Source organism: Ursus arctos, unplaced genomic scaffold, assembly GCF_023065955.2.
Source record: "Ursus arctos isolate Adak ecotype North America unplaced genomic scaffold, UrsArc2.0 scaffold_5, whole genome shotgun sequence".
Taxonomy (NCBI): domain Eukaryota; kingdom Metazoa; phylum Chordata; class Mammalia; order Carnivora; family Ursidae; genus Ursus; species Ursus arctos.
Genome location: NW_026623067.1, coordinates 30,896,825 through 31,149,079, shown reverse-complemented (window position 1 = coordinate 31,149,079; position 252,255 = coordinate 30,896,825). Strand labels below are relative to the sequence as shown.

Below are 252,255 nucleotides of genomic sequence, written 5' to 3'. Positions count from 1 at the left end.
AAATGGAACTTAAATACATCCTCAGCTAATTAGGAAAAAGAACCATAACCTTCCTGGTTTACAAATCAGTTGTCTTTGTTGACGCCCCATATCTAATTCCCATGGCCCCAGTGAGGTCCTGGCACCCCTCCTACGCACGCAGTGGAGCAGGATTCCTGTGCCCAGCACCGCTCGGCTGTTTGCTCCTGAGACTTGGCTTCTCTGTCCCGTCCACTCCCTTCCCCTGCTTTCTGACCTTCCTCTCCCTACTGATTTCCTCAGGTCACGTAGAAAGGATTCCTGCTAAGTTATTCCTGTGCCTTGGATCTTTTTATAGTGCTTTGCGCTCCGTGAAGGACAGGATCCAGGTAAGTGTATGAGGAAGGCCCTGCGACCGGATTTTGGATCCTTCCGCTGGACTGTGGCACGAGTTTGCCAAACTCAGTGCAGTGACTTCTGACGCCAACTATGTGGAGCTGGGTTGTACTTCCCAGGTTAGGGATGTGGCCTCCACGAGACTGCCCTCACTTCAGACACCAGCTGCAAATCTCAAGGGTTCCCAGTGCGCCCTCGCTTTTGGCCAATTGGCTACAAATCCAAAGTTCCCTTTACCTTGTCAGGTTCCGTAATTTGCCGGCGTGACCCGCAGAACTCAGGAGAGCCCTATACGTAAGGTTATAGCTGTGTTACAGCAAAAGGATACCATTACCACCGAGCCAACAGAACAGACAGAGGGTGAGGTTGAGGAGGGTCCCAACCATGAAGCTTCCTCTGTTTTCTCCCCATCAAGTCAGAACGTGCCGCTTCCCCGGCCCCTTGATGTGTGACAACGCGCAGGGGACTCCCAAGCAGGGCAGCTCACCTGAACTTCGGTGTCCAGAGTTTCACTGGCGTGTTGTTCTGTAGGTGTGACTGATGGGATCATTGGCCCCGCAGTTGATATCACTATGGGCTACTAGTGATGCTGGTCCCCACCCTGAGTTGCCTAATTAGCATAAACTCTCAGGGCCCGGACACTCTCATGATTTGGGAAGTCCCAAGGATTTTGGGCTCCTTCCCAGGAACTGGTAACAAAGGCCAACCAAATTCTTTATTCTAGGGGTTTAGAAGTTACCTCCCAAGAGCTGGAACACAGGCTAGATCTCTCTCGGTAAGTTTTTTGTTTTGTTTTGATAGAGCACGTGGTGGAGGGAGGTGGAGGGAGGGGTAGAGAGACAGGGAGAGAGAGAATCTTAAGCAGGCTTCATATCTGGTGTAGAGCCCAGGGTGGGGCTCGATCTCAAGACTTGGAGATCAAGAGTCAGACACTTAACCAACGGAGCCACACAGGTGCCCCTAAGTTTTGTTTTTGTTTGTGTTTTTAAAGATTTTTTATTTATTCATTTGAGACAGAGAGAGAGAACATGAGCAGGGGAGAGAGACGGAGGGAGAGTGATAAGCAAACTCCTTGCCCAGCCAGGAGCCTCATGTGGGGCTCAATCCCAAGACCCTGGGATTGTGACCTGAGCCAAAGGCAGACATTTAACTGACTGAAACACCAGTGTTTTGTTTTATTTTGTTTTGTTTTTTAATTTGTGAATAGGTATTTCTTTTTTTCCCTCAGTTTTATTGAGATATTATTGACATAGAGCACTGTATGGGTCTAAGGTGTACAGCATAGTGATTTCACTTCCATATATCATGAAATGATAACCGTAATAAGTTTAGTTAACATCCATCATCTCGTTTATACACAACAAAAAAAGAATAATGCTTTTCCCCTTGTGATGAGAAGTCTTAGGGTTTTACTCTAACAATTTTCAAATATGCCGTATAGTAGTGTTAAGTACGGGATCTTGTTGTGCATGACATCCCCTGGACTTCTTCATCTTATGACTGGAAGTTTGTGCATTTGATCACTGTCATCCAGTTCCCCCTTCCTCTCCCCCTACGGTGACCACAAATCTCAACTCTTCTTCTATGAGTTTGGTTTTGTGTCTGTGTGTGTTTTAGACTCCACATATAAGTGAGATCATACAGTATTGTCTTCCTCTAACATTTTACTTAGCATAACACCTTCAAGACTTATTCATATTGTCACACACAGCAGGATTTCCTTCCTTTTATGGCCAAATACTACTCCTGTGTGTGTGTGTGTGTGTACGTATATATATCTATCACAAGTTGTCTATCCATTCATCCATCAGTGGACGCTTAGGATGTTTCCATGTCTTGACCTATTGTAAATAACCCTGCTGTGAACAGAGGAGTTCACGTATATCTTCGACAGAGTGTTTTCCTTTCCTTTGGATGTATTTCCAGAAGTAGAATTATTGGATCACGTGGCATTTGTATTTGTCATTTTTTGAGGATTTTTTGTACTGTTTTCCACAGTGGCTGCACCGGTTCGCATTCCCACCGACAGCACACGAGGGTTCCTTTTTCTCCAGGTCTTCATCAACACTTGTTGTTTCTTGCCTTTTTGATAATATGCATTCAAACAGGGGTGATGTGATAACTCACTGTGGTTTTGATTTGCATTTCCCCGATGACTAGTGATGATGACCATCTTTTCATGCATCTGTTGGCTGTTCACATGTCTTTGGAAAAATGGCCATTTAGGTCTTTTGCTCCTTTTTTAATTGGGTTATTTGTTTCTTTGCTAGGGTAAGTGAGGTCTTCACTACAGAGATGGGGAGACAGAGTTCCTTCCATGATAGGTGGAGACTTCAAATCCAGATTAACTATTATTTGGAGTAAATGGTGCATACTGTTTTTGAGGGAAGGTCCGAGTTTTTGAGGACTTTAAAACCTCGAAGTGCGGACATCCTGGAGGGAGGTCCAGGGTGCAGAGCACATGTCTCAGAGCTTTGGGGTTGAGGGAGAGCTGGAGAAGGGGGAGGTCAGCAGGATTCGAAGCTGTCCATGTATTCAGCGGTGGTGTTTTTGAGTGCATACCTTCACTGGGGGCTGCACCCCAGGTTTAATGTTGCGGGGGCAAGGATAGAAATCAGAAGACATGTGTAATACCAGGGGCAGTAGCTCAGAAGCAGAATAAAGCTTCTTTGTTTTATTTCAGGGGTGGGATAAGGCCAGGGAAATAACAGTAGACTTTCCGGAACATCAAAGAGTGACCAAAAGGTCCCCTTAAAGGGTAGGAGAAAAGGATCTGTTCTCCCTGCAGTGTGGCTCATGGCAGCTGTGCCTGTGGCTGCCTGGACAGAGCTCTGGGAGATAGGGCCTGCACATCAGGGCAAGGACAGCTACCACCCGCCTCTCCGAGCCTTCAGGAGTTGTGGGCAGTGATTATTCAAGGCAGGCGGGCAGGCACCGAAGCTCAGGGAGAAGTCGACAGCTCTGCTGGGTTCTGGCTGTGCCAGTCATAGACCCCCTTCCCTTCAGCCTGCGTGAGCACTGAGAACCAGCCCTGGCTCCTGTGTGGCCTGAGAGCTTTCCCTTCAGACCCTGGAATAGAACAGTTTTGAACACTGGGTTTTGGAGTCCAGCAAACAAACCAGTTGTCAACTCTATGACCGTGAGCAGATCACTAACTCTCTCTGGGTCTCAGTTTCCTCAGCTGTGCAGTGGGAATGATGTGACCCTCCTCCTAAGGTTCCTGCGAGGAGTGCGTGAGAAGTTCTATGCAGAGTGCTCAGCAGCCGTCACTCCCCAAGGCATGGCTGCTGCTGGAGGCCCCTTCAGCATAGGCAGGCCAGGCCTCCCGTCAGGGCTGGCTCCTCACCTTTCTCAGCCTCCTCCGTAAAGTGGGGGTGATAGCGGTACCTGTTTCATGTGGTTGTGGGGAACAAATAAGTAATAAGTTCATGTTTTTAAGTTGTCAGAATAGTGCCTGGCACATAGGCACTATTATTATTTTTTTTTTTTTTAAGATTTTATTTATTTATTTGACAGAGAGAGAGACAGCCAGCGAGAGAGGGAACGCAAGCAGGGGGAGTGGGAGAGGAAGAAGCAGGCTCATAGCGGAGGAGCCTGATGTGGGGCTCGATCCCATAACGCCGGGATCGCGCCCTGAGCTGAAGGCAGACGCTTAACCGCTGTGCCACCCAGGCACCCCTATTATTATTATTATTATTATTATTATTATTATTATTGTCATTGTTATTAGTCATAGCTTTGGTTGGTCATGTGACTGTGGTACTTCATCTGCTAGGCAAAGCTGAGTCTGGACAGGGCCAGTGGAGGTTTTCCCACTGGACACTAACCCACGCATGTCCCTCCTGGGTGTGTCTCCTTCCGGTCTTTGAGGCCTTATGCTTGTTTGGAGGAGTCACCGCTAGTTGCTGCCTGGCGGCAGTCCTAGGGTCTCTGCAGTCACGGCAGGAGATAGATAGCCCTGCGCACCTTATGCAGAGAGCACTCAGTGCAGAAAGGTAGGTGTTTATGAAGATGTTGGGAGGGTGGAGGAGCAGGCTGGGCCCAGGACCCTAAAGAAATAACCTACAGGGAGGGCTGCTGCCCCTGGGGCTGCCACTGCTGGTGTGGAGCTCAAGAACGCACAGCTGAGGCCACAGCGCAGGGGTCTCAGAGCACCTGCTTCAGCCGTGCCCAGACAACCCAGCACTGCTCCAGGAGGAAACCTCAGCTCCCCACGCCCAGCCCAAGGGCATAGGAAGGGGGCGTCCACCTCCTCCCGCCTTCCACAGCTTCCTAGAGAACAGGGACCAGCGGGGGTTGAGCAGAGCAGCCCAGGTTCGTGGCCCTGGCTGCAGAGTATGGCCACACCAGCCGTCCCTGTGGCCCTGTCCTGTTCTGAGCCCTGCACTTGTCCTCTTACCTCCTCTTCCGTCAGTTGAGGGGGACAACACGCAGAAGAGCCCTTTTCAGCTCCTCCCAGGCTTATTTATGACGGAAAGTAACACTCCTCCAAAGGAGGGATATTTCGTAGAGATTGGAATAAGTAGGCCTTAGCAGGGAGGCAGGTTGACAGTTCATGGAAGGGCAGAAGGGCTTCTCTGGGGCCTGGAGAAACTGAGCAAGTCAGCAGGCCTGGAAGGGAAACTTGGGGAGCACTGCAGTTACCAGTCAGTATGAGCTTGGAGCTGGCAAGCTTGGAGCTCCCAAGGAGCTGATGGTGACTCCCAGCCGTGCGGTGTCCCTGAAGGCCATGCATCCTGTAGTCAGCACAGCCTGCTACATGTGAGTCCCAGCTCTGCCACTCCGTCTTGGGGTGACTTTGGGGAAGTTTCCCTGCCCAGACTTCTCTGTCAAACTGGGCTGATAATAGGGGTGTGGAAGATTCTATGAAGCAATAAATACACTGTCTGGTGTGTTGCCTGGCATGTAAGAAGCCTGTGAATGCCAACTATCATCATCATCACCATCATCATCACACTTGGGATGGGCTGAATATGGGTGTGAGGAAGAGTGAGCAGTCCCAGAGGACCCCAGGTTTCTGGCTTGGGAGCTGCAGTTTCAGAGGGAAGGTGGAGGGACAACGAGCTGAGGGTTGTAGACACAGGGTGAGGAAGCCAAGGGGAAGGACAGTACTGCCCCAGGGGCTCTAGAAGAAAGGGAACAAAGAACGGCCCACGCATTCCCCGAGCTGCTGGGGGAAGGGAGGGAGGGAGAGGACGTAGGAGGCCAGGGGGGCTGAGAGGGAACCCAGGCACAAGAGAGTCTTGGAGGAGAAGCGAGTGGTCATTGGTGTCAGATGTTCTTCAGGGCGGGCAAATTCCGGCAGAAGCGTTGCCGCTGGATTTAGTGATAGGCGACAATCAGTGACATCACTGAGATCACTTCTGGAGTGCGGTGGGGGCGGGTGCCTGATGAGAGGGCAGGCTCTGCTGGGGTGTGTGCCGTGAGGGGGTGTGAGGTTCCGTGAGATCAACGGGGACACACTTGAGCCCAGGCTTCCCCGTCTCAGTAAATGGCAGCTCCGTCCTTTGGAGTGCTCACACCATGGTAACTGCCTCCCGTGCCCACATCCAGTCCAGTACCAAAGCCTCTGCCTTGGAATCGTATCCACACTGAAGGGTATTCTGGCTTGGATGCGTGGATGGGGGCAGGGCGGCGGGGGTGGGGGTGGGGGGACAGATGGGGCAGAGACAAAACTGAATTGGCTGTGAGTTGCTAACTTAAGGTTGAGCCGTGGATACTGGGGAGTTACTTTGTATGCATTTGAAATTTCCCATGATAAAGGAGTTTTAAGACTTACATGGGTAGAGAAGTTATATATTTAATATTTATATATTACCTAATATACATCTATGATCTCAGGTGTCATGCATGTTTATATAAATGATGTATAAATGTATGTCATGTAGATAATACATCTCCAGAACATTCTCCTGCCCTTTCCCACCTGGGTTTCCACAAGGGTGTCCTTACTGGTCGTCCTGCTCCCGTCTTTGTCCCCCCGTTCTGTTGCTCCCACAGCAGCCCGAGTGCTTCCTAAAATGGGAGCCAGATTGTATCACCCCATCCCAGCAGAGCAAAGCCTTCCTGTCCTCAGAGCCCTGACCTCCCTCCCTCTTGCCCCTGCCCTTGGTGTCTGCTTTCCTCATCCTGATGCTTACTCAAGACTTCAGCGCTTGGTGTCCCCGCTCCCTGGACATTTTCCTCGGTTAATGACTTTCTCCCTCCCTCCCTCCATCCAGATCTCTGTTCTGTCTGACCTCATCAGGGAGGACTTCTCGGACCTTCACTCAGTACCCGCACCCTGCTGACGCCACTGCCTCAGTGCCCTCCAAAGCCCTCACCACCACCTGCACTGTCTGTGTTATCTTGTTTGTGGAGTCTGTCCCCCCACACCGGAAGTAACCTTATTTTTGTTCATCACGGATCCTCAGTGCCTGGAACACCTAGTAAAGGCCTCACTGGATACTGAATGAATGAATGAATGAATGAGGCTCCATTTCACAGAGAGGGCAGCTGAGACTTGGCCTGAGTAGCCACGAGGGAAGTTAGGGGCATAGCTGGGACTTGTTTGGATCCCGTAGTCTGCCCTAGCCCTGGTGAAGGCAGGGAGAATGGGATCCTGAGTACAGATGCAAGGAGGACCCCTCAGAGGGAGCGAACGAGGGGGGAGAAGGGAGCCAAGGCAGGCACAGCTGTGCACTCCAGCTTCTCTGAGTGGAGGTGAAGCAGGTCCATAGGCCACTGGCTTCTCTTTGCTTTGAGAAGCAGGTGGCAGGTCCTTCTCCTGAGAGAGGGAAGCTAGCTGAGGCGTCTGCAGGACCTTCTCCATCTGTCCCCGGGGCATCCATGTCACTTCAGCCTCCGAGCTGGACTGGTGGCCCACCCTTTCCCATCTCACCCCATTCCATCCAGTCTGGCAGACCAGGGCTGGGTGAGGACCCCCCAAAATGGTGTGTCTTCCTCTCTCTTTGGCAACATAGAATCCGCTTGGCCCTTGGGAGGAGTGGTGCTGGACCTCCTGCCTCCCGGACCCCTGCCGGTGGCCAGCTCTGCTCCTGAGACAGCCAGTTCCCAGGGGGTGCTTGGAACTGAGCTCGCAGTCCTGGCGAGCCTATCCTGCAAGTGCTCCTGGCCCCTTCCTGATGTTCGTGGACCAGTCACCAATTTCTTGTTGTTTTGTTTTAGTTTTTTTTTAATTTGTCTGTGTCCCCCAGTGGGAAATGAATATATGCTCATTATAGAAAATGTGGGAAAAACAGAGCTGAACAGAAAGAAGAGATACTAAATGAGAAGTTGCCTTTCTAACCTGGTGTCCCTGGGGCTCCTTCTGGCCCCGGGCCTGGGCCCTGGGCTCAGCAGGGGGCATGGGCCCTCTGGCCTGCAGGGTCCTCCACGGGCGGCTGGCTTTCAGGAATTGCCCTCGTCATGGGCTTGCTAGCTTGTCCGAGTGATGCAGAGAGCGGAACTGACGTGAGTTGCTATATTTAATGTTGGTGTCTGCGTCACCGGTGACCACACAGCAGCGTCCGCCCAGGTGGGGCACCGGCTGGGGGCGTTTCTGAAGGACGCTCTGAGAGAATCACTTTCCACAAGAGAAGGCATTGTGCAGGGGAAGGGAGAGAGCGCAACAGAAAGTGAGGTCGTAGGTAGAAAATCGCTTCTGGGATTTCAATGGCTTCGTCATGGGGCCCTCCCTTGCTGCCGAGAAATCAGTTGATCTGGGAAAGTTCGTTGCAAACCCTTTACTCTGCTGCTGTTGGGTGGAGCTGAGAAACGAATGAAGATAATGAAGCTTTATGACTTTTATTTTTCAGTGTAGGAGTTGGGCAGCGTGTGTGGGAGGGGTGACTGTGGCTACAGCCACCGGCTCTGACCCCAGCTGGGGCCTCTGGAGAGGCCCCGATGACCGGCCAGTGGGTCCGAGACGAGGTGGCCAGCCTAGAACACAGTCAGCCTGCACTCGGTAGGGCCTGCTTCGGAGGGAGTCAGCTAAAGGGAGGAACCGTTTTTGGTTTTGCTCAAACTGACCAGCTAAATCGAGATAATAAGCAGAAGGCACTTTCCTGTTGATAATAACGAAAAAGCCATGAGCCGATGGATTCGATAAACCCCAGCCTTCAAGCCACTGGGTTATGGGGAAACAAGATGCAAGCCCTTGTCCTCCCGAGCCCTGAACATTGCAGAGGGCCAGCCTCAGAGAAACCCCAGCGGTGACTCGCAATGTTTTCTGACACCTCATCTGAGCAGCAAACAGAGGTGTTTGGTGCCGAGTTCACCGGAAACTCAAGTGTGTCTCACTTCTCACTTGAGCCCTGGCCCCTCTTCCAGTGAAACCTCCGGGGCCTGGGGTTCCTGGGGTGCAGAGGGGCTCCCCACCCTGGGCCCCATGACCAGCATCTCCCTCCCACTCAGCAAGCACCCTGTCTCTTCCCAAACGCCCTTCTGTCTGGACCCGGCTCAGGTTTTGCCTCTCCGCATGGAAGAAGTGAGACCACACGGTTAGAGAAACTCCCAGCAAATACCCCGGGGCCTCAGTCCCCAGGTACTGGTGCTCCCAGCCACAATAGCTGACACGTACCCTTTTTTCCTGTTTCATCTGTCTCTTTCTCTCTCATTCCTGGCCAGGCCCTCCTCCCTTTTGCCACCCACACTGGCTTGGCTCTGTGAGGTCCATCACTTCTGGAAGGGTCTGAACCCCCGCTGGCTGACTGCATACCTCGGTGAACACAGGTTCCTTGTCTTGGGGACAGTCTCAGAGCTGCAGGCAGGGAGCTGTGGGTAGCCAAGGACGTGGTGCGCTGTGGACCCCTAGTGGTGGGGCCTCCACGGCCCTGTTAGTGCTGGACACCCTACTGACTACCGTTATAAGACATCTGTAGGAAATCCTAAGGGACCCTGCCCACACCAGCCTCAGTTCGGGTCTTTGTTCTTGGAACATTCGTATGGAATTTCACCCAAAGACTTTCCCTCTTCCTTTGGACAGACAGGCCAGCGCTCTGGTTGGGCAGAGGATGTGGTGAAGGGTAATGTTACCCGAGAGTGGATGGCTAAGTTTTGTATGAAAATAAAATTAGTCTTCCCTAAATATCCTCTGGCCTTAAAACCCTTGAAACTCTGGATGGAGAGCGGTTGCAGAGACCTTGCCTCCTACCCCCATGTCCGACTTTCCCGCTTACCTGGTAGAGCACCCTTTCCAGACCCTCCGTTGCTCACAGACTTCTCCCTGGTGCGAACCCTTGAGCGCGTGCTGTGTCTTGGTCATTGTTAGCCTGGGCAGCTGGAGGAGTGCGGGCCACAGGCAGGCCGCCACAAATGTACTGGGAGCTTCTGAGACCTCCCGGGACCACAGAGACAGTCCAGCCCTGCCCTCGATAGCCCCTGGGACACTCCGCTCCCGTGCCTCCTCCCTAGGTCTTTCCTCTCTCCTGCCTGGGTGCAAGGGGTCCGCTGTCTTTGAGTGGCTCCCGGAGCTGCCCGCCATGGTCCTCTGCCCCTGGACAGGTCCTGCCATGGCCTCTGTTGCCTGCGTCGCACAAAGCAGCACCTCTCCCTGCTCCCGGGGTGGCTGCCTCCACCTGTTTCTGAGCTTTGCTGTGGACGTTCCCACAGGACTCAGGGCTTCCCAGGGAGGGTGCCTGCCTGCCATTCGGTGTTCGAGACTGGTCTCTGATGACCCACCACCCACTGCAGAGGCATCGCACCCTTCTGTACGCCTCTCAGAGAGTCCGTGTAAACCGCTCCTGATGGACATGAGCATTAGCTGTGGCTTGCGGAGGCCTACTGCTTCTGGTGCTTGTGCTGCTGGCCTGGGCCAAGGGAGAAGCAAAAAGACTTGGTTGGGGGGTGGTCTGGCCAGGGCCCTGTGACCTGGGGTCTCCACTCATCACTCCATAGTGCAGGGGCCATAAGTCAGTTGGTGCATCTTTGTTCGCAGAGGTGACGAGTGTGCAGTAATGACGAGGCATGTCCAGGGGCTGACGAGGCTGACCCCAGAAAGGAATTCATGAGCTTCCTGTCAGGGGAGGTGCCCAAACAGGTTGATGACAATGTTATAAAAGTCATGAGGCCCCTGGGTGGCTCAGTCGGTTGAATGTCCTACTCTTGATCTCAGCTCAGATCTTGATCTCAGGGTTGTGAGTTCAAGCCCCGCCATCTGGCTCCATGCTGGGCATGGAGCCTAGTTTAAAAAAAAAAAAAAAAAAAAAGTCATGCATTGAAGCCAGATGACATTTGGACAGAGGAAGGCAGAGTGGTTAAGTGTATGGGCTTTGCAGTTGGAGTGAGTTCCGGGTTCTAATCTGGACTTGGCTCCTTACCAGGTGTGTGACCTCGGGCACGTTGCCTCCTCTTCCCCGAGAGTCAGAGAGGTCATGAGGGAGACACCAGAGGGTGTGTGGGTGCTACCAGACACAGGCACAACTCATCTGAGCTCTGCTCATGCGATGACTTCTGAAGTCTCTACCTGTTCACATGTCCTCCTTGAACCCAGACGGCTGGGCCCTAGCTGCTTCTCCCTCCCTGTGGGCGGCAGGTGGGGGGACCTCCTTCAGGCCAGCCCCCCCGCCCCCGGAATTGCTTACTTCCTTTCAGCCCAGGTCCTCTCTTCCACCTGCCCTGCCTCCCGAAGAGCTCTTTGGAGTTTTAAGAACCTAGGCCAGCCAGGGTCCCCACAGGCCAAAGGAAAAGACAAACATCATCAGGTCTCTTGTCACTGTCTTTATTTCTGGCTTCCAGTTTGACAAAGTCAGTGAAAGAACATATTCAGTGACCCCTCCCCACAGGCCACACACACCAAACGCAGCCTTCTAGGCTGCTCTTCTATATATTAATAACTCTTTGATAACATATTTTATTTCTTAATTTTAAATACAAGGAAAAACAATAAATTACTCTTTGGCTGAGGGCCAGCTGCTGCCTGGCAGACAAGAGCAGCTTCTCTGGCCCTCTCTCCTGTCCCGTGTCGGCCCCAGGACCCCCGTGAGGTAGCAGAATTTTACACACAGTGCTTATTTTCCCAGGGACTCCTAACGCCCAAGTCGTTGGGCCCCCAGCTCCAAGTTCTGGAGGCAACGGGCCCTCCCTGTCCCCAGCACAGACGAACACACTTGTTTAAATAACACACAGTAATAAATAAGGCTAAGAAGAAATGTGCCTGAGCTGCTGTCCTGGGCCTCAGCCGAGCACAGCGAGGCCCCCCCAAGCAGGGCTGCCAAGGCGGCTCCCACTGTAATGCTGCGGTTTGCTCTCAGGAGGGGGCAGTCCGTGTGAGGCCGCGTTTCCTCTTGTCCTTCCCGAGCAGAGCCTGAGGGAGGAGGGCACCAGACTGGGCTCGGCTCAGGGAGGCAGGCAGCACAGGCTGACGTCCAAGCTAAGGAAATCGTGTCTCCCTCCCTTCCCACCCCCCATCTCCCCCAAGAAATTTGTGACATCTGAAAGAAAAATGAATCTGTAACTTAAATGGGCAGGTCTGCCTCTGCAAATAAGGATGCTAGGTTTTCATGTTTATGTGAAATTTCCATGGCGAAAATGTCTCCGTACATGGGTGAGCAGGTTTTTCACCAACTGGATCACTTCAATTTTGGTGTCTTGGCTGCGCAGACTGGAAAGGTGCTGCAGGACAAAGAGACCAGCGTGTTAGTGGGACGCCGGAGCAAAGAGGCCCAGCATCTGCCAGGGGCTTTCCAGGAACTGGCTTATTTCATCCTCACAAAAGCCCCCACGAGGTGGGTACTGTTATTACCCGCATTTCATGGATGTGGAAACCGAAGCTCAGGTAGGAGTCAGGAGCCCGCAAGCCCAGATCCTGGAAACCCCAAAGGCCGTGTTCCCGCTGCCACAGTGGGCCCACCCCCAGAGTGGAAGCCGGCCTTCCAGATGCTCAGCCAGGGTCTCCTGGAGCTCCCAGGGCAGACAGGAGTGGATGCGGGGTTGGGGGACACAGGGCAGAGGGCCTTACCCCTGCCGAGGGAGTGTGAAGGCACATGGCTTTCAGCATCCTCTGAGTCCTTTGGATGGCGCTGCAGTCAGAGACATTGAGCAAAGATTCTAGAGCTGCGCAGTACTGCAGGGAGAAGAACACGGGGGTGTCAGGCCCTGCGGGGTGCCCCCGCCCCGGCACCTTCACTGACTCTGCAGGAGGAGACCTGACCGCACTGGCTCCAAGTTGTGGGTAGCTCTTGAAGCTTGCTCGGAACCCCTGAGCCTTGTGAGAGCCAAGACCTACAGCCTCAGCCGCGTCCCTCCCAGCGTCGGGGGGTCCTTACCATGCTGGCGGTCTGGTTGACGCTCCACACCATGCTGCCATTGCAGAGGGACGCCTGAGGGAGCGAAAAGACAGTAAGGCCAGGCCGTGTCTCCACAGGGATCCGGCCCTGCAGGCAGCCCTGGTGTAGCCCAGAGCTAGGCCTGGGACCCCTCAGTGTTCCTGAGCTTCACTTCCTGCTCTGCATGGTGGGGGAGACCCATTGTACAGGGTCTTGGGGCTAAGAGAGAAAAATCTGAGTGACACAACCAGTAAGGGACAAGCCTTGTGTGAAGCTTTCCACAGCCAGGGCCGCAAGACAGAAAACACCTGGCTGGTCAGTAGGACATCTCCAGGGAGGAGTCAGGACAGCGCTGGGTGAGGGAGGAAGGGGTGGCCAGGTCAATCAGATGGGGGGTGATGGGGGCTAGTATAGAAAACCCTGTCTTCTGAATTGGGGGACACTACAGTTTGGAGTATGGGTGCTGGGTGTCAGCCAGGCCTGGTTTGAATTTGGCTTTTGTCAACCTTAATGAAGCTTAGTCAAATAGGGTCATCATAACTGCCTTTTGAGGTGGTTGGCAGTGATGAGATGAAAAGCACCCAGCACTAGGCTTGGCACACAGTCATTGCACAGAAAGTGTGAGCCATCACCACTGGGGACAGGAGCTGACTACCAATGAAGCCTTCTATAAGAATGAGCTTAACCAAAATGCTGTGAATAATGGCCCCATTATTCCATTCAAACCAGATGGCAAATGCTAAGTAGTTCTAGGAGAGTGCTGGCTCTTCTCTGCTTTCCTCTTCTTGAATGGCTGAGTAGTAGCTGGCCGTGGCCAGGCCAGGGGAACAGGTGGTCCCTGGGGGCTCCACCAAACCCCTTTATGGGTCCATCCATACTGCTGCTCCCCAACGTGGCTCTTCTCCCTCATGGCTGGGCCCATACTGGTCCATGGGGCTTCTCAAGACTGGGCGCAGCCTTCATGGCCTGAGCCATGACCAATACCATGAGAGTGAGAGTCCCCTACTCCAGCACCCTCAGACCTAGGACCCTGACCGGAGGGTACTCACCTGATTCTGGGTGATGTTGACCAGTTCCTCAATGAGCTCCCTGAGGGCTTTGTGGGAAGGCACAGGGCCTGGGGAGGCAAGGCCACCAAGGCAGGTGAGAGCAATGACCACAGTCAACCAGAGCGCCATGGAGCCTAGAGCCCGCGCAGGAGAAGCAAGGAGCAGACTCGTAGGCTGGCCTAAGCTGAGTGGCTTGTGGCCTTGGCCTCTTGCGGCAGCTTTTATAGGCCAAAGTGATGACGCCTCCAACCCTGGTCTCCGCTTTGTCAAGTACTATCTAGAAACCACATCTTTACTCATCTTGATTTTACTTTGTGGAAAATCCAGCGTCGCATAAAGGAAAGAGTTTGATTTCTTGTGGACTTATCAATGAGAGGGGTCTGGAGCCCTTCCCAAGATATGGATGGGCTTACTCCAGGGGTAGGGGAGAGGGCCCTGAGGGCAGCCTGGTGTCAGCCATGCCAGCTGGAACTGCAGCAGTTTTGCTTGGTACCACCCTGAGTGTCTCCCCAGCTCTTGTCCTCAAACCCTTTTGGGTCGCCAGAAGTGCTTGGCTGACAGGACTAGGACTACGGTCTACCAGATGTACGAATTGGGAGGGTTTTTTGTTGTTGTTGTTGTTGTTGTTTTTTTTTTTCAGTGAACTGTTCTTTAATACTTGATTTAGATACAAAACTCAAACAGGGTAAAAAGAGAAGAGTGAAGTTCATTCTTTTTCTTCCACCCAATTCCCTGTTGGCCTCACTGTGGGAAGGATTATAAAAAATTCAGATTCGTAGGTGTCCACCAAAAGATCCAGTCAGATTCAGGGATCTTTTGGGACCTCTTTTTTTTTTTTTTTTTTTTAAAGATTTTGTTTGAGAGAGAGCGAGAGAGAACGAGCAAGGGGAGAGGGAGAAGCAGGTTCCTTGCTGAGCAGGGAGCCCTGTGTGTGAGATCCTAGGATCCTGAGATCATGACTTGAGCCGAAGGCAGACACTTAACCCACTGAGCCACCCAGGTGCCCTTGGGACCCTTTCTTTTTAAAGTTGCTTTGATGATAATTTTGAGCATGGGCAGCCTAAATACGGAGTGCCCAACTCACGCCTTCAGCATGGGCCCATCCTGATGGGAAAACCTTAGCCGGCCAGGCTGGCAGGAGGCAGGACCTAGCCTTAGCCCAGGTCAGAAAGTAAAGTGTTGCCAGTGACACTGAGACTTGGGGCTACCACCTCTGCCCACCAGTATCTGTGGGACAAAGCCTTCCTCCCTGGGGGACCCAGGTTTGTGCAGTCTAAAGGCTGTGGAAGGCAGCCTGCCCCCACTTGAGGGTCCCCCAAACACCCACCCTTGCAGACACACTGGTTATAGCTATTTTCCTGCTTCTCCCTCCTTTCTCTAGAAGTCCTCCAGAAACCCCTGCAAAAGAGACCGCATCATTTGCCTGGTGAGTACTGATGTCAAGCTGTCTCCCTCACCCACTTCCTCCCCTAAACCAGTGCCTCCCCCTCCAGGCCCCTTGTCCGCCCTCTGAGGCTTCCTTTGTCCTACCCCAGTGAGGCTCAACCTCCTTGCAAGACTGTCCCAAGTGATGGGGCTGCTCCTGCTCTGATGCTTCCCAGCCTTGCCCACTGTCTCCTCCCACCCTCTCTTGTGGCCAAATTCCAACCTTCCCAGCCCACTTGCAGGCCCTGACACCCAGAAGCCAGCCCCTGCCCCTCGCCGGTGGCCCGGTGCCTGGAGTGCTGTCACTTGGCTGTATCACACCTCTGTGGGCCCCAGCTTCCTTATCTGTAGAATGGGGTCTCTGTGTTGAGGGAAAGAGCAGGGAACCACCGTGGGATGCAGGAGTCCCAAAGCTCTGCACCAAGATGAGTCAAGGCCCCTCAACCCCCCAGACCCGCCAAACCGCTGCGGGGAGCAGTGGGCAGGCGCGCCCCCGCGCATAGAAGGCACGCTGGCCGGGCGGTCGCACTGATGCCCCGCAGAGATAGGGGCCCCGCCTTATGTAATGGGAGATGGGGCTGATAAACGGGATCTGCCCCGCTCGGCCCTCCTCCGCGGCCCCGGGCGGTGGCGTTGGCGTTGCCTGAGGGGGGTTGAGAGCGCAGAGCAGACTCCGCGAAGCTGCGGATCGCCCGCCCCCGCGGTCCCAGGCTGGGCGAGGGAGCGGCCAAGGTGGCACTGATGGGACCCAGCGCCAGGCCGGACGTGGGCCGGCTGCACACACCGGTCCTCCAGCGCCCCAAGCGCCTGCGCGCTCCAGCGAGGGGGGCGTGCGGCCCGCCGAGTGCCCCTGGCGGGGGATCTGCTGGCTCTGAGGAGGGGGCCGACCTCTCTCCCAACCTGCCCCCGAAAGCAGGGGCTCGGGTGACCCGTCCGGGCCTTCAGCCCCGAGACGAGCCCCCATTGGCTACGTCCTCCGTCTCTGTTGGTATTTCTTGACTTTCAGGGGGCTCCATTGACACTGTGTCGGATAACTGTGAGCAACACAAACTATGAACGGGCTGCTCCACGCCCTGGACACACAGGGCTTGCAACTGTCCTACAGCCCGAGGTGTGGGCGCCGGCTCCGGGCCTCGCAGGTGCAGGACTCGCGCTCGTGGCCGCAGGGGAACCTGCCCGGGAGGTGCGGCCGGGACTAGGGAACGGCGGGGTCGGCGGCCTCAGGACCTTGCTCGCTGCGATGCCGATGCCGATGCCGGGTCTGATCCGTGGGGTTGAATCGCCCCGACAAGGGACGAGCCCACTCTGCGCCAAGTTCCACAAAACATCAGTTCCCAATTTTCTCCCACGTTGTTTCTCCTTTGGAAAGAAAAGATCCCCAGTCAGTGGGAGTAAGGGTTAGGCGAATTGTTTTAATAATTAAAAATATCTAACTTAGTAGATTTTTATTTTTATGAAGGTTATACGTGTATATGATTTGAAAAAAAAATCAGGGAGGTCGATTATAAAAAAAGGCAGTTCTGAGTATGAGTTCCCCGTGGGTCTGTTGCATTTCTGTATGACTTGTGAGCAAGGCACTAGGTACCCGGGTTTCTTCGTTCCTCAGTATCCTCTTAAGGATGTTCGTATAACAAGCAGCCTTGGACACAGCAGCACCTTCCTCACCAACAAAAGGCAGGCCGGCTTACTGTCCATTGTTAACACGTCACTTTCCCTCAGCTCAGGGCTTCTTTTCCTGCGGTGCAACCCACTGGGTGCACAGGTGCCGGCCGGCTCCCTTGGCACCACACTGTGAGAATTGGGGTTCAGAGGACAAAATAGAACAATAGTACTGTCATTGTGCATAAAAACTCCTGTGTGTCTGTTCTCCGGGTGTTGTGTCTTCTGCCAGCATCCATGAACTTGTTAACTTGTTACCATGCGAGTTAGGTAAAATCCCAGAGCCTCCAGTTGACAAGCAGCCCAACCCTCCCCCCACCCCATTAGCTTCTTCTCCAGAGGAACCATGATTTTAACTGTTTCTTTTGGTATTTACCTCCCCCCTGTTTCTAAATTTCTTGATTTTCAGGTGTAGGCATTTTCTGCGGTTTATGATGAATATTCAATTCTCTTTCCTCCTTGCTATCCTTTTTTCCATTTGCATCCTTCCCTTTTTCTCATCCTACCAGTACAGTAGATCAGAATTTGAGTCAGTCAGAAGCCTTGTTCACCATTTGCATAATACTACCAATATATTCCAAGGCAGAACATGTCGTTAACTAAGATTGATTGCTTTTATTACCCCTCAAAGCTTTTGTCCTCTGGAGTCAATAATAGGTTTTTCCATTTGCTTCCTTTTTCTCTGTTTCTCTGTGATTTAACCCTAAATTCCTGGCCTTTTTTATAAATCTCTTCTCAGCAGATTTGGGTAAATGAATTGTTCTCAGAATCTCATCTTCCCAGGAAAGTATGCCCAGGAGCCTGCTGACCCGCTCTGGCTGTGGTGGACAGCGCCCTCTGACAACCTTGAGGGCTGTCACCCTGCAGTCACCCCTGCCCTGGGACTTCCCTTCACCTCTCCCCTAAGGGCCCCTCCTGATCCTTGCCTCCCAGGTCTTCTTCTTTCTTGGGGAAACACATCCTCACACACACAGAGTTTCAGGCAGGAGATAATTTTCTTTCAGAATTTTTAATGCCTTTGTTTTTGTATCCTGTCTCCCAATATTGCTGCTCCGAAGTCCAAAAGCATTTGAATCCAGATCTTTTCCAACTGTCCCTCTGGAAATTTGTAGGAAATTTTCTGGGCTCCCATGCTCCGACTGTTACAGTGATGTACCCCAGGGTAGTTTTGTTTTCATCCGCGAAGCCAGATGCACAGTGGGCCCTTTTAAACTGAAAACATGTCATTAAGTTTTGGGCAATTTTCTTTCTTGTGAAAAAATTAAAACTTCTATTTTATTTTATTAAAAAATGTTATGTAAAGTCTGGTTTTTTTTTTTTAATTTTTTAAGAGCAGCTTTAGATTCACAGCAAAACTGAGTGGGAAGTCCAGCGTGACCACATACCCCTGGCTGCCCGCACCCATGGCCTCCCCGGTTACCCACATTCCCTGCCAAAGTGGTACATAAGTCTACGGCGACACATCATTGTCACCCAGAAGCCATAGTTTACTTCAAGGTTCACTCTTGCTGTACATTCTGAGTTGTAACAAATGTGTAACGGCGCGTGTCCACTGTCACATATCATGGGAGAGTTTCACTGCCGGCAGAATCCTCTGTGCTCCCCCTGTTCGTCCTTCCTTCCCTCCTAACCCCTGGCACCACTGATCATTTTACGGTCTCCATAGCCTTGTGTTTTCCAGAACGTCACATAGTTGGAATCGTACAATGTTTAGCCTTTTCAGATTGGCTTCTTTTTTTTTTTAGATTTTATTTATTTATTTGAGAGGGAGTACGAGAGAGAGAGAGAGAGAGAGAGAGAGAGAGAGAGTGCATGAGCGGGCTGGGGGGGAGGGTCAGAGGGAGAAGCAGATTCCCCGCTGAGCAGGGAGCCCCACACGGGGCTCAATCTCGTGACTCCGGGATCATGACCTGAGCCAAAGGCAGACGCCCAACTGACTGAGCCACCCAGATGCCCCTCAGATTGGCTTCTTACATTTGGTAATATGTATTTAAGTTCCTTCATGTCTTCTCATGGCTTGATGACTCACTTCTTTTTAGTGCTGAGTAATATTCTGTTATCTGGGCGTACTAAGTTCATTGATGCGTTCACCTACCGAAGGGTATCTTTGTTGCTTCCAAGGTTTAGCAATTAGGAATAAGGCTACTGTAAACATCATGCGCAGGCTTTTGTGTGGGCATAACATTTCAATTCATTTGCATAAATACCAAAGGAATGTGATTACTAAATCACACGGTAAGGGTGTGTTTAGTTTTCTCATTGTCAAAGTGTCTTCCACAGTGGCTGTACCATTTTGCGTTCTCACCAGCAACAAATGAGAGTTCCTGTCATTTGAGGAAGGGCTTGATCTCATGGCCTTGAGATCATGACCTGAGTCCCAGCTTGCCATTTCTTTCTTTTGTGGATTGTGCTTGCTTCTGGTGTTGCACATAGAAAGTCATCACCAAACCCAAAGTCATGTACATTTTCTTCTATATTATCTTCTAGAAGTTTGATAGTTTGTGTTTTATATTTAGGTCTGTGATCCATTTTGAGTTAATTTTTGTGAGAATGTGTAAGGTCTGTGTTTTGTTTTTTGTTTTTTTGCGTGTGAATATGAAGTTCTAGTATCATTCATTGAAGATTATCTTTGCTCCAGTGAATTACCTCTGCTCCTTTGTCAAAGATCAGTTGACTCTATTTATGGGGTTCTATCTCTGGGGTCTTTATTCTGTCCCTTTGACCTATTTGTCTAGTCTTTTCCCAATGGCGCACTGTCCTAATTAACGTAGCTTTATAGTAAGTTTTGACATTGGGTAGTGTCAGTTCTCCAACTTTGTTCTTCTCCTTCAATATTGTATTGTCTATTCCAGGTCTTTTGCTTCTCCATCTAAACTGCAGAATCACTTTCTTAATATCTACAATATAACTTGTTGGGATTTTGGTTGAGATTGTATTGAATCTGTAAATTAAATTGGGAAGAACTGACATCCTGACAATATTGAGTTTTTCCTGTCCATAAACTTGGACTATATCTCCATTTATTTAGTTCTTTGATTTCTTTCATCAGGCTTTTGTAGTTTTCTTTTTTTTTTTTTTAAAGATTTTATTTATTTATTCGACAGAGATAGAGACAGCCAGCGAGAGACGGAACACAAGCAGGGGGAGTGGGAGAGGAAGAAGCAGGGGGAGTGGGAGAGGAAGAAGCAGGCTCATAGTGGAAGAGCCTGATGTGGGGCTCGATCCCATAACACCGGGATCACGCCCTGAGCCAAAGGCAGACGCTTAACCGCTGTGCCACCCAGGCGCCCCAGGATTTTGTAGTTTCGAGTGCCTTGTGGTGCAGTGGGTTAAGCATCTGCCTTTGGCTTGGGTCATGATCCCAGGGTCCTGGGATCAAGCCCCACATCAGGCTCTTTGCCTCTCCTTCTCCCTCTGCCTGCCACTCTCCCTGCTTGTGCTCTGTCAAATAAATAAAGTCTTTAAAAAAAAAGGATTTTATAGTTTTCCTTATATAGATCTTGTACATATTTGTTAGATTACATTTATAAGTGTTTCATTTGGGGGTGCTGACGTAAATAGTATTGTGTTTTTAATTTCAATTTCCACTTGTTTATTGCTAGTATATAGGAAAGTGATCGGCTTTTGCATATTAACCTTGTATCCTGCAACACAACTATAATCCCTTTTTAGTGCCAGGTTTTTAAAATTGATTCTTTTGGATTTTGTACTTAGATAATCGTATCATCTTTGAACAAAGACAGTTTTACTTCTTTCTTCCTAATCTGAATGCTTTTTCTTTCTTTCTTTCTTTTTCTTTTCTTTTTTTTTTTTTTTTTTGGTCTTATTTCATTAGCTAAGAATTCCAATACATCGCTGAAAGCAGCAGTAAGAGGGAATATCCTTGCCTTGTTCCTGATCTTTGTGGAAAAGCTCTGAGTTTCTCGCCATGAAATATGCTAGCTGCAGATTTTTGTAGCCTTTTTTTTTTAAATCAAGTTGAGAAGCTCTCCTCTATTCTTAGTTTATTGAGAGTTTTTTCATGACTTGGTGATAGATTTTGTCAAATGCTTTTTCTGTGTCAATATGATCATGTGGTTTTTCTTTTTCAGCCTGTTGATGTGATGGATTATATTAATTTATTTTTGAATATTTAACCAGCTTTGCCTATCTGGGATAAATCCCAGTTGGTTGTGGTGTACAATTCTTTTTATATATTGTTGGATTTAATTTACTAATATATATATATTTTAAAGATTTTATTTATTTATTCAACAGAGATAGAGAGACAGCCAGCGAGAGAGGGAACACAGGCAGGGGGAGTGGGAGAGGAAGAAGCAGGCTCATAGCGGAGGAGCCTGATGTGGGGCTCGATCCCACAACGCCGGGATCACGCCCCCGAGCCGAAGGCAGACGCCCAACCGCTGTGCCACCCAGGCGCCCCCAAATTTACTAATATTTTGTTGAGCATTTTTACTCATAAGAGATATTGGTGTATAGTTTTCTTGTAATGTTTTTGTCCATTTTGGTATTAGGGTAATGCTGGCTTCATAGAGTGAATTAGGAAGTATTCACTCTACTTCCATCTTCTGAAAGAGATTGTAGAGAATTGATATGAGTTTTCCTTACGTGTTTGGAGAATTCACCAGTTAACCCATCTGGGCCTGCTGCTTTCTGTTCTGAAAGTCTATTAATTATTATTAAATTTCTTTAATAGATATAAGCCTATTCAGATTGCCTCTTTCTTCTTGTGTGAGTTTTGGCAGATTGTACCTTTGAAGGAATTGGTCTGTTTCATCTAGGTTATTAAATTTGTGGGAGAGAATTCTTCATTCTATTGCTTTACTATCCTTTTAATGTCCAGAGGGTCTGTAGTGATATCCATCTTTCACTTATTGGTAATTAATGCCCTCTCTTTTTTCTCTTAGTTAGCCTGGCTAGACAATTATTGATTTTATTGATCTTTTCAGAGAACCAGGTTTTGGTTTTAGTGATTTTCTTTATTGAGTTCCCATCTTTAATTTCATTGATTTCTACTCTAGTTCTCATTATTTTGGGATGCCTGGGTGGTTCAGTCAGGCAGGCATCTGCATTAGGCTCAGGTCATGATGCTGGGGTCCTGGGATCAAGTCCCGCATTGGTGGTGGGGGGGGTCCTTGCTCAGCAGGGAGCCTGCTTCTCCCTCTGCCTGCCACTCCCCCTGCTTGTGCTCTCTCTCTTAGACAAATAAATAAAATCTTTAATTCTCATTATTTCTTTTCTTCTGCTTACTTTGGATTTAATTTGCTCTTCTTTTTTTCTAGTTCCTAAGGTAGAAGCTTGGATGTTTGATTTTTGATTGCTCTTCTTTTCTAATATATGCATTTAATGCTATAAATTTCCCTCTATGCATTACTTTCACCACATCCTACAAATTTTGATAAGTTGCATTTTCATTTTCCTTTAGTTTAAAATATTATTTCCCTTGAGATTACTTCTTTAACCCATGTGTTATTTAGAAATGTTTTGTTTAATCTCCACATATCTTGGGATTTTTCAACTGTCTTTCTGTTGCTGATTTCTAATTTAATCTCCACATATCTTGGGATTTTTCAACTATCTTTCTGTTACTGATTTCTAATTTAATCCCACGAGGTAGGCATTGTATGATTTCCACAGATGGTGTCCAACTTATGGTGGTTTGACTTATGATTTTTTGACTTTATGATGGTGTGAAAATGATACACATTCAGTGGAAACCACATGTCAAATTTTCAATTTTGACCTTTTCCCAGCCTGTCAATATGTGGTGTGGTGCAGTCTTGTGATGCTGAGTGGTGACAGTCGTATCTCCCAGCCAAGCACACAATCACAAGGGTAATCGACAGATACACTTCAAACCATTCTGCACTCATACGACCATCCTGGTTTTTATTTTCAGGATAGTATGCAATAAATTACATGATGTTTTTAACAGTTTATTATAAAATAGGCTTTGTGTTAGATGATTTTGCCCAAACGTAGGCGAATGTGTTTTGAGCACATTTAAGGTAGGTAGGGCTAAGTGAGGGTGTTCAGTAAAAGGCATTTTTGACTTACGATATTTTGGTTGTTAACCCTTTGTCAGAGAAGTGATTTGCAAATATTTTCTCCCATTTGGTAGGTTGCTTTTTCATACTGTTGATGGTTTCCTTTGCCATACGTAAGTATTATTAAGTAAACTGTAGACCTCATTCTGATTTCCACAGTGTTTCCACTAACGTCCTTTTCCTGTTCCAGGATCTAACCCAGGATCCCTCATCGCATTTGGTCGTTAGTTCGCTTTGGTCTCCAGCAGTTCCTCAGCCTTGTGTTTCATCACCTGACCCTTGTCCAGAGTAGTGACCAGTTATGCTGTCACGGTTTTCTCATAACCGGAGTGAAGTTACACATTTTTGGCAAGAATCTCATGGGAATGACGTCGCGTCCTTTTCTCAGTGCACGTCGTGGGGGTCGTGATGCCAGCATATCTTACTAGGGTGATGTCAACCTTGACCACTTGATGAAATTGGTTTCTACCAGTTTTCAACCCTGTGGAGTTACTGTGTTTCCCTTTTTATTTCATAGATACGCTGAGGAGGCAGTTTGAGAATATATCATTTCTGTCTCTCCTCAAATGCGTACCCCCTCATATTTGCACCCGTCAGTGGATCTTGCCTGGAATAGTTTTTACTGTGGTGTTTGCCTAATGGTGACTTTTTGATTTCCTTCTTTTCTTTCACATCCGTAATTTGAAATTCTGCTATAAACAAAAGTTGCCTTTGTCCCTCTTTAATGTATCTAATTAAGTAGTTGTTTGTATCAGTATGACCTCGCGACCGCAGTTTTTCGGATCTAGACCCTGAAGTGGAACGGTCAGCTCTTGTGGTGATTCCCTTTTGAATTCCTTGAGGAATTGCCGCAGTGGCTCTATCGCACGTTCATGCTAACAGGGCACAAGGGTTTTGGTTTCTCCACATCTTTGTCAACATATTTTCTGGGATTTTTTACAAGCCATCCTACCAGTCGGTGAGGTGGTGTCTTGTTGCGGTTTTGCTTTGTGTTTTCCTAAAGATTACGGATGCTGAACATCTTTTCGTCCGCTTTTTGGTCATTAGGGTATTGTATGGGTCTTTATGGCAGCTCCTTCTGTCGGTACCGCTTTCTGTCTTAGCTGATTTGCACTGCTGTTAAAAGAAGTACCAGAGACTGGTGTTTTTATTTATTTTTTTATTTTATTTTATTTATTTTTATTTTTATTTTTTTTTAAAGATTTTTATTTATTTATTCGACAGAGAGAGAGACAGCCAGCGAGAGAGGGAACACAAGCAGGGGGAGTGGGAGAGGAAGAAGCAGGCTCACAGCAGAGGAGCCTGATGTGGGGCTGGAGCCTGATGTGGGGCTCGATCCCAGATCGCCGGGATCACGCCCTGAGCCGAAGGCAGACGCTTAACTGCTGTGCCACCCAGGCGCCCCTGGTATTTTTAATATCAGCGAGTGGCTTAAACAACAATTTGTTTCTAAAGGGAGGGAAGTCCATGATTAAGGCATTGACGGGTTCAGTGTGTGCTGAGGGCCGGTTTCCTGATTCACAGATAATCATCTTCTTGCCGTGTCTTTACATGATGGAAGGAGCAAGAGAAGCACTCTGGGGTCTCTTTTTTTTTTTTTTTTTTTTTTAAAGATTTAATTTACTTATTCGACAGACATAGAGACAGCCAGCGAGAGAGGGAACACAAGCAGGGGGAGTGGGAGAGGAAGAAGTAGGCTCACAGCAGAGGAGCCTGATGTGGGGCTGGAGCCTGATGTGGGGCTCGATCCCAGATCGCCGGGATCACGCCCTGAGCCGAAGGCAGACGCTCAAGCGCTGTGCCACCCAGGCGCCCCTCTGGGGTCTCTTTTATAAGGGCACTAATCCCACTCAGGAGGACGCCATCCTCATGACCTAATTACCTCCCAGAGGCCCCATGTCGAATCACCCAACTGGTGATTAGATTTCAACACGTGAACTTTGGGGGACACAAACATGCAGTCTGTAGTTGGAAGGTTAAGTTATTGAGATATTGTTTTCTTTTTTCTTTTTAAAGGTAGGCATTTATATCTATGCATTTTCCTCTAAGCATTGCTTCCACTGCATTTCTTAAGTTTTGGGTGTTGTATTCTCATTTTCATTCGTCTCAAAATCTCTTATTTCCATTGTAATTTCTTTTTTGACCCATTACTTACTTAGAAGCTGGTTGGTTTTTTAAAAAATTTCCACAGATATGTGCCTTTCCCAAATGTCTGTCTGTTGTCGATTTCTAATATCACTCCATTGTTGGAAAACATCCTTTTTATTATTTCGATCTTTCAAAATTTATTGAGGCTTGTTTTATGGCATAAAATAGGTCTTTGTTGGGTAATGTTCCATGTCCACTTGAGAAGAGTGTGGAATGTTCTAGAAATGTCTGTTAAGTCTAGTTAGTTTACAGTGTTGTTCAGCTCTTTTACTGCCTTGTTGATCTTCTATTTTATCCATTATGAAAAGTGAGGTATTGAAGTCTCTATTACTGTCAAAATTTTTCTTTTTCATTCTTTCAGTTTTTGCTTCATATATTTTGCATTCATGTATCTGTTGTTAGATGCATGCATGTTTATAATTGTTATGTCTTCCTTATGGATTGACCTTCTCATCATTATAGAATGCCATTCTCTATCTTTGGTAACAGTTTTTATCTTAAAATCTATTTTGTCTGATAGAGTACAACATCCAGATCTTTTGGGTACCATTTGGAAAGTATTTCTTTTTCCATTATTTTATTTTCAACCTGTGTCTTTGAATCTAAAGTGTGTCTGATAAATCACTGACCTCTACCTCTGAAACCAGTAATACATTATATGTTAATTAATTGAATTTATTTATTTTATTTATTTTTTAAAGATTTTTATTTATTTATTTGACAGAGACCCAGCGAGAGAGGGAACACAAGCAGGGGGAGTGGGAGAGGAAGAAGCAGGCTCCTAACGGAGGAGCCTGACGTGGGGCTTGATCCCAGAACGCTGGGATCACGCCCTGAGCCGAAGGCAGACACTTAACGACTGCAACACCCTGGTGCCCCAATTAATTGAATTTAAATAAAAAAATTAAGTGTGTCTTTTGTAGACAATATATAGTAGGGTCATGTCTTTTTTTTTTTTTTAATCTGTTCTTCTAAACTGCTTTCTAATTGGAGCATTTAGTCTGTTTACACTTAGTGCAATTACAGATAATATAGGATATACATCTGCCATTTTCCTATTTGTTTTCTGTCAGTCTCAATTTATTTCTTCATGTGGATTTTAGTTTCCTTTCATTTCAACCTAAAGGGTTCTTTTAGTATTATAGGGCAAGTCTGCTTGATACAAATTATCTCAGTTTTTGTTGATCTGGGAATGCCTTAGTTCCTATTATTTTTGAAGAATAGTCTTTATTGGATATTGAACTCTTGGTTGCAGTCTTTTTCAGCACTTTTAGTTTATTATCCCACTGCCTCTGGCTCCACTGTTTCTAAGGAGAAGTCAGCTATTCATTTTATTGAGGCCATTTTGCTGATTTCTCTTGCCATTTCCAAGATTTTCTTTGTCTTTGATTTTTGACACTTTGTGATGCAAATGTCTTTGGGTTCCTTCCTTCCTTCCTTCCTTCCTTCCTTCCTTCCTTCCTTCCTTCCTTCCTCCCTCCCTCCCTCCCTCCCTCCCTCCCTCCCTCCCTTCCTTGAGGGATGGGAGGGCAGAGGGAGAGGGAGGGAGACAATCTTAAGCAGTCTCCATGCCCAACTTGGAGCCCAACATGGGGCTCAATCTCACAACCCTGAGATCATGACCTGAGCCGAAATCAAGAGTCAGACACTTAACCAACTGAGCCACCCAGGTGTCCCCCTTTGAGTTTTTTAAATATTGAGATATATAATTGACATATGATGTATATTTAGTTTCAGGTGTATGACATATTCATATTTGTATATATTGCAAAATGATCACCATGATTAATCTGGTTAACGTCACTATACATAATTTTTCTTCTTGTGATGAGAAATTTTAAGATCTACTCAGCATCTTTCAAATATGTAACATATTATTATTAACTATAGCTACCATACTATACCTTACATCCCCATGACTTATTTATTTTACAACTGGAGGTTTCTACCCTTTTAAAAAAGATTTTATAATTTTTTTAATTTAATTTTTTTTAAAGTAGGATCTACGCCCAGTGTGGAGCCCAACGCAGGGCTTGAACTCACAACCCTCGGATCAAGACCTGAGTTGAGATCAAGAGGCAGACATTTGGGGTGCCTGGGGGGCTCAGTCAGACTCCTGATTTCGGTTAGCATCTTGAGTTCAAGATCCCAGGGCTCCAGGATCATGACCAGGGCTGAAAGCAGATGCTTAACTGACTGAGGCAGCCAGGCGCCCTCTGTAAACCCCTTTAAATACTTTTTTAGATATAACTGATTTTGCTCTTTTTGCCTTTTAACCTTCATACCAGCCTTTATAAGGGATTGTTGTTCTAAGGGCGCCTGGCTGGCTCAGTCAGTGGAGTGTGTGACTCTTGATTCTTAGGGTTGTGAGTTCAGGCCCCATATTGGGCATGGATCCTACTTAAAGAAAAAATAAAATAAAATAAAATAAAATAAAATAAAATAAAATAAAATAAAATAAAATAAAATAAAATAAAATAAAAATAAAAATGCTATTTATAAGTGATTGTTGTACTATCTTTACTGTACATTTGCTTTTACTCATGAAATGTTTCCTTTCTTAGTTTTCTTCTAATTATGGCCTTTTCTTTTCCTTTTAAAGAAGCCTCTTTAACATTTCTCATAGGCCACTTTAGTGGTAATAAATTCCTTTAACTTCTCTTTGGGAACCTCTTTCTCTCTCTTTCAATTCCAAATGATAACTTTGTAAAGTACAGTATTCTTTTTTTTTTTTTTTTAATATTTATTTATTTGACAGAGACAGCCAGCGAGAGAGGGAACACAAGCAGGGGGAGTGGGAGAGGAAGAAGCAGGCTCCCAGTGGAGGAGCCCGATGTGGGGCTCGGTCCCAGAACGCCGGGACCACGCCCTGAGCCGAAGGCAGACGCTTAGCGACTGAGCCACCCAGGCGCCCCTAAGGTACAGTATTCTTAGTTGTGGGGTTTTTTCCCCCAGCACCTTAAATATATCATGCCATTCCTTCTAGTCTGCAAAGTTTCTGCTAAAAAATCAGCTGATAGCCTTGTGGGGTTTTGCTTGTACATTACTAGTTGCTTCTCTCTTGCTGCTTTTAAAGTTCTCTCTTTATTATCTTTGACATTTTAATTATCAGATGTCATGATGTGGACTTGCGTGGGTTCATTTTGTTTGGAAGTCTCTGAGCTTCCTGAATCTGGATGTCTGTTTTCTTCCCCAGGTTAGGAAAGTTTTCAGATGCTTTTTCTTCAGATAAGTTTTCTGCCCTTTTCTCTCTTCTCCTTCTGGAACCCCTATAATGCAAATGTTTGTTCACTTGATTATCCAAGAGATCCCTTAACCTATCCTCGTTTAAAAACTTTTTTTTTTTCTTTTTGCTGTTCACCTTGACTACTTTCCATTACCCTGTCTTCCAGATTGCTGGTTCATTCTTCTGCATCCTCTAATATACTGTTGATTCTCTCTAGTGTAATTTTCATTTTGGTTATTGTATTCTTCAACTTTGATTTTTCCCCTCTTTGTTGAAGTTCTAAGTTTATTTACTCCTCACCGCAGTCTGGTGAGCATCTAATGACCATTACTTTGAACTCTTTATCAGGTAGATTCCCATTTCATTTAGTTCTTTTCCTGAGATATTGTCTTTTTCTTTCATTTGGAGCATGTTTGTCTGTCTTCTGATTTGCTTGACTTTTTGTGTTTGTTTCTGTCAGTCCTGGGGAACAGCTGCTTCTCTTATACTTGAAGGAACGGTCTTTTGTACGGTCATCCCCTGTATAGACTGTGTAAGCCTGCTAAGTTTGGCTGGCTGGCTGGAGCTGTGGCTGGCATGGGCTGGGGGTCCCAGGGCACTTCATGGTCCTGAGGGTCTCCACATAGAGGGTATCCTAACAGGACAGCTGAAGCTGAGGTGGGTTTAAGCTGGGGGGTTTCCCTGGGCTCTCCATGCAGAGAGCACCCTGACAGGAGAGCTGAAGCCAACGTGGGTGCAAGCCAGGGTGTCCCGGCGGGGTGGCTGGAGCCGAGGTGGGTGCAGGCTGGGTGGTTGTCTACACGGGGGCTGCCATAGGAGGTCATCTGTAGCCAAAGCAGCGTGGGCTTGGAGTGTTTCTGGGTACCCTGCAGCTGTGTCACCTTGGCATGATGGCTGGAACTGTAGTGAGTGCTCACCAGGGGTGTCCTGGGGTGTGTCCACACTGGGGCCTCCTTGGTGGGACAGTTTGGGCTGGTGTGGAATAAAGCCCCAGGGCTCAATGAGGAAGTAGACTGGGAACGGTGCCCAGGTGGGTGCAAGGGGGACATAAACCTTGGTGCTTGCCAGGCCCTCTGAGCCAGAGAGAGTTCCAGCAGCTCCCCTACCATTTGGCAGAGTTCTGGGGCTTGATCTTTTATATTCTAGTTGCTCTTTTAAGCCAAGGTGTTTTTTTGTGTTTTTTTTCTGGACCCCAGGGCAGCTGAATCAGCTCCTGGTCTCTCAATACGGTCCTCCCCCTGCCGCTCCCAGGGTCAGGGGTCAGTTTTGTTCAGTATACATCTGTCTTGTCATTCTCTGGTCTCTCTAACGTGCAGAAGCTGTTCACTCAGCCCTGTTCTTCAGCGGGGGTCGCTCTACAAGTAGGTGTGCATTGCGAGTGTCTGCGGAGGCGGTGACTTCAGGGTCTTCCCGCGTCATCATCTAGGACCCGAAGCTCCTTTCCTGGACTAATCTTGTAAAGCCGTAGTCTTTTTATGTGTGTCACTGAATTCGCAGCTTAGTGCTAAGTCAGCACTAAGTTGGACAGAGATTTCATTTCATGTCTTGAACTAAGTTTCCAAGCGTCTGTTGAAGGGCTGTGTCCGGGCGTGTGTCTGTGTGACGGAATCTGCGCTGTCGTGGCCTCCGCGCTTGGGCAGAGGCAACGGAAGGCTGGGCCTCAGCCCTCACCGGCGGCGCGCAGTTCAAGGTCAGAGCCCAGGGTCTTCCCAGGGCCTTCCTGAGTGTGCACAAACATGCGACACACACATGAACTTCTAGATTCCCAGGAATCTGTGGTAGCTTCTCAAAGCCACCACAGACGTCTTCTTCGCTAATTTTTTTTTTAGGCTTTTTGGTTACCTTGCTGCCGGCTGCAATCAGTAACGCTGCCCCAGGCCGGGCGTTTCTGGCCGCTGATTGCCTCCAGCAGCGACGGCTGTGTGCGCAGTGAGCTGCAATCCGGTCAAATAAAGAGCAGCCGTGAGCGCGGAGATTCTCAGTGAGCCGCGAGCCAGCTCCCGGAGCAGCGGGTCTCTGCGGCCGAGGCCTGTGCGGAGCTCCCGTCCGTTCCCGTCCCTCCGGTCACGCTCGCAGGTATGTGGTTGTGGGGCTTCTGGTTTTCAAAGCTACCACCGAGACCGGGAGTGGGGCAAAGCCGCTGGCTTTTCAGAGGTTTTCCTGGAATAAACACTCCTTGGCTTATTGCAAGTCTTTAATTTCCAAAGTTCTGGAAAAGTTTACCAGCTTTTGCCATTGTTCTCATTGCCTTTACGGAGGAGCTGATTTTTGTCGGTCTCGACTATTCCCTACCTCCTTGCCCACCTCTTATTCCCTTCCTTCACTTCCCTAGAGGAAGTAGAAATTCTTTAAATACTAAAGCTGTAAATTTACAGACACTTTGGATTCAATCCAGTACTTCCGTGTTCTTGGAACAGCCTTTCCCCTTTCCTGATAGACGTAATTCTCTAACAGTGAGAAACTCGGTCCTTACTATTTACAGCATACGTAGGTTTTTGATTTTCGTGCGTAAAGTGGTTTCAGAATTGCTAACCCACACCCGTGCGAGGAACACATGGAGCTGGTTGCCGCGTGCAGATGACTGACAGCTGCGTCGGGAACGGAGGGCCGGCGGCAGGACCCCCCAGTCAGGGTAGGTAGGTGGCTCCTCACGTCACTCAGGTCGGAGATGATGGTGACTTGGGCCAGAGCAGTGGCGGTTTAGAAGGCAGGACACGGTCAGACGCTGGATGCATTTTGAAAGTTGAACCCATAGTACTGAACTGCTGGGCTGGATGTGGGACAGGAGATGAACAGAATATGAAGGGCGGTGCCAGTTTTTGCCTGAGCCGTTGAAAGAATGGAGTTGCCATTAACCGAAAGCGCCTGGGAGGTGCTGGTTCTGGGGGAAAGAGTGATGATGGTCATTTCAAGTTTCAGATGTCTGTTAGATATTCAAGAGCAACTACATGTCCAGCAGGCAGCTGATTCTGAGTCAGGAGCGTAGACAAGATCTGGGCTGGAGACACATCTGAGCAGTCAGCATCCAGGGGCCTGGGGAAAGCGCCGTCAGCGCCCGCCTCTGTCACAAGAGCTTCCGGCGTGCTCCTGCCCACTGTTGTCTGCTGCTGCTGTGTCTTTGTCAAAAGGCTTTTCTCTCTTAGTTTTTGTTTTTTAACTGTGAAAGGCAGCTCTGCGGGAGGTGCACATGGCATGTCGGTGGCTGACCTGCCCGAATGGCCCTTGGTGACTCTCGAGGGGGGTGTGAAATACCGCAGCCCCCTTGGCCCTTGTGTGGGGCGTCTGTGAGGCACGTACCCTGCCGCATCGCGCGGTGCTCCTGCGGGATGAACGACTCTCGCCGACTGTGGTAACTGGTTAAGAACACACTCTACATTGGCTGTTTTCTCTTCATAAAATTCCCCTCGTCTCCTGTGGCCTTTCCCGGGAATCATTTCAGGTTCTATGGGGAGAACTCAAACTAAGCTAAGTTTAAAGCTGTGCGAGGGGATGACCTCTCCGAACAAGTGAGTCCGGGGAAGCCAAGAGACGCAGACTGAGGCCCGCAGGCCGCCGCTCAGTAGGTCAGGGGACTTGCACCGCAGGGACAAGCGGGTTGTCTGTTAGCAGCGCGGGGGGTTGGCGGGAGCCTGGGGACAGACCCTGGGCGAGAGGCCGAGCGTGCGTGCGGGACAGCGAGACAATGATGGGCCTTGGAATCTAAGCTATAAAAGGAGAGAAAAAGGTGTGAGGGAAGCGAGCAACTGAAATCTTGCTGGACTCTAGGAGTTGCTAGGGTTGGAGTCGGCCAGAGTGGCTGTGAACGGAGCAGGGGTCTGCAGCGTGCGGCGCTCAACGCTGAGAGGGTGGACAGTTGCAATGTTTGTTACTGAAAGGACTGGTCTCTGGAGTGAGGCTCTGGAGTGTCTTTTCGCGGCAGGAAAGAAAAGGTGCTGAGAGGCCAGGGGTTATGTTACGTCATCATGTGAATGCTGAGATCACGGTGATTATGGAATTAGTGTTGGGGAATGACCGCAAACTGGGAGCTGAACTTGTCAGGGAATAAGGGGGAGTGAGCAGGCTGGAGGCTAAAGAGAACAGAAACAGGAGAGTAAAGATAGGTTTTTCTGGAACAGCCACCCGGTACTTCCTTATGTGCCGGCAGTTCTAAGCAGTTTATAGTCATTTAATCCTCATTAAGGACCCTCACTAGAGGAGCTGTTTTACCTACGATGAAGATACGGAAACGGAAGTGAAAGGGAGGAAGTGACTTGCCCAGGGTCCCAGAGCCAGTGAGTGGTGGTGCTGGGATTTAGTTTATGACCTCGCCTCCTATTCATCTCCACACTGATGCCTGTTCATCCCACGTGTGAAGGAAGGGTGCTGAATGAAGAGTGATCTAGAAGCAGCAATGAAAAGAAGGGCACCTGCCCCACTTCCGCAGCACAGATAGAAAGGGAATGGGAAAGGAGCCGCTGAGGCTCCGCCCTCAGGGAATGCGAAGCTGAAATGCGAAACCTCTTAATTTGTAAATGTTTCATTGTACTTGTATTGCCCTTGTCTTTCCAGGTTGTAATGACTAGAGCTTTCAGAAACATGTTGCTAGAAGATACCATGTTTTTATTTAATGGGAAATGCTTCCTCTTTTGCTATTAAGATGACTTTAATTTTGATGACAAGGAACGTTAAAATATTTTGGGGGCGCCTGGGTGGCTGAGTTGGTTAAACCTCAGACTCTTGATTTCTGCTCACGTTATGGTCTCAGGGTTGTGAGATCAAACCCCGCATCAGGCTCTGTGCTCGGCGGGGTCTGCTTGAGATTCTCTCCTTCTCCCTCTGCCCTCCCACCACTTGCATGCTCTAAAGAAATAAAATCTTAAGAGATCCTGTGCAAAATTTTTTGTTTTGCTAAAGCTAGGAGATACTGCATTTTATCGAAAAATGGTGTTTGTGGTGTCTATCAATTAGAATTTTTTCCTCTTTGAATTTATTATTGTGATGTTTGTGAACAGATTTATCACATTTTGAAATATTCTTGCATTCTTGAGAGTGGTTATTATGTATGTTTAATGTATGGCTGGAATTGAAGTGCTTCTAGTTAATTTGCAAATTCCTGGATCTTTACTCTGAGACAGGTGTTTTTTCTCATGGTACCTTTGTGGAGATCATGCTAGTCTGGTAAACAGGGTAACTGTAGTTTTTCAAAGCAAATGCGGATGGCTGAACCTTGTCAGTCAGGCCAGGAAGCAGATGGCTGGAGCTGTGGCTGTGCTGCTTAGCCCTTTAAGGACTGGGTGAGGGTCTGGGCCAAGCTTTCTCAACCAGGGTTCTTCATGTGAAGAAGAGAACACAGAAAAAGATTCAAGGGACTCTTTTTTAAGTTCTCCCCCAGGTAGCTGCCTTTGAACAATGAACCCCGGGAGTTGGGGCACCCACCCCTCAGTGCAGTCAAAAACCCGTGTATAACTTCTGACTACCCGAACACTTAACTACTATCGTACTGCTGACTGGAAGCCTAACTGATGATATCAGCAGTTGATAAAACACATATTCTCTATATTCTATGTATTATGTAATGCATTCTTAGCATTAAGTAAGCTAGAGAAAAGAAAATACGAAGAAAATCATAAGGAAAAGGAAATCCATTTACAGTAGCGTACTTCATCGAGGGGGAGAAAACCCCATGTCTATGTGGACCTGCGCAGCTGAAACCCACTGCAGTTGTTCAGGGGTCAACTGGAAGATCGCGTCAGATGCACAGAAACGGATTACGTACACTGGACACGGCAGGAGTTTCCTGCCGCTGCCGTAACTGTAGTAAATTAGCCCCCACTAGCAGCTTCACACAAACCGATTCTCTTACACAGTCGGGGAGTCAGAACCCCGAAATCAGGGCTCCTGAGTCAGCTCGGCGGGTTCCTTTTGGAGGCTCTGAGGGGAGAGCACTTCTTTGCTTTTTTCAGCCTCTCCCGGTTGCCCGTATTGCTTGGCTTATAGCCCTTCCTTCTCCTTCGGAGCCCGGCCCCGCAGCGTCGGCCCGGCAGCAGGCGCGCTCTGCGCTAACCAGGCTCTTCGTGCTCACGAGCAGGGCCCGCCGGGGCGATCCCGGCTCACGACCCGCACCTGCCATCGCGTCTGCCGAGGCCGCTTTGCCCCATGAGGGAACATTCACAGGCTCTAGGGACTAGGGCTTTGCTATCTTTGGAGGCGAGCTTAGGCCCTCACGGCTTCTTTCCACACCGTGGCTGAGAATGCCTGCCTGCGCCGGGTCTCAGTAGTTACAGACGGCACAAGACTGGTTGTGCCGCATGACTGAGTCAGAAATCTAGAACTCCACGGTCTCATTCAAAAGTGTGTGACTTGGCAGCACTCTGTAATGCTTGGGAAGAGCTTCCCGGTGTCAGCTGGCAATCCCAGGAACAAGGTGGGACTGGACTTTGGTTAGAAATGACACCTGGAATGAGTGAGTCCTCCTCTGCCAGGTCTGGTTGGACCCCACCGGGAGGAGGCTGGCACTTGGTGGGTCTTGCCTTCCACGCCGGTGTGCACACTGGATGAACAGTCAGGACTGACGGTGAAGCAGAGGTGATACACAGGACAGATGCAGAGAGGGACAGACTTCATGACGGCAGATCATGCCCCAAGCCAAGGGTGGCCTGCTCTTGCTCAGAGCTTTCCAAAGGTGGATGTGCACAGTGGAGAACTTCGGCTGTCCGGGCAGAGCCCCAAGTTTGGATGGCTCCCCGGCAGGGATATGTGGGGAGGGAAGATGGTAGGTCCTGAATTACAGGATGATTATTTACGGTTCTTTCAAACCCTGATGCCCCATGTGGCTACTGTGAATTTTACTTGGGGAAACTGAGTCCCAGTGAGGGATGTCACTTCTGGATTTATAAAGTTAGAATGAAATATTAAAACCTCTTCATTTCTGATCATCTTCAGATATGAATGCTCACTAATAACTAACTCAAGACAGTGAGAACCTACTTCTGAAAAGTGGAAGCTGAGTGAAGGAACCTCAGGTACCGGGAAACATTCATTTTGGCTGGGAAGGGAAGCAGGGGAGTGGAGCAGCTGCGTTGCTACTGAGCCCCCAGGCCTGTCAGAGGCTGCCTACGGGGGGGCTGAAGTTCAGGAAACCAGTCCAAATTTCATGTGAAATGACTTTAATGACGGTAGAACCTCTCAGACGTTCAAAATCCTAGACACAAAGCTCCTCTGAGAAGACAGCTTTTCCTGCTGACTCAGTTGATACCAGAAATAAGCAGTTGCCTCAGGACTTGTGTTTCCAAGGCAAAATCTTGACTATTTTTAATGAACATAAGAACCCAGGGAGCTAACACTACATTTCACAATCTCTGAGCACTGGTCAATGTTCTTCTTAATCCTGTAGAATTTCTCCACATATTCAGAACGGCCTAAGAGCTCCACAAAATCTTCATCGTGCGTGATGACCAGAAGCTGGAAGTTACGCTGCTGTGAGCGACTCTTGATTATCCTGAAACAGTGTATTTAGAATGTTTTATTACTAGAGAGCACAGATAATCCTTTCCTTTATATAAAAAGCCACTGAGAACTTTGTCAGACACATGACACAATGTGATGAGCGGGGCCTCTGCCAGCCCTGGAGGAACCTGGAGAGGGGTCGGGGGGGATCTAGGCCTTCAAACCCGCCAAGTAGGAGTCCTGTCTCCTCTCCAGACAGTACAGGTGCCTGAAGTGATTCTTCACCGAGGTCTGGTAAGAATACATGATGTCGGTTCTTACAGAACACCAAGTTCTTACTAAAACAGGTAGAAATGTTTTACTTAATTTTCCTTAATATCTGTGCTGTTCAATTTTAGGAGTCTGACTTATTCCTTTGGGGTTTTTGTGACCTGTTACTAATTCTCTCTGGGAGAAAAAAAGACCAACTACAGGCAAGGGAAATTACATTTGCAAGCCCCGCTGTCTTCTCAGGAGCTGGGGCTACTTAGAATTCTGCCACCGCCAGTCACTAGATGCATCATTAGTATGACACACAGGAGGCCTGAGTGGGTGTACTGGGAACATTTTTGCTCATTATCTCTATGCTGAGGTGACTAGCTAGGAGACTGAAATCAGACTATTTCTTTTAATCATTTATTTATCCCTGCTTGCAGCTGGATGCACTTAGGTTTCAAAAGTAGTAGCCCTTACGTGCTGGCCACACAAGACTACTGAGAGATGGCTGAGGAAGGGGTCCCCTCCCTGCTATCCTCTGCCAGAAAGACTATCTGGAGCCAGAGTACCCAAAACAGCTTCTCTAGCTTGGAAAAAGTGCCTTTCCTCTGCCAGCACAGTCTTTCAGCAACGGGTGCCTGTCCCTGGAGCCTGGACCAAGGGCATGTGAATGTGGCGAAGGTGTGTGCAATTTTACTTTCTACTTAATCACTATTACACGTTGTGAGTAAGAGCCGTCATTCCTCACAGTGCTGGGGAGATGGGCCAAAACCCACTGTTAGCACCTACAACTGTCTGAGCAGGGCGCGCTGAGTCCTCTACGTGACATGTGGGCGCCGCTGGGGGTTTACAGAAAAACCAAACCAAGCCAGGAAACCCTTCGGTTTCCCTATGAACACACGCGGGGAGATGCAGGATGTGTCTGGGACTGCGGTGCGGCACCTGGTTCTTTCTCAAGCAGCTGAACAATTACTATCAAAGGTAAAGCCTAAGTCTGCCACCAACCAGCTTCCCCAAGGAAGACACGTGTAGAGAGGGTTTTCACTAGTTTTTAAAGTGAGATAAGGAGTTCTATCGTAACCTGCCCCCAAACTGCAGATACTTACTCAACGAGAGCGTGTGCAAGAGACTCGATGTTTTCTCGGTCAAGATTCGTGGTTGGCTCATCCAAGGCAAGGATGCCACAGTTCAAGCAGAACGTCTCGGCCAAGGCCAGGCGAATGATGAGGGAGGCTAGGACCTGGAACAACGCACAGACCTTTTCCTCAGTCACTGTAAGGGAAGCAGGCAGAGCGGCCTAATGTCTGTGTCGGGGAAAGGAAGCAATGTCGTGGGCTCACTGGCCTTAGGTAAATCGTTGCTCCTTTATCTGGGAGAGCCTGGCACTCTCACCAGACTCTTAAACTCTTCCAGAAGGTGAGCCATCAGGTACAGTATCTCCGCCTGTCATTGGCAGTGCAATGAAATGCTAGAAGCAATGGTGATCTCACTATCCCCAAAAATACACACAAATCTTGTCAGCTGTACTGAAACTTGAAGGCACAGGCTTGAATAGGAAATGCATTACCGTTTATCTCTAACTAGTAATTGGAGTAATAGTCTAACAGTGTGAAAAATTCAAGGCCTGGCTATTTTCCTAATAATGAGATAAGAAAATGTGGACACATGACATCTTCCAGAGTTCCATACACTCTTTTTCTGAGAAAAAGTCTCTGACACTTTGAGGCACTTTCTTGGTTCATAGAAACCCAATACTAAAACCCTCAGCTGCAGCCGAAGCCATCTGAAGGCAGAAGGGACACAGAATTAAGAGTGACAGAGCAGTCTAGGAAGTCTGAACTACTTGAGCGCAGCTGTCAATACCCCGTACCCCAAACCCTCTGAGCAAAGGAGCATCAGTGAGAGAGCAGTTGACAGCTTCTCTCGGACGCCGAGGGCAGGCTGGCGGACTGCAGAGGTTGGGATCGCAGCCTGGCCCTTTGGGGAAAACCCTTCCTTCCTGTAGCTGAACCCGACTGTGGCTGCCACCTCCCCCAGCACGTACTCAGAGTAGAGTCTACATGAAGTTCCTGGCCTGCCTCTACCAAACTATTAGTCTCTCTTCTTCCCCAACACCAAGGAAGCAATCATGCTAATTTTTATAATTTAGAGTATCTTTGAAAATTATTTTCTGAGCAAAGTAAATTTCCCAAAGTATTCTTAATCCAAAGGGACAGGTTTCAGACTCTATTTTCTTATTCATAATCACCACTGAAAATCACCAAAGCAAGTAGGAATACTGATTATAGATCACAAATTTGTCATTTTTGCAAACTAAGATTAAGATAATCTGTGTGCGCCTTAAATTGGTATGCACTGTCAGGGCTGACAACAAAATACACGCAGGACTGTCTTAGAGCACAAACTGAAAACTATGAAATACCTCAGACAATGTGAGCAGCCATTTCAAGAATTTTAAGATTTTAAGAAAACTGGGTATCCAGAAATGTTATCAAATATAATCTGCTTCTAATCTGAAAGGAGGAAGCTCAAGAATCCAGACCATTCTGGTTACAAACCTGCACACGAAGGACCCCACCTTGTTCCCAAGGATGCAGGTCCAATTTTCCTGACTCTTGAAAGCTTTATTCTTCTTTCTGATTTGCTTTGTGCGCCCTATCCCACACAGCCCATGCTGCCAGAGCCTCATGTGGAGGTAAGTGGCCTGGCCCAGCAGCTGAGGGGCGTGGGGGGGTGTGTAGAGGGGAGAGGCAGCTGCGGGTGTCATGGCTTCTGGTCTAGCGGACCCTTCTTTTAACATTTTTAAGCAATCTCTACACCCAAAATGGGGCTCAAACAACCCCAAGATCAAAGGTGCATGGTCTACCAACTGAGCCAGCCAGATGCCACTAGCAGACCTTTCTTTTAGAGGATCTATAGGCCCAAAGGCTAGGCTGAGGGGGGAGAGGGGCAGGAACTCAGTCCTGTGATGGGACTGCTTTCTCAATGAGAGTTTTATATTTTAATGCCTCATCTGGCTCAACCTCGGATCTGGTTTGGGAATCCTGCATATCATGGTTTCTAACGTCCCTCCCCCACCTTTCATTGCTCTGAAATCTGGATGTACTCTTGCAATTACAGTCGCGTACTTTTTTTCTTTCTTGCTGGCACATAAAATAGTGTTATGTCTCATAACTGATGACACACTTTATTCCCATAAGGAATGTTACGAAACAATGATTGTTAGCTGCCTGTTCTGCATAAGGCCTATCACGTGAGAACGTTCCAGACCATCCCCTAAAGGACCACCTAATGGTGCAGGAAATGCTGGTTAGAACTGGAAGAGTGGAACGGGATAGCTGAGTCTGATCAACTCTATGTGGCAACAGAGTGCTGTGAGGAGCTTCTCACTATTCCCGGGCAGCCGTGGGGGCTTTCACGGCACCGACAGTAGTTTCTCCCTGTCAATTCTCTGTGCACAGGGGGCTCCCGAGGCTCTCGCGATACCTGCCTTTTGTCCAGCACTGCATCGCCCTCGCATGTCCAAGGCTGTGTCTCCCTTTAGCATCACCACGCGGTAGTTATAATTCCGCCTTTTATCAGAGGCTGATACATTTTCATCGGCATCAGACCGAATTTCTATGTATTCAATATCTGACACAAAAAGAAGATGATTTCAGAGGAACCTACACTCTGTAGCCTTTTGTCACTTGCAAATATTAAGTAAGCCTATGAAGCAACGTGTGAAGCTGACATTACCATTCAAACCGGCTGAGAACGTTCGGGAGGCAAAGGCAACCCAGATGCCCCAACCCTCAGTCGCAGCTCTGCCTTTCTTAGTTCCCCTATTAAAAGTTTCCTCCTGCTGGTTTTCTTCTTATCGCCTTTCAGCTTATCCCTATCTCCATTTCAACAGAATCTATTAGGTCATCAGTTAAATATAATATGCACATAGCCAAATATGTAAGTCCTGTTAGGCTCTGGAATAGAAAACTTTGCATTTTTTTTCTAGCTACAAGATGTTGTCAAGATAAGAATTCTTAGAAAATCTCAAAGAGATGTTCAGAAAGGGGTCCAGGCGATAATGCTGGCGTGATGAGAGATCCTATGTGGCAAGAGCTAGGGACGGGGCTTTGGAAAAAGCATTCACGCACGGCCAACCATGTCAATTACCTTGTCCACGATAGGTACTTCGCCAAAGGTCACGAATAATTTTGTTGATTTCTTCCATTTTCATACTGTGAAATTTCATGATTGCTCTGGAAAAAGAAGCCACTGGTACTTAAAAGGAAAAATAATGTAATGGTAACAATTATATGTAATAGTATATTTTAAAAGTATATGAAATATACAATGTATATCATAATAAAAATAACATCTTAACAATCTCATGAAATTTTGGGTATTTCCAGTGATAAAAGCATCATGCAATAAGAGCTAGAAACAGTACCCGGAACTACAATACTGTTGTGGGGCTATTAATGAATGCAGCCAGGAATGCACCCAGGGCCCCTGAGTCCTGACCCTGCTCCAGTGTCACTGTGACAGGACAGATACCTCCTCAAAGAAGTATTTAAATGCTGTGAAAATCTCAGAAAGTTTGGACAACTTTTTCTCAGGCTTACTGGAAGGACTGTAGCCACTGAGGCCTACCATGGACAGGAGGACCTGCTGAATAATGGATGGCAGTGAGTTAAAGACGGAGGTGCACAGGGTCCCCTGGTCTATGGGGACATAAGTGCAACTCTGAACTTCGGCCTTTTCACTCCTACTACTAGTAAGGTTTACCAAAAGTCAGCCACTTCAGGCACTTTAATTCCTCAGATGTGTGAGCTTTTCACCAACCAGAAGGTACGGTTGAGAGAACAATTTAGAAGCTTCAGCTGAGATGAACCTCAAAACTTGTATTTCCCTTCCTAGTTGAGCTCTAAGAAATCCTAACTCCAAATATATGCATTAATTTCCATTTGGTCTGTGAGCCTCCCTACTCCCGCTCCACAACACACTTAAAAAACTAGTACTTTCTAAATAATAAAAAGAACGAAAGAAATGTTTGTCAAAACAAAAGTAGCCTGTTAAAAACTGACTTCACTCTTACTATAGTCATCAAAAAGCCCTTAAGTTCTTTGGAAATGGGTTTATGAACTAATAAATGTTATATCAGTGATAAAAAGGCAAACACCACTGCCATGACCATACAGAGGATGTGAGGCGGCCCTACTTCCATTTGCAAGCCTCTTATCTGATATATACAAAAAAGAAACTGAACGTAATGCTACTGGCTCTGCAGAATCATTTCATGATCTTCTGGTTCACCAGCAAGAGAGAAAGAAATGACTCAACATAAATACATTTTAAATATCAGATGAAGGATTTTGAAGTAATAAGACTGGAAAAAACCATATTGTGCTTGCTGGTGAGACTCCCGCAAGCCTCCATTTTCTAGTTCACACGTCTATCCCGGCCTGACATTTTACACTCCTTCAAAAGGACTGAGACAAATAAACAAAACCCCTCGAGAATGCTCTTGGGACCAATCAAGTAATCCATAGCTCTTCACACATTACAAGCCTGATTTTTCAAATATTTTTTTTTTTAAAGGTCATCTTTCCATTCAACTTAAAGATCTTTCATAACGAACCTAAATAATATACCCACGGTGGAGAACAAATTCCATGTGCCCAAGGTGCACACACAGAGCCCCTGCCATGGGTTCCTCTTACAACAGAGGTGGTGCGTCCTCATCTGAGAGAGAGAGTACTGCAAGTAGCTCTTGTCCTGAGGGAGTCCTGAGGGAGATCTGGACTCCCAAAGGGGTGTGTCACACCGAGCTGATGCCTACTGCTGTTGGCCAGACCATAAGCTCATCTTTGTATCATCTCTCTCCAGTATGGAGTTTACCACCCCACCTGCAACAACAGGGGATGATTAAGATAACCAAACTACATCCACTCGAGGAATAAGAGTGACATTAGTTGTTACTACTAATGACCATTTACCTGCTGTAAAGTATAATTACTGTAAGCAATTATGTCATTTAATCCTTAAAACACTGGGAGTTAGCTTTAGTTATCCCCATTTTACCATTAAGAGAACTGATACTTTAACAGAATTTTCTGAAAGAGAAACTGATCCCATGTATAATAGCATCAAAACCAATAACATACTTAGATCTAACCAAGGAGGTCAGATATCTCTACTCTGAAAACTAAGACACTGATGAAAGAAATCAAAGACACATATAAATGAAAAAGTATCCCATGTTCATCGACTGGAAGAATTAATATTGTTAAAATACCAGAAGCCATCTACAGATTCAGTGCAATCCCTGTTAAGATCCCACTGGCATTTTTTACAGAATTAGAGAAAACATTCCTAAAATTTATAGGGAACCACAAAATACCCTGAATAGCCAAAGAAATCCCAAGAAAGAAGACCAAAAAGCAGGAGGCATCACACTTTGATTTCAAGGTACAGTCTTGAAAACGTTATGGCACTGGCATAAAAACAGACAAATTGATCGGGAGAACAGAATCTAGACCCAGAAACAAACCCAAATATAAGCAGTCCAACTAAAATTTGCCAAGGGAGCCAATACTCAATGGAGAAAAGGCCATCTTTTCCAATAAATGATGCTGGGATAAATGGATATTCACATGTAAAAGAATGAAACTGGATCCGTATGTTACAGCACTCATAAAAATCAACTCGAAATGGATTAAAGACTTACATATAAGACCTAAAACCATGAAACTCCTGGAAGAAAACATGGGAAATAAGTTCTTTGACATGATTTTTTTGGAAATCATACCTGAAGCAAAAGTAACAACAAACAAAAATAGGGGCGCCTGGGTGGCTCAGTTAAGTGACATCTTGATTTCAGCTCAGATCATGATCTCAGGGTCATAGGCTAGAGCCACACACTGGGCGCTCAGCAGGGAGTCTGCTTGTTATTCTCTCTCTTGCTCTCCCTCTACCCATCTCCCTGTCCTGTTCTCTTTCTCAAATAAATCTTTATTTAAAAAAAAAACACAAGTGGGACTACATCAAACTGAAAAGCTTCTGCACGGCAAAAGAAATCATAAATAAAATGAAGACAGTCTACAGAATGGTCAAAAATATTTGCAAACCATGTATCTAATAGAGGGGGATAATACCGAAAATATACAAAAAACTCAGGGGTGCCTGGCTGGCTCAGTCTATGTCTGCCTTCAGCTCAGGTCTTGATCCCAGGGTCCTGGGATAGAGACCCAGGTCAGGCTCCCTGTTCAGCAGTTGGCTACTTTTCACTTTCCCTCTACCCCTCCCCTCTGCTCATGTTCACTTGCTCTCGCTCTCTCAAATAAAGTTTTAAACACACACACACACACAGAACTTCTTTAATTCAATAGCAAAAAAAAGGTGACTCTCAAACAACACAGAGGTTAGGAGTGCCAAGTCGCCAAAATTCATGTGTAACTTTGCCCTAAAATCTAACTACTAATAGCCTATTGTTGACTGGAAGAAGCCTTACCCATAACATAAACAGTCCATTAACATATATTCTATATGTTATACGTATTACATACTAGAGTCTTACAATAAAGTAAGCTAGAGGAAAGAGAATGTTAGGAAAATTACAAGAGAAAATACATTTATGGTACTGGTCTTATTTACTGAAAAAGATATGCACATAAGTGGACCCACACAGTACAAACCCATGTTATTCAAGGGTCACCTGTAATCCAATTAAAAAATGGGCATAGGACCTGAACTGACATTTTCCCAAAGAAGATACATAGATGGCCAATTAAGTACATAAAAAGGCGTGTCACTAGTCATTAGGGAAATACATATTAAAACCACAATGAGATAACACTTCATACTTGATAGGATAGCCATCATCAGGGGCGCCTGGGTGGCTCTGTCATTAGGTGTCTCCTTTGGCTCAGGTCATGGGTCCCGGGATCGAGCCCCACGTTGGGCTCCCTGCTCGGCAGGGAGCCTGCTTCTCCCTCTCCCACTCCCCCTGCTTCTGTTCCCTGTCAGATAAATAAAATCTTAGAAAAAAAAAGAATAGGGGCACCTGGGTGGCACAGCGGTTAAGCGTCTGCCTTCAGCTCAGGGCGTGATCCCGGCGTTATGGGATCGAGCCCCACATCAGGCTCTTCCGCTATGAGCCTGCTTCTTCCTCTCCCACTCCCCCTGCTTGTGTTCCCTCTCTCGCTGGCTGTCTCTATCTCTGTCGAATAAATAAATAAAATCTTTAAAAAACAATAATAAAAAAAAAAGAATAGCCATCATCAAAAAGACAAGAGATAATAAAAGTTGGCATGGATATGGAGAAAAGGGAACGCTTGTGCACTGTTAGCGGGACTGTAAACAAGTACAGCCATTATGGACAGCATTACGAAGGTTCCTAAAAAAAAAATTAAAAATAGAACTACCATATGATCTAGCAATTTCCACTTCTGGGAATATATCCAAAGGAGATGAAAACACTATGACAAAGAGGTATCTGCACCCCCATGTTCATAGCAGCATGAACAATAGCCATGACATGAAACAACCTAAGTGTCCATGGGCAGATAAAGATGTGAATACATTCAATGGATTATCATTCAGCCATTAAAAAAATGAGGAAATCCTACTATTTAGAACAATATGGAAGGACTTTGAAGGCATTACACTACGTGAAATAAGTCAGAGAAAGACAACATTGCATGATCTCACATATACGGGGATTTTAACAAAACAAAAACACCAAACTCACAGAAAAAAGGGATCAGATTTGCGGTCACCAGAGGTGGAGGATGGGAGGAAAGCGAATTGGGAGGAAGGTGGTCAGAGGCACAAATTTCCAGTTATAAGTATGTACTAGGGATGTAACGCACAGCATGATGACTACAGCTAACACTGCCACATGATACCCAGGGAAGTTGTTAAGGGAATACATCCTAACAGTTGTCATCACAAGGAGAAATTTCTTTTCCTTTTCTATTTATTGTACCTATATGAGAAAATGGGTGTTAGCCGAGCCCACTGTGCTAATCATTTTGCACTATATGTAAACCAAGCCATCATGCTGTACATCGTAATACAGTGACAGATATCAGTTATTTCTCAGTGACAGTGAAAAGAACAGGTCTCATGAAATTACCAGCCTGGTCACAATTAGAGAAAAGTGGTTAGGATGTTAACAGCCCTTGATTATAATTCAAATTAAAAAGGCAGTCAAAATGCCATTTTGAAAGACACCAGGCTCAGATAGTTTTATGAGTAAATGTTAGCTCTAAAGTATATAAACTATTACACAGCAAGGAGAGATATGAGGGAAAAAAAAAGGAAAAAAGTACAGGCCTAATTATTTTGCTTATGAATACAGATACAAATATTCTAAATAATATCAAATTTAGTGGTAAAGCATTAAAAAGACCAAGTAATATCATGGTATCAGTAGTATCATGACAAGTAGCATTTATCCCAAGGAAGCAAGACTAGTACAACAGGAAAGATAATTAAAGATAACTCACTGCATTAACAGATTAAAGAAGAAAAAGATTACCTCAGTAATTGTCTAAGTATTTGATATAAACACTGAGTTTTGATAAAATATTCAGAAAGTGAAAAACAGAAGAAATTTTTTTTTTTTTTTTAAGATTTTATTTATTTATTTGACAGAGATAGAGACAGCCAGCGAGAGAGGGAACACAAGCAGGGGGAGTGGGAGAGGAAGAAGCAGGCTCATAGCTGAAGAGCCTGATGTGGGGCTCGATCCCATAACGCCGAGATCACGCCCTGAGCCGAAGGCAGGCGCTTAACCGCTGTGCCACCCAGGCGCCCCAGAAGAAATTTTTTTAATTTGACAAAATGACTATCAGATATCCACAGCAAGCATCAAATTTAATGTTAAAATAGAAAGGAATACTTCCGAAGAACAAGAGAAAGATGCCTCTTCTCATGGCTACTCTACAATAACGTCCTAGAGTTTCCTAACAATTCAGTAAGACACGAAAAATGAAGAATAAATGAAAGAAAAACAACTTGTCATTGTTTCTAAAGACAGATATAGTTATGCACTTAGTAAATCAAAGAAATCAACTGAAGAACTATTAAGACTAATAAGGTAGTCAGAAATAAACAAAGAATTATTAGTATTATTATGTAGTAAGCAAAATCCAATAGGAAACCTAATAGAAAAGAGGATCCTATTCAGAGTGGTAATAAAAATTATGAAATACCTAGGAAGAAATCTAACAAAATGGTCATGGATCTAGAGGGAAAAGCTATAAAAGCTATAAAACCTTACTAAAGAACAACCCTTATAAAAAAAAAAAAAAAGAACTGATTGGGTAGGAGGAACTTACTATTGAGTGCAAAATGGGAGATTTAATATTGCAAAGAAGTCCATTCCCCCCCAAGTAATCCATTAAATTAAATACAATCCAAATAGAACTCCCAGTAAGAGTTAAAAAAAAAAAAAAAAAAAAGACATCCACAAGGTGACTCTGAAGTTAGTATCTAAGACATAAGGTAAAAGAATAAATCAAAGTACTGGGACAGGAATCAAGATGAAATAAACCCCCCCAAAATAGAGAACTTTTAGCTTATAACTGATATTTACCATCAATGGGAAAAGTTTCAATAGTGTTAGAAAGAAGGGAAAATTACATCTCTATTCTTATTTCTTTTACTTTTTTAAAGATTCATTTATATTCGAGAGCTCTCGAGAGCACACGTGTATACACACACACACAAGCATGCACAATCAGGGGGAGGGGCAGAGGGAGAGAAACTCAAGCAGACTCCAGGCTGAGCATGGAGCCCCACACGGGGCTTGATCTCATGACCCTGAGATTATGACCTGAGCTGAAATCAAGAGTCAGACGCTCAACTGACTGAGCCACCCAGGTGCCCCATACATCACCATCTTTATTAAACCTCAAAATCCAATGAATTAAAGGATTAAAAGTTAAATAAAACTCAGAATTATTAATAATTATAAATAAATAAATAATAAGTAAATAAATAGAACTATCAGTTTTATAATCTTAGGACTGGAAAGCTTTTCTAAAGGAGAAGCCGTAAATAAGACTTAAATATTTGCCTACCTAAAAATTAAAAGTCACAAAAAATATCATGAAGTTAAAGGTCAAAGGACAAACTGGGAATACTACTTGCAATGTATGAGAAAAGGACTACCACCAAAAATCTATTAAAAAAAAAAAGTGGTACAACTCACTAAGAAAACAATAACCTAACAGACTGGTAAAGAGATACGAACAATTCTCAGAGAAGAAATACAAATAGCCAACATATGAAATGACGTTTAACCTCACTAGCAAACAAGGAAATGTAAATTCAAGTGAGAACAGTTTTTGTGCAATGGATTGGCAAAAATTAAAAAGGTTGATAATATGAAATGCAGTCATGGAGAAGTGGGTACTTTCGCACACTACTGGTGGAAACACAAATTTTATGTTTTGGGAAGGCATTTTGGCACTAACAAGTTAAAAATGTACATACCCTCTGTCCCAGTAACTCTGTTTCTAAGAAGCTATCTTTCTGGTCTACCTGCCCAAGTACGCAAAGACTTATGTTGTAGCATTATCTATAGTATCAAACATTTAAAAATTTCCTAATATGTCCACCGGTGGTTAAATCAAGCAGGTAACATCCATTTCATAGAATATTACGCAGCCATTAAAAATAATGACGTACTTACATATATACAAAAGTTCTTCATCACATATTCAGGGACAAAACAGAAAAATACCTACAGTGTGATACTATTTACATAAAACAAAGACCTATTCGTGTGTACATAACATGCAAAAAGCACTGTGAGGGAAATGACAATGTCATCATTGTAATAATATTTAAGTGCTCAATAAATTCTAGTCATTGTCATGGAAATGAACCCAAGTCTAATATGAACTGTGTTCTGTTCATTTACATAGTAATGGACAACAGGGAAGCATAACTATCTGTAATACAACGCTAACTGGTACAAGCGGTACAAACATCATGGAGTAGAAAGGAAGGAGAAATGACATAATTTGGGAAGGGCTTCAACAAGGTAATATTCCACAGAGAAGAGCGAGCACAGGAAAATGTGAGGTGTCTTAAGGAAACAAAACGGTTCAGTTTGGTTAGAACATAGTGAATAGAGAGAGAAGAAATGGGAAAGACCAGACATGGAAAGTGTTTCTTAATATTACAAGTGAATAGAGACCACCACCTTTAGGAAAATTAACCTGGTAAAACTATTAATGGGTGGGAAGGGACAGTACAGTGCACAGCCCTCTGGGAGCTGACACAGGCCCAAAGATTAACTTCACAACACACCTTGTAGTCCCTGGACTTTACAGGTAATGAACATTAAAGAATGGCCTTGAAAATTCCTGGCGCGTAGTAAAGTATCACTGTGCTCAAAGACATGCATTTCACGGACTGGAAACTGTTGTGGGCAGTGGTCATCTGAGTAGTTGCACCAGCCCCACCATGTGCCTGGAGTGTATATGTCACTCAGTTTCATTTATCTTCACTCTTGTGAAGTAGTATGTTTTGTGAGAAGTGACTCCCAAAAGAAAGTGAAAAGGTCCAAGATCTAAGACAGTAGTGACTTATAAATTAGTCTTCTATTTAGATACTCTTCTGCATGTGAAAGATATCCTTAAAATCTCAGTAATAGGGACGCCTGGGTGGTTCAGCTGGTTAAGGGTCTGCCTTTAGCTCAGGTCATGATCCCAGGGTCCTGGGATCGAGGCCGGCATCGGGCTCCCTGCTCGGCGGGGAACCTGCTTCTCCCTCTGCCTGCCGCTCCCCCTGCTTGTGCTAACTCTCACTCTCTCTGACAAATAAATAAAATCTTAAAAAAATTTTTTTGGTAATAATCAGTTGCATTTTAAGAGGACAAATGATGGCTTTAGTGGTATTTATATTTTGATGCTCATCAAAGTCTTAAAATGTGATCCTCCCACACGATGAGGGCTTAACACATCATCCAAACCCATAGAACGTACGACACCAAGAGTGAACAAAATGTAAGCTACAGATCTGGGGTGATGTGCTGAGGGATGGTGACGGCGGGGGTGGGGAGGAGGCTATGGTTGTGGCACAAGAGATGGGGGGGGGTCATGGCAAATCTGTACTTTCTACTTTGTTTCGCTATGGACCTAAAACGGCTCTAAAATAGTGTAATTTAAAAAAAAGAGAGAGATCTGTGCCAGCAGAGCACGTGGGCTGCCTCCATCCACATCCCTCATCCTTTACATGCCAGGCAGACTGTACTGTCCTTCAGCAATGAGATAATTATCCATTTTGTTCTAAGTTATCCAGCCGCCACCCACACTCCCCCCGCCCCCACTCTTGGACCTTTAATAAAAAGCTTCTGCAAGGCTGAGTTGCTGTCTTCCTAAATATACACGGGTTCCAGCTCGATGTCAAAAATGAAGCTTATCAGACCTCCCCAGGACAGTAGTTCAGAGTTTTTGCTGCTTCTCTGAGTCCATTTTTAAAATAATTTTGGGACCCAGCCATTAGCAGAGAACTGAACACCTGAAAAGGAGTCATTCCAGAGCAGGTTTCTAAAGGGTTGGAAAAACATCACCAAAATAGACCAAAACCTTACCTGTCAGCAAAAGACCTTTCCAGTTCTTACCTCTTTCATTATTTAAACCATAACAATCCTGAGAAAGAAAACCACCATTCTGCAAAATTTGAAGCGATGCTCAAATTCCGAAGAGCACACAGAATAGCAAGTGGAAGTGGATTTCCCCCTAGGTCTCAGCTATTTCACTGAATAAAACATTAAATAAAAGGGGCAAATACATGTGTCTTATTAATAAAAAAAAATTAGCTTAGAATTACGATAAAACTCCCAAGTTAGTAAAAATTTACCAAGTTGGAAAAAAGCAGTAAGAAAGATTATACTTGCACAAGACATTTTCCAACATTATTCTCAGTCTTGTAGTAAAAGTATACCAAATTTTGAGGTCTCTAAGTTGCTAAAACAAATGGGCTATGACGACTGCTATTCGAGACCACCCCGCATACTCTTCCCTACCGCTCTAGTACTTACACCGTGAAAACTTCCGGTCTCCCCAGATTTAGGTGGGCGGGAGCATTCTCCTACGAGGAGTGACTGAGTGTCACGTTCTACTGAGCATCATGTCCCAAACTAACGGGGACTTTCACTACTTAGCAAAACTCAAAATCTGTCATACCAAACTGAAGTTGTACATTTCAAAGAAAAATGACCTCTTTTTCTAGATGAAATCCTTAAACACTATTAAACTCATTTTCTAAAACCCTTAAATCTACTGAACTAATTTCCTTTCACCACGCTCTTAAATACCAGTTTTCAAATTCAGGCAGTGGTTCAACTACTGCTGAAAGACAAACAGTCGGTTAAAGAAATCTGCAGGGAGTGAGAAATGCCACCAGCTATGTTCTGGTCTTGTGACCTCCCTGCCCGATGCTAGTGAGGCTGCTCACGCGGCCCTGTACGGTACTCACAGTGAGGGCAAGAATGGTGGCTGTGAGGCGAGCCCTGGAGCAAGCCCTCATCCCTAAGCTCTCCTCCAGCACAAGGAGCCAGGCTCTGAAGACACAGAGCCGGCTGCAAGGGCCGCAAAACAATAAAAGTTACATGTTTTCACCGAGTTTCAGAAGTGTGACTTCACGTGCAACATTCTGTATTTGGGGGGAAATGATAGTGGAAAACTTGGGGCACAGGACAGAACACTGTACTCTAGTATATTCAAAAAATCATGGGCCGCCTGGGTGGCTCAACTGGTTAAGCATCTGCCTTCGGATCAGTCATGGTCCTGGGGTCCTGGGATCGAGCCCAGCATTGGGCTCCCTGCTCAGCGGGGGCAGGGAGTCGGCTTCTCCTTCTCCCCCCCCCCATCATGTCCTTTCTCTCCCTTGCGCTCTCTCAAATAAAATCTTTAAAAAAAATCATTTAATTGATGCCTTCTTTTTAAAGGGGCAAGGGGTAATATATTCTAAATGGTGTAGTTTTCTTCCCTTCTCATCTAGTATGAGTATCTCGGACCACTGGCAAGCTTAAAATTGGTGATGTTTTTAGATGATTACTAATAACAGATGGTAATCGGCTTTTCTTGAAAATGCACTGCTAATTTCCTGTGTTACCCTAAATAGAAAGCTGAATGCAACAATTACACTGATTGCATGCTTCATTCTAAGAGGTGAAACAATGAGGGAAATTTTGGACCTTTCTTCTAGGTGAGAAGGCAAATTTAAGGCTCACAATATGAACCTTAAGGCGGCCACCGTTTGCCAGCACAAGCCCAACAAAGACTCAATTTTGGGGAAATCTGTACCACTTCTTTTCTTCTCATTTAGAAGAATCCATCTGATTACCAGATAACAGAACTCAGTAAACAGCCTGGCTTTGTTCCTTAGGCAAGCCTAAATTGCTGGAAAGCACCTCTGTACCTCCCCGCCCCCACAAGCTCCTCCTGACTGGCCCCATCAAGCCCCCTCACACACCCTCACTCTGCTCAGTGTGATGGCTCTGGCACTGAGGCACTTTCTCTACTGAAGTGCCCTTTGTTCGTTATTCAAGGCCAAGGTCAAATACAGACTGTGGAGTACCTACCATGGGCTCTCCTACTGGACCGTTAGCAGTTTGCAGTATGGATGGGGTATGGTATTCTTGTCTTCCCATAGCCCGGCAAGAAAACACTAACAGGGATTTTTGAATGAACATGTGCCTGAAAGAGGAAATCCCTTCTCTTCCTGCTGTCAAGGCGTCTTGGGGTGTGCAGGGATAGGGGGAGGGCTCCTACGTGTAGTTTTCTATGTAGTTAACATATGAAACCCCAAGTCTGCAGGTCAATGTACTATGAGGAGGAGTTACCTTGTAGCAGAATACATACAAGTAAAATTTAAAAGAAGACCAACCTACCTACCTTGGCCCCAGTCCCCTCTGCCTAGCACCCCACTTTTCAGCTCCCCTTCACAGAACTTCTCGTAAGAATTCTCTCTACTCACTGTTTTCACTTCTTACCCCCCGCCCCGTTCTCTCCTCATCCAACTCCAAAGCCTCAGTTCAAACCATGCCACTGAGATTGCTCTTCAAACTCATTAACACCTCCATTTGTTAAATTCAAGGGCCACTCTGAGTCCTCATCTCATCTGACCTCTAAATAACACTAGATTCTTGAAATAGCTTTCTTCACTCAGTTCTCAAGGTATCACACCTTTTACATGTTTCTCCTTACTTCATCAGCTACTTCATCAGATTTGTAAATATCTTGAGTCTTGGGACCCTTCCCTTCTCTGTCTACAGTTGTGTCATGTAATCTCACTCTGTGACTTTAAATACTACATATATTCCCAAATTTATACCTTACTCCTCAATTCTAGATTATACATCCAACTGCTTGAAGTGCCTACAGGTGCCTTAAACTGTCTAAAACAAAACTCTAGCTTTTCCCTTCCCAAATCCTGCCATTTCAGGGAATGCCAATTTGCTCCCCCAACATCCTGTTGCTCAAGTAAAAATATGTAGGAGCAATCTCTGATTCTGTTGTTTCCTTTTCCTCCCCTACATTCAATTCAGAAGCAAGGCCTGTCACCTCCATATTCAAAACAAATCTTGAGTCCGTCCACTTCTCTTCATTTCCACTGCTACCTCCCTAGTCCAGTCCACCATCATTTCTTGGATTATGACAAGTCTCTTCACTGGTCTCCTTGTTTCTACTCTTGCCCCTCGATGATCCATTCTCCAAACAGGAGTCAGTGCAGTTTCTTCAAACTATCAATCAGATTATATTACTTCCTGCTTCAAACCCTCCAGGGACTTCCTATCATACAGAGAATAATATTGAACTGTTTCCTAAGGTTACAAGGGCACCGCATACTCTGGAACCATCTATCTCTGACCTCATTCCCCCGCTCACTATATTCTAGCCGTGCTTCCTTTCTTAGTCCTTGAACCCCTCCTGTTCAAACTGGTCTTAGGGTCTATGCATCGGCTGGTCTCTCCACCTGGAAGGCTTGCATCTCTCCTTTCTGTATGTTGCTCCCTGTCATCAATCAGGTCCCAGCTTAAATGCCACATGCTCAGAGAAGATCCTGCCTCAGAAAAGGCTTAAAACAGCCCCTCAATTACTCTCATCACCGAAGTTAACTTTGACCAGGTAATCCTGGACACTCTTCTTAATCTTTTTGATAAATACTTGACCTTTACAGGGTAGATGAAAGAATTCAATTAGATTATGGCTAACAAACAGGAGGTATTCAATCAATATTAATACCCCCTCTGTACAGCTCCCACCCTTGAAAAATTTAGTCTCAAATAATGTTTAAATAGAAACAGAAACCTATATTTTATCAGTAAAATTTCCTTAGTACTAGTAAGGAATAGAGAGCTTAAGAATTTATATTAAAGAATGGAACATGACAAAGAAAGCTGGACTACATGGCCTCTGAGTTTCCCTTGTAACTTTGACTCTATAGTGACGACTATAATTGACCTAAAAAAAAAAAAAGAAAAAGAAAAAGAAAAAAGAAATAAGATTTCCATCTTATAGATAAGGAAACTGAACCCCAGGGCATTTAAACAATTTGTTAAATGTCAATAGTGAGAATTTCAATTCAAGTACTCTCCAGAGAAAATACTTTTAACCATGTATTACGGATTTTTGAGGCTTCAAAAAGGTAGAACTTATCAACTTTTACAAAAACATTTCCTGCTTTGTAAGAACTCATTTTTATTTTTTCATGACAACCAATATAAATTATCCTACTCTATACAGTAAGTTTTTAATGACAGAATCTCTTTTGATTCTTGTCTCTTGAAATAAACTTGCCTTACTAGGACTGGGTCCCCTACTCCTTGCTGCTCAAAATATGTTTGCCAAGTTTATTGGGTACACAGCATCTATTGCAGAAGAACTAAAAAAAATAAAAAGCCTCCTAGAGGCATATATGAGATAGCTGGAAGGACTAAAAAGAATTATGAAAGGCAAAAAGGGGGGGAAAAAGACAGTATCCGTATGTATAGTCTACTGGGTAAGGATTCTTTAATAATGTCTCGCTAATGCTCTTGTTTCAAAACCTTATATTTCAACACTTTCAACTCCTGGGTCTAAGAACTAGGAGAGTTTTCAACCTTCACAAAGGTTAAAAAACAAGAGCTTCTCACTTGGTGCACACACAGATTTCCATGAGCCAGGAAGCTCTGTAATGTTAACTTATTCACTATGAACTAGGACAGAAGAAGTGTCCATGGAATAACCCCGTAAGAGTAATTTTGGAACTCTAACTTATTCCAAAATCTTGGTAGTATTAATTTTACAAAATTAATTACAAAAATCGTAGTAGTATTGATTTTTAAAAAATGACTAACATAATGGGCTCATTCAGTTTTCACAGTAAATGGAACAAACTTGTCTTAAAATATTATGAGCTTCCCCAAACTTGTATATTCCAAAGTTATGGCTAGGTGATTCTGGGGCCACCTTTATTTTCATCATTGACTAAAATAATCCTCATAGTAAAAGCAGGGTCCCTCCTGCCCTCCTGAGCCCTGTGGTCTGAATGCCACTGCTGAGGCTGGTCTGCTGAGTATGCACCTCCTGACTGGAAGAAAACTTAAAAGTAAGAACCTGCCTATCTAGTTCTCTTAGCACCGAGGAGGAGATTTTCCTTTTCAGAAAACAACAAACGAAACCTAAGGTAACTGGTAATTCTGACACAAATGCCTAGAAACATGATAGAGATTTTTAACAAAAAGTATTTTAGATTCATAGTTGAGTTAATAAGAAATAAAGGAAAATCCCTGTGTGATGGGAAAGAAGGACTGAAAACCAGCATGATCAGGGTGTGATCTGATACTGCAGCTAAATTTGCTTATTATTTTCGTGAACTTAGGGTTGGGTACTATCAACCACGACAGAACACGAGGCACAGGGCCCACGAGAGGCACAGAGTTAGAACTGACTCCCAACATAAGGGGGGACTCCTGAAGAGCCGTATCATCAACCTTCAATGAGAAAATGGAAAAGTAGTTAAGATGACTATTCAAAGTCCTGGGCAAATGGCTCACATGGATGGGTTTAAGGTTCAGTGTTTTATTACCAATGTAGCTCAGGAACTCCCAAACGGAAAAATTAAAAACTAGACCCAGGGCACTGGAGCTCCGAGCAGATCAAAACCAAAATAGCTACGTGGAAGGACACTCACACAGAAAGGTTACAAGGGAGTCTCACAGAAAAACAAAAAAGCATCACAAAAGATAAAGTCAGAATTAAGCATTGCATAAAACAAAAAACAATTCAGCAGGGGTTAGAACTAGCACAAACAATAGCAAGAAACGGACTCCTATGAAATACAAAAATGATAACGTAAGAGCATAAAATATGAATATTTAAAATGAGTACAGACATGTGAGAAATTAAAATACTAAGGACAAAATATGAAAAAACAATTTATGAAAAAACAAAACTAAAATAGAACTTACAGAAATGAGAAGTTTTTAAAAAAGGCAACTGTTAATAGGCAGGATGAACAGCTGCTAAAGACCTAGAAAATATTTATGAGGAAGCTGACTAGTTTATTACCAGTACATGCATTCCTATGGAGGAAGGAATGAGAAGGTTTATTTATGTCTAATGAGAAATGAAGGAAAGAGAATAAAGAGAATTGAGGAAAGGATAATATCTAAAGAGATAATACATGAGAATTTCCCAAAAGTGATGAAAGCTATCAATCCTCAGATCAATAAATAGTACTTACACAGAAGAACTGAAAACAGACCTAACTCTAGACACACCCACAAAAACTGCAGAATAATAAGGACAAAGAAAAATCTTAGGAGAACCAGAGAACAAAGGCATAGTATTACCTCCAAAGGGATACTTAGAATGATTTCTCGACAACAGTAGAGGCCAGGAAAAAAATGGAATGTTTTCAAAGGGCTAAAAGGAAAAAACAAAACCAAACAAAATAAACCCTCTCAATCTAGAATTCTATGCCTAGCTAAACTATCAAGATTGAGAGCAAAGACTCTTCTATGACTGAAAGAGAATTCACTACTAATAATCCTACACTAAAAAAACTAGTAAGGGTTTTACCTTGGGGGGGGGAGAAAAAAGGGAAACAAAACCTAAAGAAACAAAGAGTAGGATTTTTAAAAAATTGGTAAACACAAGGGTTTATCCAAATAAGCACCGAGGATGAAAGCACTGCAGTAGTAATTATTACTAATTCGAGATGATATAAGAACACCGCGAAACAAAATACTAGACAACAGAAACACAGCAGACAACCTCAGCTGTACTCAGGAAGAAGATCCAACAATTCACAGTAGAGCCATGGTTTTTAAACTTCGATGTGCATTAGAATCACCAAGAAGTTTTGTTAAAACACTGCCTGCTGGGCCTTGTCCCCCAATATTTCTGATCCAACAGTCTAGTAGAATGGAGGCTGAGAATTTGCATTTCTAACAAGTTACAAGGTGATGCGGGTAATGTTACTCCAGGACCACTTTGAGAACACATTTGATTTTAAGTCAAATATACATATTAAATATTTAGGGGGCGTGCACTTGAGTGGCTCAGTTGGTTAAGTGGCCGACTCTTGATTTCAGCTCAGGTCATGGTCTCAGGGCTGTGAAACTGAGCCCCGCGTCTGGCTCTGCGCCTGGTGTGGAGCCTGCTTGAGATTCTCTCTCTCTCCCTCTCCCCACTCCTCCTTTCTCTCTTTCTCAACAACAAAAGTAAATACCCAAATAATTAAAGAAGACTATATCATTTATAACCCAAATAAGGGGAAAAGGAGGAATAAAAAACAATAAATCAATCCCACAGAAGGCAGATAAGTTGGAAAAAAAGGGGACAGAACTAAATAAAACTCTATTATCAATTAAAATGAATTTAGTTAAATGTGGCAGCACATGAAAATGATCACTAAAATGATCAGACTGAATAAAAAAACAAAATTCTGCTCTTTGTTGAATATATCAGAAAGAGTGACCAGTGACACAGAACAGAAAACCCGAAACCAACCTGCGCACACAGGGAATTCTGATACATAATGGGAATGACGCCGTAGATCGTTAAGAAAAGGATTAGCTACTCGATAGAGTCAGGATGGCTGGTTATCAAGGGAAAAATGAAACTGGATTCCCACCTCACAATGTATATAAAATTCAATTTAGGATTAAATACTTAAATGTAAAAAGCAAAACCAAAACTTTTTTAGAAGAAAAAACAGCAGTAGGAAAGGATTTCTTAAGAAACAAAAAGAGCTAGTTAGGCAAAATTTGTAAATTCAACTACCTTAAAATCAAATCTGTTCATTAAAAGACACTGTAAGAAAGTGGAAAGATAAACATAAAATGCTTGAGAAGATATTTATAACACATGTAACTAAAAAAGAATTAAGATGCAGAAGAGATAAAGAACACAGGCAGATCAGTACTACCACCAGTAAGACATTAAAAATGGGTGAAAGACACAAATGCTTCAAAGAGGAAAAACAAGATTAAATATGAAAAGATGTTTAGCATCATTAGAAATCAGGGGACGGCCAATGAAGGCCACAGTGGTTTACCACTGTACACCCACCAGATTCACAAAAATTAAGAAACTGACAAAATCAGTGTCAGAGGATGCATCAGAGAAAACCCTCACATTTTCCTAGCAGTACAGATTAGTAAAACTACCTTGGAAGACAATTTAACATTATTTTGTGAAATTGAGTGCAAAAAGTTTTACTTGTACATATACCCTAGAGAATCTCTTACACCTTTGCTCCAGAAAACCTCACAAGAATGTTCCTAGCAGCAAAGGTTATATTAGTAAAGACCATATACCATACAGTGTGGTATATTCCCAGAACATCAGTGAAATGAATGAACTATAGCTCTAAACAACACAAGCATATAAAAACAAAACAAAAAAGGCAATTCCTACAAGAATATACAGAATACTGTTTTTAAGAGCTCAAAAAATAAAACCTTACATATGTACGATACACATGCACATATGTGTGTGTGTGTGTGTGTGTGTGTGTGTGTGTATATATATATATATATATATATATATATTTTTTTTTTTAAAGCACAGAAAGCAAAAATCTAGGTCAGTGGTTGTAGGAGTGGCTGTAGGGGTGACAGAGGCTGAGAGGAGGAGGAGGAGCATCTACGTGGATCCCAGTTAGTGACAATGGAAGAGTTCTTGGAACGGCTCTGTAGGATGGTATCAGGAATACTCCTTAATATGCTGTAAAACTTAACTTCATAACTTAAGCATGCATGTGTGTGTATACACACACATACATATTTTCCCATTCTTTGATATATATTAACTGTATTTAAAAAATAAAAAAAAAATTTTTAAAAAGGAAAATATGACTAAAATAAGCTAGCTGATACTGACTGCAGTGGGAACCAAATCCCCAGTCCAATACTCACTGATCAAGGGTCTTATAATAAATGTCCAGATCCTTGTTCACAAGCTCTGTTGTTCTCATCACAATCATCATTTCTCTGTACTTTTCCTCCGCATCCCGAAATTGAGGTTCTCGAAGTTCTCTCTTAAAATGAATAATTTCTTCCTCATAACCTTTCTGTCGCCCTATTGCCAAGCTGTGATTTCTTTTTATATTGTCTATTTTTTCTTCCAACTTCTGATGTTCACTATAAAAGGTAAACATGACAATTAAGGACCATTTTTAGTTTTTAGCAGCCTGAAGTGGAAAAGCCAGATCTCTCTAGATATATAATAAATCCCTCCTTGCTTTTGATTTAAGGCTTTAATACTAAAGAAAAATTTCTTGCTGCCTAAATCTCTGAAGCATCCAGGTTTCTGAACAGCTGATTTCTGCATGAACAGGAGCTCTCAGGACAGATGAACACTGAACAAGGTCCTCACTTTTAGACACGAACCTAAAAAAAGTACTCTTGGCGATTAAATTACAAATTCACAAAATCCTGATTGTGAACTGAGAATGCACAATTACCAATGCTGAGAAGTTACTGGGTATTAGGTATCATCATTCTGTTCACAATACATCAAAGACAAAATACAACTTTATCTCAAACTATGAGTTTCTGTGGTAATACTTAGTAAAGGTTTGTACTCTATGAAAACAAAATTTCACTTGCACAAGTATAAGCATAATAATGACCAAAAAAAGTAAAATACACAAACTTTTCTAGTAACTAGGGAGATAATATAGATTTGTGTGCTTTAAAAATCTTATTCATTTAACAGTTAATTAAGTACTCTCTTATTAAGCACTGCTCCGCAGTGTAGGGACATCCTTACAGAACTGGCCTGGTGATCTGTTTTGTTGACATTTCTGTTGCATTCTAGTTGAAGACAGATTTGAAAAAGAGCAGTTGTACTTAGTCTGAATGAATACAAAAATCACTGTTATGTACCAAACATAAAAGAAATTTTTAAAATATATGGTTTTGGTCTTCAGTAGCAAAGAGTAAGTTGTTTGAATTTTAAGTGTCTTTTAAAAGCTTCACTCTCTCAACTTCTCACTGAGAGCACCAACATTACAATGTTGAAGAGCTGGGGTTTGGGAGCTAGGATATCTAGGTCACATTCCAGGCTTTTTGTCCTAACTTCCTTTGGATTTTTTCCTGGATCTCAATGTCCTAATGCTTTAGAAATGAGACTGAAGATGAAGAGCTCTTTCAGTTATAAAGTCTGATTTCTTCAATATATGAAAGAGATTTTAAACAGCTAAACCAAGAGTACTTACAATATAACGTAAGATTAAACCATTTGTTAGGTTTTATAAAGTAAATTAAAATTTTATTACAATATCCTTTAGAAAAACTTAAGTATTCTCTGATTCAGATTTAAAGTCAAGTCAAGAAAACAAATGAAAAACCTACAAGGAATGGCTGAATGAATGGCCTCTATTTAGCTAAGGTGGTTCAAAAATCTATTTGGCTGGTACAGGCTTTTTATACCAGTCTAGTGCCTTGGCATCGACCAGTTCCTTAGAGAACTCCTAAGGCACACAAGGCAAGAACAAAATCATTTCTGCTGTAGCAGAAAGGTAGCAACTAAAGTAAGTATCAATAAAACCAGATGAAAGCAGCAGCAGACTAATCTTAAAAAAAAAAAAAAAAAAGGCAGCTCTGGCTAGCATGCAGTTACAACTGCGACCATCTAGAATGAGTCTCCAATGACAAATCACTTTGGCAGTAAGTCCACTGGCAGTATTAGAGACTGTACAAGACTGTACAGTATAGAGACTGTACAAGTCCCAGGCATGGTCCACAGGCAATATGTGCTCTTTACGTTTGATACCATGATCTCGTGAAACAGGACAACAGAAATCTGGGACTTTGCATATTTAATCCCGCCCATCAGTGCAGGAGGACTACAATTCTATAGCACTTCTTCAGTAATTCAATTTGTAAAGCCATGACATATGGTTATATAAAAACTCTGTCCACTATCCTGTAAGTCTCAAGGGACATTTATGCTAAAATTCTTTTTAAAAAATATGTATTGAATATTCTTCACATTTCAATAAAAAGACCTTTATTTAAACTAAAGACTCCTTTTAAAAACATACTTCTTCATTTGTAAAACCTGCATTTGACCCATTTCCTTCAAATGCTGTTTTCTTTCTTCTTCAACTTCTTTTAGTTCCTCATTTCTTTTTCTTAAAGTAAGGTTATCCTGTAGCCATCTCTCTTGTATCTAAATAATATTAAATTGGTTAACAAAAACAATCATGTTACCAACATGTGACACATAATACACAGTTGCTGACAGGTAGTACTAATTCTGCCCTCACCTAGAATCAGGTTCAACTCAAAAGGGGGAGAAGCCAGGGTGAGGGGATCTTGGGTGACAGCCCATAAATACACAGAACAGATAATTAAATGATGGAATAAAAGAATATACTAAATATTTTAATACTATATACCTATACCGCATTGGATCATCTCGCATGGGAACCCCAGAATAAAGCCTACTGATGTAAAAGATCACAAGAGAGCAATATACTATCAAAGTCTCACCTCACTTATTTTTCCAGGTTGTATTTATCTCCTAACATGTGTGAAGGCTGAGATACTGTTAGGAATGTCCGATAAGATCTTTACCTTCAAGCTGACAAGTTGACAAATGATAGTCATAAGGCAGTCAGAAGTTTCATAATGATAGTACATATTGACATACCTGATGAGACTTTCCCTGGGCACTGAACTGAAATGAAAATATAAGAAGCTGACTGGTTCTGAGTAGTTCTGTCCTTAAAAAGAGACCCAATCATGCAGCAGCAGCGACACCAACACAATTACTTCAGTAACCTTCCTGGTGATTATGAACTATGCTGTCAAGAGCCAAACAGGAAACAGTTTATAAGTTGACTCTTTGGAATGTAGGAAAAAAAAATCCCCTGCAGAAATAGATTTGGCTCATAAAAGCCTAAACAAAGAAAACATCCTAAGTTCAGAGTCCAGACTTCTCAAACAGGAAGCTAGGACCCTCCTGTGGTAACCCTCCCAACTGAAATAAACCCAGTGTTGTAGGAAGTGGAAGAGAGGGGCAAATCTTTGGCAGAATCTTGTTGCCAACAGTAATGGCACAGGAATTACTAAGGAATAAGGATTTGGGAGGAGGGCCAGAAGAAGGGAAGCCAAGGACTTCTGTCACATGCTTAACCTTGCCCATCTATGAATCACTATTTTGAGGTGGGTTTTTTTTTTTTTAAACTTACATTAAGGTCACCTTCAGTTTTCCTGCAAATAGTAATACAAATACACACACAGCTATTAAGGGCATTATTACAAGCCGTTAAAAGTAACTAAAATGATATGGTTGTAAATGTCGTTTTGTTGCCAGGCAACCTAACGTACCACCGCAGCTACCGTGACTCTCAAACGTTCTTCCCTAGGAGCCTACACTTGGACTTCTTCCTTACTAGGAACAGAAAACTAGGCATTTCTTTCTTTCTTTCTCTTTCTTTCTTGCTTTTTTTTTTTAAGGTCAGCTTCTAGTTGCTCTTAACGATCAGTTGAAAGACAGTATACAGCACAGTAAACAGTACAAGTTTTTAAGTTAGATACACTTAGGCTCAAATCTCAGCATTATAGCCTTTAGATCTGATGGCTTTGGGCAAATTAGCTTAAATTCTGAGCCTCGGTTTACAAGTAACACAGTGATAAAAAATACCACCTGTCATATAATGCTGATGTGAACTAAATGAGTGAGCATGTATGTAAAGTCATCAGCACAGTGCCTAGCTCAGTAATTGATAGTGAAATGCTTTTTGGGTCAAACCTGTCCTTGTACTTTAAGCAGTGAAAATCCCAATTATAGTCTACAAAATATAAAGTATCAGAGAAAGAAGAAAGCCAAATGCAGCTAAAATACAACAGAAGTTTTTCTGTATACAATGCCAGCAACCTGGCAATGTTAGGTCAAGTTCTGCTTCTGTTACTACTTCTGTGACCTCAGGCAAGGCAGGTCACCTCCAGTTCCTTTCATCTAAAAAACGAGGGAGGCAGATTATTCAACTTCCAAATTTTGTATTTTGTGGACTAAATTTAGTAGAGTTAAGCATGTAATAAGGTACGGTTAGGCTCAAAATATTAACCCCAATCATTTAGCTGAGATGATAGTTGATGTATGCAGTAGGGTACCTAAAGCAAACCTAAAAACTAGCTGCATGCTAGGTAACTGTGATGGAGTAACACACTGAATTGATTGCAGCCCAAGCTCTACCAAGTCTGGCTGGGAAAAATGCCATTAATTAGCGAGGATAGCCTGAAAGTTCTACAATGCTCTGGCTCAGTGACTGATACACCAGAACCCCTGGGGAACTTCAACAAGGCATAGTTGTTTCTGCCCATGCCCCAGAGATTTTGACTTACCGGCCTGTAATGGAGACACAGACATGTATATTTTTAATAACCCAGGTGTTTTTTAAAAAATTGAGATGTAATTCATATACCATAAAGTTCACCATTTTAAAGTGTGTAATTCAGAGGTTAGTATATTCACAGGTTGTGCAACCATCCCCACTAATTCCAGAACATTTATCACCCCCAAAAGAAACCAAGTACACATTAGTGGACAATCTATTCCCTTTCTTTCTCCTTCCCCTAACCCCTGGCAACACTAATTTGCTTTTTGTCCCTTTGGATATTCACATTTCATATAAATAGAATCATACAATATGCAGTCTTTTGTGATTGGATTCTTTCATCACATAGCATAATGTTTTCAAGGTTTATCCATGTTGTAGCATATATCACTAGTTCATTCCTTTTCATGGCTGTATAATATTCCCTTTTACAATGTGATGGTTATTGTTACGTGTCAACTCGGCTTGGCCACAGCTGTCGAAACATTTGGCTGAACATTATTCTGAGTGTGTCTTGGAGGGTATTTCTGAATAAAATTAACATCTGAATTGGGAGACCAAAACAGGCTGCCATCCCTAATGTGGGTGAGCCTCATCCTATCAACTGATGACAACCTGAATAGAACAAAAACCAATTAAGAGGTAACCGCTCCTGCCTAAATGTATGAGCTGGAACAGTGGTCTTTTCTTGCCTTTGGACTTGAACTGAAACCTCAGGTCTCCTAGATCTCAGACCTTGAAACTCAGACTAGAACTATACCATCAGCTCCCGAGTCTCTACCCTGCCAACTACAGATCTTGGGAATGCTCAGCCTCCACAATCATGTGAGCCAATTCCTTATAATAAACTTCTTTATATAAATCTGTGTATGTGTATATATCCTGTTGGGTTCTGTTGCTCTGGAGAACCCTAATACATATGGATATACCACACTGATCCATTCATCAGTTGATGACCATTTGGGTTGTTTCCATACTTTAACTAATGTGAATAATGCTGCTACGAATACTCTTGTACAAGTTTTTATGTGAACACGTTTGAAATTTTCTTGGTTGTATACCTAGGAGTGGTAAACCCTAGTGATTCTGATGGGTGCCTCTAGCTAACCTCTGCTCCCTAAAACACTCCATCATTTATTTTAGGCTTCAGTCACACAACCTGCTAAAGAACCTTATTAAAGGAAGATAATAAAAAAAGATGCTGAAACACACTGTGGGGGGGTAGGGAAGGAAAGAAAGAAGAAAAAAAAAAAGCCCCAAGAGGTTTGTTAAAGACATAGTGTTATTAATCTACACCATGTCCTCCTTTCCATGAATGGCCACAGGAAACATTTTTCTCTGGCAACTGGTTTCCTTTCAGCTCTGAGACAAGGTAAATCTTAACTAATTGTGACATTCTATCCTCATGTGACGACTAGAATCTTTAGCAAGCGTATCACATTTCATGGGCTACATTTTATATACTTACCACTCTCCTGGTTTTACCTTCTTGTCCTTATTTCCACATTGTCTCATTTTCCCACTAAATTAAAATGTTATTTGGCATTGCTCTATGTATATAACTTATTCAATAATTTCTAGAACAAGGCAGATTACAAAAGTGAACTAATACAGTCAGATCCACTAATTTTAGACCATCAACTTGAAAAGGGTCACAGGTGGGTAAATCTTAATGATCTCTGTATATGTTTATACATGGAGGGACATTAATGATTATAGACTGATTTTAAATAGGTAACCCACATATAAGTGAAGAATAAAGTATCTCGTTATACAGGTCATCATAAATTTATAGTTACTCAGATTTATTAGATGGCAGTTATTTTTTTTTTTTAAGATTATATTTTTGGGGGGCATCTGGCTGGCTCAGTCGGTGGAACAGGTGATTCTTGATCTTGGGATTATGAGTTTGAGCCAAAAAGAAAAACTTGGGGTGCCTGGGTGGCACAGTTAAGCATCTGACTCATGATTTCGGCTCAGGTCGAGCGTGACCTCAGGGTCGTAAGATTGAGCCCTGCAGTGGGCTCTGTGCTCACTGTGGAGTCTGCCTGAGATCCTCTCTTCCTCTGCCCCTTCTACTCATGTGCTCACTCGCTCTCTCTCTCAAATAAATAAACCTTAAAAAAATAAAAAAATAAATGAAAATCTTTTTAAAAAAAGATTTTTTATTTTTAAGTCATCTCTACACCCATCATGGGGCTTGAACTCACCACCCGAGCTCAAGACCTACACACTCCACCAACTGAGCCAGCGAGGCGCCCTAGATGGCAGGAATTTACTTCTAATATTCATATATTTGAAACATCTGGCACAGGGGCCCTACAGACAGCTGATATGGCTAATCTTCAAACAGATTTGAAACCAGCATTTATAACTCAATGATTAAAGCGTTCATACAGCAAATTTTGTTAATAACAGCATATTGGAGAAATGGTGTAAAGACATTAACTATCATGCTTACAAAAAGGAATGCTGAAGATAATTTCTCAAAGTGATTTTAATTATAGTGACCTGAGGCATTTCCTTAATAGGGAATATTATTTCCTTAATAGGGAATATTCCATTTCCTTAATAGGGAAAATGATATAGGAATCAACTGAAAAATGACTGAAAATATATAGATATTTTACTTACAACTTTTAGGATTATTATACCTCCATCCTTGTTTTGTGTGAATTTATCTTACATAAAGAAAAGAAAGTGAGAAAAAACAGAGATATATGTAGGATATTCACTGCCACCATTTGCGGTAAGAAAAAAGTGATCAACTTGTGGCACACCCACAAAATGGAGAATTTCATGATCATTAAAAAGAACACGATGGGGGTGCCTCAGTCGGTTAAGTATCTGCCTTCGGCTCAGGTCATGATCCCAGAGTCCTGGGATCGAGCCCTGGAGTAGGCTCCCTGCTCAGCAGAGAGCCTGCTTCTCCCTCTCCCTCTGCTGTTCCCCCTGCTTGTGCTCTGTCAAATAAATAAATAAAATCTTAAAAAAAAAAAAAAGTCATGAACTCTTAATAAGTATACAAAATTATCACAGATATATTATTGATCTATCTACCTGTTGATATGAGTAAGAAACTTCTTTAAGAACAAACTGTTAATAGTAATGACATCTAGGAGCGAGCTGAGAATAGGCAGAAGGGAAGGGAGAATTTTAATTTATAAACTTTTTATGTTTAAATATTTATATTTAAAATTAGCTTTGGGGTGCCTGGGTGGCTCAGTCAGTTAAGTGTCTGACTCCTAGTTTTGCCTCAGGTCATGATCTCAGGCACATGAGCTCAAACCCTGCACTGGGCTCCATGCTGGACATGGAGACTGCTTGAGATTCTCTCTCCCCCTCCTCTCTGGTCCTCCTCCACCCTGCTCACACTCTCTCTGAAGTAAATAAATAAAACCTTTTCTGTTTATACTTTCACCAAATGGGTCTTTTATTAAAAATAAAATTGGAAAGAAGGAAGAAAAGATTATGTTATCAGAATTGCTTTTCTCTACTGTGTGCATTTCTACTCAATGGATCTATTGAAAACAAATGTAGAAATTAAACATAAACAGAAGAATATTACTGGTGTAAGTGATATCATAAGCCACTAGCAAAAAAGACCTACCTTCTGTGTATCAATATCTTGTCTCATGATTCCCATTTCTGTATTTACATTTTCTTTCTGTTTCTCACATTCACTTAGTTGAGCCATTACTTTATTAAGCTCAGTTTCTTTTTGCTACAAAAAAGAAAATTCTTTAAGCGCAAGAAATAAAAACATAAAATAAATAATTTTAAGTTTTAAATTACCTTCTTATAGTCATCTTTTCCATCTTGAATATAATTCTCAATGTCTTTCATATAACCATGAATATTTTTAACCTTTTCTTTGATATCATTGATCTGTGGAAAAATATTTATTTTAGTTTTTAATTCTAATGTTTATACACTGGTTGGGACCAGGGCATTTAAGATTTATTGCCAAGGAAATACATATTAAGGTAACAAAAACTTAATAGGCAAGCACAATGAACAGTGGTTTGGAAGCTGGAGTCTTGGTTCTACTTTCCATCACCACCAAATTTTATCATCTAGGACAGTTCTCTTTATCATCTATGGGACTGGATTAAATAGTCTCTCTTCTCAACTTCTGTTTTAGATCACGAAGCAAAATGATTTTAATGTTTATTCTAACAAGAATTTTTAATGTCGATTACTTCACCAATCTGAAAATACTATTTACCTTATCATGTTTTTAATTTCATGCGAAATACTAGTGTCCAACATGGTTCTCTGAACATTAATATATGTATTTGAAAATAAAAATATAAATGAAATCTTACTTTATCCTGGGCTATTTTGTTGCTTTTATTTTTCTTGTTGATTAATTCTTCTTTTTCCTGCTGGAACTTTTCCAATGTTGTTTCCAAGGGGCCTAACTGCTCTTTAGCATCCTAAAAATACAAATATAAGACAAAAATTGTCTTATATTCCAGTATCTTATTTCAGGTGTCAGACTTTATAGTCGTAATAAAAGCACTTTCTGCGTGGCAGGTTTTAAAAATCAACTCATCTGCTTTTTCCAACAACCCTATGAGGACCGCTACCATTATTTTCATCCCATATTTCAGATCAGTAAACAGGCACACAAATGATTTGTCTGTGGTCACAACAGCCAGTAAATGTAGGATCTAGTATCCAAATCCTGCCCAACTCCAGAGTCTTTCTCTTAACCATTATACTATACTGTTTCACCACTAACCTGATTCCTAATCCAGGCCATGTGCCCCGAAATTATATGAGCATGTGGCTTCAGGTGTAAGTTTCTATGAGTTTGTAGGGGCACACGTCAGCTCTGTGTGACCAAAAAGACCAAAGGCCTCTCTTTTACAGATGGGGATATGACTATACAGGACACTTTTGTCCTTAAGCTTAGTTTGCTAAGGGCTAAGTAGATACTTTATGGTAATAAAAACATATTGGTACATTGATGTTGTTGTGTCCTCACCTATTTTGGAAGGAAAGGACTTTGAAGTGACAAACTATTTTACTAATCAGGAGTCTACATTGTTCAGCCTTATAACATCTCTATAGCGTAATTACACGATTACCACTGCAGAAAATAATGATACTCAAGCTAAGATAATGAATATCTAATGAACCCATAAAGTAGAAACAATTCCTTAGTATTACTTCAGTGTAGGTATATTTTTGTATTTTATCATATCGAGAAGAGGTACGATGTGGTAGGAAGCCAAATGTAATAAACACTGAAAAGCTACCTGAAAATAAACCCTGCCTCCTACTAGCTGCATGACCTTGGCTAAGACATGAAGCATCTCTAAGTCTCCATCTCTTTTTTATAAAAAAGGGATTTAGTCACATACCGCAACAGGGTTACTGAGACACTGAACTGTTTTAATGTCAAAGGGCTTTATAAAGAGTAAAAAAATTATACAAATGTAAGATATTACTATTTTGTAACATACTCTAAGCCTCTGATAATTTGTAATTCAAAAATACTTCTGAAACATTTACAGTAATTAATGACAGATTCAGTAATGTATTTAGTGCTCAGTGAATGTTTATAATTATGAAAAGCTAAATAAGATTGTTATTTCTAAAACTGGTCAAAAATTTGATTTGGGGGGCGCCTGGGTGGCACAGTGGTTAAGCGTCTGCCTTCGGCTCAGGGCGTGATCCTGGCGTTGTGGGATCGAGCCCCACATCAGGCTCCTCTGCTGGGAGCCTGCTTCTTCCTCTCCCACTCCCCCTGCTTGTGTTCCCTCTCTCGCTGGCTGTCTCTATCTCTGTCGAATAAATAAAATCTTTAAAAAAAAATTTTGATTTGGTCTTAGATGTGATTAATCTAGATGAGGGATGCCAAATGGTTTCCATTCCATGTAGTAACTCAACGCCTGCTCACTACAGTGGGAAGGATTCTGAGACTACACCTGCAATCAAACAGAAAAAGTGCTCTGAGAGGTAGTGTCTGCCATGGATACAGGATCTGTAGGTAAGACAAATATCCCATACAAGCAGGATTCCTTCTACGTAGTTAACTAAGCCGCCTGACCATCCCCAATAACAGGAAGTTCACTAATTAACCAGACAGCCAACTCCTCCTTATTATAGTCAAAATCTTCCCAGACACCTTTACCTATTAGTACAAGTTTTGTCAACACAGGAGCCACAGAAGGGATTATACTATTTTTTATTTAATCCTCACAATAACCATAGCTTTAGGCACTGCACCAATAAAAGAGCATTTCACATATCTGAACTAATTTAAAAAAGATACGTGGGGCACCTGGCTGGCTTAGTCAGTAGACCATGAGACACTTGATCTCCGGATTGTGAGTTTAAGCCCATATTGGGCATGGAACCAATTTAAAAAAAAAAAAAAAAAAGATAAAAAACAGTTTTTATGAATCTTCTTACCTTTATCTCTCTGAATAAGGACTGAACTTCAGTGGATAATTCCACAGTCTGCTCCTCTAGTTGCTGACGACGTTGTAAATTAGTAGATATCTGAAGTTTCTCTGATTTAAGTTCATTTGTTGTACTTTTTAGGTGTTGAATCTGTTCCTGCTGGTCCTGTATAAGCTTGCGATTCAATTCCATCTTACTGGAAACTACACGAAAACATTCACACAGTGGCTAAAGTACGGATACAGAAAATACTACGAAGAGCTAGCTTCCATTTTTATAGCTCTACGAAATTCACTAAGGCTCAGCTTCCATGGGTCCCACCCACTGCAAGAAACATGCTACAGAACCCCTCCTGGTCACCCATGAGTGAGGGTCACAGGGTAGGGATGATTAAGAAGAGCTCATCAGATATCCATTATTCAAAATCTCCCATCGTTCCAACTCTGCTGTGCAAAAGCAAGGAAACAAGTGAGACTTTGAGAAAAAAGAGTGAATATACTGTGAACTGGAAGAAAGACAGTTCCTTCTCCACATAACAGATATAAAAATTATGATAAAAAGCTTATGCTGGGATATAAAGTCTTTGTGGGTACATGAAGAAAGACTATATTACCTGTATCTAATTTGTGTTGTTTCTCTTGTTTTTCCTGGTTTACTTGTTGAACAGTTCTATCCAAGTCTAGTCCTTGCAGCTTAGCTGCTTGCTGTGCAATTTTTCTTTCAACATCTTTGAGTTCCATCTTAAGAATGAAACAAAGTTATTTCCTTTAACAAGCTTACTACGTTATCTTTAAAAATTGCTATTATTTTAAAATCTGAATTTGTAACTGATTTCAGATTCAATTTTAACAAAGTTTAATAGGATAAAATGAATTTTAATAATTTAAATATATAAAAAGGAAACCAACTAAAAATGAAAGCAAACAGGACATTTCTTCATTCTCATATTTATGAATAAAGAATCCAAACCCAGGAATGTGAACTAGGCAGTACTCTCCTCAGACTATCTGCAATTCAGGACAGGGAATTCTCAACTCAGCCTATACATACCTGAATACTATCTGTTTGCTCTTACCACTCTCATATTTCACATTCAAACCACCATGAAACAAGTTTTATTTGGCCTTCAACTACGATAAACTGACCTGGAACCTCTCCATAATTGTAACATCTGTCAGGCAGACTTTAGCACTTTCTTCTTCAGGCATTATGGTGCCCAAGAGCGTTTCCTGTTCCTCTATGTCATTCTTTAAGCGCTGTATGTCTCTATTGACATTCTGCAGTTTGTTTCTTAATTCTGGTATTTCCTTCTCCTTCAAATCAATTATGCTTTGCCTAAACAGAGAACACAATTAAAAATATGCTCTCTAATGTTTTCTTATCCTGAAAAGGAGGTTATGTATTTTTGGAAAGAGTATCATAAGAAGTAACTGTATCCTCCTCAGGGCTATTTCATCCGTGGGTACACGATGTCATTATATCTTGTAACTGGAGATGTTAATCTTATTCACTTGGTTAACATGATGTCAGCCAGCTTTATCCACTATGAAGTTACTATTCTTGTCTTTGTAATTAATAACGATCTTAGGAGAAATATATTGGGACTATGTCAGTATCTTGCTTCTCCTCAAACTTTCGCCCACTGATTTCAGTATGCAATGGTAGATCCTGCTCACACCACTTACAATAGTCTCCCTGCTGCCATGCTGATCCACCGGGGATATATTCCAAGCCATCCAGTGGATGCCTAAAATCATGGAGAGTACCAAACATTTATGTAATGTTTTTTTCCTACAGACATATCTGCGATAGCTCATTAATTATTAGTATTGCTAATCTCTGCACCTAATTTAACAATTATAACATACTGTAATAAAAGTTATGTGAATATGGTCTCTCTCAAAATGTCTTATTGTACAGGGGCACCTGAGTGGCTTAGTTGGTGCAGTGTCCAACTGGTGATTCTGGCTCAGGTCATGATCTCATAGGTCATGGGATCGAACCCCGAGTCAGGATCTGTACCAGTGGGGAGTCTGCTTAAGATTCTCTTCCTCTGCCCCTCCCCCCACTCAAGTGTGCGCTCTCAAATAAATAAAATTTGAAAAAATATCTTATTGTACTGTACCCTCACTCCCTCTTACGGTGATGTTATATGATAAAATGCCTATGTGATGATATGAAGTGAGGAGAATGATGTAGGCCTTGTCACTTCAAGTTGGGCTACTGTTAACATGATGACAGGTCAGGAGGATCATCTGTTAACTGGACCACAGTTAACCCTAGGCAACAGAAACAGTGGAGAGGGAAAACACAGGTAAGAGGGACTACTTTATTACTGTGATGTTAGCCAAACTGAGACTGTCTATAAATTAACTGACTATACTGATCAAAAGTGTCAAGACCATGAAAGACAAAGACTAAAGAACTGTTGAGACTGCAGGAGCCTAAGGAGAAATAACAACTAGATGCCATGTGGGATCCAGGTTGGGTCTTGAAACAGACAAACAACATTAATGGAAAGACAGCTGAAATTCTAAAATGCTTTGTAGTTAACAGTGACACAAATATGTTAATTTCTTGATCTGGTAACTAATTTACGGTTACATAAATTGTGAACATCACGAAAAGCAGGGTGAAGGGTACAGGTGAATTCTCTGTACTATTTTTGTCATTTTTCTGTAAGTCTAAAATTATTTCAAAATAGAAAGTTAAAACAAACGATGGAAAGGAAGGAAGGAGACTACTTAGCCAAAAGCTACATGGGTTTATAGCACAAAAGCTGCTAACCAGTTTATTGCTGCTACTATTGGGAATGGATTACTACGCCTGTGGCAGGTACTGGCTTCCTATTTTTATAGACACCTCCGAAACAATAAAACTTGTATTTAATCTTAAAAAAAAAAAAAAAAGGGCGCCTGGGTAGCGCAGTCGTTAAGCGTCTGGCTTCGGCTCAGGGCATGATCCCGGCGTTCGGGGATTGAGTCCCACATCGGGCTCCTCCGCTGGGAGCCTGCTTCTTCCTCTCTCACTCCCCTGCTGTGTTCCCTCTCTCGCTGGCTGGCTGTCACATAAATAAATAAAATCTTTAAAAAAAAAAAAAAAAAGCTATCAACCTTATTTCTGAAAAATTCCAAATTCTTAATTATAGCTTAGTACAACATATTAATTTCTAAAGGAGTCTTATAATAAACTAAAGGAAAAACCAGAAACTCAAGGTTAGCTCTTGCATACCGCTACTACTTACTGATTTTTTAGAAGTTCACGCTATGATCAAGAAATCCCAGCCTGGACTGATCTGTGGCAACAGAACACCTAGTTCGGTACGCCACTGAGATGAAAAAATTTCCTGAGTAAATATGAAGGTATGCAGATTATGAACAGTTCCATATCTACATCACTTCCTGAATCTTGTGGTCACAGCCCAGAAGTTTGTCTTAAAGTATGTTCCCAGTGCCTAAAAAGTGGCATAGCTAGGGCAGCCTAAGGTTGGTCAAACATTCACTTGAATGGGGACATCTTTGTGGAGAACTACCGGTATCCATTCAATTTTAACCTTATTTTTACATTTTCCTATGCACACTTTAAAAAAAAACTCTTATCGATGTGGTCCAGGGTTTTGGTGCCTTCTTTTCTGATGATTATTACATAAGATGCTAAATGCCAAAGTATTATAAGAAAGAGTAAAGATGTTTCCCAAAAGAATGGGTTATTGAGATCTATTAGGATTCTATTTTGTTTTGTAAAATTTTCAAACCCAGTTCATCTATTTTTGTGATAGCACTCCTTTTTCAAGGGGATTTTACGTAAAAGAAGCCAATAGAGATATGGTTGGTTGAAAAATCTGTCAAAGAAATGGAGAAAAATACTGAGTTTTTACTGAACTGAAATGTTATAAATAAATAAACCTGACTCAGTACTAAGCAAAATGATAAACAGGTATATTTTCATCTGGGATTGCATTCACAATGGTGGTCTTACATTAAGTGTTAATGAACTTTGGCCTTTAAATGAAAATTTTTTCCTCAGAGAGGATAAGCAAGACGTGACTCCTCACTAGTTCTTTGAGCTCACCTTCAACCACTTTTCCCTTTGGCCTCAGGTCAAACATGCCTCAGGGGTTTTGTACTGCCTGGAACGCTCTTCTCCTGGACAAACGCATGGCTAGCTCCCTTACTTCTCTCAGGTCGACACTCAAATGCCACCTTCAGTAGCAATTCCCATCTCACCAATCCTCAGTTAATTCTGTACTTCCTTATCCTGCTCTAGTTCTTTTCCTAGGCACTGATTTACCTGTCAGACTACGTATTTATTTTTCCATCTTCAGGTTACCTCAGTTTGTGTGTGGTGACCAGAATGGCATACAAGGTGCCACTCCAGATACTGGGGTACTATATGGATTAAAGTTAGCTACAAATACGGTGACACTACTCCCAATGAGAGGTGGAGTCTGTGTCCTCTCATTGAATCTTGGCAAGCTCTGTGACTCCTCTGACCAACAGACAGCAGCAGCAGCAGTTTAACAGTGCCAGTTTCTGGGCCTATGCCTTCGGATACTAGCAGCTTCTATTGCCTGTCTCTTGGACTACTTGCTCTTAGGATCCTTCATTTGGTAATCCAACCACTATGCTATCAAAATCCCAAGACACACACGCAGGCCATGCTAAGACACTGTGTTTGACAGCCCCGGCTGAGCTCCCAGCTAATAGTGTCACTGCAAATCATTTCAGTGAGCCATCCTGAGCACTGAGCCTAGTAGAGTCTTGAGATGATGCAGCGAACATCTAACTGCAACTGCATAATCAGTTTCCAAATGGTACTCACTCTTGTGGTTGAAGGCGTCAGTTCCTTGTCAAGCGGGGCCCTTCACAGGTGACTCACATGGCAGCTGGCTTCACCCATATCCTGAAGAAAAGGATAGCAGGCAGCCGTAGTGCCTTACATAACCTAATCTTGGAAGGAATATGCTATCACTTCTGTCATAATGTATCAGTTTCACAGACCAATCCTGGAACATGGGAGAAGACTCTACGGGAGCCATGAATACCAGGAGGCAGGGATCATTGAGGATCATCTTGGAGGCTGCCTATCACAAAGCCTATTTTTGTAGATTCTTCTTAGTTCTTTTCCTGAAATTCTTCTCCAGTTTTCTGGGACAACATATCCTCCTGGCTTTTCTGCTTCCAGAGCTGTTCTCAATCTTACCCATTCAATATATTAACATAAGATTAATTTCTCAAAACATATTTTCCATTAAATTACCCTATCACCTATCAGTGAGAGTTGTAACTAGGCCTGAACATAACATAGCCCTATCTTCTCAACTTATGGGAATCAATCTCCCCAAATGGTTCCTCCAAATTTAGGTCACTCTTCTACTGCAGCACAGGTCAGGGCTCCCCTTTTCTTTACACAAAGTGCTCTCATTTCTCTCTACACTTGCCTTAACTGAGTCAAACCAACTTCCTTATGCTTCACATTCCCCTCCTATTATGTTCTCAAAATCTTATTCTCATTCTCTAGTCCACTGGCTTCTCTTAATATATGTCTTAACCAATTAAGAATTTTATTAAGTCTAGGTTCAATATTCGCAAATCAATCAGCGTGATACATCATATCAACAAGAAAAGACTCAGGAACCATATGATCCTCTCAATCGATGCCAAAAAAGCATTTGACAAAATACAGCATCCTTTCCTGATTAAAACCCTTCAGAGTGTAGGAATAGAAGGTACATTTCTCAATCTCATAAAAGCCATCTATGAAAAGCCTACTGCAAATATTATTCTCAATGGGGAAAAGCTGGAAGCCTTTCCCTTAAGATCAGGAACTCGACAAGGATGCCCACTCTCGCCACTACTATTCAACATAGTACTAGAAGTCCTTGCAACAGCAATCAGATGACAAAAAGAGATCAAAGGTATCCAAATCGGCAAAGAAGAAGTCAAAATGTCTCTCTTCGCAGATGACATGATACTCTATATGGAAAACCCAAAAGAAGCCACTCCCAAACTATTAGAAGTTATAGAGCAATTCAGTAACGTGGCGGGATACAAAATCAATGCTCAGAAATCAGTTGCATTTCTATACACGAATAACGAGACCGAAGAAAGAGAAATTAGGGAATCCATCCCATTTACAATAGCACCAAAAATCATACGTTATCTTGGAATTAATTTAACCAGAGACATAAAGGATGTATATTCTAGAAACTATAAATCACTCTTGAAAGACATTGAGGAAGACATAAAAAGATGGAAAGATATTCCATGCTCATGGATCAGAAGAATTAACATAGTTAAAATGTCCATGCTACCCAGAGCAATCTACACTTTCAATGCTATCCCGATCAAAATACCGAGGACATTTTTCAAAGAACTGGAACAAATAGTCCTTAAATTTGTATGGAAACAGAAAAGGCCCCGAATCTCCAAGGAACTGTTGAAAAGGAAAGACAAAGCTGGGGGCATCACAATGCCGGATTTCGAGCTGTACTACAAAGCTGTGATCACAAAGACAGCATGGTACTGGCACAAAAACAGACACACAGACCAATGGAACAAAATAGAGAGCCCAGAAATGGACCCTCAGCTCTTTGGGCAACTAATATTTGATAAAGCAGGAAAAAACATCCGGTGGGAAAAAGACAGTCTCTTCAATAAATGGTGCTGGGAAAATTGGACAGCTACATGCAAAAGAATGAAACTTGACCACTCTCTCACACCATACACAAAAATAAACTCCAAATGGATGAAAGACCTCGATGTGAGACAGGAATCCATCAAAATCCTAGAGGAGAACATAGGCAGCAACCTCTACGACATCGGCCAAAGCAACCTTTTTCATGACACATCCCCAAAGGCAAGAGAAACAAAAGATAAAATGAATTTATGGGACTTCATCAAGATTAAAAGTTTCTGCACAGCCAAGGAAACAGTCAGAAAAACTAAGAGGCAGCCCACGGAATGGGAGAATATATTTGCAAATGACACTACAGATAAAGGACTGGTATCCAAGATCTACAAAGAACTTCTCAAACTCAATACACAAGAAACAAATAAACAAATCAAAAAATGGGCAGAAGATATGAACAGACACTTTTCCAATAAAGACATACAAATGGCTAACAGACACATGAAAAAATGTTCAAAATCATTAGCCATCAAGGAAATTCAAATCAAAACCACACTGAGATACCACCATACGCCAGTTAGAATGGCAAAAATAGACAAGGCAAGAAACAACAATTGTTGGAGAGGATGTGGAGAAAGGGGATCCCTCCTACACTGTTGGTGGGAATGCAAGTTGGTACAGCCACTCTGGAAAACAGTGTGGAGGTCCCTTAAAAAGTTAAAAATTGAGCTACCCTATGATCCAGCCATTGCACTACTGGGTGTTTACCCCAAAGATACAGACGTAGCGAAGAGAAGGGCCATATGCACCCCAATGTTCATAGCAGCAATGTCCACAATAGCTAAATCGTGGAAGGAGCCAAGATGCCCTTCAAGAGATGACTGGATTAAGAAGTTGTAGTCCATATATACAATGGAATATTACTCAGCTATCAGAAAGAACGAGTTCTCAACATTTGCTACAACATGGACGGCACTGGAGGAGATAATGCTAAGTGAAATAAGTCAAGCAGAGAAAGACAACTATCATATGATTTCTCTCATCTATGGAACATAAGAACTAGGATGATCGGTAGGGGAAGAAAGGGATAAAGAAAGGGGGGTAATCAGAAGGGGGAATGAAGCATGAGAGACTATGGACTCTGAGAAACAAACTGAGGGCCTCAGAGGGGAGGGGGGTGGGGGAATGGGATAGGCTGGTGATGGGTAGTAAGGAGGGCACGTATTGCATGGTGCACTGGGTGTTATACACAACTAATGAATCATCGAGCCTTACATCGGAAACCGGGGATGTACTGTATGGTGACTAACATAATATAATAAAAAATCATTAAAAAAAAAAAAAGAATTTTATTAAGCCTAGCTTTCTAAATATTCAATTCTGAGAGCTTGTGTCCTTACTTAGACCATCAGCTCTTTGAAGATTATGTCACACCAGTCTTTGGGACCAGCTTTACACTCTAGGTTGTGGGAGACCGCAAGGCATCATCACATACTTTCTGACTTGATTTTATTTATAAACAGGCCATCATTTGAATTTCTTGAATAAGTGAGGAAAAAATAACAGAAATCATGATGATTCATTCTTTTTGAAAGCAGAAAAGACATAAAAATATATTTTAAAATTTGTCTGTTGGGGGAAGTTTTCAGTGCCTTTTTTTTTTTTTTAAGATTTTTAAAAATTTATTTGACACAGAGAAAGACAGCACAAACGGGGGAGTGGCAGGCAGAGGGAGAGAGAGAAACAGGCTCCCCACCAAGCAGGAAGCCTGATGTGGAGCTCAATCCTAAGACCCTGGGATCATGACCTGAGCCGAAAGCAGATGCTCAACTGACTGAGCCACCCGGGCACCCCACAGTACTTTCTTTTGCTGAATTTAGAAATTTTATCTATCAGAATTTCTGCCCTCAAACCAAGTCTAAGGAATTAAATTAATACACACATGTGGGTGCACGCCACACACAAACAGAAAATTGTAAAGATAACTGCCTTGTGACTAGTTTAAGAAGTTTGTTCACTTTTAAATAATTAAAAAAAAATTTTTTTAAAGATTTTTTAATTTATTTATTCGACAGAGAGAGAGACAGCCAGCAAGAGAGGGAACACAAGTAGGGGGAGAGGGAAAAGAAGAAGCAGGCTCCTAGCAGAGGAGCCTGATGTGGGGCTCGATCCCGTAACGCCGGGATCACACCCTGAGCTGAAGGCAGATGCTTAACCGCTGTGCCACCCAGGCGCCCCTAAAAATATTTTTATTTGAGAGAGAGAGCATGAAAATGAGCAGGGGAAAGCGGCAGAAGAAGGAGAAGCAGATTCCCCGCTGAGCAGGGAGCCCGACACAGGATTCGATCCCAGGACCCTGAGATCAGGACCTGAGCCAAAGGCAGACACCTATCTGACTGAGCCACCCAGGCACCCCAATAATTGCTTTTTCTTATAAATAACCCGAGATGCGCACACTGGCTCCGAATCTTGACTTGAACTTTTATTCATTCAACCCATTACTGGACATGTACCGTATGCCAGGGACTGGATGAGCACCTTTTATATTGTTGCTGTTCATGTACAGTAATGGTAAATCCCTATTCTCACCTCACAGGGACAAGTCCCAGCATTTCGTCACGCCGCTTTTCTTTTTTCTTTAGTTCTGATTCTGTTGATTTCAGTTTATCTGGAGCAAGCCGCAGCTTAGACTGCAAATCACTGATGACTTCCTGTAATTCAGCTTCTGTCTGAAAAACCCTCTGACAGACAGGGCAACATGACTGGTTTTCATCTGTTAGCTGAGTAATGAATTGGGAGTAAACTGCTGTGGCTCCAGCCAGCATGGCTATTTTAAGAAAATAAATATATTACCAGTGAGAAGAGTATAAAATATAGTTTTGTCATTATGGTTCTATCCTTTTCCATATATATAGGATTATTCTTCATTTATAAACATATTATGAAAGAAATAAAAATCCTCTGATATTTACATATTCTTTGAAAGGGCACAATACATTCAGATTTGTATAAATCACTTTTGGGTAACACACAAAAAGTATAACAAAATTTTGGACCATATTGCGTACCAGAAATTGTTCTAAGAGTTTTATACCTATAATCTCATTTATTCTTCTTTAACACCCTAAACGGTAGGTAATTATTTCCTCAGATCAACCTGAAGTAAAGGAATCATTTGATAATTTGCCCAAAGTCACAAAGCCATTAAGTTGTAGAATTGGGACTAAAACTTAAGCCCTTTGGCTCCAGAGCCAAGTTTTTAAATCTCCCATCCTTAATAGCTGCTGGTGAGTGAAAATTCAAGTGTCAAAGCACCTTGATAATATAAAGAAAGTAACTTACCTCGCTGTTTTGAGGATTTTTCAATTTCTTCTTTAAGCCTGTCGAAGTCATTTTCAAAATCCTGGCTACCACAAACATCAAACAGCTTGTCTTCATAACTGGACAACTGCTCTTCTTTCCTTTTTAGTTCATTATTTATATGATTTTTATTTTGCTCAGCTGAAGCTAGTTCTTTGCTAAAATAAGAACAAACATGGATTACAATTTTACAACATGAGAAATGAGTTTGAAAAGTTTGAGTAGGCAGATACAAAACAAATTCTGCCAATAAATATAACAAAGGTTTGCTGTGACTAAATACTTTAGAAGTCAAGGCAACAGTCCACCTCCGCCTGAACTCCACCCTGGACACTGATCACTTTCGAAACCTGGTCATGGGCCTGTTCCCAGACAAATGTATATAGGCAAAACTGTGTGATTTCTGGGGGTTCATGGTCTTAGAACTCAGGTTAGGAACCTCAGCAAGAATATACTTGCTGGACATACTGGAGAGAGAGAGAGAAGAGAAAAGAAAAGGAGAACATTCTCCTGATTCCCTTTGGACCCTTTCACAGTACCACTTCTCTTCACTCCTGTAAGAACTTCTCGTTTATCCCTTCCTTGTTGATGTCATCTACTTATGTCATCATCCATTCCCTCTCATTCATCAAAGACTTTGCTCACTAACACAATTCATCTCCACCCCAACTCTTAAATATCATCCTAGCCAACCTTCATACCAACCTAGATTAGGGTTTGCAGGTTATGATGCATTGGGCAAGTCATGTAATCAATATAATGGATCATATTCCTCATCTTAAAAATTAAATAATAAAATACATTGGAGTAGACTGAGCATACTTAGGACACATAATGTTTTGAGAAACTTGTTTCAGACAAATGTTTATGAGAACATTTGTGCTACATCTTGATACTTCCCATTTTGATTCACAGTAAAAATAAGGCAAAAAGAAATAACTAATATAGATGATGCTTTGACCACCCTAGCCACTGAGCCATGCTCATCAACATCACTATCTTAGCACCCAACCCTGCTGATCCCTTCCTTGAAGGTCTATTTACTCAAGGTGTCACGAACTACTCCTGTCTGACTCTCACCCCAGCCCCCTGAATTCTAGTTTCCTTCACTTGCTCCTCTTCCTTGGCTTACTAACAGTAAACACTGCTGTTTCCCAGGCATCTCACTCTGACCTTTTCTCTCCTCTTCGCATAACCCCTTTAAGGTGATACAGCCTATACTAATGACTCCAATTATTACTGACAAAGCAACAACTTCCAATCTCTTGAACTTCAAACTCCAATATTCTATTCCCTAAGACACGTTTCCATAAGAAACAAATTCAACATGGCTAAAGCCAAATCCACTATCTTCCTCAAATATCTGTACAGAATTTTTGACTCTCTTATGCAACCACCATTCAAAGTGACATTAGAAAAAAGTGATCACTTCTTTATTGTGGTAAAAAACACACATTATATAAAATTTACCATCTTAACCATTTTTTAAGTGTACAGTGCAGCAGTGTTAACTATATACACATTGTCATGCTACACAGCTCTAAAACTTTTACATCTTGTAAAACTGAAACTCTGAAACCATTGAACAATGATTCCCCTTCCCCCCCTCCCCCGCTTCCTGGCAACCATCATTCTACTTTCTGTTTTCAAGAGCTTGACTACTTTGGGTATCTCATGTAAGTGGAATCACGCAGTATTTGCCCTTTTGTAACTAGCTTATTTCACTTAGCAATAATATCCTCAAGGTTCATCCAAGTTGTAGCATGATAGGATTTCCACCCCTGCCTTGGGTGAACTTTACACTTAATGTGGGGCTTGAACTCACAGCCTGGAGAGCAAGAGTCATATGCTCAACCAACTGAGCCAGCCAGGCACCCCCAGGATTTCCTTCTTTTTAAAAGATGAGTAATATCATTATACACACACTGAATCTTTATCCATTCATCTGGCTACTGAGAATAATGCTGTAATGAACACGGATTTGCAAAAATCTCTTCAAGATCATGCTTTCAATGCTTTTGAATATACACTCAGAAGTGGAATTGCTGGATAATTCTAGTTTTAATTTTTTTGAAGACCCTCCATTTTCTCTCTCAGCTGTGCCATTTCATATTCCCACTAACAATGAACAAAAAGGTTCCAATTTCTCAACATCCTCACCAATACTTGTTATTTTCTGGATTTTCTAGTAGTAGCTATCCTAAACTGGTGTGAAGTGATATATCATTGTGGTTTTCATCTGCATTTCCCTGATGATTTGAGCACTTTTTCATATGCTCACTGGAGATTTGTATATGGTCTCTGGAGAAATGACTGTTCAAGTTCTTTGCCCATTTTTAAGTCCAATTATTTGTTTTTGTGTTGTTAGTTACAGGAACTGTTTACATATTCTAGATAATAATCACTTATTAGATAAATGGTTTGAACCCATTCTGTCGGTTGCCTTTTCCTGGTTAATAGTTTCCCTTAAGTCTGATGGGATCCCATTTACCTTTTTTTCCTTTTGCTGCCTGTGCTTTGGGTGTCATAACTAAGAAAATATTTGTCAATTTCAATATAATGAAGCCTTCCCCCTAAATTTTCTTTTACAAGTTTTATAGTGTCAAGGTGTCACTTTTTATAAAGGAGAATTTTAATCCTCTAAGTTCTGCAAACTCTCAAGGAACAAAAGGCCCATACCAATGCCATCATTTTACTTGACTGATAAAATACAGCAGAATCAAAGTCAATTAACATAAGACATACCATTTTATAACAATAAATAATAAAACAATTCAAACAATGAAAAATAAAAGCATGAAATAAGAAATCTGTAGTACATCTCCAAATGTTACAACTTACTTCAATTTGGCAAGTCTGTCCCTGGTCTGATTAATTTCTTTTGATTTACTATGAAGCCAGTCTTCGAGCTGTTTTTTGTTGGGAAAATATCCTAACAATGAAGTTAATTCATCACTGTGTCTAGATTTTATTTTTCTGATTTGTTCATCTTTGTCGGCCTATAGAAAAAAAAATTTTTAAAATAAAGTCCAAGATCTCTACATTGTATCAAGAACAAAAAAAAAAATTCTAATTCACAACTCTGAAATCAAGAGTCACCTGCTTTATGGACTGAGCCAGCTAGGTGGCTCAGAACAAATATGAATTCTAGACTAAAATTCTAGGTTTAAAAGATAAAACAATGAAAATGAAAGAAGAAAATGCAAAATTTCTTAAAGTGTCACAGTGGGAATTGCCTTTCTGTGCCATAAGAGAAAAAAGTAACAAGACTGACAATATAAAAATTAAAACTTCTGTATGATACATGATAAAAATTAACAGCAATGGGCGTATGTATATATACTTCTGTATTGTTATTTTTTGTAATTAGAAAATAGTTTTTAAGCCCCAAAGTCTTGTTTTATACAGCGTTAAGCTCATTTAACTCCTAAAATATAATGCCAATACCACCTAAATACTTTGTAGTGCATCTACTACGAACATAAATTATTTTAAATCCCAGAAAGTATAATTAGAACAAAAAGAAAGGTCATACTTTGTCTTTGGTCAGCATCTCCATCTGGGTGCGTGTTGTTGTATGATGGTTTAACTGTTCCATCTCCTGGTCCAATTTACGCAGGGTCCTGTCTAGGTCTGCCTTCTCATTTTGAAGGCTTATTACTTCTGCTTTTAGAGCTTCTACATTGCTGTTTTTCTCAGCCTTGCTCAGCTCACGTTCCTTATTAATAATTCAAACAAACACACAAGTTTATATGTTTTGTGTTAAAATAATAACAAAATGTATTAGAAATCAACTATTCCTCAGAATGATCAAAATATTACTGTTTTTTTTTATCCAAGGAAAAAAAAGGTGTAAGAAGAAAGATTTTTAAGGATAATCTTATAAAGTTACCTTACCAGGTTATAATGGTAGAGAACTAGTAAACAAATCTGGGAAGGTCAAACAGGAGGGAAAACTGAGAATATAGTGTGAAAGTGAGAAAAATATACCTAAGTATACAGTTTAGTGACTCTTGTTATTTCAGTATTTATCAAGTACCCATGTAAACTCACTACACTGCCTGGCATGTAGAAACCATAAAATAGTGTTATGTGGTCTCTGACCACTGCTTTCCCATCACAAGGCAATATTGTAACAAACGGCTAAACTGACAAAAATGTATGCTAGATGATAAATTACACAGCAAACTGAAATGTTTACTTAAATTATCAAGATAGGTTCTGACAGGGAGATCTGCCAAGCTTTAGGATGCCTACTTTGGTGGCAGAGATGTGAAGAAAGGGGACAGATTAGAAACAAGGAAGAGTATTTGGAAATTCGTGAAAACAGATGGTCTAAGAAAATTTCTACCACACAAAAAATGATAACATGGCAAGAATCATATAAAATCTACAATGTGTGGAACCTAGAGTGAAAATACTTGTTTTTTTTAACCTAGGTAAATGGTTCTTAACCAAGGTACTCATAACAATCACCTGGTTTTGTTTGGAACACACATTTCTATTCCCCACTCCAGAGATTTTGATTAGGAAGGTCTGAGGTAAGGTCTAATTTTTTTTTTTTTTTTTTTTTTTGGAGAAAGAAAGAGAGAGGGGAAAACATGAATGAGTGAAGTGAGGGTATAGGGAGAAGCAGACTCCCCTCTGAGTAGGGAGCCTGACACGGGGCTTGATCCCAGGACTCCGGGATCATGACCTGAGCTGAAGGCAGACGCTTAACTGACTGAGCCACCCAGATGCCCCCAAGCATAAGTCTTTTTCAAAAGCTTCCTAGGTGATTCTAACTTTCTTTTCTTTTCTTTTTTTTTTTTTTTTTTTAAAGATTTTATTTATTTATTTGACAGAGATAGAGACAGCCAGCGAGAGAGGGAGCACAAGTAGGGGCAGTGGGAGAGGAAGAAGCAGGCTCCCAGGGGAGGAGCCTGATGTGGGGCTCGATCCCATAACGCCGGGATCACGCCCTGAGCCGAAGGCAGACGCTTAACCGCTGCGCCACCCAGGCGCCCCGGTGATTCTAATTTTCAATCCACCCAGTTCCAGAATCAGAATTGATATGATTATAATATTCAGATGTTTTCGTTTTGTATGAGATTCATAGACAAGGTTGACGTTTTTATTGAAATGCCATAATACTAGGATTAGCAAGAGGTATTATAGTTTAGAATGTAAGATTCTAAACGTCTTACACCTTAAAATTATTAGATTACTCAAATAATATCTTACAGCTTTTGAGAGCTCCTGGTCCAGTTCAAGAATCCGGTCTGAAGATCCTTCCAACTGCTGTAATTCATACTTCACATTTCTCAGCTCATTCTGCTTCTTACTTTGGATTTCTGATTTTAGCTCAATTATTCTTCCCAGTCCAATTTTCTTATCTCTTATCTCATCTATCTGTTTTTGTTTCAGAGTCTCTTTTTCTGCAAAGTCATTCTACATATGAGAAGAATGAGCATTAATTTTTTTTCACTGAACAATTTAATAAAGTTTCTTCAATGCACACTAAGGAAAATAAAGGAAAGTACAAAAAAATGCAATGATCATCACCCAGAGATAATCATTATTAACTATGAGCAAACTTTTTATGATTACCTTTAAAAAGAAATTTTGGAAGACGAATACTGTATGATCTCACTTATATGTAGAATCTAAAAACAAAACAAACCCAACAAACAGACAAACTCACAGAAAAAGAGATCAGACTTGTGGTCACCAGAGGTGGACGGTGGGAGGAGGGAGAACTGAAGGAAGGTGGTCAAAATGTTCGAATTTCCAATTATAAGATAAGTACTACAGATATAACATACACCATGATGACTACTGCTAACACTGCTATATGATATATAAGGAAGTACACCCGAATAGAACTCATCACAAGGTAAATATATTTTCTTTTCCTTTATTGTACCTACACGAGGAAATGGGTATTAGCAGAACCTGTGTGGTAATCATTTCACAATATATGTAAATCAGTCCATCACGCCATATGCCTTAAATGCAGAGTGTATTTTCTTCATATTTTTATCCTTAAAAACTTTAGAAAAGTTGCTTCCATAAAGGTTTTTTCTATCTTGTAAAGTAGAATGCTATCCTAACTCTAATCCAAAAATTTGACAATATGAGGTCCACTCAAAGATTAAAACAATATAACAAGAGAATCGGATACAAACAAAAGAATATAGCAGTATTTACCATCAGTTGGCTGGCAATTTCTGCTTCCCTTTCTTGCCTCTCTCTCACAAGTTTGTGAAAATTTTTAATATGTCTTTCACTGAATGGTCCACGCTCAAAGCCATCCAATTCTAGCTGTGTTGCCAAAGACTGAATTAATGAATCTCTAGCTCGGATATGTTCTTGATGGCGATCTGCTTGTAGTTGCAGACGACCTTTAAAAAACACAACCGTAATAATTCAATTTTCAAGTGATTTTTTCAAAAAATTAAAAAAACTGTACATTCACATGCAGCTATTAAAAAAAACAAACCCATAGCAGAATCTCTCATAACCTTTGCCCAGTTCCCCTCATTGGTAACTGTGGTTTCGTGACATAGTAAGAAATAATATATTTGGTCTTTCTCCTTGGTTCCTGGCACAAAGCACCCAAAACTCTTAGAATTTCTGAGTGATACAGGAGAAAGGAGCATCTTTTGTTATTCATTCTAAGTCCTTTTCAGCCATACTTGAGTTTATCCTAATGAGGTGACTCTTAAGAGGATGGGACTCTTAAGAGGGAGGAACCAACTATGTGATTAGAGAGGAGGAACTTTCAGTACCCACCTCCTCAACTCTACAGAGCTGCAGACTGAGTTCAATCACCAATGGCTAATGATTTATTCAACCATGCCTATATAAATGGAACTTCCATAAGAACGATGAACAGCATTCAGAGAGCTTCTAGGTTGGCCAACACATCAAGGTACAGGTTTATGTGTTAGTGAGGCACACAGAAAGGGCGTGGAAGCTGAAGACCCCTTCCCCATACCTTGCACTATGCATCTCTTCCATCTGACTGTTCCTGAGTGGTCTCCTTTATGATAAACTGGTAAAAAGGTACCTAAGTTCTATGAATCAGTATAGCAAATTACTGAACCTCAGAAGAGGGTTTGTGGGAACTCCTGATTTACAGCCAGCCATCAAAAGTGTATGTGACAGACAACTTGGGACTTGCAACTGGAATGTGAACTGGGTAGGCAGTCTTGTGGGACTCCACGGGGAAAGCACTGACTCCAGACAATTAGTGTCAGAACTGAATTCTCTCTGCCAAGAACTGGAGAATTGGTTGGTGTGGAAAAGCCCACACATCTGCTGTCAGAACTGTTGTGAACAGAAAAACAGTGCTTTCTTTAGTAATATCTTGCAATACTATAGTATAATTTCAGTCAGGATACTGACACTGATACAATCCATCAGTTTTATTCAGATTTCCCCAGTGTTCCTTTTATCTATTTGTGTATATTAAGTTCTATATAATATAATCAACTGTGTTAGCTCATATCTCCACCATGACAGTGAACATAATGAACAGCTCAAATACCACAATAAGCTTTTGTAACCATAAGTTTTTCTAACCATAACTATACTTGTTATACTTTTTTTGCTCTTGTTGCTTCTATAACCCTAACCATACTGACCCTTCCTCCAGCTCCTCCTCCTACTCAGTAACCCTGGCAACCACTAATCTGTCCTCCACTTCTAAAATTTTGACATTTCAGAAGTGTTATATAAATGGAAGCATACTGTTATATTATCTTTTGAGATTGGCCTTTTTCACTCAGCATACTTTCCTAGAGATTCATCATTCATGCAGAAAATGCATATTATTATACTAGGAAAAAAGACCAAGTTAACATTTTGTCCTACCCTGCTCAACAAGCAGTTCTGATTTTTCCTGATTGAGAAGCCGTGATTCTTTATTTAACTTTTCCACTTCACGTTGACAGTCTACCAGTCTCCTTTCTTTCTCCCTTACTGTTCTCTGGTGATTGTGATATAAATCATTTAGTTGCTCATCAGTCCCTTGAAAAACCTGTGTAGAAAACCAAAATAAAGGGCTTTAATGAATAAATACCAGAAGTTACCACTCTGAGGTACAAAATATGAACCAAAGCTTATTCAATATCCTTCCTTTCAACATATACATGGAAATAACGCAAACATCAAGATTTGTATTTTTTTTGAAATATGAGTGGCAAAATGGATTCAGATGAGGTTCATTATAATAATCTCAAACTTTTGAAGAACAAAATTCTATCACCACAAACCTTTTCCATTTTCTGTTCCAGTTCACTATTATCTTTCTCCATTTGCTTCTTCCGGCTATCTAAGGCTTTAATTTCATTGTCGAGTCTCATTATTTTAGAGAGATTTTGTTCAATTTCTTTTAGACGATTCTGAAAATGTACATAAATTTCACAACAGTTTAAAATACTGCAAATGAATGAAAAGAAGATGTCCTGGGCTAGGTGCTTAGTGAAAGTGATCTCCCTCATTTAATGCTAATGTAATCTATAAATTATAGCAGGCAGAGAGAAACAGGGGATCAGAGACATTAAATAATTTGCACAACTCCTTAAAGCTACTAAAAAAAAAAAAAAAGCAATAATTAAACTCCACTTGTCTGATGTCAAAGCCCATGTCTTACCCTCAGCACCTCCCACAAAAGTTATTCATTCATTGGGTAGAGCCACATTATGTAAAGTATCACATTATAAAAACTTAATCTTTAACAGGCTAATTTATTTTTTAAAAACAGAACTACTGTGAGTCACAAGTGCATTCTTTTTTTTTTTTAAAGATTTTATTTATTTATTTGACAGAGAGAGAGAGAGACAGCCAGCGAGAGAGGGAATACAAGCAGGGGCAATGGGAGAGGAAGAAGCAGGCTCCCAGGGGAGGAGCCCAATATGGGGATTGATCTCGCCCTGAGCTGAAGGCAGATGCTTAACAACTGACCCATCCAGGTGCCCCTCACGAGTGCATCCTGAGGCTGAAGGCAAAATTTACACGGAAAACTGTATTTTGATTCAAAGTCTGCTAAAGCACAGAGAACTCTGAACTTGAAGTGTGACAGATGATTTCACTGGCCGACCGCTAGGGACAGCTGGTTGCCTAATCTCCTAGGAATATGTGTAACCAGGCTGAGAGTGTTCTCTCCTAGGAGTGATGCCGAGGATTCTCTTCTAATGTTTGCCTCCACAATTCCAAGGCTGACCAATTCCTCTTCTGAGATATTTTTAGAACCTAATTTATTAAACTACCACACTATTAGAGTGCTTAGATACCAAATGTAAGCTTTCACTGCTACACGAAAACACACCCTTAACTTTAATGTCCTTTAATAAAATTATAGTAGTACCATTTCTTGTGATTTATATATAAAAAGTAGCACGTAGTCACCATAAAAACAGGAACTTTGTTCACTAATGAATCCCCCCCACATGAAACTGGTGTTCACTGTGTTAGCTAAATGGAAGAATGAATAACTTAACCAATAATAATTCATGGCTATCATTGATCGAATGCCTACCATATTGAAGACATTGTGCAAGATGCTGCTATACATTCACTCTAACCTTTATGAGACTACCTGCTAAGCAGGAGACTTGGAGGACTCAATGTGCATAAAGTCACATTCTCAATGATGAAAGGTGAGACCGGAGGCAGGGTGGTGTAATGGTTAACACTGCAGGCTCTGCGTGCTGGAACAAAGTAAACCTCAACCTTACCTTGCACCACAATAAGAAATTAACCTGAAATGAAGCATAGATTTAAATGTAAAAGTGCAAACTGTAAAACTTCAAGAAGAAAACATGGAAGAAAATCTGTGTGATTTGGGGTCAGGCAAAGATTTCCTAGTCAGGAAACCAAACAAACTGTACAGGAAAAAACCCGATAAACTGGATTTCATAAAAATTAAAAACTGCTGCCCTTGGAAATGCAGTTAATAAAATACAGTATTTGCAAAACACTTATATAAGGGCTTGCATCCACAATAAAAAGAAATCTCACAGCCAAATAATAAGACAAAATCCCATTCAAAATAAGCGAATAACTGAATAAAAACTTAGCCAAAGAAGATATGGCAAACACATAAAAAAACACTTACCATCCATAAACATTAGAAAAATGAAAATTAAAACTACAATAAAAAAAAACAAAAACACCTGGAGATACTACCATGCACCTACTACAATGGCTAAAATAAAAAAGACTAACAATACTAAGTAGTGACAGGATGCAGAGCAATTGCACTCTTAGGTGTTGTTGGCAGGACTACAAAATGGTACAGTCACTTTCAAAAGTAGTTTGGCCGCTCATAAGGTTAAACATACACTTACCACACAACCTAGCAACCCACCACTAGGAAGTTACCCAAGAGATTTGAAAAGATATCTCAAAAAGCCTGTACACCAAAGTTTATAGCAGTTTTATTCCTAATAGCTAGAAGCTGGAAAAAGCCTAACATCCATCAACTAGGGAATGAACAGACCATAATATATCCACACAATTTACCTTCAACAGTAAAAATAAATTAACTACTCATACATGCAACAACACAGGTAAGTTAAAAAGATTATGCTAAAAACCAGAAACAAAGTGTTACCTAATATATGATTTCAATTATATGACATTCTGGAAAAGGCAAAGCTATGACGTAACACATCAGTGGTTACCAAGAGCTGGGAGTAGAGGGAGCGGACTACAAACTTGAGAGAACTTTTTGGGGTAATGCAGATGTTTTATGCCTTAACTGTAGTGATGGTTATGCTACTGTATGCATTTGCCCAAACTCATCAGACTACATACTTTACAATGGGTAGATTTTACTATATGTAAATTACACTTCAATAAATCTGACTTAAAAAAAAAAGTATGGATGGGCTTGGGATTCTGAGAAGTCTGGACTAAAATCCTGGTTTCCACACCATACTTGCAATGTGAACACCTGAGCCTCAGTTTTCTTACCTATGAAACCTCACAGGGTTACTACGGGTCTTACATAATGCATTTTAAAGCACTCTTATGCGTCAGAGCCCTGGATATTAACACCTCAGCTATGGTACTACACTCAGAAACTTCTCGGCTACTATCACTGCCTCTTGCCAGTGTTAACTTTATCTGGGCTTGAATCTATGGTGAAACCTCTAGCAGCTTCATTCTGTAAGTCCAGCCAGTCCACCAGATCCTAAATATTCCCTCTCTGAAATCTGTTTTTTAAATTTAACTCCAGTGTACTTCACATATAGTGTTATGACATCTGTTCAGTCCCTGTAGCACAAAACCCAGGTTCTATTCCCGGAGCTCACTACCTAAGTAAAAGAAGCCAGGACAAATAGAAAGGCAACAAAAAATATAGCAGAGTATTTAAAGCTGAAGTGTTAGTGTGAAATGAGACAATGAAGAAGTTGGGTTATCAGGTAAACAAGAACCATGAACTTGTGGGTGGAAGAAATAAGTGTGCCAGAAGGTGTTTTCTGATTTAAAAAACAAGTATCTCAAGCAATTTCCACTGAAGACAAAACAGGGCCAAGGTCAGGATAGAATGTAGTGGGACGAGAATAAAGTAGTTTATGACATAATTCCTAAAGACAGAGGGAATCCATAAAAATGAGAAAGCACGAATGCAGTATTGAAATGAAGTGGTCTTCTAGATGGCTCCTGGGAAGGTGAACTGAATCAAACTTTGTTTGGTTCCATGAAGGGAAGAAACCTAACCTTTTATGTCAGAACTAAAACAAAACCAAACAAATCTTTGAAATCAACCACTTAATAAATATTTACTGAACCACCTGCTATAAATCAGGCACTGAGCTAGGCTATGAGGACACAGAGAATAAAATTAACCCCATGCAGAACTAGTCAAAACTAAACACAAATAAAAACACAATATATACATGTTAATTAACTAGAATTTGAATAAAAACTTAAAAAAAAAAGAAACAATACCTCACTATTTGCTACAGCCTTAGTTAGAATCCTTGCATCACTCAATAAATAGCAGTTATCTCTTTGCCATACCTTGACATTCTTCCTTTACAAATGTTCCATTTCAACTCTATGGATTTCCTTGATACTGTTCAAGAACAGCTTGCTTTTCCCTGTCTTTACATCTCTACCTACCCATTTATGGTCAACAAAATCATATCCCCAATTCATTCCAATGTAATCCTCTCTGGCCATCTCAGACACAAATTCTTTTTTTTATTCCTCAGAGCTCTTATGCCTCTTGTCTTTTTCTACCTAATGTGTGCCTGTCATCTTTCTCACCAGGCTGCCCTCAAAGATAAAACGTGTTCCAGTGTCTTGGGAACTACCACACATCTATACACAGTAATCATGATTACAGTCCTAAAATATATCATACTTTATCATTCTTTTGTCTATTGAACTAAATTCTAAACCCACTGGTTCTCTATAATCTGACTGCAATTCTCTCACTGATTTTACCCTGGTTTACTTAACCCAGACTCTTCCTGTATGTGTGAAAACAGACATACAAATGTGGATGTAAATACATTTTTATTGTATTTATACATAAAAAGAAAAACTGACAGGCTGTATCTGGAAGGTCAGAAATGAGGAGGTAGAAGAGTATCTCTTACTTTTCAACTCATATTTTTCTACAATTTTCACTGTGAGCACATATTACTTTTAAAAGAAAAAATTAAAATACGAACATAATATAATGCCTTCTACTCTGTCAGTTTGATTTTCCCCCATTCTTTAAGGCCCAGTTCAGCCATCCCTCTTCCCTTGAAGGTTTTGTGACAGATTTCTCTTCAAGACCATCCCCCCCTTTTTCACGGCTTTACTGAGATAGATTTCACATACCATATAATTCATCTGTTTAAAGTGTATATTCATAGAGTCATGCAACCATTACCATAACCTAATCTTAGTGTATTTCAACTTCCAAAGAGGAAACTATGCCAATTAGCAGTCACTGTTCATTCCTCTCCACCACCTACCCGACACAGTCATTACTCTATGTTCTGTCTCTATAGATTTGCCTGTTTCAGACATTTCAAATAAATGGAATCATATAATACGTGGTCTTTTGTAACTGGCTCCTTTCACTAAATGTGTTTTCAAGGTTCTTGCCTGTTGCAGCATGATCAGAACTTCATTCCTTTTTATGGCTGAATAATACTCCAACGTAAGGTTAAGCCACATTTTATTTAGCAGTTAACGGGCAACTGAGTTGTTTCCATTTTTTGGATATTATGAATAATGCTGCTATGAATGTCCCTATACAAGTTTTTTTGTAGATGTATTTTAAAATTTCTCTTAGGTGCAAGATTCTTTTTTTTTTTTTTTTTTTTAAAGATTTTATTTATTTATTTGACAGAGAGAGACAGCCAGTGAGAGAGGGAACACAAGCAGGGGGAGTGGGAGAGGAAGAAGCAGGCTCACAGCGGAGGAGCCTGATGTGGGGCTCAATCCCACAATGCCGGGATCACGCCCTGAGCCGGAGGCAGACGCTTAACCGCTGTGCCACCCAGGCGCCCCTAGGTGCAAGATTCTTAAGGAGTAAAATTGCTGGATCATATGTTTTTTTTAATAATAATTTTTTATTATGTTATCTTAGTCACCATACAGTACATCCTTAGTTTTTGATGTAGTGTTCCATGATTCATTATTTGCGTATAACACCCAGTGCTCCATGCAATATGTGCCCTCCTTACTACCCATCACCAGCCTATCCCAATCCCCCATCCCCCTCCCCTCTGAAGCCCTCAGTTTGTTTCCCAGAGTCCATAGTCTCTCATGGTTCATTCCCCCTTCTGTTTACCCCCCTTCAGCTGGATCATATGTTTAACTCTATGTTTAACATTTCAAGGAATTTCTGAACTGTTTTCCAATGCGGAACCATTTTATGTTTCTACCAGCATATATGAGGGTTCTAATTTCTCCCTATTCTTATTAACACTAATTATATGTCTTTTTGATTTACAGCCACTCTAGTGGGTGTGAAGTGGTATCTCACTGTGATTTTGATTTGTATGTTCCTGATGAATAATGATGTCAAACATTATTTTCATGTGTTTTTGGACACATATATACTTTTTTTAGAGAAATATCTATTTAGATCCTTTGCACATTTTCAAATTGTTATTTTTTTTTATTACTAAGTTATTAGAGTTCCAACTGAGGGTTGCTGGAGTGGAGGGGCTGGGAGGGACATTGGAGAGGGTCTGTGTTGTGGTGAGCGCTATGTATTGTGTAAGACTGATGAATCACAGACCTGTAACCCTGAAACAAATACATTGTATGTTAATAATAATTAAAAAAAAAAATCAGGGCACCTGGGTGGCTCAATCAGTTAAGTGTCTGCCTTCGGTCTCCCTCTGCTTCCTTCCCGCTCCTCATGCTGTCTCTCCCTCTCTCTCAAGTAAATAAATAAAATCTTTAAAAAAAAAAAAAACATTCACCATGATCAAGTAGTATTTATTTCTGGGTTGCAAGGGTGGTTCAATATTCACAAATCAATCAATCAATATAAGGCATCACATCACTAAGATAAAGGGTAAGAACCATATGATCATTTCAATAGACGCAGAAAAAGCATTTGACAAATACTATGTCCATTCATGATGAAAACCCTCAACGAAGTAGGTTTAGAGGAGACATACCTCAACATACTAAAGGCCATCTATGAAAAACGCACAGCTAACACCATCCTCAATGGGGAAAGACTGAGAACTGTTCCCCAAGGTCAGGAACAAAACTACTTTTATTCAACATAGTACAAGTCCTAGCCACAGCAATCAGAGAACTAAAAGAGACAAAAGACATTCAAATTGGTAAAGAAGAAGTAAAACTTTCACTATTTGCAGATGACATGATACTATGTATTATAAATATATAGTATAACATATACATACTATAGTTAACACACTATAGCATATGCACTATATATACGTATATATGTATACTATATTGTATACACATGTACTATATGTATACTATACATAGTATACATACTACATATACAGTACACATATACACACATACATATATACATATACATATATATATATATATATATATATCTATCTGGAAAGACCACCGAAAAACTGCTAGAACTGATAAACAAATTCAGTAAAATCGAGGGAGACAAAACCAATTGTATTTCTATATACCGATAACAAGCAGCGGAAAAAGAAATTAAGAAAACAATCCCATTTACAATTGCGCCAAAAATAATAAGACACCTAGGAGTAAACCTAATGAAAGAGGTGAAAGACCTGTACTCTAAAAACCATAGAATACTGATGAAAAAAAATGAAAATGACACAAAGAAGTGGGAAGACATTCCATGCCCATGGAACACACACTGCTGAAATGTCTATACTACCCAAAGCAATCTACAGATTTAATGCATTCCCGATCAAAATACCAAAAGCATTTTTCACAGAACTAGAATAAACAATTCAAAAATTTGTATGGAACCACAATTTGTATGGAAGACCCCGAATAGCCACAGCAATCTTGAAAAAGAAAAGCAAAACTGGAGACATCGCAATTCAAGACTTCAACTTGTATTATAAAGCTGTAGTGATCAAAACAGTATGGTACTGCCACAAAAATAGACACATAGATCAATAGAACAGAAGAGAAAATCCAGAAATAAACCCACAATATGGTCAATTAATCTTCGACAAAGCAGGAAAGAATATCCAAGGGGAAGAAGACTGTTCAACAAATGTTGGGAAAACTGGTCAGCTTCATGTGAAAGAATTAAACTAGACCACTTTCTTAACACCATACACAAAAATAAAATGGATTAAAGACCTAAATGTGAGACTTTAAACCATAAAAATCCTAGAAGAGAGTACAGGCAGTAATTTCTCTGACATAGGCCATAGCAACTTTTTTCTACACAGGTCCCTTCAGGGAAGGGAAACAAAAGCAAAAATAAACTATTGGGATACATCAAATAAAAAGCTTCTGCACAATGAAAGGAGCCATCAAAACTAAAAGGTAACTTACGGAATGGGAGAAGATATTTACAAATGATATATCTGATAAAGGGTTAGTATTCAAAACACATAAAGAACTGATACAACTCAACACCCAAAAAACAAATAATCCAATTTAAAAACGGGCATAAGACACGAACAGACATTTCTCCAAAGAAAACATCGAGATGGCCAACAGATTTATGAAAAGATGCTCAACATCACTGATCATCAGGGAAATGCAAATCAAAACTACAATGAGATATCATCTCACACCTGTGGGAATGCATAAAATCACAGGATGCTGGGGAGGATGTGGAGAAAAAGTAACACTTGTGCACTACTGGTGGGAATGCAAACTGATGCAGTCACTCTGGAAAACAGTATGGAGGTTCCTCAAAAATTTAAAAATAGAACTATCTTATGACCCAGCAATTGTACTACTGGGTATTACCCAGAGAATACAAGAACATGAATTTGAAGGGATACATGCACCCCTATGTTTATAGCAGCATTATTTACAATGCTAAGATAGGGAAGCAGCCCAAGTGTCCATCAACTGATGAATGAATAAAGACGTGATACATACAGACAATGGACTATTACTCAGCCATAAAAAATGAAAACTGGCCATATGCAACAACATGGATAGAACTAGACAGTACAATGCTAAGTGAAATTAAGTCAGAGAAAGACTAATTTGATTTCACTCTTATGTGGAATCTAAGAAACAAAACAAAACAAATAAGCAAAGGCAAAAAAAAAAAAAAAAGGAGACAAGGAGACATAAACTAAGAAACACTTTTTTTTAAGATTTTATTTATTTATTTGACAAAGAGAGCGAGCGAGTAAGCACAAGCAGGGGGAGAGGGAGTGGGAGAAGCAGGCTCCCCACCGAGAAGGGAGCCCGATGCGGGGCTCAATCCCAGGACCCTGGGATCATGACCTGAGTAGAAGGCAGATGCTTAACTGACTGAGCCACCCAGGCACCCCAAGAAACAGACACTTAACTACTGAAAACAAACTGATGGTTACCAGAGGGGAAGTGGGTGGGAGGATAGGTGAAATAGATAATGGTAGGATTAAGGAATACCTTTGTCATGATGACCACCAAATGATTAAAATAAAAACTTCTTAAAATAAATAAGTAAATAAACAATCAATCAATTAAAAAAAATCTATACCAGTATTTAGAGATGAGTTTTAAGAGCCAAATCAGTTAACTTTCAAATAATTTTGTAAAAAATTCTTCTATTTGAAACCTAGATAATAGCCATTTTCAAGAATACTCTTACTTATTTAGACTAGGAACACTTTAAGAGCAAGGACATCACTGTAGTTCTTCTTGTACCTGTAGCCCCAGCACAGTATACCCCGTATATCCCTCGCACACAGGAAATACTTACTAAATGTTTAGGAAATAGACATTTTTATTTATAGTCTTTATGGCCTTTCTTATAAACCACAAGAATTTAGCAAACTACTCATCTGCAAATATATCAACATGTTATGCATCAATTCCAAATTTTGTGCAATGTCAAGAACATCCTGCAAATTATAAAAATTCCCTGGAAAGATGTGTCAATTAAAAAAAAAATCTCCTTAAGAATACAGAAATGTGTAAGGTCGGGTCATTGTTCAACAACTGAAGATCTACATCAGTAACTTAGTATGATGGTATGAATTTGTTTACTCTCAAATCCAAGCTCTTTGGGCAATTCTAAGACTAACCATCCAATACAGAACTAAGATATTAATCATAACATTATATAGTGTCTAATAATTTTTTCAAGAAATATATACAACATTCAAATTTATATAAAAATAAAGGGCTTTGGGGTGCTACCACGATAAAAGGTGATCTTCTTATACAAGAAATCAAATTACCTTCAATGGATCAAGTTCGTTCTCATAGGATTTGACAATTTCCTTTGATGATGTTAACTGGGCTTCCTTATTAGTAATCTGGTCACGTATCTCACAAGCTTTTTCCTTATTTTGCTTCAAATATTTTAGTTCCGTTTGACATTCTTTTACTTTCTGACCTTGTGTCTGACGTACCTGCCGAAGTGTTTCCAAGGCTTTAATGTACCTTTGGAGATATTAAGTAAAAATCAAACTTATGTCCAAGGGAATTACAGTAGATTCAAACAATGGAATATTACATAGTTGTTAAGATGATATTTACAAAGAGTTATTAGTAACTTAGAAAATGCTTATGATATAATGGTAAATGAAGAAGTTACATATAAATTATCAACCAGGTCAATAAAGATGTATAGAATGAAAACAGAAAGGAAATACACCCAGTGGTTGCTACTGGATGACAGGTAATAACTGATGACTTTTTACTTTCAACATATTTTTTTCTTTTAAAAAAGAAGCATCCAAATCGCAACCATGGCTCAATAACTGAAAGGATTACAAAGTCTCACTAAAGGTTACAGACCTTGTTGCTGAAAAAATCTCATCAAATTTTTGCTTCAGAGCCTTTCCTTCACTTAAAGGCCAATTCGACTCTTCTTGGTGACAAAAAATGACATTATTCAGCACAGACTTGGAAACCCCAAGAGAACTTATCATCTCTCGGTCAATTTCTGCACACTTAGAGCTGAGACTGACCTTCTCACCATGCCTAGAGAAAACAAAAACAGAATTTACGTAAAAACAAAAAACAATAAAAAAACCATCCATTGGTACCTACTCTAATTGCTTAATCATGCCTTTATGCTGTACTTGTTAAAAAAAAAAAAGGAGGAGGAGGAGGAAGGAGGAGGAGGAGGAAGGAGAAGGGAGAGGAGGAGGAGGAAGGAGTAGGAGGAAGGAGTAGGAGGAGGGAGGAGGAGGAGGAGGAGGAGGAGGAAGAAGGAGGAGGAGGAGGAAGAAGGAGGAGGAGGAGGAAGAAGGAGGAGGAGGAGGAGGAAGGAGGAGGAGGAGGAGGAAGAAGGAGGAGGAGGAGGAGGAGGAGGAGGAGGAGGAGGAGAGGAAGAAGAAGAAGAAGAAGAAGAAAAAAAAGAAGTCCCCTCATCCATCCCATTACAATAGATTCCTCATGGTAAAAAGTTTAACTCTTAAATGATTCAGCAGTTCAATGATGAAAAAGTATACAAAACAGGTCAGGACAGGAAATAATGGCAGAATCAATTTTTTTACATGTTTGACTTCTAAATACAGTAATTTAAAATACTTATAGAAAATAAACAGAGGAAACTATCTTCCATTCCCAGAATTTAAAAATAAGAAAAATAAGAGACTTAGAAGAATAAAAGAGGATGATCCACAGGAGGCCGGCAACAGTGCCTTAAACAAAGACATCTAGAGACCGTACTGTTTAGACAGGGACTGCTCAGTGACAGAGCCACCGTAAAAAGAGAACAAAAGGCAAACTTTAGTGATGCTCATCTAAGCAAATCCAAGGAGGACTCTGAGTCAGTAGACCCCAACTTCTAAGGTCACACTGACAAAGCGATCTAACAGAGAGAAGTGTCTTAGGATCTTTTAAAAGCCAAGTTCCCCCCAAAAAATAAAAATAAAAAATAAAGAAAAGATGAGTTCCCTACATCATTATACCTAGGGCCAGGAGCATCCCTGCCCTTGGATTCCAAGCGATCCCTCAGTATCTTTCATAAGAAGGACAAATTCAACATTTTCTTTCCTATCTTCTGTGCAGTATCTGTTAATAACTAGATTAGGTAGGCAAAGCATTGTCTGTCTTTACTGTCATTTATATAGTCCAATGTATGTTTTTTGAAAATACTACACCGAACACACTGAGAACATTTTGTAGGGGGACAGAATGGACACAGACCAGGAGGTTATCACATTAGACCAGGGAAAGATGGTAGCTTGAACTAGAATGGTCAATGCACAGATAGAAAGACTCAACAGACATTTCAGTTAAATCCACAGGACCTGGTAATGAAATGAGTATAGAGGGCAAGGAGGTGTCAAGATAGAGGTTATTGTGTCACTGGATGGACGGGAGTGCCATTCACTGCGATGAGGAGCACTGCAAGAGTATCAGGTTGTGGGAAGTTTTTCAGGAGTCAAGGGGAAAGACTCATGAGGTTGGTTTTGAACATGTTGAATCTGAGGTGTCTTCGAAAGAGCTGGAAGAACATGAGAAAGGCAGTTGTGTACGTGGGTCTAGAAACAAAGGTCTGGAGACCTAAATCTCTGAGTCACCTTTGAATACACAGTAATTTGAGTAATGGATATGGATGAGATTAACTAGGAAGAGAATACAGAGCAAAAATAGGAGAGGATCTAGGAGCCTGTCGAACTCCTACCTTTACTGGCTGGGTAGGATATGGCTGTGAAGAAGAGAAAGAACAGTGTCATGTTACGGAAGTCTACTGAAGATTTTCATGAAGTTATTAACAGCTACCATTTACTGAATTACAGTGCACAGAACAATGGCCCTTCAAAGATACTTCTAATCCCTGGAATTTGTGAATCTGTTGGGTTACACAGCAGAAAAATGATTATAGATGGAGTTAAGGTTGCTTATCATCTGGATCCTAAATAGAGGGATTACCCTGGATTATTTTGGTGGGCTAACACAATCACAAGGGTCCTTAGGCGGGGAAAGGGAGGCAGAAGAGGAGGTCAGAGTGATGTACTGTGGGAAAGACTCTGCCCACTACTGCTGCCTTTGAAGATGAAGGAGGGCCATGAGCCAAGGAATGTGGGTGGGGTATAAAAGACAGAATGGGCACGGAAACAGATCTTCCCCAGAGCCTCCAGAAAGGAACACAGCCCTGCCAACATCTTGATTTTAAGCCAGTGAGACCCGATTCAGACCCATAAACTACAGAACTATAAGATAATAAATGTGTACTGTTTTAAACCACTAAGTTTGTGGTTTGTTTTGCAGTCATAGAAAACTAATACGTAAGCTCTTACTACCTGTTCAGCATTTTATATGCATTAGCTCAATCCTTAAAACATCTAAGATATATATATATATATATAGTAATAAATACTGAATCCCTATTTTACAAATGAAAAAAAACCACACAGGCTTGCTATGAGATCTATTTTGTAAAGCAAAAGCATTATCCTAATTAACACAGAGGGTACCTGTGACCTTAGCTGGAGCCCTTTCAGTAGAGGAATGGGGATGGAGGAGGAGTGAGGAGGAAGAATAGTAAAGGAGATAGTATCAACAACTCTTCTTGAGAAGACTGGCTGGAAAGGGGAAGATGGAGACAGACAGTAACTGGCATGGACTGAAACCCAAGGGGTGCGGGAGAGACCGGAGTGTGTTTAAATTCCAAGGAAACAAACCTGCTTGAGGAGCCAGTAGCTAATATACTGCCTCTAGCACATAGTAGGTGCTAAACGTTATTAATTAAAGGAATTATTTCTTCATTAGTCGAACAAATAAATAAGCAAGTAAAAGGGAGGGGTAAGGGGACAGTTAAGTAATGTGCTCAACAAGGATAAAACCTTGAAGCCAGGACAGGCTAATTCCAAAATCCATACCCATTACAAGATGATACCTGCCTCTAATAAAGGTAACAGGGACAAATTATCTCTTTCCTATTTGTATGCTTCTCATCTCACCCACTCCTACACATGACACTAGCATTTTTCATCCATTCAATCTATATTTGAGTGATTGTGTATCTTCAATTGAGCAATAAATTACTCAAAGGAATGTAGCATTATCACTAAACCTTCAATGGGATTATTCTGTTTAAGTGATAAATAGATCAAACAACAAATGTTCATAGTGGATGAAGATATACACGTGTAGGGGCAGGGAGTACACGGGAACTCTACTTTCTGCTCAGTTTTGCTGAGAACCTAAATCTGCTCTAAAAAAATAAAGTCTGTTTAAAAAAATTAATGTCCCCCTAAAATAATGGGAAAAAACCCATTAGGTTCTTATGAACCTAAATGACTGAAAATGAATAGATATTCAAATATAAAATAAACACCTACTTTGTTCTAGTAATGACTCCTTCCAGGGTTTTAAATTCTGTCTTTTTGCTTTTCTGAGTACACACCATAGATCTCTGTACAGCTGTAAGTTCTCCATTGACATCACGAAACTGCAGGCGGATCTGGGCTCTAACATCTGTTTCTTGAGCAACCTTTGAAGGTGAATGGAGAAAATTATGCCACCTAAGTACCAGAGCATTAGTTCTAAAAGAAAAGACAAGCAATCTTACCAAAAATGAGAACAAAAAAGAAAAACTTAAAACATCCAAAATGAGTGACATTTTTACTTGCTATTCAATATATAGGAGGAAAAGAATACTCTTTAATTGACTTACTAAAATTATTTTCTACCCGTTATTCAGTATCATTAGGAGATCAGGTATGTAGATTTTTCAAATAAATAAATTTTACCTTCTTAAGTATCAAAAGTGTTTTCCAAAAGATTTTTTAAAACATACACATGCCCACAGAAAAGGAAAAATGCAGTATACAAAACTTTTCTCCCTGAACCACTTGAGATTAAGCTGCTGATTTGATGCCCCATCAAGATTTCCTACAAAACAGGGACACTGCCAAACGCAAAAATCAGGAAATTTAGAATCATGGTCCCCAGATTCAAGTTTTGCCAATTGTTCCAATATGTCCTTTACAACAAACGGATCTAGGTCAGAATTATATATTGCATTACACACTGTATATTGTTGTCATGCCTCTAGTTTCTTTCAGTCTGGGACTGTTCCTCAGATTTTCCTTGACTTTAATGATGGATAACTCTGAAAATTAGAAAACATTATTTTACAGACTATCTCCCAAAATTTGGGTTTGTCTAGTATTTCCTCATGAATCAGAATCAGATTATGCACCTTTGGCAGGAATATTACAGAAGTGATGTGTATTCCTTTCTTTGCATCTTGTCAAATGGGACATGATTTCAATTTATCCTCCTTCTGGGATAATGGTGGTATCTGCCACACTTCTCTACCATAAAGTTATTTCTTATACTTTGCTATTAATATATATTTGGGGGAGAGATACATCGAGACCATGTTAATATCTCATACTTCATCAAACCTTCTTCCACTAGTTTTAGTATCTATTAATGTTTCTTACCTGAATGAACCATCTCTATGATAGCTAACAAATAGTAATTTTCTAGTTCCATTGTTTTTCCTTCATTTATTTGTTAAGATTCTACTATAAGGAAGGGCTTTGTTTTTCCCCCATTATTTATTTTCATTTAAAAAATATCATTATAGACTCCTACATTCCTCACTTGAACTCCAATTCCCAACCAGGAGGCTACAGTTAGCTTCTGTGGATGCCTTCCTCCCTCAGCTTCACCAACTGGCTTTTGTACTGAATTAACTAGGGATGAAGGAAGGTGCTGAGTTTTTACCATGAATATTGAATTTATTTTGTTTTTAAAGATATGTTTTAGAGAGCAAGCACAGGCACAAGTGGGCAGAGGAGCAGAGGGAGAGAATCTTCAAGCAGACTCCCCACTGAATGGGGAGCCCACCGTGCGGCTAGATCTCATGACTCGTGACATCATGACCTGAGCAGAAACCGAGTCAAATGCTCAATGGACTGAGCCACCCAGGCACCTCATGAATTTAAATGTTTTTGCATTTACTGATGCTCATATGATTTTTCTCCTTTATTCTGTTAATGTGGCAAATTATACTGATTGGTTTTCAAATGTTAAACAATCCTTGCATTCCTGAGATAAACCCAACTTATTTTACTCATGGTGTATTATCTCTATCGGCATATTAATGAATTTGGTTGGTTACCATTTTCCTACGGATTTTTGCATTTTTGTTCATCAGACGTATCAACCTGTAGTTCTCCTGTAACGTCTTTCTCTAGTTTTGGTATCAGGGTAATGTTAGCCTCATAAAATGAGTTGGGACATACCTCCTCTGCCTCTCTTTTCTGCAAGAGTTTGTGTAGAACTGACATTATTTCTTCCTAAAATGTCTGGTAGAATTCAGGGATATCATCAGGACCTAAAGTTCTCATCATGAGGTTTTTAACTGTCAATTTCTTCAACAGGTATATTTTTTCTTGGGTGACCTTTAATGGCTGGTGTCCTCAACAGAATTTGTCAGTTTCATCTAAGTTGAATTTATTGGCATAAAGTTGCTAAGAATATTGTCTTGTTACCTATACAATGCCTGTAGGATATGCAGTGATGTTGCCTCTTTTACTCCGAATATTGATAATTTGTCTTCTTTTTCTTGATCATGTTGCTTAGAGGTTTATTAACTTTATTGACTTTTTTTTTTTTTTAAAGAACTAGCTTCTGGTTTCACTGGTTTTCTCTGTTGTCCTTATATTCTATTTCACTTATTTTTGCTCTTATCGTTATTTAATTTCTCCCCTTTGCCTATTTTGAGTTTAAATAGCTCGTCTTTTTCAAGCTTAAGATAGAAGCTCTCAGGTAATTACTTTTAGATATTTTTTCTAATGCTTGATTCTATAAATTTCTAAGCATTATTTAGCTACATCCCATAAATTCTTCTATTTTTATTTGACGTATTTTCTAATTTCCCTTGTGCTCTCTTAATCCATGGGTTATTTAGAAGTGTGCTACTTAATTTTCAAATATTAGAGATTTTCCAGTTAGTTTTGTTGCGATTTCTAGTTCACTTCTAGTGTAGTCAGAGAACACACTGTATGACTTCAATCCTTTAACTTACTTACACTTATTTATGGTCCAGAATATCTGTGAATGTTCCATGTGTGTTGAAAATAAAGTATAGTCAGTTGTTCATTGGTGGATCCTATAAATGTCAGTTAGGTTAATTTGGTTAACAGTATTAAAATTTTCCATATCCTTACTGATATTTTGCCTCCTTTTCTGGTTTTTCTACCAGGAAGGGTGTTGAGATCTACTATAGCTGTATATTTGTTTATTTCTCCTTTTGTTTCCATAGATTCTTGTATCTTCTATATTGAAGCTTCATACATTTAGAATTGTTGTATCCTCTTGGTGAACTGAACCCATAACTTTACGATCATAAAATTTGTCTTTTTACCCCACTAAAATTACTGATTCTGAACTATATGGTCTAATATAAATACAGCCACTTCAGTTTTGTTGTTTTGGTTCTTTAGATTATTTATTTATTTATTTGAGAGAGAGAGAAAGAGGGAGAGAATGCACAAGCAGGGGGAAGAGCAGAGGCAGAGGGAGAGGCAGACTTCCTGCTGAGCAGGGAGCCTGATGCAGGGCTCGATCATGACCTGAGCCGAAGGCAGATGCTTAACCAACTAAGCCACCCAGGTGCCTCTTGCCACTTCAGTTTTCTTATTAGTTGGCATATTTTAGTTTTTTCCATCTGTTTACTTTTAACCTATCTGTACTGTATTTAAAAACACTATTATTCCTTTTACTTTATTTGGGTCTTTTTTGTTTTAATCTTTCATTTTTCTCATGATGCTTATGTTTTCCTTTACATCTTTCTACACATTTATAAGATTTGTAATGTTTTAAGGCTGTCTGCTAATTCTATTATCTCTTTCATTTTGGATCTGATTCTATGACTGAATTTTCTCCTGGTTATGGGTTCCCTGCTTCTTTGCATGGCTGGACATTTTTTACTGTGAATTTTACATTGTTGAATAAAGAATTTTGTTTTACTCCTTTAATGAGTATTGAACTTTGTGCAAGCATGCAGTTGAGTTTTCAAAGTTTGATCCTTATGAGACTTTGTTTTTAAAGATTGTAAAGGGGGATCTAGAGCAACTTTTACTCTAAGACTAATTTAGTATCATTTCCCCTAACCTCGAGAAACTCCTTTTAACATTTCTTTAACATGGTACAAGCATGCTGATGAACAAATAACTGTCATTCCTAAAAAAAAAAAAAAAAAAAAAAAAAAAAAAATCTGAAAATGTACTCCATCACATCTTTATTTTTTGAAGGCTATTTCTGATGGATATAGAATTTTAAACTGAATTTTATTCTCCAGCACCTATCTCCTGGCTTGGATGACTTTTGATGACAAGTCAGTCATCACTGTTTTTCTCCTCTGCATAATGTTTTACTTTTTGCTCAGTCTGCTAAAATTTTCTTTTTATCTTTGGTTTTCAGCAGTTCAAATATAATCCACAACATAAATGTGTTTATGCTATTTGTGATGTGTTGAGTTTCTTGGGTCTCTTTTTGTTTTCTCTGTTAAGATTGTTCTCTACACATATGGCCATCTTTTCCTTTCAATTGTCGAACTTGTGTATCCTTGTCTGCTAATTCCAATATCTGTTACCTCTAGATCTGTTTCTATGCACTTTTTTTCTTCCAGTTATGGATCACATTTGCTTCTTCATATAGCCACTATTTTTTAAAAATTTATATCTTAGACTCTTGGACACTGTAGATGCTACACTGAGAGTCTGGACTGTGTCAACTTCCTTTAAAAAGTGCTGAGTTTTGTTTTAGCAAGCAGTTAATTTATTGGAAACACACCCTGATTCTGTCAAAGCTTATTTTAGATTTGTTAGGATGGCCCTTCTGAGGTCTCAAAACAATGCTAGGGTTCCAGAAGGCCTCCCTACTCTGGCATATCAAAACTCAAATGTCACCTAGCAGTGTGTAACCTCTAGAATGTCCATTCAGCTCACAGTCCCACTCCGCTACCCCACTAGCTGTTCTCTGCTAGTCCTCACTGAATCTTGTCCTGGACACACGTAGCTTAGTATCTAGCCAAAGATTCAACAGTCCCTTACATTGATTTCTGGTGCCCATCTCTGCAAAGCAACCCACTCCTGTATCTTTCCCACAATTTTCAGCCACCTCAGTAAACCCACACTTCTACCTCTGTTTCATCTACCTAGCAATACCACTATTCTCTGTTGGGTTCTAATTCCATGTGCAGAAAGCTAGAATGAATGTGTAGTCACATCACATATTTCTCTGTTCTCAAGATCACAGCCCTGCATCATCTGTTGTCCAATACCTAAAAACAGCTGCTTCAATTATTTGTTTCAGTTTTGTAGTTGTTTATCTTGGAAACCAAAGTTTACTACTTACTACTCTATCACCAAAACACAAGTCCTGAAACCTGCATTTTTTTTTTAGTCACAGACTGTCTTTTGTTGGCCTTTTAATAACTTTTTGGGATAGATCTAACTTTGATATTAATTCATCAAATCATTCAAAAATGATGAAGCAGAAATTTATTAAGCACTTAGAACTTCCATGTGTTGTTTTGGTTTGGAAACAAAGGAAAGTTTTTCCTTTGAAGTATGGAAGACAGGTTAAATAGAAGAGCAGAAAAGGTGTGTTAAACATCATCTTAAGAGATATACAAGATGCTCTGGGAACACAAAGTAGGGGCATCTACTCTACCTAGGAGAGTTCTGGGAAGGTTTTCTAGAGGAAGTGAATGTTTAAACTGAGAACTGCCAGATGGGCAGGAGTTAGCCAGATGAAAAGATCTGAGTCACTGAATAAAAGTAATTTCAGAAAGTATGGTGCAGAAAGTAAGGGAAAGGGGAGTAAAGACAGGACACGGCTCCAAAATTAAGAGCCTTCTGAAAGGGCTTTGGAGCTAAGGCAATGGAAAGTCACTGAGGGGATTAATCCAGGGTAAATGCATGTAGTAGATATGCATTTTAGATGAATCACTTTGCCTTCACGATAAACAAACTGCACTGAGGCAAGACAGGAGGTAGGGAGTAATCCAGGAGAAACAGGAAGACAGCCTGCATAACAGCTTCAGAACTGAGGAGGGAGTTGTCGCTGGACTGGCTGCTCACAAGATGCAGGATTTAAAATTAATATATAGAAATCCGCTGCATTTCTATACATTAACAAAGTAGAAAAAAGAAAAATTGAGAAAACAATCCCATTTACAATTGCACCAAAAGGAATAAAATGCCCAAGAATAAACTTAACCAAGGAGGAGAAAGACCTATACTCTAAAAACTGGAAGACGATGATGAAAGAAATTGAAGATGATACTAACAGAAAGATATGCCATGCTCATGGATTGGAAGAATACTGTTAAAATGTCCATACTACCCAAAGCAATGCAAAGATTCAACGCAATCCCTATTAAAATACCAACAGCATTTTTCACAGAACTAGAACACGTAGTCCTAAAATCTGTATGTAATCACACACAGAAGACCCTGAAAAGCCAAAGCAATCTCAGAAAGAACAACAAAGCTGGAGGTATCACAACCCCAAATTTCAAGAAATACTACAAAGCTGTAGTAATCAAACAGGATGGTACCGATACAAAGATAGACACACAGATCAAAAGAACAGAATAGAAAGCCCAGAAATAAACCAATGCTTATATGGTCAATTAATCCACAACAAAGGAGACAAGAATATACAATAGAGAAAAAACAGTTTCATCAATAAATGGTGCTAGGAAAACTGGACAGTTACATATGAAGCAATGAAACTGGAGCACTTACTTTAACCATACACAAAAATGAACTCAAAATGGATTAAAGTCCTAAATGTGAGACGTGAAACCATAAAACTCCCTAAAAGAAAACACAGTAATCTGGAGGACATCACCCCAGCAATATATTTATGAATATGTCTCTCCTCAGGTAAAAGAAAGAAAAGCAAAAATAAACTAATGGGATTATACCAAAATAAAAAGCTTTTGTACAGGCAAGTAAACTATCAAAAAAAACAAAAAGGCAACCTAATGAATGGAAGACAGTATTTACAAATGATATATCTGATAAGAAGTTAGTATCCAAAAAAAACCCCAAAAACCAAAAACAAAAACAAAACAAACAAACAAAAAAAACCAAAGAACACCTCATTCAACTCAACACCAAAAAACCAAATAATTGGATTAAAAATACCAGAGGAGCGGAATAGACAGATATTTTCCCAAAGACACACAGATGGCCAAAAGACACATGAAAAAATGCTCGACATTACATCATCTGGGAAATGCAAATTAAAACCACAAAGAGACATTACTTCACTCCAGTCCGAATGGCTAATATCAAAAATGCAAGAAATAGTTAAGTGTTGGTGAGGATATGGAGAAAAGCGAACCCTCATGCACTGCTGGTAGAAATGTAACTTGGCGCAACCATTGTGGAAAACAGTATGGAGGTTCCTTAAATACTAAAAACAGAAATATTACACATGAAATAAGTCAGAGAAAGACAAATACTGTACAATTTCACGTATACATGGAATCTAAAAAGCCAGTTAAAAAAAAGAACAAACAGAAGAAGACTCACAAGTATAGAGAACTGGTGGTTGCCGGAGGGCAGGGGAGTAGGGGAAGGGGTGACATAGATCAAGAGGATTAAGAGGTACGAGCTTCCAAAATAAGTAAGTCACAGAGATGAAAAGTACAGCATAGAGAATAGCTCAAAAATACTGCAATAACAGGGACACCTGGGAGGCTCAGCCAGTTAAGCGTCTGCCTTCGGCTCAGGTCATGATCCCAGGGTCCTGGGATCAAGTCCCTCATCGGGCTCCCTGCTCAGCCGGAAGCCTGCTTCTCCCTCTGCCTGACGCTCCCCGTTTGTGCGTGCTCTCTGACAAATAAATAAAATCTTAAAAAAAAATAATTCTGCAATAACATTTTAGCATGACGACACATGTTAACTAAAGTTATAGTGGTAAGCACTGTGCAATGTACAGAACTACTGAATTACTATGTTGTGCATCTGAAACTAATGTAACACTAAACAACTAAAACTGTAGAACTGAAACAAAAAAACAAAAAAAGGAGCTGCCTCTTAGGATATAGATGTCTCACTGAGGAAATGGCAAGATATTGATATTCACCTATGAAAGGAAAATAGTTGCTGAGGTTTTAATCCACTGTAGTTAAAGGAATTATGCATCTATGTCCTAGAAAATGAGTTAATTTGTTTAAACATTCCCTACCAGCAAGTCAAATAAACATTCATTCTCCATGGCATCTACCTTTCTAGGACTTACCTACCAGGCAGGTATCAAATTACTAAGTAGAATTTAACCAAAGGGTATCTTGTAGCATTGCAATCACGATATTGTTGGTGAGCATACTGAGGAAGAGTCTCTTCAAAAGGAGTAATTTAGGGGACACCTGGGTGGCTCAATCCATTAAAACATATGCCTTCAGCTCAGGTCAGGATCCCAGGGTCCTGGGATCGAGTCCTGCTTCGGGCTCCCTGCTCAGTGGGGAGCCTGCTTCTCCCCTGGCTTGTGCTCATGCTCTCTCTGTCTCTCTCTCCCTCTCTCCCACTCTCCCCCTCTCTGACAAATAAAATCTTGGGGGAAAAAAAAGGACTAATTTAAATTTTTTTAAGACAACAAAATAAATACTACACTTTAGAACAAAAGAATAAAAGAATAAAGAATAAAACAATAAAATAATTTCTAGCCAAAGAATAAAACAATAAAATAATTTAAGCCCTTCCCTTTCCACACAATCTAGTTGGAAAACCATCAGATAGGGTAGAGGAAGGTATGTATTCATGCCGGCTGAAGGTGGGGGGGCAAGGCAACTCAGCCTAGAGCAGGATAACTGCGTAGGCTGAGAAAGGTGTCCACGTGAGCAGACAGCTTGCCACAGGGTTTCAATAGTCCAAGGGTGTCCAAGTTCAAACAGGATGAAAAGGGCATCTGTAAGTAGGGAAGAGCCAGCTCAAGGGGAAGAGGGTGTCCACACTGGGGGAAAACATAATGCGGGAATTTCAGAGGCTGACAATGTTAAGGAGGGGATCCACAAGAAGTAAAGTAGGCTGGGGTAACTGAGATTCCAGATGAAAGAGGCCATCCCTACAAGAGTCCACCTAGTAAACATTATCAGAGACTGAGAAGGGTGAGTAAGATACCCACTGAGGGTAGTGGGGAGGTGGTCTACCATGGGAAGTCAAAGCAGGATGGGAAACCATCCATGGGAGGGGACCAGCATGAGGAGTCAGAGCCCAAGCAGGGTGAAGAGGGCTTTCACATGGGGAAGGATCAGTCAAGCATGGGGTGTTGGGAGCCCTAATATAGTGATGGGAGATTCATTACAAACACAGGGATTGATCAAATAAGTAAATGCATTAAGAATATAATCAATTCCTTGCTTCTCACTGTCTTCACTCTATTTACCAGGCAATGGATTAAATTCTACCTTCCAATTTACTCAGCCCTTGATGAAATCCAACTTTCCAACTTGCTCAGTGCTCACCATTGAGCCGCTGAACTAGACAGAAGAATCACAACCATGATGACTGGTCTTCTTACAAACTTTCACCCACAAACCTCAAGTGACCCAATGACACCATAATGTAACCCTCTAATACTTCTAATCAACTTACCTCTGAGCTAAAAACTACTTCACACATTTTCAAGCCTCTATAAACTTCTCCCACACTCAGCCAACGATTTCACTTTTTTCCACGGAGAATATAGCAACAATCTAAAGACAACTGATTTATTCTCTCACCTCTAAATTTAATAATTATAAGCTGTGCCTGCCATCCTCTTACAAAAAACAGGGTATACTCCTATTAACTCCTTCAGTCAAGCAATGGATCCTATCTCTTCTTGCCTACTCCAGGATTTAACTCGGCAATTATCCCTTCTCCTGCATCAATTTTTTCCTCTGTCCAGTGTCATTTCTATTAGTCTACAAATGCTCTATTCCATATAGATGCTTTATCCCATATTTATCCCACATGAGTTAAATCCTATAGTGCTTAAAAACACAAATACGGGAGCAATATGTGATAAACAGCTGCAGAAATAAGCAATGGTTAATTTACAGTATCAACCAGAAGCCAATCAAAACTGATGAGATGCAGACAGCAGCGTTGAGATTTTGAGGGCTCAGGTCAACTGAAGAGATGTGAACGAGGTCAGAGAATTAATGGGAAGGACTGAGAAAGGGGGAAGGTAGGCAAATGGAACAATATGGAAATCAAAGTTCCTAAGAAGAGAGAAATAACTGAACACAGGTAAGAAAGACTGGTGAGGAGGAGCAGCCAAAAAACAGGTGTTAAGACAAGGTAAACAGTATTAGGTGCAGGGACAAAATAAAGCAAAGACAAGAGAAGCTGAATATGTAAGATGAACTGAAATGATGAGAAGAACAGAGCAGGGATGGGAAAATCGAGGGCATGTGGGCAACTCAGGTGAGGAGAATAACTCAAGAGAGAAGAGCTGATGAACAAAACTGTGGGTGGGAGTTCAGAACTGGGAAATGAGAACACGTGAAAGCGGGTAGTTAAGTGAGGAAAACTTAACGACCAAGGCCAGAAGAACCAGAGGACATGAGCACATAGCTGAGAAAAACATCTCTAGAAAGAAGCATTTGGAAAGGGGAATGGGTGACTGAGACTGTCAGAGATGCTAGAGCATCAATCAACATAGAAACATCCAGAAGAACAAAAATAAGACACAACAAAATCAGAATAATAGTCAACAAAACTCTCCTTGATCCCACAAACTTTTCAGCTACCTTCTTCTTTCCACTCAAAGCAAACTCACAAAAAACTGTTTCCCTTTCTTAACTCCCGTTTTCCCACATTACTGAAACTGGTTGTCAAGATGGCCAACGGCCTCCACATAGCCCGACATTCCTTACTTGAGCTATCAACATATTTGACCCAGCCAACACCTCCTTCGTGTTAACACTTCCTCTTCTTTTCTTCCAAGACCCCACTCTCTCAGTTTTCCCTACTTTACCCCTTATTCTTTTAGCATCTTTTGCAGGTGCCTCCTCCTTGTCCCTATTTCTACCTGCTAATGTGGCTCTAGGTTAAGATTTTCAATCTCGGGACACCTGGGTGGCTCAGTCAGTTAAGCGTCTGCCTTCGGCTCAGGTCATGATCCTGGGGTCCTGGGATCGAGTTCCGCATCAGGCTCCCTGCTCAGTGGGGAGCCTGCTTCTCCCTCTGCCTGCCACTCCCCATGCTTGTGCTCTCTCGCTCTCTCAAATAAATAAATAAAATCTTAAAAAAAAAAAAATCTTACATCTCTTCTCTATATTCGCACCTCATGTGATCCCATCAGGCTTTAAAACAAATTACAGATAACTAACTGTATACATCAATGATTCCTAATTTTCTTTCTCTAGCTCGAAACTCTCCCCTGGACATAGTATTTGCCTACTGGACATTTTGGTTATCTCACACCCCAAATTTACATGTTTAAACCAGAGCCACCCAAATTTCCTTTTCCAGAGTTTCCTCATTATGATAAACGGTGATACTACCTTATCTGGTTTTTCAAGTCAAAAAACTTGAGAGTTCTGTTTGATGCTTCTACTTCTCTCATACACCATTATCCAAATCATCAACTCATCTGTTGGTACTACCTTTAAAATGCATCCCAAATCCAAGCGGTTCTCAGCATTTCTACCATTACCACCTTAATCAAAACACCAATATATCTCACCCGGGTTATCATGAAATCACCTTTATTAGCCTCCACCCTTCTACCCTTACCACCTATAGTCTTCTCTCAGCTGCCAGACTGATTGCTTTAAAATACCATGCCCTTCTGCATTCTTTCTTTCAAAAGATTCCTATTTAAATGAGAACAGAGGGGCGCCTGGGTGGCACAGCGGTTAAGCGTCTGCCTTCGGCTCAGGGCGTGATCCCGGCGTTCTGGGATCGAGCCCCACATCAGGCTTCTCCGCTAGAAGCCTGCTTCTTCCTCTCCCACTCCGCCTGCTTGTGTTCCCTCTCTCACTGGCTGTCTCTATCTCTGTCGAATAAATAAATAAAATCTTTAAAAAAAAAAAATAAAAAAAAAAAATAAAAAAAATAAATGAGAACAGAACCCAAGGGCTTGCAGAACCTGGTCCTATCTCTCTGATTTAATTTTCTACCAGTCATCTCCTTGCCACTTTGCTGCTCCTTGTGATTTCTTCAACACATCAAACATGCACCTACTTCAGGGACTTTGTACTTAGTACTAACACTAACTGGAATGTTACTCCCACAGACTGTGAACAACTCTTCTCTCTAGAATGAATGTTTAAAAGGTAACTCCGGTTGCCGTGTGGAAGACAGAACTTCAAGAATGAGGGCAGGAAAACCAGTTTGGAGACTATCAGAATAACTTAAAGGGAAGAGGAAGGTGGCTTAGACTGGGAGAGGAGCAGCAAAGATGGAATAAAGGGACAAATTCTAGACATATTTTAATGCAATGGATGAGCCTTACCCTGGGAGAACCACCTTCATGAAACTCTCCCCTATTTGCCTACTGGACATTTTGGATGTCCACCCCCCCCCAGACTCAGACGATTTATTTTACTGAACTTAGATTCAAGTTCAACTAAGCATTCTAACAGGTAACAAAACTGTGGATGGTGATATCATTTATTAAACCAGAGAGTATGGAGGTAGTACCAGATTGAGAATGTAAGAGGAACAGGGGAACAGGGAACCACGAGTTCCATTTTGAACATGTGAATGAGATGCGCATTAAATATCCAAACAAAACAGCTAGACAGATACAGCTAGAGTTGAGGAAAAAGGTTGGGTTAAATATATAAATCAAGAATAATATGCATATAAGCAGCACTTAAAGCCATGAGAATGAATGAGATCACCCAAGAAGAGTAAGGCAAAAACAGACTAAGGAGACTAAAATATGGCCAATGAAAAAGGAGGTATGAGATAATGGTGCTATGGAAGCCAAGAGCAATGTCTTTTTAAAAAGAGAATAAGGAGCTATATCAAATCTTCTGAGAAATTACTGAGAATTAGAAAATGACCACTTTATCTGACACCATGAAGACTACTGACAGTCTTATAACAGCTATTTTAGTAGGGGGGAAAAATCCAAACAGAGCAGGTTGGGGACAAAATGGGAAGCAATGAAGTGAAGACGATGAGTACATACAACTCTTGTGAACTGAGCTATAAGCCTGAACAGAGGTAGTAGCCAGAGGGTGATCTGGAGTAAAGGGAGAGTTTTTTGTCTGTAGACTACAGCTATCTGAACATGCTGATATGAATGATCCTATAAAGAGGGAGAAAGTGCTATACTGAAGCAAGAAGGTAACTGAAAAGCAAAACGCTTGCACTGACAAAAGGGATTGACTGGTTCCAGCCTCCAAGAAGAGCTGGTTGCCTTTGGATAAAACAGTAAACAATTTACCCTTACTACAAGAGAAAAGAGTACCGGTACAAATGAAGGGTAGTTGGGAAGATTTGAAGACTGGAAAATGAGGTACTTTTTACCTGATTCCTAATTTTTCAATAAATTACAAGGCAAGATCATCAACTGAGGAGAGTAGATTGCTGGTTTAAGGAAAGAGAAGGCGTGAAATAGTCATTGCAGAGAGGGCTCAGTCAATGTACTAGATGATTTTACCATCTCTAAGAGAAAAGTTTATAAATACTTTCACAATTACTAAGTTTATATTCTACAGTTTCTTCAGTTGACCCCCTATTGATGGTTCCAAGTGGCAACACTTTAAATGACCATCAGCAGGGGTCAACTGAATAAACTATAGAATATAAACGTGGTGGATTAGTAATTTGAGTAATTAATACCGATAAAATAAAACTGTGCATGTATCTATTAATGTATGTGTAGCATGTCACTAAAAAATTTGATTCACGCAATAGTATAAAATGCTATGGGTGTTTTGAAATATTTACGTTTTAGTGTATTTATATCCACACACAAATATGTTTTTATAAACACAGAAAAAAGCCCAGGAGAAATATATAACGAAATACTAAGAAGGACTGGCAAGTAACTGAGAGAGGCACATGAACCCACTCTATATATAAAACCAGAAAAAGCTGTAAGTCAAAACACATAGAAAAGAAACTTCTATGTCCTTTATACTCGGTAATGGTATAAACACTGTAATTCAAAGATTCATACACAAAGACTTAAATTATGGCACATTTTAATGAAAATTAAAAGCAATCTAAATACAAGAAAATTATGCAACTATTAAAAATGTTCATAATAGGTTACACGTTTTAAGTAGGAAATATTTCAGACATACAAAAAGTATAAAGAATAAAAGCAGCATCCATAGGCCAAACGCCTAGATTAAGAATTTAATTTATTCTTTAATGACACGGGACCTTATGATAATGTTAAGTGGGAAAAATCATCAGAATACAAAATTAGGGTATGACTTCAGCTATGTAAGACTGTATATACAGGAGAATAAAATACATGAAAATGTCAACAGTGGTTGTCACAGGGTGATAAGACTGTGTGGACTTTCCTATCTCTTTATACTTTTAGATTGCCAAGTTTTCTACAATAAGCCTTATTACTTTTATAATTATAAAAATTTTACTTTGAAAATACTTAAGTTCAGGATGCCTGGGTGGCTCAGTTGGTTAAGCATCTGCCTCTGGCTCAGGTAATGATCTCCAGGCCCTGGAGCCTGGATCTTGAGCCCTGCATTGGGATTCCTGCTTAGCAAGGGAGTCTGCTTCTCTGCTCTCTCCCTCTGGCCCTCCCCACTGCTCATTCTCTCTCTCTCTCTCTCAATTAAATAAATAAAATATTAAACAAAACAAAATTTAAGTTCACTAGCACCATTACCTTGGGATCATGAACAAATGTATTTCCTTTGGTTCCAGGAGGAAAATCTCCAGTACAAATATATTTCAGACATTCAATGATGGTCTAAAAAAATAGAAAATTATATTATTTAGTAATAAGGGAACCAGAGAAGTTTTATTGTAAGATGTTAATTTGTTATAAAAATATTACCACAGAAACTATAAAAGATATAAAATAAAATCTGATACTATAAAACCTGTACTATAGATATAATTAGGTGTTAAAGGATAACTGCATGGAAAAACTAGTAATTAAAAAGGTATACTAAAACAAAAAATTATTATTTTAAAAAAATCCTCTATTTCCAATTAAAAGCTTTCAAACTAATTTAATAACAATGGCTAATGTAAAATACGGTTACCATAGTTGAGAACACTGTTTTGTATAAATGAGATCTGCTGAAGGTAAAACTTAAAATATTCTTACCGAAAAAAAAAAAAAGAGGTGATAGATGTGTTAATTAACTTGAAAGGAGGGATCCTTTCACAATGTAGTCACCAAATTACCCCGATATATCCTTTAAATATCGTACGATTTTATATATGAATCACACCCCGATAAAGCCAAAATTTTTTAAAGTAAAATATTAAAAAATGGCTAATAATTACATAGGACTTCTATGTGCCACGTATTTTACTAACCTTCCACCTTTAGGTACATTAACCACTTAACTTTCACATTAATATTAGGTTGTAAAAAACTCTTCTATCTCCATTTTATGAGAAAACTAAAGCACAATGCATTTGGCTCATCTTGCCCAGTCACACAAGTAATAAAAGGTGAAGCAAATTATATGTATTTGGACAGCTAGTGTTCATAAACACTATGGCAGTCTCCCTTCTAGTAGAACGCTTAATACAATTCTCGGTACACAACAGGCATTCAATAAATAATTTTTTTCACATAAGCAAAAGTAGACAAGCGTGTGGCATTCAATGCTCAACTCGAAAACTTTCTGTATCCTTTTGCTTTGTTTGGTCTTCTCCGTTATACAACGCCCTGCTTTTTCTCAAGTCACCCTTAAAGAGCAGACAGTCTCTTGGCTGTTCTCTTCCCGTAACTGCATACCACTTCTGGATCCAACTCAAATTTCTAAATATTCCCTGGGCCTTAAAAAGTCAAAGTAAGCTGTGCTCCAATTTTCTATTTTGACTAGGTAACAGTCCTAAACTCTTCCCAGAAGGCCCTGTGTTTATCACATTTTATAACTTTTTAAGTAATTCCTATAATGGGACAACTGCCAGGAAGTGAATGCTACGTTTTGGGAGCAAGGAGAGTGTTTAAAAAAAACAAGAGTGCAGATTAAAAGGCTTCGTACAAGAATGTAAACTTGCTGAATGCGTGCACGGAATTCTCAAGTAAACCTCGTCCACGCAACAACCCTGGATACCCTGACGAGGCTGGGACTGGTCCCCTCCTAAAGTGGCTGGGGCCTGCAGGCCACACCGCGCCACGCCCATGGGCCGGGGCCCCACCCGGAGCCCACGCACTTCCTGGCGCCCCAAAAGCTGAGCCATAGGAACGCCTCGCCTCTCGTCCTTATTCCGAGCTCCCCAGATATTTCATCCTCCAGATTCGCAAGACGTGGCGGCCCGTAAACTGAAGGGGGCTACTGAGAACTTACCGTCTTCCCCGCCCCATTAGGTCCAACCAAAATTGTAAGGGGGCTGAAAAAAGTGATAATTTGCTTATCTTTGTCCTCTATTCCAAAGCTCCGCACGCCCAAAATGCTCATCTTTTCGATCCGGGACATGTTTGCAAATGTTTCTTTTCTCAACACCAGGGGCCTAGAGCCCCGGCCCACCAAGACTTAGCGGTGACGCCGGAGCAGGGCGAGCGCGGGAGGCTCCGAGTTGGGAGGCTCCAGGTAGGAGCGAAGGCTCTTGGCTGGAACTCTTCCTCCCACACCGGCTTCCTGCCCGCCGTACGAGCGAGAGCGGAGGTGGGGGCCAGGCCCGGGCTGCCGGCGGCAGACACGAAACGCACACCCAAGGACCCCGCAACACCGTACACTCACAGATTCCCGCCGCGGCCGCCCCGCGGGTCACGTGGGTCGCTACGGCCAGCGTGCATTTACGCCGCAGGCCAGGGGCATGCCGGGAAGTCGGAGGCTCGCGGTGCGTGCGCAGCTCTGGCTTCCGGGACCAGGTGAGACCAGGCGAGTCTTTTGCAGGTGGCCGCGCAACGAGCCTCCCTGCTGGGTGCGGGGCATTCTTAAGAGCCCTAACTCAGAGGATGGCAAACACCTGTGGCAAATAGTGGTTGTCAAAGTGTGATCCTGGGATGCCTGGAATGGAAGGGAGTGCGGTGTCGGCTGATGTCAAAACTATTTTCTAACAATATAAAGACGTCACTCCATTTTTCATTCTCTTTAGCTCTCTATTTACGCACATGACGTATGGTGACGCCATCGCAATGATGGCTAATAGAATGTGCTTGTATATTTCTTGTGCTTAAAAAAAAATCTCAATTTTAATTTCCAATTGAGTAAATATTGATAGTTACAACTTACATCAAAGCTCTTTGGGGTCCACATTAATTTTTAAGAGTGTGGGTGTTTAAGATCAAAAGTTGGAACTGCTGTTGTAGACCAAAAGCCAAACGCTGTTTACAAAACTATAAAATGTTACGCAAATATGATGTGAAAGAAATCCATTCCTCTGAATACCACCACAAGAATAGACACCTTTAAAGTAAGAGATTCAAAAATAAGAGATTCAGTTATACAAGAAGAATAATGAGAGACATGCTGTACCATAGTGCCTATAGTTAACAATACTGTATGTGTACTTAAAAATCTGCTGAGAGGGTAGATCTTGTGATAATTGTTCTTATCACACACAAAAATAAGGAGGGTGGGTGCAAACTTTTGGAAGTAATGGTTATACAAATGGCATCAACTGTAGGGATGGTTTCACTGGTGGTGTATACTTAGCTCCAAAGTCATCAAGTTGTATATATTAAGTATGTGCCACTCTTTGTATGTTAAAAAAATTTAATGTTTGTATGATAAAAATGTGAAGTAAGGGGCACCTGGTTGACTCAGTCGTTAAGTGTCAGCCTTCAGGTCTGCGGAAAGCCTGCTTCTCCCTCCCCCACTCCCCCTACTTGTGTTCCCTTGCTCGCTGTCTCTCTCTGTCAAATAAATAAATAAAATCTTAAAACAAATTTTTTAAAGGTTAAGTAAAATAAGAGAAACAAATACTCAAAAATGACTGAATATTGCTTTTTGGAACCCGACTTATGGAGGGCTATCACATGCAAGACCTATAGGAAAAATGACAGAAATTACAAAACAAGAGTGGAAGACATTAAGATCAAAACAAAAACTTTGGATTATTGATCTAGAAAAATGTAGGAAATGCCCTCCAATCACATAATCCCCAATCATTTATAGAACTTAATACATAAACTAAAAAATTCACGTCAAAGGATGCAAGTGGGGAAACCCAGTGAGTACTCTCTTGCTGTACCAAGGAAGAAACATGAAAGCATCAGTTATCATAATACATATTTTAAGTTACTAATGGAACACAACAGACTGAAATTATACAGAAATGATTTACATGACAAACTAAATGTAATTTTAAAATGAAAAAAGATTAGAACTCATTTTTTACATTTTTAAAAAATATTCTTTTTATTTATTTGAGAGAGCACGAGAGAGAGAGAGAGAATGAGAAAAGGAGAGCACGAGCAGGGAGGTGGGGAGAGGAGGAGGGAGAAGCAGACTCCCCGATGAGCAAGGAGCTCGATGCAGGACTCAATCCCAGCACCCTGGGATCATGACCTGAGCCAAAGGCAGATGCTTAACTGACTGAGCCACCCAGGTGCCTCTAGAGCCCATTTTTAAAGTAAGTTTATTTAAGCATTATTTACATACAGTAAAAGTCTCCCTTTTCTAGGGTACAGTTCCATGACTTTTGACAAATGTAAAGAGTTGTGTAACCACCAAGGCCATTTTTTTCCCCTACCACCACCATTTGCATTGCTTGGATACTTGGATATCAATAGGAAGAAAAAAGCAAATCTGTAGCTTATTTAACTTACCACTAGATAAGTTTCAGGTGGATGAAGACCTATATTTTTCTGGCAGCAATAAAAGTAGAGCCCCAAAATGTAATTACCCCCACTTTTAAAGGAGAATTTTACGACTCAAAGTAACATAAGAAATTAACAATGATTGAGACAAGCAGACTTTATATGTCTCCTCCTGTGATTTTTTTTTCAAGTATAGCTGACACACGATGTTACATTAGTTTCAGGTGTGTAACACAGTGATTCAACAAATTTATACTATATGCTATGCTTACCGCAAGTAAGCATATTACAATACAATTGACTGTATTCTTCTACCGTAATCTTACCATGAAGTACCCAGCATTATTTCCTATGCATTTGGTTTTTAAAAATTAACTTGAATCTAATCACACTTTTACACTTAGCCTCCAGTTCACAGGAATTAGGATTAGGTTAATAACACAAGGATGGAAAAGTTAAATCTGGAAGGTGTGATGTGTTATAAGACACTGGCCCAGGCTCTCAGATCAGTGTCATTAAAACAAGGACAGCTGTAGATTCTAAAAGACTTTTTAAAAAATATTTATTTATTCATTTTAGAGAGAGAGGGCGAGAGCACGGGTGGGGCAGAGGGAGAGGGAGATAAAGTATTATCAAGCCCCCCCCCCCCATGTGGGGCTTGATCTCACGACCCTGAGATCATGACTGAGCCGCCCCTAAAAGACATTATTTTTTAAAAAGATGCAACGCATGGTCCTGGGTTGGATCCTTGTCTACACATAAAGATGTGAAGGGAATTGGGGGGATACATAGGGAAATTTGAACGTAGTCCAGAAATTACATGCTAAAAAATTGTTATTGTTAATTTCATTATATTTGATGTGCCAGTATATTGCTATGTAAGAAAATGATTCTTTTTTTAAAAAAGATTTTATTTATTTATTTGACAGAGAGAGAGACAGCCAGCGAGAGAGGGAACACAAGCAGGGGGAGTGGGAGAGGAAGAAGCAGGCTCATAGCGGAGGAGCCTGATGTGGGGCTCAATCCCATAACGCCGGGATCACGCCCTGAGCCGAAAGCAGACACTTAACCACTGTGCCACCCAAGCGCCCCGAAAATGATTCTTTTTTGAGACGCATATGAAGTGCTAATGATGGAGCATCATGCTTTTCTGTAATTTACTTTGAAATACTTCAGGAAAAACAGCAAACTGAAGAAAAAAGTTGACATAACAAAGTAGCCAGATTCCATGACAAAAAAATTCAACTTTGTAACAGTTTTATAGGAAACTATAAGACTAAGAGAACAACCCTAGGAAAGGGGTAGAAATGAATTGCAATAAAAATGATTAATCCCTAAAATAAAAAGAACGGAAAAAGCAAATCAGTCAAGTCTCTATTTCTCAGTTAACTATTACTGGAAAATGTTTTATTTTGCTTATATCAAGATTAATGAAATGAAAAATAAAACAACTATGAGATACTATTTTATACTTATTAGTGAATCTCTTTTTCCTTATATTACTTTCGGACACAAATTCTTTTCTGGTATCGATACTGATACATTACCATTCTTTGGATTACTGTTTGTCCAGTATATCTTTATATCCCTTGATTCTCAACCTTTTAGTGTCATTTTGCATGAAGTATGTCTCTTGAAAATAGCTGAGAGATGATTTTTGGTAGAATTTTACAGTATCTGCCTTTTAATAGATGAGTTTAATCTGTTTTTATTACTCTGATTCATGATAAATTTGGATGTATTTCTCATAACTCTTTCTGTGTTTTTTCTTTGCATTTTCTCCTTTCCCGGTTTCCAGATTGATTGAGCTTTTTTAATGCCCTTGTTTTATTCTACTGGCTTGGAAGTTGTACATTCTTTTCCTGTTCTCTTAGTGGTTCACGTGCCTATTTGAAATCTATAGTTAATATCTTTTTTTTTTGAGTGATAGTAAAGTTTATTGAGGGACAGTACAAAGTTCCCGAAGAGGGAGGGGACCTGAGAGGGTTGCCATAAGGTTAATATCTTTAGGAAATTTCTAAACAGTACAAGAACAATAAAATGCACCAACGCTGATCACTGTATCTCCCGCATTATCATTGTTCAGTATTTTTGTTCCTCATTGTCTTGAAATCCCCTACCATAAGTTATTTTTAACCAGTAGTATTTATTTAGGTTTACCAACATATTTATCTACTTCTTTAATTACTGCGGCTTCTTGCATCACACTTTTCATGGGGGCTCATCTTGCTCATTACATCAGCAAAACTATTAAACCCTAGCGCTAAAGAACTTTCAAGGAAAGAAATCTATCCCACAGTGCTGACAGCAGGATTAAACAAAGCTATGTTTGTGAAAGTGCTTTGTAAGTTGTAAAACACTGAAAATACAAGGGATTTATTTTTTGTCCATTTAATACTTTCAGAGGGGTGATCTGGGAAAATGTAACAACAGCTGTAAAAACAGTCACACAACTTCCTTAGCGTAAGGAAATATTTTTAAAAATTATACAAAGAGCTTTCTAGTAGCATTGTTTATAGTTGTGGAAGACTAGAAACAATCCAAATGGAGAAGTGAACTGCAGATACCAATTTCATCTAATGGTAGGTAACCTTTCAAATAATAAGTAGATACATGAAAAGAGGTATTTATAAGCAAAAAAGATAAACACGAGTGGCACATATTCATTGATTACAACTCTGTGAAGCTATCTATGCGTTAGTAAGGATTGGAAGAGGTCATCAAAAAACTGAGTTGCTATGCCGAGGGGAGTAAGTTCTGTGTTTCTCTTCCTATAATGTTATTTAATCGATAAAAAGAATTATTTTAAAGAAATGCTTGGGGATTGAAAGCATCATGGTTAGAATAGGGAAGAAAGAAAGAAAGAAAGAAAGAAAGAAAGAAAGAAAGAAAGAAAGAAAGAAAGAAAGAAAGAAAGAAAAGAGATGTTATCATTTTACATTTAGTCACCACAAAAAAATTTGTGGCATCATGCCCAGTTGATTGATTAGAATCAGTTCATAGAAAAGTCATTTGACCCTAAATGACTACACACTTAGTAAAAACCACAGTTATCAGTTTTTTGAAAACATGTTGCCAATTTGGAAGCCACTAATAGAGATAAAGGTTTTTGGCAAAAGTTTGGATGTTACCCATGAACACAACTTTTCAATAGTATTCAAAATCCTTTTACATGATTACTAGTAATTCTTAACAATTCCAAGTACTGATTGCTAATTTTCTGTTCTCCTAAAATAACGTGGGTTTCTAAAAATGCCGTAGTAGTTCACATTGACTTGCTGAGCCTTAAAGTTTTGCTTTACCTTTTTTTCTAGGGGTCTACCAAAGTTTTTTCTATTACTTCAGGGTCCCAGCCTCAGGGAATAGACTCCTTGAGTCTCCACAGTATTCACATTAATTTGTTCAACTAATACAACCACGTACCTGCTTATTCATTCAATTTTTTTTAAACAAACATTGAGTGCCTACAATAATAGCCTAGTCCTTGAGGACAAAAAGGTTAATTAAATAAAATCTGTCTACTCAAGAAGTTCACAGTCTAGTGAAAAGGTCCTGAGTGCATGACATTTATAGGATGCAATGTCTTTTTAATAATGAAAGTAAAAACAATCATTAATTTTTTCTCGACTTGTGATTTTTTTTTAAAGATTTTATTTATTTATTTATTTGAGAGAGAGAGTGAGAGAGAGGAGCACGATCAGGGGTGGGGGACTCAAGAGAGAGGGAGAGGGAGAAGCAGACTCCCCACGGAGCGTGGAGCCTAATGCGGGACTCTGAGGACCCTGAGATCATGACCCGAGCTGAAGGCAGACACTTAACCAACGGAGTCACCCAGCACCCTTGCAACATTATTTTTAATAAACTTTTATTTTAAATAGTTTTAGAGTTGCAGAAGTTGTAACAATGTTATAGAGAGTTCCTGTGTACCCTGCACCCAGTTTCCTATAGTACATTTGTCTCAACCAAGGAACCAACACTGGCACATTACTAGACTCCACCATTTTTTTTTTTTTTGGTTTCTTGGTTTTTTTTTTTTTTTTAATTTCCTTAGTTTTATCTACTGTCCTATTTCCGTTCCTGGATTTCACCCACGATACCACATTACATTTAGTCACCATGCTTGGACTCCTCTGGGCTGTGATAGTTTCTCAGACTGCTTCTTTTTGATGACCTTGACAGTTTTAAGGAGTGTTGGCCGGGTATTTTCTCCCTCAATTTGGATATGTGTGATGTTTTTCTCATGGTTAGATAGAGGTTATCGGTTTTGGGGAGGAAGACCACAGAGATAAAATGCCATTCTCATTACATTATGTTAAGAGTTGTTGCTGTTAATGTAACTTATCACTGTTGATGTTGACCTTGGTCACCTGGTTGACGTTTGCCAGGTTTCTCCATTGCAAAGTTCCTCTTCTTATAATCGCCTTCCCATACTATATTCTTTATTTTTTAAAAAAGATTTTATGAATTTGTTTGAGAGAGAGACAGAGCATGAGCGGCACGGGGCGGGGCAGAGAGAGAGGGACAAGTAGATTCCCCGCTGAGCAGGGAGCCCAATGTGGGGCTCGATCCCAGGATCGATGGTGACCTGAGCCCAAGGCAGATGCTTGAATGACTGAGTCACCCAGGCACCCCCCCCCAATACTGTATTCTTTAAAATGAAGTCACTGTGTATCCCACACTTCAGGGGGATGATGCTTCACTTCCGTGAGGGTGGAATATCAACAAAAACTACTTGGCGTTCTCCTCCTGCACAGGAGATGAAAATAATTAACTTTCGTATGGAATTTTACATTAATAAAGGTCTTTCAAATACACTATTTTATAGTCTTCGCTATGACAGAGTTTGAAGTCAGTTTTGGGAGATCAGTCTCACAGAGGAAAAGTTAATGAATTATGAGAACATTTTAAGAAACATAATTTTGTACACCCACACTCATAGTAGCATTATTCACAAGAGCCAAAAGGTGGAAGCAACCCAAATGTCCATTGACAGGTGATTGAATAAACAAAATGTGGCGTATGGATGCAATGGAACATTGCTCTGCCTTAAAAAGGAAATTCTGTCAAATGCTACAATGTGGATGAATCTTGAAGATATCTTAAGTGAAATAAGTCAGTCAGAAAAAGACAAATGTCATATTATTCCACTTATATGAGTTACTTAGACTACTGACGTTCACAGAGACATTAAGTAGAAGTGTGATTGCCAGGGGCTGGGGAGAGGGGAAAGAGCTGTTGTTTAATGGACATAGAGTTTCAGTTTTGCAAGATGGATTGTACAGCACTGTGAGTGTACTTAACACTACTGAACTGTACACTCAAAAATGGTTAAGATGCCAAATTTTACATTATGTGTATTTTACCATAATAAAATACTTTTAGGAGAAATATTATTTTGAATAGAAGTTTTTTTTTTAAATAACTAGCCTTCCAACTTGACCCACAGTTATACTGTAAATCAGAAGCTGCACGATGGTACCCTATATCGTTTTTTTAAATATGAATCGCCAGTATTTAAAAATCAGGAGGTTATGCCTAATAATCAGGCTTTCTGACTTCTTTAAAAAACGGGATGATCTCGCTACAGAAGTCCAAGGGTGTCACATGACAACAATCAGCTGAAGCTGAGTAGTGCCTGCCACCTTTAGACAGGTCATTCCATGCTGCGGTTTCCTCAGGCCCACCACCTTTGTTGTGTTACACCTTGTACATTCCATTGATTTGCATGGCCAGCTAGCAACTTGGGTGGGAGGAAGCCTGCTTCCAGCTACAGGGAGAGCCAATCAGTATAACCCATACCTCTGACCACAGTTCAAGGGTGAACACGAGTCCTTTGTTACAAGGAAGCTGAATTCTAGGACTTTTGACTGAGCAATCAGAAAAGCACAATTTGCTATCTCCTGCTTCTCAGGAACAGGATACATACAGATCCAGGAGATGTGACAGCATCTCGGGACCACAGTGGGAAAGCTGCCTGACAAGGGAGCCAAGGAAGAATCACCAAGGCAAGCAAGATATAAAGGAGCCTCTACCCTGGACCATTGGGTTGTATGACCTAATAATTCCCTGTTGGGCTTCAAGGCGTTGGGGTTGGTTTTTGGTCATTTGCAACAGGAAGGAGCCTAACCTAGTTGCCGGTGAACTTGACCCTGCTACGTTTTGATGGTCTCTGCTCTAATCACCATCTTCACACAAGTGTTTTAAATTCCTTTTAAGACAGATCAGTCTGGTAACAACAGTGACAGAATTTAGTCAACCTGAAAAAGACTTTCCTAATATTCATACATTCTGGTATAAAATTTAGTGGTGTGCATTATACTTCTCCTTTTTACACACATCCTTTAAGAGGAAATTCAATTTTCTGATTTTAAGAAATGCAAATGTGAGGCAATGATGTATCAACCCAAAGATTTTCTTTGTAATAGAAAATGTTTTCAAAGGGGGGAAAATAGGGATTTTTATAATTATTAAAAGATAAAGGTAAAATTATTTTTTAAGATACAAGGCATTGGAAACATTTCGTATTACGATATGCCATTATTAGGCATCCTCTATCTGATTGTTAGAAATTATTCATTTCCTCAAAGATAGAGAATAAATTGGTTGGGGATGCAATCTTGTACTATGCACTTTCTTTGCCCAAGGCAAACACTGAGCATTTGAGAGCTATGAGAATGCTTCTGCATTTGAGTTTGCTAGCTCTTGGGGCTGCCTATGTTTCTGTCACTGCTGCAGAAAGTACCATGAATGGACTGGTGGCAGAGACCTTGACACTGCTCTCTGCTCATCGAACTCTGCTGATAGGAGATGGGGTAATTTTCTTTTTGATTCCTACAGTCTTTAAAAAGCATGGGTAATCACTGGCTAATTTTTAAAGATCTGTTATTAATAATGAAATTATGAGTGTTAGTAATATATAATGCATAACCATGTTACTAGGAAGCATTATATTAAAAGTTATGAATCTTACAATATGTTAAAATGAATGTATTTCCTTTCCTTTTCAGAACCTGATGATTCCTACTCCTGAACATAAAAATGTAAGTTAAGTTATGATTTGACAAAATGATTGCATGAATCAGTTTCGTATTCTAAGCTACAAAGCGTTAGTTAACATTGGAAAGATTTAGTTTTATCTATTTTGTTTTGTGTGTGTGGATGTGAATGTATGCGCTTATGAATATTAGGAATGGTGTTAGGAACGACTCTACAATATTAAGTAGAATCCATTAAGCAACTGGATCAGGCCCTTTTTTGATGTTGTCAGTTCTCCATCTCAAAGAGCCTCGTGTCAGGCATTCTTTCCAGAAAAATTCCACATTGGGTGAGAGGTGCCTCCTTGTCTCCATTCACCTCTATCTTTGGCTTTCCTTACTTTAAAGTCTTTCTGAAAGTACTAGCAACTTAGGGTTATATTTTTAGAATTATGGTCAGTAGACATTAAAATATACAGTGAAGTCTTATATTAGTAGTCATTTCCACATATTTAAATGATTTTAAGTCTAATGGAATTGTATACCTTTGGAGTATGTCATGGTTATATTAAAATGTTAAAGATATGATATCATTAGTCTAAATAGAATAAAATTACCAGCTAGAACTGTCAGAGGAAACTCTGGTTTGAGGTAAATCAGTAATGTAGTTGCATTATACTTCTTAAACAATTTACTTTTTGTTAAGCATTTAATTTATATCATTTGTCAAACTCCTCAGTAATTGTATAAGTGTCATTTACTTATAGAAACTATAGCTCAGGGCACCTGGGTGGCTCAGTCAGTTAAGCAGCTGCCTTTGGCTCAGGACATGATCTCAGGATCCTGGGAGCAAGCCCCACATAGGGCTCCCTGCTCAGCAGGGAGTCTGCTTGTCCCTTTCCCTTGCCCCTCACCCCACTCATGCTCTCTCTCTCTCAAATAAATAAATAGAATCTTAAAAAAAAAAAAAAGGAAGAAATTATAGGTCAGTATGAGGTGGTTTCCTACCCGGAAAAGAAACAAGTGAAAAACACTTGGGAGAAGGGAACTTGTGTAAACTCCACAAAACAAAGTCTAACTTTTTGGACCAAATTTTTATAGCTTGTTTTGGTTATTTATATTTAAAAACTTTTTCCTCATGTAGCACCAACTGTGCATTGAAGAAGTCTTTCAGGGCATAGACATATTGAAGAACCGAACTGCACAAGGGGAGGCTGTGGATAAACTATTCCGGAACTTGTCTTTAATAAAACAACACATAGAGCACCAAAAAGTAAGCTAAAGACATTTGTTGGGAACTTAAGTCTACGTGTCTGGCTGTGCCTGTTTTGGCAAGAACTGACGGTTTTCCTCCAATACCTCTTGTCTGTTCTTTTCACAGAAAAAGTGTGCAGGAGAGAGATGGAGAGTAAAAAAGTTCCTAGACTACCTGCAAGTGTTTCTTGGTGTCATAAACACCGAGTGGACAACAGAAAGTTGAGACAAAACTGATTTATTGTAGTGAAAGATTTTGGAGGAGAAGAAGAATGTTTTCTTTTGCAATGAAAATGAGGGCCAACCAACGGTGGGGCCTTAATGATCCATAGACTTGAACTTCAGAGGCAAAGTAGATATTTCAGGCATTCTCCTACTTTACCACCTCACACAAGCAGAAGGCATAAAAATAAAATGTTTGAGACATATTTCAGATATCCGATCGTTGAAGTATTTTCCTCCAGTTTGCTCCAGGCAAAATAAATATGTACTTTAACCTTATTTAACACAACATTCTGTAAAATGTCTGTTAACTTAATATTTATTTATGAAATGATTAAGAATTTGATAAATTAATATTTATATCAGATTGGTCTATGTTCCAATAAAACAAAAATAAACAACTCTGATTCAGTTCGTTGCTGGCCTCTGTCCTACTTTTTTTTTTTTTTTAAGATTTATTTACTTATTTGAGAGAGAGCATGAGCTGGCGAGGGGCAGGGGGAGAGACTATCCAAGCAGACTCCAGCAGAGCACGGAGCCTGACACAGGGCTCAATCTCACGATCCATGAGATCAGGACCTGAGCCGAAAACAAGAGTCCAATACTTAACTGACAGAGCCACCCAGGCGCCTCTGTCCTCCTCTTGAAGCGAGCACAGTCTGTGTGAAAACACGCTGAGATCGGAGGGAGAGTCTGCATCTGTGCTAGCTGAGCATTCCCATCTCCCTGGTGACAGACGTCGCAGGGTTGCTAGGAGAACCACAGGCGGAAGTGATCCAGCAGGCCTTAGCGGGGATGTGGGCAGCAGGAACACGGGCGGGGGCTGAGCATGGTTTCCTCACCACAGTGTACCAGACACAGGGAGGGTGCAGGTTAAATGGTAGGTGATGAAAGAATGAATGAATGAATGAGTGAATGAACCTACTTCCAGGACTGGCCAGAGAATTAACATGACTTTCAAGGATTTTCCTGGGAGGAGGAGAGTGTAAAAATCTGTAACTAGGTCTCTTCGTGGCCAGTGAGAAGAATTTGGCAGACCAATCCCATTGCCAGTTCAGGCAGGGAGGCAGAAACCCTCTTGGTGGAACCCAGAGCACTGTGAGAGAGTTCTTCCTCATCTCACAACAAAAGGGCGCGGAAAGTTGGTAGGCAGTTCTATTCAGATGATTGGGTTCTAGAGGGTCCCATCATCCTGTATTCCCAGGGATAGAGAAACAGCAGTCCAGTCTGCCTGCTTATGACAATCAGTACCATAACTGAAGGTTCTTCTGCTGGAGGAAACTTCTCAACGATCCAGAAAGTATGTTCTTTAAAATATATTTTAAAACTGAGATGGAACTGGAGAGAGATCCAATAAGAATACTCAACTATGCCACTGATTCCTTCATTCGTTTACTGATCACAGGGTCTACACTGCCTGCTGGGATACAGTTACAGGCGTGGGCTAGAGCGCCTTACTGATGGGTGCCACCACCCCAGGCATTATCTGCATGGATTGTGCGGGTCAAACTCAGCTGTGTGTGTGAAGCAACCCCCTCTTACTGTGTCTGAGCACAGGAGAGGGGCCAGAGCAGTCAGACTTAGAGCCTCAGGTCGGAGAACGCAAGTCCTTCCATGTAAGAAGACAAGGTTTCCTTCCAGCACAAACCCAGGCATGGTGATTAATGCTCTGCCATGGCCCAGACCCCCAACTGTGTGTCCACCAAGCCCTGAGAGTTGGAGCCGAGCCAATGAAGAGGAAGATGGGTCAGCACAGCACCATGCTGACTGCTCTAGAAACTGACAGGAAACAGGAAACTCGATTTGTGAAGAAACTGAATGTCAACTTAATTCAATTCAGCAAATATTTATTGAGCTCCCATCTGGTCCAGGACTGTTTTAGGGACTAGGATCCATTAGTGAATAAAGCAGACAACATTCCCTGCCCTTGTAGACTTATATTCTCTCTCAAAAAAAGGTTATTTTCCCACTTCTCTATGAAGGTCCAGGACAGTGCAGGTGGATTTAAGACTGGAATAGCCTATCTGAAACCCCACTCATGAACTCTTACAATCTGCCAGGGCTCAGAGAAGCTAAAAGCAATCCGCTCTGTATGCAATCAACCCAGATGGGACTCCTTAGATGTACCAAGGGTTTTAAAGGCAGAAACTATGATCCTCAAGCTGATTCTACTTTCCCTATAGAAGCAAAGCCATCCAGATGGCCCCTGGCAGGTCACATCCACGGGCCCCTCACCCAGGCCTGCTGACCATGTGGCTCCAGAGCCTAGGGCGTCAGGGGAGAGGGACGCGGCAGCCTCCAGGTTACAGGACTACCTTCCTAAGCCTTGCTTTTCCTCTCAAAGCTTACCCCAACAACAGAGTATCCACTCACTCTATCTTAGTGATGTCACTGTGACTGCCCAGTGAGAGAAGCCAGTGTGAGCTAATAGGCTGAGTTTCGGAGGGACACAGAGGACCCTTCCCAGAGAACATCTTGACGTAATGTGTCCAAATGAAGTCACCCTTGTCAGCCATCCTCACCCCCTTAAACCTGCCACTGCCTCTCCTCTTTGTCTTTCTTTCTCCTCTTCCTCTGAGGTTCTCTATTTTGGCTAATATAACCACAACTACTTCCCCATCACCTTTCTGGATGACTCCCTGACTTAATTTAACCCGTTGTGCCCTCCATCCACCATTCAGCCTCTGAAATGTCTCTCCTGTTTCACCTCTCTGTCCCCACTCCTCAGTGGAGGCCCTTGGCTCTCAGCTAGACTGAGCCAGCACCGCTCCCTACTTCAGGTTCTCCCCATGCCTGTGGAGTCAGGGCTGTTGATTAAGGACACTCATGTCCACATGTCACAAGGCATAAAAACCTCTGACAGACTTGATACATCTCTGTATATGTAGCCGTCGGGCTCACTGTCTCAGGGCTAGGTTCCTTCACAGGGCATAGCCCTGCCCCCTCCAAGCCCCGTCATATAGAAATACAGGCATCTCTCACTTAACAATGCAAGAAAACACTAACCAGGAGCCTCAATCCCACTATTTTTAGTGGAAAAATTTTAGTGCATTACATCTCAATCCAAAATCAACCAATTTTCCAGAACACAAACCACAGATGCCTGAATGTAAGCAACAAACTAACATATGAGATGGCAAAATATTTTTAAATTTATGTTTTTGTATTTAGTTATTTAATAAATGGTGGTAAAATATTTGAAACACTACTTGCTGACGATGAAACCACTAATATGGCTGCTTTGTCTATATAACACACTACATGTCTCCCTGGTTGACCTTCAGAGCCTTTCCAATGATCTCCTGTGAACCTTGATATGCTGCCGATTATATGTGGAAAGAAAGTAAAGACTTTCTCTGTTGAGCTCCCCATCACCACTTTGCTAAACAATGCATTGACTTTGGGGGACATAAGTATATTTTTCCTACATAAATTATGGTAGAAAAGCACTGTGTTGAAGGACATGTGGAAAACATTCGTAGGGAGTGCTAGTCTTATTCTTCCCAGAATACCCCCACGAATGTTCACACCTCTGTGCCTCTGCCCACACTGCCTCATACATCCGTCTTTTCCCAAGCAGGGAATGTGTAACTTTCCTGTCTTCATTCACCCCTCTCTCTGGGCTCTCACAGTCCAGCTCAAACGCTGCCTCCTCTCTCTTTCCCTGCCTAGCCCAGCAGGATTAGTTGCCCCTTCTCAGTGCCCTGCATGACTTTGAACATTCCTCTGTCAGAGCTCTTGTTTTTACTTTGCCACATTGTCGGGTCCATTGGCTACATCTCTGTGTATGTATCAGTCAGAATAGTCTAGGTGATGCTGCAGTAATAAATCATCCCTGAATCCCAGGGGCAGGACACAACAAGTTTGCTTCTAAATTACACTAGGTCTCCTGTGGGTGTGGCTCTGGGCAACGCTTCAGGGCAATTGTCCTCTGTGGGTTGGCTCAGCGTTCCAGAATCCTTCCATCTTATGGTGACTCCATATCAACAACTGCTTTTGCAATTCCCTTGGCAGAGAACAAGGAGAACCACACATCAGTTCTTAAGTACTTCATATCACATTGGTTAGCGCAAGTCACACTGCCACGAGTAACTGCAAGAGGCAAGGAAAATACAATTCTGCCACGTGTCCAGAAAAAGAGAAAGGTCAGAAATAGTGGAGAGGGGTAATTGAGTGGCTCAGTCGGTTAAGGGTCCGACACTTGGTTTCAGCTCAGGTTACCATCTCAGGGTTGTAAGATCGAGCCCCAGGACTGGCTCTGCACTCAGCGGGGAGTCTGCTTGAAGATTCTCTCCCTTTGTCCGTCCTCCTACTCACGCACATGATCTCTCTTTCAAATAAATAAATAAATAAATAATCTTTTTTGAAAGAAAGAAATACTGGAGAGTAGCACTAGTATTTAACACAGTGGACCCTCAATAAATGTTCACAATGTTCCAGTGTTACGCCAAGGGAGGGGAGCAAACCACCATTTACTGATCTCCTCAAATGGGTTAGGACTTTCCTAAACATTTTACGTCACTATCTCAATTAATTCTCATACAAACCAATGAAAGACAGTAGCATTCCTTCTTTATGATATGAAATCAAAGGTTCAGAGAGTTTAAGTTACTGGTCAATGTCACACAGCTACTAGGTGATACAGCTGAGATTCAAACCCACACTGAGACGTCATTATCACCCACAGTCCATTAGGGTTCATTCTTGGTGTTGTACCTTCTATGGGTTTTGACAAATGTATAATGACATGTATCTGCCGTTATGGTATCATACAGAAGAGTTTAATTGTCCTAAAAACCCTCTGCACTGCACTTTTCTCATCCCTCCCTCCTCTTTAACCCCTGGCAACCACTCATATTTTTACGTTTTTATAGTTTTGCCTTTTCCAAATATCATAGCATTGGAATCAAACAATGTACAGCCCTTTCAGATTGGCTTCTTACACTTGCTAATATCCATTTAAGTTTCTTCTAGGTCTTTTCATTGTTCGATTGCTCTTTTTTTTTAAAAAAAAAAGATTTTATTTATTTATTTGACAGAGGGAGAGACAGCGAGAGAGGGCACACAAGCAGGGGGAACGGCAGAGGGAGAAGCAGGCTCCCACTGAGCAGGGCGCCCCGATGCGGAGCTTGATCCAGGACCCAGGGATCATGACCTGAGCCGAAGGCAGAAGCTCAACGATTGAGCCACTCAGGCGCCCCTGCTCATTTCTTTTTAATGCTGAAAAATATTCCATCATCTGTACGTACCACAATTTATTTATCGATTCACTTACTGAAGGATATCTTGGTTGTTTCCAGGTTTCGGCAGTTATAAATAAAGCTGCTATAAACATCTATGTGCAGATTTTTGTGTGGATATATTTTCAACTCTCTTGTGTAAATACCGAAGAGAGTGATTGTTGAATTGTCTGGTAAGAATATGTTTAGTTTGTATTAGAAACTGCCAAAGTGTCTTCCAAAGCGGCTGTACCACTTTGCATTCCCACCAGCAGTGAATGAGAGTTCCTATTTCGCCACATTCTTGCCAGCATTTGGCGTTGTCAGTGTTTTGGACTTTGGCCATTCTAACAGGTGCATAGTGATATCTCGTTTGTATTTACAATTCCACAATGAAACGTGATATTGAGCATCTTTTCATATGCTTATTATATATCTTCTTTGCCAGAGTGTCTGTTCACATCTTTTGCTCCCTTTTGCCCATTTTTAAATCAGCTAAAAACACTTCAGGAGGAATAAAAACTGAAGAATGTATTACAATAAATTCTCACTAAAATAACTCTTAGTGGGAGAAAAACCATCTCAGAAGGAAGGTCTGAAATGCAAGAAGGAATTGTACAGTCATTGTCTTACACAAGATGATAGTATCTTCCTCCAGAAATGATGCATTTCTAGCAAGCAATTAGGGTAAGAACAGCTCATCTCAATTTAGTCTGAGATACAGCTGATTGAAAGCTGCGTTTTGGTTTTAAAAGACCGGTCTATTTCGGTTAGTTCTTAAACTATAACTCTTCAGGGGTCCCAGGGGAAAGCCTGGAAGTATTTATAGAAACCCCTCCTACTTCCTGGGCACTGAACTCCAATTTTTGTTCCTCCATATCCATGAAACTGTCTAAAACTCTGCTTTACCCACGGTCCCTCAGCCACAGCTTTTCTCTTGGCTTCTCTGAACCTCTATACCACTGCTTACTAATCGGTAAATGCCTCAAAGCAAGAAGCTATGCCAAATGTCAGGCCCACTTCTAAGCTTACCTTCTTTATAGTCTCTTAAGTTTTCATTGCTATGTCAGCTCTCTAATTGTTTTAAACAGATTTTTAAAACTATTTAACCATCTTTCCTAATTGCTTAGCTACAGGGCTAGTCTGTACAAGCTAGTCTGCCACGGCCTGGATTCAAAGTGTTTTTCTGGTCTTTGCAGAGGACAGAGGATAAATTGAATGAGAAAATAGACCTCTTGCATGTTTCAAGTCTTTCATGGTGGCAGTCAATCAGGAATACAGTATTTCTCTTTGATTTTCTGTCTTAACTTAACAGGGTCCAGATAGTTTCAAGGCCTTCCACTTGTCCCTTACTTCATGGGTCAGAGAACCAATATGAAGGCTCTCCCAGGTGCTAAGAATGTTTATCTCAAGTATATGGTAAAGAACTAAAAAAATAATCTAAGGGTATAAAAAAGACTCATGCCAAAGCTCCATTTATCACTTGTCCTAAGCGATTTCCATTCTAGCCAGAATATGAATATCATGGAGGCATTTAGGTTTTCCAGGCATCAGTGTCAGCTCACACCTCATATGAATCAACCTTTGAAAAGTCTGAGTCTTCCCTGGAGCACCTGGGCGGCTCAGTAGGTTAAGCATGTGACTCCTTGTTTCCGCTCAGGTCATGATGTCAGGGTCGTGAGATGAGCCCCGTGTTGGGCTCTGTGCTGGGTGTAGAGCCTGCTTGAGATTCTCTCTCTCCCTCTCCCTCTGTGCCTTCCCCCACTCTCTCACCCGCTTGTGCTTGCACTCTTCCTCTCTCTAAAAAAACCACAAAAACCAAAAACAGGGGCACCTGGGTGGCTCAGTTGGTTAAGTGTCTGCCTTCAGCTCATGTCATGATCCCAGGGTCCTGGGATTGAGCCCCGTGTTGGGCTTTCTGCTCAGAGGACAGTCTGCTTCTCCCTCTCCCTCTGCTGCTCCCCCTGCTTGTGCTGTCTCTCTCTCTTTCTGCCAAATAAATAAATTAATTAAATTAAAAATTTTAAATAAAAAAACACAAAAAAACCCAAGAATATAGATTTCTGAGACCCACCCTGGATCTGCGTCGGCTCTGTGCTCAGTGTGAAATCTGCTGGAGATTCTTTCCCTCCCCCTTTGTCCCTCCCACCCCTCACACATGCATGTGCATGCACTCTCTCTCTCTCTCAAATAAATAAGTAAACAAATAAAATATTTAAAAAAGAGAAAATCTGAGCATGTCCTTTACCAGTGCATGGTTATTCTGTTGAATGGTTCTTGGTCTCTTTGGTAAAGGATTGAAGAAAGAAAGCTTACTGCATGAAGTAGGATTTTAGGGCCCCTCCCATTTAATAAATGGATACTGGGATCTGGGAAATGGATGAAGGATGGGATTTTCCATTGTGGTGGTTCTTGCACACCTCAACCCATAAGCTCTTGATTGACTCTAACGACCTATACATTGATTAGCATGCTGATTGATTATCTACCTCTCTTGCCTCTTGAAATGCTTTACTGTATTAGCCACTACTATAAATCCAAGGGTCAAAGGGACTTTATATAGCCTGACTGCTCATTGCAGTAATTATGACCACTTCGTTTCCAATGGTTAAGTGCTTCCAACCTGGCCTCTGCCATTCTAGGGATTCCATCTTGCCCACTGATATTAGGGAGCCCATGTCAATGGCATCATCCCCCACCTTCAACACAGCTTATGGAGAACTTCTACTACCAAGCTTTGCAATGATGCCTGGTTCCCCTCACTAGTGCATGTGCTATGTTAGTGAAAGGTGTGTTCTCTGTGCCCTCCAGAGAACATAGTCAGATAGTGGGTACTCAGACCATATACAGTACATCTATCTAGTATTTCTACTCCTGAGCTATCTGCCCTCTTCTTCAACACCATGGAAAGGAAGTTCTGGCATCTCCATTTCATATTCTGTAGGCCATCACCAAGTCAGACTTCAAAGAGCCATTCCAGCAAACTGTTAGGATCAGCTCTGGGTGTTCTTGCCAAAACATGAAATCCTGCATCATAGTGAGAAACCCCCTCCCCATCAATGAATTCAACTCTATCTACTCAACTCTATATTCTTCTGGACTAACAGGATCCACTTGGCTGTGGATTCTGACAGTGCCTATCTGTAAGCTCCCGCGCACCTGAATGTCAGCTGGGACGCTAATGCCTCCCAGCTTCAAGCACACTTCTACGCTCCGCTGGAACTGGGACCCTGGAAGCCAATTTCTCCTTTGCCAGCTGATTCTCTGTTAGGGTCTGTCAATAGGGGGCGCTAGACTGAAGGCTGGAGGAAGAAGGGACTTGCTCCTTCTTGTTTGCTTACTTTCCCTGTTTTTGCCTCCTATTCCTGTCTTTTATATTCCTAATCCTGATCTTAGTGTTACCTTGGCAGCAGGCGTTCATTCCAGCAGCAGCAATTGGTTACCTTTTGCAGTTTTGCCAACATTCTCTCAAACAACCTTAGTGCGTTTCATCCCCACTCCCAAGACCCCAGCACCACTCAACCAGCACCTTCGCCCCAGAGATCTGGATCCCATTCCCATCAGCCCATTTTCTGAGCTCAGAACACCACCAGCCGTAGAGTCGTGCCCCTTCCGCAGAGCTTTGACCTTCAGGTCCGGGAGTTCCTTCACTTAAGGCTGTACATTTTAATAATTCTAACCTCCTCCCTTTGACCTCCAGCCACAGGGGCGTTGGCTGCTTCCCACAAATCGCGACCTTCATAATACCTTATTGTTCCCTTTCTGTGTCTCCAGTTATCCAATACCTGCTTAACGATTATTTATATTCAATTCACTCTATTAAAGTAGCTGGTATAGCTTCTGTCTTCTGATGGGGCCCTAACTGATACAAACTATTCTGAGCTTTAATTCTGATTACCGGCCTGCAGACAGTGGGGAGTGTGCAGAGGAGAATAAATGTCATCTTGGGAAGCACCTGCGTCAAGAGAAATAATTTTCCTGTCTCCAAGCAAGGAGGAGCTAGTACACTTTGTCAAGGGGGAAAGGGCTGCTCCTGCCAGTTAAGGAGAACTCAGAAGAATTTGGGGTTCAAAGAGCCTCAGGTTTTCTCACCCACGTGTTCCTATCCCAGGTCTGATGGTCCCACACTCTTGCTATAAGGGCCACAACTTTGCCATAGAAGAATGCCAAAGGTGCACAACTATTCTCCTTTGAAGCTCTACAAAGACCTGCAAATAATCAGACCCTGAGCCTAATTCTCAGCTCAGTCTGCCCTGTGGCCACAGGAGATAAGGGTCTCCATTTTTTTTAAAGTTTTATTTATTTAAGTAATCTCTACACCCAATGTGGGGCTCGAACTCATGACCCCAAGATCGAGAGTTGCACGCCCTTGTAACTGAGCCAGCCAGACGCACCAGGAGTCTCTTTTAAAGTTGCCATGGAAGTCTGCTAGCGTTCAGAGCAGACCTTAAATTGGAATTAGATTGCTCTGAGCCTATCCCTCTTTTTTGGTAAGGTCTTGAGGGCTATCAGAAGAGTCATCATGCTCTGCAATTGCAGTTAATTACAATCCTTGCAATTAACATAGCTCCCATATATCTCACCCACTTCATCTTCCATTGCCTTGCTCTCCATCTGTTTTCATCCAAATTAACCAGATAAAAGCTTTAAAAAACTCCAAAGCCACTGCATGCCAGAAGTTACTCTCAATCTGCTTAGCACCAGCAATAAGTTCCTATTATTTTGGAGAGGTGAGCAATTTGACTTCAAAATTTCATTCCAAGTGTTTGTTACATCTGATACCAACTGTCCGTAGCCAGGGTATCCTCAGAAAGCAGAGCCTGAGGCAAGCATTGAAGCGCTGACACTTAATTTGGGAGTTATAAGCCTGTATTGGTTAGGTTGAGGGAAAAAGGAAGGTGAGGCAAGAAAGACGTGCAACAGTGTGGTGTGATACTTCAGCGTACTGGCCACAACTTCACACCAAGGTGTGAGCATGCATAGCACATCTCTCTGCAGGTACTTGTGCTTGTCCCAGGGAATTTCTGCAGAAGTGCTGGAAGAAGAAGAAGGCAGAACAGCAGAGAGAAAGGCCAAAGGAGAAGGGAATTCATATGCCAGGCTCCCTTCTATCTGCCACATCCCATTGGTCAAATTCTCCTCTGTTGTATTATTGGGTCAGTGGCAGCCAAGTAGAAGCCAGCCTACATTCCACGCAGTGTGGCATTTCAACTGTGCCTGGAAGCCTAGGGGTGACTTGGTGTGAGTGGGGTGCTGATCGAGAGAGAAAGGAGGTGGGGGAACTCTGAGAAGGCACACAAACATGTGCCCATGCAAATATAAATGCCAAAAACTGATGCAAGAATACAAAGGGTTCTATAACCATTACAGTAACTGAATTAATCATTAAATCATTAAAAAGAATACACAAAGGCTAGACAGCTTTATGGGTGAGTCCTTCCAAACTTTCAAGTCATATGTAATTTGAAACATATATAAACTCATACAGAAAATAAACAAAACACAATAGTTCCCAGCTCATTTTGAGAAGCTAAAATATATTAGTAAAATTAGAGGGGGACATCATAAAAAAAGAAAGTTATGAAGCCATAGTCACTCATGAACATGCACATAAAAATTGTAAAGAAAATATTATCGATCCAAATCCAGAATGTATAAAAAGATACTATGTAACAACTAAGTTGAACTTATTCTAGGAATTCAAGATTCAAATCTATTAATGTAATTTATCATTTACCACATTAAACAATTAAAGAGATAAATTACATATCAATGCACAAAAAGCATTGCTGAAATTTAACATCCACTTATTAGTACTACCTTTAGTAAAGTTAAAAAAAAATGGAACTTCTTTAATCTGAAAAGTTTACAGCAAATACTGCACTCAATGGTGATATGTTAAAAACATCCCTTTAAAAGTAGGAACAATGTGGGGGTGCCTGGGTGGCTCAGTTGGCTGAGTGTTGACTCGAGGTTGTGGTATCAAGCCCTGTGTCAGGCTCCACACTGGGCGTGGAGCCTGCTTAAGATTCTCTCTCTCCCTCTCCCTCTGCCCTTCTCTCCCATACATACATAAATAAATAAATAAATTAATTAATTAATTTTAAAAAGCAGGAACCAATGCAAGAATGTGCCGGACCACTGTATGTGCACTGCACAATCCCAGGGAGCACATTTGACATCATAGACATTGTGGACTGGAATATGTATCAGGATAATTTCCTACCAGGTAGAAGTAAACGGTATTGAGGAAGAAGCCTCTTCTTCCAATTTACATAGAAGCTTTATATGGGCTACTGGTGGTGCTGGATAAGGTTAACTCCGTTTTGTTTAAAAACTGTGACTGCAGGTACTGGCCTTTGCAACAAGATTATAAATAGTACTAATAAATATGAGGATAGTAACAGAAGAAACAAAATTCACGTACAGACACAAATATCTGCATATATATATATACATATGCAGATGATACAAAATGACAAAAATAAAACCCAAAAGGATGTAGGGGTAGTAAATGACTATAAGTAATGAGAGTTTATCAAACTGCTTAATCAATATAGAAAATCAATCACATTGTTACACATCACTAACAAATAGAAATATAATCTTGAAGAAGATATCATTTATAACACTTAGAAAAATATAAGGTGCCAAAGAATAAGTCTAACAAAGTGTGAAAAACTTTACCGAAAGTTGATTCAAAGCTTTACTGAAATAGTTTTAAAAGGACCTTAACAAACACAGAGACCCACCATGACCATGGACACAAAAAGTCAATACCATAATTTGGAACCTGATCTATAAATTCAATATAAATCCTATCAAAACCCCAACAATTTTTTTCATGGTACTTACAAAGCTGATTCTAAAATGTACACGGAAGAATGAGCATCCAAGAATAACTAACACAATCCTGAAGAAGGAGATCAAAGGGGGAGCTCTTGCCCCATGAGATATCAAACTAATAATTAGGTCAGCAAGATCTTGACATACGGTAGGGTAGTGGTTTTTAACCAAGAGCGATTTTCCCCCCTGGGAGAACATTTGGCAATTTTTGGTTGTCACAGCTGGAGAGAAAAAAGAGGCTACTGCCAGGATCTCATGGGCAGAGGCCAGGGACGATACTACACATCCTACTTTGCCCAGGACAGCCCCCACAGCAAAGAATTATGCCGTAAAAAATGTCAGTAGTGCCAAGGGTGAGAAATCACAGAGTAGAGAGACAGAGACCAATAACTAATAATTTTCTACAAGATGGGGTGGGGTGCCTGCGTGGCTCAGTTGCTTGGGTGTCCAGCCCTTGATTTCAGCTCAGGTCATGATCTCGGGGTCATGAGATGGAGCCCCTCATCAGGACCCACCTTTAGCGGGGAGTCTGCTCCTCTCTCTCTCTTCTGCTCCCTCTGCCCCTCCCCCTGCTCGTGTGTGCTCTCTCTCTCTCAAATAAATAAATAAATAAATCTTAAAAAACAAGAAAAACAAAAAAAACAAGGGCGCCTGGCTGGCTCACTTGGTAGAGCGTGTGACTCTTGGTCTTGGGGTCGTGAGCTCAAAACCCCACATTGGCCGTGAAGCCTACGTTAAAAATAAATATATAAATAAGTGAATAAATAAATAAAATAAAATAAAAATATGACCTTGGGGTGAGCATATCTATCAGGAGACAGCTGGAATACTTCCAGTAAACTGGGTAATTTGAGAAAATTGTATTTAATAATGGGGCCATTGTAACGGTGAGAACAGGATATAGGGAAATCAGGAGGGAAAATGCAATCCTTTGGGGCTAATAACAGGAGCTTTAACAGGAGAGGGACAGTTGGTAAAACTCTAAGATACAGAGGGCTGTGGGGAAAGGGCCACCTGTAGGAGCTGGGACCTTCAATCAAGGACACAGCTAACCTGCAGCAGCCTTACAAGGAGAGAGCTGGGAGGACAAACACGTTGACTTCACTTAGCTCCCACCCTTAGTTTGCCTGTCGGGGCTCCTCATGGTCAAACCCAACGGGGAGCCCAGGAGCAAAGAAGTCATTAATGTAATCCAGACAAGTCTGTCCCCCGGACACAGAAAAGGCCAAAGAAGTGGATCTAAAGGAGCAAACAAGAGCTCTTCAGAATGAATGGAAGGATTTCATAAATAAAACACTCAAAGCACAGATCATTAAGGAAAAGATATATACACTCAACATTCAACAAATTTACTGAGTAAAAGAAAAGACAAGTTATAAGCTTGTTATATATAAGGACACATATTTGTGTTACGTATAAATGACAAAGGATTCGTTTTCAGAATGAGTAACAAAGTCTTCTTGATAAGAAAAAGATAAGTCCTCAATAAGAAAAAGATAAATAACCCACCAGAAAAAAACAGGTAAATGACATGAGTAAGCATATTCTCAGAACAGGAAGCACAGATGGCCAATAAACATAAAGAGATGTCAACCTTGTTAGTAGTCAGGGAAATACAAAATTAAACCGCAATGAGATAGCATCTCACACCCACCAGACTGGCAAAAATTTTAAAAAGTCAAGATATTACAAGTATTGTCCAGGATGTGAAGTAAAAGGAATTCTTACACACTGTGTGTGGGACAGTAAAAACTGGTACTCTTGAAATGCAGAGCTAAGAACATTGAGACACGTGTACTCCATGACCCAGAATTTCAGTCTGGTATAAGGTCTAAAGAAATTCTTGCACATGGACATTAGGAGATTTAAGAAAGTATGTTCATAACACCTTTGGGTTTTCTTTTTACTTTTTCTAAAAAATATTTTATTTATTGATTTGAGAGAGAGAGGGAGAGAGTGTGCATGAGTTGGGGGGAGGGGCAGAGGGAGAAGCTGACTCACCGCTAAACAGGACCCTGAGATCATGACTTGAGCCGAAGGCACATACTTAACCAACTGAGCCACCCAGGTGCTCCATGATTGGGTTTTCTTTAACAAAATTTTTAATTAAATTAAATTAAATTTTATTTTTAAGTAATCTCTACATCTAACATGGGACTTGAACTCATAACCCCAAGATCAAAAGTCAGATGCTCTACTGACTGAGCCAGCCAGGTGTCCCATCAATTATTTTATTTTATTTTATTTTATTTTATTTTATTTTATTTTATTTATTTATTTAGAGAGCGAGAGTGACAGAGCACAAGCCGGGGGGTGGGGGAGAGCAACAGAGGGAGAAGGAGAAGCAGGTTCCTCACCAAGCAGGGAGCTCAATGCAGGGCTCGATCCCAGGACCCTGGGATCATGACCTGAGCCAAAGGCAGATGCCCAACAGACTGAGCCACCCAGGTGCCCCCAAGTTTTTTATTTTAAAATAGTTGTAGATTACAGAAAAATTGTGAAGAGAGTACAGAGTTCCATGTACTCCACATCCAATTTCCCCTACTATAAACATCTCACAATTGGATGGTACATTTGTCACATTAATAAACCAATATTGATACACTATTATTAAAGTCTATACCTTATTCAGTTTTCCTTAGTAATTACCTAACATCCTTTTAACTTCACTGTTTCTAATAGCTAAAACTGAAAAAAAAAAATGAAATACCCACCAGTATAAAATAGATAAATTCTTGGGGTGCCTGGGTGGCGCAGTCGTTAAGCGTCTGCCTTCGGCTCAGGGCGTGATCCTGGCGTTGCGGGATCCAGGCCCACATCGGGCTCCCCCGCTGGGAGCCTGCTTCTTCCTCTCCCACTCCCCTGCTGTGTTCCCTCTCTTGCTGGCTGTCTCTCTGTCACATAAATAAAAATAAAAAATCTTTTAAAAAAATAGATAAATTCTTGTTTGGTCATTCACTGGGTTGCAGTAAAGTAAATGAATGTACAGATATTTGGGTCAACATGGATGAGTCTGAAAACATTTTACTGAACTTGGGGCGCCTGAGTGGCACAGTCCTTAAACGTCTGCCTTTGGCTCAGGCCGTGATCCCAGCGTTCTGGGATTGAGCCCCACATTAGGCTCCTCTGCTGGGAGCCTGCTTCTTCCTCTCCCACTCCCCCTGCTTGTGTTCCCTCTCTTGCTGGCTGTCTCTCTATGTCAAATTAATAAATTTAAAAAAATCTTTAAAAAAAAAAAGAAAACATTTTACTGAACAGAAAAAGCAAGTCTTAAATATATCCAACAAGATTCCATTTATAAAAAGGTCAAAAATGGGGTGCCTGAGTGGCTTGGTGGGTTAAGCGTCCAAGTCTTGGTTTTGGCTCAAGTCCTGACCTCAGGGCCCTGATCTTAGGGTTGTGAGACTGAACCCCATGTCCGGCTCCATGCTGAATGCAGAGTCTGCTTGAGACTCTCTCTTCCTCCCCCTTTGCCCCTCCCCCTACTCTTTCTCCCTCAAATAAATAAAAAAAAATCTTTTTTTTTTAAAAAAGGTAAAAAATGGGCAAAATAAAATCATATATAATTTAGGGATATTTACATATGTGATAAAACCATGAAGAATAGCAAGAAATAATTAAGCACAAAAATCAAGACAGTGGCTACCTCTGGTGAGGAGGGAGTGGGATATTATGGGAGAGTCACCTTCTCAGGGATGGGGTGGAGGACACATGGATTTTAAAATTTTTGTTAAGTTTTAAACTGTACATTTTTTGTATGTATGATGTTTCATAACAACAATTTTAAAAGCTCTTATCCCCCTGTTCTTTTTGCCCCCATAAAACATATTTCCCACACGGTCCTCATCCTCCAGAATTCTGGCTAGAGGGAAAAGGTGATGTGTTCGCATCAGAGCAAACAGGAACCCCAGTCCTCCATGCGCAAACCAAAGAAATGTGATTATGTCTCTTATCACCCTTTCAAACCCACCACACATCATGGTGCTTCCTGTTTCTCAGAAGCTGAAACGGTGCTGACATAACGTAACGAGTGGAAAAGAAGCCGTTTGCACAGATTCACCCAGAAGCCTGGTATCACCCCAGTGGACGGACGGGACTCTCGGATATGGTCAGGAGCAAGGCCAAACCCAGGGCCCACGTGGGGGAATGACCCCAAGTTTGAAGATTCACAGAACAGGTGACCCTCCCTCGCTGTAAGAGTGAGCAAGGCCACCACCATCTGCCCCGAAAGATGCCTTCTGCCACAGCAAGGGGCAGCTTCTTGGCGGGCCCCTTTGCCCAGGCACTGCTGCGCTCTGGGCACCGGCCTCCTGCTAGTGCCTGGGAAAGTCCCCCACCGCTGGCATGGTCACGTTCCTCCACATCCATCCCCCACTTGTATGTTCGCCTGGTGTTTACCCACTCACCCGGCCAACACGGAGTACCTACAATGTGCCAGGCGCTGTTCTAAGCATTGGCAACACTGCACGGGGCAGGACGCAGTCCTATTCCAGCAGCATGACACCAGGAGAGGGGTCAGACAACAAACAAGCAAAACAACTATAGATTACGGTAAGTGCTATCTGGGAAAGAACAGACAAAGGTCGAGATAAAATAATCCAAGGTCAAAGCGTAAGCACAAAAGTCAGGCTGCCTGAGTTCAAATTCTGCTACTGCCTACACTTTGGGAGAATTAAACTCACTTTGGAAGTGATCACCAAACCCACCAAATAGAGTTGATGGAACATTTATTCTTTCAAAAATCATTTCCTGACCACCTCTAGGGGCCAGGCACTAAGGATGAGTAGTGAAGTTGACAGGCAAGCTCTTGCCCTCAAGGTGTTTATACCATAGTGGAGAAGGAATCATGGAAGCAAAGACCATTTCAGATCATGATGAGGGCTAGGGACCGGTGTGATAGAGGGAGATTGGGCAGGGGCTGGGGAGCAACCTTACATGTCAGGGAAGGCGTGAGAAGGTGACATTTGAGAGCTAACTGATAAAAAGAAGCCATATATGTGAAAGTCTGGGGGGAAGAGACAGCTAAACAGAAGGGCAAATTTCCGAAGTGGGAATGAACTTGGTGCGATTGAGGAACAGTAGGAAGACGGACGGCTGGAACACATGGGTTGCGTGGCAGAAGATGAGGCTAGGGAGGGAAGGGATGGCCCATGCAGCCCACAGAGAGGACTCTGTGTTTCTCCTAGTAATGGGAAGTCGCTGACAGTTTAAAACAGAGGAGGGTCATTATATGACTTCTGTTCTTAAAAGAACTCTTGCCTCTGTGTGGAAAGAGATGAGGTGTTCATGTTTAATCAGGGAAATAAGTTAGGAGGCTATTGGTCTGGGGGTTGGTTGCTTGAACTTGGGTCTGTGTGAGAAAAGGGGTGGTGTGGGATGAGTGGGAGGAGGCAGGACCCTGTCACGCAGGGGTTGTAGTGGACCCCTGATCTGTCTTCTCTCACCGCTGCAGCTCCCTCTATTCCCTTAGGATCCATACCCAAGCTCCACTTTCTGCAGGAAAAGCCCTCTTAGAATTCTGTTCTCTCTGCAGGTGGTAGAGGCTCCCCGGACCTGGGCTCCTCGATTCCTTTCCCCACACCTTCCGCATCATGGCAGAAGCCCTCTTTTGTAACGCAGATGTAAGCTGGGCTCTCCCAGGCTCCTGAGACCTGAACGGGCAGGCTCAAACTCATCTTTGCCCGCGTGCAGGTCCAAAGCCTTTGCCGAGGTGGCTGCCCATCCCCAAAGGCTTGGGTTTGCATGACCACTGCTGGTCCCTGCTCCTGCTGTGTGATTCATCCTGACATTCTACCAGCCAACACGCCAACAGAATGCGGCTCTTTCCGTGGAGTTCTGGCCACACAACAAAGCTGACCAGCTGCACAGATCTCTCTGCGGCAGAAGCAATCTCAAATTAAGCACTCGTGCTCCCGTCCTTTGAAGTTCTGTGGCCACCCCACTGTGGGGGATTTTCCTCTTCACTCCGCTTTGCATTCCCCTTATCTCCAACCTTGTACCATCTTGTCAGCTCCTCCTTCCTCCTCACCCAATTCCAGTTTATTTCTGTGTTCGTATAGTGCAATTTCTGGAGCCGTTTTGCCACCGCAGTTCATTGTTCACTGAGGGACCCACGATCTCAGCTCTCCATCCCCCTCTACTGGCTGTTCCGGGTATTTCCCCAAGGATTAGTACCAACGCAGAATTCTGGAACTGGCTGCAAGGCTGCCACTGAAGCCTTTGTACACACAGTGGCTCTTTGAGTTTAAGGTGCTTAAAACATATCAGAAAAGCAGATGCAGCCTGGCTGCAGGAAGTCAAGCTCTGTTTACTGTCCCCTGGCTGAGGCACACGGTTTCCTGGGGCTTTGACATGCCCCAACACCGCCCTCTGGTGGTGACAGAAGTTAAAAACTGACTGCCAGACCTCAAAGGCACCATCACCAGGCTTCCCAAACTCATCCGCCCAGCAGCCCATCCGCCAGGTGAAAACAGAGCCAAGTCTTTGGACTGAGTTCTGTCTTCTGCAAATGAGCCGTTGATTTTTGGGTGTCTACCCAGTTAACTCTCGCTAGTGGCCTGAGTTCAGTCAAGGAGAGAGTTCAGGTGGGACCCTGAGCATGGAAGGTGTGAAGGATCTAGACAGCACCCACCCTTGGTCTCAAGTCCTTCTCTTGACCACTCACCGCCTCACAGCTTCTTCCTCCCCACGCTAAACATTTTCCCAGTGGGAAGCAAGAAGAAACCCAGGGAACGAGGGTGACTCTGGTCAATGTTTAGGGACCGAACGCATGACAGAATTTGAATTGTGCCAAAATGTCATCTTTTATCTCCTCATCTCTCAGGCCTGTATCAGCATTAGCTCTGGGGGAAAGGGGACCTCTTACTCATCCCTCAGATCCTAGCATGGCGCTGGCAATCCATAAATATCAGATGGAGGAAAAAATGAGTGTAATGAGTGTGGCTCGTTCTCTCCTTCCTGCCTTTTCACCCTGCCCCCAGACCGCAGCAGGCTATGGCTCTGAAAACAGTTTCCCGATCAACTAGCTCCTCTATTCTCCCACTTCCAGCCCCCAGGTGACAATTTTCCCGTTCCCCTCTGGCCTTGGTCCCAAATATCTGCTCTTGTTGTCGAAGCACTGGTCTAGGAGTCAGGAGTCCCAGCTCGGCCGTCAGTGAGCTCTTTGAGTCTCTCATGGCCCCATCTGTGAACTGAAATGGGGCTCTCTCTTGGCCGTAGGAAGTAAGTGGGATGGGCGGGCACCCCGCCTTACTTAGGATTGCAGTGTCCCGACCCAGAGATGCAGTTCTCTCTCATTCTCTTTTCAGCACGAAAAGTGTTACATGCATGATGTAATACGTATCTATATATATGGTATAAGACAAAATCCTCCCAGAAGTATCCTCTATCAGTTGGGGATAGGATGTTATTTTATAGCCTTGATGTCATTCAGTCCTCATACCAACCTTGCCAGGTGGGCACTTTTATTATCTGTGTTTCATCGATGCTCAGAACAGGAGGATTAGAGAGGCCAAGGAGCTTGCTCAAGGTCACAGGGTTTGTGAACAGTAGGCTGGGATACACCATGAGGACAAAAGATTCAGTGCTGGGAGAGCCCTGGGAAAAGAGCAGAAAGTCTCTTCAAACGCTCAGCCCTACCCTGAGTTGGCTGCGTGCTTCCCGTCATGCAGGCTGTGCCTACAAAAGTTAAACAGTGGTGACTGTAACCAGCCATAGGAGGATTTCTCAGTTGGGTGAAGGGAGTTCCGGCCTTCGATCCCATGGCTACCATTCATGTAACTTTGGGTTACAAAACTGTCAATTTCTTTGTCACTGGATGCTACGCTCCTCGAGGGCAGCCAATGTATTTTATTTTACAGCTTTGCTGAGATATAATTAACATAGGAGAAACTGGACCCAAGGTGTACAATTTATTAAGTTTGGAATATGTATGCACCGATGAAACCATCACCATGATCAAAATAGTGAACAGATCGATCAGCCCTCCCCACCTCCCCACCCTTAGGCAATCACGGATTGGTTTTCTGTCACTATGGATTAGTTTGCATTTTCTAGAATTGTATAAAAATGGGATGATACCCAGCCTGGTTTCTTTGACTCAGTAGAATTATTTTGAGATTTATCCGTTGTCATGTATCAATACTTTATTCATTCCTTGTGTGACCTATTTTATTTTTAAATTAATATACAGTGAAAATAACAACTTTGGTGAACAGTTCTATGATTTTAATACACATATAGGTTTGTGTAACCACCACCACAATCAGGATACAGAATAAAAACTCTCTGGGGCTATCCCTCGGTAGTTGTAACTCTCTCCACCCCGGGCCCTGGGAGCTACTGATCTAATCTCCACCAACAGAGTTTTGTCTTTTAGCGAGTGTCGTATTAATGGAATCAGGCAGTAGGTAGCCTTTTGAGACTGGCTGCTTTTACTTAGCATAATGACTTAGAAATTCACTCAAATTGTGTTGTGTTCCTTCCTTTTTTTTTCCTGAGTAGTTTTCATTGCAGGGACGTATGAGTCTATTTATTCATTCACTCATTGAATATTTGAGTTGCTTCCAGTATTTGACAATTATCAATAGAGCTGCTATAAATATTTGTTTACATACATCTTCATTTCTCTAGGATAAATACCTAGGAGTAGGGTTGCTGTATCCTACAGTTAGTGAATGTTTGACTATAAGAAACTGCCAAATTGTTTTCCGAAGTGATATATCATTTGTGTGTCTATCTGCTGTGTATGAGAATCGCAGTTGCTTCTTCTCCCCACCACCACTTGGTTTTGTCAATATTTTCTATTTTAACCATCCTATTAGACATGGAGTGTTATCTCATCATAGTTTTCATTTGCACTTACCTAATGGCTAATGCTGTCAAAATATTTGCATTTGGTGTAATCATTGATATATTATGGCTTAAGTCTACCATTTCACTTTTTGTTTTCTGTTTATTCTCTTGTTTCTCATTTCTTTGTTTTCTATTTTCGGCCTTCTGAGTTCTTTATATATTTAGATATGTCCTTGATCCACTACAGGATTTTAAAAAAATATTTTATTTATTTATTTGAGAGAGAGCACAAGCAGGGGGAGGGGCATAGGAAGAGGGAGAAGCAGACTCCCACGGCTGAGCGGGGAGCCCGCTCCATCCCAGGACCCCGAGATCATGACCTGAGCCGAAGGCAGAACTTAACCGACGGAGCCACCCAGGCGTCCGTATCCAATACAGGATTTACAAATACTTTGAAGTCTATTGCTTGACTACCCATTTACTTGATGATGTCTTCTGAAAAGCAGTGTTACATTTTGAAGCCTAGTTTGCTAACTTTTCATTTATGGATTGTGCTTTTGGGGTCCTAACTAAGAAATATTTGCTTAATCCAAGAATATCCAAAGATATTCTTCTATGTTTGCTTTTAAACATTTTACAGCTTTAACTCTTATTTAGGTCTTTTATCCATTTTGAGTTAATTTGTGTGTGTGATGTGAGGCAAGCATATAAATTCTTCATTTTACATAAGGATATTCAATTGTCCCAGCACCATTTGTAGAAAATACAACTGAATTGCCTTGGTACCGTGATTGAAAATGAATTGACTTGGGGGGGGGGCACATGCGTGGTGCAGTCAGTTAGGCAGCCAACTCTTGGTTTCGGCTCAGGTCCTGATCTCAGGGTCATGAGATCAGTCCCCGCATCAGGCTCCATGCTGAGACTCTCAGACATGCTTGAGACTCTCTCCCTCTCCCTCTGCTCCTCTACCCCCACCCCCACTCCCTCTCTTTCTCTCAAATAAATAAATCAATCTTTTTTTAAAAAAAGGAAATGAATTGACTATACATATAAGGGTTTACTGTGGTACTCTCAATTCTGATATGTATGTGTGTGTGGCAGGACCCCACTGTTTTGATTACTGGAGGAGTAGAGTAAGTTTCTATTTTTATTTTATTACTTTAAATTTTTTATTGAGTTCTATTTGAAATATAACATTGTGTAAGTTTAAGGTGTATATATAAGTTTGATACATTTATATTGCAATATGATTGTCATAACAGCATTAGTTAGCACTTCCATCTATGAATGTTTGTAATACAATTTTGGTATCCACGACCACTGTACCGTGTAACAGATCTCCAATAAGTCTCCAGACTTATTTATGTACTAGCTGCCAATTCATAACTTAACACCTCTCCCATTTCCCTACCCTCCAACCCCTGGTCACTCAACGCTTTGACAATTTCAGATTTTTGGATTCCACATGTAAGAGATATCATACAGTGTTTTTGTCTTTCTCTGACTTACTTAGCATAATGTCCTCAAGGTTCACCCATGTGGTTGCAAATGGGAGAATTTCCTTTTTCCTCATGGCTGAATAGGACTCCAGTGTATAAATACACTACATCTTCTTTATCCATTCAACTGTTAACAGACACTTAGGTTGTTTCTGTATCCTGGCTACTGTGAATCATGCTGCAGATATCTTTTTGATATCCTGTGTTTATTCCCTTTCGATATATATGCAGAAGTGGGATTGCTGGATCACATGGTAGATCTATTTTTAATTTTTTGAGGAACCTCCATACTGTTCTCAACAGTAGCCGAGCCCGTTTAAAATCCCACCAACAATGCACAAGGGTTCCCTTTCCTCTATGTCCTCCCCAGCACGTGTTCTCTTGTCTTCTTGACGATCACCATTTTGACAGGTGTGCGGTGATACCGCATCATGAACCCGATTTGCATTTCCCAGACGATTAGTGACGTTGAACTCCTTTTCATGTTGGCCACTTAAATGTCATCTTTGCAAAAATGTCTATTTGGTTCCTCTGCTGTTTTTTAATTGGATTTTTACTTATTATCGAATTCTATGAGTTCTTTAATAAATTTTGGATATTAACCCCTTATCCAATATGTAGTATGCAAAAATTTTCTCCCATTCTGTAGGATGCCTTGTCATTTTGTTGACTGTTTCTCTTGCCGTGCAGAAGATTTAAGTTTGCTGGAGTCCCATTTGTTGGTTTTTTCCTTTTGTTTGTTTTTGGTGTCGTAGCCAAAGAAACACTGCCAAGACCAATGTTGAGGAGGTTGTTTCCTATGCTTTCTTCTAGTTTTATGGCCTCATGTCTTACGTTTGAGTCTTTGATTCATGTCGAGTTATTTTTTGTGACTGGTTTAAGATAGGAATCCAGTTTCATTTTTCTGCATGTGGTTATCCAGTGTCTCATTACCATTTGTTGAAGAGATTATCCCTTCCCCACTGGATGTTCCTGGCTCCCTTACCAAATAATAGTTGACTGTAGATGTAGATGTTAAATTCTGGGCTTTCTGTTCTGTTCTGTTGACGTATGGGTCTATTTTTATGCCAGTACCATACTGTTTCCATTACTGTAGACTTGCAGTATAGTTTGAAATCAGGAAATGTGATGCCTCATTTTTGGGAATTTTGTTCTTCTTTCTCATGATTGCTTTGTCTACTTGAGATCTTTTGTGGGTCCTTATAAATTTCAGGATTTTTTTTTCTACTTTTATGGAAATGCTATTGGCATTTTGATGGGGATTGTACTGAATCTATAGACGACTTTGGGTAGCATGGACATTTTAACAACATTCAGTATTCCAATCCATGAACACGGGATGTCCTTTGTGTTTTCTTCAGCAAAGTCTTGTGGCTTTTATTACACAAATCTTTTTTTAAAAGATTTTATTTATTTGACAGAGAAAGAGAGAGAGCACACACAAGCAGGGGGAGCGGGAGAGGGAGAAGCAGGCTCCCCACTGAGCAGGGAGTCTGATGTGATGTGGGGCTCGATCCCAGGACCCTGGGATCACAACCTGAGCCGAAGGCAGACACTTAACCAACTAAGCCACCCAGGCACCCCTATTATACAGATCTTTCACTTCCTTTGTTAACTTATTTCTAACTATTCTATTGTTTTTGTTGCTATTTATTTCTTTTTCAAACGTTTCAGTATATAGAAAAGCAACTGACTTCTGTGTATTGATTATGAATTATATCCTGCAACTTTACTGAATTCATGGATTAGATCCAACAGTTTTTCTGTCAAGTCTTGTTGGAGTTTTCAATATATAGAATCATATCATCAACAAATAGTAACAATTTTATGTCTTTCTTTCCTATTTAGGTCCCTTTTATTTCTTTGTCTTGCCTCATTATTCTAGCTAGGACTTCCAGTACTATTTTTAACAAGAGTGGTGACAGTGATCTTATTCTTGATCTTGGAGCAAAAGCTTTCCATTTTTCCTGTTGAGTATCATGTTCTTGTCATATATGGCCTTATTATGTTTAGGTGTGTTCCCTCTATGTACCCAATCTATTGAGAGTGTTCATCATGAAAGTATGTTGCATTTTGTCAAACACCTTTTCTGCATCTATTGATCTGACATGACTTTGATCTTTCATTCTATAAATGTGGTGTATCACATTTATCAGTGTGTCTATGTTGGGTCATCCTTGCATCTTAGGGACAAAACACACTTGGTCAAGGTATATAGTCCTTTAAATGAATTCTTTTTTTTTTTTTTAAGATTATTTATTTATTTATTTGACAGAGATAGAGACAGCCAGCGAGAGAGGGAACACAAGCAGGGGGAGTGGGAGAGGAAGAAGCAGGCTCACAGCGGAGGAGCCTGATGTGGGGCTCGATCCCACAACGCCGGGATCCCGCCCTGAGCCGAAGGCAGACGCCCAACCACTGTGCCACCCATGCGCCCCCCTTTAAATGAATTCTTGAATTCAGTTTGATAATATTTTGTGGAGAATTTTTACATCTATTTTCATTAGGTCTACAGTGTCCTTTCTTGCAGTGTCCTTATCTGGGTTTGGTATCAGGGTAATGCTGGCCTCATAGGATGAGTTTGGGAGTGTTCCCTCCTCTTTAATTTTCTGGAAAAGTTTGAGGATTGGCATTAATTTTTCCTTAAGTGTTTGGTAGAATTTGCCCATGAAGCCATCTGGTCCTGGCGCTTTCTGTGTTGGAAGGTTTGTTTTTGATTACTGATTCAACCTCCTTACTCACTATCGGTTTGTTCAGACGTGCTATTTCTTCCTGATTCAGCCTTGATAGGTTGTATGATTCCAGGAAATTATCCATTTCTTCTCAGTTATCTAATTTGTTGGCGTATAATTGTTCAAAGTAGTCTCTTATGATGCCCTGTATTTCTGTGGTGTCAGTTACTATTTCTCCTCTTTCCTTTCTGATTTCACATATTTAAGTCTTCTCTATTTTTTTCTCAGTCTTCTAGGGGTTTGTCACTTGTGTTGATCTTTTCATAAAACCAGCTCTGTGTTTTGTTGATCATTGTTGTTGTTCTTCTGGTCTCTATTTCATTTATTTCCACTCTGACCTTTATTATTTCCTTTCTTCTACTAACTGTGGGCTTATTTTGCTTTTCTTTTTCTAGTTCCTTGAGGTGTGAAGGTGGTTTTTAAATTTCTATCTTTTTAATCTTTGTGATCTTTCTAATTTCTTATTATGTGCATTTATGGCTCTCCACTTCCTTCTCAGAACTGCTTTTACAATGGGGTACCTGGGTGGATCAGTCGGTTGAGCGTCGACTCTTGGTTTCAGCTCGGATCATGGTCTCAGGGTCATGAGATCAGCCCTGCATGGGGATCTGCGCTCAGCCAGGAATCTGCCTGGGATTCTCTCCCTCTCCCTCTGCCTCTCCCCACCTCTCTAAAACAAATAAATAAATCTTAAAAAAAAAAAAAACTGCTTTCAAGCATGCCATAGGTTTTGGTAAGTTGTGTTTCTATTTTCATTTGCTTTGGGATATTCTTGGACTTCCCTTTGGATTGCTTCTTCGACCCACTGGTTATTCGAGAGTGGGTTATTTAGCTTTCACATAATTGTGTAGATTTTCCAGCTTTCCTCCTATTGTTGATTTCTAGTGTCATATCATTGTGGTCAGAAAACATCCCTGGTATGATTTCAATCTTCTTAAATTTGTTAAGACTTGTCTTGTGTCCTTTCGTATCATCTGTCCTTGAGGATGTTCCGTGTACTTGAGAGGACAGGTCAAAACAACCACAATTCCTTGAGAATAAGGCCCATTCTGCTCCCTCTTGTACTAAGAACCTATACTGGGAAACCACGCTGTTGTCTTCAAGGCTCTTGCCAAACTGGAAAGAGGGGAATGAGGCTTGGGTAAGTTAAAACACCACAGAGTTCTACCAAGATGCAGCTAGGTTTCTTTTTCCTTGATTAAACATTTCCCTGGTGTTGCTGTAAACTTTCAATCACTTTCTAGAGCTCTAATAAAGCTGATTCTGACAGTTTTTGCCACTGTATTCCCTGCTTCTGGGTAGGGATGGGCTTTTGGAATCCCAAATGTCACCGTTTTTGCTGGCAGTACTCCTAGACCATTTACATTTTACATAATTGTTGTTGTGATTGAATTTATGTCTAGTATTTTATCATTTGTTTCTCTGTTTGCCCTCCCTCCGTTTCCTCTTTCCTGCATGTTTGGGTTATTTGAACATTTTTTTTAGTATTCCATTTAAATGCATCTATTGTGTTTATAATTATTCTTTTTTAAGTGATTGCTCTACGGATTATAATATACTTATTTACCTTTTCAGGTCTGCTTAGAATAAACATGTTATCATTTTAAGTGGAATGTAAAACCTTACCACCCTACAGGGTCCTTTATTCTCCCTTCTTTACGCTGTAGTTTCATTATTATATACACATACGTTGAAAATACCATTAGAAAATGTTATAATTTTTTTCAACCATAAAACATAAAGAACCCAAGAGCATGTCAAATAATAAATAAGAGAATGTTAAATTAACCCAGATTTTACCATTTCTGTTGATCTTCCTTCATTCCTGATATTTCAAGTTAACTTCTGGTATCATGTCCCTTCTGTCTGAAGAACTTCTTTTACCAATTATTTTAGAGCAGGTCAACTGTCAAGGAATTCTCTTTGTCTTCCTTCATCTGAGAATGTCTTTATTTCACCTTCACTCCTCGAGGATATTTTTATTGGCTATAGAACTGTGGGTCTATGGGTTTTTTTTTTTCCTTCCTCCAGCACCTTAAAGATGTGATTCCACTTCTCTCTGGTCTCCACAATGAGACTTCCTTCTCTCCTTCTGTGATAAATCAGAAGTAATTTAAATGTATTACCTATACTGGATTATTTGTTTTTTGGGTATTGAGTTTCATAAGTTCTTTATAGATTTTGGATACTAACCCTTTATCAGATATGTCATCTGCAAATATCTTTTCCTATTCCGTAGGCCGCCTTTTACTTTTGTTGATTGTTTCCTTCGCTGCACAGAAGCTTTTTATCTTGATGAAGTCCCAATAGTTCATTTTTGCTATTATTTCCCTTGCCTCCGGCAATGTGTCTAGAAAGAAATTGCTAAAGCCGAGTTCAGAGAGGTTGCTGCCTGTGTTCTCCTCTAGGATTTGGATGGTTTCCTATCTCATATTTAGGTCTTTCACCCATTTTGAATTTTTTTTTTTTAAAGATTTTATTTAAATATTTGACAGAGAGACAGCCAGCGAGAGGGGGAACAAACACAGCAGGGGAACGGGAGAGGAAGAAGCAGGCTCCCAGCGGAGGAGCCCGATGTGGGACTCAATCCCGGAACTCCAGGATCATGCCCTGAGCTGAAGGCAGATGCTTAACGACTGTGCTACCCAGGCGCCCCTTGAATTTATTTTTGTTCATGGTGTAAGAAAATGGCCCAGTTTCATTCTTCTGCATGTTGCTGTCCACTTTTCCCAGCACCATTTGTTGAAGAGACTGTCTTTTTTCCATTGGATTATCTTTCCTGCTTTGTTGAAGATTAGTTAACTATATAGTTGTGGGTCGATTTTGGGGTTTTCTATTCTGTTCCATTGATCTATGTGTCTGTTTTTGTGCCAATACCATACTGTCTTGATGATTATAGCTCTGTCATGTAGCTTAAAGTCTGGAATCGTGATGCCTCCAGCTTTTCTTCTCTTTTTCAGGATTGCTTTTGCTATTTGGGGTCTTTTGTGGTTCCATACAAATTTTAGGATTGTTTGTCCTAGCTCTATGAAAAATGCTGGCAGTATTTTGATAGGGATTGCCTTGAATGTGTAGATTGCCTTGGGTAGTATAGACATTTTAACAATGTTTGTTCTTCCAATCCATGAGCATGGAATGTTTTCCCTTTTCTTTGTGTCCTCTTCAATTTCCTTCATAAGTGTTCTATAGTTTTCAGAGTACAGATCTTTTACCTCTTTGGTTAGGTTGATTCCTAGCCGTTTTACAGTTTTTGGTGCAATTGTAAATGGGATCAATTCCTTGATTTCTTTTTCTGCTGCTTCATTATTGATGTATAGAAATGCAACAGATTTCTGTACGTTGATTTTATATCCTGCAACTTTGCTGAATTCGTGTATTAGTTCTAGCAATTTTTTGGTGGGCTCTTTCAGGTTTTCCATGTAAAGTATCATGTTATCTGTAAATAGTGAAATGGAGCTAGAGGCTATTATGCTAAGCGAAATAAGTCAGTCAGAGAAAGACAAATACCATACGATTTCACTCATATATGGAATTTAAGAAACAAAACAGATGAACATATGGGAAGGGGGAAAAGAAAAAGAAGGAGAGAGGGAAACAAGCCATAAGTAACTCTTAGCAATACAGAACAAACTGAGGATTGATGGAGAGAGATGGGTGGGGGGATGGGCTAGATGGGTGATGGGTGTTAAGGAGGGCACTTGTTATGATGAGCACTGGGTGTTGTATGTAAGAGATGAATCTGAATTCTACTCCCAAAACCAATATTGCACTGTATGCTAACTAACCAGAATTTAAATAAAAATTTGAAGGAAAATAAATGTACTACCCTATAAATACTGTGTCTCTTTTTCTGCAATATAGATTATTTGCCTATTATATTACCTACAATACATTTTATATTGCATATATATTATTATATATAATTATACACCATTTTTCTTCTTGTGATGATGCGAGATAATAAAACGCCTATGTGATAAGATAAGTGAGGTGAATGATGTAGGCACTGTCATGTAGCTTTAGGCTACCACTGACCTTTGGACGATATATCAGAAGCAGGACCTTCTGCTTCTGGACCACACTAGACCGCAGGTACCTGAAAACACAGAAAGCAAAACTGCAGATAAGAGGTGACTACAACCTTCTATATGTAAGCCCATTTTTGGATATATGTTCAATATATAAATTGCAAATATTTTCTCCCATTCTGTCGCCACCACATTCCATTCATCTCTGTTTGGCTTCCCCTCCAAACTCTGCCTGGTTCTGTCCCTGTTCTTTCCATTGATACCACCACTACCCTGGTTCATCTCTCCTGGATCAACCCCCCACTCTGGCCTGCCCCATGGTCTTGCTTCCACTTGTAGAAAGACTTAGACTGGACAGTCAAGTCTGCAAACAGCAGCCAGTGAGCATTTAAAAACTCACGTTGGATCATTTCCTCCCCATGTACCACATCCTTCAAAGGCCCTCCGTTGCTTTTGCATTAAGCCCAAGCCCCTGACAGGGGGCCCAAGATGCCCACATCACCTGACCCCTGTTGATCTTACTGTTCCCATTCTCTATCATTGTCCTCCTTACCCATCATGCTGCAGCCACCGTGATCTTTTCCTTCAAAACACTGAGTTTGTGCTTGTCCCAAGGCCTTCACATTAGCTCCTCCTTCTGCCTCGAGGGTTCTTTGCCCTCTTCTGCACATCACTGCCCCTTCGATCATTTACAAAATTAAAATGTCTCTGCATTAGGGGTGCCTGGGTGGTGCAGTTGGTTAAGCGTCTCACTCTTGATTTCGGTCAGGTCGTGATCTCATGGTCATGGGATCGAGCCCCTCTCACTCCTCTGTCCACTGGACCTCTCACCCTGCACTCTAACCCGGTCCCTATGTCCTGAGGCCCCCATCTGGAGCTCAGGAGGGAGGGAGTCCAGAGGAGCCTGAATCAGAGGAGCCATGCAGCTGCTCACGGGCTCTCTCTGATTTTGTTCTGTTGACGCATCACCACCTTCCTTCCAGCCTGGATTGGACATTTGAAGCAGGAACTCTGTCAGGGGATGACCCTTCCTCTTTTTAGACAGCCCAGGGCACTGTCCCCTCACAGGCCTATCCTGGGGCCCTCAGTCCCAGGACAAATCTTCTGTGGGGCCCAGGGGGTTTGTTCTGGGGGGCGGCCAGGGCCCACCGAGGGAGACATGTGCTCAGTATGGGATGTGCGCCGTCCTGGGCCATGATGCCAGGGTGGGGTGGGAGGGTGGATACACGACAGGGTCCTTGCTCTCTGGCCTCCCTCAGTATTCATCTTAGAAAATGCCATCTCTGTCTTTGCTTGGGTCTGCTCTCTGGCACCTGCTCAAAGGCAACTGACCAGGAAGCGGGTGCTTTGTTTACCAGGTGGCACCTGTCTATCTGCCTTAGCCAAAGTCCATCCTCAATTCCTGACCCCGCCCTTTAAACGTGCATTGACCCTTCACCCTTTTTTCTTCCCTGGACCCCCTCCACCCTCTTTTCCAAAGGCAGGGGGAGGGGGAGTCTCTCTGTTAACCAGCAGGGGGCACTGCTGCCACAGGGTCAGAGCTTCTAGGGGCGGGGGCTAGGGGAGTGGAACCACTAATCCCCAGGGAACACAGGTGGCCCTCAGGGTGGACTCTGGTCATGCCGGACAGAGAAGGATGATGGTTTCATAGACACGCCCCATCCAGCAGTGGAGGCACCCTTATCCAGCCTTCCCTGTGTGCTGCGCCCCCACACCCAGTGTCCAAAGGGCAGGGCCCAGGAGTCTTGATGTACTGTTTCAGGTTCTAGCTATGGTCAACAGTGACTGGGCATTCCTGGGGCAGGTTGTGACCTTTTTCACCTCCTGCCCTACTCTCTTTAGCTCAACACCTTCAGCTCCCCAAACTCATAATCTAGACAAAGCCAAGGCCCAGAGTCTGGCCTTGGCCCCAGATGCAGGCGGGCAAACTGTGTTAGCAAAGTGGGGTCCTCTTTATACTTTTCCCAGAATGGGGAATTATGGAGGGCATCAGAAGGGTCCTGCTTTGGGGCGCCTGGTTGGCTCAGTTGGTTAAGGTCATGATCCCAGAGTCCTGGGATGGAGCCCCCTTGTCAGGATCCCTGCTCAGCAGGGAGTCTGCTTCTCCCTCTGCCTCTGCCCCTCCCTCTGCTCATGCTCTCTCTCTCTCTCTCAAATACATAAATAAATAAAATCTTGAAAAAAAAAAAAGAAAAAAAGAAGGGTTCTGCTTCAACGTGTTCCACATCCTGGCCATCCCCAAATCCTGTCCTCTGATCCTGCTTTCAAGTAGGCCCACTTCTGTCAATCGCATGTGGCTATAGACCTAAACCCCCCGGAATAACTGAGCTGCCTCTTGTCCACTGCCCTGCCTCCAGTCCACAGCCGGCTCCCAGACTAGAGTGAAGCAAGTAGGTGCCTAGGGTGCCAAACGTCAGGAGGCACTCACGCTCACCGTCATGCAAATATAGAGTTGGCCCCTGAGAGTGACTGCTTCCCTACGTTTTGTTTGCCACACGAGTCCGAGTCCCCCCTGGTGTGCCCATGCTTCATCCTTCAGGGCAGCCACGGGAAGTATTCTAAAGCATAGATCCCAGCTACCCTCACAGGACCTGTCCTAGAATTTACTTCAACAAACATCTGCTGACAGACCCTGGTTCTCTGGAAGGAGAGGAACCACAGGTCCTGCCCTGAGGAGTGCCTGTCTGCCAAGATAAAGTGTGGACTATTGAGTACGACCTTTGAGCTTCTTTGCAGTGTGGCCCCCCTTGGCTGGTCCCAGCCTCAGTGCCTGGGGCAGCCACACAAAGCCGTACTGCAAGCAGGATCTGGCCTGCACTTCTGGGCTTCCAAGCTTTTCCTTGGGCTGCTCCAGCATCCTGGAATGCCCTCTCCCATGGCTGGCCTATTAAACTGTGACTCATCCTTCAAGGCCCTCATGAATGCCACCTCCTCAGAGTAGCCATCTGTGGACCCTGCTGAGACCAACTGCTCCTGTCTCAATACCCCAGCATCTCTGCCCCTTTGTCTAATACTCCAGGTATTACACACCTCTGTCATTCTGCCATCAGCAGTGCACTTACTAAGTGCCTGCTGTTTGTGAGGAGTGTGCTGGGTGCTGGGGAGTTTGCTCTGTTAACATTTGCATCCTCTGCCCTAGGAGAACACCCAGGGGACCACGGCCGCTCGCTTCTAAGTCCCCGCAAGGCCAGAACAGGCACAGGGCTGAGCATTCCATGACGTCCAGATGCCCCTAAGTCTTCAGTCTTCTGGAGTTACTACTCCACTACAAGCAAAGTGCTACATGTGCCCTCCAGCCCCTGTGGAAAGCCGTCCCCAACATTCATGAGGGTTCTCCAGGAAGGAAGAATGGCTTTTGTCTCCTGGGGTACCCAGAACTCCTCCCAGTACAGGCTGGTCCATTTTGCCCCCCAGTATGGATCCAGTCCTCTCAAATACTACCAGAGCAACATTTCATGTTGGATATCTGACACAGTGATATTCGTTGTGATTTGTCATGGGCCAAACTGGACAGCAGACAGCCATGCTTTCTCCCGGACCAGGGGAGGCTCTCTGCTGACTCTTCACTCCTCCTATCAGTCAGCTGGTTGGTCAGTCAACACATGCTTTCCTGAGGGCACATTCATTCAGAGAAAGCACGGGAACCTCTCACACATGACTGAGGTCCTACCTAAATTGAGCTCCTTTGTGGACCTACCTTATTTTAAAGATTTTACTTATTTATTTTAGAGATGGTGGGGGGAGGGCGTGTGCGCACAAGAGGGGTGAGGAGCAGAGGTTGAGGCACAGGCAGATTCCACGGGAAGCACACAGAGCCCGACGGCAGGGCTCAATGCCATGACGTGAGCTGAAATGAAGAATGGGACACTAAACCGACTGAGTTACCCAGGTGCCCTGTGGACCTACCTTCTAGGAGAGGAAAGAGCACCCACCTGCTGTTAGCAGCCCCTTCCTCTTGTTCTGTGTCTGGATGGCTTGTCACCGTACTCCCAGTCTCTCTGCAGGGCTTAGAGGGCACACAGGTGAACAGGGCGATGGCAAAGGGAGCAGAGGTCTCCTTGGAGGAATAGAACCAGACAAAAATGACCACAGTGCTACTCAGGAAAGCTACATCCCTCCATCCTTCCTCCCTTTGGGCCATTCAAGACTTTCTGTAGAAATTGTCTTGTTGCCAAGATCACCTCAGGGAAAGTGTGAACACTGCTCAGACAATCTGAATGCATCGTCCATCCATTCATTGCCCATCCTTGCCACACTGGTTCACAGGGCACCTGCTGTGCTCAGCGAAGGCCAGATCCTGGGGCTACTGCAGTGAACAAGAGCGAGCACCCACCAGGCCACCCACCTTGCCTCATCCCTTGTTTTCCTTATATGAATATGCCTATAACTCAGCACTTGCTGTGTCCAAACTACAAAGACACATTTCTGTTATCTTCTAGCTTGAGGTATACCTACTGTTTCTGAAATGTGACCTCAAATGGAGCCCAACACACTCTGAAAACCAGGTCCTCTCCTATGTCAAATTTATTGGCAAGGATGAGGGTTTGGCTCCCTGCCTCAAAGATACTATTTGAACTATGCAGAGTCCAGCCTTGGGAAACAGGAGAGACAATAACCTATCGGTCTGGGGCTTCACTCAACTGCTATCATGGTTGCCGGTCCCCTTAGGGGCACCCCCTCTCTGTCCTGAGCCTTATTCCTAGGGCAGCCCCTGGAGTTGGGATTCCCAGGATGAGTCACCAGGTCACCAGGGGCTGTGCTCAGAGCACAAGCTCTATTCTTGCAGCATTTGGAGTTTCCCTGGCTCTCTCCCAGGCCAGCCACCCTGATCCTTAGCCTGGGCCAGAAGAAGTGAATGATGGCGTGGACAAGGGATGCTAGAGGGTCTATCTGCCTGTCCCTCCACTGGCTGACTGGTTACTTCCAAGTGGCCCCCTGCCGCCTGCTCCACCCCCAGCTCTTTTGGACTGAGAGAGCTCCACTTGTTTGTCTTCCCAAGAGTCATGGTCTTCTGGCTATCTGAAAGGAGACCCCTGTCACAAACCTGGGGTCTCAAAAGCAAGAATTTAGGTGATCTTGCCCACCCAGACTCTAGGCATTGCTTTGGTCTGAAGAGGCCAGGGAGGGTCCAGGACTCTGTCTCACCATTCCAAACTCCCACCCTTTGTGGCTCAGATCCAGGCCCAACCCACAATCATCCCTGGCCTGAGTTGCAAGCCCTGGGGAGGGAAGGAAGTGGCCGACCCCCACAGCCAGCATTCCTCTGCGATGACTATAGTCTGCTTACTGCTCAACCACCCCATCTGGAGGGCAGTTCTCAGGGAGCTACAGGGGACTCCCCCCCGACAAAGAGGCTTAGGCCTCTCCTACAGAGTGGGGGTCTTCCCTTAGCTGGGGACATCAGCACCTGACTGGGGTAGGGAACCAGGAGAGCGGGGCCCAGAGGTCTCCTGGAAGCAGGTCAGAAGGCCACAAAGCCCACTGTAGATGCCTCTCACTCTATTTCTTCACTCGTTCAATAAACACGGACACCCTCCTTGCAGTTAACCCTGTTCTAGGCCCTACTGGGGCAGGGCTGCACCCTCCAGGGGTCCAAGTCATATGGGAGGAATCTTCCAATAAATAAATTAAGTACACAGAGGGGAAAATTTCAGCAATGATAAGACCTATGAAGACAATAAAATGAGATGTGTCATACAATGAGTGTCCAAGCAGGGAGCTCCGCCCTTTGAGGGGCCTCCGGTTTCCTCCCACCTGCCCATGCACAGCCCCCTCACACACTCCCACACCGCCCCTTCTGGTGGAGGCTGGGGCAGGTGCATTCAGGTGGGGCTTTTCCGGGCCTGGTTTTCCCCAGCTCCTCTTGGAACTTCCAGAGGGCCACTGGCCCCGACACTGGACGGCCGCCCGTCCCCCGCTGCCGCGCGAACCTCAGCGCTCCCGGCGCGGTTCCCGGAAACTCCTCGGTTTCCCTATGTCCGCCGCGTTTGCAAGAAACCGAAACCCAAGCCCCGCCCCTCCGGCGCGGCCCCACAGTACCCTCCGTAGGGGCTGGGGCCGGCGCGGGTGGGCCGATCCCGACCCGGCGGCCAGGTCGGCCCCTCCCCCACCTGCGGAGGCGGGCTGGCGGCGGCGGCCCAGGGGCTCAGCACACCCACGCCTCCCACGGGATAGCTTCGAGTCCAGCCCGAGTCGCTGGGGTGCAGCGGACTGCGGAGTGCCCCAGCGGGGGGACGCAACGCGACCTTCCCCTGAGGCAGTCTAGAGGTGGGCGCCATTTCTGTGCGCCTACTGTGTGCCCGCCACCCAGGGGGGCGAGAAGGAAGGGCAGGGGCATTTTCAAAGAGCTCTGTACCCCGAGTGTTGCTAGCTTCATCACTCAGAAGGGGGGGCGGTGGTAATCGCCACAGAACAGTTCAGCAGCTTGCCCGAGCTCACACAGCCTGGAGCTGCGGAGCTGGCTGAAAACGCTTAGCCCGCAGCGGGAGTCTGGGAGGCGGGTGGAGAAGGAAGTGCCCTGGGCTGCGGGCAGGTGAGCTGCCTGGCACGGGCAGGGCAGCCAGCTGGGGAGGGGGAGGGGCGGTCCCTGGCAGCTACCAGGGCGGCACGGCTGGGAGGCTTTGCTTTTCTCCGCCCTCCCTCCCTTTCCAGGAAGCCGGCCGCTTACCCGGACTCACCCCCAGCCGGGGCCGAGCAGGAATGTGGAAGTTCGCCTGAAAGGCTTGTGCCCCCCTCCCCTCCACACACAGACACACACACACACACACTCAAATCAGGTTGGGGCAGCGCGAGCGTGGGTCACCTGGGGGCGAGGGGCTCCAGATCAGGACTCGGGTTCCCCAGGGCGAAGTAGGGGTGCTGCTGCCCCCAGGAAAGCCTAGAATTCGGCCAGGGGCGCTCTAGGCGAACGACTGTGGGCGCAGGCGGTACTGCAGGACCCATTCGCCTGGGGGGCGGGGAGGATGCTGCTTCCATGCAGAGTCACTGTGGGACGTGGCCGCCAGGCCTGGCCCCTGAGCACCCTCCGCCCACGGCCCCGGGCCCCACGGGGCGGATGGAGAGCTGAGGCCTTTTTCCTCCCAACCCAGTGTTTATAAGAAATGAAACTGCACAGGGCATCAGCGGCAGCCCACACTGACACCCGCTCCCCCTCCGAGGTTCCGGAACAGTCCACAGCGCTGGAGCGATTCCTGGCCCACTCTTCCATCGCAGGACCCCCTAGCTGCAGCCAGCTGCAGCCTCCCACTCTGTATTTAGGATTTCTGTAAGAGTACAACGCTCATTCTGCTGTGTCATACAGCATTTTTGCCCGAGTTGTGAGAGGGGAGGGGCTAGTCTTGAGCCAAACCTGGAGCTGACCCAGAGCAGGAGTGCGATTCATATTTGTTGATGAATTAAGAAATGACTTTCTTTCTTCCAACTAGGCTCCTTTCAGGCCGGGTGATGACGGCTGGATTCTCCCAGCTTTTGGATGCTTTCTGATGATTTTATGCCTGACTTGTGCTCTGCACTTCACAGTTTAGGACTGCCTGCCTCCAGGTTTGCTGTGAAAATAGAGATGATGGCTGGAAGGGACTTTGAGCATCTCAGAAAGCCCTCCCTTCGGACCTGGAAGGCTAGAAGGCATGCTGTGGGTTCATCTGCTTTGGGGACCATGGCTTTCTCTCTGGGTAGCCTGCCCCATAAGGACCCAGGGCTCCCCTACTCTCAAAAACCTGGTGAAAGCCTGGCTGAATTCTGCACTTCAGAACTAACTGGAGTCCCACCTCCCCAGAGGGTGAACATTGTGTTCTGAGAGCCTAAGGGAGGGAGCTACAGACTGAACTGGTCGTCAGGGAAGAGGCTCCTATAGGGGTCGTCAGGGAAGAGGCTCCCTGCATCCCTATTGCAGAAATCACCTCAATGGAGGCTCTGCCAGCCTAGAAACCTCCAGGGCCGAATACAGAGAAAATGACCCTTATTAAGTAATGGTATAGACGGGAGGCATGCTGTGAGTGAGACCAGAGCTAACCCTCACCTAATTCCACCTGCAGGTGTGAGGAACCTACTCAGGTCGGTCTCTTGCAGAAAAATGCAGACTTTGTTCTTTAGAAGGTCACCACCCAGGTGATAGTACAGAAAAGGCAGCATGAAAGTTAAGCGACAGGGGTTTCTGAGGAAGGGAAGGAAGATTTGGCAGCTTTGGGGGTACTTCCTAGAGGACCAGGCATTTCCTCTGGGTCTTAAAATGGAGACTGACACTAAAGTGTGCCGGGTGGGGAGAGGAAACGGGAGAATGAGATTGGCCGGCGGCTGGGGAGAGGGGTATGACCAGAGGAAGGTAAGGATGAGGAGCAAATGGAAGGAGCAAGGACACGAAGGGAAAAACACTGTGTTCAGAGAACAGAAATGCAGTGAAAGGTTTATGCACTACTGTTAATACATGTCATTTTGCTCATGTTTTACCATTTAGGAAGTTTGATAGTCTGTCTAATTTCATCTTCATAATAATTAGGAAAGATGAGCAGACTATCTCTTTTTTACAGAGGCCCAGAGAAGGACGGTAACTTGCCTAGAGCCACACAGCAAGTGGCAAAAGCGCCCGAACCCAGGCTTTCAGACCCAAATCCTGTATTCTTTCCACTGCCCTCTAGTTCCTGCCAAGGGTAGGGGTGCTGGGGGAGATACAGTTGGAATAGGACCCCTGAGCAGGGCTAAGGAGTCTGGGGAAACTCAGAAGCTCCTGGTGGACCTGAATGTTTGGGGGAATCAACAGAGTTGATCATCCTAGTGCAGAGGCACCTAGGGGAGGCCTGAGGGTAGGCGTCAGGCAGTAACAGTCTGGTCCTGGTATGTGAAAACACGAGGATTCAGGGGAGGAAGACAAGGAGGACGAGGTGAGGCAAGAAGGGGAGGAGGATAGGAAAGATGTCACCTGGGAAGGAGCTGGAATTAGGATGAGAGAAAGCTGAGGGGGGCAGTGTAGAAAGGTGAGGCCAAGAGTTCTGCGTGTGTCTATGTGAATCTGTGTATAGGGTTGTAGTGGAGTGTCCAGAAGGCAACCAGAGCTACTTGTCCCCAGGGGATGACTGGAATGACAGAAGATGAGTATTTTGAGTCAGAGAGGACTAAAGCACTGGCCCTGAATTACTAAGAAAAACCTAGAGAAGCCTCTGTTTTGCTTAGCATCGTAGGGATGTGTGATACATTTTAGAATGAATTCAAGAGCTGTTACAACAAAACTTTGAGGTACTTAACCAGGGTATAGTTTTATTTCACTGATTTGTAGTGTACCACTCCCGATCATGATAAGCAGATTCTTACAGGCTCCAAGATAAAATAAGAATCCCTAGACTCAAAAGCAAAACAAAAAAACAAACAAACAAAAAAAGCCAACCAAACAAACAGCAAACACCCCTTCAAAGATGTAAATGACAATTTCATCAGTAAATTCTAACATTGGGGAATTTCTCCTAAGCAAAAAAATTATTGATATGGGCAAGATTTAGCTACACAGTGTTGTCTGTATTAGGAAAATATGGAAATAACCTAAATATCCTACGATTGGAAATTAATGGGTAAGTTTTTCTTTATCCTTATCAGAGAATAATATACACCATTACAAATTATATTGTAGAAGCACATTTCATGACATGGAAAGATGCACAGATACAGATGACTATCTGTGAATTAAAATAAAGTTCTGTTTTAAAGCACTTTTTACAGGCTCCTATTGCCTTTAAAGGGTCATTTTGGTCAATTTCTGAGACCACGTGAGATGCAAACTCCCTTTTCTGATCTCATTTTAAATTTTGCAGTGGCGATATCAGGTTCTCAGAGACAGGACAAGCATCCATTTGGTGCACAGAGAACAGGCTTCCCAACTCAGGAGCCACTTGCTTTCTGCTCGCTCAGAAGGCCTTGATTTCTGTAGTGGATCCCACTCCAGCTGCCATTTAAAGCATCCCAACCCTTCTCCCCCTTCCTGGGCTTCAGCACCTTCCATTTTTCTTAACAGCCAGCTAGGCTCCTTCCTCGCAGTTCCTCCTGTCTCTTGGCTGCTCTCAGCGACGGCATCCACCACTCTCTGGGAGAGAGCTCTGACCCATTCTTGTTGCTCTCTCGGGAACCAAGCTTCATGTTAGTCACAGCATCAGATTCTGGTGCACGAGAATTGGATTAACCCATCCATTTCCTCTGTGGGAGGGAGGCAGTAGAGTGACTGACAGGTGGAATGCTGCATCAATGTCTCTATTTATAGCCTGCACCATTGCAACTGGGTGCTGCTGCTGTGAAGGGAGAGCTGGGTGCGGGGAGCGACACGACCAGCCGGGCCTGGAGGAGCAATTTATTTCTGAGTCAGCAGCTTTGGGGAAGGTGAAGGAAGGAACCTGCTGGCCCAGAGTTCTGGATGGAGAATGAACACTCAGCCCAGTCTCTAGGAGTACAAGTGGGGCAAGGTCTACTTTAAAGCACGAGTTAAGTAGTTGCTCTTCCCAAGAGACTGAGTGAGACCTGGGTTCTTCAACTCTTTGGCCATATCCATGGCCTTGGCCATCCCTAAGCAACTTCCCCCACGCTGCCCAGAACCTCTCTGGGCCAAGCGCTGAGGACCCCAGGCAACACCGATGCTGCTACTAAGGAGCTCCCGCGCAAGGACCATGTGAGGCTGTGGAGGTGGCCTAAGGCAGGAGTGCTAGGAGGAACAAGGCTACCCAAGCCCTACCCCAACTCAGCAGTTGGGGCTTCTCTGAAATCCTCCCTTTCCCTAACGTCAGCTTGTATGGCAGTCCCAAGGATGTAGATCCACAAGAGGGAGAAGTGCTTCTTGGTCATTGTTAGGCTCGGGGCGGGCACCTCGAAAACCACGCAGATCTGCTGTCCCCAAGTGCGGCACGGTGCTTTACAGACATCATTTCTCTGTCGCCGTAAACCAGCAAGATGGGGCTTCTTGTTATTTTATAGTTGAGAAGACTGAGGCTCCCAGTCCCATGTCAGGTGCACCAACAGCGGCCAAACCGGGATTTCCTCTCCTCCGGCAGCCCCAGGCGGCACCCCAGGCAGAGTAAGCTTTCCCTTACTTCCCCAAGACACGTGAGTGCCCTGGAGGTGGGTCACCAACCAAGAAGGGGGTAGTATGAGGGCCCAGACCCTTCCTTCTCGGCACCCCATTAGCAGGCTTGCGGAAGCGGGCTAGTTTACGGGGATTCAGTCCCGGTATTGTCACTCTGACGAGGACGGCAGGTGCCCGGGTGACCTCCTCACCTGCGCTCAGAAGACAGACGTCTCCCATCCCCGGAGGGGAGGTGAGGAGATGGCCACAGGGTCGAGCAGGCTGGGAGAATGAGGAGTGAGGGGAGTAACTGCGGGCCGGGGGCGTTCGGCTTTTCAGGACGGCTTTCACCCGGGCTGGCTGGTGTGGGGGTGGAGTGGGAGCGGACGGGGCGGGCCCGCGGTCGCCCCAGGGCGGCGGCGCCGGGCCGGAGGGGGTGGGGAGGAGCAGCCGCCCTGTACTTCCCCTTCGCCGCTAGCTCTACAACAGCCTGATTTCCCCGAAATGATGGGGCGGCACCGGCCAATAGGCGCCCTCACGGCTCTTCAGGAGGCGGGGCCGGGCCTGGGTTGGGGGAATCCCGCTAAGTGTTTAGATTTCTCTCCGGCGCCGCTGCCCCGGCAGAGCGCGCCACTACTTCGTCGAGGCAGGACGTGCGCCCAAGCCGGGCTGTGCAGAGGCCAGCGGGAGCCGTGCCAAGCCAAGGCCAGCCTTGCCCAACGGCCCCTCGACCCAGGCATCCTCTGCCTTCCCGCCGCTCCCTCCCGGAATTGCGCTCCCAGCGCCGACGCAGCTGCTCCAGCAGTGCCGGGACCTTCGGGCGCCGCCGCTGGATCGCGCCCGCTGCGGAGGTGAGCCCGCCTTCGCCGCGGGGGGACCGGTGGCGTCGAACAAAGGCGCGCGGGGCACCAGGAAGTGGGGGCCGACAACCCCAGCGGGGAGAGTCGCGGGCGCGCGGCGTTGCCTGGGCCCCGGCGTTGCCTGGGCCCCGGCGCGGGCTCGGGAGGGCGCTGGAGGAGCGGCAAGCGGCAGCGCGGGGAGGGCGGGCCGCGCGGCGTGGACCGCCCACGAGCCGAGGTTGCCGGCGCCCGGCCGCTGTCGCAGATCTCTGTGCGCGCAGCCACCCGGGCCTCTGGGAGGCTGGGTAGGTTTGTCGCGCGCATCCGTGAGCGGTGCCGGGGACTCGAGTGTACGTCCGCGCGTGGGCGCACCGTGCTCCCCGCGCGGGCTTTCGGCGATCCCAGCTCGGCGCCCAGGCCTTAGGTTTCAGGCTGTAGGTGCAGGTGTTGGGGGCCTGGGGCTTGCTGCTCTGGATGGCTGGCGGACCTGCTGGGGCTACGGGAAGAGGCGCCACAGGTGTTCCTTCGGTTACTTCGCGGAGGAGGGGAGCCGGGCCGGGAGGGATGGATACCTTGTCTGGGAGCAGCGTAGAATAGATGGGGGGTGGGGTGACGGGTAGAGTGCTGGGTGACTGCTTGCCACTAGGGAAGGTGCACAGCTGGTGGTAGTGGCAGCAACTCAAGTAGGGGAATTTATTGGCATCAACCAAAAGAAGCCTCCCCCTTCCGAAAGGATTTGAATTTGGGGAGGAATGTTCTGGTAGTAAGATATCTGTGTATTTTATCTGTTTTTCCTGTACATAAATCCTGAAACTATCTCTTGCATGCCTGTCTCCTCCCAAGAGTGTTTAGAGGAGTGTGGGGGAAGGGACTTAAGTGTTTTTGCCCAAGATGCTGAAAATATTTGGAGGGCAGTTTTGTAACAATGAAAGCCCCTTCCCCCGTGATTGCAGTACTTGGTACCTGGTGGAAGGCAGAGGAAAGTAACAGAATGACCTTGGCGGGGGTGGGGGGGGGCGCTGAGGAGGTGGGGGTGGTGAGGAGTGGCTGGCAGGGTAGTGCCTAAGGGGCTGCTCTGCATACTCCCAACAGGAGACTCTGTGTTCTCTTTACAGCCAACATGCCCATCACTCGGATGCGCATGAGACCCTGGCTAGAGATGCAGATTAATTCCAACCAAATCCCAGGGCTGATCTGGATCAATAAAGTGAGTGTAACCTTTTGGGTTTTTCTGCCACTATTTTAACACATGCTCTTTGGGGGACCAAAGCTTCAGATGCAGCTCAAAAAGGGAAGTGATGGGGAGGAGGCAGATGTGTTTCCCAGTGGGTCCTGCATGCAGGGAGTATGCAAGGCCCAGATTTGGACCGCACTTGGCCAACTTCTGCCTTCCTTCCTTCTTCGGTATGGCCGGGGCACGCAGCTAAGGGCACTGACAGTTTCTAGCAGCAGGACTCTCCCAGTATCTGCAGAGCCAGAGTTCTGATCTCTTCTGAGGGAGACCCCTACAAACATACAGCATCCTACAGGGTTCCAGTCAGACAGGAGACAGAGAACTGAGCACTACTGGCAAGAAGAATGGCTGGTTCAGCAAGAGACCCAAGAATTAACCTCGCACCATTGGCCCAGGCCTGGGAAACCTCATGCTGGTGCACAAAGGGCAACACAGACCCTGCAGACTTAGTAGTAATAATAATATTCACAATGATAGCTCATGCTTACTGTATACTCCCAAGGAGCGAGTGTGACACTATGTTAAGTCCGTTACTTACGTTGTGTCATTGAATCCTCACAGTAGCCCTGTGAGGTAGATCCTGTTAATATCTCCATTTTCAGATAAGGAAACTGAGGCACTGAGAGGTAGACAATGAGATCATGCAGAAAGTGATAAAGCCAAGATCTGAACCTGAACAGACTCAAAAATCCATAGTGTTAACCACCAATAATGATAACAGTGAGACTTAGTCTTTATATTTGTCACTGTGATTTCTAGTTTCACAGAGTCACAGTGAGGGACCAGGAGGTATAGTGACAGTGCCAGTGTCACACAGGTAGTCAGCGTCCAAGTCTGGCTCAGGGCTTCCTCAGGTATGGCTAGGACCCCCTGTGTAGGAGCCAACGGTCCCAGGTGTCCTAAGCAGCCCCGTATAATGGATGGAGTTCTCACGTGCATGTTGGTGTGCTGAAAAGCCAGAGAGCATCCCAAGGTGCTCTGTATGGGTCCCAGCACATCTGTAACAGGCAGGGGGACATCTTTGCTGAGCTAATGTTGCCACAGCTCTTCAGAACTCAGAGCCCCTTCTGAGAGATCTGGAGTGAAAGAGTAGTCTGTTTAAGCCATTCTCAGGATGGGTCAACCCAAGCCAGATGTCAGGCTGAAAAGGGGAAGTCAGCCTTTTCCCAGACCTGGGGGCTGGGCAGACTCATGCAAAAAGCCTGTGGCCTCTGAGCTGACAGAGCCTTGTATATGTGTGTGTGTGCTGTTCAGGAGGAGATGATCTTCCAGATTCCATGGAAGCATGCTGCCAAGCATGGCTGGGACATCAACAAGGATGCCTGTCTGTTCCGAAGCTGGGCCATTCACACAGGTGTGTGCCCTGGTCTCCAGACCTGGAGGGGCCAGGGAAGAGATAAGGGGAATCGCTTCTGTTAACACAGAGGTTCTTCACTGAGGTCTTTGAATTCCCTGAGATTGTGTACAGAATTTGGGAATGATCGGGGGCAGAGTTATATTTCTGGGGAAAAGGGCCATCATTTCAGCAAGTTCTTAAAGGAACTTGTGAAATCAGTATCTTAGAAAGTATGATTTCAGGGAGTTTGTGGGTGGATGAAAGCTCCCCCTAGCAAAAGCACTTGTGAGCCTGGATACTGAAAGTACCCAGATCTTTCATTTTCTTGATATTCACCAAGGTCCTGGCCCAAGGCCCATCTGGTTAGCAGCCTCCTTTTATCCTTGACGGTTGGGGCTCTTGGTCCATCTCAGATCAGTCAGCACACCTATCACTAACTGTTCTTTGATGCCTGCTCTCTGTCCACTCCTGTGTTTGGAAATATCAGATAAACCCTAGTCCCTGCTTACTCTCTGGCTACTGACAGCCCAAGCAGAGAGACTGTTCATGGTCTTGCACCAATGCACAATGCAGCACTTTAGGACATACAGGCCCTCTAGTGCTTCTGGCTGGGCCCTTCAGAAAGGCTTGCTGGATGTGTTTGAGCCAAGCCTGGGCATTTGAGAAGCCCCGGGGCCTGCAAAGGGTCACCCAGGAATACTGGCGGTTTGGCCAGTGTGGGTCTCCGGCAGCATGAGAGCTCAGAGCTACTCTTGCCTTCCTCCTCCCAGGCCAGGGGGCAGCTGAGGATCCCCACCTATGGCCCTGACAGTCCTCTTCACTCTTCTGCCCACTAGGCCGATACAAAGCAGGGGAAAAGGAGCCAGATCCCAAGACATGGAAGGCCAACTTTCGCTGTGCCATGAACTCCCTGCCAGACATTGAGGAAGTGAAGGACCAGAGCAGGAACAAAGGCAGCTCAGCTGTGCGGGTGTACCGGATGCTTCCGCCCCTCACCAAGAACCAGAGGAAAGGTATCCAAGGGCTCTGGGTCCTTGGGAAGCTCTGAGGGAGGGAGGAAGAGGAAAGAAGGGCAGCTGTGGCTGGTGTGCCTGTACCAAGACTGACAGCCTATCTGCTTCACAGAGAGGAAGTCCAAGTCCAGCCGAGATGCTAAGAGCAAGGCTAAGAGGAAGGTGAGTGTGGTCCTGTGCTGCTAGTCTTTGGTCACCTGGGAGCCAGGGTGGGCAGGGGAAGAAGTGCCACAGCAAGCCTGGGCCTAAGCTCCTTTCTCCTGTTGCAGTCATGTGGTGACTCCAGTCCTGATACCTTCTCCGACGGACTCAGCAGCTCCACCCTGCCTGATGACCACAGCAGCTACACCGCCCAGGGCTACATAGGGCAGGATTTGGAGGTTGAGCGGGACCTTACTCCAGGTGAGCTAGGCCAGGTCTGGCAGGAGAGCACACAGGTCATGGGGATGGCTCCTTTTCTTGGGTCTAGGAGGCACTGTGCTTGAGGATGGTGGCCCGTCGGAGCGGGCTGCAGGGCCAGGGCTGCTGGGTGTCTTGCAAACTGAGAAAGCACACAGTTCTGACCGGTGGTTTCTGCTGTCCTTCAGCACTGTCCCCGGGTGCCGTTACTAGCACTCTCCCTGACTGGCGCATCCCAGTGGAAATTGTGCCCGATAGCACCAGTGACCTCTACAACTTCCAGGTGTCACCCATGCCCTCCACTTCTGAAGGTATGTGCTTTTGGGGGCTGCCTGCCTGCCTGTTTGGGTCCTGGGAAGGGTTTTCCGAGGGAGGGACGATGCTCAAACTCCGCCTGGAACTGACGGAGTTGACTGTGCAGTGCTGGAGAAAAGAGAGAAGGGGCCAGGGGATGCACTTTGGTCTGAGATTGCTAGTTTTCCTTGCAGCCCAGTCTCTGAGGGTGAGGAAGGAAGCAGGGGGGTGGGAAGAGGTGTGGCTTCAGGGTTCAGGAGGCTGAGTCATTAGGACAGTGTCCTGTCCTGGCATCTCTGTGACTGGCATATGTCTGCTGGGAGGCCAGTGTGCATGCACGCGTGCGAAGGGGCACGGCGCTGGTGGTGCTGGAGCCATAGGGCCGAGCCAACCTCTCTGCTCTTCCCCACCCACAGCCACAACGGATGAGGACGAAGAAGGGAAATTAACTGAGGACATCATGAAGGTAAAGCCCGTTCCTCCCCAGGCACTCTTTCGAAGTGGCTGCTGCTTAGGAGAGAGAAAACCACTCAGAGTTTACGAATCCAGAAGGCTTAGGCGATGACTCCAGTGACCTGGCTGCTTGTATAGTCCTACAAATGTCACACCATGGTGTCGTCCTTGACTGGTGGAAGAGACACCGTGGAAGGGAGGACAGGAGGGAGGCCTGCTCTCTGACAGGCTGTCCTGGAGCAAAGGCCCAGGGCCTCAAACAGCGCTGAGTCAGCTACCATCCGTGCCGGGTCCCTGGCCTGCGTCCTCTGCCCCAGCACGCCCCAGGCCTGCTGCCCTGCTGGTTAGGGAGTGCACATCAGCTTTTCATAATCAGCCTTTGGGATCTGTAATCTGATGGGTTTTTTTTCCCTTTTTTTTTTTTTTTTAGCAAATTATTCTCCAGGTTTTTTTTTTTTTCCTGCTTCAGTTTTAAAAGTTTTTGCAGTGGTTGTACTCAGGTTCTGTTTCATCAGCATAGAAAACTTGAGACCTAGCTGTAGCTCTTTATCTCTAGCTTTTCTAGACATCTTTTCTTGACTCATGGTGCTAACCATCGCATTAAGCCACATTCCCAGTTGGTATGTCCTCCCCCAGCTGAGGACTTGGAGATTCCCCAGTCTTGGAGATTCAGTGCAGGAGGGTAGATGCGGGAGTGGGAGTCCAGGGGAGACCCTCACTTCCTAGGCCCCCGTCCTAACCTCATTCTACGTCTGCATCCATCTGAGAATGTGCAAAGGGCCAAGGGTATCAGGCTGGCGGGGAAGTTTGGCTCACTGAAGGCAGGGCCAGAGGATGAGTCTGCAATGGTGGTAAGCTGATGGCTCCTTGCTCCTCTGTCCACAGCTTTTGGAGCAGACAGGGTGGCAGCCGACAAACGTGGATGGGAAGGGGTACCTGCTCAATGAACCCGGGGCTCAGCCCACCTCTCTCTACGGAGACTTCAGCTGCAAGGAGGAGCCAGAAGTTGACAGCCCTGGAGGTAAGTAGTCCCTGGAGCCATAGGATTTCTCTGACAAGGGAGAACCTTGCAGGGGGTGGGAAAGGACTGGGGGGACTGGGCCAGGGAGCAGCAGAGGCAACGCATCTTTCTTAAACGCTTCTTGGTACAGACAGCTTGCGAAGTGGCTGCTGCTCCCAAGTACACAGGTTTGCCTAAAGATGAGGGGGGCTTACTGCTGTGGGTAAACAGTGGATGCGGCTGTGTCTGTGGCCTGCTGGGATAGGGCTGGGGGGGGGCGGGGGAGGAGAGCACGCCTGCCTTCACCCCGCATCCTCATACAACCTTCTTCACATCCTCTAGGGTATATTGGACTGATATCTTCAGATCTGAAGAACATGGACACCAGCTGGCTGGACAGCCTGTTGCCCCCAGTCAGGCTGCCCTCCATCCAGGCCATTCCTTGTGCGCCATAGCCAGGCCCCGGCCCCCTTTTACTCCCCTAGGCCAGCAGGACCTGGCATCATGGTAGCTGTGATGCAAAGAAACAGGACTCCTGTGGGCTCCTTGACATGGCAGAGTATGACTCCATTGCTGAGCAGGGATGGGGCCTCCCTCCTTAGGACAGTGACCTCCTGGGGTCTGTCAGGCCAGGGTCTGGGCTCATCTGCGGGGTAAAGCTGGCCCTGCCTCCTGGGAAGATGGGGTTCTGAGGTGGACGTGTCAGGTGGAGGTCTCAGAGAGGAGTCAGCCTCCAGCTTTTCCCTCTAAGCCCAGCTGCCGAGAGAGGGTCTCGCTGTCACTGAGATGGCTCAAGGGAACGGACCAGTGACCTCAGAAATGCACAGCGCTGACCCCAGAGCTGGCTCTGCACTAAGAGACAATTGCACTAAGTGAATCCTGTTCCCAAAGAACCCCCCTCCCTTCCCAGCTGAGCCCTGGGGACTGTTCCAAAGCCAGGGAGATGTGAAGGAAAATGGGGCCCTGCAGGACAGTGCTCCCTCAGCCTCAGAGGAGCTCCGCCCTGCTCGGGCTGAGGGGCTTGGGAAAAAACATGGCACTTTTTCTGGTGGACCTTGCCACTGTTCTGATCAGAGGTGTACACTAACGTCTCCCCCAAGCTCTCAGCCTTCGCGGTTATTTATATCGTGCCTTGCCCTGCGCCCACCTGCCCCCTCAGGCAGGCCCCTGGCAGCCCTCAGCAGGCCCTGGGAGGGAAGTGTGAGCGTCTTGGTGTGATTTTTAAAATTGGAAATGCCATCTAACCACTAAGTCATGTGTGACCACATACACACATGTGTGTAAATATGTACATTTGTCTTTTTATAAAAAGTTAATTGTTTATAAAGGGTGTGGCCTTTTATTTGGAGATACTTCTGATAGAGACATTTTGATGGACTCATTCTGGGCATCCTGCCTGAACTTGACTGCGGGGTGAGCAGTGACATGCACCTATTGCAGAAGCCTTGCAATTATGTTCATGCAGATGACAGGAAGAGGGGACAATCCTAGCACAGAGACATGCTCATATAAATGCAGTCACTTGCCCTTGGCTTTATAGCCAGGCTATGAGTTGAACTGGCGCTCCAAGGCCTGAAGAGTGTTAGGTTTTGAGTTTTGAATGATGTGCCATAAACTCTATGTCCTGCTAAACTCAAATCCAGATGTACTCAGATGCTCCTTCAAAAAGTTAACACCTGGTACAGCACGTCATGGACAATCACCACAGACACCAGCCCAAAACTGGTTCCTGAGACCCATTGTGCTGGGCCTTAACCTGTCCGGTTTCTGATGGAGGTGTCCTCTCTGCACTGTCCACAATAGTAGGCAGTGGCAAAGTCACATGTGCCAGCTGAGCGCTTGAAATGTGGCCAGTGCAATGGAGGAACTGAATTTTTAATTAGTTAAAATGCAAATAGCCCCATGTGGTCACTGGCTACCATCCTGGATGGCACAGATAGATAATGGATTGGGGACAGATCTGAGAGGCAGAGGCTGGGGGGGGGGGGTGTGCTGGAGGACACCAGGGACGGACTTGGGGCTATTTACCTGCCAATTCAAGAGTATTTTGCAATTTTGATGGCCAGCAATAACAACACTTGTGCTGAATATGAGCCCTGCGGTGTTCGATACAACACGTCTATGCACAAATGTGTTAGGAGAACCTTGGATGACCTCACATAAAGCAGGTTTCCTTCCTCCGTTTCTCTTCAGGGTTCTGGCTGAGCTGAGGCACACAAAATCTCTGTGAAGGAGTATATTTGATCAAAAGGGTGTTTCTGAAAACCACAGGTTGGGAACCACTACCATATGGCAGTGCCCCCTTCAGATAAGGCCTAAGTCAAAGGAATGACTGAGGGTGAGATTTCTGGATATGGGCTTTTCTCATGTCTCCCCCACCCCCAGTCCCTGGCCCTGAGGCATAAATAATACCCAGCAGTAGGCAGGCTGGCCAAGGGAAATCAGCTGATAGCACTAGCATCATCTAGGGAGTGAGGTCATGGCAGTAAGGGGGTTACTCGGAGAAACTAAGCCCCGTGGACACTTCTCCCCAGTCTTAGTTCCAGAAACTGCTTGGACTTAGATCCCCTCCCTGGACCCAGCCCTCTGAAAGGAGTGTGGGCCCCTGGTGGAGAAGGAAAGGCTGAGTGAGAAAACGATGAAAAAACTAGGAAAATGGGCAAGGATCAGTCTGACATACTCTGCCAAGCTCAGGAAATTTTGTTGCCTGATCTTGGACACGCCCCGTGAGTAGCAGGTGGCCTCCTGCCAGGTGTGCCTTTTGCTTGTGGATGCCTGGAGAGGCCCCAATCTGAAGCCCTGCCCATTAGAAAATCCACCTGGATTTTTCAAGGGTGGCCTCACCTGGGCACAGAGGGATGGATGAGATGACCTTTTCCAGCTCCTCCAAGGCCCAGCCCTTATTGAGGAGAATTGGATTAAGGAGGCTAGCCTTCTGTCGCTTCTAAATGGGGGCTTGGCAAGGTCTTTAAGCGGGTGGCTTCTCTAGCTATGGATGTCTGGGTGTGGTGTGAAACCAGGTTCAGCAGACTGAGGAGGGAAGGGATGAAACCCAGAGCAAATGGCAGGGACTGCTTCTGACTTTTCCACTCTCCTCTTACCCTTCAACCTAATCCCTGACAGAGAGTACGCAGCAGGTACGCTGAAGTCCCACGTAGCTGTGGCAGTCTTGCAAGTTCTAATATGTGAAGTTAGCTCATCACTTAAAAGTTATCAAAATGGGAGAGGAATTCCATCCATTAGCTTCCAGTCTCCAAAGCCAAGGCAGAGTCCTGACCTCTTCTAGCTCTTTTTAACCCAGGAGTCCTGAACAGTTGGGACCAACTCCTTGAAATGTCTAGGGAGGAAATCCCAAACTCTACCCATTCCCCATCACAAGGGAGCTGGGCTGTGGGGGCCAGGCCTGGAAAAGCAGTGTGGGATAGAACCAAACCTCCCAAGCTGTCCCATTATACCCTGCCATGGACCTCGGCCCAGGCCTGACGGGGAGACAGTAACTGTGATGGCAGCTGCCGAGCAGAGCAACATCAGTATAATGGGAGCCAAAGTTGGGCATAATAGTTGAAGGTCATTCTTGGGGACTGCCAATGCTTTTGTGGCTCATTCCCAAGAGTTTCAGTCTAAGCACTAATGGTGGGAACTCTTGGCTAAGGAAGCTAGGAGGTCAATGAAAGATCTGTTTTGTTGGAATTGTGATAACATAATCATTGAGGAACACCTTCCATTGGGGTAAAGTGGCAAATTGCACCTTGGTCACACCAGCTAGAACTCCTGCTAAATCTATGGACATCGGGGGCCTTTCTGGTTAGCCTTAGGCGTTTTGTTGCCTTACTCCAAAGGTGCCACTTTAATTGGGCTGGTTTATTCATTTAGCTCACTTGACAACAGGAAGAAAGAGAGACGCCAATACGTTAGCTGCCTATAGAGATGGTCATGGCGGCAGAAAATCTTCAGGGAAGACAGATGCAAACCATCCCTTCTTGACATATCAGTCTTCAACATCTGTCAGTGGGCTGTGTGCAAGATAAGAGCTTCCTCAGATCTCTGGAAGTTTTAGGCAGGGACTGCCAAAGACAAGAAAATGTCCTGGGCCTGGTTAGAGGTGGAGTCCTTTCCTCTGGGAGTGAATCCCACTGGTTGCTGGGGTTGGGTCATGCCCAGGCTGCCATTCTCTGGGACCACTTGGTCTTCTTTCACACTATTTGCACAGATTCCAAAGTTGTCATGTTCACAGGGTACAGATTTCCTCAGCAGCCCTGTGGAAACACCCAGGGGGCCTTTGTCTCTGTCAGATGTAATGCCCTCGCTTAACTTGGGCACAATTAATCCTCCATGGTGAGGATGCATGAAATTCATCAGACCCCTGCACTGACCTCTCCCCACTTGTGCCAGTAGTCACAAGGGCAGGAGAATGGAGAGTTGGTGCACTCCCTTTTCCAGGATTAAACCAGTGGGCAGAGTGACATTTGTCTTTGCCAGTCAGGGTTCTCTAGTGAGGCCAAGTCTAAGGCAGTCCGAGGGCATAGCTGGCTGGCCACGTGGCTTTCCTAGCTCCAGGCAGCTCCCAAGAAACCCACTTCTGCTGAATTTCTGGGGGTAGGGAACTGTAGAAGCAGCCCCCACTTTGTAGACTCAGTGGGGAGTCAGGCCTAGGAAGTCATGCTAACAGTTTCATTTCAGTTGGGGAGATACTAGAGGTAATGAGGCAAGGACACAGGGATTGAGCGCAAGAGGAGAGACGGACATCCAGCCCGCCATCCCTCCTCAGGTTCCACAAGCTCACAAACGGAAGGAACTGGGAAGGACCTTAAAGTCTGGCTAGGTAATGACACAAGGTCTCGGGTGCTCACTCTGCAGCAGCTGCTGTGCCACCCTCCTCCCCACGCACTGCCACACTGGCGCCCACCACAGCACCTTGCAGACCAGGTGAGCAAAGCTCAGTTGGTACAGGGCGCTTGCCCCTGATAACTCAGCTAAAAAGTATGGAGCCTGGGGGCGCCAGGGTGGCACAGCGGTTAAGCGTCTGCCTTCGGCTCAGGGCGTGATCCCGGCGTTATGGGATCGAGCCCCACATCGGGCTCCTCTGCTATGAGCCTGCTTCTTCCTCTCCCACTCCCCCTGCTTGTGTTCCCTCTCTCGCTGGCTGTCTCTATCCTGTTGAATAAATAAATAAAATCTTAAAAAAAAAAAAAAGTATGGAGCCTGGATTCCAACCCACCCCTGTCTGTGCCCAGAACCCAGATGGGTTCCACAACATCAGGCTGTAGGCAGAGGAGGAAACTGAGGCCTGGGAAGGAAGTTTGTGAGAGCCCACCTGGGGCAGGGCACTAGCACGTCATGCCCAGAGAGCATCTGGGGACCCGGAGGGAAGGCAACAAAAGTTGTATCCACTCTGGACACCATGGGACTTGGCCCCTGCCTTCAGCTCCCCTGCTCCCCCTCTTCCTAGGCAACATGGCTCTGCTGCTACAGGCCCCTGGGCCCCAGTGGGGTGGGGTTTGGCCTGGTCCTCAAGGGAGGGATGCCTCACCTATGCCCTGGAGGCCACCTGCGGTTTCAAGGGGTGGGGCCCCAGGGGGATGGGACACAGATGGCCGGTAACTTGGCCTCAGGGCAGGCGGCAGCTTGGCCACCCCAGCATGTTTGTGAACCTGCTTCCAACTGCAGGGGACTCTGGCCTGCTAGGCCTTATCTCAGCTCTAGGGATCAAAGAGGTTTCGGCTATGCTTCTGTGCAACCAAGGCAATGAAAACTCTCCTGCTCTCCTGCCCTAAACCAGACCCTCTGCTAGGTCCTGGGGGACTCAGAAATCTGAACCCTGGGTGAGTCTATCAGCCAGGACCGCTCACAGGCACATCCTCGCTTCCAGCCATGAGACCGGAGTCACCCTAGGGCTGCCCTGAGTCTAACCTGGCTTCTCGGTCCCTGACAAAATCCAGCACCCTGGCAACTGGCTGGTTGCCACCCTACATCAGGGGGGCTCTCAGACTCACTTACAGGCTTCCTTCAGGTGAAGCCCTCCCCCGCCCTCCAGACCCCAGCCTAGATGATGGGGTCCTCACTTCTATTTCTGGACAAATGCCATGGCCTGGCCTGGGTCTCCTTCTCTGTTTCTGTCCTACCACTTCTCACTCACACCGTCAATCCTGAATCTGCCCTGAATTAGGTCAGGCACAGTGAGTTCTTCACAGCAATTACAAATACTCAGCCACATCTTTGCTAAGAGAGGTGAGGGATATGCCTGGGATCTCAGTTCAAGAGCAGCATAAGTGGCCAAGGCCATAGGAGTCCCGGGGTGTGGGTGGTGGCCATTCTGTGCCAGGCTTTTCTGAGAAAGCTGACTTCATGGAATGAGGGAATTGTATGGATACAGAGTTGGGGGTTGAGGATCAGGTGCAGAGAGGGAGGGAGTCATTAGGCCGGAATAGCTATCGCTTTCCTAAAACTAAGAACAAGTTGAGAAGTCGCATCACTTTAGCCACAGCAGGGTGATGATGGACTTCGGTGGGCGCTGTTGACCTTGCCTGCGGGAGGTGAAGGATAACTGCCTCTGATGAGGACCCAGAGCTCCCTTCCAAATGCTCCTTCTGGGCTTTCCAGGATGGGGAGGAGAGCAGAATGTGAAGATGCTGAGAGCCGCGGTGAGGGCCGTGCTTCTGGGTATAGAGCCTGGCACTCCCGAATACATAGGGGGCAGGGTATGGCAGAGAGGAGGGCCTGAGGGGGTGTCCAACTTTCCAAGGCTGGTGGCCATTCATCACCACCCTGCTGTCATGAACCAGAGTTCTCAGCTCAGGAGACCATCTGCCCCTATTGGGGGTGGGGGCTGCCTCAGGTCACTCAGTAGGACCCCATTTTTGATCTCTGGCCATCCTAAGACACTTACAAGATGATCCGGGGGCCTACCCTTATCTGATGGCCCCCAGGAGCACAGCCTCACCATCCAGTGCCTGTCCCCTTCCTGTCTGCCACTCCCCTTGTGGTCTGTGGGGAACCCAATCTCTCCGACCAGACTGGAAGCCCCCCAGGAGCACACAGCTCATGTTCTCTGTAGTCCCATGGGGCTGAGGCAGGGCTGGCCCCGGAGAGCGTCTCCTGTAAAACTCTGGGTCAGCATCTGCTTCCCTGTTCTGTCCAGCGCCCACCTGGCTTCTCTGAGCCCTCCCCTGGGGGAAAAGCCAGGCTGGACTCTGGAGTGCAGGGGAGTAGGCTGAGAGGCAGTGAGGACAGAGCGGTACCTAGCTCTACCCCGGCAGTAGAGCCTTGGACCGTGACCAGCCAGCAGCCAGGGCCACAGGCTGCAGTGCAAGGGCCACTGTGTCCCACCATGAGAAGCACATCCCGTCCACGTCCCTCAGCAGGATGGCTGGAGATGTGAAGGCAGAGTCATTCGTTACTTTCTTTTATTAACAATGTACACGAGTAAAACGTTTAATTGTACAGAATAAGAAACACAGGTGAGTGACAAGGCACATTCCTGAAAGCCGCCTGCAATACCCCACCCAGGTAATCAGGCTATTACAGTTTGAGAGACTCGGGTGCAAACACAATTTCTCACGCCCCCATGCAGTTATCTAGAAGCTCTGTCCTAAGCTCTGTCCCATGCAGACACAGGCATGGTCTCCATGTGTGTGACACGTCCGCTGGCAACGCTGCAAGCAGGAGTCTAGACTCCCTAGCACTGGCCTGGGGCCCTTCCTCAGCCCACAGGTCTCTTCGCGCCCACATATTGTGCAGAGCTTGGCATCTAAGAGTCCAAAGAGCCGGCTGTCCAGGCTGCAGAGGTAATCTAGAGTAGATTAGGAGGTACAAAGGGCCTTGGACGTAGGGTAACCAACAGTCCCAGTTTGCTCAGGACCAAGGTGAGGGATTTTCAGTGCTACCACTGAGAAAGTCCTGGGTAAACTGGGGCAAGGTAGTCACCGTACTTAGACAGCCAAAGGCCTTGTCCGGCCCTTCTCTCCTTGCACTGCCCACCGGCCATCCTGCTGGGTCTCAGAACCTCCAGGCGCTCACCAAGCAGCTATGGGACAGAGGCTCCCTCTGCCCACCACCCTCCACAAGTGTTCCAGCCTGAGGCCCAGGGAAGGAGAGCAGAAGGGGAATGAGTAAGGGCAGACGGGCATCATCCCCTGAGGGAAGGTGGCCAGGTGAACTCTGGCTGTCCAGAGCAGCCCGGTGCAGAAGTGGAGGAGCTCCGATACTTGGCCAGCTACCCCTCCTGCCTGAGAGCTGCCCTTAGACCTCAGGGTCTGAGTCCTCACAGGCTAGGCTCTGGCCCTAGTTCTTGGAAAGTGCAGGGTCTCCGGGTGGGAAGTGCTCAGCCCCCTGGGGCTTTTCATAACCCTGCTGCACCCAGCCTCATATCCCCCTCCTCTGTGTCTAAACCTCCTGGTATTGCCTGCCCAAATTCTCTCTACCTAAGACTGGGAGCAGAGGAGGAGAGAAGAGGAGTCCAGGACAAGTTGAGCTGAGTGAGAAGCAGACAGGTGGGAGGGGACCTGGGCAGAAAGGACCTCTCTGACACAGGTGGGCACATCCTGATTGTGGTCTGTGGCCTGTCTATGCCTAAAGATGAGCCTTTGGAGACTCAGAGGAGAAGGAAAATAACGGTCCACAGTGGAATAAACATGTCCACATCCTAATGCATGTCCTCTGTGAATATGTTATCTTAACGGCAACAGGGAATTAAGGTTGCAGATAGAAATAAGTTTGCTTATCAGCTTCTGGATTATTTGGATGAATCCAATGTAGTCACTTGAGGGTCCTTAAGTGGGGAAGAAGGAAGAAGGAGTGGTAGAACCAGAGAGGTGGCATTATGTGAAAGACTGGACCAGCCACTGCTGGCTTTGAAGATGGAGGAAGGGGCCGCAAGCAAAGGAATGCAGGTGGCCTCTGGAAGTTGGAAAGGGCAAGGAAACAGATTCTCTACTAGAGCCTAGGTAAAGGCATGGAGCCCTGCTGACACGTGAGTTTAGTCCAGTAAGACCAGTTTTGGACTTCTGACCTACAGAACTGTAATTTGTGTTGGTTTAAGCCACTTAGTTTATGGTAATTTGTGATGGCAGCAATATGGGAAACCAGCTGAGGGAGGCAGCCGCCCCAAGTCCCTTGGTTAGGTTCAGTCTCACAGAGCCCCTGAGTCTCCCTGAGGAAGACCCTATTCCGTTCTGGGAGTCACTGAGACTCCAGAGCACTGGCAGAGAACGGGCCTCCATGGCCTGGGTGGGTCAAGCAGGATGCCCAAAGAATAGGGGCTCTGCTGGACATGTCTACAGGAAACAGCTGCCTCCTTGAACCCACTCCCCTAAGCTCCAACGGTGCTGGCTCTGAGCTGTCCTAAAGGAGCTGCCCTGAGGTCAGGACACCTGGCACCTGAGCCTTTAGGGCTTGGCCTAAGACTCCCAGGGTGGGGTTCTGTCCTCTCCACACACCCATCATACTTACAGCACTCTCAGCCTTTGGTTTCATTAAGGGAATCTGATTTAGGTAGAAAAAGCTAGGATTCGAAGGAAAAAAGTTTCGAGGAAAAATCACTAACTTGGATGTCAGCCAGATCTACATCAAGTCCCCGCTCTGCCATTTACTAGCTGTGTGGCCTCAAATGAGACCTCCTGCAGCCTCAGTTTCTTCATCTATACAATGGGTATAACAGCTTTTGTCCTACCTGCCTCACAGGAGGAGGTAACACAAGAGAAAACACGCTGCACAGATAGAGACACTGTTTTTATTAATAAACAATAGCGATAAACCACATGTGTCTTTGGATGGAGTGGGTAATCACACATCCTGTGTTGGGGACGGAAGGGTGAGGGCACACTCATCAACTCTGCTTTGCCCACAGGGAGGAGGCTGCATGGGGCCTGGCCTGGAGAAAGGAGAAACACTTGTCTCTGTCCGAGCCCCTGCCTTGGAGCTCCTGGCAGACATGAGACACAGCCACTCTGTAGCTGGCAGGGTGTCCTCCCAACCACCACAGACGAGGGCTTTGTGCCTTTTTTCCCCCCAAAGGAAAAAAATTTTCTACAGTTTCTTTTACATTGAAAACAGTCCTTCCTTCTCATAAAAACACTCACATTTTTATAGGGGAAAAGTAGAACATGAAATTATATACACTACAATTCTGATCTAATGCATTTACAATGTATAATTTTATGAGGACTACCTACTGGAAGGAACGGGTCAGGATACTGATGTGATTATGTTTGGGTGGTGGGATTATAGGTGACTGTATATGATTACTTTCGTAGTCAGAAAAATGCTTGCATACATGTATATATCAAAAATGCCAGGGACTTCCTTTTATGGGGCCACAAAGCAGGGTTGAACCAGGTTCTGCACAGGTGGGAGTCCTGACCTGGATCCCTGCCGTGGGACCTTGGAGACTCCCGACTTGCCCTGCCAGGCCCCCACGGGCCTGGTGAGACAAGAGGCTGGACAAGATGCTCTGGACGGTCCTTTGCAGCCCAATAATGAAGAGACATCACCTTCCTCTCACGCACCCCTGCTTCCTGCCCAGCCTCCAGGGGCTCCTCTGTGCCTAGAGAATTCTTTACTCAGGCCTTGAGGTAGAAACGACCTCCCTCAGCAGTCTGCTTCTCCCAGGCTCACCCTGGGAGTCCCTGCCTCCTGGCATGTGCCTGCCTCGCAGGCTGCACTTCTCAGAGCCCTGCCCTTCCTTGAAGAACAAAGCCTGGCGGACCCTATGCAGCCTGCTGGCCCGCAGTGACCCCTGCTTCCCTGATTCATGCATAACAACAGCTCCTGTTCGTTGGCTGTTAATTTCAGACTACACAGCCGCAGTGCTCTCATTCAATCCCAGGCCACCAGCCACGGCAGAGACAAAACGGGAACAGCACCCCCTGGAGCTGTGCAGTGTGGGGACCCTATCTGATCCTCCCTGGCCTCTGAGGGGTGTATTGTTACCCCCAGTTCAAAGATAATATAACTGAAGCTCAGAGAGGCCAAGCGAACTCACCCATGGTCACATGGTCCTGCACGGCGGAGCTAGGACTCAACCTCTAGTCGGTTCACTTCAAGATCACTGCTCCTCCCCTCCCCCCGGTGTCCTCCTCAACAGCTCCCACATTCCGGCACTGGGGGTACATGCTTGGTACATGCTCAATAAATGACACTGAATCCACGACTATTTATTCAAGAAATAAATAATACAAGCTACTATCTACGGAGTGCCTACCACACGCCAGCTCTCAGGGAGCCTCCAGATGAGCTGAGGGAAAATACAACAGTGGTGACAAGGGCCATACAGCATGGGGTACGAGCTCACAAAAGTGTCTGTGTAAAGGCCTTGAGAACACCAAAGAAAGAAGGGTGACGAGCAGCAACCCCAAACCTTTCTACTGTGTCAGAGGCCATAGCATCCCAGCTTGACCACAGCGACAGTCAAAGCTCACAAACCCTAATTTTCCGTTTGCATCCCTGTTCAGACGACCTCTGGGACTCTCTGCCTCTCCCGGCTGGACAACTAGAATGCTGAGGGCTGGAAGACAAACACTTGTAGAAACTGGTGATATGTAGCTTTGAAAGAAAGAGGAGGTCGTCTGTAACACCGGATGAACTCACAGCCAGTGGGCATCAGCCCTGAGCACCCCCTGAGGAAGGCTGCCCTCTCTGGCTGGGCGGTCTGCGGACCGGTCAGAGAAGCAGGGAGCCTGCCGGCCGCCCTTTCTGAGACCCAATGAGGCCTTACTTTCCACAGCATATACTCTACACACTTGCTCACACAACAAACATGGACTGACTGCATCGTCCCTGGCCTATTCCAGTCTAGAAAAATAAGGATGAATAAATCAGGTGACAACCTTAGGAAATGCCAACCCCCTAAGGCGACAAAGTCAGGAACCACTGGTTGACCTTCCCCAGCGGCAGTGACATGTCAAAGGATGTCCTCCAATCCTACACTGCATACCAGTCTTTATCTTCCACCCCTGACAAAGCCCCTCAGTCTGCAGCAAGAGTTACAATTCAGCAACCAGTGTGGCACTCCCGAGGAGCTGATCCGAGCGAGGCTCGCGCGGTGTGGCCTCCACTCACTGCCCTGTCCCCTCACTGCATTGTTCGGGGCTGGAACTGACATACATATACCTTTATTTCTCACTGAGAAACAATAATTACGCAGAAAAATGCACAGCACGTAAGTTCAGTGTTTTTAATATGTTCAGTTTAATAAAATATAAAAATATAATGACCGCCACCAGGTCAAGGGAAGAAACAATGCCAACCCCCTCCCAGACTGCTGTGGGCCCTTCCTCATCATGACCCCCACCCTCCCCTGTGGTCATGTCTAAATTCACTTTTGTGACAGTAATATCTGTGCTTTTTATAGTTTTACCTCTTCTGCATGTATCCTTCAACAATATAGTCCAGCTTTGCCAGTGGTTAAACTTTTCCTGAAAGGAATGACTCTGTAACGTGTTCTTTTGTGTGTTTTACTCAATATTATGCTGATGAGAGTTATTCATTATTACAGTATTATCTAATAATATAGCTATTGCAAGTCACTGTAGTTCATTCATTTTCTCTGCAGGAATGTTGCTCAATTTCTGTGTATTCTCAAATGCTGATGGACATTTGGACCCTTCCTGGTGTTGTGCAGACATTCTCATGCACATGGTGGGTAAGAGTTTGGTCAGAGCGGATTCTGAGGAGTAGAGCTGCTGGGTTACAGGGTGTGTGTATCTTCTTCTTTACTCGATCACCAGATGTACTTTTTAATTCTGAAAACGTTTCTCAGGGAAATAGTGCTGTCACACCCCAGCATTGTCTGGGGTAGAGGAAATGAGGTATGCCTGCCCTTGCAGCTTGATCAGCCCACCTTCCGTCCTCAGAATCTCGTCCCCTCCAGCCCAGCCAGGCATCCTGTGCCCTCCGCTACCCACAGGTCGGGGCCCCTTGGCAGCAGGCTCCGCTCCGGCCTCCCTACCTCAGTGATGCAGTTGTGGGGGTGGGAGGAGGCTGAGAATGAGGAAGTGGAAACCAAATACGAGGGCCACAGAGAAGTCCGGTTCACAAACCTCAGTGTTTCAGCAGCACAGCCCGTGGGAGAGGAACATGCAAGCTGCCTGTGTAGCAGCCCTCGCAGGCGCCAAGCCCACGGGTGCCAAGGTGAACTGCCTAACAAAGTGCACTTTGCCTTAGATTCCTGCACGTCGGTCACTCCACGCAGCCTTCACTGTGCACCAACACTGTGAGGTACCCGTCCCCGTCCCCACATCACAGATGAAGGCACTGAGACACAGAGGCATTGAGTGACGGGCAATACAGTACAGCGGTTCACAGTGTGGGATCTGGGTCTGTGTAAATTGGGTTTAACTCGTGGCTTCCCTACTTACTGATGCAGTCTGGGGCCAGTGAGCTGGCTTCCTTTGGTCTTAGTTTCCCCATCTGTAGTACGGGGCTAACTAACTCACTGGGTTACTGAGTTAAGAGATGATGTGAAGAAGGAGCTAAGCAGAGTGCTGGTACAAAGGAGGCGTGAGAAGGACTGTGGGACGGGACCTGTGGAGTTCCCAAGACTGATAGCCGGCACATGAAGTGGGGAGGGACGGGAAGGGAACGGCTCCTCCTGGCCAGCGGGGACCAGGCCACCAAGCTGCGGGAGCTGATCCAGGGCTGTGTGCGAACGGCCTGTGGAGTGCTGGCGGCGTGGACTCTGAAACACAGGCACCCAGGCACCTTTGCCCAGAGCTTTCCACCTACGTGTGGCTGCTTCAAAGGGCACTGACTTCTGACAGGGAGCAGCTGGATGAACATGTGGAAGCTTGGGTCCAGCTTCGGTGCTGGCCACTGCGAGGCTGCACTGGCAGGCGGAGGCTGTGGCAGCCAATGGGCAGCAAAGCCTGTTGCTAAGGTCACTGGTGAACCTTATTTGGCGACATGGGGCTGACCCTGCCTTCACCTCTTAGAACCCTGGGAAACGCCAACCACAGATGTGAAATGAACGTCTCCAAACCACAACTGCATTTCCTTTGAGAAAAGATTCCGCTCTCCTCTCCAGCCTGCCTGTCACGGGTTGGACGCCTCTTGTACAATCGCTTGCAAGCTCGAGAGAGAAGCGTCTGCTACAAACCCATGCTGGGCAGAGAGAGGGCAGGGGCTACGGCCCCAGGGGCCCCAGGACCCACCCAGAACCTCGAAGTTCTCTGTTTTCACCCCAGCGGCTGCCGACCCCCGCCCAGGCCTCCCTGCACACACCCTGAAGAGTTCCTGGCCCCACTTCCTGCAGCTTTGGGAAGCGGCTGGTATGAGGAAGACCCGGGGCACGCAGGGAGGAAGTGGGCCTGCCCGGGCCCTCACCATCTGCACCGGCCACACTGCTTTGGCGCAGCCTACAGTTCAAACGGTTGGCGGTTTCTGTTTTTCACCTCCCTTTTGTGCATCTCTAGTCTAACATTAAATAAGGGAAACTGTTGCCCCACCCCCAGACAAATGTGGGAGAGGAGCTGTGCCTTCAGTATTTCCAAAACAATACTCTTTCCCCCTATTTGTACAGCACCTTTGAGTCTAGAGGACCCATGCTCACATATGTCATCTTGTTGGATCCTCATAAGACTGGCTAAGGTAATAATAGTGATGACTGAGCCCACCACGTGTCAGGATCATGTCGTGACTCATAGGATCCACTCCCCTTGCTTCCACTTTACAGGAGAGAAAAAAAAAAAAAAAAAAAGGCAAAGGGGGATTCGGTAATTGGCTCAAGGTCACATAGCTTGTGAAAGAAAGGGCTGGGATTTTATCCCAGAGCGCTCAATTCCAAAGTCTACCCTACTATCTTCTGTTATATTGCTTTTCAAAGCACACGTGCAAGAACAGATCCCACTTACAGGTGAGAAAGTGAGGCCGAGAGGGCTGAAAGGGCGTGCGGCCTGAAGTCAGAGCTGCTGCCCCTGTCCACGTCTACTCCCCGAGGGCTGTCCACCGGCATCCTGCATCTGCCCCCACTCCCACCTCCTAACGCTCAGGCTAAAAGTGGCCTTTCTTTTTTGGGTAGCCGAGGGAGCCAAGTGTCCCGGCCTCTCTGGAAGAGGCTACGCAAGTCCACCTGCCAGGCCCTTTGGAGGAGGTGCCGCAGGAGATGGCCCTGCCCGCGGTGCGCAGACACCTCCCGCACACATCAGGACTGTCAACGCGTTCCACGGACTGGGGTCTGGGGACCATGGGCAGCAGAGCTGGGACATCTGCTCATAGCATCCACAGCTGATGGCACTCTGACGGGCTGGGGTGGAGTCTGGACCCTGAGGAATGCCGGTGCGGACCCTTCCCTGGAGCCCTGTCCATTCCTAGGCTTCTTCAGGCTGCCCCCATGCATGGAACACACCTCTGTGTGCACCTCCCATGTGTCAGGCACTGTCCCAGGCACCGAGGACACAACAGTGAGTGATACAGACCACATTCCAGGCCCGGCAGAGTTTAGTTCCGGTAAGGGAGACAGACTTTGGGCAAACAGTCGCAAAGACAGCTGAACAGTACGGGCTCTAGGAGAGGGCACAACTTCGGGGTCTTTTTCTTGTTTTTTTTTTTTTTTTTTAAAGATTTTATTTATTTATTTGAGAGAGAGAGACAAAGATAGTGACAGAGAGCACAAGCGGGGGCGGGGGGAGCTGGAGATGGAGAAGCAGGCTCCTCGCTGAGCAGGGAGCCCGACGTGGTTCTTGATCCCAGGACTCTGGGATCATGACCCAAGCGGAAGGCAGACGCTTCACCGACTAAGCCACCCAGGGGCCCCAGGGTCTTAATAGAGGAAGGAGTGTGTGGGACTGGGGATTAGGGCAGCCATCCCCTGAGGTGAGGGATGTGGAGGAACGGGGATGGTGTGGAGTGATTCTTGGCTCCCATCCCACAGCCCTCCTCTCCCGCAGTCGGTCCCTTGAGGAAACCTGCTGCTGTGAAAGCCACTCAGGGGTCATCGAAGTTGCCCCTGGCCAGTGTCTTTGCGGGGCAGCTACTTCTAGTGTTGGGGATGATGCGAGGGAGGGGGACTAGGGATCTGCATCTCTGATCCTCAGCTCCATTCCTCATCAAGTTCCTGTGCTGTGCATGTGGGGGAGCCCTGGCAGGCCACGGGGGTGAAGGAAGCCACTAGGGCAAGAAGCTGCTGGTATGACATGTTTAATTCTGAGAAACGGTTTCAGAATGAAACATTTTCAGATTAACCAAGAGCCAGGGTCCTTCCTAAAGCACCTCTGAACAGAGGTTTTCAACATAAATCGTGAAATTACCTTTTCCTAGCAGGGAAACCCTAGAAGGGCTGAGGCCAACCTGCCGGCTCCAGAGGAAGCCTGTGACGGGCCGCGGCCCTCCCTGCGCTGGCGCCACCCGGCCCACAGGCTGCCAAGGCGGTGTGCGCTGCTGTGCCTGCTGCCCGGCAGCTTCCGGAACACCCTCGTTGTTGCCTTCACTAAACATGCTTCTCCCCCATCGGGGACTCTCCCTGTGGAAAAGAAACCCCGGCACTCAGGGTGGCGAGGCCGTGATTTCCAGTTTCATTTTCCAGTTTCCGTTTAGAAGCAGCTCCACTCCCCATGCCCCAGGGCACCCCAAGGGAGCTGAGGGGGGCAAGAAAAGGGTTCCTGCCAGCACCTGCTCCCTGGGGCCGCCGGAGGGTGGGGACTGGCCGAATCCCCTGTACAGGGGGTTGTTAAAATTCAGATGCCTGGCTCCCCTGTCTCCGAGGTGGGAGGTTGGGCCCTTCAGTGGTTCTGCTGTGGCCTGGGGACCCCATGAGGCAGTCACAGCCTCAGAGACCATAAGAACAGCCACAGCAGAGCGGAGGTGCAGCCCATTCCCTCTCCAAGGCTCTTCTTGTGGGGAGCGCTTGTGAAACTTGGTTCAGCCTCTCCTCCCCTTCCCTAGCTGGTGGTGAGCACATTTCAGATGTCAGTGTTCTAGGACTAGAGGTCTATAGCAACTAGATGGTTGCCCCGGCTATGGTCTTCACACAAGCTCCTCCCTTCCCCACATTCCAAGTTGCTCTTGAAGATGGTAATTTGTAATAGGCATTAATAGAAATGAAGCAAGCAAGAAAAATTCTATTAAGACCCTTTAGGCTCTTTCGTTCTGTCCTTTGCTTCATTTATTTGCAATTTATAGCCTATTTAATTCCAAAAAGGCTGTAAGGACATTTACATCTTTTTTTTTGTTTTTGTTTTTGCCCTGAGTGTCTGTGTCTGTGTGCATGTGTGTGACTGTATGTGAGGTGGGCCTTCTAATGTACCCTTGCCCTGGTCTGACCTTGGAGGGAGCAGGTGGTAAGCTCCCCAAGCCTGGCAGATGTAGACCTTTCCTAATCTCTAGGGCAAATTTGTTCTTCAGTGTTTCTAGTATCAGTTTCTGATCAATCATTAATCAAAGTCGCAATAAAAAGATAATCTTCTCAGGACTGGGCTGTAAAGATCCCGGTTGAAACCTTAAATAAACCCTTCCGTGGAAGCCTCAAAGCAAAGAGAGAAGGGTCTTATGTCTGTGGCTGGATTTGGAGGCAAATGAAGTCACCAACCATCTCTAATCAGGGGGTACAGACATGAACTTCAGTCACCTGAGTGGCTGGGGCCTCTTGCTTCATTTTTCACTGCTGATGAAGCTGGCCAAGCCTGTGCTCCTAGACCAGGTGGCAAAGGTAGGGAAGGAGGCTGCAGCTGGGCCCAAATGTGGGGGTCTGGGGGCATAGCCACAGGATGGGACTGCTGTGATATGGCTCTGGGGCCAGGCTGATGGCAGTGGAAGCAGGGCAGCCACCACGGCCCACCCACTAGCCCACATAGTGGAGGGAGCCCCTCTTTCTGATAGCTTCGTTCATTCCTGCTGACTTAGAGCTCTGCAGGGCACAGTGGTGCCTGGGATGGAGAGGAGGCCCACTTCTCACGGGAGGAAGAGAGGAAGCAGCTGCTCCTCCGCAGGGCCCAGCCGGGGTCAGAGGCTGTGGGGCCCTCACTCCTCTTGCAACTCCCTCACAGTGGAGAGGGAGGATGTGCTCTTTGGGGCACGAGGTTACAGGCTCCTGGCAGGCTGCAGAAGTCAGATCTATGGGCTAGAATCAACGGGGATAATGTGAGGCCCAGCACCAGGTTCAAGAAGCAAGAACAAGGCAGAGCACAGCGGCCTGGGCAAGTGCAGCCTGGACCAGCAGACTCGGGGGTTTCGCAGCCAGTGGCTTTTGCAGGACTTGCAACAAGTGCACTGTACAAGAAACCAACGTGCTCACGTGGACCTGTCTAAGATGTGTGGAAGCTGAGAAGGGGGGAGAGGCACTTGCTGTTCTCTCCGACCCTTCCCAACACATGACTGGTCCCACTCTGGTACCCTGTTTTTAGGAACACAGAGGAAATGGGCATTTCAGAGACGTGTCGGCCTAGAGGTGCAGGGGGCTGAAATCGGTGTGAGAAATTATTCCAAGAACTGATGTCCAGAACAGGGATAGACTTGTCCAGGGTGGTGCAAAGGGAGGAAGCAGCATCAGTGGGAACAGGTGAGAGATGCATGTGAGAAAGAGACTTCTCACAGGTTGAATGTGGTCTCCAAAGATAGATAAATAGATATATACACGCTTTTTTTTTTTAGAGAGAGAGAGAAAGGAAAGAGAGGAATAGAAAAGTATATACTTCAATTTTAACAGTGGCTGTCTCTAGCTGGTTAAGATTTAAAATTTTCCCCTTGTGCTTACCAACAGTTTCTAAAATGTTCATAATATACCCAAATTACTTTATTTTTTTTATTTTGATTTTTTAAGATTTTATTTATTTATTTGACAGAGAGAGAGAGAGACAGCCAGTGAGAGAGAGAACACAAGCAGGGGGAGTGGGAGAGGAAGAAGCAGGCTCCCAGGGAGCAGGGAGCCCGATGCGCGGCTCGATCCCAGGACCCTGGGATCACACCCTGGGCCGAAGGCAGACGCTTAACTACTGAGCCACCCAGGCGCCCCCACCCACATTAAAAAAAAATGTGGTAAAACATGCATATATAAAATTGACCATTTTAACCGTTTTTTAAAACATTTTATTTATGGGGCTCCTGGGTGGCTCAGTCGGTTAAGTGTCTGCCTTCGGCTCAGGTCATGATCCCAGGGTCATGAGATCGAGCCAAGGATCAGGTGTCAGGCTCCCTGCTCAGCGGAGATCTGCTTGTCCCTCTCTGTCTGCCCTTTCCTCTGCTCTTTCTCTCTCTCTCTCAAATAAATAAAATCTTTAAAAATAAATAAATTAATTAATTTTAAAAAGTTTTATTTATTTAAATAATCTCTACACCCATGGTGGGGCTTGAACTCATAATCCCGAGATCAAGAGTCACATGCTCCTCCAACTGAGCCCCCATTTCAACCATTGTTAAGTGTGCAATTTAATGGTGATAAGTACATTCACATTGTCATGCGGCCATCACTACCAACCAGCTCCAATATTCTTTTGTCCTCCTCAGCATAAACACCAAACTCATTAAACTAATTCCCTCTTCCCCTCCAACCACCAGTGCTGACTGCCATCATTTTACTTCCTATTTCTATGGATTTGACTACTCTAGCTACCTCATATAAATGAGGGACAACACAATATTTGTCCTTTTGTGTCCAGCTTATTTCACTTCTTAGCATAATATTTTCAAGGTTCATCTGTGCCGTACCATGTGGGAGAATTTCATTCCTTTTTAAGAGTGAGTAATATTCCATTTTGTGTATATACTATTTTGTTTATCCACTCGTCTGTCAGTGGGCATTTGGATGGCTTTTGTGAATAATGCTTATATGAACATGAGTATAAAAATACCTCTGAGTTCCTGCTTTCAATTCTTTGGGTATATATCTAGAATTGGAATTGCTGGTAATTCTATGTTTAATTTTTTTTTAAAGATTTTATTTATTTATTAGAGAGAGAGAGAGAAAGAGCAAGTGAGAGAACACAGGCAGGGGGAGCGACAGGCAGAGGGAGAGGGAGAGGGAGAAGCAGACTCCCCGCTGAGCAGGGAGCCCGACATGGGGCTCGATCCTAGAACCCTGGGATCATGACCTGACCCAAAGGCAGACACTTAACCAGTGGAGCCAGCCAGGCACCCCTCTATGTTTAATTTTTTTCAGGAAACACCATGACATTTTCCACAGCAACTACACCATTTTACATTTCCACCAGCAATGCACTGAGTTCTAATTTCTCCACACCTTGCCAATACTTTTTTTCTATTTTTTTGATAATAGCCATCCTAAAGGGTCTGAAGTTGTATCTCATTATGGTTTTGATATGCGTTTCCCTAATCCAAATTACTTATTTTTTTAATTCAATTCTGTCTGAATCAAATCCTGAATCAAAGCCTTTGTCCTTAATTTCTTGATAATATGGACCTTTCTCCCTTATTCCCCTTGTCTGTACTTGTTCTTTGCATTCTTTGTATTCTTTTAAAGTGTGGTAAGATACACACAACATAAATTTTACCATCTTAACCATTTGTAAGTGTACCGTTCAGTATTCTTAAGTAAATTCACAGTGTTATGACCTAATCCAAATTACTTCCATCATGATAAAAAGAAACAAAAGTCTATAAAAAAAAAAAAAAGCAAGCAAGCAATGATTCTCAGCCCGCACAGACATTCACACACTCTGGCTCAGTCTTGGCAAGAGTTTACATTCATCTAAGCACCTCCGATGAGTGCTCTGGGCTCTGTGCTGGGCAAGGGATTCTAAAGGGAGTGTGATCTGGGTTCTGCCCTTGGATTTCATCCTCTGCGCAGAGCAATTATAACCAAGGCTGTTCTGGGACAAAAGGGCCACCCTGTTGCGCGATGCAGTGTTGGGAAGGTTGCAAGATGTGGTGACATGGTGCTCAAGTGCAGAGAGGATGTGGTCCGTGCTGGCGGGCTATGGCAGTGCTTATCACCACTGCCATTACATAAGCCCTTGTTAATACTTTATGTCTGTCTTCCCTCCTCAGCTGGAAGCTTCATGAGAGCCGGACCAGGGGGTCTTGTTCACTGTTGAACCCTACTGTGCCCAGCACAGGCAGGGGTAAAACTGAGTTGGAGGTGGAGAGAGATGCTGTCTGCTCCCAGAGTCTTGGCTGTGAGAGGCAGACAGCATGGCTGGACTGCACGGGAAGGAGAGGGAAGCATGACACAGACAACGTTGGCGGGAGCATGTCAAACGCTGCACCATGGCAGCCAGTAGAGGAGCGTGTGCACACTCAGGTTTGAAAGAACTGAAGGGCAAGATTGCTGGGAGGGGGCCCTGGTGAAAGGGGAGAGGCTGGGATGCACACTCAGGGGAAGGAGAGGGGTCTCTCTTTTTATGAGACTCGGATGGCCGAAGACAGAACATGCCAGTTGTTGGCAAGGATGTGAAGCACCTGGCACCCTCGAGCACTGCCACAGGGAGCGTTCTCCCCGTTACCACCCCAGGCTTCAGATGCACTCTGGTCGCTGGCTGGTGCAGGCTACCATTTGTGCCAATCAAGAGAACACCGACATCTGTACTTAGACCACCAGACACGAAAGGTTCCAGGTCCAGAGCAGTTTCCAAGATGGGCCCAAATCCATGGAACATGGCACAATGGGGAGCCCAGAGTTGGTTCTGTGCTCACCAGTCTTCCAAACGTCAACTCTGCCCACGTGCCTCCATCTCATGCCACATTGCTGGCAGGACTTCAGTCAACAGAAGGTGGACCATGCTCTTTCCAAAGAGCAGGTGGACGGGCACTGACGAAGCTGTCGCCCTGCTTCCTGAGCTCTGGACACCATGGTGAATTCCATCCGGGTGTTGGGAGCCCCTCTGCCTAAAGGGCCTTTCTGCACACCCAGCCAGGCACTGGGATCCTAGTCCCCTGCTGGTGGTCCCACTCCGGACTCACTGCACAGAGCTGCTCACCTACCAGACGTGGGGCACATGTGCCAACAGGGAGCCCACTAAGGGCAGCTCTGCTTGACACCTGCACAGCTCCAGTCTGAGGGAAAGAAAACGCTGACTCGGTGTGTGTGGTCTGTATTTTGACCGCATCTTCCTTTTCAAGTTGGAGGTTGTTGTCACTGAGTTATCAAATGCCATTCTACCCACTGTTGGGGAGCACAGACAGGTGCTCAGCAGTCCCCGGTGTGAGAGTGCAGTCCAGAGTGGGGGATGGGATGAACCACATGATGCAGCACGGACCCAGTACAAAGCAGTGTGCAGCCAGGAGCCCCACTGCATGGTCCCACTCTAAGCTCAGCAGGGTGAGTGAGGGGTCCCATAGGGGTGGGGTAGCCAAGGAAGATCCTGGAGCAGGGCCCCCATGGTGGGGAACAGAAGACAGAGGAGACCAATATAGGTGAGAGAAACAACAACGGGGACCTCTATGCAAACACGTGGAACTCAAGACCTGGCCAGGCTTGGACCCATGTGGGAGAGCCTCACTGGCTGCCCTTTCACCCAGGAGAAAGGCCACAGATGGCAGGCCTCCCTCAGCCCCACCCAGGCCCCTGTAACACATGTTCCCCTGTCCCAAGGGTGACCACAACCCCCACATGAGCTGTGTCCTGTTCGTGCTGGCCTAGAAACTGGGAAGTACCTGGCATGTGGCCCCTCCACTTCCTCCACATGATTGCCTGGGGCTCTGGGGGGGGATCAGCAAGGGATCATTTTTGTGGTCAGGAAATGTCTGTGGCAGCTGTGGACACCACAGGCTCTCTCTGGGCCCTTCTGAAGTGCAGGCTACATTCCCAGAGAGTTGCAACTGCCTAAAGTTCAGCTCCAATCTCTTGCTTCTTCTATGTAGGCCCATCCTGGTGGTGAGGGGGGTGACGGTTACCTTTCCCCAGGTCCATGAGGTTCCCTCAGCTCCAAAATACTCTGAGTTCAAGGGCAGGACGTCGAGAAACAGAGCAGCAGATACTAACTTGTGGTTTAGTTCAATGGTTTTCAACCTTGGCTGCACATAAGAACCACCTAAGGAGCTTCTTAAAAATACTCCTGTCCCAATACTTCAACAGGCACTTTGCAAAGAGGGGATCTAAATGGCTAATAAACATACGAAAAGGTGCTCAACTGTATTAGTCATCAGGGAAATGCAAATTAAAACCACACTGCAATACCATTACACACCCACCAGAATGGCTAACATGAAAAAGATATAAAACACCAATTGCTGGCAAAGACGTGAAGCAACAGCACTCTCACACATTGTGGGAAGGGTGCAAACGGGTACAGCCACCACGGAAAATCATATGGCATAAGGTACGAGAGTTGAACGCATTCATATCCATACCTGCCTTAGCAATTCTACTTCTAAGTATGCCCCCAACAGACATGCATACAAATGCGCTCTGAAAGACACCGCTGGAATGCTCATTCAGTAGTAGTCATAACAACCCCAGACCCCAGACCCCAAACAACAATCCAAATACCCAAATACCCAGCAACAGCGATATCCATGTGGCGAATACTCTACAGCAATGAGGACGAACGGACTGCAGCAACAATCAAAAACAACTTCGTGAATCTCACACACACAATGCTGAGGGGAAGAATCCAGACACAAAAACCCAAACACTGTAGGATTCCCTTTATATAACAGTAAGCTTGAAAACAGGCAAGACTCATTTCTACCATTAGAAGTGAGAATGGTGGTTACCCTTCGGGGCACCAGGGGACATTGGTGATGTTCTGCTTCTTGACCTGGACGCCGGGTACTTCTGGCAACTGGAGTTCACTGAGTGAAAATTCACTGAGATTTACACCTCGGGTTTGTGGTGGGGGTGTTGTTGCATGTATGTGATCCTTCAATATGCACTTTGATTTTTTTTTTTTTAATCCAGGTCAATTCAGTTGGTATCTTTGGGGTGAGAGTGAGGTCCAGGCATCGATATTTTTTTAAATATCCTTGATGACTGCAGTGCCCCACCGGGATGGAAAGCCAGTGGTTTAATTTCTTGGGAGAAGGAGATCCGCTCAGAGGCTTCTCATGGTCAGGACAAAAGGCCCTTTGCCGCCCGGTGGGGTGCGATGCTGGGGTGGGAAGAGGTCCAGCCTTGCTGAGGCGGGCAGGCCTCGTGCACGGGCGGAGGAAGTCTGCGGCACGCTGTTGTAATGTGTTTCTTCCCTGGCAGTGTCTGTTGAAAGCTGGTTGCATCAGTCTGCCATGGTGTGTCATGGCAGCAAGGTGGACCCAGCCCCACCCCAGAGAAGTGGCTTATCGGCACAGCGCCACAGGGCCATTTATAGAGGGGCAGCAGCTGGGCTTCCAGGGTTATCACCCAGGCCAGAGGCACTGCTGAGGATGTGACACGGGGGGGAGGGGGGGCGGTGTAGGCCCCGCGGATGTCTGTGTTGGTGGGTAACAGTCAACTCTGGGTTCCAGATGACACCTAAACTCCCTGGCCTCTGGGTCCAGATTAGGAACTTGCAACATCTTGCTGAGGACGGCAGTGTGCTGGATTCAAGTGCCCAGGCTGAGAATCTTCCTTCCTCTCTTTGTGGTTAGAGGCAGCCACCCCAGCAATGGCCACCTCCAGCATACTCTGGTCAACAATGTGCAGCTTGGACGGGAAAAGACAAGACACGGCCTTACACCCTACACAGCAGTTCTGCCCTCCTGGGCCTCATCCCCCATGTGCACAGACCATGAACTTTCTGCTGTGGGAAGGACTCTGCTTTCCTCAGAAGCTTCCCCCAGCCCTCCAGGGCCCTCCACCATCCAGCTGCAGGCTGCCCCTTCTGTCCATGTCCCTACATGTCTGCCTCACGGCATCGTGTCCACAGATCGGGAGTGAACAGGAACGGTCCTGGGGCCTCTTGAAACTCTGCTGGGTGGGACGCTGGGGGGGCCTTGGCTGAGCTCCCTTGGCTGAGGGACAGAGTGGCGTGGGCTGGAAGAGGACAAGCTAAACCGATAAAGACTACATCAATGGAAGGTAGCCAGGTTAGAAACAAATCTGTCTTCAACTGTCTAGTCCCCATTCCCCAAATTAAAAAAAAAAAAAAAAATCCTTAGAAGTAAAAGAAGCATGAATAAGGAAGCCGGGTGTAAAGACAGGTGTGTCTCTCCACTGAAGCTGCCACTCCACTTCTCTGGCTTCCGTCTCCCCCCCTGGGAAATGGGGGTGATGTCTCAGGCCTTTCCTCCCCGCCCAGGAGGGCTGAGGGTTTATGGCTCTGCCAGAGTGGCCCATGGGACACTGTGCCCAGGGCTGTGCCCATGTTGTCCCTGGCTGGGGCCTCCGCACCCATGTGCCATCTCACCTCCCTCCTCTGTGAAATACCACGCGGCCAGCCCTGCCAGCCAGAGTGCCGCTACCCCTTCCTGTTGTCTCCTTTACAAAGCACTGATGAAATGTTTCCTTTTTGTGCTTCAGGAAATGGGTGGCCAGGAAGAGTACTTGATTCTACTTTTTCCCTAGAGGTATGTGTGCTTCAAAGAGCTGCACAAATTAAACCAAAAACTGAGGCCTGACTAGGCCTGGAGAGCGAGGATACAAGAGAACCCAGAGAGGGTTCCAGCAGGGGAATCGTGCAGGCTGACCTCAGAAATGGCTGAAGGACAGTTGGGCTCTTGGCGCTCCTCCTGGGTGTGAGATGTGACCGGGGCCTAGGCTGTGGGCCTCTCTGGGCTGTAAGTTATCCTCATCCAAGGAACAAGTACACGATACTCCTCAGAGCAAAAGCATCAAGGGGGCCACTGAGCTAGAAACACACACGCTTAGTGGGTCTGACCTAAGGGACTCCTAATGTCAGATCTAGGGGAATCCCACCCAGACACGGCCTGGATGTGCCCCAAACCTACACTTCACCTTAAAGACCCAACAAGGATCTGTTGCTCAGGAAGGTAGTTGTTCATTTTCTGAAACTGTTGATGTTTTCTGGTCAGTCATATAATTTCTGAAAGTCATCATAAATTCTCTCTCTTGGTTTCCTTTTATTGACAGGCTGATTTTCCTCCTCAAAACACTCCAGTAAGTAATATTCCACCATATGGAGAAGTCACTAATACAGTACCTTCTATTGTGCATTACAGTTAAAAACTCGAAAGTGAATTTTTAAAAGCCCCTGTGTAGTCCAGAGATGTCACAAAGCTCATACGAAGAACTGGGAGGATCTCTCTCAGGGACTATTCTTGTTTTAGATGCAAATGAGAAAAAGTTTCTGTATCGTCAGAGTCCCAGTGGGAAACAGATGCATGCTGCACGGGTAACCAAGCACAGCTTAAGGGCTGTGTACAAGGTGAGCAGGACCAAGGGAAAGGACAAGGGGAAGAGAAGCCCCCTAGAGCCAGCAACAGTGGGGGAGATGTTACCTCCAACGTGAAGGGAGGAGGGCGAGGGAGAGGTCAGTAGAACTGACGCAGAGCTGGAGGAGAGGGCTGCTGTATGGGTTGTGGCTTTAGGGCGAAGAACACAGACCCTGCTGACCTGAGGCATAGCAAGGGAGGTAACTGGGGGGATAAAGCACCCTAAAGCACCCCACCATTATTCTCAATCTCCCGCAGGGGTCTTCAGTTGGCCAAACCCAACTGGAAGTAAGACGCCATGGAGCCTGGTTGATGCAATCCATAAACGTCAAATGCAGGAAAGAGAGAGGAAAGGTAGGAAATGGGTAGGGGTAGGGCAGTGGCTGAGATACCCTGCACAGTCGTCCGGTTTAGTCACTCAGGAGGAGTAGATTGGAAGTTAATGTGCTGTAATGTGGCATCCTCACCACAAATGAATGGGACAAGAGGCAGCCCGAGACAGAGATGACCGTAAAAAAAGGCTTAAGGGATTTTACCACAGTGATCCCGGTCCCCATCATGGAGGGACAAATTGCTCTACTTAGCTTCATAATTCCAAGGTAAACATGTACACTCATAAAGATGACTCTGAATTGCCAGCGAAGGGTTAAATGTGGTCACTGCACTACTTAACGGAGCTTTAACTGGGCAGGGAATATTATAACACAATTTAGAGATGGGCCTCCTTCCAAAACAAGCACAACAGGGCTTCAAGTTAAAGACATCAGGTTACTCACATGTCCCCGTCTTCTTTCTCTCCTGAAGTGCCAGTAAAATGCCAGTCAGGAAATAAAATGGTATACTGGGGAGAGGGGTGAAATAGGTGGTGGGGATTAAGGAGGGCACTTGTTGTGATGAGCACTGGGTGACGTATGGAAGTGCTGAGTCCCTATGTTGTACACCTGAAACTAGTATCACACTGTATGTGAACTGACTGGAATTTAAATAAAAACTTAAAAAATAAATTAAAAAAAGAAAGAAAACGGTATCAACCCTTAAGTTCAAAGAGAACAGTGAAGGAGACATGGGTGGATGAGGTCTGAGTGGACTCCAGCACGATGGAAAGCAGACGGAGGAATGATGGCTGGCATGGAGGAAGCTAGTCTCCCAGGGCCTGTGGAGGGAGATGCTGACAGGAGGCCAGCCCCTTCACCCCCAGGGCCCTGGAGGAGCTCAGACCTCAGGGAAATTAGGGATTATGACGGTGGGCGTCAGGCATAGGAGGCAGTGGGGTAAGGAACCAGGGAACTCCTTCTCGATCCTACCCCACACTCTGCACCACACAGCCGGAGACTAAAGATCCTGAACAGGAGAGACGGACGCAGAAGAGGAGATGGTGGATGAACACAAGGATGCAAATGGGAGATGAGGGCAAAGTCTAAAGGCTGAACAGTGAGCTTCAAGGTCTCCCTGCCTCATACCCCACCCTGCCCCAGGCATATATTACCCTGTTCTGGAGTGTGGTGAATTTAAAACATGGCTGCAAATTTTTTTAACACATCTTCCATTGAGAAGTGGGCGTTGGCCTCCTTCCTTGACTCTGGGTGGGCCTTGTGACTACAGTAGCAAGTGATGCCATGTGACTTCCAAGACCAGGCCATAAAAGGCCAGGCAGTGCCCATATTGCTGGCTGGGGCATTCACACTGGAGCTCTGAGCTACCACATAAGAGATCCAACTACCGGGCTGGATGCTAGAGACTCCATGTCCCAGCCGAGGCCAGGCTTCCTGCTTTCCCTGCCAAGTGAAGAACCATCTGGAAAGTGGATCCTTCGGCTCCAGCTGTTCCAAATCCCAACCACTCAAGCCTTTGGTCATTTAGTCACCCCAACCTGGGCTCCAGACATTGCGGAGCTGTGCCTTTTCTGAATTCCTGACTTGTACAATAATAAAATGGCTGTTGTTTATGCGGCTAAGTCCTGGGGTGGTTTGTCATGCAGTAATAAGTAATGGGAACAAGGAGTCAGAATGCTTCTCTTGAGAAGTGAGATGGCTTAAGTATTGGTTCTCAGTGGGGTGATCTTGCCCCCCAGGGGACATCTGGCAATGTTTATAGACATTTTTGGTTATCGCAAGTCTAGGAAAGGCATCTGGAGGTTCAGTGACCCTCCTAAGCATTCTACAGGGCACCAGAGCCCCTGACAACAAGCAATCATTTACTAAAATGTCAGTAGCACCAAGGTCGAGAAACCTAGCTCTAGAGAACAGAGTCTGCCATTTAGAGGCTTGTAACGAAAAGACTGGCTTGCTCCCTATAGCAAAGCCCCAGCTGATATGTTGTCCCCAACCCTACAGTTTAATTCAGCTTTTTATTGCCTCATTCACAAGTATCAACAGATAGCCAAGACATTTGACATTTGAGGAAAGCCTCCAACATGAAAGAGAGAAAACAAACACACAAAAAGCAGCTAGGTGGAAACCAAGATACTAAGGAGAACAGAAGAATATTAAAACAAAACAGACAGAAAAATAAATAAATAAACAATGCCTTTAGAGAGGTAAGAGGACAAGCATATATCCATAAAACAAGAATGTGATATTATGAAAATAGGCATGGAAGACAAGAATGAATAATTCTATATTAAAAACATGAAAGCCAAAATTAAAACAACATCAGCAGCAGGGTTGGAGGATCAAATCAAGTAAAGTTGCCCAAGAAAGGAAACCCAAGGGCAAAGGTCAGGGAAATAGAAAACGCAAGAAAATCAGAAGAGTAAATCCAGTAGGTCCAACAGGTAAAATAAAGGGGAGAAAATTATCAAAGATAGAAGATATTTCCCCCCAGAACTCAAGGACACACAACACACTACTTAGCTCAGCAGTGAAGAACACCTCTACGCTCACTACAGGGTTAACCAAAAATTGTGTTATATTCTTCCTGGGAGATGGGGCAAGAACTGGAAGTGGCTTTGTAGGAAGCTCAATTCTTGTCTCCCACAAGAAGTCAACAGATGTCTAAAATTGGTAAATCAAGAAATAACAATATAAACAGAGATAGAAACTAATGAAAGAGTTGAAAGAGGCTACCTCTAGAGAGAGCGGGACCGAGGAAGCTAAGGGAGATTTGTATTACGAGCCTCTCTCTACTGTTGATACAGAAACCATATGCAGTATTTTGATCAATGTGATAAAATTGAAATTATTTAAAAATGAGTACAATTAAAAATTACAATGTGATGGGATTTTGATTGTTTGCAAAAGTCACTTAAGTGGGTGAGCCATGCCCCAAGAACGCTGAATAAATTGGCACCTCGTTAACATGGAGGAATTTCTCCTGACATCATTGGCCAGTGAAGGCAGTTGGTGGGTGCGGGTGGGGATGGGAACCTGGGAACCAGCACAGCAACCCCTGGACAGTCACCAGTCACTGGCTCCCCTTCCCAGCAGGGTGTATTTGCTTGAGAGACCCTGCTCTTGAGTGTGGATCCGGCCAGGGAGCCAAAGAAGAGAGGAGCTAGTCATCCTTGGAAGAATTGAGGAATTCACTAGGACTTCCTGCCTCTCCTACTCTGGGTCTGGACAAGATGCTGGTTTTCTGAAGGCCCAGGGCCCCTCCGCTGCTGTGCTCGGCTGCCAGAGGTAGTGGCACACACTCGTCCTCATCTCATGGGACAGATGGGCCTTGAGTCACCGTATCTCCTGACAAGAGCTCTCCAGGAGGGGCCAGAGTGGGGAACATGCCTGTAGGGCCTTGAACCTTACCTCTGAGGTACATCTCCTTGGACACCAGTCCTCAGGCCTAACAGTCCTTCTAGTGCTTTCCTTCACCCACTGCCCTTCCTCTTCCTCCCCCCTTCCTGCCTCTACCCATCCCCCCCGCCTCCCCTGGGGGCTGCGTAGCCAGCTTGCCTGCCAAATGCAGGGCAGGTTTTTTTTTTTTCTTTTAACCTTTTCAATTGTTACTTCCTTTTAAAAATTGCATCATCATTAAATAAGTAACATGTATTCCTTGTACAAAAATAAGAAAAATTTGGAAATCACCCACCATTCTACCAGCCAAATAAAACCATTACTTGCCTATGAATTTCCAGAACGTTTCCAGGCTTATACACAAGTAGAAATACTACTGGTTTGCACCTCATCTGGGTAACCACCTGCTGAGCACTCAACACAGGCCAGACCCTGTGCTGAGGCCTTTAGATGTGTTAATCCCAACCAATTCTCGCAACTCTGCGAGACCTGTGTTATTATGCCCATTTTACTGGCAAGAAGTAGAAGCTTAGAGAGATTGCATCACTTGCCTGAGCTCTCACACGGGTTAAGAGACTGACCTGGATTTCAACCCTCCAGCCTGAGTCCCAGGCCACTTGCTTTGCATGCTTGCTGAGCTTTCTACATTTTTTTCCTTTTTTTTTTTAAACTTAACAATATATGCAAACATCTTTCTTGCCAATAAGTATACACCTAGGTCATTCAGCTGCATGACGTGCCCTTGTGTGGATGTGCCAGATTTTAAAGGGCCAGTTCCTTTTTCTTGGGCTGTCCAATGTTTCATTTCTTTCCTTTTCTTTTTTCTTTTCTCTTTTCTTTTCCACTCCATTCCTTTTCTTTTCCTCTCCTCTCCTCTCTTTTCTTTTCCTATCCTTTCTTTCCTCCCTCCCCTCCTTCTTTCCTTCCTTCCTTTCTTCCTTCTTTCCTTCCTCCCTCCCTCTCTCTTTTTCTTTCTTTCTTTCTTTCTTTCTTTCTTTCTTTCTTTCTTTTCTTTTCTTTTCTTTCTTTTTCTTTCTTTCATTATAAAACAACTCAGTGACAAATTATCTTTGTACACATATCTTTGCACAACTGTAATTATTTTCCTAGGATAAATTCCAGAAAGTGGAATGGCTTGGTCCAAGGCTGGACACATTTTTAACACTGCCTCTTTTCAAATTTCGTCAGCAGTACCCATCAGTACACAACTCCCCACATCCATTATTTACTGAGTGTTTTCACTCTTCAAAATTTGGACAGTGATTTAACACAGAATCAGAGAACCCCTATGCAGGAAGCATCCTTTATTTCTCTAGATCTAGACCCAAACCATCGTTGCTTTAAAAAAGGAAAAATGCCCAGGACACCCTGACTTCAGCAGTCCTGGCAGAAGAGCAAGGGAAGAAGGAGAGAGGCCTGGAGGGAGGTCAGTAACGCGGAGCAGGAATGGGCACAGCTGACTGGCTTGGGAAGGGCTGCCCTGTTTTCCCAAGGGAAGCACAGTCTTCTTGGGTCTAAAGACCTTGCAGCCACCACTGAGGATCCACTGCTGACTACTGAGCTGTCCTCACTGTCCCAGCGCCCACACTCTATCCAGGAAGTCAAGATGAGTCCCCTGGACCCTCACTTCATCCAGCTGACACCACTTTCAACACTCTGGTTTTCCTTGAATACCTTCCAAGGCCTTGTAAGTTGGGAAGTCCCAAACTAGACACAGTCTTATTGTTCTCTTACCTTGATGTCGTCTTCCTCCAACAGGCTGCAAACTCTGGCACCTGGAGAAGAAAAGGAAAGTAAGTGATTGAGACACAGCCTTGAGGGCAGGCCTTAGGGCAAAAAAGGCCTGGATGGAAGTGAAGTGGGGCCCCTCTCATCTGTGGTGAGCCAGTGAGGTGTGAGCTGGCTGCATGCTGGCCCACGTCAGTTGGGGGCACCATGACTTCCACACACGGACATTCTCCACTTGGGGCATTTCTTTCTCGCTCGGTCTATTCACACTCCTATGCTGGCAGGAACCCCAGGGCTCTTTCCACCATGTCTCAAGGACTTTTATAAACAGTAAATCATCCTTTTGTGTATTTTGCGTCATATAGCCATTCATCAGGTATTTACTGAGCACCAACTATATGCCGGGACCGTTCTCAGGCTCTGGAGATATAGTAGTAGACAAGAGACCTGCCCTCATGGAGCTTGCATTCTATGAGGGGAGACCAACAACCAGAGAAAGAAAAAAAATACAATATACAGTAGTCAGAAGAGGAAAGTGTTCTGGAGGAAAATGCAAGCAGGAGAAGGGAAAGGGAGTGTTGGAGCAGGTGGGCAGGAGTACTGAAATTCTAAATAGTATGGCCAGGGAAAGTGAATTATGAACAAAGACCTGAAAGAAATGAGGGCATGAACCCTGACATTTAATGGGGAAGAAGCTTTCCAGGTGGAGGGAAGAGCATATGCAAAGCCCCAGAGGTGAGAGGCTGCTTGACATGGTAAAGATCACTGGGGAGGGTGGTGTGGCCACAGCAGAGTGAGTGAAGGGGAGGTAAGAGAGGGGATCAGAGAGGCAGTGAGGTTCCAAGCATGCAGGGCACCAAAACAAGACCCTTGTATGAACTTGAGCTTTGACTCAGATGGGAGCCACTGGAGAGTGTTACACAAAAAAGTGACATGATATGACTCACATCTTAACAATATCACTCTAGGGGCGCCTGGGTGGCCGTCGGTTAAGCGTCCGACTCTTGATTTCGGCTCAGGTCATGATCTCAGGGTCGTGAGACCCAGCCCTGAGTCAGGCTCTGCGCTGGGCACGGAGCCTGCTTACGATTCTCTCTCCCTCTGCCTCTGCCCCTCCCCCCACCTCTTAAAAACAAAACAAAACAAAAAACCCAAAAAACCAATATCACTCAGGACGCTGTGTTGAGAATAAATTGAGGAGCACAGGTAGGACCAGTTAGGAGGTTGCTGCAGAAATTCTGGCAAGAGACGACGGTGGCCTGGACTAGAGAGGCAGCACGGAGGTACTGACATATGGTCAGACTCTAGAAAGCAGAGCCAACAGGATTCGCTGCTGGATTAGAAGTGGATCTGGAATAAAGAACTCAAATAGGACTCTGAGATTTTTGGCTCGAGCCAATAGGAGACTAGAATTGCCCCTATCAGGCTTGCATTATCTCCGTGCTGATGGAGATTGGGGGGAAGACAAGGAACTTAGTTTTGGACATGTTAAGTAGGAGATGCCTTTAAGACACTCAACTGGAGAGGCTGGTAGGCAGGTGGGTGTATGAGCTCAGGGGAGAGGTCCAGGCTAGGCATGAAGATTTGCGAGTGCTCAGCGTGTAGCTCTTTAAAGCAGTGACACAGGATGAGGTCACCAAAGGGGTGACTGTCAGGAGGGAAACTGTCTAAGGACTGAGAGACAGTAAAGGAGACTGAGAAGAAGTAGCAAGTACAACAGGAGGGAAACCAGGAGAAAGGGTTTCAGGAGGATGGAGCAATCCACTGTGATAGGTCAAGTCACGTGAGGACAAAGAATTAATCACCAGATTTGGCATCTTGGAGTCCCAGGTGATCTTGGTCAAGGGCAGATTCAGTGGAAGAGTTGGGATGACAACCTGACTGCAACAGGTTCAAAAGAGAAGAGCTGAAGTCATCAGCCTGGGGGCAGAGTGAGGGCGGCCGCAGGAGCCCTGGGAGCGAACGGGGAAGGGATAATCAGACTAATTGCTTCCACCTGCACTTTACTTCTGCATAAAACGGGGCTCACAAAGCTGGCATTTCCACACCCCATGTCAGTGGCAGCTGTGGTCCAAGCTGGACCGGGTTCTGCAGGTGGCTGACCTTCATCTAGCATCTGGCCCCGTGAGCCAGCTATCTGCCTGTTTCTAGACTCCCATGAAGGAGTTCCCATTTTCTCACTCTCCTCTGCAGCTTTAGGGTCAATGCCCAGAGCTTGGGGCTGCTGAGTATGTCCTCTGCTGCTTATAAACCAAGATCTCACTTGGGCCCCCTCTCCTGATGGGAAGTCAGAGGGAACAGGATAGGCAATGGAGCCTGCCTTGTGGAGGAGACGATCGTCCAAAAGACAGATGCCCACAAATGCAGCGAAGACAGTGAGATGGGGTGAGAGGGGAAGAAACGTGTGGGAGGGGCCTCCCTCAGCAGGCTGTGTGGTCAGGTGGCCTGTCTGGGAGCTGGTGCCCAGCTAGGTCTCCGCACGCCGGCCCCTGCCCCACGCCTTTCGGGCTTCCAAATCTTCCAGAGCTGGCCGGGGCCTGTGGTCAGCTAAGTACAGGGCCAAAAGGAGACATTCTCTTCCTCTTCTCTCTTTAATATATACTGTGGGCTTTTCTCTCCGTGATTACAAAAAAACATGCATTTTCACTGAAGGAATTGGAAAATATTGAAGAGAGGAGGAAAAAAATCACTTACATTTCTATTACCCAGAGATGACTACTGCTCATACTTGGTACTCATCCTCGTAGACATTATTCTATGCATATATACACAGAGTTTTTAAAAATGAGATCAGGTTGGGGTGCCTGAGTGGCTCAGTCAATTGAGCGTCAACTCTTGATTTCAGCTCAGGTCATGATCTCAGGGTCAAAATCCAGCCTCAGTGGGGTCGGAGTCAGTCGGGCTCTGCGCTCAGTGGGGAGTCTGCTTCTCTCCCTCTGCCCCTTCCCACACTTGGGGGAATAAATAAATCTTTTTTAAAAAATGAGATTGGGTTGTCCATTCTGTTCTGTGTACAGTATTAAAGTCATAAATTTTGACTAAATCTATTATAAGCACTCTTCTGATGCCATTTAATTTTCTTCCACGTGACGATTTTAATGGCTGCATAGTATTCTACTGAATACTTTCACCATATTTTATTTACTCCCCGAACATTGGCCACTTAGATTGTTTCCAAGTGACTGCCACTAGGAGTAAATGCTATAATAAACAATCCTGAATCTTTTTTTCTTAGTGGGGTAGGTTTGCAAATCCCTGATTATTTAATTGGGTTCAAGGAAACCGTCAATGCCCAGTGGGAGTGTTGCGGGTCTCATGGCATCCAGAACCCTGAAGCTGAGGACAGCAGAAGAGCAGAGCTGAGCCTTGTACCAAGGAGCCAGAGTTCACTCAGATGCCAGAGGCTAGTTTTATCCTCAGATACATCCTGGTCCTGAGTTCTCTCCCTTGAGGGCCGAAACAATAGGAAAACAAGAAGTCCCACTCTTAACCCCAGTGAAATCCAAAGGGATTCCCCACCTGAGCCAGGAAGAGGGTGTCTCCCTCTGACGGGAGCATAAAGAGCACCCCCATCTTCCCTTGAAATCCCCTTGGGGAAGCTCCCCCTTTCCATCCCTCCCTGGGGAAAATATCCAGGTAGTCAAGCATTCAGCCTTTTTGGGGATAGGGCTGCCAGGGAGAGCTTGGGACATAGAGGGTTCTACAGAAATGGCAGTTCCTCTCCTATCTCTGACCCAGCCTTGCTCTGGAATCCCCAGGAGGGCTGGCAGGGGGCAGTCTGTGCCCCGCATGAGAGGAGTGTCCTGGGAAGCAGTGAGTTCTGGGGTGAGGTGGGAAAAGCACAAGCCCAGGAGGCCACCAGAATTGGGTTTGAGTCCCAGTTCTGGCACATTCCAGTCTCAGTTTGGGCAAGTGACTTCACCTACAGAATGTGGGCTCCAGATACAAGGGACTTGGGTCTGTTTTGTGTACTGTTAAATCTGCGACACTTCGCATGTAGCAGATGCTCAATTAATACGACGCCAAGGCAATGCACGATCCTTTCTAACCCTCAGTTCGCTTATCTATAAAATGGGGATGATAAAACCTATCTCATAGGCTTGTTGTGAGCACTAAATAAAACATGGGTAAAATACTTAACGGAGTGTCTGGTGTTCAACAAACACCAGTCCAAAACCCTGGAAAGTTGCTTCTTTCTAGCCACACACCCCATGGCAGCTCTGCAGATCCCCCTTATTAGCTAGAATTAGTTTGCCTCCACTCTGCTCACTATTTGCACCCCAAACAAGCCTCTGGTCTGGTACAGGTCACACAGTGTGTGTGCTTGTACAACTCCCTTGTTAGGCTTCAAGGCAGTTTAAGGACAAGAATTTTGCTTCTGTATCCTCTGTGCCTCTGAACAATACTATGATGTAACCAAGGTCATTAACACCATTCTACAGATAAAGGAAACTGAGGTTCAGAAAGGTTAGGGACTTTGCCCTAGTCACCTACCAAGGGAGTACCAGAGCAAGATCTAAATCTGCTTCTGATTTCTAGGTCCCTGCTCTCTTGTAGGTGATTCTCTTGCAAATGGGATTTGGGGAGCTGGCTGGTGTGCAGGTGGGGAGGAAGCAAGCCAGTTTCCATGTCCCTGAGGGAAAAGGGAGGCAGGACTCAAAGAAAAAGGAGGTCCTCAGGAAGTCAGCAGGGCACTGACAGTCACCTGAGCCCTGTCTCATCTTCCTGCGGATAATGATGTATGCAGCAGCTGTAATCTCCAGAGACTTGTGATTTGACTGGTCTGGGGCAGGCTGATGCAAAGGCAGGAGTCCCTAGGCTCCCTTTGTCAATGTGGAGCCCAGCCAGCAAGGGGACTTGAGTTTCCTCAGCCCAGAGTTTATGGTCATGGCCCCAGCATCACAGGGAGTGGTTGGAGGGCACCTGCTCAGAACTGCCCTATCCCAGGTATGGGGCAGGAAGGGCTCCCCACCAGACTAGAAGCATCTTGATTTACTCAGGATCCTGCCGAATTGTGACAGCCCCCAGCCTCCAGCGCTGGGGAATGAGGGTGAGAAGGCATCTAGACCTAGACCAAGGATGTGAAGGGAGGGAACAAGAGACCAGGAAGAAGGGTTTTTAAAGATTTTATTTATTTATTTATTTATTTATTTATTTATTTATTTATTTGGGAGAGAGAGAACGCGGGAGTGTGCGCATGGAAGGGGAGGGGCAGAGGGAGAAGCAGACTCCCCGCTGAGCAGGGAGCTGGACATGGGGTTCGGTCCCAAGATCCTGAGATCATGACCTGAGCTGAAGGCAAACGCTTATTAACCCCTTAATCAACTGGGCGGCCCAGGCATCCCTGGGAAGAAGGGTTTTTAATGACCAGGAATGGCCTCTGTCTCCCTCCCCCCTATTAAATTGTGTGTTTCTGGAGGGCACACAGAGGCTGATTCATCTGTGTCTCTACCACACCCAGGAGATTTCTTGGCAGAGAGCAGGTACTCAGTGTAGCTTATCGGAGGTATAACTGGAAGCCAGTACCCAGGACAACAGATGGCATCTGCTTTTCGTACCTGGGTCATCCAGGAAAGGGCCTGTCCTGCCGGTCTGGTGTCCTGACCAGGACAATCCCGGCGAGGGGCAGGGACTCTTCACCTGAGGCATTCAGAGTTGACCTCCCTCCCCAAACCCCACCCAAGTGACTATCTCTCCCTTCCTTAGCCAAAGAGAAACCTTTTGGGGGAAACTTCCAGGATCCAGGTGTCTCTCTGGTGGCAGAAACGGACTGGGTGTGTGGTGTAGCACCTTTTTCCCTGGGAACCTGGGAGGGCTGTGGGCCACCAGGAAGAAAAATCTAGAGCAATGATCTCTTTATTGAGAGTAAAACTGCTGCTTCTGGTCAGATCTGCAGACGTTTTTTCCACTGCCATCCTCACAGCATGCATGTACTGCATGACTACTAATAATCCTGATGTTGCATATTTAAAATGACGCCTTTTTACATCCAGATGGCCAAGAGACACCTGAAAAGATGCTTAACATCACTCATCATCAGGGAAATGCAAATCAAAACTTCAGTGAGATACCACCTCACACCTGTCAGAATGGGTAAAATCAACAACACAAGAAACAAGTGCTGGTGAGGATGTGGAGAAAAAGGAACCCTCGTGCGGGGTTGGTGGGAATGCAAACTGGTACAGCCACTGTGGTTCTTCAAAAAGTTAAAAATAGAACTATCCTATGTCCCCACTCCAAGGTCTGGGTACCCTCAGCCAGAGCTTAAAGCTGTACGGTGTAGTGTAATCACACTAGCGAGTATTTACCCCCAAAATACAAAAACACTAATTTGAAGGAATACACGCACCCCTATGTTTATAGCAGCATTGTTGACAATAGCTGAATTATAGAAGCAGCCCGAGTGTCCATGGATAGATGAATGGATAAAGAAGATGTGAAATACACACACACACACACACACACACGCCATGGAATATTATATTATATATTATTATACATTATATAATCATAATTATATAATAATTATATTATATTAGTCAGCCATAAAAAAGAACGAAATCTGCCATTTGCAATATCATGGATGGAGCTAGAGAGTATAATGCTAAGTGAAATAGGTCAGAGACAGACAATTACCATATGATTTCACTCACATGCGGCATTTGAGAAACAACGAACGAGCAAAGGGAAAACAAAAAGAGAGAGAGAAACAGACCAAGAAACAGACTCTTAACTCTAGAGAACAAAGTGATGGGGTTACCAGAGGGAAAGTGGGTGGGGGGATGGATGAAATAGGTGATGAGGTTAACGAGTGCACTTGTTGGAATTGTCGAGTCCCTATATTGTACAGCTGGAACTGATACAACATTGTATTTTAACTATCCTGGAACTAAATTTTAAAAATTACATTTAAAAAAATTGAAAATAAAATAATGCCTTTTTAAAATCCTTTTTTGCCCATCAGTGTAAACGGGGTCTCCCTCTGCAGATGTGGTGCGTGCAGAGCTTGTCCCTACAAGGCCCAACGCAGGATGCATTTATCACCTGCGTATCCGTACAGCTTTAAGCTCTGGCTGAGGGTACCCAGACCTTGGAGTGGGGACATCCCAGAGAACAGCCATTACTCATGTCCATCCATGGGGCCTTAAATTAAGTCTGTAGAATTATGTCTAAATTCCTCAGACAGCCTCCAGGTCATGGTCCACTACACCTATCCACACTCCCCACCCTCCGCCCATTGCCTATTGGCTCACCTCACACTGTGGCTCAGGTGACATGCAACTGGCTGGACCAGCTGGCTTTGGCTAAAGCCAGTGGTTCTCAAAATGTGGCTTCTAGACCAGGAGCATCAACCAACGTCACGTGGGACTTGTTAGAAATGCAAATTCTCAGGCCGTACCCCAGACCTGCTCCGTCAGAATCTCTGGGGTGGGGCCAGCCAGCCGTGTTTTCAGAAGGCCTCCAGGCAATTCGGACTCTCACTAACTAATGCTCAGGAACCACCTGGTTATGCGACCCCCTAAGCCTGGGCTGCCCTTCTCAGGCTTCTTCTGCCTGTTGTCCTCTCAACCCCCTTTCAGAGTTCAGCACCCTACTAGCCCTTTCAGGAAGCCCTCCTAGTCCCCTGAGCACCTGTGAGTGTCTCTTCCGAGAACACACAGCCCCTCCTCCGCTCTCCTCCCCATTCTGGTGAAAAGGCTTCATTTCTGCTCCTCCTCACAGCATGTAGGTTCTGCTTCATTTTAGGCGGAACTGTGAGCATTTTGTTAGCTGCCTCCTGGACGGATTCCACTCTAGCGCATACATGACCTTACGCTGAAGGCCCCTTCAGTAGTGAGGGCCTCACTTCACTCACCATCCACAATCATCGGCGGAGGGCCTGCCGTGGCAGAGACTGTGCCAGGCACTGGGGGTTCCCAGAGGAGCGGTGTGGTCCTTCGGGAGCACGGATTCGTACAATATGCACTTTTTTTGGTGTGGGGCTTCTTTTGCTCCACATGTCTGTCAGATCCATCTGTGTTGTTCCGTGTCACCATAGTATGTTCTTTTTTAAAACTGCTGTGGTGTGTCCCACTGTATGGATATGACACAATTTATTTATTCATTCTATTACGAATGGACATTTGGGCTGTTTCCAGTTTGGGACTTCTGTGAAAAAAATATTATAAACATGGGTGGACATATGCACTCACTCCTCTTGAGCATATACCCGAAGTGGAATTCATGGCCTAGGAAATGGGTATAATCTTAGCTTTAGTACGTACTGCTTAACATTTTTCCAAGGTGATTATACCAGCTGGCACTCCTGCCGGGAGCATATGAGGGTTAGGCAATATTTGGTATTATCAATCTTTTAAGTCTTAGTCCTTTGGGTGAGTGTATATCTTCTAAGTTTTAATTTGCTTATTGGCTATATAGATATCCACTTTTAAGATTTGCTAATCAAGACTTTTGCCTATTTTGGGGCGCCTGGGTGGCTCAGTTGGTTGAGTGGCCGACTCTTGGTTTCAGCTCAGGTCACGATCTCATGGGTGGTGAGATCAGGGGGAGCCTGCTCGAGATTCTCTCCCTCCGCCCCTCCCCCCTTTTGTGCGCACTTTCTCTCTCTCTCTCTCTCAAATAAATACATCTTAAAAAAAGACTTTTGCCTATTTTCTCTTTTTTCTTATTGACCTGCAGGAGTTCTTTGTACATTCTAAATAGAAGCCGCCTGTCAGGTACGTTACTGAAAATACCGGTCTGTGACTTGCCTTTTCACTCTCTCAGTGGTAACTTTTGATGAAGAGAAGTTCAAGAAAGGTCAATTTAACTATATGTTCATCTATGACTAGTGTTTTTTGGATCCTATTTAAGAAATCTTTATTTTAATATTAAGAAATCCAGTGGACGCAGAAATAATGACAAAAATCACTAATACTAGAAAAAATACAAAGAAGTAATGGAGAAAGTCTGACAGCGAGTGTGGGAGAAACACTGGCTCTGCTCGTGAGGGCGTGCCTGCTTGAGTGTGACGCGCAAAGCCTGGGCTTTGTTCTGGGACGGGATGGAGGTGAGAGGTGAGTCTCTCTCCAGTTCAACGCACACAAGCTGGTGTCCAGTTTGGATGTGGTGCTGTGCCCAGCGCTGAGGATGACTCTGTGGGGGCAGGGGGCCCCTGACTGACTCAAGAGAAGGACCCCCTCTTTTCATGTGTGTTCAACTGGGCCCAGCCCCCCGAACCCTGCGGGCTCCCTGTAACCCAGGCCCTTCCCCTCCTCCTCTGTGCCAGAGCCTGCAAAGACAGAAGTGTTGACACTTGTCCAGCTGGCTCAAGAAGGGGAAATTCTCCCCTCCCTGAGTCACCACAGGCAGAAGGAGCTTCACATAGCAAGCACGGAACGACAAACGATCACTAAGCTTGTTCCACTATGCTGCATCACTTCCAAAATCCCCCGTGATGCTTTCAAATGAAGTCTGGATCCAAAAACTTTCCCCACGTTTCCCCCAGTTTGAACAGAACAATACCCAGGGAATCACAAGCTGACTTGTAAAACTGACTTCCCCAAAGTAAATAAAACAGATCTCAGACTCGGGGTTCTAATACGGAGTCTGGAGGGATCAAGCCCTCACTTCTTCTGCCGGGGGGGTTGGTAGTGGAAGGCTGGTGGCCCCTGTTCCCGTGCCAAGAGGACCCCAACCCAACAGACGGACACAAGCCTCTTTCTGTCTCCTCCAGCAGAAAGCCAGCTCTAGAGCTCCTGGGGCATCTTTCTCCCCATCCAGCTTAACGGAGATATTCTGCACACGGCCTGGGGAGCTCAGAGACATGGTGTACAAGTCCCCAACATGATGGGCTGACGGAAGCACACCTCCTCTCCAGGGCAGGGCAGTGACCACAGCTGGGTGACAGACATTCATTTCTAACATGTTCACATCACTAGCTTTGGGGAAAACCACAAGCGATCTCTAGCAGCACCCGGGTTCCTTGTTTGCGCCTGTTCCCCACCCCTCCCCACCACCTCTTCCCAATTTACCATCTTCTCACAGAACTCAGAGCTCCAGGGTAGGGTCAAGAAAAGGGTCCTTGAACTCCACAAACAGTATGTAAAATTCTGGACGTTTGTCCATCTATTTCCTCCGATTCTGGAAGGTGTGCGCGACCTCAACAAGGCTTAGAACCACTGGCCCAGGCCCTCTTTAAACGGAACCCATCAGTTTGACAAAGCAAATTTGCATTAATGAGCTATGCATCTTCAGCTGACTGCACTTCCAAAATAACACCTTGGGAGGGGGAATACTTAACTGAAAATACACTTCTAATGGCAAACTTGAGGTATGGTTGAAATCTGCGTGGGGGAAGGAGGACTTTGAAGCAGGAGGACCTTCTTGCTTCCTTTAAGTCACTGACACTTATGCATAAAACACCAGTTTCTCTCTCTGGATACCTTTCGGAGGCTACTGGAGGGGGAACAGGAGTCGGTGACAAGTATGTGTCAAAAGACACAAGCATTTCTCAGATGAAGCCCAGCCCTTCAGGTCTCAGAAACCCTCAAGGCCACCGAGGCTGCTAAGACCTTGACAAAGAAGAGAAGAATCCCACCCTGATGTAGGGGCCCAGGAACCGTGCTTCTGTCATCGTACAGGATCGCAAGTGGGCAGAGTGTGCCTGGAGCACATGCTCCCTCCTGCAAGGACCATGTCCTCAGAAGCCCTATGTCCGCTGCATCCTGCGCCCCCACTCTCCGCTGGTGACAAGTCACAGCTGCCCTTCCAAGGAACAATCTGAAGACCCAGCTCTTGTTCCTCTGCTCTTGCACTGAGCTTTCAGACTTAGCCAGGGCCCTGCCCCCACTACAGTCAGGAGGAAGTGATTCTGTAAGGTATCCCAGGGACTCCCAGGGCTGGCTCAGACTTCAGATGTTAAATAAGTGGGATTTTTTTTTCAGTGTTTTCAGAAACTGTTGTTTAAAAAATATATAGAACCGTCCAAACTGTTTACGTAACCCTTGGGAAGTCTCAAAAGATATGGCTCCCTGTTTGTAACTGTGACCAGGACTTCAAAAATCAAGGAGAGGGGCTGTCAAAACTTGAGAGGCTGTCACGTTAAAGTTCTGTGCTTTCGTAACTCAGTTCAACATTTTATTCTACTTTGAGACGTTTCTTTTCACGCACTTTCGCCCTTTTCTGGTTTTCTTTTCCTTCATGGTCAGCTGCGGTGCACCAAACACTCCTGACAGTTTCTGGGAACATCAGAACTGTCTTCCTGGAGACCAAAATCCGCCCAGAACTCAGGTTTGTAGGGTGTTTAAGAACGACGATGCTGGAATTCATTTAAAAAGCCAGGAAGGGGCTCTTCTTATAGATATTCCATGCTTACCAGGGTCAACACGGCTCTCTTGCACCCCTCCACACAGCCGCAGGGGCTGCTGTCTCTGGTCATCCTCCTTGGAGGTGGGCGTCAGACTACTCGGTTCAACTCTCAGGGGTTCAGCTCTCTGGATCCGTGCCAACCGAATCCATGTGGTCCCTAAACCACAAATTCTGATTACGAAGGGGATGCAAAGCTCCTGGGTGGACAATGACAGTGTGAAGGTGATGATCTGGGCTTCTTTCTAGAATCACCCTGGTGTCTCCATTACTCAGTGCCCACCATCCAACTAGAATCTGGCTCTTGTAGGAAAACATTCTTTTTTTTTTTTTTTTAATTAGAAAGGCTAATCTCTGGATTAAAGAAGTGGTTTGGATCACGGACTTTACTGGTAAAAAAAGAATTTGATGAGAACTCTGCCTCCACAAAATGTACAATTTGATACCATTTGAGGAGAGAGGGTGGGTCCAACAACCTCTGAAGATAAGCCTGTGAACCCAGAGATAAGAACCTCGGGCTTACAACGGGCTTCCTAACACCACAAAGCTCTGAGAATTCCTAACCACTGCCAAATCAGCACCAACAGCCAAGGCCTCAGCTTAGAACCTCCTTGCTGATACTTGCGCTGAGTGCGGTATTGGAGAAGGCAGAGGCGCATGGCCCTCACTCTGGTAAGAAAACCCTAGGGTGTCCCCGGAGGACCCGACAGCTTGGAGACGCTGAGGGGAGAGTGGAGGGTGTGGCCACCCCAGCCCCAGCCTCCTGCAGCTGAGGGACAGCAGGCAAAGGACATCTAAAGGCGGGTAGAGAGTCTGGGCCAGCATTTCTTCCTCTGTTCTCTCCTACCACGCTCTGATGTCAGGCCAACTACGCCCGCTCCAGAGACCCTCAGACATTTTCCACAGGTCCCCTCCCAGGGGAGTTTTTTAACTGGTGGATGTAAGAAAAAAGAAGAGGAAAACATCTTTCCATCCCTCCTAACTCCCTCCCCTCCACGAATATCCAATCAAAAAATGACTACTCATCTGACCTGGAGATTTCATCCCAGGTCTTATAATGGTTCTTACACCCATAAGGAGAATGAGTGATAAAGAAATGCAAAATCCCAACTCCTAAAAATGTGGTCGAAAGAGGGAAGCCCCCCTCAAAAGTTCCCATCTGTTGACCAGCAGCAATAAAATGATGACTTAAAAAAATTTGGGGTCTTTCCAAATCATGGAGGAATATATGAACAGAGGAAGACATGCTCTAGTTTTGAAACTCTGACTTGGTACCAAGCTAGGTGATGCCCAATGACAGTAAACACTCCACCCTCTCCCCAAGACCCTTTGCCCACCTTGCCCTGCCCATTTGAGGCCCAGGCAATTCAACATTTATGGACCACTGACTGTGTGCTTCCAACCCTTCCAGGAGGTGCAGGCCCGTAGCCTTGAGGTGCCACGAGAGGGGCAGGTGAATACCTCAGTCAACATTTGCTGTGCTACGTTTTGAGGTTTGAGGAGACAAGATTCTGAGAAAAGAATAGCTAGAATACTCCAAGTCTGGGAAGTACTAACCTACAAATAGCACCACCGGTGCAAGGAACAATTAATTCTGCATGGTGGGATCAGGGAAGGCGACCCAGAGGGGTGACATTTAAGTTGGGCTTTGAAAACACATTAGGCTTTAGACTGGAATAACCGGGAAGGAGTGGCATACCAGGTACAAAGAACTGGGTGAGCAAAGGTCAGGGTTGGGGCGGGGTTGGGGGGTTATGGCAGGTAGGCTGGTGGTGCCAGAGCATGGGGTCTGCGAGCAGAAAATAAAAGGCAGGGTGTGGTTCATGACAGGCATGGACAAGTGCACTCAGAGAAGCTGCTGCCCAGAGGGACAGCTTGCAACTTCAGGATCTGCCAAACCATTCAGGTCAAGGTCATATTTTCTCCTGGGAGACCCCCAGCCAATGGCAGATGATGGCAGGGGTGCTAGCATCTGTGTATTTCTACCCATAGTGTGACTCCTCTCGTGGGCAGTCTTCGCGCCGGAGCTCCCCACTGGGCTGGTGGAGACATGCTCTACGCCGCATCACAGTTGGGGAATCTTCCCCCCTGCATCTCAGGACTTAGACCTCTACTGCAGTCTGCCTGCCTACTCCTGCCCCCCTCCCTTTCTCTTTCACAGGAGGCACCCCCATAGTCTCCTGCACCCTGCCTCCCAGAGGACCCAAACGGACTGAGGAGGTCCCTGGATGAATGCTCAGCGTCTAGGCTCTGTCTGTTGGCAGTGAGGAGCCACTGAGGCTTCTTCAACAGGGGAGGGTGGGATCAGATCTGAATTTCACCAAAGTACTCTAGCAGCAAGGTGAGGAGCCAACCAGCGGGACAGAAGTGGGGTGGCGACAGGACCGTTGCAACGGACACTGCGTTTATTGGTACAAGGTTGTGGCGGCCTGTGTCATTTACTATGTACGCACTCTTCTACTCAACAGTCTCAATTTTAGAAATCTGACAGGAACGGTGGCACAAATGCACAAAAATATAAGGATGAGGATGTTTAGAGCGGCCTCACATACAGTTAGTTACATGACATTGGAAAAGTCCACGTTCATCACAGGAGGGAGGAGGAAATACTGGTGCACGCATGCAGTGAGATCATCCCCTGCAGCCTTTGTAACGGAGGCTGTAGGTCTCTGTACTGTCTGAGAAAGAGGGACACAGCTGCTGAATAAGTACACAGCGTGATGGAATTTTCATGAACAAGACTGTGCACATATGTATCTTTTACATGTGTTTGTATAAGTAAGTCTGGAAAGAGATACTTCCAGCTGTCGATAGAGGTTACTTCTTGAGGTGGTAGGGATTTCACTTTTTACTCTAGGCATTTTTTTTTTTTTAATTGGAGTAGAGCTGATGAACAGTATTACATTAGTTTCAGGGATACAACATAGTAATTCAAGAACTCTATGTTATGCTATGCACACCGCAAGCGTAGCTACCATCTGTCATCACACAAGGCTATGTTTTGTGTTTTTATAAAGTAGCAGTAATAGAGAGTTTCTGGCTTTTGTGTTTATTTTGTTTGGGGCTTTTCCGTATTTTCTGATTTTTTCGATGATGCACATGTTCCATTCCTCTTATCAGAAAACAAAATTTTAATTAAAAAAGCTCCATGTCTACTTACAAAAAGATATAAAAATTCTTCATATTGCCTTTCCAGAGAAAAAATAATTTAAAAAAAATGGGATAGTTAGGCAATCTGTCAGTGGCCTGGTCTAGGTGAACAGGAATTTGAGATGAGCTGGAATAGAGCTGAGCATAGGATGGTGAAGACAGAAGCCCCAGAAGCAGCCCAGAGTGCTGTCCTGGGTAGCAGGCAGAAACGCACAGGCGTGAGTGGGAGAAGGTGTAGGAGGGGGTGTGTGCGCTGAGTGTCCTGGCCCTCAGGAGGCTCAGGCCAGCACAGACCATGTTCACGAGAGGTAACACTGGCTCCTGTTCTACAGCTCTGGAGACTACCCGGCACTAGAAACTCATGACCTACAAGAGATTCACAACCCACCAACGCACTCACCAATGGATGAAATGCTAAGTATAAACAGTGAATCTTGAAAAAAAAATCTAGAAAGACATTGATGGATATTTATCTGATCTGAATGGAGAAGCACTTCAAATAAGAGAGCAAATAGCATTTTAAAACTCTAGAGATTTTAACATTAAAAAAAACCCGTGCCTTAAAAACAAAACTTAGGCACCTGGGTGGCTCAGTCAGTTAAGCGTCTGCCTTAGGCTCATGTCATGATCCCAGGGTCCTGGGATCGAGTCCCCCCATCAGGCTCCCTGTTCCGCAGGGAGTCTGCTTCTCCCTCTGCCCTTCACCCTGCTCGTGCTCTATCTCACTCTCTCTCCCTCTCAAATAAATAAGTTAAAAAAAAACTTTAAAAAAAAAACCTCATATAAATCAAAAGGCAAGCAAAAATGGGGAGAATAATCACTACATTTACAGAGAAACTATCCTTCCTAAGTAAAGAATACAGATCAGAAATGAAAAAACATGCTCCAGAAGAAAAACAGAGCATTCCGTATTAGTTAGAACTTAGTTGAGTTACATACAACAGAAAACAACACTGGCTTAAACAAGATGGAAGTGTATTTCTCTCTCACATTAAAAAAATAAAAATAAAAAAAAAATCCAGAGGTGTAGTTCCAGGGCTGATATGGTGGCACCAGGAGTCAATAAGGACCTATGCTTCTTCTAGCTCATTCTGCCCCATCCCTAGGGCACAGTTCTCACTGTGCACGTTGGTTGCTTGAGCTCTAGTCATCGTGCCCTCATTTAAGAAAGTGGGCTGAAGAAAGGGAGAAATGAATAGAAAGGTACACATCTCTCCTTTTCAGGTGACCTCTTGGAAGTCCCATGTGATATTTTCACTTACGCCTCACTGGGCAGAACTCAGTAACATGGCCATACCTGGCCTCAAGGAAGCCCGGGACATGTAATCCTTTAGTTGGCTGGTAAAGGACTCAGCTAAAAACTTGGTTTGTTACTAAGAAAGAAGGAGAGATATTGGAAAGCAGCTAGCAAGTTCTAACGTGCATGTGAAGAGAATTACCAAAATAAATACAAATGCAAAAGATTATTAAAGGGTCGACCTTACTAATAGTCAAATAAACATAAAGCAGCCCTCTTATGGTTTCGTCCAGCTATGATCTTGAAGTACTGGCCAGATAAGGCATCGACAGGACAGCCAGGAGTTGAAATCCTCGTAACAACCTCCATACAGCTGCCAGTGGACAGAGTCCCAGGGTAAAGGCCCTTCCACCTACTGAATGGCTCCTGGCCCTTCTCCCCAGAGTCTCCCTCCAACCCGAGTGATGTCAGATTCTGTAAAATCTAGGAAGTGGAGAAAATTCTTCACCCAGGGATTCTCTAACTAAACTATGGCTACAATTAAATTTTAGGTGTTTTTGAAAGTTCCTTAAAAAGTAATATCCTCATGCAAACTGAATCAGCAGTTTCAGAGCCAAAAAGAACCTTTGCCCTGTGCTTGGGGTGTTACAAACTAAGCATGAAAACTGACCGCTAAAATTAAAACCAGTGTCAGGGAGAATTGGGCAACCCCGAATTAACTCTTTTGGCAAATTCGGAACTTTACTTCCGGCTCCAGAGGATCGTAATGTCAATGCCGCCATCCCTCAGAACACACTGAAGACGTGGCCAGTGTGCAGTCTGAAGGCTTCTGAAGTTCTTAGGCCTATTTTTAATTGTTACTAGGCCTTTCTCCATTGTAGACTGTCACCAGGTCCTTCTCGTTATTTACTAGAAAGTCTGCCTTTAGCACTCACTTCGAATTTTTGCTCTTTTTAAATCGTTGTGCGTTGGGAAACAAAATAAAAGAACAGATAGTTAATGGAGTCCAGGGAGACCGTGGCCATCGCATGGGGCGCAATGGGGATGTAACGACTAAACACACACATGCTTAGTAATGTCGGGAACACAGTATCAGGAACACCTGGATTTGAGTCTTAGTTCTACCCTTTACCCTTGTATGTCCTTGGACAAATTATTAAACTTCTCTGAGCCTCACATTCCTCGTCTTACAATGGGGTGAATACAGCACTCACCTCATAAAGCTTATTATACTGTCAGGATCCTATAGGAAAGAGAGGGCCTGCTCAAACTGGGAGGGTTTAAGGAAACCAACAAGGGATAGAGGAGCACTTTAGGGTTAGCAACAGTGGGGAGCTGTCACCACCTCCAGCCTGAAGGGGTGAAGGAAGGGAAGAGGTAAGGGAGCCCAGAGAAGGCGGCCATCAGAATGGGTGTCTGGCAGGAGCTGCAGGCTCCCATGGAGGATGCCGTTGGACTGTGATGACCTGATGCGGACCCAGGGGAATAAGTTCTTGACCTAATTTTCTTGTGTCCACTGATCTTCTGCCAGTGGCCCCCATCGGCCAAAGCCCGAAGCCAGAGACAAGGTACCTGGTGATACACTGCATACAGGGCAGCCTCCCGGGGCACGGAGCAGGCAGGAGGGTGGGGAGCAGATCTCATGGGGCAACTGGAAGAGGTTTGGGGAAACAGAGAACGTGATGTGCTCAGCACAGTTACTGAACACAGTAAGTCCACGAATCCTCAATAAATACTGATTAATTTTGGACTTTGGTCTCTCTCTCCCTCTCACTCTCTTTCTGGCTACCTTTTTTACGTACTGCTTACTTCCTGGTTTTCAACAGGTTGGGATGAGTTCCCAGGAATCAAGTGTGGTTTATCTATGTTGGAGGGTTTTGAGGGAGTAATGAGTGTGTAAAAAAGATTACCAGGGGCTCTGCGGGCAAGAAATGAGAGAGGGAAACAAAAGAGGGGAGAAGGGAGGAAAGGAGGAGAGAAGGCTGTATGTTCCCTATCAGGCTGGAATAAACACAGCATTCTCTACTTTATGATCGTATTATGCATTTATTGGGATGTGATAACAGTCTTTGCAATTTTACAGCCTAGAGAGACTTACCAGAAAGCCTAATGAGACTTGGAAAGGCCTTCCTGCCCTAAACGAAAAACTTTGTTCCTACTTTTAGACGAACAGATTTTATCCCAGTGCTCCCTTCCCTCCAAAAAACCAAGCAGTCAAATGTGTTCACATGGATGTGCAGGTACTTGCTTGCTCCCAACTGGTGCCTGGTTCCGGTGACTCCTCTATTCTGATGTGGGGAACGGCTGCGGAGGGAGCTGGTCCTTCCATGGGAAGGCTCCCAGCAGGCAGCGACACCCAGAGAGGGGTCTGAGCTCGTGAACCTCAGCGGTCCTTTCCTCAAGCCTTTGCCTGCCGCCGCTCACTCGGCCCCCTCGGAACCTGTCTTCACTCCACAAGCCACTCTCAATGTGTGGTACAGGCTCCAGGGCATTCTTCTGACATCTGCTTACCCTTCCCTCTGCGCCGACGCAAGGTCAATCCCTCAGCCTGGAGTGGAAGAGCTCTCTTCTTTGCCTGGCTAACCTCATCCCCCAGGACCCCTCAGGCGTCACCTCCTCCAGGGAGCCTCACATACAGTGTCTTCTTCCCTCAAGGCCCACAGGGATTAGGAAGCCCCTCCTTGGTTCTCCCACCCACAGCTCTTCCCACACTGTCTTGGTTCCCTGTCCTCCCTCTCACAACAGACTCAACAGCCTTGAGAAGGGATGCTGATCTGTCCATCTTCCTTTCACCACGTCCAGCAGAGCGCCTGGCACGCAGAGGACACTTGGTAAAAGTTTCCTGAATGAATGTGTAGGGCATAATTCAGAAAATAAATATTTCGAGTCCCAGAGCATCGAGTTAACTCAGTTATGTGTGCCAGAACATCCTTCGTCTCCTGCTGTCACCCTGGCTCTCCTGCCCCAACAGCAATCAGGACAAGTAAGCTTGTGACTGCTCACCTCCTCTGTCCTCTCTCTTCTTCTTTCTCGGGTATTCTCTTAAATGCCACGTCCTCAGGGGCCATCCCCGACCACCCCATCCGAAGTAGTCACTTGATTACAGATTAGTGTATTTTCATTTGCTACACACCACTTACTGCTATTGTGAACATTTTATTTATGTGTTTAATTATTTCCAGTCTTCACCAGTAGACTGCTCCATTTGAGCAGGGATGGCTGTTCATGGTTTTATGCCCAGCACCTAGCACAGCATATGCCATACCATGAAGTGTTCATTAAATGTTTGTTAATTGAATGCGAGCTACTGTTATTGTATTCTGACTTAATTTGCTGTATGTCCTCTATCTCTGCTGTTGGATTAGATGCCCCAGAGAATCTCAGACGGACCTCCCTCATGGCACGGGAAGGTGGGAGGGGAACCTCAGGTCCCTTCCTAGTCCAAGGTGGGGTATGCTGCCCGCCTACAGCCTCCTTGTGGCCAGATGCTGAGGAATCTCAGCCCAGCGTTGGCAGGTCCCAGGTGCTGGAAATGCTCCTCCAGCTTTCTGTGAGAGCAGCTCCAGCTGCCCACTACCCAGACGGACAAAGGAATGTGTCCAAGGCTCCAAAGCTGGCCTGGCACCCAGCAGGAAGCAGGCACAGTGGCTGCCGACAGACGTCTTCCTTCCCCCCAGAACCGCCCGAGAATGCACAGAACTGCCTGGTGGGTGCAGAAGCGCGGGCTGGGCAGCGTGGCTCTTCGGCTCTGCTGTAGAACAGGGCTAGCCTCTAGAAGCTGGAGCCTTGCTCCTGCCCCTCCTGTTCCTGCAGAAATGGCTCTGCCAGCTCAGCGGAGGGCCAGGCCTAGAGTCTCTCACCTGCCCCTGGCCCTTCCTTGAAGCCCTCGGGTTTACTGGAAATCATAAACTGTTAGAGACAGCCTTTATCACACCCTCAACAGCGCACTCTTAATATTTAACGCCAGAGGCTGAAACAACCGGGGCTGCAGGCCTCCTGGTTACTCCCAGTGACTGATATTTGCACCTGGTAATTGAGGTCAGATTTGCTTCTCTTAAGTCACATGATTTGCCTCAAGGCAGGAAGGTGTCTCAGCCACTTGTTGCAAAGGGACCAGGAGGTGATTACAGAAGCTGCAAATGCCGTGCTTCTCAGGGAGCCAGACCCGGGAGTATGGAGCTGAACTGGCAGCAGGTAAATGACCCATTTAGGGCCTAAACCCCAATGTTTCCCTGGGAGCAAACTTCGGACACCTGCAAATTGGAGCCACTTTGAATCTTCTCTGGAAGTGGGTGGGACATTAATTAATTAACTAAAAAACTAATAGGGCATGTTGAAGAGGCCACCTGGAAGATTCTGGTCACTTAAGGGTCTCCAAATCACAATACAGGCCCCACCCTATCCAGACACCTAATCTTGCTCCAGGCTTTTCTTGACCTCAGGTATTTATCTCCTGGTTGTCAAGGAAGCTGCTCAGATAAACAGCAACACAGCCAAGCTGGCTCCTCGGTCAGCCCCAGATCCTCTGAGAGCAGTGGAGCTCCCTGGTGGCCACTGGTAGCCCTGCCCGCTGGGCTGGAGGCAGCTCTAGACCAACTCACATGTGAGGCCTCTTTCACATAGTCTCCTGAAGCGCACAGTGGGTGCTCAATAAGTGCTCATTTTATGAAGGCACCTCGGTGGGGCGGGGGGTATTTCGTTCTCAGGCCTCAAGGTCCCTAAATAACCACTCAGTGGCTGCTGTGGTTGGAGCAGACCCACCCCCACCCATCATCCCCATCACCCCAGGGACGGCAGGCCAGGCCAGCTACAACCACTCAGCTCCTCCAGCGATCCGGCTGGCCCCTGGGCCATGTCTCTGCACCCAGAGCCGAGCAGACACAGGCCTGTGAGGAAGGAGGCAGCCGCGGTCTGGCAGCTCTGCCGGAGGGGAGACGGGGAGTGTGTCTGACTACATTGGCACTGAATGCCGCATCCCACAGTCACAGTGGCAGTGGCCCCACCATCTGCACACCAGGGGGACATCACCCTCGCTGTCTGCCTGTCCACCCCAGGCCCTGAGCACACTCTCCAAGTGAGTCCCTAACAACTCTTGAGGATGGGTGGATGGCCTGAAAGGGACACTGCCAGGGGAATGAGGAAGAAGCCACTGTCCCTACAGACCCCCCGAATGGCTACCAAAGGAGGATCAGTGGCGTTCCCAAAAGTGTCTACGGTAGGGCAGAGGGCACGCAGTTCAGCCCAGAGAGGGGGCTGGGAAACAGGCCAGAGTACCTGATCTCTCAAGGCCACCCAAGTCAACCACCACCCTGCTTATTAGAGTAAACCCTCAATACATTTTAACCATATAACTAAAACACCTTTAGTTTCAAAAACACCAAACTAAACAGAAAAGGAACGGCAAAAGATGACATGGTGTGACCCATCAGCAGAAAGTGAATGACACACTGGATGACAGAAATGACTGCAAATAACAACAAGCAAAGAGAGGTTTGAGCACCCCGGCTCACTCGAGGCGCCTGAGTCACGGCAGCTACACAGGCTCTATGAGGCTGAGCCACGCGTGAAAGCCGTTTCCACCCACATACTAGTAGGGCCCAGTGATGTGTTCACCACAACGACAAGAATGAGAGCCCCCACAGGCCAAGCACGCGCATGCTCCAGTAGGTTACTTCATACTGCATTCGTGTGAGGTAGGTACTCTCATTCCCATTTTACAGATGTACAAACTGAGACCTGAAGAGGCTGAATAACTTTCCAGGCACGTCCCACGCGCGCACCCCCACACACAAAGAAGCAGAGCTGGGATTCTAATCCACGTCTGACTGACCGTGGACTTCTCCGCTGTGCTAGACTGCCTGACCCGAGATTCGAAGTGCTATCCATTTCCTGGGAAAACCCATCTGGGCAGTCCTTAACTCTCCTTCACCAGGACCAAGGGCCAGCACTGTGTACCTAAGACCAGTGGGAACAGTCCTCTGGCGACAGGGTGACTGGGGCAGCCACAAAGGGCATCTGCCACCCCTGTCCCATACGGCAAAAGTCAGGTTTTAAAGAGACTCCACCCGTACCCGGTTCCTAGGCCTAAGCCTAAGAGTCCTCCCATGGTAGTAAGGGCCCAGCTCTGCTCAGGGATAGAGAATTCTAGAGTACCCACCTGCTTCCTGCATGCCTGTCCCAGTGCCACCCCAGGTCAGGTTGGGTCTCTGTGAAGCCCCAGGGGGACCTGTAGGATCTGGCCACACCAGGCAAGGGGGAAGCAGGGGAGCACTGGAAGCCCACTGCCTCCAAGTCCCCTGTGCTTCTCAGAAAACAAAGAGGGAGGCTCCCTGTCCTCTAGTCCCATAGGTGCCCTCCCTGAGGGGCTCTTGATGCCCAAGATCAAGAGTCCTGTGTGCTGAGGAAGCCCCATCCTGCAATCCCCTACAAAAGCCAGAACCAGCCACCAGAGCATTAGGCTCAGACCTAACTGTCCATGTGTACTAACATTTTTTCCTGGTGACCAAACTGAATCCCAGAGAGAGCGAGCACTGGCTCCTATTGCCAGCTTTGTCTCTAACTCTCCACATGACCTTAAGCAAGTCACTTAACCTCCCTGGTCTAAGGCTTTCCTTCTTGTTAAGTGGGAATAATTACATATAATCATCATCGTAAACACCATTCACTGAGGTTTTACTCTGTGCTAGAAACATTGCCACATTTATCCTCAGAGTGCTCTTGGAGGGAGGTACAGTTTCCATATCCATTTTCAGACAAGGAAACTGTGGAGGAACAGGGAAGTCAGGGCACATGCCCACAGTCCGTGGTTAGCAAAGGTGGACCTGGGTCTCAGTACCATGTCTGCTGTGACATACAGAGTTACTTTATAAAGATCAAGGACAGAAGTAAATGTATTTTGAAAGCAAATAAAAAGGGGGGGGACAGGGGTTGCATAATACAAATATAAATCACAAATGCCTGGACATGATTTTAGGGATATTCCTAATCCCTTCACGAATGTTATGTGGAATCTGTCTATAGAATCAGAGACCACCAAGAAGGGAGAGAACCTCAAGTCATTTTTTTCCTTCCTCCCTCCCTTCGGACAGGAATGCTATGCCTAGCCAAAGTCTACAGGTGAGACTAGAAGGGTCAAGCAGGGGTGATCCAGGGCCTTGGGTTGTTCTGTTCATTGCCGCGAGCTCAACCAGTACATTTTAGGGGCTTAACTGTTTGCCGAATACTCTATGAAGGCACGAGTGAAGGAATGGCTGGGAAACTTGGGTACAAACCAAGCGCCCTGGATCAGCAGAGTGGTAACAAGAGTCCGCCTGTGCCGGGACTGCAGCTGTGCTGCCAGTCTGCCCGGATGGCACCAGCCCTGCGGCTCCCACTGGGGAGGCGAGACTTGCCCAGGGACCTGAGCTCCCAAACTCCCCGCAGCTCTGAGAACGTGCCTGGACTATTGCTGCACCGACGGGTGGAGGCCCAGCTTTCCCAGGGCTTCCGAGAGGCTGGGATGTGACTTACTCAAAGTCCCCCTTCTGCCCCTGACCAGGTCCGCCCAGGGAGGAACGCTGACAAACAGATGCAGTCACGCACAAACTCCCAGGGCCACACAGGGCGGAGCTGCCCCAAGACTGGGCCAGGGCACACCTCTATGTACTCTGGGGTCTGCGGGATCCAACCTCCCCCCGCCACGGGATCTTGGAGAATTATTTGAAAGAAAATATTTGAAAAGCACCAGTTTTCTCAGGTGTAAAATGGAAATAAAAGTCTCTAAACAGTAAGCTTGTGTTCCTATTCAAAAGTCTTTACTTCCTATTCTTTTTCTTTTAAGATTTTATTTTATTTATTAATTTTTTAAAGATGTTATTTATTTATTTGACAGAGAGAGAGACACACAGTGAGAGAGGGAACACAAGCAGGGGGAGTGGGAGAGGGAGAAGCAGGCTTCCTGCTGAGCAGGGAGCCCGATGCGGGGCTCGATCCTGATCATGACCTGAGCCGAAGGCAGACACTTAACCGACTGAGCCACCCAGGTGCCTAAGATTTTATTTTTTAAGTCATCACTACACCCAGCGTGGGACTCAAACCCACAACCCTGAGATGAAGGAAGAGTCACAGGCTCTACCAACTGAGCCAGCCAGGAGCCCTTTTACTTCCTATTCTTTATGGTATTAAAGCCCAACCGCTTGGTTTGATAATCAAATCCTACCACCACCCAAATCCTGTCAACCCAACCTACCGGTCATGATCCCTCCGGACTCCTCCTGATGCTGTTGCCCGTCATGCCTGTGTGCCTGCAACTACCACCCACCTTCTTTCTCCCATTTACTACGGACCCAGGGCAGCCTCACAAAGCCTTCCCTGACTTAGGCTTTCCTGGGCACTCACAACTGGGCACTTGGGGGCATCGGGATTGCACGTAACAGATGGGAACAAAGTTTTGACTCTCAAATCAGAAGGCTGCCTGTTTCTTACAATGTGTCTCCCATCAGGCATTAGGTAATACACAACCATTTCCGCCGACTCACCTGAAGTCAGAATTCAGTTAAAACGCACCCCCCCATACTCCCTCATGTCCCAAGGGAAGGAAAATAAAGATAAAGAAATAAGTTAAATTGGAGGAAAACTCAAATCACTCCTATATCTGCATGCCTGGTCAGTGTGAAAAGAAAAAAAAAAAAAAGGTCTCTAACTCCAACCCAGACATGAGAAGTAGAGGAACTCCCTAAAAAACATGCATAGAATAAATCACAAGGACTAACCTCACTTAAAGGTTTCAGGAAGGAAAACACAGTTAAACTGAAAACTGTTAAGTGGTGTTAAAACACACACACACACACACACACACACACACACACACACACCAACAAACAGCCCGGAAATGTTTAGTACTACGTCTATGAGAGTCCCTTAGGGGCTTGGTTTGTCCTTCAACACATTCTTCATAACACCTGCTTTGACTAAAAACCAGCCGCCCAACACCAGAGCTTTGTGAGTCAGAAGCAGAGTGAAACTAGACCCACAGGTACTCAGCTGTGAAGCACGGCACCCAGGTAACAGGCAATAGCCACACTATGTGTGACCTGTCAGTGCCCCCTGGCCATACGAGTGGGCCACAGGGAAGCCAAACTAAGGGCGGATGGGTGGCCCACATCACCCCACATTCTCCTCCCGCCTTGTTCCTCTCTTTGGCCCCTGCCTCCACCTCACCCACCCAGCTGCCAAACGCACCCGGAAAAAAGTCCTCATGCCACCCTCCACCCAAACGAATTCCACATTATTTCAAGTGAGATCTCGGGACCAACACATGTTTCTTTCCTGTTCATTTTTTTTTTTAAACAAAGAATAGCAAAACATAGAACTTAGAAAACTCAAGTGATATGGAGAAGAATTAGATTTAAATACCTTTTGGTTTTAACCTTGTCTCATACAGTTAATCTCTTTGAGCGCAAATCTGCGTCTACCCAAAGCAACGGTCCCTTTAAATCTCAAACATCAATGTGGTTCTATTCCTCTCTCAAACGCTTAGAAACTGGACTTGTTCACTACAGGTTTCAGAGTCACAAAATACAATCACGGCCCGCACAAAAACCTGCACTCTAAAATATTCACGGCATTGTTCACAGTAGTCCAAACGGGAAACAAGCCCAAACGTCCATCAAATGATGAATGAATAAACAAGAGTGGTATAACCACCCAGTGGAATACTATTTGGCAATGAAAAGGAATGGAGTCCGACAGGTGCCGTGACATGCACGAACCTTGAAAACATCATGCGAAGTGGAAAAACCCAGACAACGAAGACCACAGGTGATGGGACGTGATCTCTGCAATGCCCAGTATAGGAAATCTACAGAGACGGGAAGTAGATGACCCGTGGTTGGGGGAGACAGGAAGAGTAGAGGTGGGGGACAATCCAGGGGTGCAGAGCTTCTTTCGAGGTAAGGAAAATGTTCTAAAATTGACTCTGGTGATAGACATGCAACTCTGTGAATATAGTAAAAGTTATTCAACCATATATTTTAAATGGATGAACTGTTTGGTATGAGAATTTTGGCTCAACAAAGCTGTTGTTGTTGTTTTTTTTTTAAAGGACAAGGAAAAAATATCTCACAGTCATAAGTTAGTGACTCTCGCTTGTGCAAGTGACTATTGTGTAAATCTATCAGTTTGAAACATCCACAGTGAATGTGTCCTCAAGGCTATTTGTCCTGAGTGGCCGGAAATGAAGTGCCCCAAAGTAGGACTCAGGAAGGTACCCCCTGGGGACAAAGGATAGCTTTTCTTTCACTGACCGCAGTTCTAACTGTCGCATTTTAAAATGTTCGGATATTGGCAGGCACTTAAGGGTGACCTGGTTTAGAAAACAGCTGATTGTGACAACACTTAGGATTTAGGTTGCACCAGTCATCAGAGCTAAGCTCCGACACAGTCCTGCTTGGGGCGCTCAGGGATGTCAGTGTGTGGACTCTCAGGTGGGTCGCCCCACCTCCTGAGCACAGAAGAAGACTTCTCACACTTTGCCACTCTTCAGACTCCACCAATTTATGGAGGTTACAGGTCCTCCAGATGAATCACAAAACTACCCTGCATCAATTGGTACACAGAAAAACGCACATAAGGATTTGCATAGGGCAAAGAGCAACAAAGGCAAATTTTACTAGTGAGCCAACAATTCAGGTTGAAAGAAATCAGAGAGAAAAATAGGATTATGTGAAGTTAAGATGGTAATTTAGAGAGGGAGGTTATTTAGGGATTAATATTTTGTTTTCCATTAGTTTTACTTTGTTCCTTTTTCAGTCTACAAGAACAAATATGATTCATCTTCTACCCATAGGCAGCCAGCCTCATTTTCTGATAAGAGGCAAGAGTTCCAGAGACCTTGGGCCGCCACCCTGCCTTACTACATCTAAGCTCTGTACGTAATTTAACCTCTGAGCCTTGGTTCCACATTTGTAACAAAGGAGTTATACCCCCTATTTGGCCAGGTTTTTGTGGGGACTGAATGAGGTGGAAACTGCACAGCACAACTCCTGACACACTGAGGCTTGGGGCAAGGCTGGCCTCGGGGAGGGTGAAGGACAGGGTTCACCAAGATCCCTACAAAGACTAGTGACACTGAAGGAAGACGTCAAGAGTCCCTGTCAGGCCCGGCCCTGAAGGGATTGCAAGTAAGGACAAAACATCATCGAAGGAAACAGGTGCTAAAAATCAGGGAGGGTCTTTCCTAGACTTCTCATTACAACACCAAGAAGTGGTGCATTGCCCTTAGGTTTACAGATAGAAAGTACCCTTCTTCCCAAATATGCAACTTAGAATTATTGTCTGTTGAGGGCAAATGGGGTCGAAATAGAATGTAAACAATCTTCCCCACAAATGCTCACATTGCAGACTGCAGCTGGGAGTCCATTTTCTTGTTTCTCTGTGGTCCAGCCTGGGGACTGCTTGCAGGGCAGAGAAGTCCAGGGCGTGCTGCCACCTGCAGGCAAAACAAGGAAAAGCACAAAGTTATGGACCAGATCACCCACCTTAAGCGCACCCCCCCCCCCCCACCCGGGGCCTATCTTCAGGCAGTTGGAACAGCTGGGTCCATCCAAGTGAAGAGCCAGGAGAACCCACTCTGTTCCGTGTTTGTGATTCCACCACGGAGTTGCGACAGACATAGTAAAAATTCTAGACTATCAAGGACTTGAGCATCTCTTACCAGCAACAGCAAGCGGACTCACACAGGGCTCACCATGTGCCGACATTGCTCTAAATGATTCACATTTGTTAACTCATTTAATCTTCACCAGAAAATTGAACATTTTAAAGGTCCCTGCTGATCTGCCTGATTATCTGAGTTAGCATGAATAATTAAAATGTAAAACTTGATAATAGCCAATTTCAAAGAGGGGTCAGATATGAAAATTTTGTGAGAGGTTCTGAGCAATGCCTATCACGCACCCCCCATTTTTCAAGTGCCTGTTATGGACCAGACACTGCTCTGGGACCTGGCATGCACCCAAAAGACAAAGTCCCTGCTCTTGTGGGCTTCCGTTCTGGTGGAGGGGGGTGACAAGACAAGAGGAAACAAATGCTGTGCAGAAGCAGGAGCAGCATAAAGGGGACAGAGGGTGATGACCATGCTGTTAATATTCATTCACTTATTCATCTACCCCCACTAACCATCTACCACAAGCCAGACACTGTGCTGGGATGAAACAGTGGGCAAAAGCCAGACACGGTCCCTCCTGTATGGGGTACTTACTCCCACAGGAGAAGCCCAGATGAATCAAATGAGCACTTAAATAAATGCAAAGGCATAACAACCCAGGTAAGTGTGACAGCAGAATGACACAGGTCACTATGAGAGCATCCTAGACAGGCCTGACCGTGTCTGGAGCCTCACGAAGGCCTGGAATGGAGTGTGAGGAGGAGAAACATCCTTGGTAAAAACCACACCATATGCAAAGGCTGGATGGTGGCCAGCAAGCCAGAGGCTGAGGAGAGAGAGAGGAGGTAGGGGGAGGTGGAGAAGGGGTGTGAGCAGCCCTTCCATGGCACCCCCAGCTCTGAGAGGCCCTCATCCTCTGGGGACTGGAGCACCACATGAGAATTTGAGGCAGAGGAATAATGTGGTTGGATGTGTGTGTTTCTAAAAGGTTACACTGTGTGGTAGACTGAATAATGGCCCTGCCAAAGATGTTGATGTCTGCAACCCTGGAAGTTGTATGTTCCTTAACATGGCAAAAGTCATGTTGCAGAATGTGATTAAATTATGGATCTTGAGATGGGAAGGTAATCCTGGATTCCCCAGACGGGCTCAATGTAATCACAAGTGTCCTTACAAGAGGGAGGCAGAGGAGACTTGACTACAGAAGAGAAGCGGCAGAGCAGTGCGGCGTGAGAAAGACTTGTTAGTTTTAAAAGATGGAGGAAGGGGCCATAAGCCAAAGGATGCAGGAAGCCTCAAGCAGCTGGAAGAGACAATGAAATGAGTTTCCTTCAGAGCCTCCTGCAGGAACACAGCCCTGTTAAAACTTTGATTCTAGGACTTTGACCTTCAGAACTGTAAAATAATAATTTTTTAAAAAGATTTTATTTATTTATTTGACGCAGAGAGAGACCATGAGTGGGGTGGGGAGAGACAGATGCAGAGGGAGAAGCAGATCCCCCAGCTGAGCAGGGAGCCTGACACAGGGCTTGATCCCAGGACTCTGGGATCATGACCTGAGCCGAAGGCAGACGCTTACTCGACTGAGCCACCCAGGCGCCCCTGTAAAATAATAAATTAGTATTATTTCAAGCCACTAGTTTTGTGGTAATTTGTTACAGCAGCAATAGGAGACTAACACACATTGGCTTCTGAGAAAAAAATAGGCAAGAGGGAAGGGGAAGTAAGTACCAGTCAGAGGTCACTGTGTTATCCGAGCAAGAGATGTGACAGCCTGAATCACAGCAATGGTGGCTGTGGGGGTGGAGAGGAGTTGAAGGACCCTGGGGTGGGGTAGGGGAGAGAGATGGCCAGTCAGAGCTCTTGCCACAACCTGGCAGATGTTACTGGAATGCCACAACAGACTTCTGTTAGGCTCAGAACCTAGCTAGCTGGCCCTGGGCAAAGCCCAGCACCCTTGTAAAAGGAGGAAGCTTGCACCAGGGCGGTAAGACCTCTCTTCGAGAGAGACAGCATTTAGTCACTCAACAGGGACCAACCCCATTCCCACAAAGGAATCCAGGGGTTTCCAGGAACAAGCTCTAAGAAGTAACATCCAAGGAATTTCTAGAAGGCAAAAGATAGCAATTGTTGCTGCCAAGCATTAGGCCTTGCAGTGAACATTTTTTTCTTCCCAACAGAGATTTTATAATCCTGGAAAGAAGGCATCCAAATTTAAATATATGCCCCTCCAACCCAGGTGATACAGAACCATGATTATGTCTAACATACAGAAATTTCATGGCCAAAATGGTACAGGAAATACATATATATATATATTTAATTTCTAAAGTATGTATTATATATTGGGAGTATATATTTGATATGCTGAAATTCGAAAAAATATGTATTTGTATATATAGATATAAATAAAGCAAATGGGGTAAAATGCTAATAGATGAATCTGGGTAAACATTCTTTTTACTACTTTTAACTTTTTTTTTTTTTAAGATTTTATTTATTTGTGTGACAGAGAGACAGCCAGCGAGAGAGGGAACACAGCAGGGGAGAGGGAGAGGAAAAAGCAGGCTCCCAGCCCAGGAGCCCGATGTGGGACTCGATCCCGGAACGCCAGGATCACGCCCTGAGCCGAAGGCAGACGCTACCCAGGCGCCCCTACTTTTAACTTTTTAACTATTATTTTTACTATTGGATATTCTTTTTATTATTTTTATTTTTGCCACTTTTCTGTAAGTTTGAAATTACTTACAAATAAAAATTTAAGAAGAAAAAAAAATTTCATGGCCAGTAGAATAATGTGGAAATTACAGGACGAGAATAAATGAGAAACTAGGAGACCCCCTTTCAGCATCTACTCTACACCTATGTAATGATCCACACCCAGGAAGAAAGTGGGATCCTGATGTGAGGCTGCCTAATAGGGCTGTTGAGAAGAAAAGGCAATAAAAATGATTTCAAACAATTTTGTATATACTCCTCTGTTTTACTCCAAAAGTCTAAATATACACCCACTAAGACCAAGAATCTTGGGGTGTACTGAGGGGTGACAAGGAACTTTCGAGGGCACTATCCCGCTTTGGCTCTGCTGCAGGCTACAGGGACCTAACTGGATTCCAGGAGCATGTAAGGACTCAGGGGCACCTGCTGATGGCAAAATGCCAAGCAGTCCTGTTCGGATTGGAACAGCTTAATTAAAAAATAGATATATGTAAAAAAATAAATAAATATATGTATGTATACATTGTTTTTTTTGGTAAGAAAGTGATAGATGTTTATTATAGGAAAACACAAAAATCTGGAGTTCCAACCATCCAGACATAACTTATTTGGAAGTTACATATATATAAACTCCTATGTGTGTATACACACACACACACACACACACACACAGATATAAAATATATGCACAGTCTTATATATAACAAATACATATAGTTTCTTTTTAATAATAATAGGATACTGTATATATTTTTCTTTTGCAACCAGTTTTGTTTTACCTAACAGTATACAATTTTTCCATGTCATTAAATATATTTTTTAATAGCTGGCAATATCATATCATAGGAAGTTATCAAATTCATTTAATCAATGCCTTATTGCTAGACACCCTAGTGGTTTCTAACTTTCTGAGAGAAGTCTCTGAGAGGAACAGCTTTATATATAAGAACCCCCCATTTAAAATCTGTATCTGAAGCTCTGATTATTCTTAGGGTCATGTTCCACACATTTCAGTTATCCATACATCACCATAACTATTTCACCACAATTAAATACCATCCGTACTATACTTAGCATTTCTCTTTAAATCAATTCATTTCTGCCCTTAAATAAATGAGCCTTAAAAGCAAACTTAATTTACTATTATAAACAGAAAACCAGCATCTTATGTCCTAAAGAAAGACAATCATAAAGAAAATAGAGCAGAAAACAAAACAATGTTGTGAAAACGTAATTAATATATCGAAAGGGAGACTGGAAAGGTGTTGAGAGGTGTTAAAGACACACTAGCACCAAACTGACAGCTTCTCCTTCCCTTGATCAGAAGACTGAAAAGGAACCGACAGGAATGACTTCCTCACTGTGTGAATCAGTGTTAGACAAAGCCACAGACGTGTTCCACCCAGAATTACCCTGCACCACCTAAAATCACCTTGCACAGGAAACATCTTTTTTTTTTTTTAAGATTTTATTTATTTATTTGAGAGAGCGTGAGTATGAGGGGTGTGGGGAGCAGAGGCAGAGGGAGAAGCAGACTCCCCGCTGAGCAGGGAGCCTGACCTGGGGCTCTATCCCAGGACCCCGGGATCACGACCCGAGCCGAAGGCAGACGCTTCACTGACTGAGCCACCTAGGTGCCTGGAAACACGTCTTAAGATATAGTCCTGGAAGTAGAATTATTGAGATAAAAAAGTATGGACACTTTAAAAAGCTTTTGATAGGGAGGTCTGGCTGCCTCAGTCAGAAGAGCCTGTGACTCTTGATCTTGTGGTTGTGAGTTCGAGCCCTACATTGGGTGTAGAGATTACTTGAAAATAAAATCTTTAAGGGCGCCTGGGTGGCTCATCGGTTAAATGTAGGGTTCTTGATTTTGGCTCAGGTCATGATCTCAGGGTGTTGGGATTGAGCCCCATGTCTGGATCAGTGTTCAGTTGGGAGTGTGCTTGAGGATTTCTCTCCCTCTCTCTCTGCCCCTCCCTCTTTTCGGGTATATGCACGCTCTCTCTCTCTCTAATAAACAGATCTTAAAATTTTTTTTAAAAAATAAAATCTTTTAAAAAATAAATTTAAAAAAGTAAAAAAAAAAAAAAAGCTGTTGATAAACACCATCCAAGTTAGTTTTACCATAGTTTCACTGTGAGAGTGCCCATTTTACTTCACCCTCAAATAGCTAGGTATTATAAACAAAGATCTTAAAATGTTAAGCTTTTTTTTTTTTTAAGATTTTATTTATTTGACAGAGATAGAGACAGCCAGCAAGAGAGGGAACACAAGCAGGGGGAGTGGGAGAGGAAGAAGCAGGCTCATAGCAGAAGAACCTGATGTGGGGCTCGATCCCAGATCACCGGGATCACGCCCTGAGCCGAAGGCAGACGCTTAACCGCTGTGCCACCCAGGCGCCCCTAAATGTTAAGCTTTTTAACATAATATATTCAGCAGCTGAATTTTCAAAGCGATTTTCATATTTCTCTAGCCAGTCTCTGACCCTGGGGCAGGGCCATTACATGAACCTCCAGTTAGTGGTAAGTTTACACAAACTGATATTGCTCTTGGTTTAACCAAGCTAAAGTAAACTCAGTAAAACATGAGGAAGTGACTAGCATTCGCAAAGACTTCAGAATGTTCTTGTGCCAACAAAGGTCAAACGAGGATCGGAATAGCAAGGATTCCAAAGTAGACTTGTGAGAAATAAGAAAGCCAGAGAAGCATTACTCATGACACACCAATCACTATAAGTATTCAGGAAGTCAATGAAAACTCTAAAAGAAACATATGTGTGAGCCTTTCTATCCTGATGTGGTAGGCAACTGCACAAATAGGTTAGGAATCAATGCAATTGTTAACAAAAGATTTCTAAAGTAGAGAAAGAAAAGTGTATTTTGAAGCATGAAGAATTAATAACAACAGGAAGTTTCCCGATTATAATTCCTGGGCAGACACTGACGTGTGCATGTGCCTATGAGGGAAAGCGGAAGAGAAGAGAATTAAAAACATACTAAAACGTTTCTTGGAACGCCTGGGTGGCTCAGTTGGTTAAGCGTCTGCCTTCAGCTCAGGTCATGATCCTGGGGTCTTGGGACTGAGTCTCACATAGGGCTCCCTGCTCAGTGGGGAGTCTGCTTCTCCCTCCCCCTCTCCCTCTGTCCCTCCTCTGGCTTGTGCTTGCTCGCTTGGGCTCTTTCTCTCTCTAATAAATAAATAAAGTCTTTTTAAAAAGTTCCTTATGTTTAGGAGGACATTAGAGATTCTGACTAATTTTTGGTATTTACAGGAAAACATAAGTTTATCTATGCTTAAGAAGTTAAAGAGGGCTTCTCGTAAGATACAGAATTCCAAGTCACTAAATAAAAAGAAGGAAGGAAGGAATGGAAACAAACACTTGGATTAATATAGAAGAAGTCATAAGAAAACAAGAAAACGAAGAAGTCATGATCAATATTTGGCAAAACAAGACGGCAGAAATAAGGTCACACTTATCAGTAATCAAAATAAATATGAATCAATTAAATTCCACTATTAAAAAACCAAGACTTTCAACCCAATTGCCCATCAGTGGAAAACAGATAAATAAATTATGATAGGCCATTTTAATGGATGCATGTGTGTCTGCCAGAGAAAGAGACCCACGACTTACAAAGTTTAGCAAAGTTGTAGACAAGTGTGTAAGCAGAGAAAAGGGTCCAGAAAAACACCAATCTGGTAAGGGTGGTTGCCTATAAAGAGTGAGACTGTAAGAGACAGGAGTGGGCTTTCCTATCTCACTTTACAAGTGTCCACATGGTTTGAAACTTTTACAAATAGCATGTAACCAAAGAAACAAGAAGAAATGAAATAGTAAATATAATGGCAGAATCAATGAAATTGAAGATATGGAGGACAAAAAATAAAGGTGATTAACAAAACCCAAAGTATTTCTTTGAGGTTTTAACATTTTAATTTATTTTTAAATTAAGTTTATTTTATCTCATTTTAAGTTTTTCATTTTAATTCTAGTGTAGTTAACATACACTGTTATATTAGTTTCAGGTGTACAATACAGTGACGCAACAATTCTGTACATCATTACTCAGTACGCATCACGATCAAAGTATTTCTTTGAACACAGGGAGACTGAACAAGAAAAACTGACAGAAGATGAAAAAAAAGACTGTAGAAAAAAGAGGAAATGACAAATATAGCAGACATTTAATAACTTATAAAAGAATAATATAACTATGTTATTCTATATACCTATAAATAACTATAAAACTATAAATAAGTATATGACAATTCATTTTGAAAACACAGAAAAAGTCAATAAATTTCTAGAAAAATTGCCAAAATCGGGACAAATTGATAACAAATGTGAATAGCCATTTCAGAAATTGAAGTAATTTAAAACACTTCTTCCCCATAAAGTCTCAGTCCCAGAAGGTTTTACAAGAACATTCTACTAACTTCCAAGGAATAGACAATCTTTACTTAAATATGTTAATTTAGAAAATAAAAAAAGAGGAAACATTGCCCAACCTAAAGTTACTATAATTTTGAAATTTGGAATATGGACTGTCCAAAAAAAGAATAATAGAGGCCAGCTTAACTTATAAACATGGATGCCAAATACCTACATATTATCTAATCAAATCCAAAAAAGTATTAAGAATATGTCATGATAAGGTAATAAAAAATGATTCAAAGTCAACAAAACTCTCAAAGTAATTCACTACATTAATGGATTACGAAAGAAGTTACTACTGCTCACCATCTCTCTGTTCTCCTTTTCCTTCTGGGAATGCCATTAAACTTCCCAGCCACCATGGGGCGCCTGGGTGGCTAAGTCAGTTGCGTGTCTGCCTTTGGCTCAGGTCATGATCTTGGAGTCCCTGGATCCAGCACCGCATCAGGCTCCCTGCTCAGTGGGGCGTCTGCTTCTTCCTCTCCCTGTGCTCCTTCCCCCACTCATGTTCTCTCTCTCACTCTCTCTCTCTCTCTCTCTCAAATAAATGAATTTTAAAAAAAAAACATAAAAGGTCCCAGCCACCTTACAATAGTTGGGATAATGTGACTAGTCCTTGCCCATGGAATATGAGGAACACTGAGTGGTGTCATCTCTGGCCATTACAAAGAACCTGATGAAGGACCTAGGTCCAAGGAGATGTGGAAGCAACTGGTGAAAAAGAGCCTGGGTTCCTGAACAACTAAGTAAAGGAGAGTCCACTATCTCACCAACATCCCTGGACTGTGTCATGAGGGATAGATAAATAGCATTCCTGGTGTAAGCCGCTGAAATGTTGGGACTGTTACAACAGCTAAGATTATACACCCTAGGGGTGCCTGGGTGGCTCAGTCGTTAAACGTCTGCCTTCGGCTCAGGGCGTGATCCCAGAGTCCTGGGATCGAGCCCCACATCAGGCTCCTCCTCTGGGAGCCTGCTTCTTCCTCTCCCACTCCCCCTGCCTGTGTTCCCTCTCTCACTGGCTGTCTCTCTCTCTCTGTCAAATAAATAAATAAAATCTTAAAAAAAAAAAAAAAGATTATACACCCTAATAATACATGGAAAATTGGGATGGGGGAAACGACGATAATCTCACCAGGTACAGAGAGAGTATTTGACAAAGCTCAGTACTATTTTGTGTTAAAAACAAAAACAAAAATAAAAAACACAAAACCTAGGTCTTAAAGAAGTAGAATTAAGAGACCAAGCCCCTGTCTTCCCCACCTTTTCTTCACAGCTTGATTATTAATTGATTTAGCTACCACATGTGATATACTTTGTTATAAAATTTTTTCATTAGGAAGTAATGCATGGATTTTTATCTATTTTCCTTGGTATCTCAGATCCCAAGGAAAAGGACTTCCTTTCCTCAACAAAGACTATCATCTACAAACCTATAGCCAACATCATACTTCATAGAAAACTATTTTCTCTTTAAGGAATGGAACAAGACAAGGGTGCAGCTATTCCCACCACCATGTAATAGAATTAAAGAAAAAGCAGCCACTATAAAAAATAATAAAAAGTAAAACAAAGTATAAAATTGGAAGGAAAGAGACAAAAATCAGTGTTTGAAACTGGTATAATTATTTCACATAGAACTCTCAAGAGAATCCACAGAAGAACCGTTAGAATTAATAAGAGTTTAGAAAGGTAGTTAGAAATGAAAGCAACCTAAAAACAACTGATTGCATTTCTCCACACCAGCAGTAACCAATCAGAGAGAGAGAGAGAGAAGATATGTAACAGTGTAACCAGCAACAATGTGACAAAATAAGAAACCACTTATATTAGTAATATTACTGAAGCTACGAATTATCTTAACAAAAAATGCAAGAGACTTGTGGAGAAAATTTGAAAAACTCTATTAAAGTTCATCTGAGAGAAAATACGAATAAATGGAGAGAATAGACCATATTCGTGGGTGAGATGACTTGACATTAAAAGGTATCAATTCTTCCCAGATCAACCTATGATTTCAATTAATTTCCAATAAAAACTTCAGAAAGACTTCTGTGAACTTTACAGACAGATTTTAAAATGTTTATGGGAGAACAAGTCCATGACAAGATTAAGAAAAAGTTTGAAAAAAAATAAAAAGGTAGACAGTAAGACATATTACAAAGCCATAATAAAAACAAAATCCAATTGGATTAAAGATGTAAATGTAGAAGAAGAAACGATAAAGTTAGTAGGAGAAAATATAGAAAAAATTTACAATCTTCAGGTAAGTAAGGATTTCTTAAATAAGATGTAAATAGCACAAGCTAAAAGGAGTAAAATGATGGATATGACTACACAAAATTTAAAGATCTATGTTTTTAAAAAAAGTAGACCATAGACCTAATGTAAACTCTAAAGCTCTTCAAAGAAAACATAAGAGTGACTCTTCATAATCTCGAGATAGGCAAGGATTTGTTAGATATGACATCAAAAATACAAGAGATAAGACAGAAGATTGACCAGTTGGACGTCAACAGAATTGAAATTTTTTTTGCCTCAAAGAACACCATCTAGAAAGTGAAAAGACAACTCACAGAATAGGGGAAACTATTTGCAACTCATATATCTGATAAAAGGACATGTATCAAGAAGCTATAAAGAATCATTACAATTTAAAAATAAAAGACAAATAATTTTTTTAAAAGTTCTGAATAGACATTTCTCTAGGGAAGATACACAAATGGCTAATAAGTGCATGAAAATATGTTCAACAGCATTAACCACCAGGGAAGCGCAAATCAAGACCACCGCGCACTACAACTTCATACCTGCCAGGACAGGGCAGCTCTAACCAAATGACAGACAAGCGACGGCGAGGATGTGAAGAGAATGGAACCTTCACGCGCTGCCGGTAAGACCGGAAAATGTCGCAGCTGCTTTGGAAAACAGTTTGGGGGTTCCTCAAAAGTTCAAACATCGAGATACCATATGATCCAGTCATTCCACTTCTAGGTATATATATCCCAGAGAAATGAAAATATACGTTCACACAAAAATGGTACATCAATGTTCACAGAAGCATTATTCATCAGAGCCCAAAAGTAGAAACGACCTAAATGTGCATCAACCGATGAATGGATAAACCAAATCCAGTAAACCCACCTGATGGACTATCGTTGGGCATTAACAAGGAACAAACGACTGATATAGCCTATAATGTGGACAAACCTACGAAACACCATGCTAAAGTGAAAGAAGTCAGGCACAACAAACACAGGTCGTGTCATCCCATTTGTATGAGACGTCCAGAAGCGGGCAAACGCAAAGAGACAGGAAGTAGATTCGTGCCTGCCTAGGGCTGGGGAGGGGCATACTGAGATAAAGTGGAGAGTGACTGCTAACGGAGGAATGAAAATATTCTAAAATTAGATTATGGCGATAGTTACACACTCTGTAAATAGACTACAAACCACTGAATTGTATACTTCAAACAGGTGAATTTTATGTTATATAAATTTAGTTATTTTTATTCAGTTACATTTATATTTAGTTATATTTATTTAATTTATTTATATTTATCTACTTTAATAATAAAGTTATTAGTATAATAAAAAGGAGACCATAAATGAGGTTAACAGACGGGTGAGAAGATTAGGGGAAGACTTAAAACATCCACATCTGATAGAGAACTAACAAATTTAACATGTAAGGATGCCAATAAGGAACAAAATGAGGGGCGCCTGGGTGGCTCAGTCGGTTAAGCGTCTGCCTTTCACCAGGTCATGATCCCTGGGTGCTGGGATCGAGTCTCACATCAGGCTCCCTGCTCAACAGGGAGTCTGCTTCTCCCTCTGCCTGCTGCTCCCCTTCCTTGTGTGTGCGCGCTCTCTCTCTCAATGACAAATAAGTGAATAAAATCTTTAAAAAAAAAAAGAACAAAATGCAAACCCCATATAGGAAAAGATCAGAAATCAGACAGAAAAGAGGGGCAGATTAGATGGATAGATGGGTAAGCAGTTCACAAATGGCAAAACAATATGATGAGACGCTCAAGTAAAACAGAAATGGAGTACTGCTTTAACCTACCAGTCTGGACCGCAATGTGTAGCTGAGCTAACAGTAAGTGCCAGCAGATGTTGGCAAAGGAACTCTCGAGGCACTCCTTCCTGGTGGGAGGAAACCGAATGTAGCCATTCGGCAGCACGAAGTAGCAGTTTTCAGTAAAAGACTAAGTATCCTTTAGTAAAAGACAAGTATCCTAGAACCCGCAATCTCATATTTGTAGATCTCAAAAAAATTCTTGCACAGGACACAGGGAGACACCCAAAAGGATGTTTGGTGCAGCACTATTCGTGCAAGCAAGGAGTTACAGGCCACCTCACATCTATTCCCAGGAGGCTGGTTAAATACTTGTGGTGTATACTTTCCATACAAAACTATGCAACAACCACAAGTAATGAATTAGACTTACACAGAGCAACATGGTTTGACTCAAAAATATAATGTGTGAGGGGGAAAGAAACAGTATGAGATTTATAGTATGAAAGTATCTTTTTTTAAAATTTATTTATTTGAGAGAGAGTGTGAGAGAGCATGAGCAGGGTTAGGGGCAGAAGGAGAGAGAGAAGCAGACTCCCTGCTAAACTGGGAGCCCCGACACGGGTCTCAATCCCAGGGACCTGGGATCATGACCTGAGCCAAAGGCAAACGCTTAACCGACTGAGCTACTCAGTCACTGTTATTTTTATTTTTAAAAAAATATTTTATTTATTTGAGAAAGAGAGAGAGCAGGACCTGGGGGAGTGGCAGGCAGAGGGAGAGGGAGAAGCAGGCTCCCTGCTGAGCACAGAGACTGACGTGGGGCTCCAACCAAGGACCCTGAGATCATGACCTAAGCCAAGGTCGGACGTTTAACCTTACCTGACTGAGCCACCCAGGCGGCCCCAGCCTGAAAGTATTTATTTAGGTAAGTGCAACAAAAGCAAAACATGACATAGTTTTCAGAGATACACATGTTCTAAGAAGATATAATGAAAGGTAGTTTGGAAGAACAAACAAATATGCCAGCATGACTGCCTGTTAGTGTGTGTGTGGGGGGGGGGCAGTGTGACAGAACTGGAGTATAAAGGGAGGAAATAACAAAGTAACATAACACGAAAGAGAGACTCTAGATGGAGCAAGGATTAGTGTGCCATGAGCTAAAGTGTATGAGCAATTAAATTTGGTAGACCTTAGATACTAAGGAAAACACACAAAATCCCATGCATTACTTTTTAGTTAAAACCGTAAGAAGGTCCATCACATGCTGGTGGCTAACTCAATGAATCATAAAGCTATGGAGAACAGAAGGTAGGGGGAAAGGCAGGGCCTTGCTAGGTCTTCCGCTGAATAATTCTGTTTTCTGGAACATGGAAGCATGAACACAGGGTGGTAGAAAGGCAGGGCATGGTGTCTCCACTACCCCACCTCTTCAGCCCCCTGCAGGCGAAGCCAGCGGACCAAAAGGAGAGAACGATTCACGACAGTTCAAATTTAGTTAACAGGAGGAAGAGAGAAGAGGACATCAGGGAATTCAGCAGAAAAGGAATAGCTCGTTGAATCAAAGACAGATTTTCTGGCTCACGATAAAGGCAGTATTTTCTAAAAGCAATGAATACTCAACACAGCCGTGAAGCGGGGCAGAGGAGGGACTGTTTTAAAAATTAGGATCTTAGGTCATCGTTTGTCAAATTCAGATGGCTATTTTCAAAGTTAAGATCGTTAAGATCATTGGAGTTTTGTTTCAGTAATGGGCCGTATGATCAGATCCGTGTGATTAGGCTGAATTCATTTTTATTGAGACAAAAATTGATTAAAAGGGGGTTCTTGGTATTGGCTACAAAGAGTGTCATCACTCAAATGTACGTCAAGTGCCTGCAGATTTAGTCCCTTTACTTTCAACACTTAGTACCTTCTACCCTGTATGCTCATCTCACACAACTGGCCATGTGGGCAACTTGTGTGTACAGAGAGAGACAGATGATATAGATATAGATAAATATATAGATACAGATACAGATAGATATATTTTTTTTCCTTGCCAGGGGTTGTCTCCACAGCTTTGAGGTGGAGCCCAATTCTCCATACCACGATCGAGTTCGTTTATATGCGACCAACGGCAAAGACAGAGCACTTATGTTTCACCCTTCAGCTGGCAGATGCAGCAGACAGAAAGTTTCCTGGTCTGAGAAGGACTTGGTCCCTGAGTGCACCATCCTGACCGTTTTCGCCATCCCGGGGGTGGGGGGGGCGGGGGTGTATGTGGAATCTCTGCGGAGTAAGCCCCTGTCTTTTCACAGGCAGGGCCTTGGGGAGGGGGCGACATCCTGGACTGGCTGATGCCCATACCTATGGCCAAGAGAGGCGAGCTGCAAGCTTGCCAGTTCAGGGAACGCTTGGAAAGCACCCCAGGGTCGCCCAAGTGCACCCTATCTGCAAAACGTAGAAAGGCAAACTGCACCAGGAGTGGAGCCAAATGGGAAAGAAGAGGATCTAAAAGGCAAGAAGGGGCAAATGATGAGTTCCTCCCTGCTGAGCTCAGGGGAGGCACTCTGCTCAGCATTTTACGTACATTCTCCCACTTTGATTTTTCCTGAAAGCCGGTCCGGGGTGGGAAACGGGTGGCGTTGTATAAAAGGAAACGTGTGATGGGAACCGTGCACGGCCTGCTTTTCCGCCGTGCGACCTCGGCCCCAGGCTGCCAGACCCTTGGCACGCTAGTCTGAGCTCCCCCAGCTCTTCAGCAGCGCCATGCAGGCCCCCGCCTGTCGCGTCTCAGCGCCCCCGGCCCCGCGGCAGGAGCCACCCCCGGCCCGGCCTGCCCCGCGTCACAGGGCCTCCTGGCGTCCCGCCCGCCCGGTCCGCAAGGCGGAGCCCGCGAGGCGGCCGCCGAGGGGGCGCGCTTACCTCGTCTGGTGCGGGCCGCCGCTCCAGCTCGCAGGCTCCACGCCGACCGCCGCCGGTCTCTGCGCCCCTCGCCCGGACGGCTGCTGCGCGGGCCCGGGCCACGGCCACGGTCACTTTCATTTTCCTCAACTACCGCGGCAGGAAAGCGAAAGCGAAAATGGCCGAGAGGCGGGCCCGCGGCCGAGCGCGGTGAACGCGGAGCGCGGGCTGGCAGCCAGAGGCGGGGGCTCAGGCCTCGGGCCTACACGCGGGGGCTGGCCCGAGCCCCGTGCACCCGAGGGGCCGCGAGCGAGCGGCGAGCGAGGCCCGGGCCCGTGCCCGGCAGGAAGGCGGGCAGCCCGACAGCAACGGGAGAGGCCCCGCAGCGCGCCCTCGTTCGGCCCCGCGGCCCACCGCGCCTCGGCCCAAGGGGGCCGCTTCCCCGGCCGCCCCTCAGTCAGCGCCTGCTTGGGCCTCGGGGCAGACGGCGGACCTGCTGGCAGCGCTTCGTGGGTTTCTGGCCTCAGGAGGCGGGTCTGGCCTGGGCGGCTGGGAGCGAGCCTCTGAGGGGTCCCGGGTTGGGGCGCTGAGCCAGCTGGGGCAGGTTTCGTGCGCAGACCCCCGGGGGTGGGCCGAAGCCCCAGGCCCAGGCCCAGGCATGCGCACTGGACCCTCTGCCGAGCTCGCGGCCCCGTGGCTTCGAACAGCCCGTCGTGACCACGAGGTACCAGGCTCTTCGTCCTGGGTCCGCGGAGAAATCAAAAGTCAATGGTATCGGTGAAATGGGGGACACGTCACTCTATAAGAAAAACTGAACAGCAAGCTCAGGATTTGGACTCCCTGCTTTAATTGGTGCCCATCAATAGCCAAGGATTTAGAGAGCCCGCACCTGTCACTTATTGGCTGTGTGATTTGGGGGGAATATTTACTCCTTCAGCTTTAGTTTCTTTCCTGGTAGGATGAGGATGGTAACCAGACCTACCTCAAGATTGTAGGAATTAAATGAAACGGTATGAGGGAGAAAACTCTTGGTATTTTCTGTTAGGCTCTAGGTGGTTTCTTTGAGGGCAGCAACAAAGTCATTGTTTTTCTGGGTGCCTGATAGACATTCTCTAATGTCAGTTGATAAAATCGAAGATCTCCATGATAATAAGATCGTTTTCAGAGTTTAGACTGTGTTATTTTGACTTAGAAGGACTGAGAAGGCACTTCGGTCTTTTGGAAGGCACCTGACACCTCACCTGACAATTAGCCCCTGTGATGATGCCACTGGACCAGTTCTGTTAAATTAGAGTGCTACTACAATCTAAGTTTGAGGAACTCCCTACAGCTCTGCCCAGCATCAGTCACTGAGATCTGATACTTTACAAAATACTTTTGTAAGTAAGCATTCCTACTTGGAAAACGTTGATAAGACTCCATACTCCAAACCAAATTGGCCATGTGTGTGTGTGTTCATTTTCGTCATAGAGCAGTCTGATAACTGGAACAGAAAAACAAAATTAACTGTCTAATCTGGCAGAATCACTTTGCTTTGCCTCCTTGAAATTCAGGCATGTTCCCGGCATGATGGAAGTCTTGATCTGTGACCGAGGTTGTGGCTTTCTAAGTGTAATTGCAGTATTTCCCTCAAGAGCACGTGGGGAAGTGGGGCAGGCCAAATGGTGACCTTAGAAAAACAAGAGCCCATGTTTTCCCCTCCAGGAGATGACGCTTTTGGTCTGTAGCATGAAGGAAAAAAAAGGGTGGGGTGGGGGGAGCCTTGGAGCTCTTCTTGTGATAGGACAATCATTCTTGATTCCATGAGAGCAAAGTAGAGGCAAATCTGTTTCTGCATAAAAAGTATGTATGGGAGATGATGGTTAGGAAAAGAGAGGTAGAGATGCAAGGTTATAAAGCTGCGTCCTGGTTACCTTTTATAGATGTTAACACATGTGACTGGAGAGATGCCAGGAGGTAAAAGGCTAGCCTATAATCTATCATCTCGGTGATTTCCCACAGTCCAGATTTGGTCTTCGATCCTGTGGGACCCAAAATTCCATCTATTCAATGTTCCAGTGTTGATTAAAAATCCACGTTGTATAAAATCGGAAGGCAAACTTACTGATTTCATTCACTATTTGCTAAACTCTGTGCTAAGTACATCACATGCATTACTTCCTTTCATTCTCCCTGTAATCGTGTGGTATGTTGTTGGGGTAAAAAAGACGATGGGAATTCCCAGGGTTAGTATGTAAAGTTTGTAGGTGGTAGAGTTAGTGTTGAAATGAAGGCCATCTGATACCCAAGCCTGGAGCTTTACCATTACTGTTAGAAGCCAAACGGTCAGGAACACGAGACTCTTGAGGTTGTCTGGCGAGTGCACTCTCTTCTTGAAACTGTACAGTGTGGAACCTAATTGTCAGAAGGTGGCTGGGAGAGCTTTAAGTCAGAATCAGAAGAGTGAATTATCTGACTTAAATGTTTACTGATATCAGCCTTGGGGAGCTTGGGGCATCTTCCTTCACACCAGAGGTCAAACAAGCTGCTGTGAGGATTGGCCACTCATTCCTGTTGTCCTGGCCAGCCCTTCTCCTGGGATGGTGGCCGGTGGACATTCTTTGTTACTTAGGTTCTCCTTATTATGCTACCAGGGCTGTCTCTCCTTAAAAGAATGCATTTCTTTTTTTGATAGAGCAAGGCCTTACTGAGTAACAGTACTGTTAGGCCTTGTAGGTCCTGGAGTCCTTCTTGCTCTTTAAGGAGGCATGTTGTATATCTTTGCTCTGATTGGTTTGATGTCTAATTTAACTTTCAAAGAGCAACTTTGTATCCCAACTCTTTGGAGGCAACTCACTTTCTTCTCCTTCCTACCTCCCTGACCTTCTAACTCTAGAATAAAATCTTGTGCCACAGCAAGTTCTGCAGCAAGCACTTTATCCAGGCCTGCAGTGCTCAAGGAAGCCTCGAAAATTCCCAAATCCAAGGCCAGCCCTCACAGATTTTACCATGGGCGAAGGGTGGGAGTAGACATGGGGCAAGATCATGCTGCTGGAGAACAATATAAATAGAAAGAAATACAATTCACTGGTTAGAAAAGAAAAACACTTGGAGTGTGACTCAAATAATAAAGGAAAAAATATCAAATAATTCTTTTAGATACTTCCTTTATTCAACAAATATTTTGTTGCAACTACAAAATGCAGCCATTCTGCTAATGCTGGAGATACAATAATGAACAAAAATGGACATAGTCTCTGCCATCAGGAAACACACTTTATAGTGAGGTAGTCAGTCAGATAATTAGTCAAATACAGAATACCATCCTAAATGCTACAAAGTGCATTTAATTCACTATACGACGGAATTCCAAAGGATTTGAACTTGCGTGAGGGTCAGAGAAGGCTTCCCTGAAGAAATGGTATTTGAATTGGTAGCTAAGGAATGAGGATTAGTTAACTGGGTATAGGGGCATGGGATTGGAGAAGACAGAATTGGTAGAGGGAACAACATGTACAAGGGTCCTGAGGCAGGAAGGGACTTGGAGCATTTGGGGAACTGGAAGGAGTCTAGATTTGAACCATTATCTATCTGATGCTCAGAGGGTCAATGGAGCAGAGAGAGTAAGGACAACCCAAGTCCACAGGAGGCTGGAGAGTAAGGCAAAAGTCATAACGGACAGGGCCTTGAAGGTCATGCTAAGGACTTAGATCCTTATTGGATGAGCACTGATGTTTAAGCAGATCTGACTATGTTTTAAAAAGCTGTCTCTGGGGCACCTGGCTGGCTCAGTCATTAGAGCCTGTGACTCTTGATCTCAGGGTGATAATTTTAAGCCCCATGTCAGGTTTAGAGATTATTTAAAAACAAAATCTTAAAATTTTTTTTAAAGATAAAAAGCCTGCTTTACATGCTGTGTGGTGAATAGATGGAAAGATGGTCATCAGTTGGGAGCAAGATGATGGTGGTAGTGGTGTAGGAGATAGAGACAGATGTGAGAAATATTTAGGAGGTGAAATGGTTAGGATCTTGCCAGTGGACTGGGTCTTAAAGATAAGGGAGAAGAAGATATCAGGCATGACTCCCAGGTTGCGTAATTGAATGAATGATTGTGGCAAATGTGTAGCTACTCAGATCACTCTTCAAGAGAATCTTCTACAAAGAACAGAACTAAGAGCCACCAGCTGCCAACCCTTTTGATTTGCTGCAGCAAACACACAAGGCTATGCACAGCTCGGTTGCTCCCAGACACATTAACGAACTCAGTAAGGGGTACCAGAGCCAGGCCATTTCTGCCCGAGCTGGGACTTGTCTAACAGGCTGTCGGTACTGCGGAGCTTCCCAGCAGCGTGCTCAACAATTTCTCAGAACTAAACCTGCAGGCTGAAGCTCTTCCTGCCCAGTTCTCTTCCCTTCCCTGTCCTTTTCAGGAGGGGACAGATCTGCATCGTGATCTGAGTCTCTCTCTGCCTA

The 252,255-nt window shown here is 44.4% G+C and overlaps 3 protein-coding genes across 12 annotated transcripts; 2 read left to right on the top strand and 1 right to left on the bottom strand.

The window, feature by feature from the left end:
* Nucleotides 1-35,281: 35,281 nt before the first annotated feature.
* On the bottom strand, nucleotides 35,282-247,981 carry RAD50 (RAD50 double strand break repair protein). 8 transcript variants are annotated; one of them, XM_057307421.1, is made up of 31 exons: nucleotides 241,204-241,317; nucleotides 233,473-233,567; nucleotides 208,173-208,319; nucleotides 206,374-206,414; nucleotides 161,057-161,181; nucleotides 157,132-157,192; nucleotides 142,787-142,966; nucleotides 115,496-115,579; nucleotides 100,993-101,144; nucleotides 97,493-97,678; nucleotides 96,931-97,135; nucleotides 87,343-87,471; nucleotides 86,942-87,107; nucleotides 85,274-85,467; nucleotides 84,308-84,514; nucleotides 82,620-82,802; nucleotides 81,926-82,083; nucleotides 79,067-79,242; nucleotides 78,314-78,551; nucleotides 70,240-70,429; nucleotides 69,708-69,834; nucleotides 69,104-69,297; nucleotides 67,006-67,116; nucleotides 66,473-66,565; nucleotides 66,288-66,401; nucleotides 60,377-60,504; nucleotides 58,245-58,469; nucleotides 39,986-40,071; nucleotides 39,324-39,466; nucleotides 36,940-37,073; nucleotides 35,282-35,630 (listed from the first exon to the last, which is right to left on the bottom strand). In XM_057307421.1, the coding sequence occupies exons 1-31, from the start codon at nucleotides 241,257-241,259 to the stop codon at nucleotides 35,444-35,446; spliced, it is 4,515 nt and encodes a 1,504-aa protein (XP_057163404.1). In that variant the 5' UTR covers nucleotides 241,260-241,317; the 3' UTR covers nucleotides 35,282-35,443. The 8 variants fall into 8 exon arrangements, with proteins under 8 accessions (XP_057163404.1, XP_057163406.1, XP_057163405.1 ...); XM_057307423.1 differs by lacking the exons at nucleotides 208,173-208,319; nucleotides 241,204-241,317 and adding an exon at nucleotides 247,825-247,981; XM_057307422.1 differs by lacking the exon at nucleotides 208,173-208,319 and having other exon boundaries at nucleotides 241,204-241,311.
* Nucleotides 117,621-128,399, top strand: IL5 (interleukin 5). The gene is made up of 4 exons (XM_026507948.4): nucleotides 117,621-126,369; nucleotides 126,565-126,597; nucleotides 127,676-127,804; nucleotides 127,913-128,399. Exons 1-4 carry the CDS (start codon nucleotides 126,226-126,228, stop codon nucleotides 128,009-128,011), a joined length of 405 nt encoding a protein of 134 aa, XP_026363733.1. The 5' UTR covers nucleotides 117,621-126,225; the 3' UTR covers nucleotides 128,012-128,399.
* Nucleotides 168,781-176,051, top strand: IRF1 (interferon regulatory factor 1). Of its 3 annotated transcripts, none has more exons than XM_026507947.4 (10): nucleotides 168,781-169,007; nucleotides 170,111-170,202; nucleotides 171,484-171,583; nucleotides 172,402-172,578; nucleotides 172,691-172,740; nucleotides 172,848-172,980; nucleotides 173,166-173,288; nucleotides 173,688-173,737; nucleotides 174,610-174,745; nucleotides 175,067-176,051. In XM_026507947.4, the coding sequence occupies exons 2-10, from the start codon at nucleotides 170,116-170,118 to the stop codon at nucleotides 175,177-175,179; spliced, it is 969 nt and encodes a 322-aa protein (XP_026363732.1). In that variant the 5' UTR covers nucleotides 168,781-169,007; nucleotides 170,111-170,115; the 3' UTR covers nucleotides 175,180-176,051. The 3 variants fall into 3 exon arrangements, with proteins under 3 accessions (XP_026363732.1, XP_044243329.1, XP_044243328.1); XM_044387394.3 differs by lacking the exon at nucleotides 168,781-169,007 and adding an exon at nucleotides 169,206-169,300; XM_044387393.3 differs by lacking the exon at nucleotides 168,781-169,007 and adding an exon at nucleotides 169,259-169,512.
* Nucleotides 247,982-252,255: the final 4,274 nt, after the last annotated feature.

Coding starts and splice junctions, on each gene's coding strand:
- IRF1 (XM_044387393.3), top strand. CDS start 169,470: ATGGCTGGCGGACCTGCTGGGGCTACGGGAAGAGGCGCCACAG. Junction 169,513..170,110: donor TACGGGAAGAGGCGCCACAG/GTGTTCCTTCGG, acceptor TTCTCTTTACAG/CCAACATGCCCATCACTCGG. Junction 172,741..172,847: donor AGAGCAAGGCTAAGAGGAAG/GTGAGTGTGGTC, acceptor CTCCTGTTGCAG/TCATGTGGTGACTCCAGTCC.
- IL5 (XM_026507948.4), top strand. CDS start 126,226: ATGAGAATGCTTCTGCATTTGAGTTTGCTAGCTCTTGGGGCTGCCTAT. Junction 126,598..127,675: donor CTACTCCTGAACATAAAAAT/GTAAGTTAAGTT, acceptor TTCCTCATGTAG/CACCAACTGTGCATTGAAGA. Junction 127,805..127,912: donor AACACATAGAGCACCAAAAA/GTAAGCTAAAGA, acceptor TTCTTTTCACAG/AAAAAGTGTGCAGGAGAGAG.
- RAD50 (XM_057307421.1), bottom strand. CDS start 241,259: ATGGTGGCTGGGAAGTTTAATGGCATTCCCAGAAGGAAAAGGAGAACA. Junction 78,552..79,066: donor AAAATCCTCAAAACAGCGAG/GTAAGTTACTTT, acceptor TTCTTAAAATAG/CCATGCTGGCTGGAGCCACA. Junction 69,298..69,707: donor ACAACACAAATTAGATACAG/GTAATATAGTCT, acceptor GTTTTCGTGTAG/TTTCCAGTAAGATGGAATTG.